Source organism: Esox lucius, chromosome 12 (assembly GCF_011004845.1).
Source record: "Esox lucius isolate fEsoLuc1 chromosome 12, fEsoLuc1.pri, whole genome shotgun sequence".
Classification (NCBI taxonomy): domain Eukaryota; kingdom Metazoa; phylum Chordata; class Actinopteri; order Esociformes; family Esocidae; genus Esox; species Esox lucius.
This window is the reverse complement of record NC_047580.1, coordinates 21,880,428-22,089,603: the sequence shown is the minus strand read 5'-3', so window position 1 is coordinate 22,089,603 and position 209,176 is coordinate 21,880,428. Positions and strand designations below refer to the sequence as shown.

The window sequence follows — 209,176 nt, the reverse complement described above, 5'->3', positions numbered from 1 at the left end:
ATCGGAATGACAGAAAAAATACAGGATATGGTGGTGTACAAGTTGCTACGGTTACCGCTGCCTGAATGCCTTCAGAGTTGCGCTTAAAGGCACCAGGTTAGAAAATGACATCCTCGGCATTCAAATGCGTCTTCTGTTGATCCGGTGTCATACCCAATTACCACAGGAGCTGTTGCTACGAACGTTTTTCATTCAGCCCACTGAATGCCTCCTTTCAAATGGGAACACATACGTTTATCACCCACGGATGCATCTCAGAAAGCACAGTACAGCACTGCGAAGCACCTTTATTTGATAACTTCCATATTGTGTCCCCATATAAATGGTCACGCTGTTGCCCATGGGACTAACAGAGTGTGACTTTTGCAAACAGGCCTGTTCATAACTAAGTTATATACATTATTCAAGGTATAAACACATTACAGTGATATGGAAATGTACTGAAGGTATATCATTGAATTTGCGTACTTGCAAGTGCAATGGAATGGTGTTAGTTGGGGGGGGGGGGGGTTCAGTGTTTGCTAGCCTTGGCAGGTCTACTTACACCTTCCATTATTCCTTATGCACTGTGGGTTTCACCTCCTTTATATCTACTTTGAGAACCCATTTAGCATATCTTGCTATAGTGATCCTCGCACCTGAAGAGCTGAGAACAGGCTGAAATAATTACACATGTGAAGCCACAGTATTTATGGATAACATTTAATTACAATTACTTGCACATGCTTGGCAAATTTGACTAAGTTTAGTGCTGTGAGGAAGTGAAAAGTTGTGTTTTTTTTAGATATTGAATGTTTACTTAATTAACCTAATTAAACAAGTAAAATTAGAAAAAGCCCTTATTTATTTCACTAAAATGCATAAAAATGATATGCTCACCCCTTGATTTATTAGATAGCGTTGCCCCCTTTGGCTGAAATAACTTGTAGGTGTTTACTGTATCTGTCTGTCAGAATGGGTTTTAAATGTTTGCCCACTCTGTCTTAGAGAACTGTTCAAGGGCGTGATTTTTTTGTGTGTGTCTTTCCCTTCAGCATTTCAATAGCATCATGATCTGGACTTAGGTATTCCAAAACATGTCTTATTTGCCATTCTGTTGGGGATTTGTGTGTTTTGGAACATTGGTCAGTTGCGAGATTCATTTTCATTTCAACTTCTTTTTTTTCTTTTTTTTTGACAGATGGCTTCACATTCTCCTTAAGTATTCTTTGGTACTATGTGGAATTCATGGTTGACTCAATGATGACAAGCTGGTCAAGCCTGGGAGCAGCCTCACAGCTCTAAAACATAATGCCCCCAACACTATACCTTAAAGTGGGTGTTTGGCTTCAACTGTTCAAACGCAGAAACGGTTTGTTTTTACCTGTCATGATGTTAGGTATTGCGGCCATAAAAAAAAACTTTGACTTGCCTGTTAAAATCAAATTCTTCACATGGTCTTGTTCTTTACCCAGGTGTTGTCCAGCAAACTTCAGTTGTGCATTTATATTATTTTCTTAGAGCAGATGCTGATATTTCATGTCTTTGGGGCTGTGCATCTTTGGGATTTTAGAATTCAATATGTTTTAAAGTTTCCCAGCCACCGGTCCACGTGTTCACATTGTGACCAAAGAGTCACTGACCAAGGAGTTCTCTGCAGCTGTCACGATGAAATATAAAATTACCACTTTGGTATTTTGTGCTTCGGTGCTTAGTGAGTTCTTTGAGCACCTTTTGGCCTGCTCATGGGTTGAATTTGGTAGGATGGCCTGTCCTTTGCCAATGGTCTGAAAACTATTTGTAGATTACGAATAGGCTGACTTGAACATTGTCATTTAAGGTATTTCTGAGGTATTTTTCCCTTAAGTTTCATCAGCAAATGAAAGGCCTGGTCAATTGAATTTAAATCTAGAGAATGACTTGTCCCTGTAAGTAGTTACATCATCAATGACGTACCCTAGTTTCAAAACCTCCTCCTGTAATGTTTTAGAATTGTGGAAACAACCGCGAGGACACCAGCAGTGATGGGCAGAACAGGTAAGTCTGTAATGTTCCAAACAAGGATCCTCCGACAGAGGTACAAATATATTACCGGTGTGCTGACAACAGAGACGCCAAAACCAACATACAGTACACAGCTAGAAAATAACAAACAAGGACCATACTTCACAAAATACAAATGAGAAAGAGTTGAGAAGAGATGCACAATGTATGTCCCTTAGGACTTGTAGTCTTCCTGGGCTCCGGGGAGGCGTGGCAGAACCGAGGGAGACGCCGAATGCTGGATCGAGGAGAGGGGCGGATCTAGCGGTGACACATCCAAAGCCCATTATGGCTTCCTTGACATCCACTGACACATTTTTGGTCGTCATGTCGACAGACACTGATAGCAGACTCCAAAGGCAAATGCGAGTGTATGCAAAGGGTATTAGTGATTTAACAAGAACACTTCACATTACCCTAAATGGATAGGCAAGTGACTCTAGCACCCACCCACTCTCGTCCTCTGTCCCATGCTGTGGTGGAGCAGAACCTCCGTCTGAAAATGGGTTGCACCTTCACCCTGGCCTCTCTGTAAGCCAGCTCACTGGGAGAGCTGTACTCTGACAATGATCCTTAATTAGAGCGTGCCTCTGTCTGACAGCCTCTATTCTGCTCCAACATGTCCTGGTACCAGCTTCACTGCTAATTCAATCCACACGCATCTTAGCCCCAGTAGTTAGTGCAGAGTGGATCCAGTCCTATTCTTATTGAATTAGACCTGTTTAGGCCTCTTCTCGTTTGCCCAGCCTGGATTAGGCGCTTTTAAGAAGAAAAAAGACAGTGATTGGGGAAAGAGCTGACACTGATGGAAGTCCAGGTGTTTCCTCATCGTGGGGTAATGGGGACCTCACAGCTTGTCATAGTCGTGACACCTTTCAGAGGTAGGTTGTATCGGAAGAGTAAAACTCATCATTGACACTGCGACGCGAGGTGAATTTCTTCTTTCCTGTTTACTCAGCCCACTCAACTCTCGGACTTTCTCTCTGCACGGCGGGTGGTTGCCAGGCCGTCTTTGGCTGTACTTTGGCGATACAGAACTCAGCAGTTCCTCGCACCGTGGACCACCACACACTCATTACAGACCCCCCGCTCTTCTCTCACACACAGCATCTCTTCTCAAACACCCACGGCAACACTTCGGGGAGACAACAGGAGACATGTTGTAAATCCATGTCTTCATCTTAAGCCGGCGCCATTCAAGTCTGGTCCTGGAGGGCCGAAACACTTCTGTTTTTTGGTTTTACCTGCTAGTTGATTGCCTCCACCTGGCATCTCAGGTCTGAATCAATCCCATATTGATAGTTGAGGATAAAGGACAGAAAAGTTTCGGCCCTCCTGGACTGGACTTGAATCGCCCTTTATTAAGCCCTCAACTACTTTCATTGTAGCATGGAGATATTGGTGTGATGTTTCTATTTCATCTCAGTTACAAGGTGCTCTAATGAAGCCCTATTATTGCACAGTGTATGCTAACGATATATCATGACTAATCACACCAAAACGATTATTGCCGTGATTATGATTGTCATCCCAATCTTGTAGGGGTTATTAATACCATTCTCCTCTGCATGATATTGATTCATCTACCTGGTCTGCCAGTCCCTGTGCGCGAGACTCTGAGGGCATGTAGAGAGAGTGCATTCTCTTGTCCAGTCATCCCCAGGGGAAATCAGCTCACGGAGCAGTGAGTGTTTTTATCACCTCCTCCTCATCAGATTAGACAGTCAAGTGACATCTATTAAACTGACCTGGTCCCTGTCAAGCCTAGATATACAGCAAAATAATTCTCCCTTAAGACATTACACCTCTGGATAAAATAATTCCTAATGCCCTTAGACCAGAGGAATGCATGCAGATGGAGGAGAGGGAGCCGAGTTTGGCCTGCTTAACCCTGGCATCTGAGGAGAACGTCATCTGAAGAGAGAGTGCACAACTTAATCCTTCTATAGGAACCAGGATTAGACCACCGTCTTCCTCTTATCACTCTTCTTCTTTTGTCCCGGCCGCATTGTCATTTCACTGTTCCTCTCTTTCTTTCCTCCTATTAGGCTCCATGGGAAGTGGCTTAGTGCTTCATTATTGTGGATTTCTCCCTTTATCGTGATAGTTCCTGTTCCAGCAGTGGGAAGCCCGGATTGCGTTTCTGCCACAGAGCTTCTCTCTGACAGACAGCACTTATTGAGAGTGGCCACTTCCTTCAGTGGTCATGGTTAAGAGGGTTAGGGGGAAATGATATCACTGTTGATATAAATGTGATATTTTTGGGGAGTTTATTTTTCTGCCAACTACAATAAATTATGCAGTTTAATTTATGATATTCTCCAGTAACAAAATCCTTGGACCAGTTGGTTGTGTGTTTAAAAAATATATATATTTACACAATGAGTTCCTGCTAGCGAAGAAAATACCTCAGATGGCAACACACTGGACTGCAACCCAGTGGTACTCTGATTCCCAACACCTGGGACTGCACTCCCTAGAATTTCTAGGGACGATTAAGCCGCTCGAAAGCCACTAGAATAGTGTAACCATAATAATAGGGGAGACCGGGGATGGGTGTAACACAGGTTAGTTGTAACACTTCCAATTACTCTATTCAGGAACAAGTTACAAATCATCTGGTTCAATCTGCACATGCTCAATTTAATCCTTATTTCAAATGTGAAGAAGTAGCACCCAATAGCGGACACAACCATTTTTAAAAGGAAAAAAAATATTTTGAGGTAAGAAAGTGTTTGTTTTTTACCTCATTCATTTTCATGATTGTATTGCCAGCTATGTAATTAAATTAATCAAACTTAAATCATGTTTATTGTGTGTCTATCTAGATATCTTTTGTGCAAGTTGTTAATGATAATGTTTTACCTGTTAGCTGTAAGGTAAGCTAATTCATGACTATAGGAGTCTGGGTTAGTTGTAACAACAAGTGTTTGGGTTAGTTGTAACAACAATTAAAATGTTAAAACCTACTATATGCAACATTTTTGTTGTAGGCCTATATATGTTCTCTTTGAATTTCAGTATGCCTAGACTTACGGTAACAAAGAAGCACAAACACAAACTAATATTCAGTAATGCTCTTTCAAATGTATTATGTTCAAATGTCTCACTACTATGACTGACAGTAACTAACATACTTTACACACACACACACACACACACACCAATTATGTTAAAAAGTAATTTAAATGTTTAACTAAAAAGCTTTCAATATAATTTTTTGTCATAATTATTTGTTTTATAATGTTACAACTCACCCCAGGGTACATCATAATGTTACGTTTCACCCCAGGGTATGTTAGAACTGACCCAGACTATGGGGTGAAATATAACATTTCACTTCTTGTGCCTGAGACTAAACCAAATATTATTTTTTTTGTGTTACAGCTACACCTTCTAATAGCAGACACATGTAACTAGTTTGTGTACAATTTTGAATGCACTGGCTTAAACGAGCTTCAAGATACAGACAGAAATGTCCAAAATGTCATCACCGTTTTCCCCTACTGTAAAAATACACATCCGGAGATATTTCTTCAGATTTTTGGTGTTTCGGCAATTACCTCCTCCCAATGATTGGGCTCACCTCATTTAATTCATCTTAAAACCAAAATGCGTCCAGAGTGGTGCAGGTGTGTTCAGCTTTGGAACTACCACTACATCAATGTTGTTAACTGTTCACAAAATGCAACTGCAAAGCAATGACAACATTTCGATACGCATCGTGTTGTTTCACCTCTCGCTCTGCTGCAAATATTATAGCCTAGTTATTTGAAACATCCTTTCGTAGCAAAACTTGTTTCAACGTTGAATATGCCATGGCACAATATCCATACATGTTGCGCATTATCTAATCAGGAAATATGGATGCAAATGACAAAACGGACGTGATTTGCATGGTATTTGTTGAGTCGTTTCTAATATTGGATTATAAACCGCTTATTCAGATTGGAAGTATATGATTTTGCAATCAAAATATTGTGCTAAAATAGCGTTGTCTATAAAATAATTCTGATCTCAAATAAGGGGTAGGGTTAGGCTCAAATAACCGCGATCAGGTAATTATGTAATAATTGCGACAGCCTTAACAGGGCACTTTAAGTACACCGCATCAAACCTTGAAGGGGGCGAAAGGGTGTCCTACCGTGTACTACGGATGGTGTACCTGACGAATGGACCTGTTAGTGTATTCAAACCTGATTGTAGGTGAAACATTAGGTCTATCAAAAAGTGTTTACATAGTCTTGTCTTCTTGAAATCTGTGACTAGTGAGCTCACACACAATTGTATTTGTCACACTGAGACCACTTCCCGTCTTGTTTAGTTGTGTCCTGTATACTGTCCTCTGTGGCTGTAACCGAGCAACAGAGAATACGTTTGAAGTCGCATATAGCAGCACCCACGGATTACTTGATTCCAAATCTCAGTTCAAAATTTGCAAACATTGTGTTCAAATATAACCTTAAACATGGTTCAAACTCACGGTTATGCTTTGCATTAATAGCTATATGTGTATTTGCAGGGATACATTTTTGCAGCCATATCCCACAGCTGTTTAAAAAAACTGGGGGAAGGCTCTTGGTAATGGATTGAAAACCTTTTAATGTGACTGAGGGTTCAAATCATCAGTTAAAAACAAACATGGTCATAGTTTAATTTTTTTAATTTCAGTCAAATCCATTTGATATTATTGGTTGGGACACCAAATCAAGCATTGAAACACATTTGAGCTTTATCTTATGCGTAACAGAAATAGGTTTGGTCAGGTGAAACTGATCCAATTTGGAACTATGGAGCTGGTTGGTGTAAGTGTATATAATGTATTATATTAAATCTGCGGTAGCACTATAGCTAGACATGTTTAGCCGTTTGTAAAAGATTTGTTATGCCACTGTAATGGCATTTTGTCAAAATTGCAACAACAGTGGAAGCTATGACCCAGAACATAAAAACAGGAAAATGCATTTTCACCATTGATCTATAGGGGGTGCTACAGGCTGAACCGAGGCTTTGTTGAAATTACATTTTTCTGGACCTGTCACAGGTGGTTAAAATCAAGCTTAACAAAAAAAAAAGAAGTCTATTTTATTTTCAATGAGTTCCTTGCTCCAGGACGCACATTGTCAGTTCAGGGATTCGAACCCGTAACCTTTCTGTTACATATTCCACAGCTTACCCACTAGGATTTAATTGCCCCACATGATTATAAATTCAATTAAATACACTGAACATTGTAAGCAGACAACAATCCAAATTATATACAGGTGCCTTCAGATCCAGTAGATATCAGAACATAATTACCATATCTGCTCGAAAGCTTTTCTGAACAGCTCTTGATCTGTGCTTAAGACCATAGACTCTGCAGTCTTGACAGTGACCATGAGTGTGTTCCACAGTCAAGGAGACAGATCCTAATATTATTGTATTGTCCTTAATGGGTAGTTAGAAATAAATTACAGAAAGCAAAACCTTCTGAAGACACAAGACACTATGCACTATTGTATATGTCACAGAACATATACTGCCTTCCTTCTTGACATGTGTGCACCAGGATGAGCTGCTCATTATAATAAAGCCTTACATATACAGTTTCATACCCACTCCTTACATACTCTGAACACGATAAATCTATTCCTAAGAATTAAATTTACTACAGAAGTAAAGTAAAACCTGCATTTATTCATCTCGCACAATACTTGTTTTTGTGAAGTGTGAAGGTACCCTCTGAAAACAATAGATGGCAGTCTTGTACTCAGAGTGTTCTGCTAATACAAACAGAACCAAGGATCTTTGACTTATCCTTTGTAGTTGGTATTTCTGCTTTTCAGTGAACTTTTTTTTCCAGAAGGCTACAGTCTTGTCTCAGATCAAAAATGCACAACACAACTTGAAACTACAGTGAGTTCCTTCAAGGCAAGCTATGAATGATTAGATATTGTGAGTTGTGTATGTGAACCAAAACATCCCAACACCTCCACATCCTCAGAATCTGCTGACAACGCTGAGGTTCACATTGATGCATCCTGTGCCAATTAGAACAAGCTGTTAAAAAAAGACAATCTTGACAGCAGGCGCAGTCGGGGAGAAGGGCACAAAAATATCAACGCTCGCTTTTCACGCACATAGAACGCCTCTGGCATTGTCGCAGTCCCGCCCAACGGGCAGCCCTGGCACAGAAACGCTGACCCTCTCAAGTTGCGCAACCATGTGTGCCATGCTGAATGCCCGTCCAGCTCCTCCGCCCGCTTGTTCCCCTCTTCTGCGGCGTGGTACGACCCTCCATAAATCTGTACCTGTCATGCGCCGCATATGAAACAGAAGGGATGACCACTGTGACTTGGTGCTGCTGGCGCAGGCTCCGGATGTCTGTCTGAGCAGAGCGCAGGGCTCCACTTTTTACCGCAGATCCACAGTGACATGATTCATGGTGTCCTTTCTCGGAGGGGGTAGTGCGTTACAAGCAGACCCACGCCATGCGGAGACGGCCCAGCCATTAGATCATTGTCCCCAAGCACCGACACACAGGAGACAAAAGCGGGACGCACTCTCACACACACACACACACACACACACACACACGTGCATACTGTACAGGCATTAATGAGCAAATCAAGTCACCATCTCCTGTGGGCAGACTCTGCGTGCTGAACAAATTATGCGAGACTTGACTTCTGTGTTTCAGAGATTAATCAAGTTATAATCGCCTCATCCTATTAACTACAAACTCTCAAGACGTGTAACACTTGATCTACAGTGGTATATCAGTAGTAGGTACGTCCAACCCCTGGTGGTTTCTTGCTATTCGGTACAGCCAGAACATGTACACTGGCTGAGAGGTGGACTGTAAATAGGATGAAGCAGATGGGTCCTCACCTGTGTCATTTGGAACAGCCATGGAGACCTGCTTTAACAAACTGGGAGATACGATCATTGTTTGGCCCTTTTTTTTTCTCCACAGTCAGTGTGAGATGGATGGTCAGTCTGAGAGGATCCATAACCATTCCACATTACAGTGGATTCATAGGACTTGAATTCGGAACTAAATAGTACTATATTTCACACAATGCCGAGCTTCGTTAAAGCTGTTTAAAAAGTTTGAAACTCTAAGAAGCTCCAGCTGTCCGTCATGTCGTCCCTCTGTGTGTGCGTTGGAGTCGTGTGGTGGTGCTTCAGGTGGTCTGCAGTTCGCTCCAGTGCCCCTGTCTGTCTTTTCCGGATTGGCTGAGCCCACTGGGGCCTGAGACAGTAAAGCTAATACTCCCAGGATGGCCAGCATGAGGCTGTGCACGGAGCACGGCAGCACATTGGTGGAGGGAAGTGAGGAGAATGACAAAACCCAAACTAGCAGTGCATCTCTTCTGTAGCAGAACACGGCTATGTCTGCCTCTGTGATGTCAGCAAAGGGTTCATTTCTACAGAGTTGGTAGTTTGTGGGAGATGGGAAACAAGCAGGGGTAACATTTGATTCAGTTGCTCTATACAATAATAATGACTCTAGTAACAGTGTTGTCATTTAAACACATGCATAAACACACTCCGATATCCTGGTCTAGGTGGTTGCCATTCTCCAGAGGTTGGCTGCATGTACGTGTCATCGGGGCATAGCAGGAATGTTATTATGTCACGGATGACATTCCCCAGGAACAGCCCAACAACCTGCTAATGGTGCAGTGACTGACAGGAAGTGACAAGCAGGATATTCTGGACTCACTCCTCAGTCCCTTCCATCCTCAGTCCCTTCTATCCCCGGTCCCTTCCATCCCCGGTCCCTTCTATCCCCGGTCCCTTCTATCCCCGGTCCCTTCCATTCCCGGTCCCTTCTATCCCCGGTCCCTTCCATTCCCAGTCCCTTCCATCCCCGGTCCCTTCCATCCCCGGTCCCTTCTATCCCCGGTCCCTTCCATCCCCGGTCCCTTCTATCCCCGGTCCCTTCTATCCCCGGTCCCTTCTATCCCCGGTCCCTTCCATCCCCGGTCCCTTCCATCCCCGGTCCCTTCTATCCCCGGTCCCTTCCATTTCCAGTCCCTTCCATCCCCGGTCCCTTCCATCCCCGGTCCCTTCTATCCCCGGTCCCTTCTATCCCCGGTCCCTTCTATCCCCGGTCCCTTCCATCCCCGGTCCCTTCCATCCCCGGTCCCTTCCATTTCCAGTGCCTTCCATTCCCAGTCCCTTCCATCCCCGGTCCCTTCCATTCCCAGTCCCTTCCATCCCCGGTCCCTTCCATTCCCAGTCCCTTCCATCCCCGGTCCCTTCCACACCCAGTCCCTTCTCTATGAAGAGGTGGAGTTTACATATGAAAGATCACAACTTGAACCAGCTTGATTTATTTTAATAGAGGATCATTAACATCATCATCAGGATAAACGCTGTTGTCGGCACTGTTATCTTCCACGGCGCCTCCGCAGTCCAGATTATTGACTGTTGTAGCCTGTCTATGTCAGAGCAGTCTATGAGTCAATGTTTCGGAGAGAGTTCTGTCTCAGTAATCCAAATAATTCTGCCCATGCAACCAGCGCCTGCAGCAGTCAGTGGTCCATAGTGAGAGAGCCTCCAGCTTTGAAGAGCCTAATAATATGAGCCCTTGTTTGGCAACACAGCTGGGGTGTTTGACTTGGCAGGCATGTGTGTGGACAGCCGTCGGCCCGGGGCCACAAGGGCCCCTGAATTGCAGGGGACTATTTTCCCTGTGGCACCCCAGTAAGTCTACACTGAGAGCAGAGCAGAGCACCGTCTAACTGGTACAAAGTTGGCATGGTGCTGGGGTCAGTGAAAGGTCACCCCTTCATTTCTCACAGGCAGAGAGAGAGAGAGAGAGAGAGACGCTTTTGCGTTAGAACCTGATCATCAATAAACACAGTCAGATCCAGTCACAGAATATTCATAAATCATTCATTATTTTCACATACAGTTCATAAAACAAATATGTTTATTCCTCTCTTAAACAAAGCATGCTGGCCTTTTCCATGTTGAGAAAACATCTAGTGTAAATGTGTGGTTTTCTGATGCATCTGTGTTGCCTGTCTGAGGGGATTAGAAGTGTGAAGTTGCTTTGCTCTGTCATTCCAACCACAGCACATGTCAGAGTGTGACATGCTGTCCCTGCAAGCCTATTAAGAATGGGAATTCACTGAGTCCTTTCTTAGGATAATCCAACTGTAAACTCTACATGCATGAGTAGTGAGAAGCCTGGACAAAATTTGTGATTTAAGGAAAGAAAACAGAAAACAATACATGCGGAAAATCACTGCATCTGCAGAAACCTCGTCTGACAAATCTCCTAATGGTGAAAAAAAGATGTTGGGATTAGCATTTGGCTGTTTCCCCCTCAGTGGCCATAGCTGAAGAAACATGAAGTTGCTCCGCCCCGCTCTGCCAGAACAGAAGACTTGGTGGCCATGACACTTTCACTGGGTTACAAGAACCAGGGTTTCTAAAAACAATGTATGTCGATCCCCAAATGTTTTGAGCCCCCAAGCTCATGACGATGTGTAGAATAGCAGAACATTTGTTTTATAACTCTAACCTTTTCTGTCAGCACCACGGCTATATTTGTAGAATAGTCGGACTCCTGCTGGTAGTCATTCTGGAGCTCATAAGGTGTGGGAGGCTCTCAGGAACCTAATAAGCGGTCTTTGGAAATGCACTGTACATACAAACATGGGCAGGGATCCAATCCCTGTGGACTTATATTCCCTTGACATGAAAATCCGTATTTCGAATTTCTGTGTTGAATCTGAGCAGGACTGGCTCCAGGCTTTTGGGACCCTAAGGATGTTTGGTTTGGGGGCATGGCCACCTGCTGCCGGAAATAATTATAATTGGGTTGTAGGTTTTGGGCCCAAGAGCATGTGTCAATCAGAAACAAGACACTGACTGCTACTGAGGTAAATGAGTGAAACAAGCAAGAACAGTGGCTATTTGCACAATTATTAAAATTTAAGATTCTTATTGGGGGTGGATGGGAAAGACAGGAATATTTGAACAAAATTAGACCTAAAATTTTTTTTTATTTAGTGGAAAATGTAATGGCAAAAATGCTGGAGGGAAGGGGTCAAGTAGCAGCTGCTGATTGGACGGCAATACATTCATGCAGCCAACAACTGGATTTAACCGCCTGGGCTTTGTCTGACCTGAGGATGCTTTTCCACTCCTTAATTGGTGTTGGCGATTGCCCACTGAAGCCACTGGAGACAAAGGTTGGACATTCAGATATTTTCGGATATTTTCACCTTTCCTCTGATATCGTCAATTTTTTTCACTTAATGTTTTCAGATCTTCAACCAAGGAAAACTGAGTGGATAACACAGTAATAACACATCATTTGTTTACTTATTGAACATGGACAAATGCATTCAACACCCCTGTGATCATGTGATTACACTCAATGACAGGTTGTCCCACCTTAGATGCAACGACTGCAACTAAACACTTCCTGTAGTTATCAGTGTCTCAACTAAACACTTCCTGTAGTTATCGGTGTCTCAACTAAACACTTTCTGTAGTTATCAGTGTCTCAACTAAACACTTTCTGTAGGTATCAGTCTCACATCCCTGTTAAACATTTTTCCCCACTGTTTCATGAAAAGCATTAACTCAACAATTTGTGTCTCTTTTTTGCACAAACTACTAATTTTCAGTAATGCCACAATATCTTAATTAGGTTTGGGTCTGCCCATTTACTAGGCCATTCCAAAACCTACATGTATTGATAATCAGCCATAATGACAATCATTTGCTTGTGTGTTTTGAATTATTGTCTTCCTGCATGACCCAGGTGCTCTTCTAGTCTCAGCTTGCTGACATTTCTACAATTCTTGGATGCAGTGTTTGGTTAAAAAATGTAAGTTTGCCAAAATGCATATGGTAGCACCTGTAAGTCCAGGAAGAATGTTTTATAGACAGATGACTCAAAAGAGGAGCATTTTGGACAACACAGTAGTTCCTTTTATGTCTTGTGATTTGCTTGATGCCTTTGGACCTTGAAGACTTGCCATCATTGAAGGAACCATAAATTATTGGTCTATCTGAACCAGAGAATTCTAAAGGAATATGTCAGTCTTTGAGCTAAAGCTGAAGCAGACCTTGGAAAAAGATATTGCAAGAGGATAGAGGTTTATGTAAGTCCAGTAGTGCTGGTATTTCTCATAGAAGAGGACACTACATAACTCTTCCTCTGTCAGCTTTCTGAGGGCCACTGGTGCCCAGGTGCATTGACACTGAGGGCATCATGGCCACTCAGGCTGAAAAGACATTTTGGCACTTTTGTGGAGTCCGCGGAGAGACCAGTGCACTCTCGCTTGAAGGCTGAGGCACAATTCACTCTCTGTTAGCTTCTGGATTCACTCTCTGTTAGCTTCTGGTTTGAGTGTGGGTTTGACAGCAACCTAAACTTAGAGAGCAGTGGGAATTAAATGATTCAGCTCAATGCACAGGGGTATGCTCATGCAATAAACACACACACACCATAAATCTTCACATGTCAATGTATTCATAATAACAGTGAGAGATTTACATTCTCCCAGGCAAATGTTTAAGGTGCTACATGAATACATGAGCTCCCACTCAATGCTGCTCTTCAGTAGACCTACACATCGCCACACAACCAATCCCTGCCTTCCCCCTCACAGTCCTGACTGAGGCTGTTCCACCACATAGGGAAAGTAAATCTCTGGGCCCTGAGCCGTGATTCAGTCTAATGCCTGAATGGATGGAGAGGGCTGAGCCTCTGGCAAGGGCTGGATGTGTCACATCAGCCGTTATGTTGGGTCTATCAGCCTGCCAAGGTTCCAGGGCTTACCCCCATCCACCGTCCTGACTGTAGCCCCTCAGCCTGGAGACTAAAGGCCTCCAACAGGTCGGGATGCAAGGCCAGTCATTAGTGGCTTTGGAAACAATTCAAGAAAATGAACACGCAGCGTTGAGAAGGTGTTCGGGGGAAAGTTCAAAATAGACTTACCTGGCTGATTTAAATTGAGTATGTGATTGATTTGTATCTATTATTTGTTATGGTATATGGTATATTATTTAAGAATGGTATATTGGTCCATTACTACATTTTCTAAAAGGCCCAGGTGCACAATTAAAGGGTAATTACATTTAAAAAAAGTATTTGTAAGATGTGTGTTTTATGATGTGAGATAATTAATGGCATGTTCTAAGGATATCATATTTGTTTGTCTATGAATAGCCTCAATGAATAGTTGCATTTTACTCCAGATAAAATACAACTAAGGAAAATGTTAAACAGAAGAAAACTGTCAAGAAAACTGTCTGACAGTTACAGGGGTTGTTAAACCTCTCCAGGGGACTCCCAGCCATCTTGCAATTTTGTTGCAGCCTTGAACTAGCTCACCTGAATCAATTTTGTTGCAGCCTTGAATTAGCTCATCTGAATCAATTTTGTTGCAGCCTTAAACTAGCTCACCTGAATCAATTTTGTTGCAGCCTTGAACTAGCTCATCTGAATCAATTTTGTTGCAGCTTTGAACTAGCTCACCTGAATCAAGCAGCCAAGGGCTTGATAATTTGAGGTGTGCTAGATCTGGAATACATTAAATACATGGAATAGCTGAGGGTCCCCAGGAGAGATTCAAGGACCACGGATCTAACAGACTGCATAGGGCTTCTCTTAAAGTTGTTTATTAATCCGTATTTTACCAGGTATATTTACAGAAACCCTAATGCAGTAGCTTATGTTTTATACTTAATTGTATAAAATTGCAGGTGAGCGGAGAAGAATGTGCGTCATTTAAAATAATAAATTAACAAATAATTGTAGCCTGAGAATTTTTTATGTGTAAAAAGTAGCTTTCATGCCAGAAACTTTTGGAGACCACTGGATTAAGCCTGTTTATAGGGCAGAAGCATGGAGAATGTGCACTGGCTTATACTGGATTACACACCATAGCATCTGACAAGGATGGCTAACCTAACCTAAGACACTAGAGCTGCTCCAGAATACCACGTTTTCCCTATGGTGCAATACATTTGGCCAGGGCTCATTGGGGTTCCTTTTTTAGGTGCACTTAGCTCTTTTTTACAGTATGCTTCCTGTTATTACTCAACACAAACAAGGCCTCGTCTCATCTTCGTTTTCCAGATGCTTGGTCTATGGGACCCTATGCTCATATAAAATCTCTGAGGTGTAACAGAAATTGATGCCTTGAGCATCTTACAGAACTTATTACCTCCACCACTACCACCACCACCTGCCTCCAGATAGGTCTGCACATTCCAGGCAGAGCTCTCAATGCACAACTCTCCTAGGACCCAGTGTTGACTAGGTCTGCCTAATTGTAAATTGTAAAATCACGGTAGCATGATTGGGAAACATCTCAGTCTCGTTGGTCAGGGAATAGGAAAGCAGCAAGTAATCATGTGGCTTTGACAGACAGTATGTGAAATATTTGGGAAACCATTGCTGAGACATTACTGCAGTCTATTCACCAAGAATTCAGTTTTTAACTCCAGATGAAGACGGTATCATTTGACGCCTATAGAGGACTTCAGTTTCCTGTCATTCATGCACAACCAAATGAGTCCATGTGACATTAAGAGGCCCATGCACGTAAGAGTGGCCGTTCCTCAACAGGACCAGTCCTCTGTTAGGTCTCTATCCTTGTCTTTTAATAGGTCTCCATTTTCCTCTCCTCACGAACATCTGAACTAATTATATTCTCTAGGAGGATAGTAAGGAACTAGATTTATTCCACCTTTCTTAGTCAGAGAGGCCCTGGATCCAGAGGAGGAGTGCTCCTCCAAACAGCCCCTTCACACACCCAATTTCCTCCCTGTAGCCCCTTTCTTGGGCTGCGTTAATCAGACTGTTTGAGGGCACGTGGTGTTTAAAGTGCCACCGGGGAAATCTCTCTCGTTACTCCTCACTTCATCTGAAATGAATCCAGGCTGCCTGAAAGAGGATATGATTTTGAGGAGGCAGAGTGGGAGAATGGAGGCATGGTGCGAACTGGGCACTGCTGCAGCCAGTTCCCCTGTGTTCCTGATCTTCATTCCTGACGTACTTAAAACGGTTTACACTGAGACCATTCGAGAACAGTGGAGAGGACTCTGATGGAGCTGTTCGTTAAAGTTAAGAGAAGACAGCAGATTTCTGACTAGCATTCCACTCCACTGAGCCCTGGACAGTTACTGAGCCATGATGAGGATCGTTTAAACAACATACATTTAAGCCCAAAAGTATTCATACCCATGCCAAATTTTGAGCCTTAGTGAATTTTTATTTGACCAATAGGTTTCTTCTGGCTGGAAATGATATAAACAACTGACAAAACACGGTAAGACATTGTGCTGGAGACACAAATTAATAACGTAACTATTTCTGTTTTGTAAAATGTTTATGAAAAATGCCATGTCCAACATTATTCATACCCCTTGGAATTGTTGCAATATTTTTTTTAGAAAATGCAAGTTTCTATACAATTTAAAATGGTCTTGTAATTTCTATCATTGTGTAACGACCACCCCTGCCATCCCCTCTGTCTACCGTTCATCCTCCCCGGAGTACTAGTTATGTTTTGTTGTTATTGCTCTTATTACATTCAGTCCTGTCCTGTGTTATAGTCAAGCTACAAGTCCTCTACCTATCTCTGTGCTATCAGCACCAGAGCACTGTGAACAGGTGTTTCCAGTTGCCTTGTTAGTATGGTATTTAGCCAGTGTTGTTCAAGGACTGTTTGTGGATTATTGTTTCATGTGCCGTTTCTAAGCTTGACAAGTCTTTGTTTTGGACTATTTTCCATTAAATTATTGTTGATTGCACTTGCCTCTGCTTCCTACCTAAGAAACGTTACACATTGGAGGGCATTCTAATCACCTATACATTGAGAACAGCTGAACAGCTGAACATCAGTAGTTATCTAGTCAGTTATTAGTCAACTGCAAGTCATGGCTAAAAACAGAAATAATTACGTTATTCATTTGTGTCTCCAGCACAATGTCTTACCATGTTTTGTCAGTTGTTTATGTCATTTTCAGCCAGAAGAAACGTATTGGTCAAATAGAAATTCACTATGACTCATGGGGGAATTTGGCATGGATATGAATACTTTTGGGCTTAACTGTAGCTTCCCTACCAGGACAAGAACGCTCTGTAGCGTGACCTCTCCTTTACATAATAGGCACATGAACATAACACTTTGTGTCTCGCTAAGTTTTTGTCATTTAAATATTTGACCGTCAGCTTCTGTGATTGTGCGCTATTTTTATCACCGCAAACTGTTGGCCTTTGCCAAAATTGCTCTTGTCTGAGTAATGCTGACACAAGAGAGACAAGGGTAACCTGCTCTTGCTGGGTCAGGGTTCTTGTGAAAGAAATGTTAACATCTTTGACATTTCCCATCACTGTTAACTACCAGCATATTACTGGCAACCTGAATGAAACACACATTTGTCAAGGTATTGCTAATGCATTTTCACTGTCCATGATTTTCTTTATACTGAGTTTCCTTAGAATACATATTTCCATAATGTCAGATACGTCGAAGGCAGTTGATGGATCCTTATCTACCTGGGATTTAAATCATAACATTGCTAGACAGGCAGACAGACAGGCAGACAGACAGGCAGACAGACAGACAGACAGACAGACAGGCAGACAGACAGGCAGACAGACAGGCAGACAGGCAGACACACAGTGTCATTCCTGTTATGGACAGGATATGCAGATGGTCTCTTTGTCAGACTTTTCCTCTTGTCTTCCCTGTAGTCTTTCAGCCAGCCTGTATAGGCGACAGGACAGTAGCTGTGCATGTAGCCATACTGACTGCCAGTCTGAAGCGGACGAGCTCTGGCCTTGACCCACATCAGTGGATACAGAAAATGAATAATAAATACACCAGTGAGCCTTTTTCACATTCCTGTCATCGCTTGTTTGGTGTGTCCCCCCTCTCCCCATGTGCAGAAAGGCCACAGTTGTCAGAAGAGTTTAAGGCTGTTTCTTTTCTATCAACAGGCACAGACAGGGTCCTCTAACATGAACAGTGAATCTGCCAGTGGCTCTAAATGTGGCAGTTGTGTTTTGTTACAGTTTCAATCTCTGACCTGAAACATGCATACCTAGAATGCGTCATCAGAAATATCCTTTACACCCTCTTCCACTTAAATACCGGGCTAATGATCAATGCCTCGGAAAAACAGTGCATTTTCTTTGGTTTTACTGTGTTTAACAAAACACCATACAAACCATAGTAGTCTAATTCTATGGTCACTGTGCATCTGACTCAGCCCACTGGTCCCCGCAGAGGCACTAACTCAGCACAACTCAACCAAGTCCACACTAAATTGCATAAGAGCCCGGGTCGCTTTTTGGCTGTTTTAAGCCTCTGCAGCCTCGATCATGCCTGTCCGATTCCCCCTCAGCCCCCATCCAGCCTGCACCCCATCACACACTGTGTGCCCATACAGCTGAGGCAGTCTGGCCTGCTTTGTGTGATAGCACAGCTTTAATAATAACACAGTTTTGGGATGAGAATTGAATTTCATCCTTGGTCGCCCTGACACTACATGTGTTTCTTTTTAATAAAGAGCAGAGCCACTCGGCCTAAAGGAGATAGCTTTTCTCTTCTCGTCTCTGTAAGCGTAAAAGCTCAGCTGTGCTGGTCGCTCCACCACGTAACCTCATGTTGGAAAGAACATCTGGTGGTTTGATCATGGCAATTTCTCTCTTCTTGATAAGACCGCTCTTGTCCTCCTTCTTTCCACTCCTGCATGCAATCTCCTCTCAGTTCTAGTGCCAAGTCCAGCAGCAGAACACGATGCTTTCTCTTAACAGGAAAGAGCAGGCCAGAACGAAGACTTATGACTGACGGTTAAGACTGATGGTTAAAACCAAACTGATGTAACAGGAGTTTAGTTGGGGTGAGAAGATACAAAGAAATCAATCTAATTCTGTTAACAGGACAACAATCATCACAGAGAGATGTCAGCACTCCGGCAGTAGTGAAAGAATAAAGAACCAACTTCTTTGTCCCTCCATGTTCCTATTGTAATCTGTAAAAAACAAACACAATTTCACAACTGGTGTTTGAGGAATACCATATCAAATCATTCATATATTTTTAGATGAATGCCAACATTGAATAGCATATGGCAGGAGAGGAGTTACCCACAATTTGGGGATCAAACTAGGTTAAGAGACTGCAGAGAGAATGATAGTGTTTGTTTAAATTGTTTTCTCAACCTTCTCCAGGGACCCAATTACAAGTAGAGCAAACGCAGCATATCGTCAGCAGCCAAATGATTTACCTTCCCATACACACAACAAAAAGATTGCTGCTAGCTCTATTCAGAGGTTGTGCTGCAGTCACTATGTTTTATGCATGTGTGGATGGCTGGCTGGGGAATTTATCCATCTCAGATGAAACGTATCATAGAGGGCAGTTGGGGCACAGGCCGGCCCCCCAGGCCCTGAACAGCTCCACAACCCTGGGGTCTGGGCAACTGTGACCTGACCAGAGAGAGAGGCTGGCCACTCCACGGCTTCTGGTTAAAGGCATTAATGAACCCAGGTCTGATTGTTTTCCAGCTTGCTACTCCCTGGGGTTCTGAATTAAAAAAGCTAGCCAACGGCGTGGGCCAGCAATTATGATTCATAAAGAAACACTTTTACGTACAAACCAAAGACTTCCGAAACCTCCCAGGCTGAATCACAGGCACAAATTAATCACTCTCTCGATTCATTTTTTTTTTAAATAGCACTTTCAATTTCTTCTTTTTAATTCATGGTTGCCATTGGATGTATCAATTGTGCGGGTAGGAGAGGAGAGAGGGTTTTTATTAATTGGTTTGATGTGGATTAGATATGAGAGCTGCTCCCACACTCCCCTGCAATCGCATTTCAATTAATAACACTCACTGAGGCGTTGCCTGCAGATGTGGAATAAAGATGATTGGCCTGTCACTCACACTGCAAAGAAGTGTTTGCAATTTGTCACTGGCTTCATCCTCTTTTTCCCTAACCCTCAATTTTGTTCTACTGAAATCTCGCCACATTTTATTCATTTATTTATTTTCCCTGGGATACCCATTGGTTGGGTCAGCACAGAGAGAGAAAAGCACAGATCTGTTAAGAGGTTTCTCTTCACTGAGATGGCATGCAACTTTAAAACTGGTCCAAGTGTGCCACATTTCAAATTACACACCCATTTTCTATTAGGTTGAGTCTCTCTCCTCTCTCGAATAAGCGATAACCTGGAGACCAACCCCCTCCCTTTTTCTATCTCTCCCCATAGTTATTCTCATATGGCGACAGCTATTTATTTCAGAAGTGCAAATAGGAAGCCTCAGAGGATCGATTTTTCTCTCTGCGAGGAGCTTACTTTTTTCTTTTTTTACTTTTTTTTATCCTCCTCCTCGTCTGTTTACTCTGGCACGGTTGCTTTGATGCAACTAGTATCCATTGTGGTTGGGATCTTTGATGCTGAGGAAAGGGCTGCAGAAGGGATGGAGAAAGGATCTCCCAGGGACCAATAAGGCTTTAGTTCAAATATAGGTAGATGGCACCATATTCTGTTAACCACGGGTGGGCAAACTAATGTATGTGTGAGTAAAAAAGTAATAATAGATAATAGTAACATTTGTATGGGTTAGAAATACAATCAACTCAAGAAATATTTGCACCCTCCATGAAATTAAGCAAAGGTGAATGCAAAAATAATAAACAACACAAACAATGAGTCATATTTTGGCTCAAACATTAAGGGGAAGAGGGATAGTTTAATTCCAACACAATTTCTCCCACACGTTTGCCAAGAAGAGCATGCATGGACATATTGCCCCCACACATGGGGAGGAAGATGATAAGAGAGACGAAGAACAATCCAAGGATCATAGTTTAAGCCTTGGAGTCATCAAGTCTCAAAATCTACTGTTAGCTGCCACCTCCATGTCAACAAGCTCTTTAAAAGGGTTTCAAGAAAGAATCCCTTAATATGAACAACCCACAAACTCTGGAATCTGTACTCTGCCAAGCGTTATTGGAACTGCAATTGGAATTGTGTGTTGTGGTCGGATGACATAAATATTACATTTTGGGCATGCACACCATCGCCACATTGAGCAACATAAGCGGATTGCATACAAGGAAAAAAAACTAATATCCACAATAAAATATGATGCTGGTTTATTCATGTTTTGGGGCTGTTTTGCCACTAGTGGTTCAGGAGCTCTTTGAAGTACCAGGATATTAACCCAAAACCTTGTTTCCTCTGCCAGGAGATTGAGACTTGGCCGTGGATGGATCTTTAAAAAAGACAATGACCCCAAACATACATCAAAATCAACACAGAAATGGTTGCAGGACCACAAAATCAGTGTTTTGCAATTACTATATCAGTCTCCGGATATGAATTCATTTGAAAATCTGTGGTCTGAATTGAAGAGGGCAGTCCACAAATGCAAACCTCGACTTTAAAAGAGGCTCAGTGATTTTATTCACTCCAAAGGTTAATATTTATTGTAGGGCTGCCAATCATTTTGATAAACCTATGCAAAATATCATACTACTCCTTGAGATGTTTTGTATTTGAGAAATGTTAGTCTTGAAATAAAAGTAGACAGTTCTCATTTATGTTTGTGCCTAAAGAATGACTAATTGTTTGTGTTTGACCAGTGCTTTCTTATACCCTGCGCAGAGCAGCTATGGTAGTTCACCCAGACCGCAAGGGAGAATCTGATGAGAACCTACCAGGACCTTTTGAGCACAGACCCTGTTCAATGTCTCAGAAGCTAAATGAGCCCGGCCCGAAGAAATGGCTGATGACAAAAAGAAAACGAGTCCAGGTTGGTAGCTAATCCAGACATGTATCTAAAGTTACTCTGTCTGAATATGGACACATGCTCAGGGGACTTGACCTGCCAGTCATTCATATATCATATTACCATGGCTTGAATATTGGTAACACATGGATTTACACAAAACTTACTTTAAAATAAATTTCTCTCCAGCAAGTGGGAAATGTGTATTATTGCAGGAAATTCCCTGTAAAGTTTACAAATGCCATCCATCCATCTTCCGCTTATCCGGGGCCGGGGCCGGGTCGCGGGGGCAGCAGTCTAAGCAGAGATGCCCAGACTTCCCTCTCCCTTGACACTTCCTCTAGCTCTTCCGGGGGGACACAGAGGCGTTCCCAGGCCAGCCGGGAGACATAGTCCCTCCAGCGTGTCCTAGGTCTTCCCCGGGGTCTCCTCCCGGTGGGACGGGCCCGGAACACCTTCCCGGGAAGGCATCCAGGGGGGATCCAGAACAGATGCCCAAGCCACCTCAGCTGACCCATCTCGATGTGGAGGAGCAGCGGCTCTACTCTGAGCTTCTCACCCTATCTTTAAAGGATCACCCAGCCACCCTGCGGAGAAAGCTCATTTCGGCCGCCTGTATCCGGGATCTTGTCCTTTCGGTCATGACCCAAAGCTCATGACCATAGGTGAGAGTAGGGACGTAGATTGACTTCGCCTTACGGCTCAGCTCTTTCTTCACCACGACAGACCGATACATCGACCGCAATACTGCAGAAGATGAACCGATCCGTCTGTCAATCTCCCGTTCCATCCTTCCCTCACTCGTGAACAAAACCCCTAGATACTTAAACTCCTCCACTTGAGGCAGGAACTCTTCACCAACCTGAAGTGGGCAAGCTAACCTTTTCCGACTGAGGACCATGGCCTCGGATTTGGAGGTACTGACTTTCAACCCAACCGCTTCACACTTGGCTGCAAACCGTCCCAGTGCATGCTGAAGGTCCTGGTTTGAAGGGGCCAACACGACAACATCATCCGCAAAGATCAGAGATGAAATTCTGTGGTCCCCAAACCTGACACCCTCCGCCCCCTGGCTGCGCCTAGAAATTCTGTCCATATAAATTAAGAACAGATCCGGAGCACTTTCCAGCACCCCTCCCAGAGACTCCAAGAAGGTCGGGTACTCTGTACTGCCGTTCGGCCCGTAGGCACAAACAACAGTGAGAGACCTATCTCCGACCCGTAGGCGCAGGGAAACGACCCTCTCGTTCACCGGGGTAAACTCAAACACATGGCGGCAGAGCTGGGGGGCTATAAGCAAACCCACACCAGCCCGCCACCTCTCACCATGGGCAACTCCAGAGTGATGAAGAGCCCATCCTCTCTCAAGGGCCCAAGCTGTGCGTAGGTGATCCCGACTACCTCTAATCCGAACCTCTCAACTTCACGCACAATCTCAAGCTCCTTCCCCGCCAGCGAGGTGACATTCCACGTCCCTAGAGCTAGTTTCCGTGTCCAGGGATCGGGTTGTCGAGGTCCCCGCCTTCGAGTGCCCCTCGATCCTCTCCGCACCGACCCCTTATGGTCCCTCCTGCAGGTGGTGAGCCCATGGGAAGGCGGCCCCACGTCGCTCCTTCGGGCTGAGCATGGCCGGACCCCGTGGGGAAAGGCCCGACCACTAGGTGCTCCCATATGAGCCCCAACCCCGGGCCTGGCTCCAGGGTGGGGCCCCGGCTGCGCCATACCGGGAGACGTCACGGTCCTCAAAATGTTTTCCATCATTAAAGGGTTTTTGAACCGCTCTTAGTCTGACCCATCGCCCAGGACCTGTTTGCCTTGGGAGACCCTACCAGGGGCATATAGCCCCAGACAACATAGCTCCTAGGGTCACTCGGATACTCAAACCCCTCCACCACGTTAAGGTGGCAGTTCATGGAGAGGTGTTCAGTTTACAAATGAATTTTCTTTTTCCAAATCTTGCATAGAGACCCTGAAACTTAACACTGCAAAGCCATCTGTTCCTGCAAGCTTATATTCAAAAGTAATATTTAGCATTTTAATGTTACCTACCAAACCACACACTTTGTCATAATGTAATTTTATTAATGTAACTGGGTAATAAGGTGTGATTAATAATAAACAAAAACTGTGAAAATATTTCTTCTACAGTAGCTTTGTTCAAGGTGTTGGTTCACTTGACTGTCTCTGACTGTCGGTGTGAATAGAACATAATGTGCTGAAGAACCGTCTGTAGAAAAGCAGAGTCTTTGTTACTGCAACCTTGGACTGTATATGGCTGTACACAACCAGACCTTGCAGTATGAAAATGTTGTGTAAGAGAGAGAGAGAGAAAGAGAGGGAAAGAGAGAAGGGGAGATAGAGAGGGTTGGGGCACGGGGCGAATGATGATGATGATGATAAGCAACCAAACTATAAAAAAAAAAAAGGGAAACAAATGAATGAATGGCAGATGAAATGGCACAAGTTTTACCAGGAGGTATAGAGGAGTAGAGCAGGAGAAGACCAGGGGATGAGTGTAGTCTGTTGAATGGCGGAAGATGAATCACGGCCAGAGCAGAGCGGTGTTGTGCCGGTTCATTTGGGAGCTGATGTGTCGGGGAGCGGTGGATGGGTGTTAATGAGCACACTACGTGACTCTCTAAAAAGCCTGATGCATCACAGAGTGGCCTTGGGGGGGTGGGGCGGGGGGGGGGGGTCCAGTGCTAAGAGAAGGGGAGACGGGGGCCCTTGTCTGGGGGCAGTGGAGGGAAGGTAATGTGCTATGGGGAGACAGAGGAGAGGGGGCCCTCTAACATGGAGGTTCCCTCTACTGAGTCACAGAGAAAAAAATAACTAATCTGGGACTTCTGCCATCATGAGAACAGAAAGATATTTTTTTCTAGAAATGTATGATGAGATATTCCTTTAATAGCTGTCCTTCCTTGTGGTAATAAAAACATGTCATTGTTTCATTTAACTGTAGATGTACTTTAAACAAGTAGGAAATGCAATCGTGTGATTTTGAAGAGAATAGACAAATACAGGCCATCTGTGAACCGCATCTGGCTTGTTCGCTACAACTGATTGCTGTCACCCAACATTTTGATAGGAACAGGACAAAACCCACAACACACCTTAATCCATTGTAGCTCTCTAGGAGGAATATAAATATCCCATTAAACAAAGAAATGTATATCTTTCCCCCACAACAAAAAGTATCTTTCTTCATCTGTTTATACATCAGGACGTACGGATCTGCTTATATCATAACTGGTCATATTTTGACAGCTCCATAACTGGCCTAACTTACTGAAGTAATTCCAGCCAGCAATGTTAATGTAGAACACACTAATGACCTAGCTGATGGTCCTTTGGTCCACATGTCTGAAAACAACTGGGTTTCTTATAGAACCGCCTACTAACAAATTCTCAGAAAGCGAAGAATAGAAGTGAAATGGCTAGTTCAATCCAATTAAACACAAATGTAGCCGTCATTGCTCGGGAAGCTGGGTGCTTCTGTGTCTGCACATTGACGTTTAAGTTAAGCCCTTCTACAAGCAACAGTATTGAGGATGCAGAGCGGCATGTTGCCTTGGATTAAACAATGTGACTTCATACTGAGAGAAATCAATGCGCTAAATACAATTTATTTGGCTGAAACATGGTGAGAGATGGAAGCTTATTAGGGATGCCAAGAGGTGACATTCTCATTCAATGTGGAGAGCTTAAAGACTATGAACTAACAACACCAGTGATCCACTGCAATATGCCGCTCACCACAACTTCAGCTCGATAGGGCACTGACAATATTCCCTCCTCTCAAACAGAATGTGTTCATTAAAAACATTAATAGTCTAAGGGCCTTTATGAATATATTACACCACTTTTATTATTCATCAATCAATGAAATGTATTTTATAATGACCTTTTTTACATCAGCATTTGTCACAAAGTACTTACACTACAGATTTCCCGCCTAAAACCCAAAGAGCAAACAGTTATCTGTTAATGCACAGGGATTACTCCCCTGAATGACACAAACCTAGGGCCAAACTTAGTGGAGCAGGGCCACAAGGTAATGCCAGTCATTTACTGGTTTTATGGGTTTAAATTAAAAGAGTACATCTTTTAAGACAAAGAAACACTGAAATTGAAAGGGCTTACCTAAGGTCAAATGATACCCGAAATGACACTAGACTGACCCTAGATCCCTGGCACATAGACTATTGCATCACATGCTGGGGACAGACACTGTGCCCCTATCCAAATATACCCCCGAACAGGGCCAACCAGACATCAACAGAAAACTTACCAAGTACCCTGAGACGAGACCCATCCTAAAAATAAAACATGAATTTCTGCAATCCATAGTCAATTTATCCCAATATGTAATTTCATATCCAAAGTGCTAAAATACAGACAATACAGACGTTGTTTCTACTATATATCTGCATTCTTCATTCACCTCAGTTTAAGTTACTATGCCATGTATGGTGATGTCTGTCTCAGCTCCCTTCCTTTACCTGTCCTCTGCTCATCATTGTTTCATGATGAATCTCTGATATGGAAGGTGTTTTTCTTCCTTCCTTCCTTAGCCAATGACAGGCTCTAATCCACATATTTTGTCTCCCTGCATCACTTCTGCTAGATTTCACACAGGTAATTCCTCTGTGCTGCATCTGTCTCTACCCTTCTCTGAGGCAGGGCTCTTCAGTGGTGTTTACGGCGCACCCCGAGTGCTATTACAGCATCACTTTGCATTTAGATAACCGCCACCTCTCCCAGCAAATTGGCCCGCCACGCCAAATGTCTTCGCCTTGTGGTGTGGGGGACGAACAGTTTTGGATTGGGCACACCTGGCTGGCTCAGTTCCCCTGGCCTTAGCAGTCATACCAAACCACAAACACAAACACACACAGACGCATGCACACGCACAGTGGCTGTGGCAGTATCTGGTGAAAAAAAGACAACAGTTGGAAGAACTACAGTGTTGATTAAAGATGATATTGTCGATTAGATTGTACTTCCATTAATTGTGCAATTTTCTCTTGAACCAAAATGTTACTTGAAACACATTAATGATATTGACAATTCTAAAAACAAAACAAATAAAAGAATACTGTATAAAAATAAAAATGCAAGTATATTACAAATACTATCATAGATTTTCATAGATTGCTGAAGATTACTGTAACTTTGGTAATTCATCGGTAGCTTTGAAATCGTACTCATGGATAAAGAGGGTGGGAGTTGGCTCTATAAACAAATACAATCCGCATGGCTTGGGTGGCTGAGCAATTTGGTAAGGGGCAGTTGACACTCACCTACATCATCACACTAAGTTGCAGAGGAACCATCACCAATCTGCATAACTTGAGCACACTATTCTTTTCCTTACTTTTTGCCAGAACTACTCCACCAACTAGTGGAGATCAGGTACTGCTGAAGGGTAAAGCTACTGTGCTCAGTGTCACAACTTGTAAGCTTTATGTGGCATCCCTCATTCCTTCCCTTAAACACACTATGCAGTAACTCTCACTCGATATGAAGCCAATGACAATACACCAATGCAAGGGCATTCCGTCTCCCAGTGTTGTCAGTGTTATTCACCAGGCTGAGCTTTGGCACTCCCGGCTCGCCATTTTCCGTCAAAATAAATCCATGCCATTTGATCACTGTGTATTGTACATTGAGAATGATGTCTTATATTCCGTTCTGCGTACATAGTAGTCCAGGAAGTGATATGAGCCTCTTTCTCTCTCTAATAAGATTGCGCGTGATAACTGCTTCTGTCAGAATTGCATAATTCATCTCAGTTGAGTGGAGCTTGGATAGGGGGTGAATGTCGTGCTGCCATGTCTTCGGTGAAGGCTATGCATTACAGGCACTTAGGGATGCCGAGAGAGGCAGCATGTGGAGTGAAGATGGCTGCTGATACTCCCTGCCTCGGTGCTCTGCTTCCTGGAGCCACTATAATCAGGTCACGCATTGCTAAAGAAATTAAAACGGTTGAATTCGGAAGGTGGGTTAGAACTGACTTTGGAACCTGGGTTGTCGCTTGTGTATTACGGACGGGACCCTGGGTGGCTGATGCCAGTCGACACTGCACTCCAGTCACCTGATATCTCTGGATGGGAACACAGCAATGATGCAGATACATTGACACAGAACTGCATTTGACAACAAACTGATGGAATAGATGTCGCCATGTTTGGGACATGACTTGGCCTACTGTGTATCTCAATCTCACTAGCTGACATGACGCTGATGCAAACTGTCAGATTGGTTGGCAGAAACCGCGTCTTTTACTCTCTAACTCCAAAGGAACTCCAGCCAGAGTTCCAATGCATGTGGTAGGCTAGTGGGTGACAGCCCTGCAATACCATTAAACACATAACCTGACACCAAGGCCAAGCTGTAATTACCCAGCAAAGGGAAACAAAAAAGGGCTCTCTTTAAAGGAGACTGTCCTTTGAGCAGGCGAACTTTCTCTCCCAAACCACCCACGCTCACCTCGCTTCCACACTTCTTCAGGGAGTTAATTTGTCCACAGAGTGGTGTCTCAGGCGGTAAAGAATACTGTGATCTTTATGATCAAAAAACAGGATACAAAATGTAACAATTGCCTCCCATCGCCGGTCCCCTCTCTCCTCACTGTACGTTTACCCCTGTAGCCTGAAGAATCCCACGCAGTGGAGAAAAAGACAGAACTTGTCAAAGAGAAAATAATGTTTGTCTCCAATTAGTTTACTGCGGTCTAGTTCTCTCCAATGAAACTGTAATTATTGCACGTTGGAAAATGGATAGATGACATGGATCAAGGCGATGCCAACCAGACGAGCAGAGATGTTGAAACATTAAAAGTCAGGAGTTGTTAACATATTAGACGACATGTAAGAGTGTGGCTTTTGTCCTTTTCTCTAGAAACATACTCATTTATCTTTTTTTCGTTCTCACTTCTAATAGTATTTGCTTTGTTGAAATGACATTTTAGCATAGCCTTTTCAAGCATTGAATGATGGCTGTTCCTCTCCTGGAAGTGATTAAAATGGTTCATGTCACGTGTATTGCAGACCAGCCTTTTTACCTGACGAAGCTTTACGAGATGATAGTCGTGGCTTTGGCCTTAATTAACATTGGTTTCTCTCAATCATATGGGTAAGACAGATCACTCCCATACCCAGCATATTACAGATGTCCAGTAATAGCTTTCAGGCTACAGCAACAACATAATTTCCCTAAAGAAAAGATGCACGTGATTGAAGACACAGAATCAGTTCCTATCCGATTCTGTTGAGAATTGATCTCACAGCTCAGAAAAACTGTTTAATGTCATTGATTACTGGCATTGATGATTTCATGAAATTCATGTCAGAGTTTTTAGGGTTCCAACATAACCTCAACCAAGTCTCCCTTGATTCCTTTGCTCTTGGTACTCATTTAATGTAGAGACAATATTTCACTTCAGGATCTGATTGCTGTGTATATTGTAAATGTCCGGTTTGTAGGTGTTATACACTCTTTTTTTTAGATTCCATTTTCTTTTGTTGAAATCTCCCAGATGTCGATTTTTTTTGTTGAGACCTCCTACCAGCTGTTCTCTCCATGTACCGATGCAGAGATAGATTGTACAGGTGCTCGTAGTCTTGCATTCTCAGACAGATGCTCTTACAAAATTGCATGGCATTGCGTAACTTTTGAAAGTCCATTGAAATCTGCGTAGTGTACGCTTGTGAAAACCCAGCTCATTTTATTATGAAAGACAACACTGAAAACCTTTACTACATAATGCTGCCTTGCATTTGCTCTGTTTACGTTGACTATGTGTCGGATGATCTTTGTCAAATCTCATTACTGCCAGATTAAGTGCAGTGAGTGTTGACTGGTCCCGTCTCAGATTGTGGTTTTACCCTCACAATGAAAGAACTGTGTTTATTACTATGGAATCTTTTCTTTTAATCTGGCAGCGAAAGGTGAAATTCTGTGTTCTTAGTCTTGTACTTCAGAGGGTCGATTTTGGAGTTCAGACTGCATGTTTCATTCTCCAACAAAGCCAATTCACTTTCACAATACAAAAAGATTTAACCATTCGGAATTGTATTCATATAACATACTGTGGCCCACCCTGTTTTGTATCAGCACTGGGCGAGTGCCCTAGGGGGAACCATATGTCCCAGGCTCCCAAAATGGTCTGCTTGAACACAGCCCAGTTGTTCCCCTTAAATGCAGCTCAATCAGGCCTCGCCTATAGGAGGATAAAAGACCCCCAGAAAAGCAGCTCTGGGCCGCAGAGGAAGAAGAGGAAAAGAGATACAGTGGGATATGGGTTTTACACTTCTGTTTATGTTTAGTTTAACTTGCCTCTGTAACTCTTTAAATGCCCCCCTGGGTTCACAACACTGGCACTGTGTCAGTTCCCTGTGTCACACCCGATTAGAATACCAAGATGTGTTTGTGAGGCAAATCACAAATACTGCATAATATCATTGTTGTAGTTACCAAAACTGTTTAATTAAAGCCAGGGGCCTCAATCATCAGCAATTTGATGCCTTCCTAACTGAAAATATTATTGATCAGTGGCTTACCACAATTAAATCCAAAAGTTGAGCTAAAGAACCATGCTTAAACTTTTCCTGAAATTGTATGAAGAAATGTGACTACTCATGAACGAGAAGAAAAAGCCAGTGATTGAGTCGAATGACCTGGTGTGAAATCAGGACCATGACCATGCTTTTAAGCTGGACCATACTGAGCACAGTAACTTGATGTCAAACACTTGAACGTTATGATATGCCTAACAGAGTTGTTACAGTTTACTATGACATTATTCACGTTTTTCACCTGAAACTAGCTTTGTGAGAGACATGACTATCCTAGAGAAAGCCAGTTTATTTCCCCACTTTGAAGTCTGCGAGTGTCACACACAAGGATAATAATATGGACAGGTACAAGGGCAAAACAGCAGGGCTGAAAAGAGTTTCAGCAGCGCTTCCCAGTCTTCAGTCAACTTGAGATAGAGTTTACACTTTTTCGCTCTCCGTTTACTGTCAACACATCAGATGCGACAGACAACCTCCAAATAGAACTCTTTCAATTGGTATGTGAGTCACAGTTGAAGGACACATTTGCCAGTGTGGATTTGGACTCATTCTATCAGTACCTGGGACAGAGTTACCCCAATATGACAGTCTTTGCCTCAAAGATCCTTTACATGTTTGAGACTACACATCTTGGTGCGCAGGAATTCTCCATGATGAATGTTATTTCTCCAGAACTTTTCCCTGAATTTAACATTGGTTTGGGCCAAGAGATGTCGGCTGTCAGAGAGCAGCAAGTAGTGAGAAGGCTACGGAAACACTTTTCTTTTACTTTTCAGATTCTATGCAGATAGGCCACAAGTCCCTTTGACTGCTGGGTGAGTAGAGTACACAGTATACACTGAATAATACACAGGTTTACTAATCAGATTTACTAATTTGGGCCATTTTTATCAATACCCTTATTTCTACCATACAAAATCATGAGCAAAAACTGCATTGAGCAAAAACCAAAATGAGAACCACTGGGCAGAGTGAGACAGCTTAACTATGTAGGGCCTCCCGGTGGCGGTTTGGGAGGTGTGGGGGTAGGGGTGTAGTCAGTTGCGGTTCAGGTGGTAGGGGTGTAATGGGTGGTGGTTTGGGAGGTAGGGGTGTAATGGGTGGTGGTTTGGGAGGTAGGGGTGTAGTGGGTGGTGGTTCGGGAGGTAGGGGTGTAGTGGATGGTGGTTTGGGAGGTAGGGGTGTATTGGGTGGTGGTTCAGGAGGTAGGGGTGTATTGGGTGGTGGTTCGGGAGGTAGGGGTGTATTGGGTGGTGGTTCAGGAGGTATGGGTGTAGTGGGTGGTGGTTCAGGAGGTAGGGGTGTAGTGGATGGTGGTTTGGGAGGTAGGGGTGTAGTGGGTGGTGGTTCAGGAGGTAGAGGTGTAGTGGGTGGTGGTTCAGGAGGTAGGGGTGTAGTGGGTGGTGGTTCAGGAGGTAGAGGTGTAGTGGGTGGTGGTTCAGGAGGTAGGGGTGTATTGGGTGGTGGTTCAGGAGGTAGGGGTGTAGTGTGTGGTGGTTCAGGAGGTAGGGGTGTATTGGGTGGTGGTTCAGGAGGTAGGGGTGTATTGGATGGTGGTTTGGGAGGTAGGGGTGTAGTGGGTGGTGGTTCAGGTGGTAGGGGTGTAATGGGTGGTGGGACAGGAGGTAGGGGTGTAGTGGGTGGTGGTTCGTGAGGTAGGGGTGTAGTGGGTGGTGGTTCAGGAGGTATGGGCTGCAAGAGCTGAGTGTTCCAGTATCCCTTTTCCACTCAGACATTTCTCAGCTCAGTTCTGCACGTTTTGAGCCTTTTATCAGGGGTCAGGGGAAGGATTGGAGGGTATGCCTCGTCAGGGGGGGTGACAACTGAGTTGTGTTCAAGAGAACCATTTTTCAGCCCAGGGCTGATGGTTCTCACAGGAGGGTTGGTGCAATGTTGATAAAGGAGAGCCACAACAACAATAGAGAACCGCCACTTACTCTAGATTTTATTACAGTGACATATATAAAAGCCAAAAGAACAAATTGGATCGGATAAATCAAATATGTTCAAACATTTCTTTGGACACCATTTTATGAGGGCAGACTTCTTCCTTGCACCACTCAAAATAGATTATTCTGGCAATATCTGAAGCATTGTGCAAATTGTTGCAGTTCTATGAAAAAAAATCTCTCTCTTTACCTTTTCTTTCTTTTGTTTAATATATTAAGTTCATTCCAGTAAAGAATATTACATCAATTATTGCAGAGGTATATGTGTTTACATATTCTTGATAATAAAACAAATGACACAAAACATTAAAACACTCAAACACACACTGCCTGTGATTGAGTACAGCGCAGATCGTCAGCACTCTGTCCTGCCACTGTTCCGACTGTTCCGACTGTAAGACCCTGTCGGAAGAAGGTGCAGTAACAGTGTATCTGTTAGTTATAAATGAGTTATATGGGTTACATACGTTCATCAACTGCTGCGTAGAGGTTGCCAGGAATTTATATTTCACAAATATATTATGCAAATACAATTGGTGGGAGCATGGAGTCATGGAGAGGAGGAGAGATGAGACAGGGCATCTCCCTTCATCTCCCACTCATCTCACTGGACTCAGCTGGCCTTAGGACTGACTTTGATCTGAACTGAGCTCCCATGTCCCTGTAAATCACACGCACACACGTTTGTTTTTCTATCCTTGTGGGGACTTAGATCAGAAATATATTTTCCATATTCCATAGTCCTTAACTTCAATCTAACCTTTAACCTCAATATCCTAACCTTCCTACTTAAACTTAACCTAGCCATAATACAAAACCTAACCAGCCATTTCCAAACCTACTTGTAACCCCAGTTGTAACTCCGTGGCCTCATGCACGTCCTACCCTCATCCATACCCCTATACAGAAAAATGCATTTTCCCCAGAGACCTGCCATTTTTCGGTTTTAACTCTTTTTGTTGCACTTTGGGTCCCCACAAGTACACATAGGCATAGCACATTTACACACACACACACACACACACACATATTTTTTCAAACACATCTCCTTTGTTTCCTATATAGCTGACATTAACTAAATCCACATTACAGGGTTTAAGGTATGACAGCCAGGGTCATACAGCATAAAATCGAAACCCCTAAACTCTCTAAATTACTGGTGAGGTTGTGATTTTGCCCTCAAAGGACCTCTTCCATAATGACTGTCAAGCTATGCTAGACATGATTACACAAAACAATAAACATAAATGATGAAAGTGCTTTCCATAGTGTATCATTAGGAAGTTAAATTAAATGGTTTTATAAAATGCACATGGACATAAATCACCATTATTACTTTGCGGAACAAAACGTAATCTGAGCAGGGGCACATCAGAAACCCAGACAAAAAAAGACAAAGATTTTTGGAATATTCACAATAAAGAATACGGTGAATGACCCTTAGGAGATATACAACTCCGGAAAAAATGACGAGACCACTGCACCTTTTTCTTTCCTTTCCCGAATAGTTGAAAAGGAATGTTTTGAGTGAAGAACAGAAGCATTCAATTTGCAGTGGTCTCTTAATTTTAACCCTTTTGTTCCTCACTCAAAACCTTCCTTTTCGACTTTTTGGAAAGGAAAGAAAAAGGTGCAGTGGTCTCTTAATTGTTTCCGGAGCTGTATATCTGATATTTGTATCTAAAAGCACAATTGTTAAACAATCACAGTTTCCATATTTATGACATTTCGGACATACCCAGGTCTCTTCATGTTTCATTTTTGATACAAAGCTTGTGATGTGCCAGAAGAAGCTTTAATGTTTGCTCTGTAATAATAATAATTATAATTTTAACTACTTTTTATACATACACTTCCGTAAAAAATTAAGAGACCACTGCAAAATGATTGCAATAGTTTTACTATTCATAGGTATGTGTTTGAGTAAAATGAACATTTTTGTTTTATTCTATAAACTACTGACAACATTACTCCCAAATAAAAATATAGTCATTTAGAGTATTTATTTGTACAAAATAACAACTGGTCAAAATAACCAAAAAAATATGCATTGTTTTCAGACCTCAAATAATGCAAAGAAAACAACATATTCATTTATCAACAACAAAATACTAATGTTTTAACTTAGGAAGAGTTCAGAAATAAATATTTTGTGGAATAACCTTTTTAATCACAGCTTTCATGCGTCCTGGCATGCTCTCCACCAGTCTGTCACATTGCTATTGGATTACTTTATGTCACTCCTGGCACAAACATTCAAGTAGCTCGGCTGTGTTTGATGGCTTGTGACCATCCATCTTCCTCTTAATCAAATTCCAGAGGTTTTCATTGGGATTCAGGTCTGGAGATTGGGCTGGCCATGACAGGGTCTTGATCTGGTGGTCCTCCATCCACACCTTGATTGACCTGGCTGTGTGGCATGGAGCATTGTCCTGCTGGAAAAACCAATTATCAGAGTTGGGGAACATTGTCAGAGCAGAAGGAAGCAGGTGTTCTTCCAGTGAGGAACAGAGTGAGGAACAGAAGCGTTCAACCTGCAGTCGTCTCTAAATTTTAACTCTTCTGTTCCTCACTCAAAACCTTCCTTTTTTACTATTTTGGAAAGGAAAGAAAAAGGTGCAGTGGTCTTTTAATCTTTTCCGGAGCTGTATGTACCATGTGTATAGTGTGCAGTCTTTTGTAATAGTTGTCTATGCGGCCTTGAATTCTTGCAGGTGGTATAGCTGCCCATTTGTCTAGGCAAAATGCCTCCAGGTCATGCAAAGTCTTTGGTCGTCTTGCATTAACTGCATGTTTGAGATCTCCCCAGAGTGGTTAGATGATATTAAAGTCAGGATAGTGCGATGGCCACTCCAGAACCTTCACCTTTTCCTGCTATAACCACTGGAGGGACAACTTGGCCTTGTGCTTAAGGTCATTGTTATGTAGGAAAGTCCAAGAGCACCCCATGCGCAGCTTTCATGCAGAAGAATGGAAATTGTCTGCCAGTATTTTCTGATAACATCAATCAATCAATAACATTTATTTATAAAGCCCTTTTTACAACAGCAGTTGTCACAAAGTGCTTTACAGAGACACCCGGCCTTAAACCCCAAGGAGCAAACAACAGTAGTGTGGAATTTTTTGTGGCATTGGCACAGTAAAGGCTTCTTTCTGGCAACGTGACCATGCAGCTCATTTTTGTTCAAGTATCGTCGTATTGTACTCCTTGAAACAACCACACCGTCTTTTTCCAGAGTAGCCTGTATTTCTCCTGAGGAAACCTGTGGGCTTTTCTTTGTATTCCGAACAATTCTTCTGGCAGTTTTGGCTGAAATCTTTCTTGGTCTACCTGACCTTGGCTTGGTATCAAGAGATCCCCGAATTGTCCACTTCTTAATAAGTGATTGAACAGTACTGACTGGCATTTGCAGGGCTTTGGATATCTGTTATATTTTATCCAGAGCAACCAGTGATGTGAACGAAGGGTTGGAGGAGAGAGTAAGAGACAAAGTAATGATCAGAGGCCAGGAGGGGGATAGGAGTGAGGTTAGTCAAGAGAACACATCTAGTAAAGATGAGATCAAGCACATTGTCCTCCATGTAAGTAAGGGTATGACTCGGAAAGTGTGATATCAAAAGATGAAAGGAGTGGGAAAAAAGAGGCGGAAAGATACTAATCAGAGGCAGATGATGGAAGGTTGAAGTCACTCAGTAATATGAGTGGTGAGCCTTCGTCTGAGAATGGACTTCTAAACATGTCAACCATGGTAGATGAAATCAATGCTGAGCTTGAAGGGAAAGCACAGTAGTATAATAGTAGTAATATAAAAAGTAATAAAAAAATATATATATATTAATTAGAGGTGTGTCATGTGAGCAGACCGGCATGCAACATCTGTCTGAAACAGCTTTTCTTGTGGGTGCTGTACGGATTTTTATAGATTACTTTAAAACCAGGACTAAGTTTGTTCAAATACCTGATTTCTTTTTCAATGTTCATTTGAATTCACATTGCAACTGATAGCAAAATGTTCTGCTTAAGTAACAGAGTGGCACCAAGATCTTTTCCCACATAAAACGTGGTGCTCACAAACATACTTTACATGGAAGAAAAATATCCCTTAATTTTGCTTAACTAGCTATGGAAACAGCACAAACATTGCAAACACACCAAACGTCATTTTGGTTTTAAATTAATATATTGTTCAATGTTTTGACACAGGCTGCAGATTCAAATGGATATGAAGTGCTAAATGTTTCAAAATAACTTGAACTTTTTTATTCAGTTTAATAACATATTATGTAATCTATGCTTTCCATGATCTCTATTTTAAACTGTTTACACCCCTGTTTGAAAACTGCAAATTGTAATTGTAAAATATTACAATTCAATATTTCATCCAAATCGTGAAACCATAATGGAAAGCCAACAAAGAAAACAGACAGACATGCGAAAGCAAAGAGAAAGAATCCCCATTTATAAGACATGAGTATCCCTGTGTCAGCACCACCGTAACCAGATTATCTTGGACTATAGGAAAACACATAGTCAGATTAGGCCAGGGCAGGTGGAGTAGGAGTACTTTCTGGGGTAATCCATGTCTCCGTTAGGACCAGGAAGTCGAGGACCTGGAGGGCAGCATGGGCTGAGATGAAAAAAGCCTTTTTGACAGCAGTTCGACAGTTCCTAATGCTGCCAGAAATCAGGTATTCCATGTGGGTTTTGCTGGCTAGGAACACAAGATTATAAGGGTTGCAGCAGTGGGATGGTGAGTGTCTGTAGAAACAACACAAAGAGGGTTGAACAGGGTCGGAAAAAACCTTTCACAAAGCAGAAAACCCCAAGCTGAGTTTGATATATTCAATATTTGTTTACATATAGGCTACACGTGTAAAGGTGTCACATGCCCTCCTCTCTAACCTTCTGAATAACTCTGCAGAGCAACCCAGCCCAAATGTCTCTGTTTCCTGCAGAAAATAGTTTTGGTTGAAGCATCATATACTTAAAGACATTTTAGTCGAAGTTTCATTTCTGATATTTATCTGGCTTTCTAATTGTGCTCACTTATACTATTGCGCCTCAGCACCATTGAATATTAAATAGATTTATAGGAAATTCTCTCTGCCTCCAATATGGATGCCTTGTTTGTCAATGACCTGAGAAAACCCCCCTAACAAATCTTGCCTATGGTCGCCAAATGGCTAAAACCGGCCCAGCATTGGTCAATCAGACAGTCCTAGTGTGCTTCCATTCTCTCTGTCTTTTTACTGCTTTGAAAAGCTTGAAAGAAAAATGCTTTGTTATTGTGGATTTCAGAATGCAATCATGGGAACTCATCCCCTGCTACTGAAGAAAGCAAATAGAAATCTGTAGTTGTAGTATTTTTTTAGGTGTAGTGCTGTTGATTATTGAGGATGACAGGAACATGCTGGCCTCTTGGTGTTGACATCTATACAGGTACTTAGATATTTAGCCTTGCATCCCTAAATAGTTTGAAATACACCCAAGTCTAGTAAGAATTGCTTTATTCAGCAAAGAGAGCTATCAAAATACTCATATGGATGCAAATGTAAGTAATTACCAAAGATCTTTTTTATCCAGCCTCAGTCTGTGTAGCGTTGTGGCAATAAGCCGACTGATGGGGCCGAGCCTGGATCAAAAATATAATGGAGTGTTAATGTTCATGTGGAATGTCTTGGTTCCTGGACTGTATCTGTTAAAATTTAAAATGAAAAAATCTAGCAGAACCATTTACACCTAATAAGAATATCTCAAATGACAATGGATATTATTTTTCATAAAGAACATTTATGAAAATTGCTATTTAGCCCACGAAGCAGCTAATTTTTTGGAGAAAAGCATTGCTAAGAGGAGACTTCCGTTTTGTTCAAGTGTGAGAACTGCTGCTATAATGTATGGGCAACAGGCTAGAAATATAATTTGGCCTTTTATTGATCTACTTTTACAACAATAACGGAAATCGGACATTATTTGCCAATTTCTGATACAGACTACCAACATGTTAAAAAGACTTCCCAACATTCTAAACCTATTTTTATGTAATGTTACAAGTGAGTTTAATTTCATAAGACCATGTGTGGCCCATTTTATTTAATTTGTACCAAGTTAATATTTAACATTTCATGAAAGCAGACTTTCTTTTTCAAAAATGGTCCTACCCAGTCCTGATTGCCAAGAAAAATACAAAAAACTGATTACATTTGTATTTTTCTGTGGTTATGTTCAGATCATAATATGTTCTGTAATGTAAACAACTTTATACTCGTACCACCAAGTTTGAAAGCTTTTTATTCCATCTGGCACTATTTTAACATTTTGGCATAATGAGCTTCTTTTATAGTAGAATGAAGTGCTGTATACCTGTGGATTCCACAGACTCGGCTACAAGCACAATGAAGTAAATACTAACTTCTATAGACATGTGATTTGTAATGTGACATAATGGCAAAAATATATCACAAAACATATGTTTTCTTTGTTTGTTTTTTTATTCACCCAAAAGTGACCGATTTCCTTCCAGTGAGATATCCTCCCTCATTCCACAGATTTTGAAGCAGTTTCCAGATTCCAACACCAAATTCTCACCTCTCTGTGACCTTCATCAGATTTCCTCTGCTGAAGAGGTGGAGCAGGGGATGTGGGGTATGGGGGGGTTTATGGGCTGAACCTCTGGCTGTTATTCATGTACGAAGATGTGCCATTTGTCATTCTTTTCAACAGAATCTCAGCTTTCTTCTGGGGTAGGAAGTAAATTCCTAGCATATCGGGTTATGCTACCATTAATAGAAGTGTTTAGAGCAGGCGTCGCCAACAAAAGTTCTCCAAAGATAATAGCGAAATCTCCTTTTGCATTCTCTTCCTCAATCAAATGTTTACACTTTCATGTTCAGAACCTAATCCTTAATTATTGAAAAAATAGAACAAATGACTTGTTATTGATAACTCCACTTCAATTTCATGACAGTATGGTCACAATACTGTACAGTACAGTGTTTAAGCCAAGGGCTGTAATGACTTAATTGAATGGGTTTTGTTAATAGAGCCCACTTCTCCCTAAATTGAATGTCCTTTTCCAACAGGTTTTTGAAAATGTTCTGCAATCTTCGAAACTAGCATATGGAACAAACAACTCAAGATGATTGCAATTTATCTGGTTGGAGAACAGTCGCAAACAACAGGTGTGTGGGGGTGCTTTCTTGAAGTGTAACATCCAATGGAAATCTTATTGGAGGCATCACTCTATTCAAACAGTTTTTGAAGTAGTTACAAAGGAGGTGTGACAAGATTTAGAGTAACGGCATCATAACCTGAGTAACAGTAACAGTATTTAAGTGTAAAACAATATATAATGACTCATAAAACGTGTAAACAATATAAAACTGTCAATGCTTTTGTGCTGTGTGCACACCCTTTTTATTGCTGTTGGAACTGTGTTCAGATTTAACTAATCATATTCCAAATCAAGTAGAAAGGTTATTTGCATCATATGACATTAATTGAAAGGATTTTGATTAGCCCAAATATGAAATCAGCTGTTCTAGTTTTTGTTTGTTTGTGTATTGCAGAGATAACAACCGGAACAATTTGTAGAACAATAAATATTACAATCTTTCTAACATTTTAAGCATTCATTGCAAATTTCTTCTGGTCATTATTGTTTGTATTTATTCTAGCACTACAGTAAAAATCATACATATGGACTCTTTAGCATTCTCTGCATTTTTCCATACATTTGATCAGATTGTTATTCAAGTCCTTATAAAAGAGAAAGTGAACCTGAGAAAACAAATACATTTGAATACAAATTGATACAACAAAATAATATTTCTAAACTGATTGATTAATCAACTCAATAAAGTCAACTAACATTTATGCAATGGCAACATCAAGCTTTTAACTGTAAACTCACTGGATTAACTTGTGAGTTTAGAGAGGGTTGGGTTTTGGATTTTGTTTGCACAAAAACTCAGTGGTAGATGATGATTGCATTTTCTTTTCAGTAGCAGGAAATGTTTCTCAAATAATTGTGTGTCAGTGTGATTATTTATGTATTGATACCCATTGACACTAAGGTAAATAAATAATTAAAAGCGCATATAATTATCAGTTTCATGAACAAAAAGGTTATCCTCAATGGATCCGTGATTGGAAAGAATTCTGACAAGTTGGCCTATTACAGAGCAGTCACAAAGTCAAATCCAGTGCCCGCTATCGTGCCCAACGCCGCCACCTACATGCGGTAGGCGGCGACGCGATCAAGCAGTCACCGGCAGCTCGCATTCCAGGCGCTCAGAACGAGGCTGACTTGCTATTGGGAGCTCAGACCGCATACCGCTTCATTCATGCTGTGAGAAGCTCAAGACTCGGAACACGGAGCTTTGGACGAGTATCGTGACAGTAGTGGACTGGAAATGCCTTCAAGTTTAAGATTTTAACCATGTTGAGAAAAATTACGGCCAAGATTACACTTATATGTAAGTAGAACAATTCATTTCTGCAGCCACTTCACTTACAAGGCGGTTATTACAGTGTAATTTGTAGCGCTAGTTTGTGGTTCCATTGAGTGACATTCCTTCTCTTTCCCCTGATTCCTTACCGCTGTTTCTAGCCTATTCCTCGTGTCGTCTTATCAATAGAATTCGGATAGGCTACCGAGGACTCAATGAATGCGATTAGGGAATCCTTTTGTTCAAGTAGGGTTATTCAAGTTTGTACACACCGCATTCTTTGGCAAAACGACCAAACGCGTTTTTTTTTATATAATCGGTAAGTTTGTGAAGTACATCGGTTACATTGTAATTGCCGAATGCGTACAAGTATCAAAAAGCAGCGATGTTGCTACATAACTGAAGCGTTCTCCTAGGGTTGTATACAAGGAAATTCTAAAGGATCTTAACCAAATTAATGTACATCTTAACTCCATAACTTGCACACAGAGAGCTTATGGTTAGCCAACGTATCATTGCCAGAAGAAAAAGAATAACGTAGCAAACGTAAAAAAAATATTTTAGTAATTTGAGAATCTTTGACATTTCTTGACGCGGATGTAGCCTATCCCACCAATTTAATGTCGCATCAACATGGTCTTGTCATCTTACGAATTTTTTGACACAGAACGCGTAGGTGACGACTGGTTGGGAGATGCTGGATATAGGCTGGGCTATGCAATTAATGTAGATGCCCACAACATTTTAATAAATGTTGGAACGTGTTGAGGATAACCCCAAAAAGATCCTCCACTTATGACTCCGATTCTCGGTGGTATGCTTAATGTGATTTAAATTGTATTTTATTGCTGAATTTATAGGCTCTATTGCTCATACATTAGTGCATATAACATTTTTCATGAACTGTGATTGCTCGGATTTCTGGATTTATCTTGGGCGATTAACCATGGGGGTGGTTTTAGCTGTCAATGGGCTATGTTGTTAAGAGTCCATGCTGCCTCTCAATCATTATCGTGCGGTATTACACCAAAAATAAATAATAGGTAAGTCTTTTGATATGTTGCCGTTATTTAGACTTCCCATTGCGTTGGGTTTAGGTGTGTAGACTATATGCATGAGGTGCTTGCCGTGGGTGTGCACCCAGAATTAATTTCTATATATGTTCACCTCACTCACACAGGGTATGCACCATTGATATACATCTAGGCTAAAGTAAATAAGTAGTGTTATGAAATTACATTCGTTCATAAAATATATATTACTATATGTGAATAAGCATATTTGTTTTTTAGTCTACGCATTACCAAACTGTCACGCTTCTTATGGAGGCCTTATTGGAGTATTGGGCTTTCCGTGTTCTCTCCTTACACGGATTTAGAAAGCCTATGGTTTTACTCAGAAATAGCATAACTTGAAGGACAGGCTATAAGAAGCAATAACTGGATGTAACAACGTAGGCTATTCCCTATGATTATGCAATAAATGGGGTACACTAAGCTTAATGTTCAATGTATCCAAACATCTATATGATGTCAGAGCATGCATCTTGTTAATTCAATGATAGTCTAGTCTATATGCAATATAGTCAATTTCCCTAACTGTGACAGTGGTGGGAAAATATGCCTGATAGACCGTGCTGCATTATGAATCAACACGCACCGCGGGCTTGTGTCAGGTTTCCCGCGCTCATGTTTAGCTGCTGTGGGGCAGTCTTTATTTTGTTTTCCTTTTGACTCTCCGTGTGTGGAGGATGATAGGCTATTTGAACAATATCTTGGCTTATCAACTGAGACCAAACAATATGCTTAGACTATAGCCTACAAAACTAGCATAAATTTAACACTACTGTTGTTTGCTCCTTGGGGTTTAAGGCCGGGTGTTTCTGTAAAAGCACTTTGTGACAACTGCTGTTGTAAAAAGGGCTTTATAAATACATTTGATTAATTGATTGATAGCCATTATTTGTTATATTATTTTCTTTAAAATCTGGACAGCGCGTCTGTTGTAAAATCCCACTTGCTTATCTCATGCTTTTAATGCAATGTGTAGGCTGTTCAGCATATAATATGAAAAGTGTTAATCTCATATGGTTCTTTAGATAAGCCAAAATACCGCCCGCATAGTTTATCATTGGAAGATGCCATGTGCAAGCCAAAATAAGCCACATTTAAATGTTTGAGGCCTCAAAACCCCACTTGGAATAACGCATAGCCTACCGAATTTCTCTTGATTCGCCTCTACGCCTGTAGCCTACGTAATCCTTAATCAGGATACATTCATAAAGTATGATGAATGAACACTATTTCAAATCGCTGCATTATAATCACACATTTATTACCTATACAGGCTTGAATAACCAGGAGACATGTTATGTACATTTAAATTTTGGTAATTTAGTAGACACACTTATCCAAAGCGACTTACATGAGAAATTGGAGTTCATTTACTTGCTCATGGAGAATATCTCTGAAGGCTCTCATCCAAACTCCCATGTTACACTACGATGGATCCGCGTGGTAAAACACCACCTGATTGAAAGAAGGTAGTGAAAAAACATGAGGGCCGTGGACCATTGGGCAAGCGAGAAGACAGGACAAATTCAGTCAAAGCTGAACCAAGCGATGTTATGGCGCAAGTATGCCTAACAATTTGAAGTTCATCATAGTTTCCAACCACTAAAGGATTAGCTGACGATGGTTGTTCATTTTATAGTGCCTTGAATGTTTCAGACCCCTTTATTTTTTATTTTTTTTGCAATTTACATTCAATAGTACATAACAGTAACAAAGCAAAGAAATTTGTGCCAATTTATAAAAAAAAACTGAAATATTTATGTACATATGTATTCAGACCCTTTGCCATTACATAATTCAACTCAGGTTTATCCTGTGTCCTTTGATCATCCTTGAGATGTCTCTATGACATGATTAAAGCCCACCTGTGGCAAATTCAATTAATTGGACATGATTTAGGAAGGCACACACCTGTCTAAATAAGCTTCCATACTCTACAGTGCATTTTAGAAAATAAACCAAGACATAAAGTCCAAAGAACTCACTTTAGACCTCCGGAATTGTGTTGAAGCATAGATCTAGGGTAGGTTATACAGAAGTGCTAAATGCACTGGAAGTTCCCATGAGCACAGTGGGCTGCATGAATGTGAAATGGAAGAGGTTTTAACCAGCAAGACTCTCCCTATGGCTGGCAGTCCAACCAAACTAAGTAACAGTGCATGCCTTGGTCAGGGAAGTGAGAATCCAATGACCACAGAGTTTCAGTGTTTCTCTGAGATGGGAGAAGTTGCCAAAAGGACAACCATCTCTGTATCACTCTATCAATCATTTGTGATAGAGTGACGAGACAGAAGCCATTCCTGAGTAAAAGGTAGTCGACCTAATGCCAATCACTTAATCTGTTGAAAACAAGGTAACTCTCATCACCTGGCTTATAACATCCCTATGGTGAAGCGTGGTGGTGGAAGAATCATGCTATGGGTTTGCTGGTCAGGAATGTGGGATGGATGAACGTGGCAAAATTCAGAGAGTTGGTCCTTGTTGAAAACCTGATCCAGAGTGCACAAAACCTCAGGCTCGGGTGAAGATTCATCTTTCAGCATGACAACGATCCTAAGCACTTGACTGTTCGAGCCAAAGCCCAGACTTGAACCCCTTTGAATATCTGTGGGGAGACCTGAAGATCGCAGCTCACTTATTCTCCCCATTAAATTCTGACAGAGCTTGAGAATGTCTACAAGGAAGTCCAGGTGTGTAAAGCTTGTGGAGACATACCCAAGAAGACACCAAGTTGTAACTGAGGTCAAAGGCATATCTACAAAGTACTGAACAAATGGTCTGAATACTTACGTACATTACATATTCTTGTGTTGTATATTCCAAAAATTTGTAAAATGTCTAAAAAGGAGTTTTTACTTTGCCATTAAGGGGTATTGTGTGTCGATTGATGGCAACATATTTTTTATCTAACCAATTTAAAATGTAGTTTAAAACACAACAAAATATAGAGAAAGTGAGTGTGTCTGAATACTTTTCTGAAGGAACTGTATCTAGTACTGACTAGCCTGCTTCTTAGCTTGTGTGCACTTTGCAGTTACATGGGGGACTTATGATTTAGTTTTTTCTGTAATATTATTTTTACAATGATCTTAAGCCCTAAGTACACATGACAACATATTTCATAATGACATAGCCTACTTCCTTTTCATACAATCTTCTTCCAGTACTGGTTGGAAAAGTGTAGAATCTGTAAGAGAAAACTTGTCAATTGTCAGAGATTTATTTTAGTAGATGTAAAGCATGAACATTTAGATTTTTCATGCTACAGTTTATTCTTTTAGGTAAAATATGTTCAGATACTTTTTCCTAACTTGGTTATTTCTAGTAAGCTGGGATAACAATCCGTAACTAGTTTTCAACTTTTTGGCATTTGGACATTTTGAACACTTTTGGTACCAGCGGTTTAGACATTAATGGCTGTATGTTGAGTTATTTTGAGGTGAAAGCAAATGTACACTGTTATACAAGCTGTACAATCACTACTTTGTAGCAAATTGTCATTTCTTCAGTGTTGTCACATGAAAAGATATAATCAAATATTAGCAAAAATGTGAGGGGTGTACACACTTTTGTGAGATACTTTATGTGTGGTGGTGGTTGCCACGGCTCCTGAACCATTAAGGCTAAAGACAACCCACTTGCATTAATATATCCCTTGTGTTCATGAAAAACAACACTATATTATGAAATAGACCATGATAATTCTAAAATAGGCCATAATATTATGAAATAGGTAAGGAAATTATGAAATAGGCCATAATATTATGAAATAGGTAATGAAATTATGAAATAGGCCACAATATTATGAAAAAGGTCCTGGAATTATGAAATGCATCTTGTGATAAAAAAAATCACATTTGTATTATTTTGAATGATCATAACATTCATTTGAGAAGTGGCATTTTTAAAAATGAGTTCATAAAAATGTGCCACTTAAAATAATTTGATTAGTTATATATTTAGTTATATCATTTCTTTTTTCCTTTGGACCTCCATAGTTAAGATTTAGAATTCATCTCAATAATAGCAAACCATTCTTCGGTTATTTTGGTCCCTGTTTTCCCCCCCTCCGGTCTTTCAAGGCTGCTCTGTCAGGGATAGTGGAGCTTTTAAGTCTGAAATGTTTTGAAGCTGGCTCTGCTGTAAAAGGCCACCTAGATCAAAGGGACAGAGATTGAAATAGTTTTTATTTTCAATTTTTCAGGGGGAAAAAATGACAGGTACAGAAAACAGAGGAGACCAACGTATCCAAAGTGTTCTGATCAAAATCACAATCTTCTGTGAAGAACACAAGCTCTAAGTCAGTGATTAGTATTCAGTTTTATTTTTGCCACATTGGGTATGCTGTTTGCTTTCTCAAATTTAGTTTGAGTGTCTAATGGATCGTCTGCCAGGTTTTGTCTGGAATAAACAGTTTTATCAGCATTTATTCTCTCAAAAGATCCTATATGTACTGTATAATCCATCTGTTTAGATTGTTATCCATACATCTGACTCCATAGAGGATAGTCCATTCCATGTTATTGTAGTAGTAAACCACTGTCAGCATCACTCCCACAGCATCAACATCCTCCCATCATCCTTCACAATTCAGAACATATTTATAGCCCGGGGCCATGGCCAGAGCTAGATGCGTGTTTCTTTCTCACATAGGTTTGAGACCCAGCTATCCTGATCCACTGTTTTCCTTGTCTAGCTGCTGAGAGGGGAAGAGAAGGGGGAAAGGAAGGGCTTTCTGGGGACAACGAGTCTGATGGTGACAAGGGCAGTGACATTGTGGGCCAGATACTGGGAATGTCTTTGTCAGCATGCACAACATTCCCCATCAGTGTACTGGCTGGCCCACCTCATTCTACTGAGTGCTCAGTCAAAGGAAAAAGTGACTGTGTGTGTGTGTATATGTGTGCATTTGAGCACACAGCCCTCTAAGTGGAAGTTATTACTAAACTCATCCAATAACAGCAAGACTGTCCCAACGACTTTGCAGTGGTTTGACATCACAGTGCAATCCTAGCCCAATTGGCTCAGTGTTATTGTCTGCTCTATTGTCCTAACCCTGTATAGAAGATCTGAGGCTGGGCTCTTCTGGGTACTGAGGTCAGTAGGCCACCCTGTTTATCTCAGGTGCCGTGGGCATCTAGAGGGAGGAAGCCTTGAAAGCTTGCATGGACATTCTGCTCCTAATCCCTCTTCCCTCCAGGACCCTTCTCTATTTCAACATCAGCATATCTCTTAGCCCTATCTATCAGCCTGTAGATTCAGGCCAACACACACACACACACACACACACACTCAACCATCTGCTGCCTGCTATCTCCGCTACCTATCACTAGCTTTTGTTACTTTGCTCTGCAGATTTAAGAGTGTCTTACTATTTGCTGTTGTGGCAGTCTGAGATGAGGCTGTAGAAATGCATGGGGATGAATTCACTCAACACATTTCCCAGCTAATGCTGTTTTTTCTTCCACAATTGCATTTTGAAGAGTGTTTGTTTAAGGATCTCAGCTGAGACTAGCTGAGGAAGCTTTGCTCCAGGCAGGTCGGGGTTCCTAATGAGAACACTGCCACACTGAGACACTTGCTGCCACACGCTGTGCATGTGCGTGTGTGTATATATATATATATGTGTCTCCATATTGTGTGTATTTGGCCCATACTACAGTCTGCTAGGAATTCGTCCCTCTTTTGAAACTAAAGTGAGTATTTCTTTCTTTGCAAGAGCTCAGCATTTTGCGTTGATCATTTACTACTATTACTTCTAGATCTTTTTTTGTCATTTTCTCTCGACCCTCCGACTTACTGCATTAAGTCTATTACCAGACTGCTTCTCTGTGTACAGAGGGCTGTGAATAATTCAGCAGGCCTGGCCAGGTCTGTAAGTAAGACTAATAGACAGTGTGGATCACAGGGGGGGCTGGTCCTGGGGACTTGGAGGGCCGGCCATGTGGACACTGCCAGCCCAACAAATCAGCTCCCTGTAGAGAGAGTACATGGTGGACTGACCCTGGTTCTCAGGGAGAGGACTTGGTGGACAGACCCTGGTTCTAAGGGAGAGGACTTGGTGGACAGACCCTGGTTCTAAGGGAGAGGACTTGGTCGACAGACCCTGGTTCTAAGGGAGAGGACTTGGTCGACAGACACTGGTTCTCAGGGAGAGGAATTGGTGGACTGACCCTGGTTCTCATGGAAAGGACTTGGTGGACAGACCCTGGTTCTCAGGGAGAGGAATTGGTGGACTGACCCTGGTTCTCAGGGAGAGGACTTGGTGGACAGACCCTGGTTCTAAGGGAGAGGACTTGGTGGACAGACCCTGGTTCTCATGGAGAGAACTTGGTGGACAGACCCTGGTTCTAAGGGAGAGGACTTGGTGGACAGACCCTGGTTCTAAGGGAGAGGACTTGGTGGACAGACCCTGGTTCTAAGGGAGAGGACTTGGTGGACAGACCCTGGTTCTCAGGGAGAGGACTTGGTGGACAGACACTGGTTCTCAGGGAGAGGACTTGGTGGACAGACCCTGGTTCTCAGGGAGAGGACTTGGTGGACAGACCCTGGTTCTCAGGGAGAGGAATTGGTGGACAGACACTGGTTCTCAGGGAGAAGGGAGTGGAGGTGGTGGAGGGGAGAGGCGGGGGTTCACCCAAAACTTAGTTGGGTTTTTCTAGACCCTGGTTCAGCCCCTGTTGTAGCACCTGTGTTGGTTGACTGACACAAGAATTCACACTTCAGAAAAGGACGCAACACACCCTTCCTTTTCTGTCAGTCTGTCAGTCTAGTCTGTCTGTCTGTCTGTCTAGTCTGTCTGTCTGTCTGTCTGTCTGTTTGTCTAGTCTGTCAGTCAGATTGTCTGTCTGTCTGTCTGTCTAGTCTGTATGTCTGTCTAGTCTGTCGTTCCGCGGCTATTGTCCCTCCTTTTCTGTGGTGTATGCCTCGGCGCTGAAGTGACTGACATCTGGTATCATGAAAACCCTAGAAGTGTCGAGGGACACTGGGCTTCAGAAGGGGGGTTAACCACTTTCACAGCTCCGGGGTCTCTTTCCATAGGTCACTATCCCCTTTTTAAACCCATTATTAAGGCTCTAATTACATGGGACCAGCTGTGTGTGCGAGTAGTTGAGTTCTGGTCCAGATGTGGTCATGTCCTCTGTAAGCGTTCTCAACTGACTTTGGACCAGCGGTGAGTGGTGAAATGTGGTTGAGTTCTGGTCCATGTGGTCTTGTCCCGAGACAGTGGTTTCCACTGATGTGATCCGCAGTACAAACAAAGAACGGGTGAAGTGCACGCTGGTGTTCGTTCAGTAATGTCCTAATTAATACCCCATTAAAGGATTTGAATGAGCCTATTGATCTCTCAATGGGGTGAGGTTATCCTGTAGACGGCTACACGCCAGGGAAAATATATTTCCCTTCTCCCTTTGTTGAACTCATGTATTTATTCATGGCTTTGCCCTGCTACTCCTGATGTAACACAGCGCAGTCCAAAGTCCCCTGCTCACTAACACCCCAAGGCCTGAGGCGGTCATAGGGTTTACAGTCCCTGTCAGAGCAGAGGAGCTTCCAGTCCCATGCATCTGATGGACAGATGTCCTGGCCGAGGCAACAGGAAGCCAATGCATTTCCAGATCTCTATCGGACCGCTAGGATTACTCTCCACACACACAACCAAACGGTCCAACCGTTGCCAGAGGAATGTGTGAACCCACCCCTCCCCCTCGTGGTGGGATATGAAAGGGTTAAATGAAAGGCCAGGATGAAGAGCTGCATTTCTCAGCGTTACCATGCTGTGTGACCTATAACTCCGCGGGCCTTCTCGGATGAATAACGCTTCCTCAATGCCACCGCCTTTTCTGTGTTTTTAAGCGGTGCTACTCTCTAGTCCTTTAGCTAGCTGGTGTTGCTAGAATGCTGCGTTCTGCAGCGAGAAGCCCGGCGATGGTGTTGTGGTAGTGAGGAGAGCGGAGGGTGAAATGGGGCTGAGAAACATGGCCTGTACTGTGGAACATCAGCAGTGTGTTTCCTTTAGCAGACCTGGCATGTGCAGACATTACTTAGAAGGCATTGAATCCCCCTCGTCCCCTCCCCTCTCTGGCGCTCCGAACGGCAAGCTCTGGAAATGATTATACTGGCAGCCCAAAGAGGACCCAGGCCTGCTGTGGGTCGTGGGCAGGGGTCAGGGTTCACATTCCTTTTCCCTGATGAGATTCTCTTCACATGTTTTCCTGCTAACTATCACAGTCAAGAGGGGACTGGCAGACTGTGACCCTCTGGCTGTCTCCGTATGGGAGCTGCTTTATGCCCGTTTGTGGGTTTGTTGACACATGCAGCATGTCAGCTAGTCACATACGGCCAAGTCAGACCTCCCCATTGACAGAAGTCTGTCCATTTTAGCTAACATGTTTTCAACCCTTAACAGATGAACATGAGTGAAAAGAGGCATCCGTTCTGACTAATGTGAAGCCTCTTTGGCTGTTTTCAACATAAGCATTTCAGACCTGCAGTTGGCATCTCCAAACCAAGAAGTATGACAATTACAGACAAGGTGCTATTTTCCTGTTGAACAGACAAAAGCATGGGTGTTTGACGACACCCGTCCACTGGTGGCTGGCACGCCTGTGTGCTCTTAGCACATTCCTTCCAGATTTCACAGCTTGGAATGGAAAGAGAGAGACGCTAGCCAGCCTCAAACTGGGACATTTATTGTGGAATGATGTAGCTAGTTCTCTCTGCCGTCAGTCTCTTGTTTATTTGTGAAGGAACTGACTGCAGCGTTTCTCCAGGACGACATTGAAGCATGACAGTCATGGCAGCATAATGTGGACAGGATGACTGTTAGCCATGACTTCAGATCCTAACAGCTGTTTGCCTCAGAAATCCTCCTGCCTTCTCCAGTGGTTCAGGTCTCCATGGCCAGTGGAAGCTTAGCTTTAAGTTTAGCAGAGGCTTAACATATCACTCACTCCAGGGGATTTTTTTGGGTGGAAAATTAATTGGTTGATACTAAGACAGCCACAAAGGGAGATTAAGAGATTTATGTCAATGTTAACTTCTTTCTTTGCAATCTTTTGAGCTCTTTTTACTTGTCTTTGTCTGTGTCTATTTATATATCTTTGTCCGTTTGTATCTTTCTGTTTGCATTTCTGACTGTCTGAATGACCAATATAGGAGAAATGCAGCTTAACCCCTGTGACCAGTGGCAGAACCCAATTTTACTGGTTGATTGTTATTAGCCACTCGATCGGTATGTTTATATTTGAGCATTTAAAATGACATACTTCCTTCTAGGACACCTGGGTAATATACACCTCTGTCAATAGACTCATTAATTGTGTACACCTTGGTTCTGTCACAGTCCATCAGTGTAGGCTAGTTTAAAGTCTTTGTATGTGTGTGTATGTAGCATTCATGGCCCACATGCTACATAGATGTACTGCAATTCCTTTGATTCTGCTACTTCTGAAAAGTGACATGAAATCCCTTCATATTACTATCTCCTTAAGGGAGTTGTCTTTAGCAAAAATGCTGGTGTTAAAAACCCATCTTGTGTTATAAAAATGAATTGTTGTTCATGCATTATTTTTCATCACAAGCTACATTTGAGCTGTGTTAGTTTGTAACATTTATGTCAGATTCAGGACTGTAATGGCAGAGTCTTTGAAGGGACGGTCTTATTATCTTAAAATGTGTCTCCTAATAAAATAATAATAAAATAAAATAGTATAATTTGTCTTCCTATGACATTCTAGAACTCAGTGTGCTTCTAAAGCATCAGACATGCTCAATGCATATAGTTGATTTGATTATTTTATAGTGAAAAATACATTTATATATATTTATAATGTCGACTAATTAATTAGTTAAAATAACTGTTGACTTTTGATGGACCAACATTTACTTCAGTCAGTACAGCCCCACCCATGACAGATGGTGTGTGTGTGTCTATGTCCAGGACCAGCCGTCCCAGTTGATGTCTTTGTCCCACTGACCTTGGTTCCTCAGTACTTTGAGAGTGTCTTTCTGTTCAGTAGTTAGTGTTGGTAGTTAGAATACAGCTCTGTATCAGCATGCTAACCCGTGGTCTGATAAGAGAGTGCAATATTGGATTCCTTTGAGTCACCGCTATGCAGGGTATGATCCACACCAGGGTAGGCCTCACACTTCCTGATCTCATGACCCCATTGACCCCCTGTGTGTGGTGCCCTCTAGGATGCCTGACTTCATGTCATCAGTTCTTAAAGACCCCAATCCCAGTCATGGTCTACTGACATATGTTTCACTGTGGAATGGTAGCTAGTACAACTTCTTTTCGGGAGTGTGTGTGTTTGTGTCCAGATATTAGGATGACTCTTTACACATGTCTGTTGTATATAGTCCATGTCATTTACATGATGGTGTCTGCATCTGTTTGCCATGGATTGTTTGCCTAGGGTCAATCCACTGAACTCTTTATGGACTGTTAAACCATTCTTCCTTATTTCCTGTTGAGTTGTCCATAGCTGAAAGACACCCATGATGAGTGGATCCCTTGGGCTGGGAGTGGAAAGCAGTCCACGAACAATGCCTTTGTCTCTGCGTGTAGGAACTAATAAACCCCATTCAGTGCTTGATGTGTAAATCAGGAAGTGCTGGAAAAAATTAAAAGTGACCGCATGAAGGGGGTGTCCTGGTGGCTCTGAAGGACCAGAACAGATTCCATTTTCTTTTCACAATAATGGATTGCATGTATATTGTCATATTTGCATTGTGGCATTGCGCATAGTGTAGCTTGCAAAAGTTGCACTTCTACAGAAGTAATGTTTGCCTTATATTCCAGACAATAAGAAAATCATTTTTGAATAAAAATGTAATTGAATCCATAAATAGCATTGACCTAAGTGTGTGGAGACATGGTATAAACATGTGATGGAAGTTCTACTCTTTAAACAGCTTTCCTGTTTCATAGAGTCACCCAGGGTTTCGGAGCTCAGTCACCAGAGATCACTGATGCACTTGGGTTAAAAGCCTATCTCTATCACTTCGAATGTTCTACAGTTTGCTCAGTAGGCTATTTCTTAGTAGTGAAAAGATATTGGTAGCATACAAACAGATTAGGATCTTCCTTTTCTGCAGGAGCCATTTGCTTTCTAACCTATGTTTTCCCACAATTCTATTTGATAAATTGCAAAAGGCCTGTTTTGGCTGCATGTTGATCACTGGCAGCTTTGCTGTGTATTCCATACTGTAGTGGTTTATGCCTGGGCTACACACGATTCTCTTGTAGGCTTTTTTGTATTGAACCTTTAGATCCTAGCCACTGTGCATTAACTCTTATTGCTTTCTCTTTTGAGATTTCAAGCTGGGTATCCGTAAAATCACTTTGTCACAATTGCTGATGTACAAAGGGCTATATTGAGCCTATCTGGTTAAAATACTGCTGGTGTGTTAACATATTCTCAGTGATGTCATTTCTTTCTGACCAGAGAGCAGTAACTGGCCTAATTCTAATCTTCTGTATATGTATTTCTGTTTTTTAGAAGCTCATTCAGCACCCTTTCAACAGAATTGGGTTGCAATTCTATAAGAATTGAAGTGATGTGTTACACTACGGAGGTCGTAGGCTCACAGACCCATGTGCTTCTCTCTCACCACAGCAAGAGCTACGCTGCCGTCTTAAGGCTCCTATGATGCACAGCAAATAGAATTAGCCATAATTGATTTTATAGTAATTTTTACATTACAAATAGTCAACACTGGTTTTCATGGTACAAGAGGTACTACATCCTGGGTTGATAGGTTCCAGAAGTAGGGTCTGGCTCAAATCAAGCACCCCTGACAAATCAAGGCCCTTCCCTGAGGAGTGGAACTCTTTCTTTTGACAGGAGGGCTTTCTCATAAACTGTTACACCCAAGAAACAATGATGTTGTGTCCAACTGACACTGCAGATGTAGACCTGGGGAATGCTGTGTTGGTTTACATTAAATCCAGTTTGATATGGAGTCCCCTGGATGTGTGCTCAGTGATTGTGTGTTTATGCAGTGTTCCTGTAGGACCCAGATGTGCACAGCTCACGCAGAGCCATGCAGACTGGGGACTGATTCAGGTAGAATCTAGGAAAGGCCTCCAGTAATGTGGTTGGATAAGCAGAGCATGCATTCTACCTGCGTGTGGTATAGACCCAGAGATATTGCTGTCATTTTCTGGCCTTTCCCCCGGGGGGGGGCCACGGCTGTTTATATTTCAGAGGTATTCTGAATTGACTTTATTGCTTGATTGAATTAATTGCCCGAATTAAAGCCCTTTACTACATACCGGACGCCATCAACCCGACAGAGATTAACCTTTCCTCCAGCTCCTTCCAGTCCAGTTGAATGGTGCTCCCTTGGGAAGGTATGGCGCTCAGGGGTCAGTAAAGGCCCTGGAGAAAACAAGCATACGTGCTGGCTTTCTATTCACATATTTATAAACCAACCCCGCCCCCACGGCCCCCGCTTTGGGAATATTTGGGCCCGGGAAGAGTTCAGCTCGTAGCCAGACTAATCAGAAACACATCAACAGCCGGATCCAGTTTTCCAGTGGCTCACTAGGGGCGCCCCGTGCCGGAGAGCACCAGAGCATTCTTCAACATCTGAAGCCCTCACTTAGGTCCTCTGCGTCGATCCCCATTACTACAGAGCGTTCCCCCCCTCGATAACAAATAGAGATGTTTCAGTGAGTATAGTTTGTATAGATGTGTTTGCTTCAGGTGGCCCTCGGACTTACTCGGCCATTGCTCTTTATTGGTTTAATCTTTACAGGTCCTTTGAAAAGAAAGCCTGTTTATATTAGGGTACCCGGATCAGAGGCCGTTGGAGTGGAGGGGGCGGGGGGGGGTGGTTTTTCCCCTACTCACATCGGATCAGCCATCTGCACATTAATGAGGAATTTCATTTGTATTAAAGATGCAAATGTAGCCTTTAAAGGAGATTGAAATGTTAAGCGGAAGTGTGCGTGGCGGGTACTTTATCTGCCTGCTCTGTTCATTAGCCTGGTGTAATTGTGTTAGCACAAACGCAGGCATCAGGACCAGAAATATCCCACTGGAAAGGTCACAGCAGCACCCGGAATGACATGGAGGTGTTCACACAGACTGACACACACACGATTCATCAAATTGATTATTCACCTAGAGGCGGCATTTCAAATTGCTGCCCTCCTTCCAGTGGCTTTGGGTACATTCCTTACCATGTCCTCTGACACAGCACAGGGCCAGGCTTCCTGACGTACATTCCTTTGTCGCTCTTATATCCAACTTACAGTCACACAGGAGGATTATACCAAGCAGCCATTCAGGTTCTACCTCAAGACTTCAGAGAGGAGTGTCACGCTTCAGTGAATGCTACCACTTGAGGTGAGCAGGTACTGTACATGCTCATGGGTAGACACACACACACACACACACACACACACACACACACAGGAAGAGGTACTGTATGTATTAATAAGAACAGGCTTACACTTTGGCATTCTTGGGTGCCAAAGTTAATTTCCCAGTCAAGAAATACTATTGTAAAGTCAATGCAGAACCACTTGTGCTTTTTTGTGTTATAAGTTTTGTGCTACGTCTCGATCTCTGCGTTTCGTTTTTCTATTGAGTCAATGGCATCGTTCGGTCGTTCCAACGCTTTCCTTTCTGAGACTTTGCTTCCCTGTACTGTTACTTTATTTTCTTTAGCCTATTTTATCAGGGATCTGTTTGTCAGATCGGATGAACACCATTGCGAGAAGCCTAAAGCAATCGATACACATTGCTGTTCGAATAGCACAACATGCCGCGTTTTCACAGCACTTAATGCGTCAACCAGAAAACCCTGCCCTAAGTCCTAAAGACCGGGGCTGGGCGCCAAGTGAGAGCCGGGATACCCGGCTATGGCCTAGTGTCAATGGAAACAGAAACATTTCTGGACTTCAGGGTAAAATACCAGTGTTTGGCACCAGTGGAAACGAGGCAGAAGTCTGAGCATGGCCCTTGCAATATGGATATAGAAACATAGGCATTTACTACCCTAACTCTTGTTTGTTAAATGCCTTATATGTGTGTTTGTGTCTATCTATGTATGTATACCTGCTCACCTCAGGTGGTAGCATGAAGCAGGACACTCCTCTCTGAGTTCTTGAGGTAGAACCTGTATGGCTGCTTGGTATAGTCCTCTTGTAAACCATAATCTCCCTAGGGAGAGGCCCAGCTACATTCCAGGACGACTGGCTCTGTGCTGTTTCACAAGGAAATTAGGCTCTATAATAGCTGATAGCCAGATAGAAACACATCAACAACCCTGGCTCAGTGAGGCTGCCTTTATGCATGAACACATCTGCAGTTGGATGTTTGCCTGGTGACCTTCCCCTCCTCCTCCTCTTCTCCTCCTCCTCTTCTGTGGGTGTCCCCCCCCGGTTTCCTCCCCTCATATGTGACTGGGTGAAACTGGTATTAACTGATGGGTGCTGCTGCAGCCTGTCAGACAGGTCTACTGGGTTCCTCCTGGCACCTTAACTACAACAGCCGAACAATGGGCACGGCATTATCAGCAAAATATTTTATACATTTCCAAAGTTCTGCGCTATATGACAGTATTCGATTAGCCTGTGTCTAATAATATTTTAATGCTAAATAAATAGAAAAGTGACTAGAACTTATGGATGGATGCAAGTCCATAATTGTGTTTTGTTGATGGCAGGTAAAATGTTGTCTCAAGCGCCATTCCAGAATGTAAACTGGGTTGAGATCTGGAACCATGGCATATCATGAAACATCAGCAAGTCTCCATTACTGAAGCCTGTGCCACATGTTCCCTTAAAACCATCCCAGTTTGAAATTCCCTGAGATCTCTTCTTCTGCCTATGGTAAACGAAACAATGGGCAACTGGGCTTTAAGCTGTTGTGATATTACATTGTGGAAGTACCTGCTTTTAATATACTTTGTATGTTACCTGATAAATATGCTAAGAACACATTCGTATCTACATTAACAATCTGGGAGAAATTAGGTTAAACTCAGGCCTACTGTTTTGCTCAGGAGCAGAACAACAGGGTTTTTCACCTTGTTAGCCCGGGAGTCAAACCAGCAGCCCTTCTTTTACTGTTCCAACCCTCTTGACCATTACACTTAAATTCCTGATGCATTCTCTTTGATTACATTTTTAAATAATCAATTTGTCAGTTTATGTCACAGTTATAACTTTAAAATAAACATTCAGATACTGCATGCATTTGACCAAAAGTACCATTTCACCCTGACCAGCTCTTAACCCAAAAGGGCTTCAGTCAAAAGGGCCGAAACCAAATGGTTAAATAATGCTATCCATTTTAGAGCGTTATTTCAAGCTTATAGTTTTTAAAATATTCATAATTTTGAATGAATTGTATTTTCAGTGGAATCAATGTCAGTTCACATTTTTAACCACCTGGGGTGTTGTGCTGATTTCTGAGGTGCTATTTTTAACTGTGCTACCTTTCAGTAACGATTCATGGGCAGAAACATGCACGCCCATACACACACGAACACATACTTAAGTAAATAGGCAAATGAGTGGAGAATGCACAGTGCCTGGTGATGTGATCCAATAGGAATGTGTGCTGACAATTCTAGAAAAGCCGGAAAACGTCTGCTGCACTCACCGGCCCAGTTCTGGGATTTGAAATCCCTCTCTTTGACTGTATTGTAAAGAGGACCCTGGAGCTACAATCACTTAAGTGTTTTTAAGTGCTTGAAAAGGGTGAAACATTGCATTTCATAATGGAATTTGCTGTAAATCACCAAAAACAGCAGTAGTAATTGTGCTATTTATGAAACTGAGTGGGTCCTGTTAAGCTTTTACTCTTAGCCTGTGTCAGGGGTCGTTACCCTCTTAGCGTTAACGGACAACAAAATGGAGTGAGAGGGAGAGAGAGAGTCAAAAATAGGAAAAGAGAACCCTGCCATACTTCTGACAAGCACAAATGTAAACTGGATGTAGATGCCCAGCCTTCAGGGGAGAATACGCACATTTGTTTCAGTTTGGACTTCAGTCAGTGCAATTTAAACCTTTTTATGAGTGCTGTGGAGCTATCACACCTGCTATAAAATGAGGTCATTGTCATAAATGTATTAGACAACCCAAAGAGTGAGGGTGTTGGCACTGTTCTGCTTTATTGCCCTCTCCCAGACTCGACCACACTCATACCACATTGTTATTAGCTAGCATAACAATAACATCATATATCTGGGAACTCATTAATGTATGGCCGCCACTATGGACAGTGTTTCTTAATAATTATTTGAGTGCATGTGTTGTTCATCCTTTGCACGAAATGCTTCATTCTAGAATGCTCTGTCCTTTTGTCAATGGCCAACTGGTTGTTAATAAACTATGCTGTTGCTGTGCTGCAGTGTGATGACTCGCTATAGACTTCACTAGGAGGTCGAAGACGGGCTTTGAAGCCGCTGACCAAATACCCAGGCGAGGCAGTCTCCTCTGCAGCAGTGTAAAAGGAGTCAGTGATTCTCTTTTATAGCTATCTCCTTGGAGTGCTTGGTGCTCACTGTGGCGCAGCCGACTTTGCAGAGACACTGTTTTCTATGTTTTTGAGAGGGATTTTCTAAAGCACTGGCCAGAGAAATCAAGGATAGGCTAGTAATTGTCAGCTAAAAATGGGCTAAAGTATGTCCATCCTAGTACCAGTCCCCATTAACCCGCAGTCCCCACTAGCTCCAGTTCCCACTAACACCCAGTCCCCACTACCTCCAGTTCCCACTACCTCCAGTCCCCACTACCTCCAGTTCCCACTAACACCCAGTCCCCACTACCTCCAGTTCCCACTAACACCCAGTCCCCACTACCTCCAGTTCCCACTAACACCCAGTCCCCACTACCTCCAGTTCCAACTAACACCCAGTCCCCACTACCTCCAGTTCCCACTACCTCCAGTTCCCACTACCTCCAGTCCCCACTACCTCCAGTTCCAACTAACACCCAGTCCCCACTACCTCCAGTCCCCACTAACACCCAGTCCCCACTACCTCCAGTTCCCACTAACACCCAGTCCCCACTACCTCCAGTTCCCACTAACACCCAGTCCCCACTACCTCCAGTCCCCACTAACACCCAGTCCCCACTACCTCCAGTTCCCACTAACACCCAGTCCCCACTACCTCCAGTTCCCACTAACACCCAGTCCCCACTACCTCCAGTTCCCACTAACACCCAGTCCCCACTACCTCCAGTCCCCACTAGCCCCAGTCCCCACTAGCCCCAGTCCCCACTAGCCCCAGTCCCCACTAGCCCCAGTTCCCACTACCTCCAGTCCCCACTTACACCCAGTCCCCACTACCTCCAGTCCCCACTCGCCCCAGTCCCCACTAAGCTATAGCACTTACTTGATTGGAGATTGAGACTTGGAGGACATGAACTGGAGTAAGAGGTCACGGGTCAGTCTGGTGTGTGCTTTGTTTGGTCTGGACTGGTGGTTGACGTAAGGACACAAGGACGCATTTGATCCCTTTAAATCCTTCAGCATTCCATAAACAGCTACTCTAAGATGATCACACATCGACTTTGTCTGAACTCCCCGCCTTTTATTACTGTGAGTGAATGTAGAATGTGTGCTATGCTGCACCTGTTTACCCATGATGCTGTTTGCTGTGTGTTTTGGATAGGTCTGTGAGCACGTGTGCAGGATTGAGAGGACTGGCTGGCCGGCTGCTCCAGTGGCCAACTGAACTGAATTGCCATAGAGTCATTGTATCCATTACGGGGCAGAGCTGCTTGTCCGTGCTAATCCTGTTTTTCCCTGAAAAACACAATAGTGTGTGTATGTCTGTGTGCGTGTGTGTGTGTCTGTGTGAATGATGGAGATGCCTGGTGTGTAGCGGGCAGCATGTAATTGTGTGTGTGTGTGTGTAGGCAGCTGTCTGTGAGGACACCGGTTCCGGCATGGAATGTAGTACAGTGTAAAAAGAGCAGTGTTCCTTGCAGGAAAAGGCAGCCTGGCTGCCGTGAAAACAGCCGTCAGACACACGGCCTTCATATTACAGCTGTATGGCCCCTTGCCCTTATGACCTCAGTGAACACACGGCCAAGGAGAGCTCGGCTTCCACCTGTCTAGCCTAACACACATATACGTCTGTTCCACCATAACAAGACGCCATTAATCGAATCAAGTCAACAGACAACGATAAATAAATGTCTCTCTTCTGTCACAAGATTCTCACATGTGTTTAGTTTGGCCAATCGTTTCCACTCCCCACCCCACCCCACCCCACCCCCCAGTAATTACAGCCTTACCATGAACCCACAAACGGCCAACATCCAATTTCGGCTCAGTGACTCCCCCTGTTAATGGCCACTTAAACCTCAACAGTTCTCTTTTTCAACACTCATTTGCAAACTGTTTGGAAAGGGACAATTCGTTCCTAATCTCTCATATTGCAGATTTGGCGGTGGAATTTTTCAGCTGCATTTTTCCCTGTCAGCTCTTTATTTTCAACCGAAGACCCTATTTATTTTTTCCCTCTCTCATACACACACACGCTCACACACAGATGCTTGTTTTCTTCATGAGGACCGTTTTGCCTTAACCCTAAAACCGACCCTAACCCCCAATACCACATGTCACTGTGCATGATTTAACTTTTTTTACAATCACTGTGAGGACAGCAACACACATACACAGATACAATGCTACTTTGGTGGCAATGATTTAGCTGCTTTAGCCTACCACTGCTATCGGAATATGAGGGAAACACTGGTATATGTGTATGTACATCTACAGCTATGCAGCATAAATGTTTATTCTAGACTTGGGAGTCCATATATTGTGTGTGTATGTGTGTGTGTGCATGTACGTGTGTGTGTGTGTGTGTGCGTGTGTGTTTGCCTATCCATCAAACAAGGATAGACAGCACAGGATGGAGTCTTTCCTCGACTCTGCTGTGTTTTGTCGTCGTTGCCTGTGGCTTGCCTCCCTCACACAGCCTCTGATGTGACCTCCATGTTAAAGATGCAGTGTGTATACATTTGCTTAAGTATGAGGCCCCAGTTTTGTGACCGGTGCTGTAATTGATATGCCACAAGCAATAAATCAGTGTTGCCGCTGTGGCTCGGGGGCCATTATCTGAGGAGGCAGGTTGAGCCCAGCCGTCCGTCCATCCACTACACAACCTGCGCCAGTCTCCCTCGGCTCTGCTTGACTTTGCTCTTTGTAGCCAAACCCATTGATTAATTTATCCCGCCCCCGCATTTCCTCCGCCACCAACGGCCCTGAGAGTTTGGTTTGAAAAATCAGGAGCTAATGATCATGGTGACTGTTTTGGCAAATATTGGTACTAGCTTAAAAACCACTTCAGTACAGTTTTTCTCGATTGCTAAGATACTTATAATGAAACAGAGGTCAAGTTGATCTGAAGTTTAACCTAATGAGCACAGCAGTGTTCTTGGATTGCAAAGCAGTTAGTCATTTCTCAAGCTCTTTTTGACCATTTTGTCAATCATGGCCTTTCCATGTGAGAGGCTGGGTAGCGGGTTCAATTCGATTTCAGCAGATCAACTGTCATCAATAGTAAGAATATATTGGAATGAGGGTTAACCATGCTAGGATATATTAATAGTTGTAGTCACTATTTATTTGGCCATTGTGTAATGATTGATTAGAATAACTTTCCATAAGATAACAACTTGTATCTTTTGATGCAGATACTTAATTGTGTTGTGTTTTTAATGTTTTCCGTATCAGTGCATTTTGCGTATGCAACTTGCCATTCTGGACAGCAGTGTTTTTTGTTTGGACCTGCATGTTCACTGTTTTGAAAACGTAAACAGTAGTAGCTTGCAGGATAATGATCATGGAGGTTATTGTTATGAGTGCATTTCATAAGTAGGTAGTTTGCATTAACTAACACCACTAAAACCACTGGTTTTGAAATGTTCTGTCTGAGTGGTTCACCATGACTCGATAATTGACTGACTGATTGACTGGCTGGCTGGCTGGCTGAATGTCTTACTGACTGGCTGCCTGAATGGCTGGCTAAATGTTTGACAGACCGGTTGACTGACTGGTTAATAGACTGGCTACACGATTGGCTGGCTAAATGTTTGATGGGCTGGTTGACTGAATGGTTAATAGACAGCCTAGGGGTTTGGCAGGCTAAATGGTTGATGGGCTGGTTGACTGACTGGTTGCCAGACTGGGTATCTGAATTCCAACTGTCCAAGTTGGAATAGGCATTGTTTTTCCATTTAGACTAAGGACCACGCCCTATCCTGTTTTCTTCTCAACCATTTCTCTTGCTCTTCTAAACTCTGCTGTTTTGTAGAACACTGACTGTCATCCAGAACCTTTCTAGTCCCCACAACGTTTAAAAAAATTCAATTTCTGTAATATATCTAATTAATATTCAAGCTAGTCATTGTCTTCTCAAGACATAAAACAGCTGCATTTCGCTTTATGTTTTCCAGTAGTTTTTCGTCCCAATTCAATCAAAGCGCTGAAATCAGTTCAGGGAGAGATAATGTCAAACAAGTTTAATTGTGGCATTTTGCATGTTTATTTTTAGTAAGTGACTAAACAGTGTCCCAGTTGTGCACCTGGTAAATAGACCTCTGATTTTTAATGTCATTTTATTTACTCCATTAACAGAGACATATGTCAGAGACTAGCAATCATTACATTGTGTGTCTATTCACAGATTTGTGATTATAATGTATACACACTCATGCTTGTGTGAGTGTGAGAGAGGAAATATGAGTGTGTGATTGTGTTAGGTAAAGTTTTTCATTGTTTTTATTTAAATTAGTGCATTTGGTTGGTTAAAAACAAGGTGTTAGATTGAGCTCAAATGACACCATCTATGTGACCATTGTCTTGGTGGGCTGGACAACAGTGCGATCACATAGCGGATGCTGATGTCTGACTAGCTAGGATTGTAACAGAGACGTGAAAGACTGTCTGTCTGGGCCGGGAGTACGAGAGAGGCTGGAGGATGAAGAGGGGGACAGGAAGAGCAATGAGAGGGGGGTATTTGTCATGGAGCCCCTTGAGTTCTGATTGGTGTGGTCAACCTCTTTGTTTTGGTCCTCACTTCACACAGAATCCTATATTCGTCACCCCGAACCTTCCATACTATCGCTGTCATCGCAGGAGCACAGCGAGTCTGCCCCTCTAGTCAGGCCACAATGACAATATTTACAATGGTCTGTGGTTGAGTGAAATACGCGTGCCGACTACAAGTCATTCAGTGCGGTGATTGGGTGTACGGTCCTGTCTTGCTACGCAGTAGTACATTTGTTTTCTGCTGTATCCTGCGACGGTTGTGTTCACCCCTCCGCAGTGCTGCAGGTGATGGTGATGATGCGGGCGATGTGTGTAAAATATATATGAGGACACACCGTGGTTTGTCAACCTAATGCTCTGTGTTGAGTTAGTGAGAGCTCTGTCTGCCAGGCTGACATGCTCATTAAATGTTGTATAGGATTCCCCCTAAGGTCCTATTGTAATTTATGAATGTTTATGTATTAGAACTTGTTTTCGCCCTCACCACTCCGTGTGGCTGGCAGAGCTTTTAAAACCCTGGCCAATCGATAGCTAGCGTTCTCTCATCCTGTCTCCTAATGTGTTTCCCCCTCCCTTCCCTTCGCAGGGCTGGCGGCCGAGGAGCTGTGGATGATGCTGTAGACGATAGAAAGGAGCCGTGCAAAGATACACTGCCCAGAGGACACAGCCCGGGCCAGAGCTACACCTCCACTCTGCTGTCCTTCGGCCTGGTGTTGGACCGCCACCGCGCAGCTGCAGTAGAGGAAGACACGCAGACGTCCAGGAAGCTCTCCTCTCCCGGCCGAGGCCAACATGAGCACCCAGGCGACCCCACCCCGGGGGGGCCCCCTCTTTCCCATCCTCCTCCTGCTGTCAGGAGTGTCCGCCACCATCCCCCGCGACCTCAGGACCTTTTCCCCTCCCGAGGGGGGGCTTACACACCTTGTGGTCCACAATAAGACAGGTGAGGTGTACCTGGGAGCTGTCAACTGGATCTTCAAGCTGTCCAGCAATCTGACCAAGCTACGCAGCCACGTCACAGGCCCTGTGGTGGACAATGAGAAGTGTTACCCCCCTCCAGGCGTCCAGTCCTGCCCGCACGAGCTGGCTCAGACCAACAATGTCAATAAGCTTCTGCTGCTGGACTACGGTCAGAACCGCCTAATCGCCTGTGGCAGCACCTCCCAGGGCATCTGCCAGTTCCTCAGGCTGGACGACCTGTTCAAGCTGGGCGAGCCCCACCACCGTAAGGAGCACTACCTGTCCAGCGTGGCCGAGGCTGGCACTATGTCCGGGGTGGTCATTGGCGGAGAAGCGGCCGGGGGCGGGGGAGGTGCCGGCAAGCTGTTTGTGGGCACACCCATCGATGGAAAGTCTGAGTACTTCCCCACTCTCTCCAGCCGCAAGCTGATGGCCAACGAGGAGAACGCTGACATGTTCAGCTTTGTCTACCAGGACGAATTTGTCTCCTCACAGCTGAAGATCCCTTCCGACACGCTGTCCAAGTTCCCCGCCTTCGACATCTACTACATCTACGGCTTCAGCAGTGAGCAGTTTGTCTACTACCTTACCATGCAGCTGGACACGCAGCTCACCTCCCCAGATGCCAGCGGGGAGCAGTTCTTCACCTCTAAGATAGTGCGCCTCTGTGTGGACGACCCCAAGTTTTACTCCTACGTGGAGTTCCCCATCGGCTGCACCAAAGACGGGGTGGAGTATCGTCTGGTGCAGGACGCCTACCTCAGCCGCCCTGGGGCCAAGCTGGCGCGCTCCCTGGACATCACGGAGGACGAGGAGGTGCTGTTCACCGTGTTCGCCCAGGGTCAAAAGAACCGGGCCAAGCCCCCAAAAGAGTCAGCTCTGTGTTTGTTCACCCTGCGCCGCATCAAGGAGAAGATTAAGGAGCGCATCCAGTCCTGCTACAGGGGAGAGGGGAAACTGTCATTGCCCTGGCTGCTCAACAAGGAACTGGCATGCATCAACTCAGTGAGTCCAGCTTTGTGTCAACAACAGTTGCGATGTTGCGGATGTGGTTTGTGTAAAGCTTTACCTTAATTTGGATCGTCTTTAATCCAGTATGTGTGTGAGCGAAAAGATCCCTCTGATCTTCCCCTGGGGGACTCGAGCATATGTGCCGCAGGCATGGAGGTGCGGGGCGTGCAGTAGAGAGAGCAGACAGACTGAGTCCCCCTGAGAGTGGCCGTCTTTGGAGGCCTACCGACCCAGCTACATCTCAATTAGACACACTATCTGACGCAGAAATCCACAACATTCTTTTAGTTACATTGGAAGCAGCTAGCCTCTGACTCTCGCTCTCTCTACCTCCTTCTCGTGCCTTCCTTCCCCCATCCCTCTCTCCACCCTCCAGTCTGGTAATGGGAACAGGTACAGCCCTCTCTCCTGTCCAGTGGGCAGTGTCCGCCCTGGCTGGCCGTTGCCACATCATTAGGCTTGTTTGTGGGATTTGTCGGCCATCACTCTGTTTGCTTGGAGAATCCACTCTCTTCTGGCTTTAATTGATTTGTACAGTCCAGGCGCTGTCGTCCCGTAGCCTGGCGTGACACCCCTGTCCTCACGGAGCTCCTGCCCTGGAGGGGGCAGACTGGGTTTGGAGGTGGGTCTGGGTCAGCCTGCACAGAGGGGTTGGACTCATTGCATGTCTGATGTCCCAATCACAAGCCAGGGGAAGCACAGAGAACACAGGAATCTCCTGAGGATTCTGTTGGCTTGGCTGGGCTTGGTTGTGGTCAGTCTGCTGTTTCTCATGTTAGTCAATCCTCTGTAGTCTCCCTAATCGGTTTTCCTCTGCTATGGATGGGCTAGCAAGGACAGTCAAAAGACATCCAGTCAGTGGAACAAGGTGGAAGAGAGAAAGAGATGGATATTGCATTTAAGATATGAGCGTAAATGACTGGTGTGAGATATGAGTCATTCTCTAAAGCAGCATTTAACAGTGCCTTGAAGCAGCTCTTGTCTCCCTAGGCCTGACTATCTGTCATGGATGTGGGTGGGGTACTATTTCTCCCCTTCTCTCTCTCTCTCTCTCTCCCTCTCCCTTCCTTTCCTCCCACTTTCTCCCTCCTCTCTCTCTTTGCTTTCCCCCCTCACCCTCTTTACCCTCCGTCCTGTTTCTTTTCTGTCTTTCATCCTGTTTTTTCATTTTGTCTGCCATCCGTCAGGTTCTGGCTGAGGAGGATGATCCCAACGCAGCAGTAGGAAGGAGTAGAGATCAGGGCAGTGGGGGCGGTTTCTCTCTGTGCTTGGTGCTTGGCAGACAGTGAGCAGCGAGCTCAGGCGCCTGTATTAATGATAGTAACCGTGGCTATTCTAATGGCAGCTGGGGGCAATCTGCTGAGGTAATGACGGCAGCATGCCTGACTGGCGCAGATGAAAAGATTACGCTCCCTCAGCCCCTTCCTTCCACTCCCCACTCCTTCTCCTATGCCCCCCCCCACACCCCCCACACCAGGGCCCTTCATCAATACACTGCTAACGTCCTTCAGTCCAGCTCATGCATTATTTACCTGTCTTGCAGCTGAATTGGTGCTACATTCTGTATAAGATGCTGGAGTAGTGGTGAAATGTAGTGCACTTAGTAGGGAACTAGGGGGCCATTTGGTATGTTTAAGTCACTTCCCTGTGTTCACCTTCTGTTATTCAATTGATAATAATTGCCCTGAAATCAGAACCCCCCCTCTACCTCACTCTGCCACACTGAAGCAATTAATGTCACCTTCTCTCCAAAACCGCGATGACTTAAAGCACGCACAGGGTGAGATGCCGCACTGAAATATCTATTTGGAACAGATGCAACAGAAATAGACAAGGGGACAGATGGAGGGAGTACATAAGAGAGAGAAGGAGAGAGGAAAAATTGAGAAAGGAAGAAGGGAGTGAGAGAGAGAGAGAGGAGGGACACAGAGAAAGAAACAGCTGCACACAGTGGCATGACAGGCAGCTAGAAAGACATACCAACCGACCTACAGACAGACAGACAGACATACCGAGACACAAAATAAGGATAAGGATAAGTGATGTCTCTCTTCTGCCCAGTGTGACTGAATCACTATAAGACTATGCAGGATATGTAAATGAGATACAGTACATGATTGTGCTTTATTACCATCTGGTGTACTGCTTGTGATCGATCAAGGGCATGTCATGGGGACATAATGATGATTTCATAGAGGCCTCATGTTTCATAGAGCCAGACAGCCTCTCCAGTTCGTTAGTACGACCTTGGACTGTATTGTTGTATTGATGATCAGAGCTGACAGAGATTATTTTACACAAAGACATTTACACCCGTAATGAGGTTCTTGACCACCATTTTAACCATCTGTCTCAGATTCCGACATGTTTTGTCACTTCCATTTGACACACATCGCTGATAGATTCATCATTAACTCTAAGCGAGAAACCGTAGCTTAAAGTTTCATCTGGCAGATCGGAACACAGTGTTAGGTTGCTGCGTGCTTGTCATGTTATGACAGCCTTAATAGTAATGTCACTAAATGACATGTTACTACTGTTGCCATGTTGAAGGAAGAAATTCCAAAATGGCCTCACTTGGCCTGCTGCTGATTTTATTAGCTCTCTCTGACACCTATTCCTTGTCCATTGTGGCGGTAGTGTAATGAAATGCTGGAAGTTTGAAAGTTATGGGTGACCTTCCTTGCCAGCTGCGGGCTCATTTCCAAAGTTGTGTATCGTGCCCATGAAAACAACAGGTTTAGCATTGCTAATGAGCTTTTCAGTATGTCCTCAAAAGAAATAAAACTGGAAAAAAATGGCATCAGAAACCAATCAAACAAAATGGCCACCACAAATACAGCCAGTAGTCTTCTAGGGTGTATGAAGCAGAGACATCTCTTAGGCTATGAAGGAGAACCATTACGATGCATAGCAACTTATCCCTGCTCTGTGTGTATTTTACATGTACATTTTAAAAATTTAGCTGATGATACATTTTTATCAACACATATTTGTGTTTATTCTCTCGGCCTGGGAAAATTGCAGAAGCCCTGTCTTAAATCCTCGCTCCTCAATCTCATACTGAGTGCACACCGCATAATATTGTGTTTATTGACATTAACAAGACTATCACTTTGATTGGAGATTGCAGGGCCAATGAATGTTACTCAGTTAACTGGTGGCACTGTCTGATGATTCAAATACTTTCATCGCTCCATTCTATTTAATTGTAGTCTTTCTGTCATTAGTGCGTCCAAATTAACACAGTACACTGAGTGTTGAAAACAGACTGAAGTTGAGAGAGATTGTGTGACATCTTGCGTGGAGATGCATGAGCCTGCTAACTCTACCAGAATGGAGACGAGTGGAAACACAGACAACTCATCCAGTGCCTTTTGACTTTTTAAACATGTTCGCATGCTAACACTTTGATTGCAGTCTCTTACTAATCCAACCATTTATTCAGCTAACTAGCAAGTTAAACCAATTTCGTCGGTCGTTATCCCCTAACGTATTCCACAAGTGGACTGCCGATAGATAGAAATAATTAGTGGCTACAAGTATTCAAATGTATTCAAAAAAAGGTTGAATAAATATTTACAAAAGTTTCGTGCGTTGCGAATTCTAAAGCCTAGTCCTCAGTCGCAGGGCTTCTGTGCTAGCTGAGAGAGATGAGGGCGGTAGCATCACTCATCCCAGTAAAGATCCTCTCAGCAGGACAAATGTTATTCAAATGAGGCCGGCCTGCCTGGCTGTGTTAGACGTGAGCATTGAGATGAAACCGTGTGCAATCTATCCCACACAAGAGATGTCATTTCAAATCAATAACTTAGCTAGTTAACTCGGTCATAGGAAAAATGACCTCCCACTCTCAACCTTTCAACATCTGCAAAGTGTGTGTAGGTTGTAAATCTTTTAACGAGCCAAGGATTTGAGTGCTCCCGATCTAATTGTGAGTGTAATTATTTATTGATGTGTGTGTGTGTGTGTTCTGGTGTGTAGAGAGAGAGTGTGGGTGGGGGGCTGTTATCACTTAGAGCTATAGAGCTATTTACCAGCCGCGATGGTGAGTACAGCTGTATTTGTTGTTTCCTGTGGTGCTGTGCGATGAGATGGATCCAGAGAGCATTAGTCTATTTCATAGTTAGCAGAGTCAAGACACCAGGCCATTCTGCTCTGCTACAAGAGGACTAGTCCCTTAGCATTAAAATCACAGTCCCTCTTTCTATTCCAAATCCAAATTCCTTCCCACCAACAGTGGTGATTATTCAGCTTTAAACTGTTGTCATCCACTGTATTAGTTTGTCCTGAGTGGATGTAGCATTCTAAAGAGCCTGAATGTTTACTCAGGAAGTTTGACTTGAAGGCTTAGGCCTCCGTCTAGAGACACTGGAGACTAAGCACATCTACCTCCATCTGGAACATGTACTATTGTTTATAAAGCTGTGAATAGGGACCATAATTATCAGTAGGCCCACATAGATCAGAAACTCTGCTCTGTCAACAACTGGGCATATATTCTTCAAATGGAAAAGAGATGTTGTTTCCATTTTCTGTTATGGATAACCACAGAGGTGTTCGCATTGGAAAGCAGAGGACTTTAACTAGCCCAAGTCCTGGTGCACAATCACCAAGATGCAGAGTTTTTGAATGCTCCAATAGAAATATGCATATCTGACATTAGTGGGTTTGTTTTTGTAGCGTTAACCTTCCAGAATGTGTTTGTACCGAACATGGCCCAGGTTGGAAGGACACATGTTGAAGTCAGTTGGTTGTCACTGGCATTGGGCTTCATTTCTCTAACATTCATTGGGAACTGTGTTGCTTTTTCCTATGGAAAAAAAAATAATTCTTCCATGTCTAATGTGAAATGTAACAGTCTGTTCCAAGATGGTTTTGCAAACATATATTTTGGCAATTGTTTTATTTGGCCAAGCCAAACATTTAACATTAAGTTCCCTATTCTTTGCCAAGGCAGCCACCCAGACATTATTCTCTCCAGCAATACAACGTGTTCTTTGGAGTTTAGCAGTAAACTTATTCCCAATCAACCTCTTTGTCTCAATTAGCATTGAGCATGTGATTATCTAATGGCTCCCTGTTCCCTACATATTACAGAACTTTTGACCAGATCCGTATTGGCCCATGTCAAAAGTAGTGCCCTACATTTTGGGAATATGGGATGCCATTAAGGAGGTTCTCTTGTATTTTATAGGGAGCGGCAGCAATACAAGCAGCAAAAGTTGTTTTAATAGCAGCAACAGCAGTAGTGACAGCAGTGACAGTAATAGTAACAGCAGTGACAGCAGAAACATTATATGTAACAGCAGTAACAGTAATAGTAACAGTTGTAACAGTAAGAGTAGTAGTGACAGCAGTAACAGAAATAGTAACAGCAGTGACAGCAGTAACAGCAGCAGTGACAGCAGTAGTAACAACAGTAGTAACAGCAGTAACAGTAATGGTAACAGCAGTGACAGCAGTAGTGACAGCAGAAACAGTAATGGTAACAGCAGTGAGAGCAGTAGTCACATTATTAACAGTAATAGCCGCAGCAGTGACAACGGTAGTAACAGTCATAACAGCAATAGTCCCAGCAGTAGTAACAGTAGGTACAGCAATAGTAACAACAGTAACATCAGTATTAACAACAGAAACAACCGTAACAGTTGTGACAACAGAAACTGAAGTGTTAGTCATTGTAGTAACAGCAGTAACAAGTGCAACTGTAACTCTTAGCTCTAGCAGCTAACTGCTCTGCTCCGTTGACATGTACTAAGCTCAAAAGCTTTAGTCGGAGCAAGTGTACTTCATGAAGAGTAGAAGTAGATTCCAGTTCTAAATCCTCAGCCTTAACTAGCCTACTGGCATGACTTCTAGAGAGGCTTCACCCCAGTCCTTCACCCAGAAAAAAGGGCATTCCTGATGAGTCGCCTTCCTCCCCTCCTCATTCCTCTGTTGTCATGGCGCTGGGGTTGGGGGGGGGGGCACTGAGAGAGGGTCATTATGAGATGTGGAGGGCTTTTCTGCCATCGTGAATGGAGCCTAATGTACTCCCTCTCCTCAGCATTGACAGAGATAGAGAGAAAGCCAGAAATGGACAGCTTTTCAGAACTCATTAAGCCACGCCACTGTTTGAAAACGTCAACAGAGATTACATGGACTGTGTGTGTGTGTGTGTGTGTGTCTGATTGTGTGTGTGTCTGTCTGTCAGTGTGTGTGAGTACCAGACTAAATCCAGGGAGGGCTTTAGTAATTGGATTATATTAGGCCCGGGCAGGTTTATTTCAGATTATACTGATTGTAAACCGAAGCATTTGGCCAACATAGTTAAAAGCATCTACTCACGGCGCTGTACTCCATGAAACACGGCGTTCGTTGGCCGGGACAGCTGAACTCCCTGGTGGCAGCAGCCCGTTGTCCTGCTGCGATACAGTCATCGTACACAACTACAATGACACGTCCTCAGTGTCCAGACGTCCCCGCTAGTTCCTCTCTCGTTGCTGTTATTACGGGTTCTTGTCTGTCACTAGGCAGTTCACTGTTATTATTAGAACCCAGAGAATGCCACAGGGCCTTCTGCTACCATCCCCCCGTGGACATCCAGGTGAAAGCGTTAGGCAACGTGACCTTTAGAGTTTGGCTGAGAGGAGCCTGGTGCCGGGGAGAGTTGCATTAGAGGCGGGGTCTGTAGGGAACAGTCACATGTTGCCTTCCACCGACGCCCTGGGACGCCCCATAACAGCATGACATGCCCCTGGCCCCCTACCAGAACCTATCAAAACAACACACTCACGCTCGCGGTACAATAAAGCGCGTACAGTCACACACGAGTGTGACAGGGTCGGAGGGGAGGCAGCAAAAACAAAATCTTGGTCAATCATGATAGAAAATGGAGCTACAATGTGTTTGCTAAACGGCACATTGGGAGAGAGAGACAGAGAGAGTGAAAACAGCTGCTTCTAATCTGACTGGAGGAGGCATGGAGAGGAGTACAGTATGGTTCAATGGAAGGACTTTCACTCTTGGCATGCAATATATCCCTATCATTTGTGATGGTGTCGGGATAGAGATTGTGTTCTCTCTAAAAAGTGATCCTCATCCTCACCGTGAAACAACAGATGCTGGTAGGCCAGCGTGTGGGTCATGTGTAGCCTCATAATAGGCCTCTGTCCTGGGGATAGGGGGCTGTCGGGAGATGGGGCTGTGGAGGGCTGGGCAGGGAATAGGGACTTTGGCTGGGGGTCAGGAGAGAGGGGATCCGAACATCTGACTATCCGCCTGGCCATCTCTCACCGCCGCACCTACACACACACATACACACACACACACACGTTTCATGCTTTTCGTCTTATGTAGGTGTTCAACCTGATGGCACCGTCAGGCTGAGAACATGGCTCAGACTCTCAGCACTGCACGTCGGCACTGATAACCGGGGCTGTTGGGGCATAGTATGAGGGGCTGAAACTTAAGCAGCTTATCAGCCAAGGTCTGCTCTATGTACCAGTCAGATGTTCAGCTCACTTCCACAATAAACACCTCCTTCTGGCTTCCTCGCAACAACATTTGGCATATTTGGTACAGTGGAAATAAACACACACATATTTTTCTTTGTGTGAACACACACACAAATGTACACTACCCTGGCAGCTGCATGCTCACACTAATTTCACTGAATTTGGTTTGGAACATTGTGACAAAACAGAACCTACTGGAGTAAAGCATAAAGGCCCAGTGGGACCATTGAAACAGGTTGAAGGGGCTAAACCCTTGAGACTACCACTGGATGATCTATTATCAAGATGTTCTGTGTTGCCTACAGAAAGTTGACAACAGGTTACAGTCTGGTCATGTGGTTCTGCAGAAATAACAAAGAGCAAAGCGGCTGCTGCTGCTGCTGGCACAAATCAGAGCAGCACGCTTTGCCCTTAACAATATACACATAACTATCATTGTCAATGGGAGGGCTGACATAAATAGAACGTGTTGTCCCATCTAAAGCTACTCCTCCAAACACTCCACTGGCTTCCAGTTAAAGCACAAACCCACCACAAAACCACAACATCAATTTTGTTCTCTACATGTTCTTGTTTTGCTACTACAGTAGCCTATGCTGTCATATAAAGGGGACCCAAATAAACAACCAATAAATACAGTAGAGGGCTGCTTCTCTATCTGGCCTGATTGCAGATTTGGATAATTATATTGCATAGTCTGTGTAAATAGATCCCATCTAATAAGAAGATACTGGGGTGATTGAAGCCCAACAGTATGCGGGAATAGAGGGATATGAAATGAGACATTCTTAGAAAGAAGTGTTTACTGGGGTGGCATTATTAGATGCCATTTGCGGATAAACTTTGTAAGGAAGCAAGATAGAGAGGTAAGCAAGGCCAGGAAAGATGGATGACAGCAGATTTTGAGGAGAACACACTTCCCTTTCCGCCCCACATGTCGGACATCTCTGTGTTGAATTTCCCTTCCAGAAATGTCATCCCAAATTCATCCCCCGTTTGCCATCCTCCACCCTCCACCGCAGTTCTGTTGATGTCAGTCAGTTCCTCATAAGCCTGTCATCTGTTTATTAGCTCCTTGATTTCCTGGTGGCCCACGTGCCCTCACCCCAATCTCTTCACGCACCTTGATGCTATGGAGACCTCCGTGCAGGACATAGATTACAGAGTACAGTGACGGGGTGTTATTTTGGGCTGAGGTCGCGGAGAGACAGGAGTATTGGAGGTAATAAAAGGTGAAAGGCTGATAAATCTCAGACAGGCGTCTGCGAAGAATGCCTCAGGGCGTACGTCGTTTGTGACTCACAGGACCCCTATGAAACTACAACGTCAGCAAAAAAAACCCAAAACAGACATGAACAAGACAAACTCCCACACACTCGCATTGACACACACCCATACTATCACCTGCATGTAGTCCGTCTCTGAATGTTCAGTGTGCTGTGTGGGATGTCTTGCCTTTCATGCCTTCAGCTCTGGCACAGGTTCAAATCCAAACCCATGTCGGGGGTACGGCTGTGTAAAGCACTGCTGTATCTGTCTGTATAACCAACGCCCTGTCAAAATACTGACTATGGTTAACATGTGAATCACAACAAACAAATACTGTGTGTGTTATATTTGGAAAGCACTAAGCGGAAATGCCTACAATTGACAAAATTGATGTGTGTCGTGTTATGGATATTGATGGATTTGGTTCAGTCAGTGGTGCTAATTGTGTGATGGGCCCTCTCAATCAATGAGACCAGAACTCCCAGTACTCCCCAGGTAGAGTTATGGTCAGTCATTGTGTTCAGAACTCCCAGTACTCCCCAGGTAGAGTTATGTTCAGTCATTGAGTTCAGAACTCCCAGTTCTTCCCAGGTAGAGTTATGTTCAGTCATTGAGTTCAGAACTCCCAGTACTCCCCAGGTAGAGTTATGGTCAGTCATTGAGTTCAGAACGCCCAGTTCTTCCCAGGTAGAGTTATGTTCAGTCATTGAGTTCAGAACTCCCAGTACTCCCCAGGTAGAGTTATGTTCAGTCATTGAGTTCAGAACTCCCAGTACTCCCCAGGTAGAGTTATGTTCAGTCATTGAGTTCAGAACTCCCAGTACTCCCCAGGTAGAGTTATGGTCAGTCATTGAGTTCAGAACGCCCAGTTCTTCCCAGGTAGAGTTATGTTCAGTCATTGAATTCAGAACGCCCAGTTCTTCCCAGGTAGAGTTATGGTCAGTCATTGTGTCCAGTACTCTCAGTACTCCCCAGGTAGGGTTATGGTCAGTCGTTGTGTCCAGTACTCCCAGTACTCCCCAGGTAGAGTTATGGTCAGTCGTTGTGTCCAGTACTCCCAGTACTCCCCAGGTAGAGTTATGGTCAGTCATTGTATCCAGTACTCCCAGTACTCCCCAGGTAGGGTTATGGTCAGTCATTGTGTCCAGTACTCTCAGTACTCCCCAGGTAGAGTTATGGTCAGTCATTGTGTCCAGTACTCTCAGTACTCCCCAGGTAGGGTTATGGTCAGTCATTGTGTCCAGTACTCTCAGTACTCCCCAGGTAGGGTTATGGTCAGTCATTGTGTCCAGTACTCCCAGTACTCCCCAGGTAGGGTTAGGGTTAGTCATTGAATCCTGCAGGCCCAGTACCTGCCCAGTTGTGCATGTGTCTGGAAGCTTCATCAGAACTTCATTAAACCTGTAAAAATAGCTAAACGTGGTCTTCCCCACATCAGAAGAGATCCGTTGGAGACAAGAGGTTCAGAAGAACCACAACATACAATGGACTACAAATGTTGGACCTTCTGGTGGTCTAAGACGCCTATCCAACACAACTATTCAACAGACAATTATGTGATGAGAATTTGCTGCTGTGTTAAAGCCTAGGGCTGGATGATAGACTGGAGTTCACCATAATCAAGTACAAGGAATAATTAATCTTCAGCAATCATCCGGCTTTCAGAAGAGAGAAAGTATTTGTTTTAAAATAGCAGGTCAGCTCATGACAAATGGGTGACAAAGTTGTGAGCAGCCCTTTCACTTGCAACATAGAACCATCCTGATCTTGCTACAGCAAACAAATAAGTAAGCTTGTGAGTTCAAGTATAGTTCTACTTGGCTATACCATGGCAACAACTTCAATTACAAAATGCAGTATCATTACTAAATGATACAAAAGCTAAACAGTGCATCTTTAAGAGAGGCATTTTCTACTGAAGTCTAAACCATGCAACGATCATTCAAGTCCTGCAGTACTTAAGGGACACCGGAAAACAACACAACTGTAATATCCATATAGATATTATTACATTATATTTAATGCCTAGAAAGATGACTGGCCACTGTCTTTAGTCAACTGTTCATTCCACCACCAAGAAATGTATATACATCATTGTTTTTTATCGTTGTGTTGATTCTTTTCTTTTCTTGTCCTGTTCTGAGGTAATAGTACCAGCCAAACCCCCAAACACCAAACATGGCTGCAGGGGTCAATTTAACCGACATATTGACAGCCCCTTCTGACAGACAGACTAATATTAGTGGGGGATTTGTGTGTTTTCTGTATGTGGTTCAGTTTATAATGCCACTTTGTCTCTGACTCTCTTTCCTAGTTGTGAATAGCTGTTCTGAACGGCATCAGGTCCCTCTTCCCTTACATTTGACCGAGTGCCATTAAGAGCCATTTAGAACGTCACTATTGGCTGACCGCAGGAAAGAAAGGGCAAACAGCGTTACCACACTCTATCCAGCGCCACAAATCAAAACAGGATCTTGGCAGCCAGCCAGAAATGTACACAAGAACATACAGACAAAGACATGAGCGCACACACACACACACACACACACACTTACAGCACAACATTAATAACATGTATCTTTATATTTATACTCAACTGCTGTAAGTCTTGGCAGCTATTGCATCAGTCTGGTCTCAGTGGCAGTATTCTCCCGGCTTTGTACAGCTCACATGGGATGGAGACACTTTGTTTTGTCAATGGCTGGTCTCTGTGGAGCTCACACAAAAGCACTTCTTTTCTCATCACAGACAAATTAACCCTTGGAGACTGGCTGTAGTACATACTCTTTTGTCAAGTTGTGCTGTCTATTGATTGACCTAGAGTTCCAGAGGACTGGTAGACAGATAGACGGGCAGATACGGATGCAGGGATGGACGGAGGGAAGGAAGGTGAGGTAGAGATTGAGTGGATTTGAGAGGGGAAGGTGTGGTCTGTCTTTTTTGTTAGGATCAATTACATGGTGTAGAGATAAGGGTTACAGCTTTGTGGACATAACTGGACGACTAGGAATGAGTCCGTCTGAACAAACCAAGATAGGACCCACCCACTCTTGCTGGCTGGAGCCAGCATTCCGTCTGGTAATTAAAGCCAGTCATTTTCATGTAGCAATGCATCATTACTTCACAATAACAGCTTTCACTGTGAGGCATTGTCTTTTTTAATGGGCCTAGTGCCTTTTCCTTTTTGGATTGAAGATAGCATACATTTAAATCCATTGTCTTGGTATTGTTAAAATCTTAAAATGATGAAATTGTTTTCCATTTAAAACATATTTTACCAACTGGCTGTCCTTACAAACCCCCCTCGTTCTCTCAGTCCTTTTCACCAAACAAGCGCAATATTTCTCAATTCCTCCTTCTCCCATTCAGATGGGAGTGTAATTTGAGAGAGGGAAGGACAAAGACAAAAACCAACAAACAGTAGAGGGAGGCAGAGTGAGGGTGTAGCCAGAGAGGCAGTGAGGGGAGCTCAGATAGCCATGCCTCATTGCCAGTCTGAACTGCAGGCTCTGGGTAGCTGCCACATTGTTTCCACTGATTGTGATAGGAGGCCCGGCTGGTCACTCTCCCAGATCCGTCTCTCTCCCTGCGCAGGGGGCAAGGGAGGGGGCAGGGGGAGGTCCCCATGGGGAAGTCATTTAGTAGCCCTGCCAGATTCCTGCTTGACTTCCTGACTGCTTCTCTCTCGAAGCTCAACTCAGCTTTGAACTAGGCATGGCCTGGCAGGACCGCCATCAGATCCATGACTGAAGGAGAAGCCAATTAGATGATATTGCTGAGATGGACATAATTCGTTATAATTCTTTGCAAAACAAATCTGAGATATCCAGATTAGACCTACTGGGCACTGCACCATATTCAACTTCATTGTGTTTGACCTACTGGTCACTGCACCATATTCAACTTCAGAGTCTTAGACCTACTGGTCACTGCACCATATTTAACTTCAGAGTCTTAGAACTACTGGTTTAAGTGTGTATCCATTAATGCATACACAGTTTGCATGCAGCCCATAGTAAGCTGTGTTAAGTTCCCCCAGTTCAATTTCCAGACCCAGCTACATGGTGGTGGTGGGGGGGGGTCAGAAAAGGACATGGTCTCCCGCCTTGTCCTTTAAGTGGAGATCTGCTGTACACGATTGTGCCTGATGGCCCTTGGCAGAGCTGGCACCCCTCACTGTGTGAATTATGAGGGGTGTCAGCGGGCAGGGCCGGGTAGAGTTGCGGGGGTTGCCAAGGCTCTTGTCTCTACTAATGACGCCAGTCTGGTGTCCAGGATGGGAAAGCATCTTCTGATTTGGGAGGATGTTCGTGGGAGTTTCATACTCAGAGAGAATAATAAGATAAATCAGGACTCTAAATGAACTATGAGATCTAAGGGCTGGTTTCACAGACACAGACTGACCTTAGTCCGGGGCTAAAAAATCAAGCTCAAAGAAGGAGAATCTCCAGTGTGCTACATGTTTTAGTCAAGGACAATGTATATATGTGTTCACAAAACCAGCCCCAAAGTTGTAACTATAGTATTTTGTACTGAATAGGTGCTGTTGTCAGTGCTCCTCTGTGCCGTCAGTGCTGTTGTTCAGTGCTGTCAGTGCTGTTGTCAATACCGTCAGTGATGTTGTCTATGCTGTCAGAGCTGTTCTCAGTGCTGTCAGTGCTGTTGTCAGTACCATCAGTGATGTTGTCAATGCTGTCAGAGTTGTTCTCAGTGCTGTCAGTGCTGTTGTCAATACCGTCAGTGATGTTGTCTATGCTGCCAAAGCTGTTCTCAGTGCTGTCAGTGCTGTTGTCACTACCGTCAGTGATGTTGTCTATGCTGTCAGAGCTGTTCTCAATGCAGTCAGTGCTGTTGTCAATGCTATCAGTGCTGTTCGGGCTGTAATAAATGCTGTCAGAGCTGTTGTCAGTGCTCTTGTCTGTGCTGTCAGTACTGTTGTCTCTACACCCTGTCACTGGAGCACAAACCTCTGCATTCCATTGTCAGGTCTTTTCTAGATAAATCGAAACACATGCGACATGTTTTTGGTTTTCTGAAAACTGACAAATTCACTCAGCGTCATTAATTCTTTCCTCTATTCTGGTCACATCGGAGCTCATAACATACACGCCTCCTTCCTTCTTAGAGGGCTTGTAGGCTGCCTGGCAGAGTGTGTGTGTGTGTGTGTGTCGTTTGATTGATTGTCTCCTATGGAAGCAATATATCTTCTAATGAACAAGGGGATCCAGGCGGCAGTTAATTAGTGTTGTGTATGAGGATGTGATGTGTCAGAGAGCTGGAGGTCAGTACGTTAATCCAGGTGCTGCTGATTATCTTATGGTTACACATGTCGGTGTGTGTGAAAGATACCGACTGGTGCCCGCCTACACGCACGCCTATCACACATACAAGTTGACAGCGTGTGTACGCTGTCACTTTGACGATGATATGCAAATGTCGCTCACATCTCCTTCTGTCCCCCCCCTCCTCCCCCCCGCAGCCACTCCAGATAGACGATAACTTCTGTGGGCAGGACTTCAACCAGCCCCTGGGAGGGACCACCACCATTGAAGGCCTGCCTCTGTTCGTGGACAAGGACGACGGCATGACCTCGGTGGCGGCATATGACTACCACGGCCACACTGTGGCCTTCACCGGCACACGCAGCGGGCACGTTAAGAAGGTAGGCCACGGGGGGGGGGGGGTTGGGGTTAGGTGTGTTACCTGTGTGGATGGTTCTAAAAGCTCTGTCTCGTTGCTGCCTAGGCACCGCTGAAACTGAGCTCTAAAAAGGGGTGTTTTAAAAGAGGTAAAGACCGATCTGTGCTGAGTGGAGGGACGTGGTTGAGACAGGCATGTTGTGTGAGGCAGACATGTTGTGTGAGACAGGCATGTTGTGTGAGGCAGACATGTTGTGTGAGACAGGCATGTTGTGTGAGGCAGACATGTTGCCTCACACAAAACACACTGACCAGAATGAAGCCCCACCTACCCAAATTACAGAATGCTTTTTTTTTTTTACATTTCCATGATAATACGACATCCTTCCCAGACCTGGGCTTCTAGGTCTGTGTTTCTGGGATGGACTTGAGTAGACCACATAGCGGGTTTGCCAATCACCAGCTCCTTCAAGCAAGTGGTGTCTTGCTGTGAGCCATCGCTGTGCCCTGTCAGGTGCTGTTCCCTGGGCTCTGCAGAAAAGGGGAGGACAGGAGAGGAGATCAGGACTGGCGGTGCTCCTCGCTGCTAACAAAGAGTACTCTGGGATGGTTTCTGACTGATAGGGAGATGCTAAAAATTGCCCTCTTTGGTGGTTTACTGGTTTTGTTAGAAGGTCCACTGAAAGCCATGAGTTAGTAGATATTTAAGTATTTTTGCAGGGTAATTATGAATGGTTGGTCCCTCAAATTCATATGAGCTAGCTTGCACACTCCTACAGCACAGACAACATACACTGCAATTCAGAAGTATGGGGTTACTTAGAAATGTCCTTATTTGTCCATTTAAATAACATTGAATTGATCAGAAAAACTGTGTAGACATTGCTCATGTTGTAAATAAGTATTGAAGCTAGAAACGGATGATATTTTTATGAAATGGTGTACAGAGACCCATTTTCAGCAACCACCAGTCCTGTGTTCCAATGGCACATTTTGTTTGCTAATCCAAGTTTAGAAGGCTAATCATTAGAAAACACTTTTGCAATCATGTTAGCACAGCTGAAAACTGTTGTGCTGATTAAAGAAGCAATAAAAATAGCCTTCTTTAGTTTAATTGAGTATCTGGAGCATTAGCAATTCTGTGTTCGATTACAGGATCAAGATGGCCAGAAGCAAAACTCTTTCTTCTGAAACTCGTCAGGCTATTCTTGTTCTGAGAAATGAAGGCTATTCCATGTGAGCAATTGCCAAGATACTGAAGATCATACAACACAATCGTACAATGCTGTACACTACACAACAGCGCAAACTATCTCTAACCAGAATAGAAAGAGGAGTGGGAGGCCCCGGTGCACAACTGAGCAAGAAGACAAATACATTAGAGTGTCTGGTTTGAGAAACAGATGCATCACAAGTCCTCAACTGGCAGCTTCATTAAATAGTACCCGCAAAACACCAGTCTCAATGTCAAGAGTGAAGAGGCAACACTGGGATGCTGGCCTTTATAGGCAGAGTTGCAAAGAAAAGCATATCTCAGACTGGCCAACACACAGAAAAGATTAAGACGGGTAAAAGAACACATAGACTGGACAGAGGAATATTGGAAAGGTGTCACAATGGTCACAGGTCACAATGAAGAACATTTGTGAGACACAGACCGAATGAAAAGATGCTGGAGGAGTGATTGACGCCATCTGTCAAGCATGGTGGAGGCAATCTGATGGCCTTGGGGTGCTTTGGTGGTGGCGAAGTGGAAGATTTGTACAGGGTAAAGGGAACTTGAAGAAGGAAGGCTGTCACTCCATTTTTGCAATGCCATGCCATACCCTATGGGCGGCATTTGATTGGAGCCAATTTCCTCCTACAGCAGGACAACAACCCAAAGCACAGCTCCAAACTATGCAAGAACTATTTAGGGAAGAAGCAGTCAGCTGGTATTCTGTTGATAATGGAGTGGCCAGCACAGTCATCGGATCTCAACCATATTGAACTGTTCTGGGAGCAGCTTGACCGTATGGTACGTATGAAGTAAACATCAAGCCAATCCAACTTGTGGGAGATACTTCCAGAAGCATGGGGTGAAATCTCTTCAGATTACCTCAACAATTTGACAACTAGAATGCCAAAGGTCTGCAGGGCTGTAGTTGCTGCAAATGGAGTGTTTGACAAAAGCAGTTTGAAGGACAAAATTATTATTTCAATTAAAAATCATTATCACTAACCTTGTAATTGACTATATTTTCTATTCATTTTTCTATATTTCCTCTTCAAACTCATGTCATGTATGTTTCCATAGAAAACAAGGAGATTTCTAAGTGACCCCAAACTTTTGAACGGTAGTGTACTAATGACTACTAGTCTAGACACACACACACACACACACTGTTGTTTCTGTTTTGCTATGTCGGCTGAAACCCAGTCCCATAGTCCTTGGTGCTGACCCCTGAGATAGCGATAGCTGGCTGGTGGTTTGGAGGGGTGCTGTCTCCCTGCAGGAGGCCATAGGATGCAGGCAGGATGCTGGCGGGAAACGCTGAGGCACACTGGGTTGATCAGCAGATCGCCGACAGAAGATATCCCTCCTGTGATTGGAATCCCATTTCCCCTCCGCCATCGGTTCTTCCTGTGTGGAGGCCACGCGCTGTGCGGCGGGAGCACCAGCTGCCGGTGTCATCACACAGATCGATACAGCGCTTGAGACTCGGAGGCAGAGCGGGTTGGCTAGCCGGCTGGAGCTAGGGAAGCATAGTCATCATCACAGATCGTCCCATCACAGTTCCAATTTGTCACTGGGTTTCTCCTCTCTGATTATGTCCACGCAGAAATTGCCGTCCGAATCCGTGTGGCGCCATCAGTGTTATTGTCTCCTGATTTGGTGTTGTTTGTCGATCTGTTTGTTTGGCTGGTAACTGTAGTGTTGAGGCTGGTGGTTTGATGGTCAGGAACGGCACATCTGTGGTGGCGTGGAGCAGAGCGATGCTTCTGCGAGAAAGGCGAGTGCGTGGAGGGCCCCCGATTGCTGCTGGCAGTCTTGTTTTATTGCTATTCATTTGGAGTTAAACTGTGTGCCGTGCCTTAATGAAATGTAAAGCTGCAGCCTATTGATGGGAGGCTTTGGGGCCTGATGGCGACTCATTGGAATTCGCCAAGTTCTCCGGTGGCGGCGGCTGCAAGGCCCTTATTGATTCATCTGTATGAATATATAATCACAGGCGTAAATCTTAGTAGCCGTGGAGGCAGCGGGCGTCTGGACGTGTGCAAATACAGCTAGACCACAACTGCCAGATGGCGTGCCTTGGTAACGCTTTGACGCGCATGTTCACGTGTCTTTGTTGGCACGCACTTTTGAGTGTTTGCGTATGTACAGTGTGTGTGTGTGTGTGTGTGTGTTTGAAAATCTTTCTCTCTGAATGTGCGTTTGGAATATAGAATGTGCTCCTACTGTGTTGCCAGAGTTATGATCCCTCTCTGCACATCAGCCGGCAGAGCCGGGATCCCCAGGTCAATGTCTGCCATTGAATCGGATCTCTTAGCTCCAAATAACTAAGCAGCTGAGGCTTCACATAGACAGGGAGGGATACCCAAATGTCAGTGGAAGCTGTCTCTCTGACTACTGTTTATAGTGTAAGAAGTAACCCTCAACCCTCACAGTTTTAGTTAAATGGCCTCTTTAGTTCAAAAGAAACTCTCAACCCTCACAGTTTTAGTTAAAAAGCTCTCAGCCCTCACGTGTAGTTAACCAGCTTCACTCAGCACTCATATGTTTGAATGGCCTTTCTCAGCCCTCATAGATACGGTTAAATGACCTCTTTCAGCCTTCATAGTTCTTGTTAAATACAGCCTCTCTCACCCCTCATATATATGGTTAAATGGCCTCTCTCACCCCTCACATATATGGTTAAATAGCCTCTCTCACCCCTCATATAAATGGTTAAATGGCCTCTCTCACCCCTCATATATATGGTTAAATAGCCTCTCTCACCCCTCATATATATGGTTAAATGGCCTCTCTCATCCCTCACAGATTCAGTTAAATGGCCTTTCACAGCCCTCACAGCTAAAGTTATTAAATAGCCTCTCTCATCTCTCACAGTTCTTGTTAAATAGGCCCTCTCAGCCGTCAACATTTAGTTTGTTGGCCTGTTTCAGCACTTCACAGAGAGAGAGAGAGAGAGAGAGAGAGAGAGAGAGAGAGGGAGAAAGAGGGAGAATGAGGACGCATTTTCTCTAAGAGGAGATCTAAGGTATGCGTGGGATGCTTCCATATGTTATTTTGCCCAACATTCTAGGCCTTTCCTCCTCTCCCTCCTACCCAAGTCAGTGACTGAACGACTGGGCCAATCTGCATATGACGCTGGCCTTGCTACCCTGCCAACAGGCTGAGTGGCGTGTGGCTGGCCCTATCAGGCCGTCTGTTCAGTCACAGTAGCACGGCTGAACTTGAGGCAGTGAGACATGCAGTGACTCTCAATTAACAACCCATAAATAATGGAGCCAGGCTCATTCTCTTCCACCTCTTTCCCTCCCTGGGCTGGCTCTATATGCACTAGACCAGCCTGTCTAAGACTCTTTTGTGCCAGGGACTGGCAAAGCATGGCCTTCTTTCTCTGGGGGCCGCTTCGGCGAACAAAAATAATTGACCGTCATTTTTGTATTCAAAACACACACATTGAATTGTTTTAAGGTAGCAGTAAAATGGTTCTTTAATCAATGTGATTATCTGTTTAAGGACACATTGGGGTATTGGAAACAATTACAGTATATGATGAAACTTTTTAATTTGGCCTTGAGGTTTTCGTCATAATCTTTTGTTCTGTAAATAACTGACAAAATGTAACATTTAGAAGAATCACAGGCTCTTGTCTGTACTGTCTGAAATGCATCAGAATGGCTTCGGAATGTTAATGAAAATATAAGGGCATATCATCAAGTAATAATTGATTGTGTAAAAAAGAAAAAAGTTTAAAAAAAAGAAAGTAAATTCAAATTTTTCCTTCAAAACGATTGTCCTAGATGGCTTGTAAGCATCAAAGAGGAAAATAAATGTTTGGCAAAAAGAGACCTAGGTTTACAGTTGAGCCCTTTATTGCAGCAAAAGATTTAACTTATAAAAACATAGATGAGTTCCTGAAGGCTATACCTATAATTTAAGGAATAATGATCTAGGAAGTCGCTGTTAAATATATGGAGATACATTTGTAAATGTGAAATAAAAAGCACTTTGAATGCGCCATCAGCTAAATAATGGACAACGGAGATAACAACATATCCGTTCTTTGATCTAAGTGGCAATGCAATCTGTCAGACTATTTAATGTGGAATATGCCACGGACTGGCGGGCATTCCTCCACGTACCAGTTCTGGTCAATGGACCTGTGTTTGAGAAAAGCTGCACTAGACCGTATTCGTTACTTAGAACTCCACAGGTACCTGGCCGGGCTAATTGAGAAATGAGGGACTGTGCTACATGGACAGACAAGATACCTTCCCCCCAGTGACCAGACCTTTTTTGACGTAGCTCTGATTCTAATGAAATGTCTGCATCTGGGACTTTGCTGTCACTGGGAAAGCAGGCTAATTAAGACACACGATATCTAAGGTAATTGACCATGTGAATCCTAATTAACGATACGGCATTTGGAAGCGGTGATGATGGAGACGGCGTATGGGAAGTGCTCCAGTCATTACTATACGCAGCATGTGTAAATGTCTGCTAGGAGACCCATGGAAATGATAGATGCTCGTCTGGTGAGGAGCGTTTAACTAGCGTTCAGTCTTCTGGCTGCTGGACGTTGACTCAATGTTTGCTATGGTGTGACGGTATTGGTATAATATCCCTTTCAGAAGATGAGTTGATAGAGCTAAGTGAAGAGAATGGTTCTCTCTTCTTGGCCAGACACTGTACGATTTGCATGAGGGACTAGTTTGACTGGCTGGATCACGGTGAGAGACCCTGTTCAACTGACTGTTATACCAGCTGCCTTTGATATTACCACCTTAAGTGCTAACAGTGGCAGAGAATTCACATCCTGTCTGGCTCCCTCCCTCCCTTTCTGAGTGTCACCTTGAGCTCCTTCTCCTCTGTGGCGGGCTGGTTTGCCCTGCAGCCCCTGTCCTCCAGAGAATTCCATGTCGGAATAGCATGTATTTCTGTTTCCGTGTGTGTGTGTGTGTGTGTGCGTGTGTGTGCAGGAATGTGATGCACGGGCCTGCTCTTCCCCTCTGATTCACTCTGCTTCCAGATGCATCAGTGTCGTACATTGCATATTCTACATAAAGCTACATATACAGTCATATCATACTTCCATGTCTTCTTAACAAGGCTGGAAAATTAAGTGTGCATTACTTTATGAAGTGCTTGTTGAGAGAACTGAATTAAAAGGCTACAAGGGTTTGCACTGTCGGGAACCAACTTGGTGGTATGGTAGTGTTTTTGGATGCACACTGAGCTACAGTACTCTGTGATGTTGTCGGTTTGGTTCCCAGGTGGGGAATTATTTGATATATTCCTTGAGCAAGGCACTTAGCTCGGCTCACCCCCTGTGATGTCCGTCAGAAGGAAAGGATCCTGGGTGTGCTTGTAGAGCCACAGTAGATTGTGTTATTTGTGAGCCACAGTGGATAATTAGACAATGTGGCTACAAATGATTAAGATGCGGAATTTCTCTATATTGACTTGTGCTTTTTTTATAACTATCGTTCTGAAGGTTGTTTAGCTAATCTAATATTTACACCATTGTCTCAAGTCATATGCAACATTTCCACCTGCAATGTGCTATCTCGTTATTTAGCAAAGAGCAATGGGATTGCTTGAAAGTGCAATAATTCGTCCTCTGCTAGAGAAGTGGAATCCCATAAGGCATGCTGTTGTTTATGGGCATGTGCAATTTCACACCAAACAATGGCTAGGCTTGCCTAATTATATGACACATGCAGTTAAATGTCTGATTACGAGACTTGACTCAAAAAAACTAAATACCAGCTACATGAACTGTTCAATTGTTAAAGATGTTTATTATCTTCAAAAATGTATAGGAGGGATATGTTCATTTCAACACAATATGATTTGTGCATTCTTCTTCTCAAAATTGCTCAAGCAAAGTGTTCAACTCTTTCAACATGTTCTCAGTTGGATTGAGTTACGGAATTTGACTGGACAACCGGAGGACATTCACAGATTTGTCCTGTAGACGCTAGGGCATTGTCTTGGCTGTGTCCTTTGGTTCACTGTCACAATGAATGACGAATCACCCCAGTCTAAGGGGTGATTCGTCAGGTTTTCTTCTAGGTCCTCTCTGTATTTTGCTCCATTCATCCTTCTCCCAGTTCTGACCAGTCTCCCAGTCCTTTTCGCTGAGAGGCATTCCCATAGCATAATGCTGCCATCCCCATGCTTCACGGTAAAAATGGTGTTCCCAGGATGAAGTGCTGTTTTAGGTTTGCGCCAAACATAGTGCTTAGCATTGAGGCCAAAAATATCTATTTTGGTCTCTTCAGACCAAAGAATCTTCTTCCACTCAGTCTCAGTGTCTCCCATATGCCTTCTGTTAAACTCTAGCCAAGTTCTTTTCAACAATGTCTTTATTTTGGCCACTCTCCCACAGAAGCCACTTTTGTGAAGCCCCTGGGCTGTTGTTGCAGTATGAACAGTGTCTCCCAGCTTGGACTATGGTACCTCCTTTAAAGTTTCCATAGGCCTCTTGGTGGCCTCCCTGATTAGTGTTTACTGGAAATGTTTCCTATATCCTACCCCTGATTGGTGCTTTCGAAGAACCTAATCCGGACTTGCTTTGAATGTTCCTTTGTCTTCGTGATGTTGTTAGGAATTGTTTTTAACCTGATGGTTCAACTAATTGCATGACTTCTTAGAGTGATTGGTTGCATTGTAGCTCATTTGGGGTGCGTTTCAGCAAAGGGTGTGAATACTTATGCAATCAATTGATTTCTGTTCTATATTTTCTATAATTTAAAGCTATTTGCAGTAAAACAATTTCGCTTTGGCATTATTGACTTTTTGGTCTTGTGTGGCAAAAACTCTAAATTAGATCCATTTTGATTTTGATGTTGTTACATAAAATATGGAAAAGTGAGCGGGGGTATTTTTGAGAAGCACTGGGGCCACATTTCCACTTGTGCTTTACCCTGGTTACAGGGCTTTACACTGGTGATTTATGCTAGCGTTGGCTCTAGACTTTCCTGTTTCGACTATACATTTGATACAAAGGACTGGGGAGAGAGGAGAAAATTAACAACGCAATTTGGTTTTCCGGTTACAAAAAATAAAAGCCGATATTTTCTGGTAGTAAAATAAAATAATCAATAACGTCATGCTCAGTCTCTTTACAATACTGCGTTTGAACTTCAGGAATACCTTTTATTTCCGGCATCGTATCACCTTCGGTCATTCCAACTCTTTCTGTTCTTTGCATCCATGTACTGTTGCTTTATTTTATTTCATCAGGGATCTGATTGTAAGATAGGATGAAAACCATTACGAGAAGCCTAAAGCAAATAATATTTTCCAACAACACGTCGCATTTTCACAGCACATAACGCATCAACCCGCAAACCCCGCCCTAAGTCCGGGGCCCCTAAGTCTGGGGCTTGGCACCAAGTGACAGCCAGGTTTATTAGGCCTAGTGGACGACTGGTGCTGGCCCGTGTCAATGGAAACAGAAACAATTCTGGACTTTTGGGTAAAACACCAGTGTTTGCCTCCAGTGGAAACGGAGCATGTGTGTTACAGTTACCTTCAAAATTGTTGGTTGGAGCTAATGTCACCTGCTGCTATGTTTGCTCATGTAAAGTGATAGGTCCTTAACCCATAGCATATTCCACTAGCTAGGTGGGTGTCTACTAGTTCATAGCTTCTGTAACCTCATTTAAGGAAACCCCTTTTTAAGCAATAGGACGTCAGTCAAGGATTGTCGGTAAAAACAGATGTGGAGTCAGAGACCAAATAAATGAATCCAAATTTGCTAGCGATTTAAAACGTCCGACTCTGGAACACAGGATGGCTGTTTTGATGGCGTTACAGCTTTGCCTCGCTCCGGCCTGGAGCCACAGCTTGTTGCAACTCTCACTTATCTAGGGAGAGGACAATGTTGGCCCTCCCCCTGCCTGTGTTGTTGCAGTTGTGACCTTTTAATGCGAGGGCAGTGCCCACCTGATGCTAGGCACAGCTGCTACTTCAGACACGGCTTCCTAACCCCACACAACTGTGTCCCCCTGATGTCACCCGCCCGACTACAGACAACTGTGTGAGTGTGTGTATCTCTCTGTGTGAGTGAGTGTCTGTCTGTGTGTGTGTGTGCGCGTGTCTGTCCTTTTCCGGAAGAAAGAGGCAGCTGGAGCTGGATCCCCTATCAACTGTTCTCCTCATCTGCCCCATCTGTCTATTGTTCAGAGAAACCAAACTGGACTGTCTGACTGTGTTTGTCCAGCTACCACCACAGTGCCTGGTGGGGATAACCACTGGCATGGGAAGGCTCGTGGACATTCTAATACTCCAAGTAAAAGAAAAACAGCACGACACAGTACGTAAGACAACCGCACTTTTCAACCTAGTTATGTCATTCTTTTACCGAGATTCAGAGAGCCTTCAGCCTGGACAGGAGAGCGTTCATCCCATGTTATTAACCTCATACATGTAGATCATGTCTGAGATAAAGGTTCACAAACTTTTCTAGTTGAGTTTCAAATGACCCTTTTTACCTTCTTCATTATGAAACTCTTGCTTGACCCTGACATTTTCCTCAAGAGAGACATAGGCGTGAGTGTTCACTGAATGCAGACGCACATGCTAATCCACGTTGGGAGAAAACTAAAGCACACTGTTGATGAAGATGAGCTGGTAGATTGTCCACTCCATGGCTGTGTGATTATGAAGTGCTGTAGACACTGCATGTATGGAGAGGCTACCGCAATCAGAGAACCTGGGCTCTTGAACACACACGCACAAATCTCAGCGAGTCTGCTTTCATGTTGTTTCAAATGGTCCCACCAGCTCAATTCCATCTGTCTATTTGATTGTCTGTCTATCTATCTATCTATCTATCTATCTATCTATCTATCTATCTATCTATCTATCTATCTATCTATCTATCTATCTGTCTGTCTGTCTGTCTGTCTGTCTGTCTGTCTGTCTGTCTGTCTGACTGTTTATCCGTCTATCTATCTGTGTCTGTCGATCTGTTTGTCTGTGGTTTCCATAGTTCTAGCTGTCAGGTGGAGAGAGAGGTTGTTGGGTTGTGTGATTCACACAGTTCCCTTCACCTCCAGACTTTCAACTAGCCTTTGATCTGGTCTGCCTGCTCCGCCTGCCTGCTCCGCCTGCCTGCTCCACCAGCCAGCCTGCCTTCCTGGTGTGAAGAGTGATTGCCCCTCCATTGCATCGAATGGAGAGTGTATTGCTCTGCTCTACTTAATGTGTCAAAAGACACAGCCTGGAGACATTCAAAACACGTCCATAAACGGTAGCCTTGCCGGCTGAGGCATTTTTTTCCCCTCAGCTTTTGAAGTTTTTCCACAGCTCTGGAAGAGGGTGTGCTGGCTGATTAGGCATTCCTCTGTAACGGAGAGAGAGTGTGGGGGGGGGGGGGGGCAGGCATAAACAGAGCGAGAGTGAGAGAAAGAAAGAAAAAGAGAGAGCGAACAAGGGAGAGAAAGAGAGTGGAGAACAAAGTAAAACATAACCAGAGGTAGTGTAATTCTCCCATCTGTTGGCCCTGAAGCCAAGAAGTTCCATTGTACCTGAGACACTGAAGGCGTTAGATTACTGAGCCCGATATCACAGTGCCACTCTCAGACCTTCCACAGCTAAAAGAACAAGCGTTGTCAGCTCCCATCTCTCCTCCCCCACCAAACAAGGCTGTACTCCCCAGGCTTTTGGCTCCATTGTGATGGGGGGGACACACGCACAATACGTTACAGCTGAAAGGCAAATAACTGGTGCGGTGAATGTAACGTCCCTGTGCTGTTCTGGGGGGGGGGGGGGGGGGGGGGGCTCAGCAGAGCAGACGTGTGGACTGGGGCAGACGGCTCAGCAATGTCGGGCCTCTTCTCTGCACACCGAATGTGTACAGAAACCTGGCAAGCTTCCTGACACAGCGCAGCCATGTGGGGTATAGGTTAGTGGGTGACGGAGGTGGCTGGAGTGAATGCAGAGCACCGTATGGTCGCTCTCTCAGTTCTGCACCTCCCCTCTGGGTCACTGTGAGCTTACATGGAGGGCCCGATCACAATGCAGCGAGGTGGTTCTGTTCTGGGTGGGCCTGTGGTTCCTGTGGTTTGGTCCGGTTGGGGAGGAACAGGGGATGTGGGTTGAGACTGAGCCGTCCAACCTCTTCTCTGTCTCTCCAGACCCTGCAGCCCTGCCCTTTCTACCATGAGTTTCTCTGTCTGACCCTCTCTCCCCTGGTTGATGTATGTTGGTCTGAAGATGGACGGAAACACAGCCGGGTTTCAACAGAACGTATAAGGATCTCCCTACTCCCTTATTATCCAGTAGCCGTTGTCTCTGGTCAGACGGCGTGATTATTTACACGGAATTGTTTCAGACATCCTTTGAGCTGCAATGTAAATGCAGTATACACAGTGTTTATGTATGCATGGACACAGCTTTTGCATCTGAGTTACTGGATGTGTGTGTGTGTATCAGCGGTACTCATGTGTTTGTCTCAGGTGTCAGCACTGTTTCCCCGTAGAGCTGTGTGTGGACTGAACGTGTACATGTGGGTCTTAGGGCAGGGGGGGGGCAGGGGGGACGGGGCGGGGGCTGGGCCACTCCTGGTCACCATCTGAGCCAAACACGAGTTGTTTTGGCTTTCATATCACAGTGGAGCCCTTTGTGCTGTGGGGTGAGAAGCGGTCAAAAACACGGAGCGTGTGTGTGTGTGTGTGTGTGAGTGTGTGTGTGTTCTAGTGTTAACTTGCGTGTTATTGGGCTGGAAGGATAGACTAAAGACGTTGTACTCAGGCTGCTCAATGCCTATGTAACATTAGATTTGTGAAGATGACTGGACTAGATTATCATTCTGCTGAGGATATTATCTACACCAGATCTCAAAGGCCAGTTGTCAAGAATGGAATATTTCTCCACTAAGATTCTCAAGTGAACGGCGGCGATGGTTTAATGGCTTATCCTATCAGTACTGTGTCTTGAGTGCCTTCAGCGTTGACTGATCCTTGACTCTGTGTTCTGGGAAATGGAAAGTTCTTGGAGGGGTTGAACAAAGTGCTGCTTGTGACATATGAGATCAACTCACATTCCAAGAGTGCCATACACATGCACACTGTTCTTTTTGTCCTTGTGGGGACCTGAGACCCTGACCCAGAAATCCATGTTCCATATCCTCTAACCCTAAATCTAACAATAATCCTAACCCTTACACCAAACCCTAACCTTAACCTAATAAGCTTAGCATCAACCCGTGTTGCAGAACTTAACCTAACCCTAACCCTAACACTAATCCTACATTTCATCCTAAACCTCTAAGCTGGAAATTGCATTTTTTTCCAGTGGGGACTGGCTTAAAACCCTTGTGGGGTCCAAATTGTCCGGTTTTGCCTTTTTTTTGGTGACTTCTGACCCTCTCATGTATTTTTAGACCTGGATCCACACACACTGGGTGAGTACAGTCAGATGAGAGAGTTGTGGTTTGTCTCCCACACATCCACTGTTGTTCCATTAGATCTTGTGACTCTACCCTGGTGACCGTCTGACCTCATCCTCACGCATCATGACCTCTCTTTTCGGTTTTAAATTTCCTTTAGTAGCAGAATCCCTTTCAAATATTTCCAATATCCACAGTGCAATTTGTCCCTTCTCCCTTCCCATTTATTCCCATGGGGTTGTGTTCTGTCCTCCATGTCTCTCTGTACATGCCCTACATTCATCCACTCACTTCGTTGTGCTCCTCCTCTGTTTAATGTGGGATATCGAGGAGTGGCTAAAGAGCAAGTGCAGCGTCGGGGCTTGCCACTCCTTTGATGAAACATAACACATGGGTTAATCCAGCCCATTAAAGCCGATTTGAAAGCACTGAAATGAATGGATACTAGTCAGTGCTCTGATACATTTGAAAGGGTGGATTAAACGGCTCTAAAATCCCAGCTTAAAGAGACTCTTAAAGTCACATGCAAGGTTAATTGTTTTCCTGTGAATGTTTTGCCATCACTGTTAAAATGTGGAACAATATGGAGGAAACGAACAGATAGTATTGTGATTCTAATGCTACTTGGTGAGATACCAGACGTCAACTTGGCTTTGGGAGATGGATGTATTGTTTAGAGTCTCAGGCCATACCACAACACAGCTCATGCCTCTTTAGTATTCTCAATGGCATTTCTCAGCATGGTGTCAATGGCACCTTTTATCCTGGCGAGCAGGGGATTTCTTCTGCTCTTGTATGGGCTTCTGTGATTGACTGTCCTCTAGTCTTCTGGCCCTACTTCTTCTGTTGTGATTGACTGTCCTCTAGTCTTCTGGCCCTACTTCTTCAGTGATTGACTGTCCTCTAGTCTTAGGGCCCTACTTTTTCAGTAATTGACTGTCCTCAATTCTTAGGGCCCTACTTCTTCTGTGACTGACTGTCCTCTAGTCTTAGGGTCCTACTTCTTATTCTGTGATTGACTTCCTTCTAGTTTTAGGGTCCTACTTTTTTATCTGTGATTGACTGTCCTCTAACTTTAGGGCAGTGCTTTTTTTTTATCTGTGATTGATTGTCCTCTAGTCTTAGGACCATACCTCTTGCTCATGCTGTATAATGTATACTTCCTCCTCAGTTGAAACGTCTAAAATCTCACTCTACTCATCTGCTCTCCTGTATTAATTATGTGTTAATCCATTTGCCTCTGCTGAGTACTGCTGCTGCTGTTGCTAATACTATCACTACTAGTACTATTAATACTATTACTACTACTGCTACTGATGCTGCTATTTCTGCTGCTCATACTACTACTCCTACTACTACTGCTGCTGCTGATAATACTATTACTACTAATAGTACTACAACTACTACTGCTGCTAATACTACTACTACTACTACTACTACTACTACTACTACTACTACTGCTGCTAATAATACTACTACTATTACTACTACTACTACTGCTGCTGCTAATACTACTATTACTACTACTACTAATAGTGCTGCTGCTGATAATACTATTACTACTACTACTACTAGTATTATTACTAATACTGCTAATACTAGTACTGGTGCTTTAACTACTAGTGCTGCTAATACTATTACTACTCCTATTACTACTACTACTAATACTACTGCTAATATTATATATACTACTACTTATACTACTACTGCTGCTACTACTAATACTAGTACTAGTACTAGTACTAGTACTGCTGCTGCTGCTACTACAACTACTAATAGTAACTCTTGCTACTACTACTAGACTGACATTTATAAGACAGAGAGGGAGATCCTGTGTAGCCCCCCTCCCTCCAAGACCATCTGCCTGAGTGATGAGGCAGAACAGAGAGAGGAGAGAGGGAAGAGGTGGGGGGAGGAGAGGGAGACAGAGGGATGGGAGGTGGGGACAGAGGGAGGATGAGAGGGCGACAGGGAGAGTAGGAGAGGGGTCACAGAGAGAGAAGAGGAGAGGGGGACAGAGGGAGAGAAGGACACTCCCCATGCCCTACAATGCCAGGCCAAACAACCCACAGGGCCCGCTGCTGTGTGTCTGGATGCCAGCCTGCCTGCCAGCAGCTTCACGCCCAGACTGACAGAGAGGGAGATGGAAAAGGAGGAGAGAGAGGAACATTTAGGGGGAGACAGAGAGGGAGATGGAGGGGGAGACAGAGAGGGAGATGGAGGGGGAGACAGAGAGGGAGATGGTTTGGGGAGACAGAGAAAGATATAGGGGGAGACAGAGAGAGATGGAGGGGGAGACAGAAAGAGATGGAGGGGGAGACAGAAAGAGATGGAGGGGGAGACAGAAAGAGATGGAGGGGGAGACAGAAAGAGATGGAGGGGGAGACAGAAAGAGATGGAGGGGATGACAGAGAGAGATATAGGGGAAGACAGAGAGGGGGATGGAGGGGGAGACAGAGAGGGAGATGGTGGGGGAGACAGAGAGAGATGGAGGGGGAGACAGAAAGAGATGGAGGGGGAGACAGAAAGAGATGGAGGGGATGACAGAGAGAGATATAGGGGAAGACAGAGAGGGGGATGGAGGGGGAGACAGAGAGGGAGATGGTGGGGGAGACAGAGAGAGATGGAGGGGGAGACAGAAAGAGATGGAGGGGGAGACAGAAAGAGATTGAGGGGGTGACAGAAAGAGATTGAGGGGGTGACAGAAAGAGATATAGGGGAAGACAGAGAGAGATGCAGGAGGAGACAGAGAGAGATGGAGGGGGGAGAAGGAAGACACTTGATGAGAGAAGGAAGACACTTGATGTACAGTGTGTGACTTCAGGTTCAGAATGTGTGACATCGAGTCTGACTCATCTGTTCTAGCCTCCCTGATACCTCATTTGCACAGACTCTAAATCGCTGTCATTTTAGGGTACACAAGGAAAAGCCGTCTACAAAACCATACCGGAACAATCCCGGTAAAAGGGATATGATAGTCTACTGGTCTGGACAGGTCAAGCCTGTCTCGCTTGGCTTATATAACCACACACACTTCACACACACCACATGCATCAGGTGTAGTAATCCACTACGCCCCAAACCACAGGCCTCTGCGTGATCCACATATGGTTCACACTGTGTGTGATTGGTGGAACCTGGTTTGAATAAGTGTATTTGTGACTGGACAGCTGTGGTAGGTTAGAGACAGAATCATGTTTCAGAGTTCACAGAGGAAAGATGGGAGGAAGTTGGGAGTATGTGGAGAAAGCAGGGGCACTTGATGGAGTGTTTCCTGTTAGCTTTTTTTCTCCTTCTCCCTCTTAGTTTTTCTTTCTCTCCGCCTGTTAACCCCCCCCCCCCCCCAACCCAAGATGAGGTCAGCCACCCTCAGTGAGGCCTCTTTGTCTAACCTCCTAATTGGATGAATCCCTGCTTAACAGTTGGAGAGTGCCGTCGCTATGCACAGTCTGACACCATCCCTCCTCCTCTGGTCCCCCTACTGTCTGTTGGGCTGCATGATGCCACGGGGCAGACAAACGGCCTTTCCGATCCCATTTGAAGTCTCCCAGCCGGCCCAGCCACAACGCCTGCATGTGCTTTGTTTCTCTGGGTCCTTTTTTATTACAGACGAAATTCGTCACCTAAGCCGCAATATCCGGCTTTGGGGTTAGGTTGAGGGTAATGGTCATAATTGGGTTAAGGGTTAGGGTTAGGGTTAGGTGGAGTTAGTTTTAGGACTTTGTGTTAATACCGTCCCCCGATATTGTACAGTACAGTTTATATAGTTCTGAGGAATCGTTATTAGATGCGGTAACCAGTGTTATGTTGTTGAGGTAGAATGGAAGTGGTATTATTGACCAGTATAGTTTCATTCTGTCCTTGTTCTTTCCTTATCTTTTAAACTGAGCAGCCATTCAGAGAAGTCGATCCACCCGCAACGCACATGTCTGACACCGGCACGTTAAAAGGAGAGGCACAGTGAGGAATGAACAGACAAAAAGATCCAATTATTGCCTGCAATTAATTATCTGCAAGTAGAAAGACACAATAAAAGTGATAAACGCCTCTTTATCTCCATCTTAACGGGAAAAAGACCACAGTGCAATTTTATCTCCTCCTTTGTATTCAATAGAAAACATTTCCTTTGCCATTGCAAAGTAAATGATGTGGGCTTATCGGATTAGGGATCGCTTGGTAATAAATACTGTTGTTTTATTTGCCTCCCCTCCTTAAACATGATTACTGTTTACAATTTGGCAATATTATTACAACTCTCTATGACACTCATTTGCATAATGCCTTGCTGTTGAAATGTCGTTGGAATCTTCTGGCTGAGACAAGAGAGAGAAGAGGGAAGTGGAACTATTGCCTGCTCCTGGAACTGAATTATATCTGTCCCTCAGTGTTCCTCTACTCCTAGCTCTCTATTCAAGCCTCTTTCTTTGGCCTGACCCTCTAATTGTCTCTCTCCGTCCCCTTCCCTCGCTCCCTCCTCAGTGGAGTTGGTTCTTTGGTCATAGTTCCGTGTGGTTGATGTGGTACAGGGCTTTAGGCAGCTGCCTCCAGCTCAGGTGAGCTGGCAACTGGTTTTTACCATACTCAACTCCCATTGGACAATTAGAGAGGGTGTGTATGTATGTTTTAGCCTGCCTGGGCGCCCATAAGGAGCAGACTAACTGATGGAGATTAGATCAGAATCTGGTGTGGAACAAAGACCTTTTCCGGCTGAACGGAGATATCAGTGTCCCTGCTCTACTGCTCGAGCTGTCAGGGATACACACACGCATACACACGCACACACACTGTCCGAGCAAGTCAGCTTGTGTGTGTGCATGGACTTTCATTAGTGCATGAGTGTTTTTTGTGTATGGAACATAGGACATTTTTTTCAAAGAATCCATATTGAGAACAAAAAGTGGTTGAAGGACAGAGCACATCCTCTTCAGACCTGACAAAGACAGCCATTATAACATCTCGTTTCCCATAGTCCTGTGGCTCTAGGGAGCCCTAGGCCCTGTCTGTCTGGCCACCGTCAGTCCCTGACTTCCTGGTGCTGGACCACATGGCCCCAGGCTAATCACGTTAGTGGCAGAGGCAGAGTTGATAAGTTCATCTCCGTTACGGCAGACGAGGGCTCAGCTCAGCAGACCCCCGTTGGCAAAGCTAACCAAGAAACACAACAAACACAGGCACTTCAGTAACAACATCTCACTGGCTGGCTTTGCGTTCAACACAACTTATTATTCCACCTACCTGATCCCGGCCAGACCCTGGGATGGTGCAGTGTACATTCACTCCTCTGGCTCTCAGCCAACATGGGCTTGAATCAGTCATCATCAGATGGTCAAGGCAGTGCGGTAGATTGAGTTTGAGGTTTTGAGTTGATAATCGTATTGATGATAAGAGTTGCTCAGTGTCTCAACCTCTCTCCTCTGGTTGAGGAATGTTTCTCTGGAGTTGGACTGAAACGCAGCACCGTTTTCAGGCCTTGGGAGGTATTTTCTCTTCTTCACGACACATTCCTCCTATATATCGACCTGCTTCATAATGATTTTCTCTTTCCACTCTCACAAACGCGCACACACACACACACACACACACACACTCATGCTCTCTCCTCCGTCTGCCTTTCTCACTGGACCTTAAAACACATTTAAAAGTTGCTGCAAGAAAATTGAATGGCTTGTGAAAAAGACACAGGTGCATTTGTGTTTGTCCAGCCTTGCAGTGAAAGCATTTAGTGGAGAAGTAGACTAAACATGACACAGTGTGTGAGTTTATATATATATATATATATATATATATATATATATATATATATATTTATATACAAACACACAAAGTATATACAGTGGGGAGAACAAGTATTTGATACACTGCCGATTTTGCAGGTTTTCCCACTTACAAAGCATGTAGAGGTCTGTCATTTTTATCATAGGTACTCTTCAACTGTGAGTGAAGGAATCTAAAACAAAAATCCAGAAAATCACATTGTATGATCTTTAAGTGAATAATTAGCATTTTATTGCATGACATAAGTATTTGATACATCAGAAAAGCAGAACTTAATATTTGGTACACAAACCTTTGTTTGTAATTACAGAGATCATACGTTCCCTGTAGTTCTTGACCAGGCTTGAACACCCTGCAGCAGGGATTTTGGCCCACTCCTCCATACAGACCTTCTCCAGATCCTTCAGGTTTCGGGGCTGTCGCTGGGCAGCCTCGGACTTTCGGTTCCCTCCAAAGATTTTCTATTGGGTTCAGGTTTGGAGACTGGCTAGGCCACTCCAGGACCTTGAGATGCTTCTTACGGAGCCACTCCTTAGTTGCCCTGGCTGTGTGTTTCAGGTCGTTGTCATGCTGGAAGACTCATCGACCCATCTTCAATGCTCTTACTGAGGTAAGGAGGTTGTTGGCCAAGTTCTCGCGATACATGGCCCCATCCATCCTCCCCTTGATATGGTGCAGTCGTCCTGTCCCTTTTGTAGAAAAGCATCCCCAAAGAATGCTGTTTCCACTTCCATGCCTCATGGGTGGGATGGTGCTCTAGGGGTTGTACTCATCCTTCTTCTTCCTCCAAACATGGGGAGTGGAGTTTAGACCAAAAAGCTGTCAAACTTCAGACGGGCCTGGACATGCACTGGCTTGAGCAGGGGGACATTGCTTGCGCTGCAGGATTTTAATCCATGAAGGCGTAGTGTGTTATTAATGGTTTTCTTTGAGACTCTGGTCCCAGCTCTCTTCAGGTCATTGACCAGGTCCTGCCGTGTAGTTCTGGGCTGATCCCTCACCTTCCTCAGGATCATTGATGCCCCACGAGGTGAGATCTTGCATGGAGCCCCAGACCGAGGGAGATTGACCGTCATCTTGAACTTCTTCCATTTTCTAATAATTGCACCAACAGTTGTTGCCTTCTCACCAAGCTGCTTGCCTATTGTCCTGTAGCCCATCCCAGCCTTGTGCAGGTCTACAATTCTATCCCTGATGTCCTTACACAGCTCTCTGGTTTTGGCCATTGTGGAGAGGTTGGAGTCTGTTTGATTGAGTGTGTGGACAGGTGTCTTTTATACAGATAACGAGTTCAAACAGGTGCAGTTAATACAGGTAATGAGTGGAGAACAGGAGGGCTTCTTAAAGAGAAACTAACAGGTCTGTGAGAGCCAGAATTCTTACTGGTTGGTAGGTGATCAAATACTTATGTCATGCAATAAAATGCTAATTAATAATTTAAAAATAATACAATGTGATTTTCTGGATTTTTGTTTATTTAAAAATTACAGACTTCTACATGCTTTGTAAGTAAGAAAACCTGCAAAATCGGCAGTGTATCAAATTCTTGTTCTCCCCACTGTATATATATATGCATTTATAACTGGTTTTCTGAGTTTTTTGTGATTCATGGGTGTTTGTGTATGTGTGTAGTATCTTCCCCTCATAGTGTCTGTGTCTGGTAGTTTGTTCCCTTGGTCCTCTTGGCCCTGAGGTGGCCATTAATAGACTCTCTGCTCTGCTACATGATTGAACCTACAGTTTACAGTGTATCTCCTGCTGGATTCTCAGATTCAGGATATGTAAATGTGTACATCAAGTCACAATACTATAGTCTACCTCTCATGCGCAAGTGAAAACAGGAAGACTCCCACAGAGCAGGATGTTCCAAGCCCTAATCCCCCCTTGTCCCTAATGTGTCATATGAAGTAGCTCACTATGACAATAAGTATGTCCTTGTGTCAACAGTACTCCCTCCCCCACGTCTCAGTCTCTCTGCCCAATCTGCTGTGAATGGTCGCGGCACGGAGAGCTAACCCTTGCAACAAGAGGCACACTGCAATCCTCCCAGCAGGCACTAGGGCAGGAAACACGGAGTAAACAAATCCGTTGTGGCGTAACAGAAGGTGCCATGCTATTATTCACTAAGCCTTGTCAGAGGGGTCCTTCAGGATTAGGCTAATGAGGACCTCTAAGTCCCTCCTCTTGTCCTGTACCCCCCCCCCCCCCCCCCCAACACTGCTATCATCATGGAGACGTCTGTCGCTGACCCCCTCATATCTCCTAGCCTTCCTCTGCTGCCAGAGACAAACGTATTTGTATCATCTTGGCCTTTGAAAAACGTCCTGCTGTTATCCTTCGCTCTACTTGGCATAAGTGTCTTTGAGTGGATAGTTTTGTACTGGCATGGTAGATTTCCAGGGAAATGAAGACCGACCTTGATGGTTGCAAGAGGTTATGAGGAAGTTATTTAAATCCACTTGGAGCTTTCTAGGAGGACCGGTTGTAAACAACAAGACAAATTGTACCGACCACTTGTTGCTCGGGGCTGGTTTACATTGTGAGAGAGAATAAAACTCTAGATAGACCTATCTTAGGTGTGCATAATCCTTTCTATAGCTTTTGAATTTACACTGGCACGTGCAAGACGTACCACGGGAGATAGCGGCCGGCAGTGGAGGGAAAACAGAGCAATATGCGTGCACACCACACAGACACTCAATACAGAAACGGTTGAGTTGTTGATTTCATTTGATTACATGTTTTATGTAGATACAACTTTCCTACCTCCTTAAAGTCAACCACACTTTGGTAAGATAAGCACAGAATGAGGCTGAATGAGTTGGTGGAAAAAGATGAAAAACAAGAGTAGCCGTCTGGGAGCAAAGCCATGAGGCCATAGAAGAAGATATATGGAGGGGCTGTGGGACACAGGGAGCTGGATGTCTCCTATAATGGTGCTGGCAGTGTTGTCGGTGGTCCGTGTGTGTGGTAATTGACAATGTCTGGGTCAAAGTCCCTCTTGTGTCCCTGTTCCTTTAACATGTAGATGAGGTAGATCCTCGGCAGCGACTCCTTTCTGCCTGGCTGTAAGAGGCTCGGCTGCGCCTTGGTAACCCCCCCTCTGTAGAGCCCTCGTGCCTCCCTACCTCCTGCTTTGTTTCCATGCTGGAGTGGATGCTGCCAGTCTGGCTCAACACTGGGACCAGCTCCATGCTAATAAAGCTGCCGTGAAGGGATTGGCCGGGGGGCTCTGTATGTCCAGTAGTGTGACTGAAGGCGTGACTGTGAGATTTAAGGCCCTAGTTAGCAGGGCGGGTCATTGTCCGCGGTAATGCTTCGGGATGTGATTGCTGTTGGCCCCGGTGGCCTGTTTGGCCGGAGGGTGTGAGGAGGGGCTCGTTGGTCTGATGCGTGGGAGGAGGTTTTGTTACAACAGCCATATTGTTGTTGTAATCAAGGGTTGATTTGTGTTTCAATTCTCTGTATGAATGGGAACAGCCAGAGCTGGGCGATATGGACCTAAATCCATACAGCAATTCAGTATTTAATTTCAAATGTGCACAATCACATCCCATCATTTAACATGTAACACAGGATAAATGTGAACTAGAAACTCCTTAGCTTTCCCTCGATTTTAGACCCATATGTTCGACCGAGTTAAACACCCAACGGACAGTGGAGGGCTTAACTAGTCTGACAGTAAAGAAACAGTGAAGTCGCCAAAATGATCAGCATCAGGTGAGTTTCAGGTGTTAAAAATGTGCCTTATGCCAGTAAGCGGGGCATTTTTAGGAGCATCCTGAAAACGGTTGGCCCTTTATAAACATGTTTAATTCAGTAAGGATGCTTGTCTCCAGAGATGATCGTGACAGGGCAGACAACTTTTCTGGCATACTTCATTAAAAAAGACCACGTCTTTTGCGTTTTTCTGGATATTTCTTTTGTTATTCTGTCTCTCACTGTTCAAGTAAACCTACCATTAAAATGATATACTGATAATTCAATGTCAGTTGGCAAACGTACAAAATCAGCAGGGGATCAACAATTTTTTTCCTTCACTGTACATATCATCAGGAGCAGTGCTATTTCTATGTACTGTAGTTAACATTAACAGTAATATATGACACCACATAGGCCTAGATCTACATCAAATAGTTTACAGTGGTTTAAGCTGTGTAAAACGCCTCCATTGAAGCTAACAGCCAAGACCGAGTCATGTGACAGCAGCAGCAGTTCCTAAACATCCTGATGGTTGAGATACAAAGAAATCACCACCACTGTTACGGGGACTCTCTCCCTCTCTTTCTCTCTCTCTCTTTTTCTCTCTCCTCTCTATTGCAGCTGACAGAAGCCTTCACTCCTCATTAGGATCCCTGAATGCAATGTCCTCCAGAAATAATTGAAAGACTCCAAGCAGACAGGGAAAAAGGCAAATGTTGCTTTAATGTAATTTGCAGGCGAACAATGGGCCTGGGACTACGTTAAATTTATAAGAGTGGCTTTAATGCAATGAAATTTAATGAGGTATAATTTCGCAGCGTTAGATGGTGAAGGTGTGCTCCCGCCGAGCTCTTCACCGACACAGTGAGCATTACACACACCCACACACACACACACACCCACACACACACACACACACAATATGGAAGGGAACGTTGACTTAGGGCAGGTTTTCTTTTTAATTAGGCTTATATAAATGGCTAGTCTATTGGTACATAATATTTTCCGAGACAGTCGCGATCACTAGTGGCCAAAGGCTACCAAGCAAACCTTTTGCTGTGGTGTCTGTAGCATTACTCTGCGTGCACTTCACGGCTATAGTGTTTAGGTAAGGAAGCTCATCCATCATTCACCTGTGGCTCAGTGATCAATAGCTGTAATAATCGATGGCTGTATTAATTGTGGCCCCTGTGCCTGCCGCCAGGGATTTAATTAAGAGTAATGGTTCAGCTTTCCCCCCCCCGAGGTGGAGTCTAGTTGGGCTCCAGGTGACACGTCTCTGTGGGGGATACCATGTATGCTCTACCGTAGCCGTATGCAGGCGTGAGTACTTGACATGCACGTGCCGTGTTTAGTGTATTATTAAGAACACTGTGAGCTATGGAGTTTATGTTTTTCATTTTATGATCTTAACTCGGCCATTTGTAATCCCATTACTTTTACGGAATACACACACACGCGCGCGCGAGAGCGTCAGGCCCCATGCTCTTGTGTGTGTGCATTCCGTTATTTATCATTATTCTCATAACTGATGTTGTTATATTCCTTATATGCTTTTCGAAGGTGGCCATGGTGTGTTGTTGCTGGCATACAGATGTCCCCATTGTTCATCACACCATTAAAAAGTCAAATAGCTCATTATAGGGGCTGGCTGGTTGGCCAATTCATAGTGTCATTAAGTCTACTACAACTACTGTAGGACTACTACCATTACTTTGATAACTACACTACTATTACTACCATTACTACACTCCTTCTACTACCACTATCACTACTACTGCCACTGCTGCTGCTACATCTACTACAACTGCTTCTACAACTACTACTCATAATGCTGCTGCTACTAATACTATTACCTGTGCTACTACTACAAATAGTAGAAGTACAGGTAAGTGGGTGTAGTTGTAGTACGCCCACTGCCTCTCACCTTCAAAGCTAAGCAGGGTCGGTCCTGATTGGGAGACCAGTTGCTTTCTGGAAGTGGTGATGGAGGACCAGTTGGGGTCACCTTTTTAATTTTTGGTCTAAAGATCAAATCCAAATGTCCCAGTGCAGTGAAGGGGACATTGCCCTGTGTAGGGTGCCATCTTTCAGATGGATATTTAAACCGGTGTCCTGATTCTCCGGGGTCACCAATGGTCCAATGACCTATAACCCTAGTTTCCTGGCTACATATGCAATCTTGCCCATGTATCATTGTGGACACCTAGTCATCCCCAGCTTCCAGTTGATTATTTCATCCACTCTCCTTCCTGTGTAAAAACAGGTTTTTATCAAATGTGTAAAGTACTGTAGGTGCTAAATGTATGCAATGCATAATTTCTGCTGTGTAGGTTGCTCTGGATAAGAGCATCAGCTAAACGACTAAAATGTAAATATAAACTCTAGCTGCGGTGGATGTGGAGCGGTGGAGCTCAGGGCTGGCTGGGTTTGGCCTGGAGCCACCACTGTTCTGTCTACTGTACTGGCTGGTGCTTGGCTGACAATGGATGAGAGGTGACACGTCTTGTCAGCCATCCAGCTGTTGTCTCTCTCTGTGGAGCTGGCTTTAGATTCAAACACACACAATGCTATGTATAGATATGCAATGGAAGTGAGTGTGTGTGTGTGTGTGTGTTTGTATTCTCTGTTGTCGTCTGACACTTGCTCCACTCCTATCACGACAAGTGACAAAGCTGCGGCTTTTGATCCGGAGGTGCAAACGTTGTCATCATGTTTTAGAGGTGTTGCTGTGTAGCTGTGTGTCTGTCTGTGTGTGTGTGTGTGTGTGTTTGTGTCGGAGTTGAGTCCCTCTATATCTGCATCATTTTGAGTGTGTGTGAAGTGCGATGCATTGACAAAGGATGAGCACGTTAGAGGTTTTGACTCCAAATAATTGTATGCATTTGGCAGAACTACAGTGTGCTAAAATCTGCCTTTTAAATGTATTATCACTTCTGAGAATCCAATTTATATTCTCTCTTCTGGCTAACTTCCTGTGTAGTATGCCATTTCAGTAACGGTGCTAGCAGGCTGAGATACCATTAACAGTGTCATGGTCTTAAATAGGTCCAGGGACATGTTGTTGGGATAGGGTTTGTTTTCACTGGGCAGTTCAAACCAAAATGTCATTATTTCAAGAAGGTACATGAGAGAAAAATATATACTCTGTCAGTCTCCTAATGGTGCCACAGACTTTTCCCAACATTGCATCATCTGTGGGACGTGCTGAGCTTGTCTGACTGTGTCTGGTGGCAGACAGCCTCTCCCCCTCCCTGGAAGTAAAGAGAACCTCACACCCAGAGATGGTTCTATGTGCTGCTAAGCAGTTGATATCCCATTATGATAAAATATAGAAATGTCAAGCACTTTGCTGATGCACTTTTGTATTTTCAGCAGTTCTCTTTTTTGGGAATGAGAAGGATGGTTGAGTGGTTTGGTCTGGTGACAGTGAGGCAGATGGGATATTCACTCCTTAGAAGAAATACCTCAATGGCATATTGGAAACCTATTGCCCAACTGATTGGATTACACTTTGTCACTGAGTCAGGGTAACAATATATAGTACACTATGTCACTGAGTCAGGGTAACAATCTATAGTACACTATGTCACTGAGTCAGGGTAACAATATATAGTACACTATGTCACTGAGTCAGGGTAACATTATATAGTACACTATGTCACTGAGTCAGGGTAACAATCTATAGTACACTATGTCACTGAGTCAGGGTAACAATCTATAGTACCCTATGTCACTGAGTCAGTGTAACAATATATAGTACACTATGTCACTGAGTCAGTGTAACATTATATAGTACACTATGTCACTGAGTCAGGGTAACAATATATAGTACACTATGTCACTGAGTCAGGGTAACAATATATAGTACACTATGTCACTGAGTCAGGGTAACAATATATAGTACACTATGTCACTGAGTCAGGGTAACAATATATAGTACACTATGTCACTGAGTCAGGGTAACAATATATAGTACACTATGTCACTGAGTCAGGGTAACAATATATAGTACACTATGTCACTGAGTCAGGGTAACAATATATAGTACACTATGTCACTGAGTCAGGGTAACAATATATAGTACACTATGTCACTGAGTCAGGGTAACAATATATAGTACACTATGTCACTGAGTCAGGGTAACAATATATAGTACACTATGTCACTGAGTCAGGGTAACAATATATAGTACACTATGTCACTGAGTCAGGGTAACAATATATAGTACACTATGTCACTAAGTCAGGGTAACAATATATAGTACACTATGTCACTGAGTCAGGGTAACAATATATAGTACACTATGTCACTGAGTCAGTGTAACAATATATAGTACACTATGTAAAATAAGAGAGGGAGGGCAGGAGTGGAGATGAGAGGGGGTGGGAGAGAAGACAAAAAGAGAAGAAATAAGCTGAGGGGCAGAGGAAGGGAGGGGAGATGTGACAGAGGGGAGGATGGGAAGGGGGGGGGCCGGTGCTGCTGTTGGGTGCTGTTGCCCACCTCTGTTGATCACTATGGGTCACACTCAGGGGTGCATTAGAACCTAAACAACCTCTCCCCGACCACTCAGCTAGAGGGGCTGACATGTTCCGTCCATATCACAGTTCACTAAAACACTGCTGTCAGGCCCCATTAACTTTGATATGAGGTGGGAGAGACAGCCCCTTTCCAAGAGGTCTCCACCTCTCAGTTAATACTGTCCTCCATCATCTGAATCTATCTGATAATCAATGGGGCCCCGGCCGTGAGAGAGGCAGAGGTGGAGGAGTGTTTACACAGGGTGTGACTGTTATATAGCCCTGTGTTGTACTGGTGGAGGGACGGAGAGGACAGACGGAGAGGACAGCCAAGCAGAATATGAAGGGCAACAGGACTGGATGTGGGTCGTTTGACTCCCTCTCTAAATAGACTCTAGATGATTTAATTGTGTGTGGGAGTGGTGTGTTGGGGAATGTAGTGACAGTCAGACATTGTTTCTTTTAGAGGCAAGCCGTCTATCCTTTCCTGCTGGTTACCTCTGAATGAAAGGGAAGGGTCTGTTGGTCTGTCTTGGTGGTTTTAGTAGACTTGGGGAGGGTGGATTAAAGATGTAAGTGTTGTTTACTGGTCTGGATCCAGCTTCATAGCACTATTTTAAGAGAGACAGAGAGAGAGAGGGAGTGTGTGATGAACTGGTGTTATACAGCTCAGAGGCTCAGAGGTTTTTCTGAGCCCATGTTACCAGGCTGTGTCAGAGAGTGTTTCACTATGCAAAGACATTCTTACCCCGCAGACATTCCTCCTCATGTGATGTGCCTAAAATGGTCAGCTGGGCCGTGATCTGCACCATTTATCTGCTCTGTAGTCAACCCTCTGGTAACCTCCATTGTCTTTGATGAAACATGTTCCAGATAACATCTCTCCTCGACCCTGTCTGGTGATGTAATAAGACTGTTGACAGAAGAGCAGACGGCTGTTACCGGTCAAAGGTCACTTTTGATCTATATCCCTCTTGTCCTCCAAATTCAATTGGCTGTGTGTTTTATTTGTGTCGATTTTATAGATGGCTTCAAGTGTGTGTGTGTGTGTGTGTGTGTTTGTTTCTTGCCCTGTGGTGCATATGAAATAGCCCTCTGTGTGGGTTGAACTGGGGTTCAAAGTGATGTTCATTAAAAGGGAATGGCAGGATGTACCATCTCCTTTGCATCCTGGCCTAATGAGCTGTTTCCAGCAGGCTACTGGAGCCGCCACTGGAGCTGTCCTGCTAACATTCAGGTGGTTAACAGTTCTTCCCTCTCTCTCGTTCCCTCTATCGCTCCCTCACGTTCTCTTCTTCTCTCCTTGGAGAGAAGAAGAACAAAGAGTCTGGGTTGTTTACTGGTTCCCTGCACCGGGCCTGTAGCCCATTTTCATTATCAATGTAGCATTATTCTGCCAGCGTTGCCTTTTTGCCCAGCCATTTGTCTGTTAATTGTTGGAAGTGTTTTTGGAAGGCTGTGCTGCTGGGTGGTCCTCTTCCCTCTGTTCTCCCCTCTCACACCTTTGCTCCATATGTTGGCAGCTGCCTGGGACAGACAGGTAGCCTTTAATTGGTGTCTTTAATTAGCTAATGGGGCCGGGTTGTTTTTCAGCAAAGCCTTGATTGTTTTTTTTTTCTTTCACTCTCTATCAATTCTCTGAGGATCTTCTTAATAGTTACAGTAGAGCCTTTGGGAATCTCTGACCGCCTGCGTTTTGATGTTTGTGTGTTTGCATTAATAAAGTACTATTTAAGCTTAGCTGAAGTACGTAGTCTGTTTGGGTTAAGGGAAGGTTGATGGAAAATAAGATTTTGAACGGAGATAATTCTTTTGGGTCCCCACAAGGACCGTAAAACCTAAATGTATTGTGTGTATGTGTACAGTATGAGTGTTTCACTGTCACTGTAATGTTCTTCTATAGCAGTTCTGTACCATCAGTGAATGCTCAAGTATTCCGTCTGTTTTCTACCCACCATGCTAAAAAGAGCAAATTAAAAAGCTATTTTGTGAGGGGCGACATCGGATTGAGTATGTTGTGTGCGACAACTCCGCCATTGTTCCCGACAGTGTGACGTAGCTCTCCCTCAGTGGTGGTCACAGAGGGCTTCCTCTCCACAGGCTACAGCACTGTACCTCATAGGTCACGACATCACAGTTTTCTCCGCCCTGCGACCTCGTCCCCCCTGCCCCGGCTGAGGCCCTGCGAGGCCTGTGAGGGAGACGGTGGGGTCCGGACAGCCAGCGGTGCCCTGAGGGGACGCTCCCTGCTCCTGCTCTGACCCAGCGGTGCCCTGAGGGGACGCTCCCTGCTCCTGCTCTGACCCAGCTGTGACCTGACGGTGACTGGTGTGCGAGGAGAGGACCGGAGGAGAGGAGAGTGAAAGAAGGAAGGAAGGGATTAGTCCTCTGGATCTGGATCAGGGGTGTGTCGACCGGCACCAGTACTCCGCTGCCTGGCAGTGCTGGACGCCCCCACTCCCCCGCTGGCGCTGCCCGTGCCAGGTGGGATCAGAAGAGCCGTAAATACAGGGTCCACCGACAGAGAGGAGGGCAGACCCAGACTCAGTTTGCCCACTGCACATTCCAGCCGGCTTACCTCTGATTACCGGCCCTGCTGCCACGGCTCAGCCAGGCAGGCGGAAAGACACACTGTATGAAAGTTCAAAGTGACGATAAGCCATGCGACTTTGAACAATTGTACTTCTGTTATGAACAGGGCAGGCAGCCACTAGAAGAGAATGGAGCAGAAACACCTGTGGTACCTTCATTCCTTCTTTCATTCCTTTCTTCCTTCCTTCCTTTCTTTCTTCCTTCTTCCGTCCTTCCTTCCTTCATTCCCTATTATACCGAAACACTACTGTACAGATCAGCCCAGGCTGTAGATGATTTAGTCACCAGCTTTCGACGTCTGGCTGCTGTGAAGGTCTAAGTCTGTCTTTCTGTGGCCCTGTAGCATTCCCTGTTCTCTCTCTAGTGTAGTGGGAGGTGATATTGTGACAGGAGAGAGGCCCAGACCTGTAGAGCAGAGTGCCATGCCCTGGGTGGCGCTGACTAGCCGGCCAGGGTGATTTTACACGGACTGACGGCACCATTTAAAATGGGTCATGGGCTCGTCTGTCAGCAGGGACACAATAAGTTCCAGGCCGTATCTGAACTATATGACCACGCAGTCGCCCAGAGACTTGTTTTGCTGGGTGAAGGTCTGCCCATGACAGAGTCAATTCCATCATGACAAAGGCAACTGTGGTGTGGAGGTGGTATTCTCAGCCCCAGGCTCCAGGGCAGGGGGTCTCGTGACACCAGCTGTTCCCCGGGACAGTGCTCCGTCAGAGGACGCAGAGCGTAGGTCAGAGATGCCCCTCTGGTGCTCTGAGAGTGGAGGAGGGAGAGCAGAGCCACAAAGCCTGAGGAGACTATCAGCTTAAATAATGACAGCCTTTCACTCTGCGCTCCCACTCCCCCTCTCAGACTGCTGTATTTGTTTGGACTTTTCCTCTAACCACCGTCTTGGCAGAAAGTTCAGAGGAAATGATGATGGTCTTTGACATGGTTTTCCCTCCATACCCAAATATTCCTGTGGAGTTGTCTGATTGGTGTTTTTACTGTGATTATTACCCGGCTTAACACCAGACTACCAATGGAATGTGTTGTGTATAGGGGGTAGTTCAAAGTGTCCCAAAAGGAAGCATACACCATTCATAGTCCCTTCCGGGCCCTGGTCAGAAGCACTGCTTCATATTGTGGGCCCTGGGCAGAAACAGTGCTCGACATAGGGGGTTGTGGGACCTTGGGTAGAAACAGTCCTCTATGTAGGGGGTAGGGTGGCCTTGGGTAGAAACAGTCCATATGTAGGGGGTATGGGGGCCTTGGGTAGAAACAGTCCATATGTAGGGGGTATGGGGGCCTTGGGTAGAAACAGTCCATATGTAGGGGGTATGGGGGCCTTGGGTAGAAACATTCCATATGTAGAGGGTAGGGGGGCCTTGGGTAGAAACAGTCCATATGTAGGGGGTAGGGGGGCCTTGGGTAGAAACAGTCCATCTGTAGGGGGTAGGGGGCCCTGGTCAGAAACAGTGCTCCATATAGGGGATAAGGGCCCCTGAGAAGAACAATGCTGTATGTTGATGGTATGATGGTAGGGGGCCCTGGGCAGAACAGTGCTCTATGTACGGGGTAGGGGGCCCTGGGAAGAACAGTGCTGTATGTAGATGGTAGGGGTCCCTGAGCAGAACAGGGCTCTAGCTGGAGGTTGGGGGGAACTGGGCAGAACAGTGCTCTGTATATGGGATATATCCACTCCCCTATTTGGGACTGGAGCTCACAAAGAGCACATATCGGTGATGCAATGAAGGACTCTGGGTAAAAAAAAGCTGCTTATAATGGCCTCTAAAAAAACATGAGACAAACTAAGTGCTCAGCAGAATCCAACACAATCAATGACTGGGCTGTGAGTCATCTAGTCACAACAGTGTTGTTGTGCTGGTAGACATACAGCTCTGTGGTCAGTGGAAACCAGACTGCTTCTGATCAAATGAGTCACATGCTGACAATTCAGTTTGAAAAACAAAGTGATTCCGGCCATGTAAGACATATCTGGTCAGTGGACATATCTGCTGTGACTGTGCAGAGCTGTCGAGCTGCTGGCTCCTAATGCTTGGAGGCTCCATTCACAGGGAAAATACCTGGCCGCTCACATTACTTCGGGGACATAAAGAGGAATTATGGTTTGGGCAGTTGTGTCCCAACAGACCTCCCTCAGCCGCAGAACCCACCCCTTCACCAAGTATTTCTCAGATTGAAACCCTTTTGTCTTGTGACTAGCTCTCAGGAAAGCAAAGGCGCTTATTAACTGGTGTGGTGTAGGCCCAAACCTGGCACCCCCACCTCAGCCCAGGCAGCCCACACGTAGGCACAGTGTCTGGGGAGAGATGTCCCTCTGTGTGCCCAGTTAATCTGCTGAAATAGGCTTGGGGTAGAAATGTTTTTTCTTCAAGTGCTGTTGTTTAAGGAATGAAAAGCCGGCTTTTACTGGACTAGTGGAGGCAAATGGTTGGCTGTGAATAATTTGTCACTCATGTTGAATGTCCCTGCCCATCGTTGGGATGAGATTAGTGGTCGTGTGGATGTGGGTGTCTGAATGTGTGTGTGTGTGGGAGAGATTGGGCTTGACATCAGAAGACTGTAACAGCACTCCTCCCTGTCCTGTCCTGTGCCCAGGGTAGCCTATAGCCGAGTGTCAGTTGGCAGAGGTGGGTTGGCATCTGCCACATTCATCCTGGCCACAATAGGTGAGGGTGCTGTCAAGGCTGCTGTCTGGATGCATGGGTACAATTCTGTTGCCAGGGAAGGCTGGTGTGTGTGTGTGTGTTTGAGCGTGTGTTTGTGTGTGTGTGTGTGTGTGTGAGTTAGCCTCTCCATGCCTGCTGTTGGTGGTGTAACTGTGCCGGCTGTGTGTTTGCTCTATTTACCAAGGAAGAGGCTTGACGTGTGTCCTCAGTGTGTGTCCTCAGTGTGTGTCCTCAGTGTGTATCCGCAGTGTGTCCGCAGTGTGTGTCCTCAGTGTGTGTCCTCAGTGTGTGTCCTCAGTGTGTGTCCGCAGTGTGTGTCCTTGCAGTGTGTCCTCGCAGTGTGTCCTCGCAGTGTGTCCTCGAAGTGTGTCCTCGAAGTGTGTCCTCGAAGTGTGTCCTCAGTGTGTGTCCGCAGTGTCCGCTGTGCGTTTTTGATGGGTGTTTCCACTGTATCGGCTGTGTCCACTGTATCGGCTGTGTCCACTGTGTCTGCTGTGTCCACTGTGTCTGCTGTGTCCACTGTGTCTGCTGTGTCCACTGTGTCTGCTGTGCATGTCTGCTGGGTGTTTCCACTGTGTCTGCTGGGCGTTTCCACTGTGTATGCTGTGCGTGTCTGCTGGGCTTTTCCACTGTATCGGCTGTGTCCACAGTGTCTGCTGTGCGTGTCTGCTGGGTGTTTCCACTGTATCGGCTGTGTCCACAGTGTCTGCTGTGCGTGTCTGCTGGGTGTTTCCACTGTATCGGCTGTGTCCACAGTGTCTGCTGTGCGTGTCTGCTGGGTGTTTCCACTGTATCGGCTGTGTCCACTGTGTCTGCTGTGCGTGTCTGCTGGGTGTTTCCACTGTATCGGCTGTGTCCACAGTGTCTGCTGTGAGGGTGCCTTCCAAGTCCACCAAAAACAGTCCACTCTCAACCCTAACAGTCCTCTTAGCAGTCAGCAGATCAGCTCATCAGTCTGCTCCACTAAATTCCCTGTTGGCAATATCTGTCCCGTTCGCCTGTCCTCATTGGGATGATAGTGGTTAATTGAAATGCGCTCTGATTCCATACCTACTATCTAGTGTCTATTTCACTGTCGTGGGAGGGCAAGAGTGTTAGTAATGACTGTCTCATGTTGCCCATATTAACCCTCCAGGCCTGTTTTTCTGCAGAGAATAGCTGACATTGAGCTGACATTGAGCTCCTGACCTCTGACCCCTGAGACTGGGCTGTGATGATGACATCATTAATCGATCAGGGAGGGGCCCCTCTCACTCTCTGTCTGGCCCTAAACGATCAACATCCATCCCTTTAAGTTACATTCCATGGACTGGCTTAATTATCTGTGTCAGTTAGATTGTAGTAGCTTGTAGTTGATTATTATTACAGAGGGATTTTTCCTAAAAAACAACTAATCTCTTTGGAAATTCATTGATATGAGACTTTTAGTCTATGAGTTGAATCGGCATCACAACGTATGACTTTGAGGGTTGCGTTTGGATTACAGCAGGTGTCCCAACAACACCGGATGAACAGGGGAGGTGCTATCTTTCCAACGACACAAACAGTGAGAGATACGCCCTAAAGATACGCCCTCATCCACCAGTGGCGTCGTTAGGCCCGGTCGTCTTTTTGGAACAGTCCTGGGTGTTTTTATCCAATTCCAGTTATGTATTTTTGTATAGTTTTTTGGTCGGAAAGATTTTGCGTGAACGCATGCGATTTTATACGAATGTCTCCTTGATTTGTGAGCTGACATAAATGCAGCTGGGTGTTAAGAAACACACGCAACATGAGCAGACGGGTTGCGTTTGCTTGTTTTCTATGATGCGGGGTTGCATGACAACCCTGGGATCCATGCAGCCTTGCAGAGTATGTTGCAGTCTGGTGCTGTCCCTGCCAAACGTCACAGTTAGTTGTAAAAAAAAGTCAACCATTATTCAATCGGTTGGTCATTTTTTACATAAAGAGCAACAGAAAAACACATGGAATTTGTGTGAGCAGTCACTCCTTAAGCTTGATTGATCATTGACATCCACTTGCCTTTTACCTTCTCTTTTGGTCAAACCCAGACAGATATTTCATGCAACCCCTCCAAAGACAAATACTAACCCTACAGCAGGCCAAAGAAAGGAGAAAAGAAAGGGTCTTTCCCTTCCTTGCCCTTTGGTTACTCTCTGTCCCAAAAGAATGCTTCTCCAAATTGGATGTAGGTTGTCCTGTCAGGCAGGCATGCTGCATCGTTCTGGGTCCACACCCCCTGCTCTCACTCCTCACCCCCTGCTCACTCTCATTCAGACACACGCCCCCTCCCAAACATGCCCCCTCTATCTATTCAAAACTCTTTTCAGTTCTTCCTGTTCCATCCATATCTGGGCAAAGCCTAGTCAGTCTTTAAGGTATCAGCTTGTTAGCTAGCTAGCATTGACAGCTACAGTACATATTCTTTAAAAAAAATGTATCCAACAATGAAAAAGCGTCTCACCAGGGTTTTACACAATCTGCATAAATCCTCAACTGTTGCCCATCAACTGGGAGGGAACGGGATACCTTCTTGTTGTGCACAAGTGAAGGACTTCATTCAGTCGCGCTCCTACAGTGCTGTTTAGAACCTGAGCTCTTTTGTCATGAATAGAACGTAGCATAAGGTGCTACTGTAGACAAACATACACTCACATTGATGGCCATACTAGACCCTGTTGAAGCAATGCCTCCAGGCCAGAAAAAACCTTTGTCCTCGCTTATCAGTTCCCCTACACATGCAGGGCCTGCGATGCAAGAGAGAAGAGGGAGAAAAAGATGGCGAGATGAAGTGGTAATGAGAGGGGAAGGAGGGATGGATGTGTGTCGGAGAGAAGGCGTGGTCGTCCCGGCCGTTTCCGTTACAGTAGAGAACGACAGGGCCGTGATCATGTAACAGCCGCCGTTAGACTGATGGATTGATTAGGCTTCTGGGTAGCCGTATCATTTGTACTTTGTAAATTAATTGCCACATGACTTACAGGCTGTAGCTACTCGCGGGAGAGCTGCCAGGGATCGTGCGCGCACACACACACACACACACACACACATGCGATTGCAGACACACACACAGATATAAAGTCAAGCCAACGGTCGATGATTTCACAGTCAAGCCCCAGTGGATTGTAATCGAGCTAATATATTGTCTCTTTAAGACTTGAAATGAATATGATGCATCATTAGTGGTTTCTCAGGTTACGGTGTTGGTTCCTCTCTGTTCTTCCTGTTTCACCGCTGTGATGGGAAGACTGATGGGTTAAAGATGGCCATGTATATATGGGGGGGGATGTATATCTATATCATATGTTAGGGGTAATGTGGAATGATCCTTTGGAGGCCTTTTCTGGTATGAACGTGCCGTATGTGTAAACATTCCTGTGTGTTAGAGGATTCTGTGTTCCTTTTCTGTGTCTTTTTAAGAATGTGCTCAGATTCGTTGGCCGTCTCTGTTAGAGGGAAGGACATTCCACCAAACCACAAACTCGCTAATGTCCCCCCCCCCCCTCCCATTTTCTCAGTAAAACTGAAATGGGGGCTATACTGTCTTCTATTGTCGATCAGACAACGGTGAGAACAGTAAAGCCACTGTGACTAGATGGTTTGAGCTGCGCAACTAATTGTTCAATATCTGTTGATTAATCGGGGCATGTTAGGATTATTTTATTTATTTTTATGGACAAACCTTTAAAAAAGATCAAACGAACTATGGGGTTCATTTAGGGGATTTATACCTTTTATCTGGCATTTTTTATTAGGCTACATTTGTGGATGTATTTATTGTACTTACTCGAGTCATGAGCTGAGTCCTATTCACCAAGTCCTATTGTTTCCCCTCCCACGGTTTTACAAACAAAACTTTCTGATGTCCAGGGACCACCTAGTCTCCAATAACAACCAAATGCTGTGTGAGGAATAGCTTAGTTCATCACTATATTTGAAAAATATTTTCTAACATTCACCACTATATTCATAGTACAAAAGCAACATTTAATAATATGATGATCCCATATGTTGAATGGAAATGTCCGGAAATGCCTATAGACTTCTCCCTTGCACATATGCAATTGTCCCAAGCTGACCGAACTGATTGCCCAGAATAATTGTTGAGACATTTTTGTTGCAAGTTCGCTAGCAAAAGCTCAATCTGCTGTTGTAAGAACCTAAAAATATTCATGACTTTACAAATGAAAATTGTACCACATAGATGGGCATTTATAACACTGCCGTCTATAGCCTTCTATTCTATTTTCATTGAGAGAATTACTTTTTCTTACATAGGGTAGAGACAGAGCCGCAATCAGAGTCCATGTTCACTGACTATCCATGTCAGTGAAATTAATCCTAAGTAAGAAACTAATTTAATATATAATCACTCCTTTGAAAGCCTGATACTATCAGTGATTTAATCTCTTTTAACACCAATATTGTTTACATTTTAACTTATTGCAATCGTAATTAATTCTTGCACCCAGTAAATGTTTTGTTACCAGTGAATTTCACAATATGTGTGACTGTTATTGCGGTGGGAAAATTACCATCAAATAATAATAATAACCTTGAGTGGGACGTGTTGAATATTAGTTTAGTGTAGTAAAACAACCGACTGGGCTTGGAGCTTAGATCAGGGAGATTACAAGCTTGGGGCCCCCCAGCATCGCAGGCCCCAGTACACACCACACACACCACTGCCTGGGGGTCCGTCACTGGTGACACTGCGTCGCTGTGTGATTTGATTGCAGATAGAACCTTGTAGCATCAAGTTCAAAGGGAATTGCACCGATAGATCATTTTGCTTTAATATTTTTTCGTCCAAAATTGTAATCTGATTTATCACATGTGAAAGACCACCCAACGAGCAAATTTTATGGAAATAAATCATTTTTGACCAACATGTCAGATGAATTCATGTCAGAACCTAGTCCCACGGTCTGGAAATGCTGAACTAGTGTGTGGGCGTGAGTAAACAATCACGTATACACACTGGATTGACATTAGTAATGCACGTATGTGTTTGGAAGCAGAGTTCTTCTGAGGGTCAGTGAACAGTTTCACACGGCTAGCTGGTAGGCCCTCAGTGTTTGACGTCCTCTTGTCGTCGATCCAGAACAGCAGCCTCTCCACTCCCAACAATACGTTGTGTTTCATCTCTTTCTGTGGCACTGTGTCCCCACCCAGAGCATTGGTTATTATCAGGTACATGTACATAACAAGCAGAGGGATGGGCCTACACAGTAGGGGACTACTCAGACGCGATGTCAGGAAAAAAAGCAATAACAGGGAATCTGGCATTGTTTAATTCCATATGGCTGTTTTAAATGACAATTTTAAGCTTGGGTGGCTCTATAATTAGTTGTGCAGTCCCACAGGAGAAGGCTTATCGTCTCCTTTGTAATTACACATCTGAATAGTGCGAGTCTCTTGCAGCTCCCTCTTATCTGTGTTGACGCTCCCGCCGCCATTTCATCCGGGGCTTCTGCTGTGCATCTCATTGCCAGAGGTAAGAATGGATGGGGACAGGAGGGGTGGACCTAGTGGTCAATGCTATTAAAGGGAGGAATAAACCCGGCCGCGTACTCAGCCCTGTCACTTTGACAGGGAAAAAGCCCAATGGCATGCTTGCATGGCGCTGGACCCCCATTGGTCCCAGTGTGAGTGGGAGGGGGCGAGGGTAGGGGGGCAGAGTACTATACACATGGTGAGGGCCTACCAGTCATTAATCTGGCTGTCCCAGACGGCTTCTCTCTGCTCTCAGACCGTCACTCTGAAAGGAAGCTTATCCTCGTCTCCTTGGTCAGGACTAAGGGAGCGTGGGAACTCCCTGTGGGTAAAGGATGTCACCTCCCTCCCTCTGACTTCCTCTATCTTTAATGGAGACCAGGAAGAAGGAGAGGGGAGCTACCGTGTCCTGACCCCACAACTGGCCGTTTGGCTCGGATAGGTTGATGGGTGTGGAATAGCAACAGCCCACTGTGGACGGGCGGATTGGGGATGAGACCTGCCTGCCGGGATCACGGCCGATGGCTCTGTATAGGCTGTGGTGATGTAGCCTGGAATTATTCTGTGTGTGTGATCTCACTGTTGACTCCATTCCTGATCATTGCTGTTGGAAAACATTTCTTTTTGCCTCTCCCTGGAAGCCATATTCTTTATCGTGGACCAAGCCTCAGAGCTGCCGCAGTAACTTAATGATTTAGTGTCCATTGTAATACAGAACAAAGACTTGGGCCATAGCCATGGAGAGAGAGAGAGAGAGAGAGAGAGAGAGGGGGAAGCAGAGAGCGGGACCAGAGAGAGATAGAGAGGCAGAAAGGGGGAACGGAGAGAGAGAGAGAGAGAGAGAAGCAGAGAGCGGGACCAGAGAGAGAACACGATAGAGGGAGAAAGAGTGGGGAGAACAGAAATAGGTGTTTACTGAGAACATGTGGATTAAAAGCCATAATGTTGATGGATTGTTTTAATTTGCTGGCCCCTGACCACAAGATGAGATCTGCTCTGTGCTCTCTGGGACTGAGGATGTCTGGGTCTAGGGCCACTGCCCTCTTCTGGCTGGAGTGGTAATTACAGTCTTCCATCCCACCACCCCTTAATCCCATCCAAACAAATCCCTTTCTCGATTAATTAAATAGGAGTGTGTGTGTGTGTATATGTGTGTATGTGTGTGCACATGCCTGTGTGTTCATCTGTGAGTTGTTTGATGACAAGACTGATTGATAGACCGAACTGCAAGTTAATCATTATGTTTTCAATGCGTTAGAAAGTGTTCAACAGGCAGTAATAGGGATTAGTGGTCAGACTCACAGAGGCGACTCTTCAGTTCACAGCAATGGATTCAACTGTTAATTGGAACAGACAGAGAGATAAACTGCCTTTACAGTTAGGGTCTGTAACTCTGACATAATGCCTGCTTTTCACTGGAATATTCAGCACATGAAATGATCTCTTTAGTTCTCTGTCCTCTCCATTCTCTCTCTCTCTCTACCATACTCCCACTCTCTGCAGCCTGTTTTCATGGGTGATGGTCAGTCGGGCTGTGGTCAGCAGTACACAATGCCTCCATATCTGGATTTCTCTGCTAATTCACCCTGACCCTTCACACTTCCACGCCTGACTGGCCCACAATTTGTACCTGCTGCTTGGCTACACCAGGAAGCCTTTGTCTCTGTGTCGGTCTGTACTGTCTGTCTGTCTCTTTGTCTCTCAGTACTGTCTGTCTGTCTCTGTCTTTACTGTCTGTCTGTCTCTGTCTTTACTGTCTGTCTGTCTGTCTCTGTCTGTACTGTCTGTCTGTCTCTACTGTCTGTCTGTCTCTGCCTGTATTGTATGTCTGTTTGTCTGTCTCTGTGTCTGTCTCTACAGTCTGTCTGTCTCTTTGTCTCTCTGTACTGTCTGTCTTTACTGTCTGTCTGTCTCTGTCTTTACTGTCTGTCTGTCTGTCTCTGTCTGTACTGTCTGTCTGTCTCTACTGTCTGTCTGTCTCTGCCTGTATTGTATGTCTGTTTGTCTGTCTCTGTGTCTGTCTCTACAGTCTGTCTGTCTCTTTGTCTCTCTGTACTGTCTGTCTGTCTCTGTCTTTACTGTCTGTCTGTCTGTACTGTCTGTCTGTCTCTACTGTCTCTTTGTCTTTCTGTACTGTCTGTCTCTGTCTGTACTTTCTGTCTCTGTGTCTGTCTCTACTGTCTGTCTGTCTCTTTGTCTGTATGTCTCTGTCTGTACTGTCTGTCTGCATGCATACTCTTTTCTCTGTGGTGTCTGTCTACCTGCATGGCTGTCTGTGGCTCTGCATATGGGTCAATGCTCCAGCTGTGTCACCGAGAAGTGGGGCACCAGAAGCTCTGAAGGAATGAAACTAGTGGTAAAATATCTCTTTTAGAAGGAGACCATGCAAATACAAGACATCCATAATGTTCCCCCTGTGGACTAGTTAATATGGAACTAGTTCTCATCTTAAGGCAATAGGACAGATATATTTCCCCAAAGTGAAGTTGGGTGTTCCTCTTTAGACCTAGCTGTAACTGGCAGACTTCCAGTTCTCTGGCAGAATGAGAGGTCTTGTGCCCTTCTTACAAGGGCTGTCCTCTGGAGCCCAAGCTCTGAGCCCCCCCTTCCTCTCCTCCTGAGCAGCTCCCCGGCACCCCCCAGCCGGTACAGCTGTTGTGGGGGAGTCGGACGGGCCGAGCTGGCCTTGGGATGGAGGAGCTGGAGGAGCTCATCACTCATTCGCTTTGTGCTGACAGGAAGTCTATGTACTCACCGGCTTCACCTGGGTCTCTGTGTGTCTTTGGAATGAGAAACAGAAGAATGCAGCGAGCAGGGTTTGTCTGCCAATCTCCTTATTAGATCTTCATCTGGATCTGGGGGTGTGGGCGTTATGCTGTCACCTATGGAATCAGCTCAGTCTGTCTTAAAACGGGCTCATTTTAGAGATCTAAAACTCAGACAGCATGTAGAGTGAGCACATATATATTTTTTGGGTGACTTTCAGATGCTGTGTGCCTGTATGAGCGTGCCGTGTAGAACCACAATGGGAATAATTTTTAGGGGCTTGATTTTGGATGCGCAAAGGTGAAGAGGTTATGGCATGTGTGTGGGGGCACATCTCTGGTGTGTGTGTGTGTGTGTGTGTGTGCGTGCTGTCTGGGTGTTTGGCAGTGATAAGCTCGCAGCCTTTGAAGCAGGGCAGTCTGACTGTATGCCCGACTCATTGCGTCTCTCCTCTGCGCTGCAGTGAGACCAAAATTAATCACCTTGCCGGCCGACCAGATAAGGCTACAAAGCAACAGGCCAGGAACACAAAGGCAGCCTGCCGAGGAGTGAGGGGAATTTATCACCCGCTCAATACCCGGAGCTCTCTCACACTGAACACCACCGCTCACTCTCTCTCTGTGGCCATGGACCTCTCACCCTTATTTCTATATTTATTCTTTCATTTGGGCCCTCGAGTAATCATTTCTACACAGCTTTTTAATAATGCGTGCCTCTTTGACTCTCCGTCCCATTTGTTTTTTATGGAGTGTGTCAGCGGTGTGTTTACGGACGGAGCTTAACAGGGCTCAGTCAACAGCCGGGTGCTGACCGCTCCCCCTCAGCGTCAACACCGAGGGTTGAACACGCTGGCAATGAGGAACAATGTCAGGATCACGGATGGCGCTGGGAGGACCTCTTTTTTTGTCTCTCTCCCCATTTGTCTGTCCTGTGTTCTCTCATACTTCATCCTCATTTTATGAATCCTCTCTGTTCTGCTTTGGAATCCCCCACCCCCCCCCAAAAAAAAGAAAGATTAGCATTTGGTCTTTTCAACAGTGTGAGAGAGTAGAGAATAGCCTACTTCACATTATCTTTAAAAGACTGTTCCACCAGTCCAGGTGAAGATGAGGAGAGGGCTAGACTGAATACTGATTACTGTTCGAAGAGAGCTCTTCCCAGAGGCAACCGCATCTATGAGTTTCTGATGACCACTCACTAGTCTGTCCATAAGAAAGCCTACCGTTTCTGATGTCCGCTCACTACTCTGTCCTTACCGTAGCCTACCATTTCAGATGACCACTCACTTGTCTGTCCTTACCGTAGCCTACCATTTCGGATGACCACTCACTAGTCTGTCCTTAACCTAGCCAACCGTTTCTGATGTCCACTCCCTAGTCTGTCCTTACCGTAGCCAACCGTTTCTGATGACCACTCACTAGTCTGTCCTTAACCTAGCCAACCGTTTCTGATGACCACTCACTAGTCTGTCCTTACCCTAGCCAACTATTTCTGATGACCACTCACTAGTCTGTTCTTACCGTAGCCAACCGTTTCTGATGACCACTCCCTGGTCTGTCTTTACCCTAGCCAACTATTTCTGATGACCACTCACTAGTCTATCCTTACCGTAGCCTACCGTTTCTGATGTCCATTCACTTGTCTGTCCTTACCGTAGCCTACCATTTCAGATGACCACTCACTTGTCTGTCCTTACCGTAGCCTACCATTTCGGATGACCACTCACTAGTCTGTCCTTAACCTAGCCAACTGTTTCTGATGACCACTCCCTAGTCTGTCCTTACCCTAGCCAACTATTTCTGATGACCACTCACTAGTCTGTCCTTACCGTAGCCTACCGTTTCTGATGTCCACTCACTTGTCTGTCCTTACCGTAGCCTACCGTTTCTGATGTCCTCTCACTACTCTATCCTTAACAAAGCCTACCGTTTCTGATGTCCTCTCACTTGTCTGTCCTTACCGTAGCCTACCATTTCTGCTTGATATTTTGGTTATGTATTGACCATTGATGTAATGAATTCAGTGTTGCTGAATGTGGTGAACATTTCTGCTCACACACATGCACTTATTACTTCAATCCATAAATGCTTGAACTTGTCAAATTAACATCCTCTACCTCACAAATACTTTGATACTCTTAAACAGAACACCGTTGCAGAGGATGTTACTTTCAACAGACAGGCCCATTAGCAGCTTTATTCATAGATTAGTACAGTAGCTCTAAACAGCAGTCTCCTGGCTGGCTGCCCTCTCTGGCTCCACTATGGTCCAGCCTCCTCTCACACACGAAACCACAGTCATGCTGCTGAACAGTCCAATGGAACTGTGGTCAGTTTGAAGCATTTTCGTAGGCCAGGGGTCAAGTTCCATCGGATTTGCAACATTGCTTTCCCGTTAAGCTCATAATGGGTGACAGTTTGAGAACAACATTGAGATGACATAAAATGCATGAAATATGAAAATATAATAAAATAATAAAAATGTGTATATCCGAGAAGAATGTATGTCCATTATTTCAATGTTTTATTGTTTATATAAATATATTTCTTTACATGTACTTATTAAAAAAGGAAATTCTCCCAACATTTTCACTGAAAATACTGGCCTCAGAACAGCTGTTGTTGACTCTATCAGCCTCTCTGTAGTAATTTTGTCTCCTCACTCATCAATGTTGCCCTCTTCATCCTTTCTCCCCGCTCCTCTTCCTCCCCCTGTGAGCCTCCTGGTAGCTCTGCATGGCTCCGGTCTGTAGAGACTGTTTGAGACACACCTCTGCCATGGGGTTGGAAAACACAACAACACGGCCTTGTTGATATTCACCACACCAGTTAGCTTGATGTTTTTTCTCCCCTCGTCAGGCCGACACTCTGAGGTCTCTCTCTCCAAGTTCATTTCCTCTCCCTCTCCTTCTGTGTCATCCCTGCTTACCTCACTGGGGCTTCTCAGCTGGGCCTCTCTAGGCTGCTGTGTTTACAGTGTGTTTGGATGACAGAGTACACAGTTTATACATTAAACCTGATATCATTGCCATGTCGGCCACTCTTGATGAGACAGGAAAGGGACACTTTAGTTTCAACTTTTGTAAGGAGGTTGTTTTTCTGCCTGACCTAGAACACTCTGAAATGTGTTTATAAGCACTTTGGTTTTCATTTCATTTTTGTCTAATTGAAAAAGATGGTTATTTTGGTAAAATGGCAGTTTGCTGTACACAGTCCTGATTTAGAGAGCTGGGTAGGGCCATGCTCCATTTTACAGGGCTGACCTATATTGTGACTTAGAGACCACCAAGGCAAGTGTGGGACGTTGTTGCTGAGGGTATTCACCCGTGGCCTTGCATCTGTTCTGATGGCTTTTCAACTGTCAGCATCTCGGACGAGAACATCTCCCAGGAACATGGGGGTTGGTGGAAGTGAGACTACAGTCAGTGGTTATAGTTGGGTTAAAATGTTTCCCATGGCAACCCAGAGCAGATAAAGATGAGCAATGTGAGTTTTTCCTCTAATCTATCCATGCATTAGCGGATGTTCTGTGTATCACCAGAGCAAGGCTCGCTATACATTGTCAGTTTATCCTGTACCATGTATTCCATTAGCCAATTGTTCCTCTGCTCCACTAAGAGACTGTTCAATAGTGGTTCCATGGTTCCACAGCACTGTTCTTGACAAATGGAGATGGCTTGGAAGTAGTTTCTCCACTCACTGCAGGGCAAAACTCACATTGTTTTCCTGGTTTTAACAACACAGTGCGTTTCGCTAGACTGCCGGTGTGTTGGGTATGTCAGGGAAAATAGAGGGAGGCAGGTTGAGAGAGGGAGAGGAAATAGAAATGACATTCTTTCCAATGCACTGAGGACCCAGAGCCAAATCAGATATTGCAGAAAGAGGGGGAGGTGAAACACAGTGAGGGCAGAGCGTAGAGAAAAATGCCCTGCCCTCATCTAGGAGCTGTCATAATGAAACACTTATGACTGGAGTTGTGAAATCAAGAGTTGTGGAGGTGAGGTTGGTGACATGTGTCAGGAGACCAGCACACCAGATGCCCATTGATTAGACTTACCCCCCACCTTCCTGGCCCCCAAAGACCTGCTTATTTCCTGCCTCACCTGGTCCCCTTCACACCCTTTACATCAGAGGGAATGGGGGTCTGAGGTTGCCGTAAGGGGCTGGTGGAGGCTGCTGTAGGGGGCTGTTTGAAGATACTGTAGGGGGCTGTTTTTACAGGTGCTGTAGGGTATGGTGAAAGATGCTGTAGGGTATGGTTGAAGATGCTGTAGGGTGTGGTTGAAGATGCTGTAGATTATGGTTGAAGATGCTGTAGATTATGGTTGAAGATGCTGTAGATTATGGTTGAATATGCTGTAGGGTATGGTTGAAGATGCTGTAGGGTATGGTTGAAGATGCTGTAGATTATGGTTGAATATGCTGTAGGGTGTGGTTGAAGATGCTGTAGGGTATGGTTGAAGATGCTGTAGATTATGGTTCAAGATGCTGTAGGGTATGGTTGAAGGTGCTATTAGGTATGGTTGAAGATGCTGTAGGGTATGGTTGAAGTTGCTGTAGGGTATGGTTGAATATGCTGTAGGGTATAGTTGAATATGCTGTAGGGTATGGTTGAAGATGCTGTAGGGTATGGTTGAAGATGCTGTAGGGTATGGTTGAAGATGCTGTAGGGTATGGTTGAAGATGCTGTAGGGTGTGGTTGAAGATGCTGTAGGGTGTGGTTGAAGATGCTATAGGGTATGGTTGAAGTCGCTGTCAGGTATAGTTGAAGATGCTGTCGGGTATGGTTGAACATGCTGTCGGGTATGGTTGAAGATGCAGCTGTATGTAGACTAGTATATACTGGCGCTTGGTTTCTGTTTAGCTCCAGGTGAGGTTCAGTGGTGTGACAGGGGTGGAATGGCGAGATGGATGGGGGTACTCAGAGGGTAGAGGTCAGGAGATGGGCTGATGACCTGGATGATGGGAGCGCTGGTTAGGGGTGTGTGGGCTCAGCTGCAGCCAGTGTGGATTTAATCAAAGAACTGGCTCCTCTCTCTCAGGTGGGGGTGGGGCTCATCAGCCTCCTTTTCTTTCCACATCCACCTATTCATTCTTCTGTCCACCACTGGAAATCCCTTTTTAATGAAGATAAAACTAAACCAGATTTGTATCCACACAACACAAAATACCACAGCTGCTGTCAGCTAAATGAGTGTCCATTCATCAGTAACAATATTTGTGTACTACTTTTCTTTGCATGCATGCATGTAATCTGTTCATGGTTGGTCTAGCGTTGCCTTAATGCTGCGCGGACTCACTCACAACCAATTCATCATCGTCTGAATGTTACTGTCACAGAACGGTGTCACCGAGAGACATGTTCCTCAGCGTCTGCTGCATGCCATGCCCTGGTGCTGTGCTCGGTTCCCCCCGGGGGGGGGATGCGCGGCTGGCACTGCCAGGCAATCGCGGGCAACGGGGATGACTGACTGGTGGCAGCGGTTTTTACCCCATCCATCTCATTAATTAGCCAGTGATTATGTTCAATCAGATGCAGATCTCCACTTGAATGGGCCCTGTATCAAAGGCAGGAGTCTGGCGGATGGCTGCTTTGTTATGCACAGGGAGACCTAGTTATGTCAAGAGTGCCAGCAAGCGGAGCCTTGGTTGTGGTGGCAGCACAGGGGAGGCGGCGGCAGGGGTGACTGGCGGAGAAGAAATTCTACCCATCGGGCTCTGAAAGATTAAAGAGGGTTTAGGCTGAGACATGCCAGCAAGTCCCTGAGGAGCAGGGCTGCATGCGCTTTCCCCACACTGCTACAAGGAGAGAACAGATGCAGCCGTGATGAAGTAGAAACTTCAAACAGAGAGAGGGAGGGAGGTGGGGGGGGGCAGGGAGGGAGGGCGGGGGTACATTCATGCCTTTCTCTCGCCCCTTCCTCTTGTTCTGTTCTTTTTATTAATGACAGACGTCGGTGGAGGGACACGTCAGGGGGGGCGGGGGGGGGCGGTTGTGCGGTGACATCCCTGTTTGAGGTGCCTTGGGCCTTACGTTGTTCTGCTGTTGTGTGACCAGTGATGCAGTCATTGAAAGATGATTAATTTCACTGTGTAGCCTGTCTCGCTGTGTGTGTGTGTGTGTGTGTGTGTGTGTGTGTGTGTGTGTGTGTGTGTGTGTGTGTGTGTGTGTGTGTGTGTGTGTGTGTGTGTGTGTGTGTGTGTGTGTGTGAGGAAGTGGTAAGGAGGAGAAGAGGCAGACTGTGCAGTCAGAAGGTGTGTGATACTCTGGATGCCCTTCATAAAGGAAGGGTCACAGACTGAGGCGGACAGCATCACCAAGTCTCATCGCTTCATTTCGGGTGCTTTTCCTGGCTCATCGTTTTGAAAAGTTTGATAAACAGAAATTAAATGGGTTTAGACGGTTGCAGATTCAAGAAATCTTTGTTGACCAAAGTATTTCTTTTCTTCATAAGTACAACAATGAAAACACTGCACTTGCGTTCTGCCTTGCTGGTGATCAGTTCTCCCCCAGCCTAAAATGCACATCGGTAACTGGTATTTGAAGGGTCACTGGGTGCTGCTATTGTCTGGCACAGACATACAGAATGCTGTGTGGAGGATCTCATGACAAAGCACCTGTCATTCACCTGCTTTAATCTCCGCAGGTATTTCCTGTCTGGTGTTGGGTTGCATGGCGGCCAAAACCCTGCCTTCCTGTACAGTACCAGATAGTCCGAGAAACCTCTCCTCTTTCAGAGCTCCGGCCCGCTCACACAGTCTAATCTAAGATGCCAGTGCTGGACTGAGCTTGACCATTGACTCCGGATGGAGATCCAGTATCGGGAAGTGTCTGGTCTGTTACAGCATTCCTTTCTCTCTCCCATCGGTTCCGACCCACTGTGTTGCACCGTGACAGCTCCGGACGGCAGGGCTTGAGACAGGTTCTGTTGGTTGGCCTGTGAGCCGCTGATGTGTGCCCTACTGGTGACCTCTTCATGACCTTGATCATCTGGAGACCACCAGCCCCCCCCCCCCCCCCAAAGAACCCAAAGCCTACTGCACAAAGGGGACAGGCTTCATTCAGGGTCCTCTCTGGGTCCTTTCATTTTACTATCTAATCCCTCACTCAGCCTGTACCTCCAATCAGCCACGGGTCACATGGAGGGGGAGCGGGCCGACCCCATCCAATCATGTCTCTAATGATGGGATTGAAGAGGGTAGTCCCTACACCGTGGATATGCACTGAAAGGGACAAAACACAGGTCAATCAATCACATTTTTTTATAAAGCCCTTTTTACAGGAGCCCTTTTCACATAGTGCTTCTACAGACAGGTGTGTGTGTGTGTGTGTGTGTGTGTGGGTGGGGTGTCTCTACACTCCGGTAAAGCCCTGGCGTGTGTGTTTGTTCTCCAGGCGATAAGGACGTCAGTGTAAACAGCCGGTGCTGAGGTGTAGCAGTGCGGGGGTCTGAGGCCGGGCACCGGTGGACTGGTGTGACCTCCTTATGTGATGGAGCTCCGGTGTCACGGTCAATACGGCTCAAGGCCCTGCGATATGGCTCAACGCCCTGCTGAGCCGCCACATAGACCGTCTCCACTGAACTAGTTTGTTTTTGCTTTGCCCCCCCCCCCAGCAACTCCATATCTCTCAACACCTTAATGAGGTGAGACCCCCTTGAACGCAGCCACTTTCTCCGGCTCGTGTCCGGAGCTATTGTTTAAGTAATCTGCTGAGCCCCCTCCTCACAGCACGGACGTGTGTGTGTGTGTGTGTGTGTATGCGTGTGCTTGCCTGCAGACCCGTGCTCAGTCCTCTGACAGGATACTGAAGTAATGAGATATCGTTGGAAACCATGGCCCTCGTAGCAAATGGATGGGAGGAGGCCAGTTATTCCCATCCCAGCACATGCATTGTACTCAATTATTAGCTTGGCTAATTGTTAACCATAGGGGTCTTTCTTAACTAAGAGTAAATGGGGGAGTATTTCTATGCATTAGTCCATTTCCATTACTCATGCGGGAAGTACAGTATTCTAGGGAAGACAGTCCAGTGTGAACCAGGAGGGAGGAAAGGTGTGCCTGCAGCCTCCTTGCATGTCCCCACAGCTGTAACCTTGCCTGCTGATTTCCACTGTCGCCATTAAAACAATAGGACACAGCATGTAGGGCACGCTCTCCCCTCCTGAAGTGGATTCCCTGATCCTGCTTTGGCAGCCTCTCACTGTAAATGGGGGTGGGGGTAGTGTCCTTGGTATTACCCACGTTGCCTTACTTGGCTGTGTAATGAGACCGGGCGACACTTCATCATGATCCTGTCCCCTCCTGAACAGTCCACTGGCTGACCCCTGAGGCAGGAGCTCGTCTGGAGGGTACTGAGACCATACGGATCGCCTGGTGGGCCGGCTAGTCTGGTTATGTCTCCCGCAGAACCACTTGACCCAAATCACTTGATTGTCATCAGCAGGCAGAAGAGTAGAACACCGCCCACAAATATAGGCGGGCTGGCTGATGTCAGAGGGCATTTGGAAGTGGGTCAGGGCGCTGGCCTTCACCCCCCTGCCTCCCTCCGTCATCAGTTGCGGGATGGTGCCCTGGGCCCCTGGGTTGGTGGAGGCCGTGGTAGCACTGGCGCTGTCTGCGGGCCAAGTCAGGTAATGTCCTCCCCTGTGCCCGGGCAGACAGGCAGAGAGAAGGCGGGCCCGTTAATCACGCTGAGTACATCATTAGAGCCTGAAATACGAGGGGACAGGGAGGTCGCGCTCCCTCAACCTCACATGGCTACACTCACAAAGGTAAAGGGGGCAGCTGTTGTTATTGTCCAAGGACCATTTGTTTTAGTGGGCTAGCCTCTCCCTGACCAGCCTTGCCCTTAAAGTCAGGGCACAGAGGTCCAGTGTGGTGCCTTAGCTAAATGTCTGTATTATCCACTAGACTCGGAGCTTTGAGCAGTGTGGTGATGACAGCCAGGCTGGTCTCCGGTGGGACCCCAGACCGGGGAAGGAGAGAGGCAGACTGCAGCACTCTGAGGACAAACACAGCAGTAAATACAGGCGGTAATAGCTGTTGCACTGCTCGCCCCTGGCAACCAGTCAAACACATGAAAGGGCAACACAATTCTGATTGATTATTGTTGTACAAAGAGGTTATGCTGTACGGTGAAGGATTCCTGGAGGGAGAACAGCTGAATATGTATTTGACCTTCGTTTTGGTATTTTGAGTCGTTGCTGTGTATCCGGTTCCATGTAGGTCAATCTTATTAGTTATTATGAGCCATTCCAATGCTCAGATCATTCATTTGTAATAACGCCTTGGCCTTAACATGGATGTCTGCTGTGTCAACTTAGAACAGTCGGTCTCAACGGAGGTGTGTGTGTTTTGTACATGTGTGTGTGGGCAGGTATAACTAAACTGTTGTTATTGTCCAAGGACCATTTGACAGTAAAACAAGGAAAAAGACGAAGAGTGTTTTACAGTATGTTTGCTTTATTTAGATGTGATTTGAGGACAGCACTGCGAATGCATTTTAAGTTTAAGGCAAAGCTAGAGTAACTTGTTTTCTATTGTGAAAAGTGTATTAACATTTTATGTTAATGTTATTTGAATTAAATTGTTTTATGTTGTGTAAAAACCCTCTAATGTCACATTTGGGTTAAAAGTTAGAATCAGGTTTATGAGTTATTGTTAGTTTTACTGTTAAAGTTAGGGGTTTGGGATTTGGGTTAGGGTTTGAGGGTCAGGAATTAGGGTTGGTTTTAGGTTTAGTCTTCGGACTTAAGGTTACTATTTGGGTGAGGTTAGGAAAAAAATATATATAACAAAAGAAATTGTTTGAGATAAAGTTTTCTCCTTTTTAGTTGTAGTGGTTTCTTTACTTTGTAATAGTTAATATATTCATAAATTGTAATATGTTAATACAAATACATTTTTAGAAAATTTATTTTATGCATTTCAGTCATTACAGTTAGCATCTACCAATAATTAACCAAAATAATTATGTAAAAAATACACTTTTTGTTGTACATCTTATCTAATATAGTCAAATCATATTTAATTTGTCCATGTAAAAAAATATATTGGAATGCTTATTTCACTATCGGAAACGAAACTGGCAACCTATTTTTGAACTCCATTTCAACTAAACAGACAGACGATTGAGACAGTGATGCATTCACACTTTTTGCAACTTATATCCAGAAAAACATAGCTGCTGAATTGCATCTTCCCCTGGGATCGAAACATCTTTTTCGGATGCCTCCGGAACGCCTTCCTGGGAAGGTGTTCCGGTCCCATCCCACCGGGAGGAGACCCCGGGGAAGACCTAGGACACGCTGGAGGGACTATGTCTCCCGGCTGGCCTGGGAACGCCTCGGTGTCCCCCCGGAAGAGCTAGAGGAAGTGTCTGGGGAGAGGGAAGTCTGGGCATCCCTGCTTAGACTGCTGCCCCCGCGACCCGGCCCCGGATAAGCGGTAGAAGATGGATGGATGGATGGGATCGAAACAATGGTGTGGTTTGGATTGTAACCTAGTTGGAATCACACGTCTGCAACATAATGTTATTATCTACATTACATCGCTAGGATCAGGTCATTCATATCTACTGTAGATACTGAAAAGCCTGTTCATGCCATGGTAACATTACATAGGGTCTCGTTTAGCTCAGTTAATAGAGAATGGTACTTGCATCATCAGGGTTGTGGGTTCGTTTCCCACAGGGGGGTAAGTATGAAAAGTATGAAAATGTATGCACTCACTATTGGAGGCCTCTCTGGATAAGAGCGTCTGCTAAATAATTTATATGTAAATGTACTGCAATGCACTGCTGACAGAAGTGTCAGTAAGGCTCCTGTCTCCTCCAGATGATCCAGAATGCAGCTGCCAGGATAATCTCACAACCCCCACCCAAAACATAATCAGCCCTGTTTTATTTAGGCTCCAATGGCTGCCTGTTCAATACAGGATTACATTCAAGACTCTTCTGCTCACCTTAGAGGCCTTCGATGGTGAAGTGCATATACCAAGTTCTTGATGCTTTTTCCCCCACAAACATCAGACTCAAACAGCCTGGTCATACCAGCCACAACGCTGTGTAGCATTAATGACAGGGCCTTGCCATATGTGACCCCTCAGTTATGGGGGGGGGGGGGTCCCTATTCTTGTCAAGGGGGGGGGGGATCCAATTAATGTCAAGGGTGGGATCCTATTCATGTCAAGGGGTGATCCTATTCATGTCAAGGGTGGGATCCTATTCATGTCAAGGGTGGGATCCTATTCATGTCAAGGGGTGATCCTATTCATGTCAAGGCTGGGATCCTATTCATGTCAAGGGGGGATCCTATATGCAGAATGTTCTCTCAGAAAGATTATAATTATGTAAAAATATGTACAAAATATTTTGGAGCATGTACAGCAATCTAGTGCAGAATATCATACTGCGGTGCTGTCAGTATGTTATATCTACTTCTAGGAAAGTAGTCTATCAGAAGTCTATCATTCTGTAGCTAACAGGACACAGAATGCAGCTGTCTGAGGCCACGTTCTCCACTGTCTTGTTCCTGCCCTGTTCTGACCACGGTGTCCTGTTTCAGATCCTGGTGAACTCCGTCAACCAGCCTGCCGTGCTGTATGAGAATGTGGTGGTGAGTGAGGGAAGCCCGATCCTCAGAGATCTGCTCTTCAGTCCAGACCACCAGCACATCTATGCCCTCACAGACAAACAGGTATGAGCTTCAAACACACACACACACACACTCACACTCACTCTGTGTTTCTTTGTGTGTCAGACACTCAGGCAATCTCTGTGATTGCTTCCGTTTGATTTCCAGCGCTGAGCCAGCCCCCCTCTCCTCCCACACACACATTCATCCCCCCAGTCAGCAGCCCTCATCACAGGCAACGGGGCAGGGGAGTGGGTCTCTCTGTGATCCCCATTGATGGAATAATTGTCCAAATCCCTCTCTTTTAGCCCCGCCAAAGCACGAACAGAAAGGGAAATATTCCCTCTCCTCCTCTCCCCCAGTCCTCTGCTTCCCGTCTCCCCCTCTCCCTGCTCTCTCTCTCTGTACTTTCATGTGGTTTCTCCCCTAAACTGTAATTGAAGGGCCTCCTCTTGAACACTCATTAAAGACATTTCCTCCGTCATTACTGGGAGCTCCCCCCTGCACCCTGCTCCCCTTCCTAGCCTCTCTGTCTTTATCAGGCTGGAAGAAATGAATTGGTTAGCGGGGTGATGAGAGATGAAGGGCCACCAAAGCTTAACACTAAGGATTCATCTCCGAGATTTAAATTGAAACCGCTTCTTCAAAATGCACCTCTCTCCTCGGAATTGCTATTTAACACACTGCCGACTCCTCTCAGTCCCCCTTTAGCATGCTGTGTCCTCTCACTCAGACGTCTGGACGGGTAAGTTAACTTGATGGATGTCTATATCTGCCATGCGGTATTACATTCCGTGTCAGGGCAGAGCTGTACGTGTTGAGGTCTGCTTTAAGGCGCATTGGACATTGTGACACGCGGTGAGGACTGTCAAGCTCTTTGAGACCGCCTGGCTCTGTGACACTCCAAGCAGGAGCATGTATTCCTGATAAGGCCTTAGCTGGTGGACAGACAGACACATGGTTACCGTTCACCTCGATCGTATTGCCGCCATCTGCAGCCATCTTATGTCTCCCCAGAAAGTTGGCTGGGTGTCGATAGTCATTTTCCCTCAAATTATTTGGGAGGCAGGCTCCGACCAGGTGTGACGGCCTATGCCACAAACGCAGCACGCGTCCTCCGAGGAAAGTCAGCCGGCGCCATTTAAACGCCACGTTAGAGGGTTAGATGGGGGAAGTCGGAAAATTGGAAGACGCTAAAAAAGGAGAGGTAGAACCAAAAGGCCTGTACAAAAGTGAAGGTGCGGTGGCACAAGTCCTGTTATGTGTATTTGGATGAAACTCAGAGTGGTGCAGCTCACAGACTGTGTATGTTTTATTCCACACCCCTCCTCAGCTCCGCATCCCGGTAAACTCCCATGTGTCCTAATTGATAGCATGAATATGAATCTGCATCCATATGGGGCACAGGCCTTTAGTCTTGCACTGGGGGAAAGATATCTTCCTGCATTTGAATATGACAGCTTTATTTGTACAGCAGGAAATATGCAGAGCCAGATCAGATCCCTCCATTAGTCGTATAGGATCCCCAGAGAGAAGACTGACTGCTGCTAAACATAGCCTCTCTCCCCATTCCCTCATCTTGTCGGGCCTTATGTCTGAATGCTGACCTGCCCTGCCTCATCTGAGCCACTGACCAGTCTTTTTAGTTCAACCGTTACACCCTTTACCTGACCAGACATGTAGACTGAGAATGAATCCAGTGGAAAGGTTTCAATTCAAATTAATAGGGCTTTATTGGCATCAGAAGTATTTGTTAGCACTACCAAACCAACTTCATCATGTCACTGCCCAATCTTATCTCTGCTACCATGACAACCAGAATGGGGTGTTAGCTATAGTAGTGACATTCCTACCAGGCGCATAGAGTGAATATCTCAGTCACACACACACAGGTATTTGTTATAATATTTTACACAAACTGATGAGTACCGTTCAACATCAAATATTTTGGAAACACATATTTCATGTTTTATTATCCTTGCGAGGACATTTCGAAAGTACTCAACATACTCTAACCGTTTATCTAACCCCAACTGTGAGTTTTACTCTAAACTTAACCCCTAAAAAGAAAATTGCATTTTTCCTTATAGGGACAGGCAAATTGTCCCCACAAGGTCACATTTTCCTTTTATTACTCTCCTTGAGAGGATTTTTGGTACTTACAAGCATAGTAAAACCTATTCACGCACATACACACGCGCGCACGCGCGCACATGCACACACACACACACTATAGTTTGACTTGCAGCAATTTCCCAGCGATTAGAGATAATCGACTTCCATGTGTCTAAATCTTTAAAGGAAAGATAGGCTGTAATTGATACAAATGGATTCCATTTGACTGGCCCTGACATAGGAAATGGCTTAGTTCGATCACTACACTGCTGAGTCCAAGCAGAGATGTTGAACATGAAACCTTTCTTACTCAGTTTCCACCTTAGCCTGAGTTTCATCCAGTGATCACCCCAACAGTCTCCAATCCATGGGATGGCTCTTTTATAGCCCCTTTAATGCTACCGACATTCAACCATCTAGAGTAAAACAACCTTCACTAAGACGTAGCCTGTAATAGTGCTGCACGAGTTGGATGAAATATAGAAGTGCATTTTTTAACTGAACATTGCAATTATGATTAAGAATAGCCATTTTTAAACAATGTTGCGGGAACGGCGTATGTATCTGTTTATAATGTATTAGCCTTGGACAATGCCTAATTGAATAAAAAAAGAGTAAAAGTTAAAAGTGCACACTTACCGATTTTCACCATTCAGCCTGTGTGAAGCATTGTAGTTGTATAACCTAATTTAATATAAAGGCGTTTGCTACATTTGCACCTTTGCCAGTAGATAGATAAACTTTCTCAACTCCTAAGCAATATTTTTAGCCGTATAAAGTAGCCCATGTCTGCAGGCCCCGACTTTGAAGCAGAAACTGCTAATAACCATCCTGTTGTGTAGTTGACAATATCTCGGCGCCACTCATTAGCTTGAAACATACTTTGCTAGCTGTTGCAGTTTGAACTGAAACTAACATTAAGAAACCATCAAGCATTTCATGTATAAAAAAAACAACCTAGATAGCCAAGAAACATAAGTCTTACTGAAGGAGATGCACATTTGTTTAATCTTACATCGGCAAATTCTCCAGATGGTCTATATAGTGCTGTCTGTGGCTCTGACATCTGTGCATCATTGTTGCATACACATAAGGGATTAGTCCTGGAATTAAGGTATAGCACCAACAACATTTTATTTGGCTTAATACCCCCCTCAAACTGATGATGGATGGACAACATGTACCCGTCCGCTCTCATTGCTGTAATGTCAATATTGCAATTTCGATAATAATTCATTTAGAATTGCAGTGCCAGCGTGTAAGAACATTCACACATACCAGTGCGTTACACTGATCTCTGCTGTGAAGAGGTGTCTTTTCCCCCTTATGATATCGAGAATGGATGAGGGATAGAATGTGCATTATGTACGACCAGATGAGAGAAGGTTCCGGGCTGGAATTGAAGGATGTGACCAGCCTCTAATCAGTGACCACTGTCTACATGTCTTTTGATCGGCTACATTAGGGAGCCTATATAAAACAGATTTTGCTACGCAAAGCTGAATAATAAGAGTAGGCCACTTGCCAATTTCTTCCTCCACCTTAGTCACCCTCAACATTCACAAGTTTATTTTACAAAATAATATATTAGGCGATGTATTATTATGTAAAGTAGATTTCAGGGGATGTAAAGTAATGCAAAAAAGCCCTGAGCCTTGCAGGCCGAGAGCTCCGTGAGCCAGGCTCTGAGCCGTGAGAGTGTGAGCGCACCGACTCCACATAGTTACAGTGTACAGTAGTGCAGGTTGACCCGGTCCCTGAGACCTGCGCATGCCCCCGTCCCCCGGCAGTTCAACGGAAACACCCATCCACCCATACACTCCCTCAGCGCACCTGCGGCGGGGTGGGCGGACACCTCATTGGTCACGGGAGATCGTTTTAGTCATCCAGAAATGAGTCTGGGTGACCACTGACTGTGATCCTAGGATTTATTGACACCAGGCTGTGTGAAATAGATAGGTGGTGGACGTCCTCCCACCAGTGTAGGTCCCCTGGCATGTATGTCCGTGCATGTTGGGTCGATGTAAAGATGTTCTCTGGCGTTACTCTTCTCACGCCGTGGCTTTTCCCCCCGGGGTGGGTCTGATAAGACGTAGCTCGTGGCACTTAGTTCAAGCACCACCGGCGTTCATTAAGGCTGCCGGCTGTGGCTGCGGAGTGTGCACCCGGTGAGGCTGGGGAGAATGTGCGGCGTGTGTTTCCCTGTCGACGCCGCGTGCTGTACCTCTGCCGCGCAGATCACATTTGACTGATGTTAGCATCGGAGCAGGCGGCGGTGTCAGACGGAACACAGAATGAGTCTGGGATTTCAGAGCTCACAGCGTCTTGTCTCTCTGCCCGCTCAGAAAGAGGGATGAGGAGAGGTGGGGAAATTAATTGGTTTGAAGAGATTTCTCTCTCTTTCTCCCACTCCCTCCATCTCCTCTTTACAGGCTCCCCGTCCTCCTGCTGATGGAGTCAATGGGCTGCGTGCCCCTGGGGTCGGCAGCAGAGATGGGGGAGTGTCTCTCTTTTCCCTCTCCCACTCTCTTTCTTTCCTTCTTTCCCCTCTTTCCTCCCTTACTCATTGAATCCCTCTTTCCTTAGCCAATCTTGAGAGTAGGAGGAGCGCTGACTGAGGGCTATTTTCTCAGAAACAGCAGGCAACTAAAGAGATGGGCTCAAATAGAATCTCACCTCCGCTGTGGAAATGGAGTTTTCCACATAGGCAAAAATCACCAGAATCGTGCAATATAGCCTCAATAAGCTGCAAAACATTGTTTTTAGACAGAGGCTTTGTTGACAGTATCAAACCCTGAGAAAGGCTTTAGCTGTCACCAGATATGAATGGACAATATCTCTCCCTCGTGTTCTTTTTCTCCCACATATTAACATGGTAATGTAGCCTTCTTCACCATATCAGATTCACTTACCGCAGTTACCGTAGATGGAGGCATGATACAAAACATTATTGTTATACCTTCTCCCGACAAAAGGAGAAGCACAGAGTTCCAGGGGAAAAGCATGAATGTGCTTCTCAAATGGCACCCTGTACCGGTTGACTTCACTATTTTGACTGGAGCTAAACTGGTGTAATACTTGGGGAACAGGGTGCCAATTAACAGGCAGCCTGACATGACGTTTCAGGCTAGATGATGCAACAGGTTCCCAGCAGATGAAGCCCTGTCTTGGTTCAGACTTAGCAGATGCAGGAGATAGCTTGCTCCTAGCACTGCTGCTGTTAAGGTGGTTAAGACCTATCTATTCATCACCGAGGATGGGAGCATGTCTAATCCATCTGAAAATGATTAGTCTCATTCTCTTAAACATCATTTCAGTTCCTGAGGGTGTTCAGCATGTGATTGATCATCATTAGAACACAGTGTAGAGTAGCTAATGGTGTGCTACTCTATTCGTGGCATCTTTTTAATATATTTTATACCAGTTTGGGGCTAATCCAACCTACAGGGCCCTAATCTCACTGGTTTTTGTCCTTTTAGTTCGTGCGGAATAGGATGAATCTGTTTTAGACCGTGGTGTTCAAACCATCCCCCTTCTCCGTATGTAATCATTGTGCTTTCAGAAGAGTCGCTCAGCGGGGGCGAGAGAGATGGGAGAGAGAGAGCACTCTGTTTGTCCTACCTATCACCTCCTGCCTTTTTTCCATTTGTCTCTCCTCATTGGATAATAGAAATGCCAGTGTGTAAGGCCAGTGTTGTGCCTCAAACATCAAAAACTCCATTTCCCAAACTGACAGAACAATTTACCATTCCCCATATTCACAAGCAGTTAATTAAAAGTTCTGGATAGCCCATCGTACATCTCCCCACTGCAAATGCTGGGACTGGTGAAAACATAAAACTGTCCGTTTAGCTGCGAGGAGAGACATTTCGATTAGCGTGCATTGGATTTATACAAGGCTTCTCCTTCCACTGTTGGTCTGACAATAAAGAGACGTGGAGGAGAGCTAGCTGCATGCGTAAAGTTTAAACGCCTACATCTGTGAAAATGCTAACAGATTTGTCCAAAGTTTTATCAGGAGTGTTGAATAGACTGTATGAATAGTCATCCTTGACCTCATCTGTCATGTGAATGGTCTTGTTTGTAATGTACAGTATCCATGTATGGATTAACGTAAATATGATCTGGAATCAATTCCTGACTAACGTCATGCAGTGCTCGCTGCACAGGATACGGTTACCATGGAGACGGTAATCTATGCTCTACCTTAACTGTGTAGATGAATACACTCTTAGTTAAAATGTTTCCAAATGAGTTATTTGTCAAGAGATAGGGCTCTATCAAGAACCATTTGGATAGGGCTTTATAAAGAACTATTATGTAATTTTTTGTAGAACGTTTCTGGAGGTTTATTGGCAGAATCCTTCATATTGGATTCTAAGTAGAACTATATTCAGGGGATTCTACACAGGGGGCTCTACATAGAACCGTCTGCAAAACCTAGCACCAAAAAGGGTAACCTTATGGTAAGAACCCTATATTCTTCTAGCATGTTCATTTGTTAAGCTTGTATGGGAAGGCCATTGTACAACATCCACATAATGTGATGTAACTGGCTATCACAGTGGTTACACAGAGAGAGCTGATGGCAATAATGAAGAGAAGACGGCCTTGGAGCTATTGATTTTGATACAGTAGAGTACAGTGTAGAAACCTTATCCCTGTCAGCACAGGCAATTAATAGCAGCTTTTTGATGTTCTCTGTTTGATGGTGGAGTTTATTCTTTCTTCTGTCAAGGAATAAGAGAGGAAGTATCGGATGACTGAAATCTGATTTGTGAGGCGGACATCTTAATATAGTTACGGAGGATCAACAAGATCCGGTTTGGAGGAAGGAAATGTGGCACATGTTGAATTGGAGGCTGTGCCTGTGTGCTTCTCTGCACAATCAAATGGGTGTTCCATCACATTGGGGGCAGAGTTAATACAAGAAAATAGGATATTGTTTTGTCATTGAGCTTACCAGAAAAACAGACACATTATTTACCTCAAACTTAATAGCTGGGACATAGTCTCAAAGCCAAGGCTGAATTTGACCAGGCAATCCTCCTTAAAACTCTGTTTGTGTCGGTATTGCACCGTGTGGTGGGAACATCTCTTGGTCCGTTTCGTCCTTGAACCTGGTTGTCTCTTATTGATGAAGACGGTGCCCTTATTGCACTTAGCTGACCGGGGAGGCCACTTGAACCGAGTGGTTGAACCGAGTGGTTAAGACAAGTTAGAACAGTATCTAGCTGTCCTCGCTAAAGCATTCCTCCCGCAGAGCAGCTGACTACAGAGCTCTCTCACTCACAGATACCTCAGCACGGGCAGCATTGTCACCAGGCGGGATGTCCTGTACTCAACCCTTGAGGGATCCTTCTTGTTTATTAGCTCTGTGATCTCTTCTTCCCAACTTAATCACCGTCAAATTGCCACAATCTCATAATAGGAAAGGAATCACAATAGCCATGTCAGTTTCATAACCAGAGGCGGGCGGGAGAGAGACTCGACTGTGTATTTGAACCAGGGAAAGACGATATTAGCAGATCGACTGTCAGCATCTGCTTCTTTGTCATGGCTCCCTACAGAAAAGTCAAAAGGACAGAAGAGCCAGGGTCATGTTTCCCCACCATCTGAATGCAGAGCAATCAGTGGCCAGGCAGGATGATGTGATTTGTCAGGAGAGATGAAGGGCACCGTAACACAGGAGGTTTGGTCAGTTGTTGACGGCCCTCTGGCCCTCGTCTGGTCCCACATAACGGTCTGACATGGATGTCATTCATTCAGCAGGTTGTGACCGGGTGGTATAAACGACCACAGGAAGCGGTGGAACGAATCGCCTGCCCGTGCTGCGTGTTTCCCGTGCCAGACTATGTGTGGGACCGTTTGTGGGTCCTCTCCGTGCCCTCTGACACGTTTGTGGTGGCCTCCCCGGAGAGAGTGGCGCAGACCCCAGACTCGCCAGTCGCTCCCTCTCAACACTGTGTCTGTGGCTATGATATACGACCTTATTTGCCATGTTTCTTTCTATGCCCGGACAAATTCAAGACAGATGGAAAACCCCTCCAGAAGGAAAAGTTTGTTCTTGCGAAATGAAGGCTTGTCATTCCCGAGGTGGGCAGAGGGATGGCCGTGTCTGTGCGTCGGGGTTGTTTCTGAAGGGGTGCTAACTGAAGGCCCCATCCATCAGAGTCCTGTGCTCAGATAGCACATTCCATTTCGCCGCAAATTACACGGATGGGGCAATTACAGCAGGACTGCCTGGCCCGGCCCATACCCTTATGTGAAATGAAATATCAGTCGCAATTATATCTGTGTTTCTCTCCATCCTCCCCCTCATCCCTCGCTCCCTCGCTCCCTCGCTCCCTCCTTCCCGAGGCTGATTAAGATGCTCTCCATTGTGACCTAAATGAGAGAGGCTCATTTGTGGCTGTTATTTATTTGTAATAAATCCCTCCCCCTGTCCCTGGGCCTGAGATGAATGGTAGGATCCACCTCGTCGCTGCATATGCCTGCCTGCTGTAAATAGGCCAGGATGAAAGTGACAGTTTTAATATGAATAGTTGCTCTCAGTAATAGTCTCTGGACCTTTTAGTAAAACAAAGGGCTGTGTCAGGGAAGGATCTTTCTGCCTATTATTTGCTTTATAAAACTCAATAATTGAAATGTTCCGTTGAAATATTCTCTTCCCTGTATCGCCAGGCCTATTGAATAAACACTATATCTGCTCAGGCTTCTGCGTTTTCACATTCTCTGGTGTGTTGGTCCTGATATTTCTGTCCGCCTCGCAACATTGTTTGGTCACGTGTGTCCAGGGAAATGTAATGACGGCTATTTGCTGTTATTGCCTTTGTGGTAATTGGTTCAATAAGGACATAAGGACTGTCAGACGAACCGCGATCTCAGATCATCTGTTTTTTGCTTGCGCGTTTGTAGCAGAAATGACATTTGATTTCTATAGCGATGCATGGAACGGATGCATTGAACTCCAGCGCTTCTTACCACGTCCCTTATGGTCTCTCCTATGATGCTAACCAGCAGCTGTGATAGACATTAACGTGACGGTGGTATGCCTTGCATGGACTTTTATTAAACTTTGAACGCCCTCCTTTCTTACTATTTCTCTCAATTCAATTCAATTTTGTTTCTCTCAGTTTTTTCTGAAATAGAGGTCCTGCTTCATACTAGATTATCTCTAGTCAATAATTGCAGTCCTCCCAGCAGTGAAGTTCTCAATGGTCTCAGATTAAATGGATCCTGTTTGATTTCCGACACTCAATTTAGAAGTTGCCTGCAGTTGTAATGTAATACCAGTCCGGTGAGATGGTGTGGGCTGAATCTGGCTGGATGCGTGGGTTTGAGAGGAGCAGCCAATAGGCAGAAAGACAGACGGGCTGAGAAAGAGAGGAGAGAGACAGAAAGGGAGACTGCTCTGGGCAGAGGTAGGTCTGCATACTGTTACATGTGAGCAAGCACGCACACAAACACTGGGGCTTAAAAGTACTCCCATTCAAAACCATGTAATCCCAAACAGCGCATTTGAAACCTTAAATTGTTCAAAGTATATCCCCAACGTCCTAAACCTATACCTATGACCCAAATCCTAACTGTAACCCTAACTCAAAATCATTCTCCTAAACCTTAGACCCTAATCCTAATTCTATCCCAAACCCCAATTGTAACGTTTATTCTAAACCTTCCACATGGAAAACATTTCCGTGTTTTACTTTCCGTGCAGGGTCAAAATATAATTATACCTGTCCATGCTCTCACTCACTCACAAACAAACACACACACTCACACAATAATAGATTGAAATGGTGTTGTCCAGCCAGAGAATTGAAGGTTGCATTTGAGATTGCAGCCATGGGGTTGATTGAGTCCTTCATTCACTTACTCGCTACCCAGAACACATCATGAGTAAAACCATGAGGAGACAGGCCTGAGATCTATGAAGAGTCAAGTGTACGTTGGAGAAGGTGAAAGACTGCACGCCATTGTTCTCCACATCAATCTATGACGGGATACGACACAACTCAACAAAGCCACAGACACGGCCGGGGCACTCACCGATTCCCTCAGAACTTCCGGAGTGTTCCGTGGTGTTGACTGCTGTACTGTCTATGTGTGTTTTCCAGGTGAACCGTGTTCCAGTGGAGAGCTGTGAGCAGTACCCCTCCTGCAGTGCCTGTCTGGGATCGGGAGACCCTCACTGCGGCTGGTGTGTCCTCCACAACGTGTGAGTGTACGACACACCACCCCGCAGACCCTATCTAATGCAGCGTAACCGCTCAAGTCGCCACAACTCCAGAAATCTCTTTCTCAGGTGTTCCAGGAAGGATCGTTGCGAAAGAGCGGATGAGCCGCAGCGTTTTGCCTCCAGAGGGGAGCAGTGTGTCAAACTCAGTGTTCAACCTGGGAACATTTCCGTCACCATGTCTGAAGTCCAGGTGCGTGGCCTGACAGGAAATCTGCGTGTACTGTGTGTAAATACGCGTGTTACTGTATGGGTGCGTGTGTAAGAGAACATGTGTTTAGATAAGCTTTCCTGATGAGGGCTTGTGTTGTCTTCTCATTGACTTGCTCCCCGTTCTACGCATTCGTAGCTGGTGCTGCAAGCCCAGAATGTGCCGAACCTTTCGGCTGGAGTCAACTGCTCGTTTGAGGACTACACTGAGACGGAGGGACGCATCTTTGGAGGCCGCATCTACTGCCTGTCCCCTTCCACACGCGAGGTTGCCCCAATCACACGGAACCAAGGTGGCCACTCTGCTGTATAGATACAATAGGCTTTGTTCAGTCATTAACCTAACTGTCAGAGGACCTCTTTCTCTCGGTTGCTGCTGCTTACAACAACTGGGTGTAGGCGTATGCAACAGGCACAACACAATGCCTGTTTGTCGTGTTAAAAGAAATGTTGTGTTAAGAGAAACAAAAAAGGTAGGCTTGCTAATTCGTCTCCGAGACTATATCTAAGATTATACATCAATAATTTTTTATATTTGTCTTGCCTGGTAAAATTTTATTCTGGGTCTGTATTTGAAATATTCTGTCATACAAAGTAATGGTCATGCAAGAGTTAGCTAGTTAGTTTATAAAGTGGCCAATTAAAGTAGCCTAGGTTTTGCCAGAATGGTTCTCAGTTTAGAATACATAGTTAAATGTCAAGCCTGTAGTTAAGTCTCATCTCTTTATTTATAGTAATTAACATAGCTGACCTTGTTTCTTTTTTTTGGCTTCCTTAAATTTGAAAAATAATGTGCTTATTTCAGGGAACTTGGAAAGTCTACCACTACCCAAATGGCTTATATGATCGTGTTCAAATAACAGTTGTTTTTAGTTTAATTTGGCATGAAAGCTTTCATGTACAATTACATTTTACTTGTGTTTATGCTTTTTAAAAATGGGATTTGCTTCTGTTTTAGCCAGCATTTAGTTTGTATAAACATTGCCGTTTGGCACTGTTGACCACTATAACAATGTCGCAAATTATGACTTTCATCTCTCAACTGCCATAAAGAGTTAGGGTTAAGACCCCTTTATTTTTTTTCTCAATTTCCTGTGCCTCTTTGGCCCTCATTCTTACTGTGTGTGCCTTAAGTATACAATGTGTTCAATATAATTGCTTGATTGCCCGGACTGTCTAGTGTGGTCTGCATCATTGGTTTATTAGAATAAAATCAATCAAAGCATGTATTTGGCCAAAAATATCATCCACAAACTTTAACTATATGACAAAAAGGGCATTTTCATAGTTTTTACAATTTCTTTAGGAGTATTTAGTCTGGATATCATGGAAATATATGAAACACACACATATATATATATATATATATATATATATATATATATATATACAGTACAGGCCAAAAGTTTGGACACCGTCTCATTCAATGCGTTTACTTTATTTTCATGACTATTTACATTGTAGATTCTCACTGAAGGCATCAAAACTATAAATAAACACATATGGAATTATGTACTTAACAAAATAGTGTGAAATAACTGAAAACATGTCTTATATTTTCGATTCCTCAAAGTAGCTTCCTTTGCTTTTTTTAATAGCGTTGCAAACCCTTGGTGTTCCCCTTGGTGAGCTTCAAGAGGTAGTCACCTGAAATGGTTTTCACTTCCACAGGTGTGCCTTGTCAGGGTTAATTAGTGGATTTTTTCCCCTTATTAATGGGGTTGGGACCATCAGTTGTGTTGTGCAGAAGTCAGGTTGATACACAGCCGACAGCCCTATTGGACAACTGTTAGAATTCATATGGCAAGAGCCAATCAGCTAAGTAAAGAGAAACGAGTGGCCATCATTACTTTAACAAATGAAGGTCAGTCAGTCCAGAAAATTGCGAGAACTTTGAATGTGTCCCCAAGTGCAGTCGCAAAAACCATCCAGCGCTACAACGAAACTGGCTCACATGAGGACCGCCCCAGGAAAGGATGACCAAGAGTCACCTCTGCTGCTGAGGATAAGTTCATCCGAGTCACCAGCCTCAGAAATCGCAGGTTAACAGCAGCACTGATTAGAGACCAGCTGAATGCCACACAGAGTTCTAGCAGCAGACACATCTCTAGAACAACTATTAAGAGGAGACTGCGCAAATCAGGCCTTCATGGTCAAGTAGCTGCTAGGAAACCACTGCAAAGGAGAGGCAACAAGCAGAAGAGATTTGTTTGTGCCAATAAACACAAGGAATGGACATTAGACCAGTGGAAATCTGTGCTTTGGTCTGATGAGTCCAAATTTGAGACATTTGGTTCCAACCGCCGTGTCTTTGTGCGACGCAGAAAAGGTGAACGGATGGATTCTACATGCCTGGTTCCCACCGTGATGCATGGAGGAGGAGGTGTGATGGTGTGGGGGTGCTTTGCTGGTGACACTGTTGGGGATTTATTCAAAATTGAAGGCATACTGAACCAGCACGGCTACCACAGCATCCTGCAGTGACATGCCATCTCATCCGGTTTGCGTTTAGTTGGACCATCATTTCTTTTTCAACAGGACAATGACCCCAAACACACTTCCAGGCTGTGTTAGGGCTATTTGACCAAGAAGGAGAGTGATGGAGTGCTGCGCCAGATGACCTGGCCTCCACAGTCACCCGACCTGAACCCAATCAAGATAGTTTGGGGTGAGCTGGACCGCAGAGTGAAGGCAAAAGGGTCAACAAGTGCTAAGCATCTCTGGGAGACTGTTCAAGACTGTTGGAAAACCATTTCAGGTGACTACCTATTGAAGCGCATCAAGAGAATGCCAAGAGTGTGCAAAGCAGTAATCGGAGCAAAGGGTGGCTACTTTGAAGAAACTAGAATATAAGACATGTTTTCAGTTATTTCACACTTTTTTGTTATGTACATAATTTCACATGTGTTCATTCATAGTTTTGATGCCTTCAGTGAGAATCTACAATGTAAATAGTCATGAAAATAAAGGAAACACATTGAATGAGAAGGTGTCTCCAAACTTTTGGCCTGTACTGTATATATATATATATACAGTCCAATTATTTGGACACTTACACAAGTGATACATTGACGATGGGGATAAAGTACAGTTTTTTACTGACCTACTGTAACTGTTCTGTAACTGTTTTCAGGAGACAAGCGAACTGTCAAGCTCTATCTGAAGTCCAAGGAGACGGGCAAGAAGTTTGCCAGTGTGGACTTTGTGTTCTACAACTGTAGCGTGCACCAATCGTAAGTTCTGTTTCAACAGTTACAGGGTCTCCCTTCATTGGCTGGGTTTCTTGTGTGTGTTTGTGTGTCTATGTGTGTGTGTCTTTGTGTGTGTGTGTGTCTTCTGTTTCAACATTTACAGGGTCTCCCTTCATTGGCTGAGACTCTTGTGCGTGTGTTTGTGTCATAATGTGTGTGTGTGTGTGTGTGTGTGTGTGTGTATGTCTTTGTGTGTGTGTGTGTGCTTGTGTGTGCATGTGCTCCAGAGAAAAAGAAAAGAAAAAGGCCATCATCTGTGCTCTGCAGTGTTGGTGACTGCCGATGAGATCAGCCTCTTAATGTCATTTTCTTAATGACTTGGAGCCCCTCTGATGTCATTGATAATGTTTTACATCGCTGACCTATGTTCTTTTACATCGGAGATATGTCTCCATCTCTTTCTTTCGCTTGTCCACCCCACTTTACACAGACTGTGTCTGTGCTCTCAGACCTGGTGTCTGGCCCTGCCTTTCGCTAACCACAACTCAGTGAAAACCCTCTCCTCACCCCTCCTCCCTCGTTCTCTCCTCTATCCTCTCCTTCTCTGCCACCCACCCTCCCTCCCCCCTTCTACCTCTCCCTTTCCCCCTTCGTTCTCTACACCCACACGCAACCCATCTCGTCCTCTAGTACTCTGTCATCTGCCTTGCTGGTCCAGATGTTTCATGCCCCTCCTCAATGCTCTTATTTATCAAGCAGATTTCCCCCCTGCCCCCTGCTCTATACGCCGCATATTTTAGCATAGCAATGTTCTCCTAATTAGCTGCCCTGGCGCCCCATTAGTGCTGGACATAATGGTGAACGGATGTGAGGTGTTCACCTGGCCCTCTTACCAAGGCCTGGTTCAATGTCTTTCAACGTAGAGGATGTGGGATTATCTATGGACCTTTTTGTGTGTGTGTGTGTGTGTGTGTGTGTGTTTGTGTGTGGGTGTGGGCTGTATCCTTAAGTGAGTGTGTGTATGTGCGTGTGAAACAGGGTTCTTTATGCATGCCCACTCTACTCTACTCATTGAGTAAGCAGGCGTTGTGAGGTCTTTCATGTGATGTACGAATCACTCTACGCTGAGCATACAGTGCCCTGCGGTTCCTGATCCAGGCTCGTCATCCACACAGAACCCACACAGCCCCTGACGTTCTACCCCCACACCTCTGACCTTTGACTCCAGCCTGTGTAGGCTGCCGGCAGGCCGGGCGTGCCAGTTCACCCGCAGAGCAATAAAGAGCTTTCCTCTGAGGAGACAGGCATGGTGGGCGGAGAGGGCACTTTACTTGGCAAGGCAAATTATACCGCCAGCTATTTACATACACAGTAACATTATTAGAGTTTTGCATTAAAAAGACAGCTGGAATAGTTTAATTGAGCATATGAGGGAGCGAATGCATTTTTAACGAGAGAGAGAGCGAGAGGGGGATGAAAGCTAGGGAAGGAGAGATGGATTGTGTCCATTGTGTCGGGGATAATGCGTCCACAGAGCTAAAAGGTTAGCGCCTCAGCCAATCCACAACGCCTATTAGAATATGAAAAGAAGGATGAAATGCATGCAGGATTTAGGGCCCTTGAAAGGCCCACTCATTGAAGGCAGACATCTCCAGGAAAGGCTCTTGTTGGAGGGCTGAGTGTTCATAGTGTCCCCTTCTATTAGACAGCCTGGTTGGTAGAGCACCTGGAGACACTTCACTGTTGTAACCGGACAAGAACATAAGGCTTTCTCATAGCATATTATAATGGGAAGAATTGTCCATCCTGCTGGATGAGGTTTCCTGTGATATGCACACAACTTCAGTTACCCAAATAGGATTATCTCTATTTGTCAATCAATCAGTCTAATCTATGTCTATATATCTATTTGAGTCTGTGTATATCTATTTCAGTCTGTATCCATCATCCATGTCTATCCTCGACCTATCCGTATATTCTTATTTTATCTGTATCTATGTACCATCTACGGTATCTATGTATTTTTGTCTGCCTGTCACCTGTCTATAGATCTATCATCTCAGATAGCAAATATTGGTGAGGTTACGATATGAACATAGTCATTGCTAGGCCCTTGATTGTTGTTCTGAGTTGTTAGATTGGAGGTAGAAGGTGGAAGATGACTGTTATTGTCCAGGTTCAGGTGTTCTATTTCCAGTCATCTGAGGGTGAGCATGACTCTGGATCTGGCTCCAGGCACAACCCCTCCCCTGTTCAACCAACACGTCCTCCTGTGCCCACCCAAACCAAGCAAAGATACTCAGCCCCTGAGGAGATTGTTCAGCAGAAAAAGAAAGCTGTACATATATTAAATATGATCATTATATGTATGTAGCTGTCTGCTTACTGATTTTGAAAATATATTACAGTGGGAAATGGGCATTGAGGACCTACTGCAATATAAAAGTGCCCCATTAAGTAGTCTGTGTTGATTTCTTGGGTATTTCATTTAGGATACATATATGGTCTTGGGTGGTTTGATTAGCAACAGCCAGGAAATATTGACCAGTTTGCAATAGCACTCTCAGAGCACTGCAAAGACTTTGATTTCCTGCTGCAGGACATTCAGTAGCTCCCTGGTGTCTCTCCCAGTGTGACGCTGAGAATCTGCAGGGTTCAAAGGGCATCGCTCCCCTCCTCTGTCTGCATCTAGCTGGGATCAATAGAACCACATGTCTGGAGACGAGAAGGTATTACCCGTCAGAAGCAAACAAGTAGCAGTCTGTTAGCATAGCAGCCCCCCCCCACCCCACCCACCCCCACCTTACTCCCCAGACACTGCAAGAATCGATTATAGACTTTATCCCGTAGAGCTTGGATGCAGTGGGCCCTGCTCATTACTAGTAGTTTGGAGCCTCATTCTGCTACCGAAATACAGGCAAGTAAACAGGGTTTTGTAGAACTCAAAGATTTCTGAGTAATCAATGTGTTTATGTGGGGTGAAGCGGAATAGAGGCAACCTAATGCATGTATTGTATTTTATTTTATCCTCTTTTTACTCTCCTGTAGCTGTAACAACTTTGCTAAGGCTTCTGGTAATCCATGTTCATTTATGCTTTCTGAACTAAGGGGAAAAAGAGTTTTAAGAATAACAGGCTTATCTGGGCCTTGCAGGTTATTTGAATGTAAGCCTTTGAACATGTTGAATAAGGAGTATATTGCCCTAGCCATTTCCTCTCTATGGTTACATTACTGTCCACGAAGCTCTGCTTTCCCCACACCTGTATGTGACGTACAGAGGCTTTTTCCTGCCACACTATACCCTTATCTCCAAGGTCCCATAATCAGAGACGCACTACCTGAAAAATTATATTTTAAAAGTTTGAGGTAGATCCCTTTAAACTATAGGACATTTTGTTGAATTAAGTTAAGGTTTTCACTTTAAGTGCAAACTAAACATGGAGAAGCTGCGTTTAGCAGTTATGCTGTACACAACTGGAATAAACTACCAGAAGATCTTAGACGTGCCCCAAACGCATACATTTTTAAATCGTGCCTATGAAAAGAAGATATTTTCACGTGCCTATGACTGAGCACTTAAAGTTAACCACACTGCTTTTATAGCTTCCTATGTTTTTATCCCGTTTTTATTCTTTTTATATTTTCTTATTCTATTTTTTATTATTATGATATTGTTTTGATGTTCATAGATTTTTCTTTGTAATCACATTGAATTGCTTCTATGTATGAATTGTGCTATATAAATAAATGTGCTTGCTTGCTTGCTTATTGGTCTATCCTGGTGTTTAAGGTGGAGCCCCATCTATTCTAGGGGTTGATTGATCAATTAACTGGGTCACATGTTTAATTAAGAAACTAGTTGTGTCCTCAAGGGCTGTGTTGTATTCTAATGTTGCTTTTAAATGATTGTTAAATGACTTAATTGGACAAATCACCAAGAGAATTTATCTTAATGAGTTTGTGTACCAGTATTAAGAGCCTACCCTGAAGTGGTAATTTAGTGAAACATTTATATAAAGTTTTGATTAAAAAGAAACTGATCATTCTTAATGTTTTTTTTGTGCAAATGATAAGAACCAAATACAGATAATTTGTCTCAAGAACATATCAAGTACTAATTGTTTTTGGTTGGGGAAATCCTTCAAAATTGAACTTGTAAACTGTAAGGCAGATTGACCTGAGATTATATGTGTAGGTCCATGATTTACTGAACTATTTCAGTTTTTTTAAATGTTTTTCCATTGACATGCTTCAAAAACGTAGGGGGTTACAGGGCGGGCCTGAACTGTTCTGCTGGTGTTGTTCTGCTGGTGTTGTTCTGCTGGTGTTGTTCTGCTGGCATGTACTCTGTGTAGTGATGTTCTACCCATACAGTATGTACTGTACAAGGGATCCAGTGACTGGTTGGACTGTTTTTGATTGGCTGTGGGTGGATGGGGCCATGCATGTATGAAACTGATTGACTGTGTGCTGCACCACAGCTATATCCTCTGTCTTGAGTTTGACGTGTTTATAGGCCCATAGAAGAAATCTTTTTTTTTCAATCATTTGAGATTAGACTTATCCTGTGGAGCAGGGTGTCCTAGTCTACATACGATTAGGAGAGTACTAGATTAAAGAATCAATGACAGGTCAGTTGACTACCCGTTCCCTGTCTATTTCGGTCTATCTCTTTTCCTCTCTACCTCTCAGTAGCTGTTGATAAAGGATGAATGGTCGACAATCACTTGTTTCAATCAGTCTTTTATCTCTTTCATTTCCATCCACCTCCCATTCAACCAGCCTCTTCAGTATGGAAATAAATATTGATGGTGGTCAGAAAATCACAATGTTAGAGAGAGAGGAGGTTGTTGAACAAGACCAACCAGTTAATGTGTTTTTGTTGTGTTTATTTGCTTAACATTGTCTGCAGTGACTTCTTCTCTCTCTTTCTCTCCCTCTGTCTCTCAATCTATACAACTCTGAGTGCAGGTGTCTGTCATGTGTAAATGGATTATTCCCCTGCCACTGGTGTAAATATCGCCACATGTGCACCCAAAACGCCAACGACTGTTCTTTCCAGGAAGGCCGTGTCAATGTGTCTGAGGTGAGAGATCCCCACTGTCACACTCTCTCTGCTGTATCTATGTAAAAAAAAATGTTTTACTGTCTCTCTACAACAGCCATCTCTGCAGCCTCTGTATAAAAACACATCTACTGTCTCTCTACAACTGCTTTTGTTGTCTCTCTATTACAACCATCTCTGCAACAACCATCTCTGCTGTCCAAATCTGCTCTGCTGTCCATCTCTGTTACAACCATCTCTGCTGTCCATCTCTGTAACAAACGTCTCTGCTGTCAATCTCTTTAACAACCATCTCTGCTGTCCATCACTGTAACAACCATCTCTGCTGTCCATCACTGTAACAACCATCTCTGCTGTCCATCACTGTAACAACCATCTCTGCTGTCCATCACTGTAACAACCATCTCTGCTGTCCATCTCCATAACAACCATCTCTGCTGTCCAACTCTGTAACAACCATTCATCTCTGCTGTCCACCTCTGTAACAACCATCTCTGCTGTCCATCTCTGTAACAACCATCTCTGCTGTCCATCACTGTAATAACCATCTCTGCTGTCCATCACTGTAATAACCATCTCTGCTGTCCATCACTGTAACAACCATCTCTGCTGTCCAACTCCGTAACAACCATTCATCTCTGCTGTCCACCTCTGTAACAACCATCTCTAACAACCATGTACTCTTAACACATTTTGTGAATGAAGCCTGCCAGTCGGTGACATACCCACCCACTGTGACACTTAGATGCACACACACACACATACACACACAAACCAACTAACAGACAAACAAGCACACATACACACATATCTTGTTGATGGGCGTGATCCACATGCTGGCTGATTTCCAGTAGCCCCCAGCTGGGCTCTTGGTATTGTCTTGCCACACTGTCTGTGCCAGGGATGCTATGAGTGGCATGGCAGCAGCTGTTTAAATAAAACCAGCCCTGGATTTATGCACTTATAAACAGGCCAGGGTGAATGACTATGCAAATTGTATCGTGTTCTACAATTCCAAATGTTAGATTTGCATGAAAACCAATATCAATCTCATACCTATGCTCTCTCTCTCTGTCTCTCTCTCTCTCTGTCTCTCTCTCTCTGTCTCTCTCTCTCTTTCTCTCTCTCTGTCTCTCTCTGTCTCTCTCTCTGTCTCTCTCTCTCTCTTTCCCTCTCTCTGTCTCTCTCTCTGTCTCTCTCTCTCTCTGTCTCTCTCTCTCTTTCCCTCTCTCTGTCTCTCTTTCTCTCTCTCTCTCTCTCTCTTCGCCCTCTCTCTCTCTCTCTCTCTCTCTTCTCCCTCTCTCTCAGTTTCTCTCTCTCTCTGCCTTACCGCCAAGTGCACGCTCTGTGGTGCTGTACAAGAGTGAACTGTTTGCTGGCAGAGGGCACCCTGCATAAAACACACACACACACACACACACACTGTACGTACAAACATTTACAAAGAAACCCAAATTCACTCACACACACACACACACACACACATACACCAACTGTAACAAACAAACACATTCTACTTTCCCCTCTAAACCTTAATCTCCCAGCCCACTGATCCCTGTGACAATCACTATTTAAAAGTGTAAATTCCCATTTGCAGCCATGTCGAGTGACCTGGGGGAGGTGAAACCCTGAGCTATCTGCTCAGACACTGTGTTCTGATGTTCAGTGCTGGGAGCATCTCTGAATGTGCCTGATGTGTACATGTCTTTGTCTTGGCTGTGAGCAGACGCTGGCTTCTTATCTCCACGGCAGCGAAACACCTTTCCCATGCGTCTGGTTTACGTTGCGCTTTATTTATGATATTAATTGGTCATGAGGTATCCTACCTCAATCCAATTACGGGCCGCAGCTTTTATCTCCTCAGCGTAGCTGGAGCCGCCGCTGCGCGCCGTGCTACACATGCTCTCTCTCGCCCTCTCTCTCTCACTTCAAAGAGGAAATTACATGGATTAACATTCTCTTACAGTAAAACCAAGGCCTGCTCTTTCACTGCCTACAAAGCTCCAGCGGACACTCTGCAAAGTGTCTAATCTCAGAGAAGAACATTTGGCGTTCAGTTATGAACATGGTGGAGGGGCTGCGGTGGGAGGGTTGTTTTCGTGGTATATGCCTCATGTGTGTGGGGGGGGAGAGTGTAGAGGCAACATGTGAACTGAGGTTTGGTTGTGTAGCGGGTTTGTCGAAATGGTTGAATGAATGCCATCAGTAGTGGTAGCCTACTGATGGTAAGAACGTCAATCAGACAGCTTGTTATTCCCCCTGAGCTGCAGTGTAATCCAACCAAACAAACCACACACACTCACTCTGTTCTCCTTGTACTGATATTTTCTGCATTGGTTACCATGGTAACATGGACAGTCTGTATCAATAGGCTTGTTAAACACAGATAAAAAAAAACATTGGTATTATACAATGCCAATGTCACCATTTTTCTCTTCTTTTGAAGAACTCTGCATACACCTTTTTCGAGAATTGAAACAGTAAGTTGAACCCAAAATGATTATGAAACAATTGATTTAATGGAGCACGTTTTTAGTGGAAAATAACAAAAGAAATTGACGTAATATGTAAATATGTCACTGAGACATATTCCATTATCACTCTATTGCCGAGTCACACTCAACTGTTATCTGTGTACCCACTGGTAGGCCAAAATAAATGTCTCATATTTGTCACACCAGTGTTGTAACCAAGTTCACCAATGTAATGGGTAACATTTGCAAATCAAATGTATACATCAACATCCGCCTGGCAGCCAATAAACAAAAGATCACATTAAATCCAACCAGGCAGAAAATTGCTTGAGTAATAGTTTATTCACTCTATGTGAACACTTTTCTAGTGTTTTCCAGAGAACACACTCTGGTAGACTAGTGGTCTTTAACCTTTGGTCTGCGGACAAATAGTTAATTACAAATAGTGGGGTATGTTGGTCCATGTTTATTTTCATACAAAATAAATGTTTTAATTTAACAAAATGGTATGATTAATAGCAGTGTTTCACACAACCCACTTTGTAATAACAGTAATAACAAATTGCAGGAAAAAAAGTGTATGTTATTTCTGGTGTTCCTGAAGACATGTTTACGGTGATATGCAGTTCCCATGAGCAAAACGACACTGAGAACTTCTGTTTTAGACCTTTTACTAATGCATACCTAAAAACTGTGTCTTGTACTTTGTTCTGTGAGATTCTGAGGGATCGGTGAGAGCCAGCACTATATTGGATCTCTAAACATACTAGTAGCCTAGTTATGTTGTAATTTGCTATTATCCAGCTTAAATTGGGTTATTAACGACTCTTCTTGGAGTCATTAACAGGATGTGTCCTTTGATGTGTGTTTTGTGAACAAATATAATTATAGATGATATACAGAAGACAACTGAGGAGTTGGCCTCAAATATTAGAACATCTAAGTTACATTTGGGCTGGGCTTAGATGGCATCAGGAAACTGTTTTTGCCTGCTCACAGAATGGATCAGCTCATTCGTACTGTTCAGTTTTCGAAACCTGGAATACCGACAAATGCTTTTGTTTTAAATAAATCATTTCATGTCCAATCGACATGTTCGTATTGTGAAGGAACGTGTCTACTATTTGAGAAGGCGTACTTTCTGTATGTACAAATGGACCTCACACCTCATACACTGCTTGAGAATGAATGCCTGTGTCTGCGCATGCTTTGTGTATTTAGCCTATTTTGACTACAAACATTGTCACGACATTTTCATAAACATTTTCATAATATGAAATGTAGTAGCATTAGTTTTAGGTACATGTGTAAGTGCCAGTGTGAGATGTGTTGTGCTTCCTAAGGATGAAGTGGTAGTTATGAAGTATGTTATGATTTCATTATTGGAAACTGCCCGGATGACTTTCTTCCAAGTAGTTCAGTTTGAAATGTACAGTTTTACATGTTACTACAGCTGTGCAGGCAAAATGTAGAATCACAGAGTCTATGGTAACTTTAGGTTCTGTGAGCACAAAACATTTAAATATCTTGGTCAAAGTGATGAATGGAACTTGGAGAAACCTGTCATAACAAATAAATAAACAAGCATGTCCTCAATGTCGGCAATCACATTTGTAAGATAAAGAATAGTATGTTTTGGTTTCCCATCATTTTATCAAACATCAGTTCACATGGTGTTCTCTAATGAGAGCATCTGTTTAGCCTACACTATATTATGTGCTCTGCGTAATTGCCACATTTGTAAATGATATGGAGTACAGGGAGTAGAATGCTAGCTAAATAAACTGGTGACCAGACTAGAAGATCGCTACAGAAATAGAGAATAATACACTGCTTATTTCCCTTCTACAATGCATAACCATTAGAGCAGCTTTGGTTGTACTGATGTAAACATGGAGATGTCTGGATGAACTAACATTTGTCTTTTTGTAACTAATTAGAAGATGCATCAAAACGACAGAGGTAATGTGCAGATTTGTTCTCCTTCAACCACCCACATTAACTGCTCTAGAGGGGGAGATGTAGGCATTTGACTAAGCAATCACACTGTGCCAGCTTTGGCCTGCCTTGTTGTTCATGTGTATTTTCATTGATTGCAATGACAGAGAATCTATAGATTTGGATGTTTGATGAAGTAGGTGTTCATGATAAAGCCTGGAAAATGTATATGTATTACATTTCTGCTTATAATACAAAGTCGGATTCGCTCCCTGTCCTAATTTCTGTATTAATGCATTTAGACAGGCATCTTCAGTGCTGCCTCTTTCTCCTCCATGTCTGCCAAGACTAATTCCTTCCTTACCTCAATACAGTTTGTCTTATCTGGCTGTCAGGTGTTTTTATCACCTTCCTCTCTCGTCTCTTTGGTGTTTTAAAAGCATTTCTCCCACAGACCACCACCGCCCTAGCCCCCCACCCCCCCCCCCCACACACTTCCCCACCACATTAGAGGAAGTATGTTCAACAGTGTCTTGGTTTGCTACAGTAGTGCTACAGTAAACAGACTGTGACCCGGCAAGGGAGGAGAACACCTGCCAAAGAACCCCAACTTCAACTCTCAGCCCTGCTTAACTTGGGCTTTCTCTATCCCCAGCGTCTCTGCTTAGAACAGGCCAGCCAACTCTGTCACTGCTGCAGCCAACCTTACAGGATGGGACAAGCATGTGAGGTTGTAGCTTTTAATGAATTAATTAGCAATGTCAATTACCAAAAGCGGGCAAAATCACATGGTCTCTTACCATCGTTGGATGTGGGTCTACCTGCTGTGCTGGGACTCTGGCATCAGGCTAACCCCTCTGAAGCATTCCCTGGCAGGGGCAACCGAGTACCAGGCTGCCCTCTTTCTGGCACTCCCTGGCGCTGCCTCCCGCGTAGGGATCCAAGCCTGCCACTGATCTGCGCCTACTTTAATTATTCAAAGTGTATTAAATCTTCATTTCCAGATGCCTCAGCGTCTGTCCTCCTAATGGAGGCGAGGGATGAATTTTACATAGAGGGGTTGAGATCCTAGTGAAGGCTTCTTCATATGGGGTTTGGTCCAATGACACCATCACGGCCAGCTCCACTTCCTTTATTTTCTCGTTAATTATTCCTACTCATTTAATGCGGATGTCCTAGTTTTCCCCTTTACAGAAAGTACTGACTCTGAAACTCCCTTTGCAGCCTCAGCAAAATGTGTGGTCAGTGGTCATGTTTCATGTTTGGTGCTGAGCTCTTCTATATATTTTGTACAATATCGTATCAAATGACAGTATTAATTGCGGGGAAGATAATAAGTTGTGTAGACGCTACCTGAGACTATATATCAGATTTCCCCAAGGTGTTTGCAAGTGTGCATATCTCATTTCCTCAGCTCTCTGGGCTCTTCTCTCCACGCTCCTCCACATTAGGGCTCCGGAGTGGGCGGACACTCCAAAAGCCTTTTCATGGTTCAAAGTCCCTTTCATTTAACCGCCGAGCACCTCTGAGAGACTCGTAGTGTCTTATCAAACGTAGTCCTATCAATGTGTCCCACCACAAGACTAAGACCTTGGGAACTTGGTTCTTACAGGCCAACAGGTGTTTTTTTATTGCATGTCATAGTTATCAATCAATCAATCAATCAATCAAAATTTATTTATAAAGCCCTTTTTACAACAGCAGTTGTCACAAAGTGCTTTACAGAGACACCCGGCCTTAAACCCCAAGGAGCAAACAACAGTAGTGTTGAATTGAATTTATAAAGTTATATAATTACACGATTACTTAATATCATTCAGTATATACATATATGGCTGTGAATAGCTAGATTGTTGTTGCCATGTTATCTGATGGACCTAAACACAACACATTATATATTGTCTGAGCCAGCTCAGTGTTTCCCAGCATCAGATATAGCGTTCTGTGTGTTTATCTGGTGTATCTACAGTAACACAAACTCCGGGGAGTTGGTTGTGAAAGCTTCCATCGATCTGCAAAGTGTTGCCTTATCACAATTATTCATGTCTCCGCATTCAGCCCAGATACAGTGTGACAGAAGCAGGCAGGACCGTCTCAGATAAACAAAGCCCAGAGCTCCATTGTGTTTGGCTGTAAACAGCTCGGCTCTGTCCAAATGAAGAGGCCAGCGAGCCACTACTCCGTTCTGCAGGGACGGCTGCCAGGCCTAGAATCACTCAGAGGGTTCGGCTTGGTTGATGGATATGATATGCTGCTCGCTGGCCCCAATGACCTGTCGGCACAGTATTCTTAGCAGAGATCTATAGGGATGTTTATTGGCTTGCACAAAACCCTGCAAAACGTAGAGTGAGATCATATTCTTCACCGCTTCTCCGTCCGCTCTCCCTCAGGAGATGTAGTCATCATTTCGGAGCCCTTTTTAGCACTTCCTCTCTGTCCCACTCCCATTTCCCTTGGTGTGTTGGCTGGGTGTGCGTGGCGCTGGTCGATGTGGGTTCTGCTCCTTCCTAGCGGGCCAGTTCACTGGGCTGTATCGTTAATCCATCAGGTCGCTCTCTAGTTCTCTACTCTCCACACTTGCCTTTCTTTGCCCCACTGCACAGCAGACCCCTCTGTCAGTCACAAAGCTGGTCATCTATCAAACCCCTTTGTTTCTCAGCGCCCCCCCCCCCCTCCCCCCCGATCCTTCATCATGGACCGGAATTGTCCAGGGGGCCCGGTTTGGCCCGGGCCACAGTCACTAGGCAACGCCCCGCAGAAGAACTCCCCAGCATCCCATGAGGACATCATCTAATGCAGGACCCCTGGGAAATGAAATGATGTACATAACTTACCAGAACCCCCACCCCCCCCCCCCCCCCAAACTCCCCAGCAACGATCTCACAGCAGTTAGAGGAGATCCCTATTGCGGCAGACAGCGGGGACGTGTGACTGTCTTTGTGTTGCTCTCTCTGTTTCTCTTTCTCGACATCTCACACACACTCTCATTCTGCTGTTTGTTATGTAGGTCCTGCTTAATGTTCTGAGACTGCAACCTCAGCCGTGTTGCACAGCTAGGGGAAAATCAAATGCTAACACAACTCCGTTGCCAGAGGGGGCATAGCTGGAGGCTGCGTTTCAGCAAAACAAACACCAGACTAGCAAGCTCTACAAAGCTGCCAGGGCCAGGCTAGCACTAAGAGGAAGATATGAGAGAAGTCCTGATGAGTCTGGAGCCAGAAAACCCACTCATCTTTATCTGCTGCTGGCCGACTCCTTATGCTTTCTTCCTTTTTTGCCCTCGAGACAGGTTCTTCTGCAGGGCCCTGACTCCCAACCCTGACACCCCGGGTTAGATTGGTGTTTAGGAGCAGGGACCGCTGGAAACTCTGCCTCTCTCACTCCCGGAGATCCAGCCTGGTCCTTCCCCCGAGGGCGGAGGGCAACACAAATAATCAACAAAACACTCTCCCATTTGGTGAACCCCTGACATTCCCCCTGACTCTCGTTCCCACCTTAATAAACGGTTGTGCGACTCCCAGGGCCGTATCTCACCTCTGACTTACATCCAGCATCAGGGCGGTGGGGGCGGGGAGAGCACAGCTAACCTCAACTGGAACCCCCAGCTCACACAAGCTGTCTCCCTGTCATTTCAAAGGAAATAAAGCAGTGAAACAATAAGAGAGAAACCACTTCAAAGGAATCCCCCTGGTAAACCATTGTTCCATTGTACTTCGCTAGAGTACAATCTGATACGCACTTTCAACTCTGTTTCAACACCTGTCAGGACTGGTAATGAAATAGTTTCTCTCTTTTGTTCTTATTTTTTTGTTCTTACTTTTGCCCTCCACTTGTGCACATCATCAGTTCCGTTCTTTACGTGGCGGGTCTTTGTCTCCTGGCTCTGTCTGGTAATGAGAACCACAGGTTGCGGAGGCTGCTGCCTGTCTTTGGCTCCCAGCTGGATGGCACTGTCTGGGCCTGATGGTTAGTTTTGGCTGGGCTGGGTGCTGAGAGCTGCAGGATGTGGTTCTGTCTTGGCCCGCAGTGCTGATCCAGCACTCTTGGTGTCTGCATTCCTCCAATCCAGACCAACGCACCATGTGTAGGCACAGGTGGAGCCAGAGTGTCGAGACCGGGAGTCACCGTTAGCTCTGTGTCCGTCTGTTTCTGTTCAACCGCAGATCTGACCCACGCTACAAAGCCAACGTCATCACACCACTGAGCGGGTGGAAAGAGGACGACTGTTCAACTTTTTCATCCTAGTGTCTGATTACCACATGACCGCACACGAGGACACACTCATAACTTTACTCCTGTTTTCTTCCTGAAGTCAGTCCCCATCACAGGTTGGAGGTAGTTCATTACGCATGTTGTTTACGCTTGTCTGTTCACCACCTGTGTGAGGTGCATACTTAACCAAATGGCTGCCTAGCCACCAGCACAACGTCTCGTTCAGGCTCAGAGCAGTCCGCCTGGAATTGATTCTCCACTCTCTCTGCCGCTTTACGACTGGGGATCCATTCACAAGCCCCATTATTCTTGTTTCGCTATTTGGGTTTGTGCCAATCGAGAGGAGAATAGGTATCACCCAATTCCATTACATCCAATGATTTTTGTGGGTTTTTTGCATGCTGTCCTCTGATTCAAATTGCAATTTCAAGTCATTACCTGCGCTTAATTTAACGCTGGTTAAGCAAAGAATAAACTGATATACAAATGAGCCTGCAGACCAGGGAAACAATGCTGAGCGAACATTAATAATGATTAAAGAGACCAACGTTTCCATGAATATTTTGAGAGTATTGGTATCAAAGGATAATGGAACAACCCTATTTATTCATTGTCTGTACCTCAAAGTTCCTTCTCCTCCATAGTAGTCAATCCATTTCAGCTATTCGCTAATAGCTTGCTGTTATCCTGAGGCAAATCCTGTAGATTCATTTTAACTTAGCTATAAAGAGTTGTTAGGGGTTGCGGCAACTGCATATAACAACAAAACAGTCCATAACTCAAACATATAGGTAACACTTGTGAACAAGGCCGGGTCCAAAATGAAACGCCCCTTTTCTTTCATAAACAACCAATAACCAGAGGAGAATTCTTTATCCGGGGGCTACAGAGGGATTCCTATTGCCATAACACGATCACTCTATCACTCATATCCAACCAGTCATATCACTGTATCCAACCAGCTGTACCGATATTTGTATCTTCTGTTCCCACTTGTCACTCCCTTTTGACAGAAGCAAATGGATCTTAATCTCTCTGGTCGCCCTAGCTCCTTACTCGACTGCTACTCCTCAGTTACCCAGCCTGGCCTGGTTGTCCATGGGATGCTAAGGCCACCAGGAAGCAGAGCGCTCCCAGAGTCTTCCAACATTTTTAGCCCTTTTGTTTAGGCAGTCATCATTACAATGCATTACATGTTGAGTGCCTATTCCTATATGCATGCTAAAAGTTGGCAGTGAATGTGTTTTTTTTGCCTTTTAGATTTCTTCATATTTGTTCAGACACATCTTTTATCAAGGGGCAGTAGCAAATTGATTGGTTGGCTTTGAGAGCCTGCAAATTGTGCTTTACTGTTTTTAGGTAGTGGAATTACTTAACTCCCTTGGTTGGGGAATCACATACACTCCTTAGGGCTTTGGTTAAAGACATGGTAAATAGTCTTCTACTATTCTGAAGAGCTTTGCTTCAGAATTACCCAGTGGCTTCTCTGTATTGATTGGTAACCATAATAACTTTTTTATCTTCTACTCTAAACACCTTTGCCAAGTTCAAAACCATAATCCTTCTCTTTCTTCTCTTTATTATTTCATACAGACATATGTTGGTTTTCTTTTTTTGTTAGCGTCATTCATTATTCTTGTTAAATTTATACTCAACATTGCTCAGTTGACATTATGTCAACCAATCAGCTCAACAGCCTGGCTTGTTTTCCAGAATGATTGCATCATTTGTTTGAACCACACGTTCTTTCAATCAATCATCAAAACCAGGGGGCTTCAAATGTACTCACAGCCAGTTTCGTAACAGGTGCCTGTTTGTCATCATGATCAACAGCAATTCCACAAATACACAGCAGGCCAACATCAATAGATTTATATCCTGTGAATTGTTATATACTTATGAATAACTTTAGGCCCAGCCTTTGATACTTTGTCTTTATTTGTGATGTCTTCAGTGTGGTGCTCACTACGACTAATAGGACTTTCTAGCGAGCTTCTGCAGCGTTCATGAAGGTGTGATCGATGTAAGTTGATGTCTGAGATCCAAAGGAGTTGTGATATATTGTAGTTGGTCGAGTGATAACCTGGGTGATTTTGGTAACATCATATTGGTAACTAGATGTTGACAAGTTAATATTCAAGTCACACAGAAAATAATTGCACCTTATATAAAATCCCATCTTGTACATGACAATCGGCACTATGCCACCTGAAGCAACACCCCAGAAGAAGAGGTTTTCGGATGAAGTCGGTGAACCTGAAACAACAGCACTTCTACTTCTTTGACATTTGATCCTCTCTTACAGAACGATGGCTCTGCTGAATGACTTGAATGTAGATGTATCACATGTGGAGCTGTGGCATGTGCCTAGAAACTTATCCAGCTCCCGGTATAATGAACAGGTCTCTCTGCTGCTGTCACTCAGGCCATTCTGGTCATGGGTCTGGCGATATCTCTACTTCATATCTTTCTGTGGAACGAGCCTGTAAATTATAGACTTATGAATTTTGTTTGCTTTTGTGTGGCCAGATGTGAGACTGTCCCTGATTTGGGTGGCCTGACCCTGGCTAGAGCTTTCAAATCACAATTGGTATTTCAATAATCTCACGCTTTTGTCTTATCAAAATAGCATAAAAAAAAAAAAATGCAATCTCTTATATCGAACTCACTTGCATCCACTTTCATTTTATAAGCATTTTCCATCAGTGCTGCATTGTAAGCACTGCATAAACAGCCATTGTGGAGTTCAGTTAGCAAGACAAGAGGAGATGAGTTAGTGGTGGAGAGAGAAAATTAAAGCAGAGGTAAAAAGATTAGCGTTGTAAAATGAATAGGGAGGACCTTGATTATTTATAGTGTAGATTAGTGGTTGCTAAAGCTAAACTATTTTACCAGTTTAGCTTTATGTAATCCTCCAGAGTGGTATGTCAGACATGCTCTGATTGTACATGACTTGTAAGTAAACCTTGGGAGTATTACATGATATGTATTTTCAGAGGTGTTACGTGTAATTGTGATATACACTCACCTAAAGGATTATTAGGAACACCATACTAATACTGTGTTTGACCCCCTTTCGCCTTCAGAACTGCCTTAATTCTACGTGGCATTAATTCAACAAGGTGCTGAAAGCATTCTTTAGAAATGTTGGCCCATATTGATAGGATACCATCTTGCAGTTGATGGACATTTGTGGGATGCACACCCAGGGCACGAAGCTCCCGTTCCACCACATCCCAAAAGATGCTCTATTGGGTTGAGATCTGGTGACTGTGAGGGCCATTTCAGTACAGTGAACTCATTGTCATGTTCAAGAAACCAATTTGAAATGATTCGAGCTTTGTGACATGGTGCATTATCCTGCTGGAAGTAGCCATCAGAGGATGGGTACATGGTGGTCATAAAGGCATGGACATGGTCAGAAACAATGCTCAGGTAGGCCGTGGCATTTAAACGATGCCCAATTGGCACTAAGGGGCCTAAAGTGTGCCATTAAAAAATCCCCCACACCATTACACCACCAGCCTGCACAGTGGTAACAAGGCATGATGGATCCATGTTCTCATTCTGTTTACGCCAAATTCTGTCTCTACCATCTGAATGTCTCAACAGAAATCGAGACTCATCAGACCAGGCAACATTCTTCCAGTCTTCAACTGTCCAATTTTGGTGAGCTCGTGCAAATTGTAGCCTCTTTTTCCTACTTCTAGTGGAGATGAGTGGTACCCGGTGGGGTCTTCTGCTGTTGTAGCCCATCCGCCTCAAGGTTGTGCGTGTTGTGGCTTCACAAATGCTTTGCTGCATACCTCGGTTGTAACGAGTGGTTATTTCAGTCAAAGTTGCTCTTCTATCAGCTTGAATCAGTCGGCCCATTCTCCTCTGACCTCTAGCATCAACAAGGCATTTTCGCCCACAGGACTGCCGCATACTGGAGGTTTTTCTCTTTTCACACCATTCTTAGAAATGGTTGTGCGTGAAAATCCCAGTAACTGAGCAGATTGTGCAATACTCAGACCGGCCCGTCTGGCACCAACAACCATGCCACGCTCAAAATTGCTTAAATCACCTTTTTTTCCCATTCTGACATTCTGTTTGGTGTTCAGGACATTGTCTTGACCAGGACCACACCCCTAAATGCATTGAAGCAACTGCCATGTGATTGGTTGATTAGTTAATTGCATTAATGAGAAATTGAACAGGTGTTCCTAATAATCCTTTAGCTGAGTGTGTATATATATATATATATATATATATATATATAGATATATATATAGATATATATATAGATATATATATAGATATATATATAGATATATATATATAGATATATATATATATATATATATATATATATATGCTAAATATTCTGTACGCTGCTTTTGTTTAGTCTACTACACCGAAGGGACATGGCAGACCTTGCCAGGCCCAATATCCACTAAAACCTCCAAGGGAATAGCACCTGTGTTTCAAATAATACATTTTGTTTTGTGCTGTCTGTGAGTGTCTTGTTTTGTCTGTTCTCTGTGTTTTTTGTCTGATTTTTTTTAATCATTGAACCTTAAAGTATTGTATTATATGAGTCATTTAGACCATGGGTTATACAAACCCGATTCCAAAAAAGTTGGGACACTGTACAATTGTGAATAAAACCGAATGCAATGATGTGGAAGTTTCAAATTTCAATATTTTATTTAGAATACAACATAGATGACATATCAAATGTTTAAACTGAGAAAATGTATCACTTTAAGGGAAAAATAAGTTGATTTTAAATTTCATGGCATCAACACATCTCAAAAAAGTTGGGACAAGGCCATGTTTACCATTGTGTGGCATCCCCTCTTCTTTTTATAACAGACTGCAAACGTCTGGGGACTGAGGAGACAAGTTGCTCAAGTTTATGAATGCATACAGTATGTGGTCTGGCATTGTCATGTTGGAAAATGCAAGGTGTTCCCTGAAAGAGACAACGTCTGGATGGGAGCATATGTTGTTCTAGAACTTGGATATAACTGTCAGCATTGATGCCGCCTTTCCAGATGTGTAGGCTGCCCATGCCACACGCATTCATGCAACCCCATACCATCAGAGATGCAGGCTTCTGAACTGAGCGCTGATAACAACTTGGGTTGTCCTTGTCCTCTTTAGTCCGGAATGACATGGCATCCCAGTTTTCCAAAATTAACTTCAAATTTTGATTAGTCTGACCACAGAACACTTTTCCACAGTCCATTTTAAGTGATTCCTCAAATGTCTATACAACTATTTTTTATGTAATTATCCAGGCAATTATTTTCTTTATTTTAGCTTTGCCCAGAAGAAGAAAGGGACAGAGGGATAGAAAAGACAGACATAGAGAAGAAGAGAGGGAGAGAGACAGAGAATCTTTGCCCAGTCTTGTGTATGGGCTTGGCTTGTTAGTAGATCTTTTTGGCATTGACTCATTTTAATAGAAAGAGAAAGGTTGTTAATTCTTGTGTGGGAGAGGGTGACAATGATTAGTTAAATGCAACTAAATCAACAAACATATTTTTCCTTGGCCAAGTTAAGCCAACGGGGGGAGGGGGGCATTACAAATGTGTTTGTATCAGCTGGTCTTCCATTCAGGTCTGTGCTTCTTTAGCAGCCCACTGCCATAGTCCTGCCTGCTCCATTGCCCTCATGTTGGACACAAAGGGGTCAAGGCCAAGAAAGGAGACTAGAAAGCCCTGGCTGCATTTCCCACTAGACTGACTATTTAGCCCATTCCCTGTTGGCTTCCACACAACACATTCCTGCCAAAACCTTTAAATGGCAAAAACACTTGAATAGCTTCAGCTTTTTCCCAATTTTTTTTCACTGACTTGCTAATCGGTTGGCATGGCAACTAACTATGTGGTCGCTAATCACTTTGCCACCTCATAGGCCCACCTTCCCAACAGTACTATGCTTGTTTACCAGAGCAGACGGGGAGATTTCATGACATCATAAGATCCAGAACATTCCTCTGTCTTCCAACTGGTTTTCTGTTGTATTACTCTGTGCTGTCTAATTTCACTGTACATAAAGACTTAGAAAGTCTCTGTACATCCACATGACAGAGTCTCAGCACTGCCTCTGACTCTGCACTGTCCAGTCATACTGCATTGTCCTCCCTCCGGCTGTCAAATAGCTAATTTAATCAAGAACGATCGAAACTTGCTCCGCCTGAAAAGAGCGGGGCTAACCAGGTCGTGTTTCCCTGTTCCCCAGGAGTGTCCCCAGATCCTGCCATCCAGCCAGATCTACATCCCTGTGGGTGTGATGAAGCCCATCACCCTACTGGCTAAGAACCTGCCCCAGCCCCAGTCCGGCCAGAGGAACTATGAATGTATCTTCCACATCCAGGGAGCCACCTACAGTGTCACCGCCCTGCGCTTCAACAGCACCAGCATCCAGTGTCAGAAGACGTCTGTGAGTATCATCCCTGTGCCCGGACCCTCTCCAAACCCCAACACCATCTCTGTCTTAGCCTGGCTCTGTGTGACTGCCGGTCGATTCACCTATCATTTTGTCAGAATGTAGTTCTATATGTTTTCTCTTCATGTCTTCTTGCTCATACCTCTTGTATGATTCCCCCTCCTCACACTTCTGTTCTTTTGAATTGTTTTTTATGTGGGGAAAAAAAAAATGGAGCCAGCCGTTTTCAGCCATTTTCTGCCTTATACTCCCTCCCTCTGTTGTCTCCTTTGTTCACGTTCATCTGTAGGTTTGTTCATGGTTCTCAGCCTGGGAGACTGTGCAGCATCCATTCAGGCCTGATGAAACACACAGCTGTATAATCGCTTTAACGGACTGCCGCCCATCTGCAGTCATTAACAGGGAGAGTGCGTTTGACAGTGGCATGACACTCGTCTGCGCTCATTTATTGATGGTCATTATAGTACTCTCTTTCCCCTCTCACTCGGGAAACTCTTGGCGCTTCTGAAGGGAAGCTAATTACGCAGCTAAGAGTGTGAGGAGAGCTGTCTCACTAAAGAGGCCTTTATCGACTGTTTGCTGTCGCAGCCATTTCAAATCAACAGTCTCTGCCCACTCAGCCAATGGCACGCCATTTCTCCATTCCATATGAGCAGCAGACACAGCGATGTTGGTGTGAACAGTCAGCCTCACTACACAACAAATGGATCATCAGGGCCAAGATAACAGTGTTGCTGTCTAATGCTAACAAATAGCATGATAAAGTGTAGCGGCTTGTATGCCTCATGCATCAAATGTTGTTTGGACATCATTGTGATCCTTTTCACTCTTTAGGGTTTCACCAATGTCCTTCTCCTCCTACTCCATTTCCGGGTAGACAGTTTGTCAGTGTTCTGTTGCTAGCAGAGGCAAGACAACACATAGCAACATGTAACTGCCACGGCTTTTCAGCAAGCCAGGCAAGCTGTCAATTTTAATATGCAATGCTAATTTTAGTCCCGTTCATTTCCATGTGTGCAATCACACCAGTTAAATAGTACCAATTATGAGTTCCTTAACAGGATGTAATTTAAGCACGGGCGCCGTGTTCACTGTGTAGGTCTTCGTATTTATGGAACATTAGGTACACATTCACCACGGTCTGCAGCACCGAGCCGGTCAGACAAACTGTTTCTTTTTCAAGCTTGTCAGACAGGCATCAGAGACCCAGGGTCCTTCAACACACTGTCGCCCAGCCTGATTGTGCTCTCATTAAAGTCCACTTCTCTCACTGAGGCCGGAGTATAGCTGCAGCCAGAACTGCAGTTGAGAAGGATGTTGCGGCGCCTCGAGTCGGCCTTGACCAGCGGGCCTCCCGTATGAGCTTCTATTCATTAGACCTGCAGTAGTTAGTGGTTGGCGTGTGCTTGAGGTGTATTGACCTCCTCGCCCTCGGAAACAAGAACAGAGGGAGTTAATAAAACATGAACATGCGTTGGGGCGGGGGGGGGGGGGGGGGGGGGGGGGTGCAGAGAGAGGCGGGCGGACTCCCGACTAATCGATTGAATAAACAAGGGAGGAGCACCGTGGTGTGCTGTGGATTATCATTGAGTTTATTAGCCCTCTGCTGACGACAGACCAGAGAACGCCGCTCATTCATCCTGCCCCTGGTGTTTACACTGTGGAGAACACCTAGAGAACACCTGCTGTTTACCATCCATCTCCACAGTGTGCGTGTGTTTGTGCGTGTGTGTGTGTTTATATAAGTGTGTGTGTGGTTGTGTGTGTGTGTGTGTGTGTGTGTCGAAGAGGTAACGCATGCACAGAGGATTGGTCCGGAGGGTTAATATTTATCGTGCGGAGCACGTACGCCTTGGGAAGAAGTATAAGGCCATTAAAATGGATCGTCTAGACCATCCAATCCGAAACCATGCGTTCCTTTCGATGCGAGGTGAGCATTGTCTGACTAGCTAGCTGATATCCTGTTTTGGAGTTGCTCCACGATACTATTGCATTGTGAGTGGCAATGGAGAGCTTGGAGCGGAGATCCTATCGCGCAAGCCTTCATCACATTGTCTTCTTCTCTGAGAGATGGTTGGGGCTTACTCCCCTTTGTTAAGAAAAACAATGATTGAAGTGGGAAAAGTAGAGTAGATCTTGTCCAGGATCTCCCGACAGCAGCCCCCCTCTCACCATCAGGATGAGCAGGTCTGAGGCTGGCAGGTGCCTTTGATAGGATCCAATTAGTTCCTGTGCTGATAAAATGATGATAAATTGCAGTGGTCCAGTAGAAGGACTGGCAGATCACCACGGTCCCCAGTGGAGGAGAAGAGATGGTGTTAGAGGGTGAGGAGGAAAGGATGGTCATAATGAGATGAGGGAACAGCCTGGATACAGCTGTAGAGAAGGAGAGAAACATAAAGGAGAGAGGGGGAGAAACGTAGAGGAGAGAGGGGGAGAAACGTAGAGGAGAGAAGGAGAGAGACATAGAGGAGAGAAGGAGAGAGACATTGAGGAGAGAAGGAGAGAGACATAGAGGAGAGAAGGAGAGAGACATTGAGGAGAGAAGGAGAGAGACATTGAGGAGAGAAGGAGAGAGACATAGAGGAGAGAAGGAGAGAGACATAGAGGAGAGAAAGAGAGAGACATAGAGGAGAGAAGGAGAGAGACAGAGGAGAGAAGGAGAGAGACATAGAGGAGAGAAGGAGAGAGACATGGAGGAGAGAAGGACAGAGACATAGAGGAGAGAAGGAGAGAAACGTAGAGGAGAGAGGGGGAGAAACGTAGAGGAGAGAGGGGGAGAAACGTAGAGGAGAGAGGGGGAGAGACAGAGGAGAGAGGGGGAGAAACATAGAGGAGAGAAGGAGAGAAACGTAGAGGAGAGAATGAGTGAGACATAGAGGAGAGAAGGAGAGAGACATAGAGGAGAGAAGGAGAGAGACATAGAGGAGAGAGGGGGAGAGACAGAGGAGAGAGGGTGAGAGAAGAACAATTGTTAACAAACTACAGAGATGGATGGAGAGAAAGGGGGAGAGGGGAATTGAGAGGGGGACAAAGAGAAGGCAAAACAGGGAGTGAGAGCGTGTCTTACTGCTGCAAGGCAGTATGAAGGTGTCAGAGCGTTCCACCTTCCCCCCTCTGGCACTGAATGCTCCCCCTCCATCGCCACCTGGCCCCATGGGCCACTTCACCATGTCAAATTAAAAACGCTCTGCCTAAACCTCCCTCGCATTCTGTCGGACGTTTAAAATGAGCACCTCCCTCGCCATCAGAGGGCGGTTGAACAAAGGCGTGTGCTACATCATTAGGTTATTCTCCCCTCCCCACTGACAGTAGAGCTACATACTTTGAATACAGCAAATATAAAGGAAAATAAAGAAACTTTGGGTTTAGACAGACAGCGTTCCGGAGGTTAATCCAGTTGGGGGGGGGGGGGGGGGCAGTGACGACACATACATTTCATTCAATGGATTTGGGTCCAATGGTGACAAACGTACCTTAACGTTCTGAAAGCTCTGCCAAGCAACAGGGCTTGCGTGCAGTAGCCTGTGCTGTAATAATTGTGTGACACTGCTCAAATAAACACAGCAACAGCTTTTAAAATACATCAGCTTACTCAAGCAGTATCTTTTATTAGGCCTATTGATATCAGCTGCACGGCTCTCGGTTGAGGCTACAGAGAAACCCATTAAAATGGACAAATGTCTTCTGACTATAGGCCGAGAAAAGCATGTTGTTTTGGGTGTTGTACAGAAACGGTTTCAAACACGGGCTGCTACATGTAAGCCAAGCTGTTCGGTAGAGCTTTCAGAAGGTAAAGGTAAAAATTGTTTCCACTCAACCCAAATGCATCCCATCATTTCTCACAATTGATTATACGTCCTGCTATTTCACTGTGCTCACTGTGACAGAACGTTGATTTATTTTCATATACATTCCTTTCTATTCAAAGCTGTATTTAGCTCTACAGTCAGTGGAGAGAGGATTATAACCTAATGACACAGCGCGCGCCTTCTGTTCCACCGCCCAGTGTTAACGAGGGAGGCGCTCATTTTAAAATACCCATTTTCACTATTGAGAAGGAATGCAAAACCGTGTGACGTAGCATGTCACTGTTGCTCCTCCGCTCCCTCTATGAGTTGGAGGGGTGAGAACAGACAGTCCAACATGTCAAAGAGGTACAGGCACATAGACACATTTCCTGAATGGGCCTTTGTTCCCCTTTACACTGTGTTTGGTGCCTGCTGCTCGGTACTCGCTGCTGTGTATCCTCCATGCCTCAGAGCCTAGGGGTAGGGACACGAGAACACACGCAGTCAGACTCCACGGGGTTTAATTCCACTGTTAAACAAGTGGTTATTTGTATTGCATTACATTTCCTGTTTGTGTTTCCACGCTGGTGACGACAAACTCAGCTGATTTGAATGCAATATCCTCATTTGACATTTCCACCGAGATGGAGGCTTTGCAGGCTGTTGTGACTGTCATGAGCACACGTATTAACTGTGTACTACCCAACAGCCATGGGCCCGTGCCTGTTAATGCTTTCGTGACCTCGATGCCGCCATTTAACACACCATCTTGTACGCCCATTGAACCCCACACGTGTAGAGAATGCACCCTCACATACCTGGATGCACAAACACACACAGAGTACCCTGGATGTGTAGAGTTCTACAACGGGGGCCTTGAAAGACTGGAACCGGGCATATTTACCTGACGCACGTGGTTCTTACTTTAAGCAGCTGTGTCAGACTCCGGACTCCTAGCATCGACACTGGCCCTATGATTTATGATTGAACCTGAAATGTGTTTATACGTGTGCATACCTCCACGTGTAGGGGCATGCACCTGAATTATACTGAACGTGACCTTTGTAAGACTATGAAGACGGTATTCACAAGGTCTATTAACCAGTACCCAACTCCATGCTTTAAAAGGGCACCAGTGATGCAATCAAGCAATACGAATCATGGCCAGAATGAGTCTGAGAATTGGTCCATATATGCAAATGGGTATATCTGACATTGTAGAGATGAATGAGGACATTGTGCTAGGCGTACAGCTTAAATGTGTACTAACATTAGAAACTTTGACGTGGAAGGGGAGGATGGTGTGAGAAATGCATATTATACCAGAAAGCAGAAAACAGAGGTCAAGGAAAACAAGCACCTTTTAATGCATGGACCCATTGATAAATCAAAATAAATAATTGACCAAGCAACACTACTCTGCTTCCCCATGTAAGAGACAAAGAGAGCAGAATCCCAATGACACAGAGCAGTGGCATGGTGGCAGGTGGGTTTCTCAGTAGCACTGCTTAGAGGGACTGGGACGGCCCCTTGCCCATGTTTTATTTTTAACCACACGCTCAGGTATCCCTTCAAAATGACTAATTATCCGCGGGTGACCTGCACAAAAGGCACTGGGTCCTCCCCAGCAGCATCTGGCTTGTTTTGTTAACATCGGCAGTTTTCCGCTCAGCAGACGCAGAATATCCAGCCTACACACACACATACACACACACACACACACACACAGACACATATTGAGACACACTGGAACACTCTCCTGTCTATATATGAATAGCCAAACACATGCAATCCGAGTAGACAATTTCTAGAGGAAAGATGATAAGGAATGAAGTGCTGGTTCATGTGTATGTTCTTAATGAGGTCAGGGACATGTTTCTGCTCACCTTGTGCTTTAGTTTTCTTCTGGATCTCTCCTGGGTATTCACTGTTCACACGGCCGATTAATTACACACCACAGCCTCCACATACCAGCCAGCCCTAGTAATGAGCCTGATTACTCATACAGGAGAGGAACATTCGAGGAACAGAGAGGAACAGGTACAGAGCAGAGAGGAACATTAGAGGAACAGGAGAGAAACTGAGAGGAACGTTCGAAAAATAGAGAGGGACAGGAGAAGAACGTGGCGGAACATTACGGGAACACAGAGGATCAGGAGGAAAATTAGAGGAACAGAGAGGAACAGAGAGGAAAATTAGAGGAACAGAGAGGAACAGAGAGGAAAATTAGAGGAACAGTGAGGAACATTAGAGGAACAGAGAGGAACAGAGAGTAACCAGAGAGGAAACTGAGGAAACAAAGAGGAACAGTAAAGGACCTAGAGAAGAAAAATAGAGGAAGAGGAAATCCTGTGTATTCCCGGCATAGTTCATCAAGGTGTGAAGAAGACACTAGTCCCTCCCCCAGCTGGATCCTGGCTGGCCCAGCAGTGACATGGTGTCTGTTTGGTATCCCAGTGGCATCCTGGTGTCACTGGCATGTTGTAAACTGGCACATAAATAAAGCATGGCGGTAGCGACGAGGAGAACAGGGCATCCCGGTGCTTGGTGGCCGTTGTGTCACAGGCGGACTAATTGTGCCCTTTAAAGTTTAATGTGGGACTACCGCAGAGAGGCTTCAGGAGCAGGTTTAGAGTGCTGGAGTCCATAGCCTCCACTCATGAATGATGCATGGGAATCACGCTGGAGAATGGGCTGTGGGATCACATGTCCTGGTCAGACTGTGTTACAGCAACAGTTCAGCTCTTGGATTTAACAGAGTGGTTCCGGTCAAAATGTCCACATGGGTCATTACAACAACAAGGTTTTGATGTGGAGTGAGTTCAATTAGGAGCTGCGTGTTCAGCAACTTAACATACAGGGCAACCATAGATGCAGAGTCCAGTGTTAATGGAGTGGGCTTGGGGTTGTCTTTTATGTGGGTTGAGGTTGGAGGCTGGGTTGGAAAGGTTGAGTGAAAGGTCTCTGGGGTCTGTTTTCACTGAGCAGTGTGTGTTAGACGTTAGCCCACATTCTTCTGACTGGGTCGCCAAGGGAGTAGTCTTAAGGCAGGGAGAAGGAAGCGCACGGCCCAAATGAGACGTGTCAGGGAACAAATTGAAAATGCCAATTTCACTTACTCTTCTGCATCACTCTTCACGCTTAAATTCTGTCACTTATTTCATGTGTAAATGAATGGCCTTCATACAGTCAGATTGCTCGAACTCCCCCACCCCCTCTCTCTCAGTGCATTCTGTGTGTGTAGTATGTGTATCAGAAACTGGAGTGTTTGTGTGTCTGTTGATATTTGTGAGAAAGTATAGTTATTTCAGTTTCCATCCTAGTCTTAGATACGCAATAACAATGGATTTATACCATATTATGTCCCGTCCAAGAAACAGCTCCCCACACAGGGCACACAGAGTCCCCATCATAGTGCTTTCATCTGAAGAACAAAAGGAAGAGTGCCCCATCTGGTCTCCCACCCAGGGGCCACGGACCAGGGACCAGGGGCCAAGGATCAGGGGCCCGCCACTGACACTGACCTTTCAGGTTATGTGAATGCCTTTGTATACTAACCAGGATTCTGTCTGTCTTCCCAGTATGACTATGAGGGCAATGACATCAGCGACCTGCCTGTGGGACTCTCTGTGGTGTGGAATGGGAACCAAGTCATCGACAACCCCTTCCACATACAAGGTAAGATCCCCACCTCCTTTTTCTCATCCTCCTTCTCTCCTCTATCACCTCCTTGCAACACTCTTTTGAGTCCCTAAGATCCGATTGGAGAAGCCCCTTCCTCTTCAGCAGCACGTCTCTGAAAGGGAATTAAAGTGTTTTTACGCATGGCTACTCTTTTTGCCAGGCCCCGCTGGGTTCAATAACGCTTATCTCTCTTAGCGCTGTTTGCAGTAACTCCGACGCTCCCCTCCAAAACAACGCGGAGCAAGCGAATAGAGTGCTGATAAATAAATAAAGAGCGGGTTGGATGGAACACGGTTTGGGCCTTTAATCCTCTGTGATCTGGCTGGTCTGGGGTCAGATCACCCTGCTGCTTGGTGTGTGTGTCATCACTAGAGGACAGAGATAGAGTCAAGTCTCTGCAAACATCCTAGTTAATAACACATGGAGGTGACATTATCCTTTATCAATGGGCTATGAATGGATGCGCTAGGAGGAACCAAATCCCACTCTTGTTTCCCACCAGTTGTCTCAGCTGGGCGTTAACCCTGACTAAGATTACTGTCATTCGAGGCTCTTACTAACACGTTTGGCTCACAGAGACCATGGCTAGAAGTGATCAGATATAACGATGTGTCCCTAACGTCCTATTCCGGACACCCCACTCTGGTCAGCGGACCAAGGTTATAATGATCCAAACACGTCGCACATGCTTTTTGTCCAATTGCGTTTAGCGCTTGGCCTAATTTGTTAATTGCCGTTCACGGAGCTCACTCTGCGTGTTGCTGCGCGGCCGTGACCCGACTTGGTGATGAAGAACTGCTCTTAAGTATCTGTCTGACTGCTTGAAAATGTCTTTACATTAAAGGATCGTGGATGAAACTGACCCCTCGGTAATGTAAGTAGGTAGAGACAAGCACACAGTGGAACATCATGACCTTGGATGTTGAGGCTCTGTGGGTTTGGTTTGTCACACAATCTGGAACTATACTATACTAGCGTCCGTTTAAGCTAAAACAGAACGAAATGATACAGACTTTCTTGAAGGTGAATGCTGTGCCGAGGCCACTGACATTGTGCTATACCTAAACTTCTTAATGCTTATTTTGTCACCTTGTCACCCTTAAAAGTTCCCAAAACTACATTTTAAAGTAGCCTTGCTTTATTTAAGCCGTACAAAAACCGTCCCCTCCCATTTATCCAACTCTTCCATGTGTTCTTCTCTCTCTCTTTCTGTCTTTCCTTCCTTTTCCTCGCTCCCTCCTTTCCGTGAATCACGGTGAATTATCTGTTTCTGCCAGACTGCCCGAGAAAACCCTGCTTTGCCCTGGTGTAAAGTGGAAATGTTAATGTAATTAAATCATTCATTTGGTTCAGTTTAATTAGCACAGCGCTACTTTTAAGCTTAGCCGTGGCAAATCAGATTAGCAGGAAGGGCCGCGGCGGGCGGATGGATACGGCATCTCCTTTGAAGTCCTGCGGCCGTCTGTCTGCAGAGCGCCGTGCCGTGCCGTTCGTTCTGCAACCTCTCTCGTTCTTGTTTTCTCTCTCCCCTCTCTGCCATCCCCCTTTTATTTCTCTCCGAAAGATAACAGTTCCTACTGCTAATTCCTAATTCTTTCAAAAGCATGTCTTTGAGCATTAGTGCCCCGCCAACAACAAAGGAGTTAGGTGTTTTTCGTTTCTCATTTTATTGCTTGTTTGTCACGCAGCAGCATGAAGGTGAAATGTAAGGTGTTGAAACTAAGTGAGTCTCTTGGAACAACAGTGTAACTTCCGTTGCCAGTGATGCCTCTCTATCCCCCCCCTCTCTCTTTCCCTCTGTCCCTCCACGTCTTCATGTGTCCCTCTCACTCTGTCAACCTCTCTCTGTGTCTCAGCCCACCTGTATAAGTGCTACGCGTTGCGGGACAGCTGTGGAATGTGTCTGAAGGCTGACCCCAGGTTTGAATGTGGCTGGTGTGTCCAGGAGAAGAAGTGTTCCCTGCGACAGGAGTGTGCCCCACTGGAGAGCAGCTGGATGCACGCCACAGCTGGCAACAGCCGCTGTACCCACCCGAAGATCACCAAGGTGAGTCAGGATGCCGGAAGGATCCGATTGGATCTTTTGAGTTGCTGGATTGGCTGTTTTTGGGCCTCGTCACTGGCCATCTGTTGCTCTGTGCCTCAGTTGAGATCTGCTGCTGGCTATGTACCAGACCATTGTTCTGTTTATTTATTACTCTCTCTTTGTTTCGCTCCCTCACTCATCCCTCTTCCTCGATGGTGTTTTAGATTGTCATGCCTGTGGCATCTACACTGCAAAGGGCCTAGCCCACATTCCACCTATTTTGGTTCTATCCTCCTCCCTTTCGATTGAAGAGCCATTCAACACCAAATCCAGCTCATTCTTATATTATTGCTGTTTACAGTGTATTTGCTCCACCTGACTCCTTGCCAGGGGGCGAATGCAGAGTGTTGTGTTAGTCTGTCTGCATGTGTCTGTGCACTATAATCTACTCTGGAAAGGCAGCCAGAGTTTCAGCACATTAGAAATCCCAGATATTGGATAATTGGCACTGGCACAGGAACTAATCCCTCCACGATGCCTGGTTCATATCTGCCAGAGACATGGACAGGATGCAGAAGAAGAAGCCTTGGAACTGGGGAAGAAGATGGGAAAGGAGGAGGCGGAGGGAGCGGGGAGAGTAGACTGACAGGGCATTCTGCAGTAAAGAGAATGAATACATAAATGCCGTAGGTTTTTTACATCTTGATATGTCTTTGCATCATTTGCTAGTGATCCCTCTCAATCCCCCTCTCTCTTTCTGAAATGGCACCCTACAGTCATGAAAGGCATCTATATTACAAGCTCAAAGGCACCTGCTCTGTGATATAGTTGTAATGAAACAACAGAGGAGACCTTGACTCTGTTCTTGTTAACCCATTTTTATTATTGCTCCATGTTACATCAACCCATACCCCCCATTATTCTACATGAACCTATAGCCACCATATTCTACATGAACCTATAGCCACCAGATTCTACATGAACCTATAGCCACCAAATTCTACATGAACCTATAGCCACCAGATTCTACATGAACCTATAGCCACCAGATTCTACATGAACCTATAGCCACCAGATTCTACATGAACCTATACCCACCAGATTCTACACAACCTATACCCACCAGATCCTACACGAACCTATAGCCACCAGATTCTACATGAACCTATAGCCACCAGATTCTACATGAACCTACAACCACCAGATTCTACATTAACCTATACCCACCAGATTCTACATGAACCTATACCCACTAGATTCTACATGAACCTATAGCCACCAGATTATACATCAATCTTTACCCACCAGATTCTACATCAACCTTTACCCACCAGATTCTACATCAACCTTTACCCACCAGATTCTACATCAATCTTTACCCACCAGATTCTACATCAATCTTTACCCACCAGATTCTACATCAACCTTTACCCACCAGATTCTACATCAACCTTTACCCACCAGATTCTACATCAACCTTTACCCACCAGATTCTACATCAACCTTTACCCACCAGATTCTACATCAACCTTTACCCACTAGATTCTACATTAACCTTTACCCACCAGATTCTACATCAACCTTTACCCACTAGATTCTACATCAACCTTTACCCACCAGATTCTACATCAACCTTTACCCACCAGATTCTACATCAACCTTTACCCACTAGATTCTACATCAACCTTTACCCACCAGATTCTACATCAACCTTTACCCACTAGATTCTACATCAACCTTTACCCACCAGATTCTACATCAACCTTTACCCACTAGATTATACATCAACCTTTACCCACCAGATTCTACATGTTCTTTTCTACAACTCTTCCCCCTTTTCCCCCTATGTATGTCTCCCACTCTTTTTATCTCTTCTCTTTCTCTCCCTCTTTCACACCCCCTCTCTTTCTCTACCCCTCTCTCTTTTTCACTTCTTTATCTTGCTCTTTCGCTCTGTCTCCTTCTACCCTTCTCCCTCCCTCTCCTTATTCCTATGATGGGAAATGTGCAGCTCAGTATATTAGCAGGTGGATTAGCTGGTAATTTCATTTGGAATATTAGAGTATTTAACCAGGATTTTCCAGCTCTTTCTTCATTGCTCTAGGAGCCCCTGAGTGGTACAAGTAATTGAATTCTCTTTCTCTTCCTTCGTATTGTCTCTCAATAAGGAGCGTCTCATGAATTTTGACTGACGTCTCGAGTACCGTCGGTACTCAGAGGGCCCAACATCCCACCCTCCCTTCGCAATCCATCACAAAGGGGTCTAAGGCTCCGACGGCCTTCTCGTTCCCTCCTCTTACTCTGGTAGAACAGGGAAGACAAAGAGTAAAAATTGAGGCTATGCCTGATGGGGGTTGGTGTCAGACTCCCCAGAGTCCCCGTCAGCCAGCTCCTCTCCCTCCATAATAACCCTCCATGTGCGCTCCCTGTATGTGTGTGATAAATATTATATCAGAGTGAATGCACTTATCTGGGAGGGAGAGGGTAGGGAGATGTTCCTGAGCAACATATTCTCTTTGTATCCCCCAACCCCCTTGTTAGAGAGCACACCTGATTTGCTCTGACACTGCAGCATGTAAAATATACACCACCGTTCAGAAGTTTGGGGTCACTTAGAAATGCCCTTGTTTTTCAAAGAAAAAACTGTTTTGGTCCATTAAAATAGCATCTAATTAATCAGAAATGCAGTGTAGACATTTTCAAATAGCTCTTGTAGCTGAATACAGCTGTTTTTTTTTTATGGAATATCTACTTAGGCGTACAGAGGCCCATTATAATCAACCATAACTCCTGTTTTCCAATGGCAGGTTTGGTTTGCTAATCCAAGTTTATCATTTTCAAAAGGCTATTTGATCATTATAAAAAACTGTTGTGCTGATTAAAGAAGCAAAAAATCAGGCCTTCTTTAAAATGGTTGAGTATCTGGAGCACCAGAAATTTTTGTTTCATTTACAGGCTCAAAATGGCCTGAAACAAAAAACTTTCTTCTGAAATTCATCAGTCTGTTTATGAAGGCTATTGCATTCAAGAAATTGCCAAGAGACTGAAGATCTCATACAAACTGTGTACTACTCCCTTCACAGAACAGCGCAAACTGTCCCTAAGCAGAATAGAAAGAGGAGTGGGAGGCCCTGGGGAGCAAGAGGACAAATCCTCGTTAAGAAACAGACACCACACATGTCCTCAACTGGCAGCTTCATTAAATAGTACCCGCAAAGTACCAGTCTCAACGTCAATAGTGAAGAGGTGACTCTGAGATGCTGGCCTTCTATACAGACTGGCCAATCAAAAGAAAAAATTAAGATGGGCAAAAGAACACAGACACCAGACAGAGGAAGATTGGAAAGGTGTTCAGATCACAAAGAAGAACCTTAATCAGACGTAGACGAAATGAAAGGATGCTGGAAGAGTGCTTGATGCCTTCTGTCAAGCATAGTGGAGGCAATGTGAAGGTCTGGGGGTTGTTTGTTGCTAGTGAAGTGGGAGATTTGTACAGGGTAAAAGGGGATCTTGAAGAAGGTAAGCAATCACTCCATGTTGCAATGCCATGCCCCACCCTGTGGACAGTGCTTGATTGGAGCCAATTTCCTCCTACAACAGGACAATGACCTAAAGCACAGCTCCAAACTATTTAACTACCTAGGGAAGAAGCAGTCAGCTAGTATTCTGTCTATAATGGAATGAACAGCACAGTCACTGGATCTCAACCCTGTTAAATTGTGTGAGAAAAGCTTGACCATATGGCATGTAGGAAGTGCCCATCAAGCCAATCCAACTTGTGGGAGATGCTCCAGGGGTGAAATCTCTTTAGATGACCTCAACATATTGACAGTTAGAATGCCAGAAGGTCTGCAAGGCTGTAATTGCTGCAAATGGAGGATTCTTTGACGAATGCTAAGTTTGAAGGGCACAATTATTATTTTATTAAAGATCATTTTCTAACCTTGTCAATAACTATATTTCATATTCAAACTCATTTCGTGTATGTTCTCATGGAAAACAAAGTCATTTTTAAGTGACCCCAAACATTTGAACTGTACTTTCTGCCGTGCGTTTGTGAGTGTGTGTGTGTGTGTGTGTGTGTGAGTGCCATTGAGGGGATTTTGTTTTATTCAGAGGTAGAGGGGGTTGTGATTATATAGATAAAAGGACAGAGGGCTATGAGGAAAGTGTAGATGGTTGAGTGGAGCTTAGACATTAGGATTCTTCAAGTTCTAGTTCCGTCCTGTTCATCTGTGACTCGTCTGCGCTTCATTCAGGTACCACTCTGTTTAGGTGTGTCTTAGGATTTGACTCCATCATCAGGTGATGAGGTATTCTGCTTTAAATGTGAGCTCTCACCCCAAGTACATTCTCTACCTCGTCTTCTCTCCCTGTCCTTTTCTCTCCCCATCTCGTTCTCTCTTTCCCACTCTGTCTAATCTCTCGCCTCTCGTTCTGTCAGGGTGTGGGGTCATCTGAAACGACCCCTCTGAAACCAATTAAAACACACTACTTCTCCGTTTCAGTGCTCAGAGGCCAGTGTTTTTCACTTCGTGCCAGTTCCTAGAGTTTGTAGAGTCAGAATAAGAACTCATAAGATGAGCAAACAAACTAGGACGGCTTTAGAGCACAGGGGCCTCTGAAGATCACAGACAATGTGTGTGCCAGACCCTGGGAGGCCAAAGGTCTGCTTACCATCCTTTCAGCAGGACAGGGGAACCTATAGGCTCAATGGATTTCTTGACAAAAGACAGAACCAGGAAGAGGATTGATGGTCCAACCCTCACTCTGTTAAAATAAGCAGCAAATAAGCCAGCCCCCTGTCCAACACCTTCTCTTATTATCTTTCATGCAAGTTTGAAACCGTGTTGCTCCGTAATTGGCTCCACTCTACAACTGTGAATTGAATGGATCCAGAAGCGAACGCTCCCTGCCTCTGCCTCTCGGCATTCCTACTCCAGTTTCTCTTTGAACACTCTAACAACCCAGTTTACTGCCAGCCTCAGCCCATGAGGTCCATGTGGCCCTGGTTCCCAGACGAACCACAGGAACATCACCCTGCTCTCCACTGGGTCTCCACACTGCCTTCACAGGCTACGCAGTGGGCCTCCAGCTACCGCCGTCATGTCATTATGTGGCGGAGGCCTAGAGTGCTGGCGGAGGGTGAGGTTAGGCTGCCTTTGAGAGCATGCCCACTGGGGTTGCTCCTATTGCCACTAGAGAACCCGGGGTGGCCAGCCGATAAAAATCAGCCATGCCTTGGGACACGCAGAGGCAACATTTCCCCGTTGCGCTTTCTGCCCAGCCAACCAGGCAGCGGAACAGGACGCCAGTGAGATTATCCATAATTACCTTGTGATGGTTGTTAGGGGCTGACTCCCGGACGCCACAGCCTCACATCAGTCACCATATTTGTTTTGTCATGCCACACCTGTCCTCGTTACAGGGAATAATTTGGCTAAATAAATCACATTACGGCGGTGACGCGTGGCACGCTGCTACAGAACAGCGACACGGGAGCCAATGTAATATGTTTAAATTAAGTGGAGAAGAGGTCTTTCGCTGTGTGCCACACGAGGTTTCTTTTTTAAAGCGGAAAGGTGATTTTTCTTCATTAAAACCGAGCTTTATGGTATATGGGTGAATAAGACAGAGAGGGAGAAAAGAGAGAGAAGATATAGACAGAAAGCCATATAGCCATAGCACATAGCACATTCCCTGCTGAACACTGAAAGACTTCTTTCAAACAATGAGCTCTTTGCTTTGCCCTGCATCTGTTCCCAACGCCGTGGTTCGCTTTACCTTGTCTCTCAGTGACTTCTAACTATACTGCCATTGGCTCTGACATCTTCCCCCTGCCCCCTGTGTGACAGCTGTTTCCGGAGACAGGGCCGAGACAAGGGGGCACCCGGCTGACCATCACAGGGGAGAACCTGGGCCTACAGTTCCGAGACATACAGACAGGAGTGCGTCTGGGCAAGGTGCCCTGTATCCCCATTGAGGAGGAGTACGTCAGCGCTGAGAGGTGAGAAGGCGCAGCTGTCTGCCACTCAACATTCTCATATCCCCATCACCCCTCTGTCCTATCTTTTCCTGGCATGTCCTTTCCTCAACACTGCTATCCTTTCATCTCCTCTCCTCCCCTCTCTTCTCCTCCCCTCTCCTCTTCTCAATGTATAGTATCATATCTCCTCTGGGGACATATTCCTCCTGCCCGTCTTACAACCTTTAAATGACTAAGACATCTATGGTCACATTTTCTGGTCATTTTCACACAGTTCTTTGAAGATGAAATTATCTGTGCAGTTTCTCAAATGGCACTGATCACTTCTGCATGTACTTTTAATATAATCTGTATTATGGGTTATCTTGCTCTTCAGTTACGAAGAGTACAGTCAAAACAAAAAAATCACATCGGAGAATATTCCCGTTTAAACTTTGCCAGTTCAGTGGCAGTAAGTCTCTTCCTTTGTGCCGTCCATCCCATTAACCCTCTCCTGGACAGAATTGTGTGTTTGCTGAACGACGCCACGGGCTACCGAGTGCAGGAGGCTAACGTGGAGGTGTGTGTGAGGGACTGCCTGGCTGACTACAGAGCCCTATCACCTCGGGCATTCACCTTCGTGGTAAGTAGCAGCCAGATGGGACAGTCATTGACAGGGTGTTGTGCCTCTTGTATAACACAGCTCATCCAGGGCATACATTATATTGCCTATACGCTGAAAGTCCTTAGATGTCATGTCTTTGTGGCTGTTTATATTTGACCTCCATCTGCAGACGCCCTTCTTCACGCGGGTGCTACCCGCCCAGGGGCCTCTCTCGGGCGGCACCAGGATCACCATCGAGGGCAACCACCTTAATGCCGGCAGCTCTGTGACTGTCAACATCGGACGCCACTCCTGCCACTTTAAAAAGTGAGTTTCAAGTCGGTCTGTCTCTCTGTCAATCCACCAGTTCCCAGGAGTGGATTTATTGTGCTGTGTCTGGGTTGTTTTACTGTATCATGCACGTAATCTTGCTAATGTCTCAGCTCTACAGTAGGTCTTTGTCCTTATCCATGCTCTCTTCATGCTGTACACTAGATAGCGACACATCTATTTCTATTTACATTCTTTCCTTTAAAAGATAATCCAGCAGATTATATTCTTTCTGCGGTACTGTCTCCTACTCTCTCTTCCCCTCTGTGTCTGCCTCATTCTCGTTTTGTTGTTTGTCACAAACACCTTGTCAAAATATGTGCAGTCTTGGGAGGGTTCGTGATGCATGCATTGTGAAGGGGGTTCCCATGGAAACCGGGCTAGGGGAATCAGAGGAGAAATTTCAGGCACGTCTTCAGTCAGGAACTGGGATTCACACTAGAATTACTCCTCTCCCCTTCTAGAAAGACAAACACTAGAATCAAAACTTGTTCCTTCTAGAAAGCCTAAATCACTAGAATCAATCTGTCCCCTTCTAGATAGACTGATTCATATTCCTGGAAATACAAGCATCATTCAGCAGTTATGGAAACCTTAGTCGTTTGAACTACTGTTCAAAAGTTTGGGGTCACTTAGAAATGTCCTTGTTTTCTAAAGATTATTTTTTTTTTGTCCATTAAAATAACATCAGATTGATCAGTACTACAGTTACCGGAAAACTGGACCATTGGTTTATATTGTACTTTTGAAACTCACGCACGGTATCTCTCTTTGTAATCTGTTGTCCTTTAAACTGTGTTTATAGGAGGAATGCCAGGGAGATCGTGTGTGTGACTCCAACGGGGCTGACCCCAGGCAGCACGCCCGTCATGGTGGACATCGACTCTGCTGAGCTGAGAAACCCTGAGGTCAAATATAACTACACCGACGACCCCACCGTCCTGAGGATCGAACCCGACTGGAGCATCGCTAGGTAGGGAGATCTGTCGATTGTCCCGCTCTGCTCGGGGCTACAGTGTAGTGCTACGGTGCTGTGACTATAGTGGCACCTCTAGAAGAGATAACAAGTCATGTATGAATTCAGAATATTGGGAAAAGCCCACTTTGACACAGATTCCTCTTGTGAAAACGATTTAGCCAGTTCCCCTCCCGGCACTCTACCCCCCCCTCCCCCCCACAACTCACCCCACCCCCCAACTCTGTTGACACCTCTTCCTGCATAATCTCTATCGGATTTATATAACAGGGGGTTGGAATAGATAGGGAGTATACCCATGGCTCTCTGGGACTGGATGTGGAGCAGCTGGGGGGTCATCCCAGCATCCTTTGTGGTTAACAGTGTCTGTGTGTTTGTTAGGATTCGGAGCCTGAGTGTGAATGGGTTGATGGGTTTCTGCGCCTCCCCAGTGAGTGCAGTGATTCTCCCCAGATCCAGGCTCCGTCTGGCTCAGAGACACTGATAAGAACACACGCACACAAACAGGAGCGGTCGAAAAGGCTAGAGACTGTTTCTGGATCTCTCAAAAGCTGAACTCTCACAGGTTATTTATGTGATCGCTTTAGGCTCAGATCACCTCATTTGGTCAGTAGCTCGGAGGTGTGTGAACAACAACGTTTTGTTCATCTTTGCATGATGTTCTACTCACGTGTGTGTTTACTACATTCTGCATTTAATGCAATGCAATGTTTTGAATAGGGATTCGTTCGCTGAATTGGTGAAATAAATTGTCTTATTACTGTATTGGAAACTTTATGAAAAAGTAACTCGATTTAAACCTGGTTTTCTTCGGCGGAACATTCTTATAATTTAAAAAGCCTTATTGATCGCTTTGTCGAAGCAATGAAGGAACATAAGACTAACTTAAAGAGAAGTGATGGAGTAATTGAGAGAGAATGAAAAGGATGGAATGAGGGGAGAGAGAAAGGAGGAATCCATTCACTAAGCTACTTTGTCAAACCCCAGTGGGACCACGTTTGCTGCTTAAGATGAGCCCCACGCAGATACTGTCTGTGACTGATGGTGAGAAGAGTCTCTCCTCCATGTCCCGTCGGCCATTCCCTGAAGCGTGTACCTGAATCAGGAGGGCTTTCGCACACGGAGAGCCCGGGCTGGAGTTGGAGGCCCCACAAAACGTCGTCCGTGGGACACCTGACCGTGTTTTGACGGCACCAGCCTTAGCCTCGGTCCCCGCCCCCGCCTCGGTCCGGGCTGACTGCAGGGAGCACGGCCCTGACCAGGGTACCCAGGGAGGAGGAGGGAAGCGGGGGTGGGAGGAGACACAGTGGGTCGTTATGCCATGGCTTTCCAGACGCTGGGATTGTTAACTCAGTCTCCCAGGTCTTGACACAGACAACAGGTCTTTATATTTAGCTTGAATATGCACGACTTACTCACAGCTGGCAACTGAATATGCTTGAGTCTGCTAATGTATGTTGATTGTGTACTCATTTGCTATGCATGCTCACATTTATATAATTGTTCGTCCAATGCTTTATTTTCCCTCATGTCAGTGGTGGAACCCTGTTGACCATCAGTGGCACAAACCTAGCCACCGTCAGAGAGCCCAAGATCAGAGCCAAATATGGCTCCGCCGAATCCTTCCATGTGAGTATAGACCTGGTCCAGACAACACACACACACACACCTCATCACCCGACGTGTCTTCCAAGGTGGCCGTCAGACTGTCTGCCCCTTCCTCTGCACATTCTGTCTCTTGTTTCGGTCCTGCTCTTTGAAACAAGACATCCAACACTCCCCCAGGCCACTTAACCTTTCAAATGTCACAGGACGACAAAGCGGTGTTGGCAAATCGCCCCAAACCCCCTCACCTTGCACCACTGGGCTCCACTAACCTTTCCTCCAGTTCTACCGGAATGGAATCAACTTCTGCTTAATGACCTTGTCCTAATGCCCCATCCCTTGTGCTTAGTTCAATCTAACTTCTCCTCTAGAGAGCTGCTGAGGTCTTTGTGCTCAGTGTTGGGTAGCGTGTTTAGTGGCCCATGTAGAGAAGCATACTGTCTAGGTAGTGATTATTACACGTCGGATTCTGAAACTGCAAGCAATGGCTGGACACATAAAAGCCAACACAGCAATACAATAATATTTTCATAGACAGAATATGTTGCTAGGCGTCGGATCATGCTGAGAAACCAATGCACCAATAACCTTCACGTGGGTGTTTAAGCAACTCGCTTCCCTCTAAATGAGTCCCCCCCCCCTCCCCCCTTAGAACTGCACAGTGTTTAACAACTCAGTGATGGTGTGCCTGGCCCCATCTGTGGTGGACTCCGAGAGGGGCTTCTCCGACACGGGCAGTGGCCCCGATGAGATCGGCTTCTACATGGACAGCGTCCACGCCCTCGTGGTGGTCAATGAGACCTTCTACTACTACCCAGACCCGGTGTTCGAACCCATCAGTCCCACCGGCGTGCTGGAGCTCAAACCCACCTCGCCTCTGATACTCAAGGTACTTCTGCTAGCCTTTTTAAATAATGCCTATTTCTACATACTACTGTTACATACGATATATGTTTAGGTTATTGGTTTAAAGCCAACGTAGACTCTACGTTTTTCGCGTGTGTTCCTCTGCTCCAGCTCTAAACCTCAAAGACGTGATGGCGGTACTTCATTATATTCCCTGTGAACCGACTGAAACAAAATGAAGAACCATAACACAGGCATAATTCCCTTAAATGAAATGCATTAACGAAACCTTTTTCTGATTGCACAAAGAATCGCCCCGCCTGGCTTGTTAAAACTAACCTTGGCATTAGCACAGCGATGAGAATAAGAAAATACAATTTGGAGAAATAATCAGGGTATTTTACGAGATGCGCATCGGATTCGCCACGCAATTAATTTCTCATCTGATGTGTGTTGCTGGGAGTGGTGTCGAGGTGCATGGCTGACGCAGGGTGAAATGATTGGGAATAGAATGCATGCCTAAAGTGTTTCAGCGCGTGACCCGCCCGGGAGGAGCCCTATGGAGACAGGGATTGGAAGACTGCGTCTGCCTGTCTCTCCTGCTGCTAGGGCAGTGGGTGGCAGAACAACCCTCTCTCTCACCACCTGCTCCTCTCCCCTTCCACTGCTGCTTGTCTCTCTCCGGAGTTGGAGGCTACAGGCCTCTGCAAACAGTGCCCTTGGTCTTCCACCTTGGCGTCGAGAGAGACGCCGGGACGAAAATAGAGGTTCTCAAAAGCTTTTGTCAGATTGAAATTGCACGGCCCTCCAACGCTGGAGCCGGCGCCGCGCTGGCCTTGCCAACGCCAGTTGCGCTACACATCTCGCCTCGGTAGGAGCGCGTGGCCTTGTTGAAGGGATGGGGTCAAAAAACAAGGGATGCAACGTTATTTTGCGCTGTTTTTGTTTGTTTCCTTCCAGGGTCGTAACCTCATCCCCGCCGCCCCGGGTAACTCCAGGCTGAACTACACGGTGTTCATCGGAGAGACTCCTTGTGTGCTGACCCTCTCTGAGTCCCAGCTGCTGTGTGAATGGCCCAACCTCACAGGACAGCACAAAGTCACGGTGGGCTCTCACTCGACAACCTTTCCACGCGACCGACCCCCTCAACTTCACCGTGATTGACCATATTTTAACTCCCCAAACTCATTTGTTTTATGTGAATTCTGCATCGCAGAGTGATACATTTACACCTCAGTTTAAAACAGTACTGGTGTTCTATGAGCAAAGGCTACTCTTTAAATATCCTCCAATACTCCCACACAGTTCCTCGGAAGTTATCTCTTCAATCCTCTCCAGTCAAGCTATCTGTCTATCTGACATTTACTACTCTGAAATACCTTGAAAGTACTGAAAACACATCCATGTAATTCGATTGGATGGCTCTCCAAACTACCACTATGCTTGGAGCTGGTTGTATTTATTTTTTTCGGGAAATAAATGTCATGTTGAATGTTGGGGAAATGTGCTTTTCATGACTTGGTAACTTAATTCATTCATTTTGAAAATGGCACTTTAAAAATAGAACTGTCTGTCTCAATCTGCCGCGTGTGTGTCGGTGTGTGTCTTTGTACGTGTGCGTTCATTCTCGTGTGTGTGCGCGGTGGGGTGGCTGATATGAAGGGCACAGCTGTGTCTTACGTTCCGTCTGTAAAGTGACCTACATACAGGGGACCCCAGTAGGAGTCCGGCCCCGTGTAAAAGGATGTTTCTGGAAGGTTTCCTGGTCGTGTGTGTGTGTGCGTGCGTGTACGCACACGTGCACTTTTTTGCCTCTGATGCGCAGCTGTGTGTTTGCGGCTATGCCCCGGAAAGTTTTCACACCAAACTCACCCATCAATACAAGAGAATATCGATGACGTTTAGAGACAATGTCATCCACAGGAGAAACTCGAACACCTGAACCAAAGCAATCCACCGTTAACTGTTGACTTGATAAGGCTCTACTTTAAAGTGCAATAATCATAACTCATGGAAAGTCTTATCAACCCCCCACTGAATTGCTTGATTTGAGATATTACAGTGATGGGATCTGTCAGACCTGCTGCGTTTATGGAAATGGTGTTTGTTAAATGCCATTCAATATCTTTTACTTCTATTCATTACTTTGGTTCCTGAGGGGAAGATTCTTTAACTTTAGTGATTGCTTTGTTTGATTACACTCAGTGACGTGTTTCTCTTCTGTCTTTCCCTGCGTGCGTGTGCTCAGATCCGGGTGGGTGGTTTCGAGTACTCCCCCGGTACTCTCCAGATCTACTCTGACAGCCTGCTGACCCTGCCCGCCATTGTCGGCATCGGAGGGGGCGGCGGCCTGCTGCTGCTGGTCATCATCGCCGTGCTCATCGCCTACAAGAGGAAGTCGCGGGACGCCGACCGCACCCTGAAACGCCTGCAGCTGCAGATGGACAACCTGGAGTCCCGGGTGGCCCTGGAGTGTAAAGAAGGTAGAACACCCTGACGCTCCAGCTCTCCTTCTGAATAAGAATCACGTCTAATCGCCATCATCGATGTTTGTGCTCAATAAATGGACTATATTCAGAGTACACTCCTACTGGGTGTATAATATGCGCGGATTGTTAGTTGTAGCACGGCGTGTCTAGATGATCAGCGTAAGTTAACCGTTAACAGTCTGGAGGTGTCTTGGTGTGGTGAGAATAGTGTTGTTAGTGTCTGTGGGACAGCTGCTTGGTTGCTGAGGGCTACAGCTCAGGGAAGCTGTTCTGGTTTCAGGTTATTTTGGTCTTGATTGACCTGTACTGCCCACGTGTCCCCCGCCTGCCAGAGATAATTTTTGGAACAGTGGGATGCCCGGGGTGGGAGAAGTCAGCGCTCATCTTGCTTCCACGCTTCCTTGCCCGGGAGACACGCCCCACCATTGGAGGGCAGGTGGCAGCTGATAGGCCCATTCAATGCGTTTCCTCAGAGCAGTGTCATCTGCAAACCTGAGTGGCTTTTTCTCTCTCACCCGCTTTCTCTCTTTCCCCCTCTTTTCTCTCTCTCCCCCTCTTTTCTCTCTCTCTGGGTCTCTCTGCATTTCATAATCATCTTGTTATTCTCTTTCTCCGTGGATATGTCACTGTAGCTAGACTCCATCCAGTCGTCATGGTAACAGGTTGTTGTGAATGGCCCAGGGCTGTTGTGTTGGTGTTGTGGCGTTGGCTTGGTGCAGTGCTGGCTCTGCCTGGTGTCCACTGAGAGATGGACAGAGACTAATTGGCCATTATCTGTGGCTGACTGTCCGGAGGGTCACAACCTTGTCAGTCTCAGCCTGGAGCACAGCCTGTCGCCAAACGCTGATGGACACAGGGATAGAGGGAGGAGAGGTCTGGCCGGAGAGAGAGCAAGGGACTGTGAGTCCGTATGGTACAGTACAGGAGATGTCGTCAGAGCCATTGATTTAAAGCTACTGTTACCTCGCTTGTGTTCCTGATATAACGAGCGTTCCCGGCAAACATGCTTAGCACGACAGTCCTGTCATGATTTATTCACGACCCCTCTGAGCCGTGCACACGACAGCACTGAGGTGCACACCGGCGTCACGGCTGACTGCAGCGCCGGTACTGACAGCCCTCCGCACCTCCGTCTGCGTAGCTGGGAAGTCCGGGGTGGCAACCCCGAGCGCCGCCAGGAGGGGGGGCGGGACTGCAGACTGTAGGGCGGGCCTGGCAGCGGGGAGCTGGGCGTGTCCCGCTATGTGTCAGTCAGCGGGGAGGGGACCAGAGGATAGGGGGAAAAGCAGAGCTCTGCGAGGCGTGCTTTAAGGGCCATCGGAGAGCACTGTAATCCAAACAAACACACGCACGCACGCACGTGCACAGCACTAACAGTGAAACGGATAATGGGTCATTAACAACAGATTAGATGCTGCTGCAACTGTTGATGATCCGCTGTGTAGTTTACTCTGCTGGATGCAACGGCTGCGTCGGCTCGGTGCTCAGACTCTGCAAAATTCAATAGAACAACTGTTTTATTCATCTATCAGTGGAAAGACTACATGTTGCCAGTCAATTGTTTTGCCAGCAGTGTTGTCAATTCTTTTAATAAGTAACCTAATAATAATAATAATAATGACGCAACATCAGTTGTTTGTCTCCATGAGTAATTTCACCCGTCCTGAGAGGCCCATAGATGCATAATAATAAACCCTTAATTTCAGTTTTAATTTTAATAGAAGGTTAGGGTTTCTCTTGGTGCAGTCTGTCTGCAATTCTAGTTAGTGCTGTAGTAAATGTAGGATTATAGAATGTCTGCTATTCCATTTAGTGCTGTAGTAAATGTGGGATTATAGAATGTCTGCTATTCCAGTTAGTGCTGTAGTAAATGTAGGATTATGGAATGTCTGCTATTCCAGTTAGTGCTGTAGTAAATGTAGGATTATAGAATGTCTGCTATTCCAGTTAGTGCTGTAGTAAATGTGGGATTATAGAATGTCTGCTATTCCAGTTAGTGCTGTAGTAAATGTAGGATTATAGAATGTCTGCTATTCCATTTAGTGCTGTAGTAAATGTGGGATTATAGAATGTCTGCTATTCCAGTTAGTGCTGTAGTAAATGTAGGATTATAGAATGTCTGCTTTTCCAGTTAGTGCTGTAGTAAATGTAGGATTATAGAATGTCTGCTATTCCAGTTGCTGCTGTACTGTATGTTGGAATAGATAATATGTAATATTCCAGTTGTGGCTGTACTATATGTAGGAATAGAGATTGTCTCTACTATAAGAATCCCAGCAGATGACAATAACAGCTGGAGAAAATGATGCATGAAACACATTGCTCGTTTATTAATTACCCACTCAAGCAATTAATTGACTTTCGTTCCGATGAACTTGGTTTCTCTCTTTTCTGTCTCTGGCGTTTTCTCTTAACTCATTTTTTTTTTCTTTTGTTCAGCTATTTTCTTCAATTTCCAACAAGTATAAATTGTATTCTGAAACACCAGTACAATGAAATCACCATTCTGTTTAATTGCCTAACCGGATGTCTTTTTTTCTAGACGCTAGTAGTGCAATATTGGTGATTTCCAATACGGTTAGTGATGTGCTAGATGATTGGTGCTGTGCTGGATGATTGGCACTGTGCTAGATGATTGGCACTGTGCTAGATGATTGGTGCTGTGCTAAATGATTGGGGCTGTGCTAGATGATTGGCACTGTGCTAGATGATTGGCGCTGTGCTAGATGATTGGCACTGTTCTAGATGATTGGCACTGTGCTAGATGATTGGTGCTGTGCTACATGATTGGCACAGTGCTAGATGATTGGCACTGTGCTAGATGATTGGTGCTGTGCTAAATGATTGGTACTGTGCTAGATGATTGGCACTGTGCTAGATGATTGGCACTGTGCAAGATGATTGGCACAGTGCTAGATGATTGGTACTGTGCTATATGATTGGTGCTGTGCTAGATTATTGGCACTGTGCTAGATTATTGGCACTGTGCTAGATGATTGGTACTGTGCTATATGATGGGGCTGTACTAGATGATTGGCACTGTGCTAGATGATTGGCACTGTGCTAAATGATTGGTATTGTGCTAGGTGATTGGTACTGTGCTAGATGATTGGTACTGTGCTAAATGATTGGTACTGTGCTAAATGATTGGTGCTGTGCAAGATGATTGGTACTGTGCTATATGATTGGTGCTGTGCAAGATGATTGGCACTGTGCAAGATGATTGGTACTGTGCTAAATGATTGGTGCTGTGCAAGATGATTGGTACTGTGCTATATGATTGGTGCTGTGCAAGATGATTGGTACTGTGCTATATGATTGGTGCTGTGCTATATGATTGGTGCTGTGCTGGACGATTGCAGCTGAAGTGAAAAACACACATTGGATTGCACACACAGAACATTGTAATGAAAACACTCCACATCCAACATGTCCGTCTCCATTGTTAACCTGTCCAGCGTTCAGGGCAGCCCTGTGCTGTAAGTGTCTTTGAGCTCATGCCTGTGTTGGTTTGCATGATCCTCAGCCTTTGCAGAGCTGCAGACTGACATCCATGAGCTGACCCAGGAGCTGGACGGAGCGGGCATCCCCTTCCTGGACTACAGGACCTACGCCATGAGGGTGTTGTTCCCTGGCATCGAGGACCACCCCGTGCTCAAGGAGATGGAGGTACGGGTCAAGGAGGTACACTGACACTGGAGCAAGTAGTCTCCAACATTCATACATAAATGACTATCTATATATATTTATATTCCTAACGCTCTGCATTCATACATCAGTGACTTCCTATCTATATCTACATTTCTATTCCTAACACTGCACTCATGCATTAATGACTATCTATATTTACATTTCTATTCCTAACACTCTGCATTCCTACATCAATGACTATTTATATATATTTACATTTCTATTCTTAACACTCTGCAATCATACATCAGTGAATATCTATATATATATATCTACATTTATATTCCTAACACTCTGCATTCATATGTCAGTGACTACCTATCTATATCTACATTTCTATTCCTAACACTGCATTCATGCATTAATGACTATATCTACATTTCTATTCCCAACACTCTGCATTCATATGTCAATGACTACCTTTCTATATCTAAATGTCTATTCCTAACACTCTGCACGACTTCGATCTGAGCAAATCTAACAGGGCTTACCTGGAAGATAGAGAACACAGTGGATTGATTGATGTCACTTTGGTTTTAGTTTGTCATGGCTGGACAGTTTTGTATTCAGCCGCCACATTCTGTGTTTAATAGCAATGTCATTACACATCGTTTTAACTTTGTTTTTTAGTGAGGAAACAATAAGTATGTCATTAAATCTCTCCTTGTTTACCATGAAATATATTCAAATGCCCCTCCAAACAGTATGGAGACCCGCCTTGTCAAGTACCAGTTTATCTAAACGGCAAGGTGGTTGGGGGGGGGGGGGGGGGGGGGGCGCGCTACATATTTATTGTTATGTCCAGGTTTAACCGAATTTCCCCTCTGGTCCCAGGCGTAATCACATGTCCATACACAAGGCTCGGTCTCTTATTGCACTGTGTAGCTGATCTCCCCAAAGCAACATATAGTAGTCAGTCTGCTCTCCCAGAGGGCCCAGAATTTCATTTGGCTCCGCTGAGGAAAATTGAGGCACTTTATTAGGCTGTGTAGTGGAAGGAAGAGAGATTGTGTGGAGTCACAGTGTGTGGTGTATGGCATGATGGTCCAGACTGGGCCACACAAGTGAATACATGTCAGAGTTGTGAGGGGAGAAGAGGATCATGGGAGACAGTTGGGTGCGTGGGGGTGTTGATGAAGGACAAGGAAGTGCCAGTTGTTTTTCCCTCTTATTAACACATCCTCAAAGACTGACATCATGCCTTAAGCCTAGCACAATATACTAGATATGTGTCTCTTCTGAAAAGAGACACTGCCCTTGTTTTCCTAAGCAGTAGCACTGCCTCATCTGTGAGGGAGAGAGTGAAGGATTGTGGGTCAGGTCTTGAGGGGCCCCGGCATTGCTGATGAGAAGTGACAGACGCCAGCCTGTGGAACAAGCAGGGCATGCTTCTGTCACCCAGCCACCCCCAGATGCACAGCCCTGCATCTCTCCTCTCTACGCCCCAGTGAATCCCCCTCTTCCTCTCCTTTTCTGTTTCCTCCTGTGCTCAGCTGACCACTTAGGGCAAATTGATCATAAACATTTGAAGAAACATCTCCTAAGATAGAAGCACTGCAGGCTTTCAAAAATCTGCTTAATTCTTAAATGTAATGCTAACAATGGACATGTCTGTTTGATCTAAATGCATACTTAACATATGAATTATTAAAGCATTTGCCTTACTCCATGTATTCCTCTGTAAAAATGTGTAAGTGACAGTGAGTCCCGTGTTCTGTTGTTGTTCATGATAGGTTCAGGCAAACCAAGAGAAGGCTCTAACTCTGTTCGGCCAGCTCCTCACAAAGAAGCATTTCCTGTTGACGTTCATCCGCACCCTGGAGGCTCAGCGGTCCTTTTCTATGCGTGACCGTGGCAATGTGGCCTCACTCATCATGACGGCACTGCAGGGGGAGATGGAGTACGCCACAGGGGTCCTCAAGCAGCTGCTCTCTGACCTCATCGACAAGAACCTGGAGAGCAAGAATCACCCCAAACTGCTGCTGCGCCGGTGAGGCACATTTGCACACTGACACATCAACACGCGCGCACACCACACACACACACACTAAAACACTGACATACACACAAACAAACACACTCACACTTCGACACACACCCCAAGACACTAAAACACTGACATACACACAAACAAACACTCACACATCGACACACACACACACCAAGACACTAAAACACTGACATACACACAAACACTCACACATCGACACACACACACACCAAGACACTAAAACACTGACATACACACAAACACTCACACATCGACACACACACACACCAAGACACTAAAACACTGACATACACACAAACACTCACACATCGACACACACCAAGACACTAAAACACTGACATACACACAAACACTCACACATCGACACACACACACACCAAGACACTAAAACACTGACATACACACAAACACTCACACATCGACACACACACACACCAAGACACTAAAACACTGACATACACACAAACACTCACACATCGACACACACACACACCAAGACACTAAAACACTGACATACACACAAACAAACACTCACACATCGACACATTTGCACCCTGATTTGTAGCTCCTTATTTTACTTGTATTCATACAGAGCTGATACTCGGACTCACACTAACCCACTGACAAAATCACACACTGACACACAAACCCACTGACACAATCACACACTGACACACTTACCCACTGACGCAATCACACACTGACACACTTACCCACTGACACAATCACACACTGACACAAACACACTAACCCACTGACACAATCACACACTGACACACTTACCCACTGACGCAATCACACACTGACACACTAACCCACTGACACAATCACACACTGACACAAACACACTAACCCACTGACACAATCACACACTGACACACTGACACATATACCTACTGACACAATCACACACTGACACAAACGTACTGACACACTAACCCACTAACCCACTGACACAATCACACACTGACACACTAACCCACTGACGCAATCACACACTGACACAGTAACCCACTGACACAATCACACACTGACACACTAACCCACTGACGCAATCACACACTGACACACATACCTACTGACACAATCACACACTGACACAAACGTACTGACCCACTGACACACTCAATGGCGCACTCATTTGTCTGCTGCACATTATTGTGAAACACTGACTAAAGTGCTGCTTTTCAATAAGTCTGCTCCTAAAAAGACAGTAAAACAGGTTGTATTTCCATATATTGTTAAAACATTGCCAAAACTACTTAGAGTACTTCAAGCCAATATGGCCAAATCAAAATCTTAATCAAGGCTGTTTTCGGAAAGTTGTCATCCTACCACCCCTCCTCCCTTTTCATTGAGATTAAGTAGAGAATTAAGGACAGAGATCTGCTGTAGGGAAGGCAAAAGGGGAAACGGGAGGGGAGCAAACTGTTTGCCCAGGTTTTCTATCCGTAAGGAGGATATTTGGAGAAATAAAGGCAGCTAATTACAGTGGATTTTAATTGCTCCTCGTCTGGCGGACCTTTCATGGGTCTTCGTTCGTGACGCGACAGGTTTATGATTAACGAGAGAAGTTACCCAATTATGGTAATTGTCTGTTTTTAATGAAGATTGGTTGTTTGCTTTGAGAATAAAGTTTGTTTGTATTAAGACCTTTTTCTCCTCACAAAACTACAACAGCTTGGCATCTGTGTCAATTTAGCCTAAATATAGATTTACAGTATCACTGGTTATTTTTAAAGTTGACCTACTATAGTTTCCGTTTGATAGTTGAAACAGTAAGGCACAAGGATCTTAGCCTGGGAGTATTGTCCATGTACTGTACCACCAAGCTCTGAGCTGCTTAATTGCTATTATAACTACTTACAAACACAATATGAACTGTGAAGATATTCTTTTTGTCATACCTCAGGTATACAGTCTCATATATTGTACCACAACTTTCATCCAACGATTCAGAGCTCAAACCACACAATTTATAATGAACAATATTTATTTATTTCTTCCCATTTCTCTGTTAGAACGGAGTCTGTTGCTGAAAAGATGCTGACCAACTGGTTCACATTCCTCTTATATAAATTCCTAAAGGTAAGGAAACCATAAACCATTAGACTGACTGTTCCATCTCCTGCTTATTGCTTTATAATAATAATAAGTAGTAAGTACACTATTAAAATGTTACCAGTAAAGGCATCTGTGTACATGGTCTGCTTTAAGGCTACAACGAGCGACATTCTTTTTTTCCATTATTTTGTTTAGTGTCATTATTTCTGTGGTGAACATGATCTTGCCTGTGGTCATTAGGAGCTGTGGGCGTAAGACGTTCTGGTGGACCTTCTCCCCTCACTCTCCTCATTCTCCCTCACTCCCCCATGGAAGTTTACAATTACCCCCTAATGAAGCCGGGATGTGGAATTAAAGATAATTTCACAGACAAGCGTGCCGTGGCGAGGGCTAGGGGAGTGATGTATGCATGTTTCCTCTCGTTAGCAGCTGTCTGGTTAATTAGCGCAGATGCTAACGAGATGTTAACAGCATATGGTGACAGAGAGGAGAGAGGGAGAGTTGGGCTGCTGCATGGGAGCCAGGAGAGGACACTGAAGGTGGAGACTTATTTTAGCTCTCCACCTCTGTCCCAGTTAGCCCCCTACTGCTTTCTCTGTAAGCTAGCCCCCCACATCTTTCCCAGCTTGCAGTCAGCTAGCCACCCACCTTTATCTTAGTTGGCTGTTAGCTAGCCACCAACTCTTTCTCTGTTAGCTGTTTGATAGTCCCCCCATCTCTCTCCTATTTAGCTGATTGCTATCCCCCCCACCTCTCTCCCTGTCAGCTAGCCCCCCACCTGTCTTCCAGTTAGCTAGCCCCCCACCTCTCTCCCTGTCAGCTAGCTCCCCACCTGTCTCCCAGTTAGCTAGCCCCCCACCTCTCTCCCAACTAGCTTCTGTCTTCACCGCTCTCTCACAGGATGTGCCCTTAATTCACACATATGCCGACACTCTCACCTTCAGCTTGAGATTACAACTTTTTGATTACTGATGAATGATGGTGAGAGGGCGAGAAGAGATAAATGCTACCCCAATCGAGCACTTAGAGCAATCTCTTTTTTCCTTTCTATTTTTCTCCCTTTCTCTCTCTCCCTTCTGCCCTCTCTTGTATGTCTGGCTACTGCCTGTGCATCTTTAGCACTTCTTGTCAATCGTTAACCTCTTATTAGCTTCCGCCTCAGCTGCCACCTGGTCATCCTTTCTTATCCGGCTCTAAACTGTTACTCTTTTTTCTAAAAGCGAGAGTTTTTCTTGGGCCTGAGCTGGCGATAATGACACTATTGATTGGCAACCGGCCGCAATAGTTCAAACTCAGAAAACATTTATATGAGACTGCCTAGGTTTCTTTATCTTTTAAGAAACAGGAGCATGACATTGCCTCAATGTCAACATATTTTCTGTTAATCTAAATACCTGTTATGAATGTAGGTCCATTCCTTGCCTGTTACTGAGGATCTTTGTTCCTGTGTGTCCAGGAGTGTGCTGGTGAGCCCCTGTTCATGCTGTACTGTGCCATGAAGCAGCAGATGGAGAAGGGGCCCATAGATGCCATCACAGGAGAGGCTCGCTATTCCCTCAGTGAAGATAAGCTTATCAGACAGCAGATTGATTACAAGACCCTGGTTAGTGGTGGGGGATAGAAATTCTTTATAGGAAAATACAGTCAGATTTACCTTTGACCAGATACTATGATTTTTCATTACCTTAGTGAGTGTACATTTTTTTTGTGATTCCAATTCCTGCAAATGCCAACTAAACCCAATTCCTTGCTCCTCCTACAAATATCAGACTCTCCACTGTGTGAACCCTGAGAACGAGAACGCCCCAGAGGTGACAGTGAAGGGGTTGAACTGTGACACCATCACCCAGGTGAAAGAGAAGCTCCTGGATGCTGTGTACAAGGGCAGCCCCTACTCCCAGAGGCCCAAAGCTGGGGACATGGATCTGGGTAAGATCATCATGAGAAGAAAGGGTTTACTATCCTCACAACGATATTAAAACCTGACACATTGGTCCGTAAACTGTTTTTTAGATCGGTCACCACAAGGAAAAAGTGTTAGGTTTAGGGTAACACATACAAATTACGTTAGTACTAGAATCTGAGTTTGTTTAGAAAATCAACGGTTTGATTTAGGGTAAGACATTAGGGTCAGGTTAAGTTCAGACATAAAGGTTGTATTAATTAGATTAAGGTTATGGTAAGGCAAGAGGGTAGTGAAAATAGGGAATCATTTTTCTGATCCCAAAACGGATTTTTTAAAAAAGCTAACGTTTGTGTGTGCTCTACTCTGATCTTCTATTCTCATCTTCTTTTTTTACGTCACAGAATGGCGTCAGGGTAGGATGGCCAGAATCATCCTTCAGGATGAGGATGTCACCACCAAGATTGACAATGACTGGAAACGACTCAACACACTGGCTCACTATCAGGTGAGGTCAAACAGAGGTGGTGTCTGGGCTGCTGTTGCTGAAGAGTCCAGTAGCTCAGTGGTTTTATCTACAAAATCAGACAACTGGATGGAGTGATTAACAGTACGGCATTTAGCAGACAACCCTGTTGTTTCACAATCCTTCTAGGTGACAGATGGCTCAGTGATAGCCCTGGTGCCAAAGCAGAACTCAGCCTATAACATATCCAACTCCTCCACCTTCACCAAGTCCCTCAGTAGATATGGTGAGTCTCCTTCATCTTTTTCTCCCCCTACCAATCTCTCTCTTGCCATCTTTTTTTCCCTGTCTGTCTTTCTGGCATTTACTCAGCCTCTCTGAAGAGAGAACCATAAATCCACTAATATCTATCCAGTGTACACCATTTCAGAGGCAATTGGACCATCTAGGAATGACAGGCGTTACATCAGATGCCTCATTGCTCCTACCAGGACTGAAGACCCGTGGCTAACACAAACACAACCCTTCCTCAGCTTCACACCACACCACCGCTGGAACCAGCTCCCTGGCAAATCCCCTTTCTCCCAACATCACCTCTGTTGTTGTTCTCCCCCTCCTCCTCCCCATGTGTGTGCTGGTGTGTTGATAAGGGGTTCTAACAGCAGCGCTGACAGGCCGGGCGAAAGCCTGGTTTCTTAGTCCGCCGAGGCTAGCCAAGCCTTGGCTGCTGTAGGTGCGGGGGTAAACATCCTCCACTCTCACCCAGAAGCCAATGGACATGATTGCAATGGAATTACAGGCACTCAAACAGCAGTGGCAACGGCAGTAGCAGCAGCAGCAATAGTAGCAGCTCCGTGATGAATGTCCAATAGATTTGGGAGTACTGGGAGTGTAGCTACAAAGGAAGAATGTTCCTGTGTGAACATGCTGATAATTATTAGTTATTCATGATCGAAACGGCAGATCTGATCCTAAATCAGTACTCGTGCTCTTTGTGACGGTAAATACATGCCCAGATCTCAGTAGACACTTGCACTGATGCCCCCACGGTTCTTTCCATTTTGACTAGAGGAAATAAACAGCAAACACAGAAACACTAACACACGTTAGTCCCGCAGAGTTTCCAGAAGCATCTTTCTGTGCCAGGTCTACTTTCCTCATCCAGGGTGCCCTCCCGACATTCAGGAGTCTAGAGCATCACTCCGTCTTTTCCGACGGTGTGACAGAGATTGACAGAGATTGAAGACGTTTTTCTTTTTTTTTTATCTCTCTCCTCCCATCCCTCCCACCATAAATCAGGGAGGGACTGACGCCCCTTCGTGTGTCCCCCCCCCGTGCCAGGTGCTACTGCAAGCAGGCCGGCTGATAAGAGGAACACGGTAGATAGGGTTCTCTTTGGTCTCCTGTAATGAAGTTTGACACTCACACCATTAATAATGAAGTAGTGCATGGAGGCAGGCAGCCCCAGGGAGGAGAGGGAGACAGGACTCACACAATGGAGCCCACACAGCCTGACCTACGCTACCACAGCTGGAAAGGGAGTACGGGGTTGTTGTGAATGGCCAATATGATGTCCGCCGCTAATGCATGACAGGTAATGCGTGGTTGAGAGATGGAGACGGACAGACTTCTGTAAACACTGGCAGGCTAACCGCTGGCACATTCAATGAAAACGAGGCGCACAACTTTCCCCTTTTGGCAATTTGTTAGTCTGCCAATTGAGAGTAATAAGTTCGCCAGCTCTGCTCGCCCCCTATCAGCTCTCTAACATACATTAGAAGTAGTTACAATAGAAGAGGGATCTGTCGTCTGGCTCGTTAATGTTCCTTCCTTCTCAGAGGTCAAGTCCCGGTGCATCTCCGTCTGTGACTCTGTGAGAGACAGACTGACAGCGGACTCATGTAGGCACATGGTTTGTTCTGGCTGGATGATGAGCAAATATAGTCAGCCCATGATAGAGCCCTGTGTTCAACAGACTAATGGGAATGTTTTTTAGTTTTTTTTTTTACAATCACCTGAATAAAATTGGGTTTTGTTCCCATCTCTGTTTGTCTACTAGAGCAAGTGCCAGATTACATTTATAAAAATGTGTGATTATACGTGTGTCACTGTTTCCCCTCAAGTCTCTTCCGGTTCTATTAACCCCTACAGACCTCTTCATTCTGTGATCCTGATCTAGCTGTCTCTCTCCTGATTACTTCGTCTATGTCCTGATGTCCCTCGTTTTTCTGTCCAGAGAGCATGTTGCGAACGGCCAGCAGTCCAGACAGCCTGCGATCCCGGACTCCAATGATCACTCCTGACCTGGAGAGCGGCACCAAGCTGTGGCACCTGGTGAAGAACCACGACCACTCTGACCAGCGTGAGGGCGACCGCGGCAGCAAGATGGTCTCTGAGATCTATCTGACACGTCTGCTGGCCACCAAGGTAGTAACCACTGGCCTCCAGAACATTTTACTTTCCCCTGCCGGATCCCGGGTTCGATCCCTGCATGTGCCCTACATTTTTGACTTCCTCTAATCTGCCTCTCTGCCACTCCTCCTATATACAGTCAAATATATAGACTCTAGCATAGATCATACCTTCCTAAACGATGTACAGTACTATTGATGTAAGTGCAACTAATCTATATGCTGACTAAGTCATTGAAATGCCATCCATATCATCACTATGGAATTAACTATGTTTGCTACAACTCCACTATGAACAAATATAGAGTTTTTCCTGGTAAAAAGGATGTCATTTCTTCCATGGTCCCTTGATGTGCTTGTGTCTTTGACAGCTTAGCTTCCATTGCAATGTTGTATTCTTCTGCTGTCCCTCAGCCAATTCCCAGTTAACTGACCAAACAGTGCACGCCTGCCTTCTGCTCTATGCTCGGCTAGCTATCACCAAGCTGATTGTTTTGCTCCTAATTGTAGGAGAAGAAAAAACATGGAAATGAGACACTGTTTACAAGCCTCTCGGGTGGTCAATTTCGATTCATAATAAAAAAAAAGATGGAAGAATATAAAGTGGGAGTAGGGAAGAGAAAATAGCAGGAGACAGGTAATTTGTTGTGGGATCGAGTGTTAGGTGGTGCATGATGCCGAGAAGTGAACACGTAGGTCTGCCTGTCTGGTAAACCAGCATATCTCAGCACTTTGATCTTGGACAAGCAGAATGTCCTCTTCACACCCACTTTCCTGTAATAGATACAAGTCACTGTATGTAGGGAAATGCATCCTGGTAGAAATTAATCCTCTACATGTTCACAATATAGCAAAGTCTGTTATCCAGAGTGATTGACTCTGGATACATTAAGAGATTTTTACACTTTGTCGGTCGGCTATTCAAATCAGCAACCTTTCCGTTACTGTCCCAACAATCTAACTTCTGGGCTTTCTGCCGGGTTGATTGGAAATCTGTCGGTGAGCGAAGTAAGCAGGGCTCTGAGCGACAAACCTCTGCGTCCCTCCACTCAGGGTACGTTGCAGAAGTTTGTGGACGACCTGTTTGAGACCATCTTCAGCACGGCCCATCGTGGCAGTGCCCTGCCTCTCGCCATCAAGTACATGTTTGACTTCCTGGACGAGCAGGCGGACAAACACTCCATCTCAGACTCAGATGTGCGGCACACATGGAAGAGCAACTGGTGAGACACGTTCCAAACAGAGCGCCGGAGAGTTTCGGTATTACGAAGTGTCTGTGGTTGTCTTCGGGTCTCCTGACATGTCTCATCCCTCTCCAAAGTTTGCCTTTACGCTTCTGGGTGAACGTGATCAAGAACCCCCAGTTTGTGTTCGACATCCATAAGAACAGCATCACCGACGCCTGTCTGTCTGTGGTGGCCCAGACCTTCATGGACTCCTGCTCCACCTCAGAACACAAGCTGGGCAAAGACTCCCCCTCTAACAAGCTGCTGTATGCCAAGGATATCCCCAACTACAAGAACTGGGTGGAGAGGTATGTACGGCACGGATCTAAACTCCACAGACTGTTTGATTGTCCATCTGAGGCGTCCCAAGAAGCAGGCAGTATGCACTTAGCCTGTCAAATTAAAAGATCAGAGGTGTTGCGGTGTAGTGTTGATCTTGTGATGATTTTTTCATGCAGCTCAGTACTTGGCATGCTTAACAAAATCGGTGTCCTCTCCAGTCCAGCAAGCTACGTCCTCACCCCTCTTCCTCCTCCACCCCTCCTCTAGGTACTACTCTGACATCTCCCGTATGCCGGCCATTAGTGACCAGGACATGAGTGCCTACCTGGCTGAACAGTCCCGTCTGCACCTCAGCCAGTTCAACAGCATGAGCGCCCTGCACGAGATCTACTCCTACATCGTCAAGTATAAAGATGAGGTGAGTCACTAGGATACAGTTAGGATACCAGTCAAAGAGAGAATTCTAGAAGAATTCTAGAATTCTAGAAGCATGTAGAAATATGTTAGCTAGTCAGAACACAGAGATATCAGAAAAGCGTTGCCATCGGTTTTGTGTGTCAACACAGGGGTCACAGCAAAAGCACAATGTACGTGCCCTCTTGCTTCTCATTAATGGAATGTGGGTGTTCTCATTCATCTAAAGAAAATATAACTTAGAACGTTCCCATAAAGGGCATGCGGCTCCTTAAATCATAAAGGAAGATTTTCTGATCCTAATGAACCCCACTAGATGTATGTTTTCTACTCATTCTCCCATGCAGTTTCCCACCAAAATACAGGGACGAAACATTCCTGAAACATTGCTCATGCACTGAGGCAGAGCCAGTAGGAGCTAATGTAAGAGCAGTGAATGAGAGTGTTCACACTTAGTGCTAATTTTCAGAGAACTGAGAGATGAGCAGCTTGGAAAGGGTGGAGGCCAGTGACTCACAGACTCCAGGCTGCGGACAAGGAGAGATAATGAAGCAGTGGTGAAGCAGAAGGTCCCTCCACTCTATCCCCTCCATCCGCTCACAGCCATTAAGGACTAGCCAGTCAGTCAGTCCGTCGGCAAGCTAGCCAGTCAGCCAATTAGCCAGTCTGACTGCCAGCTAACCAGCCAACCAGCCAGTTAGTCAGTCAGTGGTGTGACTTTACTAACGGGTTAACAATGTGTGGCTGTCTGCTACCGTGTCAGTTTTAGTGCTTTATTAAGAGTGTGTTGTGAGTTTCAGGGAGCCTCTCTGCTTATCTTTTCAAAAGGTGAGAGAGTACCGGTGGTTAAAAACAGGGGGGTACTCTCAAGCATATCAGACCCCATCACTCCTCTCTGGGCTGAGGCAAGTGCTGCAGCTGCCTCAGTTCAATCAGGCGCTCCCCACCATGTGTTCTTTTAATCCAGATGTGGGCGGCCGAAGGGTCCCTGTCTCACCCCCTCGTCACTCACAGCAGCACAGAGCGCTAGCACTCCTTTATGTAGCCCCCTGCATTACGCGTCAACTGTTTGGTACACAGCTGCCCATTTCCCATAGATCCCAAATCCTCTTCCAACACCCATCACTTCTAACTTCAAAACAGGATCTCAGCTGTGCTCTCTGTTGGCACCCCTTTATAAACGCACCTATTACAGGCAATGTGTGGATATAAGAGCACTCTCCCTCTATTACATACACAGGTTCTGTCAGTAAACAGGCATATTCTGCTGTGTTAGTTATTTTATTTTATTAGTTATTTTTTTATACTTTTACATTTTTCTTTGTGTGATATTCGTCTTACTGTTTCATAAACATCTTTACATTTTGCCGCACCAACAGTCATGTTTCTATTGCATTCAATAAAACATTTGTACACATTAAAATACATAACTAGTATTATTTTAAAAGGGCAACGGATCAAAACTACAAATTATTACATTGTTAAAAAATACCTGGTAATAACACACGGTAGATACTAAAACTTATCAGATTTACTTAAAAGGGTCGTAATAATCCATTGAAAAAAAAACTTTTAAAACATGTCTGCTGTGTGAAGGGGAAGCGATCAACTGTTTGCATGCTCATACATGAAAATGTAAATACCAATAAATAGCCTACTAGTTCTGCCATGGAAGCCTGTTTGCCTGCACAGCTGTTTACCCAATCTGATAGTTCCTCTGCTGGCTGTCCACCCTATGTACTCCTCCCTATCTTTCCCCCCTATCTCTCCTCCCTCTCTCCTCCCCCGTTCATCTCTCTTTGCTCGTTCCCCAGATTTTGTCCGCGCTGCAGAAGGACGAGCAGTCTCGCAGGCAGAGACTGCGCAGTAAGCTGGAGCAGGTCATTGACACCATGGCCCTGGCCAGCTGAAGAAAGGCCTGCCACTGAGGGGCGGAGGGGGTAGAAGCTAGGCCTCCTCTCACTGAGCCCAGCTCCTCAGCCCTAACTCAATGCGTAAGGACTGCAAGGACACAAGCAGTACACTGGAGAGCCACCGGCCTATCCAAACAAGCCCTCATTTAGAAACACTTAACGTCCATCTTTGACCTGAGAAAGTGTCTTATCATCACGTTCTTCATCACTGGTTTCAGTTTGTCTTCCGTATTGATCCATCTACCCACAGCCAGGACGGGTGCTGTGAAGCGGAGTGGATACTATAAGGAGGCTATGGAGAAAGGACTTCATGAATAAAGCTCTCCCTCTCAATGGAAGCTACTGTCAGCAGTGCTTCCTCAGAGACTTCATCAACGTTCATGGACATCGTTTTGATTTCCAGATACTTTTTTATTTTATTTTGTTGATTTCATTTTTGAGTTTTTCAACTGCCTACTCTCTCCAGTGGTGTGCCACTTGTGTAACTGCTGAATTTGCACAATTTACAAAAAAGCTAAATCAAAAGAAGATATATAAATATATATAGATATATAAATACAACTTCATTTTTAATGAAACAAATGAAAATAGTCAAAAAAGTTTTCCATTTTAATGTACAACAAACTTTGAAAGAAAAGGATTTGATATTTCAAAGACTAAACTATGAAAACAAGAGGAAAACTTGTCCTGTGCCATGTTTTATTTGAATGTTGTTTAGTGCAAATACTTTTTCTTTAGATAAAATGTGCTATGATTAAAATGTTGTCATGCCTAGTGACTGAAGGTGAGAGAAAAAACTGTTAAATGATAAAAAAAAAATTAGAAGCAAGTGAAAAAATTGTTAAGACTTGGGGCCTTTCCTTTATTGGGAGAACATAATGTTTTAATGGTACTTGAAATACTGGTATGACTTACAATGTGGTATGGTATACACTGCTATTGTGCTTTTTAGAAAATCCAAAGGCTAGGTTTTGTATACCACTCTGGTGACAGAAAACAGCCTCCTGGATGAGCATCATATTCACAGCCACCTGAAAGAGCAGCCATTTTGGTTGCATCTACTACCATGCATGCTTCTGGGCACAGGCTCCGGACCACAGTGAAGTAGGTCACTTTTGTTGATGTTTTTGGGAAGGCAAATATCATGGCTTACATTACTATGATATTTATAGGATTTGCTGTGCCTCAAAAGTTAGACTCTACCGAAGGATTCATTGGGCTTAGCGCCATACTAAATGTAGCGATGGTTAAATTCACACAACCCTTTCAAAGCCATCCTAAAGTTCCTCTGCTGTCCTTCCTCTGGGTCCTCAGATAGGCCACTGTGTTTGAGGACTATGATGTTGGACATAGAGATGAAGGTTTCAGCATACAAATAGGAGTTTCTAGGTAAAGCTTTATGTGGGGGTAATCCTTCCTGATGTTAGCCCATTATGAGAGCGAGCACTGTTGCTCTAGGGACTTCAACATTCAACAGTTCTATTATTGTAATTACATTTTAAAAAAGATTTACATTTTTACTGTTGATTTGTTGAAGTGGTGAAATTGTATGAGTTTGTGTCTTTGTATTCTGCAGAAACCACACAGTGGTTAGTGGTACAGTAGCAGACTAGACTCTCCAAGGGTTTCCCTTATGATCTGAAACGGCATCTGTGATGAGCTTCATCCAAGAGGAAAAAGAGGAAATTTGAAGCGCCAAGGAAATTGAACATTCAGTGTTGTCTTTTCTTTGATTTTAGTCTGCTGTAGAGATGAATACGGTGACAAATGTTTTGAAATGCAAGCATCTGTGATGTGTGACAAGATAATGAAATGTTGCTCAATCTTGGTGAGTGTTTTTTAAACTGGTTGAAGATTTTTGTTTCCTCGGAAATCTGATATTGTTGTGAAATGCATTGTCTCCCTTTAATATGTTGCACCAGTTCCGTTTCAGTCACGTAAAAAGAGAAAGAAACGTCATTCCTTTTCCGTTGTCCTCTGAGAGTAAAGGAGGTATGGAGGCTAGAATAAAACAGAGAAATGTTTGAGAAACCTCTAAAATATTTAGGTCAGATCTGTGGTGAGAGCCGTGTGGATCACACAGACTATAGATGTGATGTGTAACCTTGGGCCATCCATCCATCCTTCATCCGAATTCAACAAAGGTAGTGGAATTTAATGAAAATGAGAAGTCTCTCCTCTTTTTATTTATGTATTATTTTTCAGTTTGACGTGATTTTCAATCTCCCCAAATCAATTGGGAGCAGGCCTCCATAACATATTTTGTTAAAAGTTAACATTTCAGAATATCTATGGATATATTTAATATTCCCTCATTTCACCCCCTCTCTTGGTCATCTCCAACACCTTCTCTACTCTCCGCTCCAGCTTTGGCCCGGTGAATCAATGAAGGTACTTCTATACCCCACCTCACTATATCACCAATCCCTCCTAACCATTGACATAGGGCTGGACCTGCTGTATGTACTGTACTCTATACTTGATATCTGAGAGCAGGGAACAGAGTCTAGTTAATGAAATTCCTAACTTGCTTGGTTAGTTAACAGGATTATCTCCTGGTTACTAGATTTTTTCATACCAGGAGAAGGCCTCTCGTGGGGGCGTTGATTTGACCACTCTTCTGTTCATTCACACCGTACTTGTGAGGGTTTGAAATGATTTCAAGCTGCCACTTTGTCCTTTTGTAAAGCATCCTGTATTCCCTGATTGAGCACATTTGTCTCCCGTTTTTGTTTAGTGGATAAGAAATGTTGCTATGTGCCGCCTGCCTCCCACCACACACGCTAGGCTTTGATGACTGTGATTGTAAAACAGCTGGTTGCATTATAAAGTCTCTGGACGGTTCTCCTGCTTTGATGTAGTTTCGCTCTTCTGTTATTTAACTGGAAGGTTTTTGATGATTGGTGATTAGGATCATGGGATTATGGATGCATGGTAACCTGTAAAGTTACTCTAGAGAGTATAAAACATTATATTGCAAGTACAGTGGCAGTTGTTCTGATGTTTTCCTTTGTTTTATGTTTGTTTCTATTTTATTTCCAATGCCAGTTGTTGTGTAAAGATGAGAATAAGAAATAGTTATCTACAGAAGGTCCTTGGAAGGAAATTATACATTTGGTTGTGTGTGTCTGCTATGGTGTGTTGGGTGGAAACACAGAGGGAGAGATCCAAGTGATGTTGATGAACACAGCTTTCAGTCCCACCCCTGCCCTCCCTCCACTTCCCACAACCCCTCCATGACTCCTACATTACCCACAATCCACCACCTGTAAAATAATGTTCCATGTTTCCCCCTCTGCCTCGCCTTTGAACGTCTCCCCCCGACCCATGGTTTGTTTTGATTATGGCACATTGGGAAGCTATTACTTTTTTCAAAGTAAATTTTAAAAGGCTTAAAATCTAACAAATATCTAGACACAGGTTTAAGAAAAAGAGAAACTAAAGAGTTTTAATACTTTATGAATTCTGATACCGTTTTAAGAGTTTCAGACTTGAAGCTACTGTGACAGGTTGGCTGTTTCACGCTCGTGTAAATATTCTGCTCTTTCCTATTTTGCAGATTTATTACTTGTAAATAAACACGCATCAAGGAGAGATTAAACATTTTTTTGCTAAATCTGTTGTGTCTGGATTGTTTTGTTTTGTCTGGATCTTTGTAACTACTCAGCAGTCCAATGTCTACCCTTTAAAAGACAGCACTATGACTTATGATGAAGGTTAAGGCAGCTGAGAGAGATGACAGAAAGCAGCACATGTACTTCCTATAGTTGTCCAAGGTGAGGATCAAGGTGGTGATCATGTCTTACAGTCACTACTGAAAGTTGAAACAACCCTTGCATTTCCTGCTTCATAAATAAATAGTCAACACATTTTATTTTTTCTTTCTAAACAATTTACCCAACTTATTCTATTTTTCCAAGTAAGGACAGTTCATATTTGGTGCATGCATCTTCATCATCTATTACAGCTGGGAATCATTTTGAACAACATTTTTCCAAGTCTTAGGGAAACATCCATTGTTTTGTCGATATTGTTTAAGCTACATTAAATTGGATGAACTTACTCCAGAATTGTTTTTTCAGAGGAGGGAAGTTTTCCTCAGACTTTTTATTTGAGCTTTGCTCCTTTTATATTTATTCATATTTATTAATCGTGACAAACTTCCCAGTCTCGGCAAGAGACAAACTTACTGACAACATGATGCTACCAAAGGCAGAAACCACTTATGTGGGTGCCGCTTATTTTTTCCCATTCCTGGCAAAAAGGAAGAAGCAGGATCCTCTCTGTTTTGGCTTATTATCTTTGTCCGCCTCCACCAGCTGGGATGTTATTACTGTCAGGACCTTGTTGTGACTCTTTTCGAGCATGATGATGCGCTTAAAGTTGGCTGTTTTTTCCACAAAAAAAGCAATTTGGGTTTTCTTTTAGTACTTACACAACAAAGTTTGTAAGGCTTAATAATACATTGCACGCACAGTGGAGATGGAACTTCATTCTTCTAGCCTCCATTGTGCTGACGTTGTTGATGTTACTTCCTTTATCGTTCTGATTCCCAGCATTTTCATTTGCCCTGCTGCCCCACCAAGACTGTTTTGGTTTACATTCCCTCCTTGGCCATGTGCCTTATCAAGTAGACATCTTTAATAGTTTAGGACACATAAAGGAGGATAACCACACATGGATGTGGAACTGTTTGTGTAAACAAGTGAACATGTGAGTGCACGCATGCCCGACTGACCAGAGTCAGTGTAGGTGGTCAAACAGGTCAAATGTTCAGCAGCCAGATGGCATAACAAGAGAAGCATTTCTGGCTTCCTAGGGTGACCCGGGGGGGTTCAGCTGGTCAGTCAGCGTGGGTTGCGGTCTTTCGTTTGGCATCGCTGGATGTAAGTCCTGGACGGGTGTGAATACGGCCCCCGTCGGTCCATCATCACCACCTTTCCGAGGGCCATGTGTTTGTGTGGGAGGTGCAGTTCTCCTCCCACAAGAATCCTGTAGAGGCTGAGGACACAACCCTCTCAGTATAAACAGTCAATATGTGCCAGTTGTCATAATCCTGAAATCTGCACCTCAAACAGTCTGGCATGTAAATGCTCAGGGTAATGTACAGACCCAGTCACTTGAGTTGGGTGAATAACAGTGTTTGATGTTGACTGGGAGTGAATGAACAGCATTCCCACACCGATGTTCCTCTTCTCCGGGAGTGTTGCAACTATGTGAATATCAGTGGAAATGGCATTCTCTTTGCACCTGTTATGGCAGAAGGTCTATTGGTCCTGTGACCCTGGAAATCTGTCATTTATGTGGCCCTTGACGAGCCTATTGGAGCAGGGATAGAGACAAGGATAGAGACAGGTTAATGTCTGCTGGAAGAAGATGCAAACCGTGATGCCACCTGGACTTCTTTTGTTCATTTCATATTTGCTGTGTCACAAAGTTAGTGTTCAAAACACCAACCTAGGTTCTTGACAGTTTTTTTTTTCTGGTCACCTTGACTCGGAAGATGCCTTTCACTTTTTCCCGTACCTATCACATTTGCTTGGTATACAGTCATCCT

The 209,176-nt window shown here is 44.7% G+C and overlaps 2 protein-coding genes across 4 annotated transcripts; one reads left to right on the top strand and one right to left on the bottom strand.

The window, feature by feature from the left end:
• Nucleotides 1-31,411: 31,411 nt before the first annotated feature.
• LOC117595375 (uncharacterized histidine-rich protein DDB_G0274557) lies at nt 31,412-32,110 on the bottom strand. Its single transcript, XM_034295840.1, has one exon. The coding sequence runs from the start codon at nt 32,108-32,110 to the stop codon at nt 31,412-31,414; it is 699 nt and encodes a 232-aa protein (XP_034151731.1).
• An 8,523-nt stretch (nt 32,111-40,633) lies between these two features.
• plxna1a (plexin A1a) lies at nt 40,634-207,235 on the top strand. 3 transcript variants are annotated; one of them, XR_002197567.2, is made up of 33 exons: nt 40,634-40,801; nt 63,469-64,847; nt 79,101-79,283; nt 130,973-131,104; nt 141,277-141,377; nt 141,465-141,588; nt 141,745-141,898; nt 144,739-144,838; nt 149,768-149,882; nt 164,717-164,917; nt 172,296-172,392; nt 174,255-174,445; nt 180,280-180,431; nt 180,912-181,032; nt 181,184-181,320; nt 182,129-182,296; nt 183,835-183,928; nt 184,557-184,793; nt 185,711-185,854; nt 186,999-187,233; nt 190,766-190,923; nt 192,663-192,919; nt 194,962-195,028; nt 196,461-196,607; nt 196,774-196,933; nt 197,312-197,415; nt 197,563-197,659; nt 199,610-199,800; nt 200,838-201,007; nt 201,106-201,318; nt 201,560-201,710; nt 203,521-203,700; nt 203,870-207,235. XR_002197567.2 is itself a non-coding variant. In XM_010891486.3 (32 exons), exons 2-32 carry the CDS (start codon nt 63,675-63,677, stop codon nt 203,614-203,616), a joined length of 5,670 nt encoding a protein of 1,889 aa, XP_010889788.1. In that variant the 5' UTR covers nt 40,634-40,801; nt 63,469-63,674; the 3' UTR covers nt 203,617-207,235. The 3 variants fall into 3 exon arrangements, 2 of the variants coding, with proteins under 2 accessions (XP_010889788.1, XP_010889789.1); XM_010891486.3 differs by having other exon boundaries at nt 203,521-207,235; XM_010891487.3 differs by having other exon boundaries at nt 40,635-40,801; nt 190,766-190,908; nt 203,521-207,235.
• Nucleotides 207,236-209,176: the final 1,941 nt, after the last annotated feature.

Coding starts and splice junctions, on each gene's coding strand:
- plxna1a (XM_010891486.3), top strand. CDS start 63,675: ATGAGCACCCAGGCGACCCCACCCCGGGGGGGCCCCCTCTTTCCCATC. Junction 149,883..164,716: donor GCCGTGTCAATGTGTCTGAG/GTGAGAGATCCC, acceptor CCTGTTCCCCAG/GAGTGTCCCCAGATCCTGCC. Junction 184,794..185,710: donor CCTCGCCTCTGATACTCAAG/GTACTTCTGCTA, acceptor GTTTCCTTCCAG/GGTCGTAACCTCATCCCCGC.
- LOC117595375 (XM_034295840.1), bottom strand. CDS start 32,110: ATGTCTGAGTGGAAAAGGGATACTGGAACACTCAGCTCTTGCAGCCCA.